General features: G+C 35.6%; 1 protein-coding gene and 1 long non-coding RNA gene across 5 annotated transcripts; both read left to right on the top strand.

Moving 5' to 3' along the window:
- Positions 1-72,686: 72,686 nt before the first annotated feature.
- lrfn1 (leucine rich repeat and fibronectin type III domain containing 1) lies at positions 72,687-239,949 on the top strand. Of its 4 annotated transcripts, none has more exons than XM_058745284.1 (5): positions 72,687-73,689; positions 168,469-168,556; positions 210,350-211,251; positions 216,792-217,282; positions 236,489-239,949. In XM_058745284.1, exons 3-5 carry the CDS (start codon positions 210,370-210,372, stop codon positions 237,330-237,332), a joined length of 2,217 nt encoding a protein of 738 aa, XP_058601267.1. In that variant the 5' UTR covers positions 72,687-73,689; positions 168,469-168,556; positions 210,350-210,369; the 3' UTR covers positions 237,333-239,949. The 4 variants fall into 4 exon arrangements, with proteins under 4 accessions (XP_058601267.1, XP_058601269.1, XP_058601268.1 ...); XM_058745286.1 differs by lacking the exon at positions 72,687-73,689 and adding an exon at positions 116,368-116,489; XM_058745285.1 differs by lacking the exon at positions 72,687-73,689 and adding an exon at positions 127,884-128,210.
- Positions 239,950-266,432: 26,483 nt separating this feature from the next.
- Positions 266,433-275,238, top strand: LOC131520945 (uncharacterized). The gene is made up of 3 exons (XR_009266161.1): positions 266,433-267,000; positions 269,738-269,904; positions 274,979-275,238. It is a non-coding gene; the product is annotated as an uncharacterized LOC131520945 (long non-coding RNA).
- The last annotated feature ends 13,120 nt before the right edge of the window (positions 275,239-288,358 follow it).

Genomic DNA, 288,358 nt, shown 5'->3' with positions numbered 1-288,358 from the left:
TGGGAGAGCGAAGTGAATTGAGAGTCACAGTAGTTGAGCTGCTTGATTGTTTATATTGTTGCAAAGTGTATTATTGCACAGATCTATATGTAAAGTTGCAAGTATGTCTAATATGGCTGCATGACAAAACTGTCATTGCATATTGCAATTGTGTATATATATATATATTGCAATATGAAAAGATAGGAATTTTCACAAGATGATTTGAATCTATCTGCGATAGATGGATAATTTATTATTATTATTATTAAATAAAATATCAAACAATAATAATACTACTATTGTAGTGTAAAATCAAGTAATAAAAACCATTTTATTTTACTGTAAAATTACAATGCTAATGTTTACATCTTAATTTCTTTTGAGACATATATTGAAGGAGGAACCTGAGCCAAAATGCAAATTTAAATTTTTATTTATTTATTTATTTATTTTTTATAATAGCAGGGTACAACAGGGCTAAAGGAGCATTAATCCATCCATCCATCCGTCCGTGGTTTTGGCATACTGAGAAAAAAAATGTTGAATACTTCGGGATGAAAATAAAAATTTGAAATTGTATATTTATATTAATTATCGTACATTAATTAGTAATTAACATACACTGGTCATACATATAATTAATATCGTAGATATAATACATTTGTATTTAAATATTTATTATGTATATTGTTACATTTTACTTTTTCTTTATTTATTTTGCATATAAATGAAAATATATTTATTTTCATGATTTAAATGCTTTTCGTCTCTGGTGGAAAAACAAATCCCACAAACACGCATTAAAGCAGGAACCTGAGCCAAAATGCAAATTACATATTTTTTTTTTTAAACATTTGTTTGGTGCCGTCAGTGACACAGAAATTACACACAACAGCTGCGTTTAGATTAAACGACTCAATACCTGCAGAAGCTCTGTAACCATTTCCCGCTGATTTACATAAGCATGGAATAAATGGCAAGTAATTACCAAAAAAAGATATTTACCTGTTAAAATGCACCAGTATATTATTGTGTTAATTACACTGGGCTGCGTTACATTGTGCTGGACAGTGTTTCATACGGTGGGAATCGCTGTCATTGCAGTGATACAAAGCTTTATTACAACGCGTCTGTCAGGGGATTTGTGTATTTGGATTAATTGTTTGGTGTCTGGTGACATTTGAGTAATACCAGTGAATAGGTCCTTCTGTGAGCTCAGAGAGTCGTGTGACTCAGGTACGTCCGTCTCTCTCCCACACACACAGACTCATGGCTTGATTCATTGCGGGTGACACCTGCCAGGACTGATGAGTGTATGTTGCGGCTGTTCTGTTCATTATCATACAGCACAGACGAGAATTCGATTAACCTGCTCTGATCCTTGCAATCACAGACACACACACACGTACACATGCTAATGCACGCACAAATACACAAGCGCAGTCACATACCTACACGCCATTAGGTGTTAAATATACTCGCAAATGATGGATCTGAATAGGTTGGCGTTTTGTGATAGCAAGAGGTCGTGTTTTACTGTGGTGAATTCACTCTTATGCACAGCCTACACCGACTTAGTGCTTTCATGAAACATAAATTGTATGTGTTAAATGTGCAAGGATTATTACTTCATTCTCTCATTTCTAGTGTGTCTTTCTATATACCAGCCATTTAGATATAGTAAGGTCCAGCAGGGCTAAATGCACATTTTATTTTTATTTCTTTAGTTTAGTTTAGTTTCTTATATAGCACATTTCTACTGCCTTCTGAGCAGCCCAAAGTGCTGTACTATGCATTCCAGCAAAACCAAACACATAACAATGACAAACACAACATCTTAAAAAGAAAACATACATTACGTCTCTCCTAAGTCGGATTCAAACACCATAACATAAAAATGCTTCTTCAAACCCGTTTTAAAAGCGGACACTGTGGGGGCATCCCGAATGTCTAGAGGTAGATTATTCCCGATCCCCCGCGGTACCTGGAGCAATTGTTTGTCAGCAGATCGCATGTTTTTCACAGGTTTATGCAAATTAACCAGATCTGACAAATACAAAGGTGCGAGACCGTTTAAAATTTTGAAAATTATTACTAAGGCCTTAAAATCAATCCGGTATCTAACAGGTAACAATGCAAAGATGCTAAAATTGGAGTTATTCTATCCCTCTTTCTCCTACCAGTCAGTAGTCTGACAGCAGCATTTTGGACAAGCTGTAATCGATTTATCAAAGACTGAGAAATTCCTAAATACACAACATTACAATAATCCAATCTTGATGATATAAAAGCATGGATGATTGTCTCCAGATTTCTAAATGAGAGCATTGGTTTAATCTTAGATATTAACCTTAAATAGTAAAAACTAGTTTTCACCACAGTATTAACTTGTTTGATAAAATTCAGCTCTGAGTCAAAAAATACAGCCAGGTTTTTTGCGAATGGATGAATATTCCTAGAAAGAGGCCCCAAATAACTAGAAATGAGTGGCGAAGAGCTAAGAGGACCGAAAACAACCACATCTGTTTTACTCTCATTTAAATGGAGAAAATTCTTAGCCATCCAGGATTTTACATCCTCGAGACACTTGACGATTGTAGCACAAGACTTATCAACTGAGTGTAATGGGACAAACAACTGAGTATCGTCAGCGTAACAGTGGTATGCAATCCCATGTTTCCTAAAAATACTCCCCAACGGTAGCATATATAGAGAAAACGGAACTGGACTTAATATGGACCCTTGTGGGAGCAAGATAGAGGAACTGCAGAAGAAGACTGATTACCCACTGTAACCGATACAGACCTATTAGACAGATAAGAAGAAAACCACTGTAAAGCACTACCACTAATCCCAACCTCCTGCTGTAAACGATCTAACTAAATTCTACGGTGGATTGTATCAAAGGCGGCAGTTAAGTCGAGCAAAATTAAAATAGCAGAGTTACCAGAATCCAAAGTGAGCAAGACGTCATTTGACACTTTAAGAAGAGCCGTTTCGGTGCTATGGCGGGCCCTGAATCTTGATTGAAAACGGTCATGAATATAGTGGTCTGATAAAAATGCAGACAATTGGAGAGAAACAGTCTTTTCCAACACTTTCGACAGAAAAGGCAATGTGGAAATAGGTCGAAAATTACTAAAATCAGACGTGTCAAGATTAGGCTTCTTCAGAAATGGCCGAATTACTGAGTGCTTAAAATAAGAAGGAACAATGCCAGAGCTCAGCGAGCTATTGATGATAGTCAGAACACCTAACACCTCTCTAAAGAAACGAGTTGGCATAAAATCCGCAGGAGAGGTGGACGGTTTTCCTTTTAAAATTAACTCTATCAATTTATCAAGATCAATTGAATAAAAATGCGTTAACTGAGCATTAACAGTAAATACTCGGTAAATAACCGAGTAACGTAAATACTCGGAATAGATTCATATAAAACCTCAATCTTACTCCTAAAAAAATCGAAAAACTTTGTGCATAACTCGGGGTTAACATCAGGAAAAGATGATTTCCTGGGATTAACCACTTTATCAAATGAGTTAAACAACACTTTTGGATCATGAGGATTTTTAGAGATTAAATCTGAGAAATATTCAATTTTAGCTGTTTTAACAGCACACTGATAGGCCGACATGCAGTTCTTAAAAATCTCCTTGGAAACTTGTAAGCTATCTGATCTCCATTTACGTTCTGCTTTACGGCACGGGTATGATGGTTGAACCAAGGGTGTGAGCTCGATTTAAAAACTTTTGGTTTTAGTGGTGCAAGTAGATCTAAAATATTTGTACAAGTCTCATTAAACAACACAATTAGATCCTCAGTATTGTGGCTATTAGATGGCACTTCTAACACGGTTCTAGCTCTTTACTTATCTATTGGTGGTTTTGTGCCTTCCTATAGACATTTGGAGAAGGAAATGAGAGACTGAAGTGATAAAAGTAATTTTATTAAGTAGACACTTAATAAATTTTAAATACCATACATAGGTTTCTGATCATTTATATTTGTTTATTATTTGTATAGTTTCATTTTACAATAGATCTTGGTGTATATAACAATGATTAATTAATTATTTTTGGCTCCAACATACCACAGTTTGTTTGTTGTTTTTTTAACTTTAATATTTGTAATTTCTTATTTTTAAATGTATTTGTTCCCTTTGGCAATGTTATGTTAATGTAAATATTATTTATTTATTTAACTTTACTTTATTTTTATTTTTTATTCATTAATTTATTAATTACTTCATTATTGTAATTCATATTTTGATATCTTAAAGAATGCAGAAAACATATAAATGATAGATGAATCACTCATTTATTTGGAATTATTTATATTTCAGTTATTTATTTATTCCTGTGTTGGTTTTATAATAATAAAATTATTTATATAAATAGTATTTAATTTGGTTTTGGTCCCAAAATATATACAACTATATATATATAATATATATATATCTCAATTAAGTAATTTGTTTATTAATTTATTGTGGTGGTGTTATAATATACACAATATTTAATTTTACTTTTGGCCCCAAAGTATGCAACACCACCCAATCATTCTTATTCCCATAGTTCCAGGTGTATTACCGTAAATCCCTGTTTCTTAATTGGAAACCTATTCCTTGACATATCTAGTTATTAATGTAACTTATTATATTTTGTGCTTACATTTTGTGAAGTATACTGTCATAACAAAGCCTCACAGATAGATGGATTTGGCAGATGTGTAATGATTGTGTCACTCGGAGCGACCCGTCAGCTTTGATTAGCTCTGGTGTCAGCAGGTGCTTCGTTTCACCACCGAGGGCGCGACGCTGTCGACTCTGCCGTTGGTGAGAAGATGCTTGTCATGTTTGGATGAGTCGCGAGAGACTCAGATCCCAATTCTTGAATCCCGTCCAGGCTCTTTTTGATGCTGGGCACATCTGAATTTTAGACACATTTCAGTCTCACCCCGATGTGTACTTAGTGTGCCTGGCAAATGGATCACTTTAAGTCATGCATATTCATAACAGGAGATGCAGTTTTGAATAATAATCATGACTGTAGATTCTGTCAGTAATGTTAGTAGAGATGTTGTTTGATCAACATAGGTTTATTAGAAAACCATAACTCTACCTACATTTTTGCAAGAGTCTAGAAACCTGTACAATTCAATGCATGTATGAAATGGACACTAGAGGCAGTAAAACACCACTTTTAAACAACATTTATTCTATTTCACACAAATTATGATTTCAGAAGCAGATTGATTAATTAAGCCTTATTTTTGCACAATTCCTTGCACAATACTATGTTATGACCTCAAATCACTTTTAACACAGTGCATGAATTGTAAATTAATACATCTTGACATTTGCATCACATAACCAGCTCCAAATCCACAGCTTTTCTGATGGAGTAAACTTGCTCGGTTACGCACCCGGTACAGAATTGCTCTTGAGATGCAAAGTATCAGGTACAATTTCTGTGAAACACTGGGCATGATAAAAGAGCTGAAAGGCTTGTAGAAGCAATACATACATTGCATTGTACGTATATATACATACAATTCAATGCATGTAGGAAATGGCTTTTTGCAGAAATGTTTACAGAGGCAGATTATCGATTTACAATTCCTTGTACAATACTATGCTATGACTTGTAGTGCATGCTTTGTGAATGGATACATTTTGATGTTTGCATCACATAATTATCTCCATGGGCTAGGCTTTTCTGATGTAGTAAACTTGCTTGTTAGTGCAGGTGCAGTCCTGTGAAACACAAACAACGATACAAGAACACAGACATGTAGAAATGAAATAAAATGGCATGGTTACTTCATTTTTAACTGAGGTTTGCTTTATTGGTTAGCTTTAGTACCTGGTTTAGGTGCATTATTTTCAAACCTGATGAAGCCGATAACCTTACATTTAATTTCCAAACTGTGTAATGTAATAAAATTTTGCCAGAAAAAGCCAGAACATGCATTTAGTGCCTCTAACTGGATATTTCACTTTGAAAGTGTCACAGAATATGCAAAAAACAACTTAATATCATTTTTCAATTTGCAGAAGTGTCACCACAGGCACATTTTTCCAGGTTGTGTTTGATAGTATCGGAGATGTTCTTCTGGTTGGAAAACTGTTCCTTTAACTGTCTGGTGATTAATGTTACATGGGTTATCTGGGCTTGCACGACTACTCATCTTGACTAGGTTGCGATTGGGCAAATCAGTGTTTATCTTATATAAATGACTCGCCACATGCTGGGCAGCATCAGCGCTCTGACAGCCAGCTGGAGGCTTTGACATGATGTGTGTGAGAAACGAATGCTTGCATATCTCCATTACCAGATTCATGCTGCTTCTGTTGTCATGAAAAACGGGCACTCCAAGAGTCTCACGGTTTGTTCTGAACATTATAGAATTAGAATGTTTAGTCTTTTCATTTTGTATTTCATAATTCAGTATGTGTCATGCATGTATAGTATGTAGGGTTGCAAAGGGGCGAAACATTTCCGGAAACTTTCTATGGGAACTTCGTCTGGGGAACTTTGGAAATATTCCAAGTTTGAAACTGACCAGGAATTTATGGGAATTTACAGGAATTTTGGGGAATTTATGGGAGTTAATTGGAAATTTGGGGAAATGTATAAAACTGTATAATATACAAACATAAATATAAACTTTTATTTTTTGATCATAAGCTCACATGCAAGGAAACTAATACAAAATGAAAAAATGACATTTTTGAATTTTTGGTGGGGGCTGTGATGCTTTTTCAGGATTTATTGATGAATAAAAACTTATGAACAGTTTATTCCAAATGGAAATCTTTTCTAACAATATAAGTCTTTGCTACTACTTTTTTATTAATTTAACACATTCTTGTTGAATAAAAGTATTAATTTATTTCAAAAAAAGAGAAAAGATACTGACCCCAAACTTTTGAATGGTAGTGTATTGTTAAAAAAGGATTTCTATTTTAAATAAATGTTTTTTTATTTATTTATTTATTTTTTTTAAACTCTATATTCATCAAAGAATCTTGAAAAAAGAATCACAGGTAATAATAATAATAATAATAATAATGCAAAATATTAAGCAGCACAACTGTTTCCAAAACTGATAATAAATCAGCATATTAGAATGATGTCTGAAGAATCATGTGACACTGAAGACTGGAGTAATGATGTTCAAAATTCAGCTTTGCATCACAGATGCAGTATATTACAACAGAAAACCATTATTTTAAGTTGTAATACCGGCAATACTGCACAATATTACTGTTTATTTTCTGTATTTTTCATCAAATAAATGAAGGCTTGATGAGCAAAAGATATGCAATGTTTAAAATTATTAAAAATAGTAATGTGTCCAAACTTTTGACCAGTACTGCACTTCTGTATGATAACAGAAAACTGGCTAGCAGAAGGAGCATCACAGCTTGAGCTATATAGCACACAGCCTACCTCATAAACTGTCTAGCTACTGTATAAACACTTTTTGGTGTTTACTAGTTAAACGTTAATCCCATAGATGAAATATATTTAGAATATCAAAACTCAGATGTAGTCTTTGGGCTCAAATGCAGAAAGTGCGGCTTCAGAGAAAACGGAGGGGAATCCCTCTCTTTAGGTGACTAGAGAGGGTTGTGTGTGGGGGAGGATCATTTTTAGACTTTTGTTTTATTATTATCTCACCTAAATGTTTGTTCAGTCAGTGTATTTGTTTTTACTATGGTATAGCCTAATTTAGTTGCACAGTATATTACACACAGCACAAGGAAGTTTTAAACAATTTTTTGTAATATTCATGTAATTTATATGAATACTTACCAAGATGGACATTTTGATATTTTGTGTGCAGGATTTAAGAAATGATCTGTGCATGTAATGGTAGATAAGCACAGTGCATGTAGGGGGCGTGGCCTCAATAGCCCCGCAGTAAGCAGTGTGCTGTGTGCGATTGAGCAATGTGTAGGGTAGAAATTAAAGTTAAATTGCATTAAATCTGGTTGTTTTAACCAAGATTATGCTGCAAGATTTTGCTCTCAACTACATTTAAGTTCCCAGTTCCTGCAATTTTGCAAATTTCCAGTTTATTCCCATTAATTCCCGTTAATTCCCATTTTCCAGTCTTGAAAATTCCCGGAATTTTGCAACCCTAATAGTATGTTATACACCCAGTATCTGCTGCAGTTTTCATGTGCATGAGATTTTGCTTCATGACCCCAGTGTTCACTTTATTTTTACATTTAATGGCTTTTGGGCGAACATGGCTGAGTTGACAGTTTTCCAATAGAAAGTGCTTCATTTACAGAACAGTTTCACCTAAACCTGTTTTATTTCTGTGATCATTTACTCACAGTCATGTTCTTCCAAACCAAAAAATAAATAAAAACACTAGAAATTAACATAAAATAGCCTTTTTTTTCTCTTACTTTTGTATGCTATATATTTCAGATCTTAAGTCAAGTCTCATGTTTTGTTTGGATAGGCAGGTTAAATCTTTTTAGTTATATATTTATATTTATTATTATTTATTTTTTATTTTTTTGGCATGTCCAAATTATAGAATTGGAATGCTTAGTCTAAATGCTCAAATTGCATTTCATATCATTATTTCATAACTTATTATGCATGATTTATGTAATATTTTACACTCAGATGTCTGCTGAGCAGTTTTCATGGTCATGAAATTGTGCTTTGTGACCCCAAAGTTCTCCAGTTTCACTTTTTTACATTTAATTGGTTTTGGCTGAGCATGGCTGTGTTGACAGTTTTCTAATAGAGAGTATATTAGAAATGCTGCTCTTCATTTAAAGGACTGTTTCACCTAAACCTGTTTTATTTCTGTGATGATTTACTTAGTCATGTTGTTCAAAACCTCTACATTTTGGTGAAAAATATATATATATATAATTATTATATTCATTTTATATATATAATTAATATAATACTAATTTATTTATTTTTATTTATTTATTAAACCAGCCTCCGCTGAAATGCAAACTAAAATCAAGGAGAAAAGAAACTCGTGCAGGTTCAGAACAACATGAAGGAGAATAAATAATGACAGAATTGACATGTTTAGGTGAGCGATGCCTTTAAGACTTGTTAATTGAACACTATTAAGAAAATCTTCTTATGACCTCGTCTGCCATCATTCATGTGCTTCAGCATTTACTGTATTATTCAAAAGCCATTTACAGCTCTGCAGCGATAAACAGATACACCATTAGTGTGAGGTAAACAAACCACCTCATTAGAAACCAGCATTTGAACATCTTAATTAAGGTGCGAAGTTACATGTGCAGGAGACTTACACCCACTCCAAGCGGCTGTCTATTAAATATTAACATTAATAGATAAATATAAATTCATATAAAAGTTGTCATGGTCAAATTATTGACTCTAGTTCTCATATTTAATATTTCAGCCTTGGCTTGATGGTTCTACAAGCATTAGAAACTCAGTATAAATCACTTCGGCCTGAAGTATGTGTGCAAAAGATTGTTTTAATGTAATGCAGAGTGGTGCCAAAACCTAATAACATTATCCAAACTAACAAGGCACTTGGGAAATGAGGCCGATGTCGCCAGAACTTTCATTTTTCAGGAACATTAATAATTAAGCGAGTTTCATTCGGTTGTGTCGCTGCACGTAAACAAACCAAGAGCAGCACAGCACTTCCACAGAGAAAAACCTTCATTATTTACCTTTACGTGCGAATAATGACACGACTAAAAGGAAACGGATGCTTCTGGCAGCAGTTTAGCTGAGACGGAGCAAAGTCAGAATCCTTCAGGCAGAAGAGCTGTCGGGAAAGATGGCGAAAAAAACAGAGATTGTGTTTGGAGGGAAAGACTGTGCACCACGTTGATTTACTGTTACTATTTTATGTATTTGTGCTGTGCTGAAAATCCTTTACCTAAATGACCAGCCTTTTAAAAATTGCTTGTAAATCTCTCGTTATGCTGTTATCACCAAATATTGGCTGCAATCTTTCTGCCAAGTTGTTTTCTTTCAATTAGCACAGGTTTTGTATTTCTTTTTGAAGCTGATTGATCATAGGCCTCGTTGATCTGAGCTCATGCACCTCAGTTTTCACCTTTCACATTTGAGTGAAAAATTCACTGAAAAACTGAGGTGCATAAGCTCAGAAAAATGAGACCTACGATCAATCGGTTCCAAAAGGAAACCTGTGCTAATTGAAAGAGAAAGAAAAAAAAAAAGTTAATAAGATTCAATCCAAGGTTTGGTGATAATAACAAGAATTGTGAATGATCTTAGTATGAGATTCGGATAACTTTACAGCCCTGATTTTTATTGGACTTGAGTGCAGCATTTGATACAATAGACCATGTGACCCTTATAAAGTGTTTTTCATATTTAGTTGGGATCCATAGGACTGTTTTGAAGTGGTTTAGCCTACATCTTATCTTGAGAATAGATCTTTTTCAGTGAAGTTTAGTGACACTTTTTCACCATCAGCACCTATTAATTTGTGAGGTTCCTCAGGGTTCTGTTATTGGGCCAATTTTGTTTTCTTTGTATATGCTGCCCCTCGGTTTGAATTAAAAAAAAAAAAAAGTTATGGCATGTCCTACCATTTTCTTTATTTTTATATGATAAACAATTTACCTCCTTTTGAGATCATGAGAGAATTGTGCTTTTTAGCCAGTTTTGGCATGCTTGGAAAAGATTAAGAGCTGGATGGCCCTCAATCTGTTTCAGTTAAACCAGGGAAAGTCAGAGATTATGATTTTTGGACAGTGCAGTTGTAAAGTGCTTTATAAATGAATGAATGAGAGAAATGCTGGCCATTTTTGACATGGATATGACTGAATGTTTTGTAGATAAGGCATAGTACATCGCCATCTTGCTCCGACCAAAGTGACTTGAACGCATCTGATGTCATATTTGTAAATTCAAACTTCCCTGGAAGACTTGATTGCCACATTATTTGTAAACAGCAGAAGATCAAATGATAACAATGAATGTTATTTTTACTCCACAGACAAAGAATATTTTTATATAGAGATCTTAGAAGACAGCAAGGACATCCCATCCTGAAGGTGAGAGTGGTTATGAAAAGCTAAATTATGAATGTTTCTGGTGCAAAAGACATTCTCTACCATTGTAATTGGACCATGAGAGAGAAAATATTAGGCTATGTTTTATTATTTAATTATTAAATAATTATCAAATATTATACATAGTTTAAGTTACATTTCTATAATATAAAATATTATATTATAAAAATGTTAAATATTAATATATATATATATATAATGAATATAATGTTATATTTATGTATTTCCTGAGGGTTTTTGTGATTGTGACTATAATTAAAAAATTAAATATAATAGTGTGTGTGTATATATATATATATATATATATATATATATATATATAATATTATAGAAAGTATTATTTTGATATTATAACTGTATACTGATATTATATTGTATGTTCTCATATCTCGTGCAGTTTTGTGATAATATACATTTTTAATTTCAGTAATTTAATTACAAAGAAATAAAGGCCTTTCAAAAGTTGACAGACCTGAAAATACTTCAATAATATGCACACACACCTCTTTAAGCCACAGAAAATTTGAGATATGAAATCACAGAAACGACAGAAGGAACCCATCCAGAGCACAAACAGAGGCCGAGGTTTTCAATTCTGTCCGACACCGATCCAGATCAGAATCAAATTGATTTGATTTCTATCAGCACCAATCCGGATCAAAATCACAAATTGAAAGTTTTATTCGTGTGGCTTGAGCGGTGAGCTCTTTTCTATCTTTTCAGACTGGACTTCATGACAGTTTTTTTTTAATGGATTTTGTCAAAGCATTTTTATCTCTGTGCTGAGGAGAGTGACGACTCTAATTAAGTCAGACTGTCAAACTACAGAGCAGGAAGCATGAGCTAACGAATCTACAAACACAGCTTTAGCACTCAGAACTCCTTATATAATGACTCTGACCGAGATGGAGACTAATTTTGACTTCCCAACATATGTTCAGTCATGCAATAGTGAAAATGTTTAAAAATGAAAGGCTCTTGCAGGGATTGAAGGCAGGAGGGGAGAGAATTTGGCCAGTGATGCAAGACCTCTGCAGGGTGCTGCTAACGCTCCTGAAAGTCCTGTCATCGCTCACTCGTCCACATGTTCCTGCAAACCCCTGTGCTCAGCTGCTGTGTTTTGCTGTGGATATTTGAATCATCACACACCTTAAACAGTATGTCTGTCTAGATTTAACAATCTGTTTGTTTGTTTCATTAAATTGTTTACATTTTGTGTATACACACACATTTTATTTAAAATTATATGTACTTAAAGACAGTTTATTTGTACATACATTTAATTCATTTATTTATTTCAAGTTAAATTTACATATCACAAAGACATTTTATATATACATAAAACATTATTTATTAGAAACACATTATTTATTTTTACATATCAGACATATATACGTTTATTTAGAAATACATAAACATATTTTCTTTTATTTAACATATTTAAATATAACAAAACAATTTTATACAGACACATTTTATCTATTTATTTAAAATGATGTTTACTTATTACAAAGACATTATATACACACCCACACACTTAAATTTTTATTTATTTGAAATTATATTTTCATATTAGACATTCACACATTTTATTCATTTGTTTAATTGTGTAAAATTATATTTACATATTACAGACATTTTATTTACACATACAAACACACATTTTATTTGATTTAATTTAAAGTTATTTTTACATATCATGAAGACAATTTACATGTACATACACACATTTTATTTGTCAGTTAATTTATTTGTTTTATTTAACATTATATTTGCATATTACAAAACATATTGTATGTATTTTATTTATACATACGCATTTTATTAATTGATCCATCCATCCAGTATGTCTTGCAGATTTAAAGGACATGATTTTAAAGTTTTTTAATAGTCTTTAAATGTCTGTATAATTAAAAGAAAATGTTTCTCGGCTGCAGTTTGTTAGTTTGAGTCCTGAATGACAGCACATTATTTGCACAGTAAATCCAGCCTCTTATTAAATTAGAAACAGATTTGAATAAATAATGAAAAATAATGAGACCCGTAGCATTTAAACCCCTACAACAAACTTAATGAGCACGAGTCAGACAGAGAAAGAAGCCATTGCAGAGACAGTCGGATGAAGATGTGAAACGCTGTATTGACATTTTGAGCTGCTGTAAATCAGGGACGAGGGTCAGAAAGAACTCGTGCACCTCGTGAAATATTAGCAGACGGGAGAGAGGCTTTTAGCACGTCTCAAGAGCCATGCATTTCTTCCTCTCTCAATCCACACACACTGTTATGAATGTAAACAATTAGCACTCGAGTCCATAAAACATTTGTGAAATGCTGCTTGAAAGTCACGGTCAGTATGAATTGTTGATGTGTGTGGAGGTTTTTATTTTTGTGCTCCACTGCAAAAATAACTATGGAAGTTAGACATATTTCAATATTTATACATTTTAATGCACCTAAATGTTGTTTATTCATAACAGTGTGTGTGGATTGAGAGAGGACGAAATGTATAGCTCTTGAGACGTGCTAAAAGCCTCTCTCCCGTCTTCCCCCATGCCATCTCCGGCCTAAACAGCTAAAACATGAATCATTACCGGTGTTCTGTAATTCATTCTGTAATTCATTCTCCATCTTTAATTATTGCCTCTTTCTCAAGTATTATGTAAATACACATACATATCTGTTTATTTATACAGCTGTATATAGAGTAAATAATGCACAAATCTGTACATAAATCTACTGTTCCAGATTCATACTTATTATTATTATTATGATTATTATCCATTGTTAAGTCTTACTATTTAAATGTTTTTTCTGTTCTCATGTCAGATGTGTTTGTATGTATGTATGTACCAGGAGCACCTTAAAACCACAACAAATTCCTCGTGTGTTTGCGCACACCTGGCGAATAAAGCTAATTCTGATTCTGATTAATTAGTTGTTGTTTTTTTAACCACATTTTCTGTTTTCCATTAAAGATTTTCTGGATTCCTTTTTAATTGTTTAATTAAATTGTAATAAGTAAAAACAATGTCCAATTAATTTAATTAATACATTTTTTTTTTTTTTAAACAGCGTAACTATTAAATGTTTTGATTTATTTATTTTATTTTCCCCAGAAATTCTGTTGTGTATTTACATTTTTCTGGTAATCAAATGAAGGTATGAAACATTAATTAAATAAAATTTAATTCATCAAATTAAAATTAAACAAACCATTTCTTTGTTTTTGTTTTTTTTCTTTTTTTTGTGCAAACAAAGTGCTGCACAACAGTTAACATTAAAGCAAAAAAAGTGTAATTATTCCTTAGTTGTTGTTATTAAACGCAGTAGTATTTGACTGTACAATAGTAATATATTATACAAATAAATGTCATTGTACTGTACAGTAGTAATACATTTCTGTCACAATTTCTTCAAGTTAAACCAAACTTTTATTTTGGGTTGCCGTGAAGATCTTTAAGTTTGTTTATATGATGTGATCTGTGTTTATATGATATATCTTTTAATTTTTTATTCTGTGGCAGAAATGGGCCTTCATAAATAACAACATACGGCATTGAATTTACATACTAATTTTTTGATGGCCAGAACTAATTCTGAGATACATTTACATACATATTGCACTGTGCACATGAATACTGATTGGTTTGTGAGACCGTGCTGCTCTTACATTCACATGCATGCTAAAAATGAAGCGCACGCATGCTGTAATCCATTAATGGGTCTATTCATTCTGTGGGTGAGACTGACGCCGCTGCACTAATCACAAATTCTCTTCTGTCTATGGAAATCTACAGCCACATCTACACACTTTTAAAGTGACCTTTCATTCTCAACAGCACGTCCATTAGTACTGATCTCTAGTCCTGCTCTCAGTGTGTGTGAATTCACTTCGCTTCTCCATTAAATGAAGGATCACTGACAGCCAATAAAACGTCTCACATATTCCCAGACAGCAGAAACTTCTACTGAGAGCAGAGAAATACCTTAGTTCTCTTATAACCAGGTTATCAACATTAACATGGATTTGGGTTTAAAATATATTTGTAATTTGAGGTTATATTTTTGCAGGAGAAAATTCATTAAATGCATTTTTTTTTAAATGACAAATTATGAATTGTTAAATGTTTTTAAATTAATTTGATTATTATTATTATTATTATTATTATTATTATTATTATTTTTACTAAAAACATTTAAAAGCACACGTTTTTAAAAGTAGAAAGATTCCATCTGGCCTTATAAATATGATGTTATAGAAACTTCATGCATAATGCAATACAATTTGAAAAAACAAAAGTAAAGTAATTAAATAATTTAGTCTTAGACACAAAATTTAAGTAATTAGTGTAATATTTTATTCTTACGTCAGTCTAATTACATATATGTAAATGTTTTATTCTAATTTATATTATTTTATAAAAATATATATTTTATAATATTTGTGATAATTCAACATTTAGATGCATTTTACATTATTTTATTTTAAAGTTAAGCTTTTTATTCTTATTAATTCTGAACTTCTTTTAATTAGTTTTCAATAAATTCAAGAGTTGTACATCTAGTTCATAAACATAAATATTCAATTATTTTTTAATTCTTATCTTTAAGTTGTCATTTTCATTTTATTTAATTTTAATTTATTTATTTATTAATTTACAATGTTTTGTAATTGATTAATTTAAATTCTCAGTATTTTTTTTCAAAGTTAATTTTACAGTTATTATTAATTTTTCATTATTGTTTTATTTCATTTAATTTTTACATTTTCAGTATTAATTTTTCACAGTTAAAATGTATTTAATTAATTAAAATGTTTATCATTTGTTTTCATTTTTTAATTTCCAATATTAATTATTACAAATAAGATTTATATCTTTATTTATGTGTTCGAAAGTATATTTACAGGTCAAAAAGCCATTTTATATATTCATATTTATTTTAATTCCTTTATGTTTTATTATTTTTGTTGATTTTGACGCCACCTTCGTTCCTCAGTTTTTCCTAATTTAACGTATTTTTATTTTTGTTATATATATTATGCATTGTATATAGATCACACATTGTTTAGTGGCTCTGGCTTAAAGAAATTAAAACATTTAATTGAATTAAGCGTTCTTTCTGCCTGGTTTCTTCTACAATCTCTATTCTCCCAGCAATATTGAATAATAATGTTGCGTTCCAATCCCTAGATCTTTAAAGATCGTAACACTTACATTGAAGGTAGGAATAGAACACCTTAGCAACACCACATAGCAACACCCTGGCAACCACCCAGAACACCCTAACAACTTGGCGTTGACCACCAATCACATTATCCTCAGTTAAGTGTGTAGTCGTCAGTCGACTAGCAGATGCTAGTAATTCAGAAAGTCGGCGCTCAGCATTACGCTCACAGCTGAAATTCAGTCCGAGAACAAATGGCGTCTATTAGTTGAACAGCACAGGGTTTAATAAAGGACACGCGAACACAAATCGCACAATTTAGCAGAGAGGTTTGATAGATGTCAAGCCGAAGAATTCAGCGTTCCCTGCAGACGTCTGCTGCCTCAAGTTAACTCGGATTCATAACACTATAATAACCCTGCCGGCTTGCTTTGAAATATATTGTAAACGATTTGTGAAGCGCCTTCACGGCAGAGCCCTGAAAATGAGTTTTCTAATCACGCTGAACGAGTCAAAGACGCGGCGTATGACCTGCTGACGATGACGGCCATATGACATCATTAACGCAGATGAGAGAGTCTGAACATTTGTGCGAAACACATATGAGTTTTTGCATTATGCAGGGCCTGTAATGCGCTCATGCTGTATCAAACATGATTTGGCTGTTTTTATGCATTTTGCTGCGAGTCATTCTAATTCACAAACACCTTCTGAAAACGAGTTCGCTTGTGTTGTCATTATAGGAAGAGTTGTGGAAAAGTTGATCAGTGTTTCAGATAAACATCTGCTGCTCTGGTAAAACTCACACTTTAATTAAAACTTCATTATTTACACAGTGACAAGGAAATTAGCTCTTCATTAACATCCTGTTAGTTACTTATTGCTCATACAAATATTTAGTACTGGACTTGACTGGAAATTATTTTTTATTTACATACATACATACAAAAGTGAATAACAAACCCTATGCATTTTAGTCTAAATATGTAAAGTATCTTATTTTAGGGATGAATACTTAAACATTCCGGGTGTTTATTTATTTTCATGTATTTATTAATTTTCATTCATTCATTCATTTAATAATCAATAATAATAATAATAATAATTTTACCCATTTATTTTATTACATAAGTAGATACCAAACCCTAATATTCCTAATATTCAATGCAGTTTTCTTTAGATTATTGTTTTGTTTGAAGGATGAATCTTTAAACATTTAGGGTGTTTACCTATTTTCATTTATTTATTGCATTTATTTATATAACAATGATTTATTTTATATTTATTTATTCATTATAAATTTATTTTATTTATAAAATATGATGATGATGATGATGATTACTATTGTTATTTTAAATTATCTACCAATTTATTTTATTACATAAGTAGATACTAGACCCTACTATTCCTAATATGTAATATTTGATGCATTTTTTTTTTTTTTTACAGATTATGTACAGTACTATATCTTGTTTTAAGGAGAAATATATAAACATTTATGTGTTTTATTAATGAATTTATTTACTTCATAAGTAGATAACAAACCCTAATAGTCCTAATATTTTTATTATTATTTTTTTAAGATGATTGTTTAAATATTAGAGTATTTAAGTATTACTGGAAAACAGGACTCCGAAATATAACTGGAAAAACTGATTAAGAAAATGGTTTTCTTTTAATTTATTTCATAATTAATTCATACATTTAAATTATTTTTTAATCTACTTTTTATGTACATTTTATGAATTCCATTTTCTTTATTTATTTTCTTTTCATTTATTATTTTATTACATTTTATATAGCTTTTTATTTATTTGTCTACTTTTTATTTTAATTGTTATTTTTTATTTTTTATTTTTTTTCAGTGTTGGAAATCCCATTTTCCACGGATATGCTGCTCTAGAAGCCTATTGTCATCTGTGAGCTCGTGAGATACTCGGGGACCCCCGCCGGATGCGATTTATTCAATAAGTTCACAGAAATGACATGCAACACAAAACCCTTTTGAAAACAAGCTCTGATGCCAGGGAAACGTGCCGTTATTGCAGTAATATCACGATGTCAGCTACGATACGCCATGGAATCTTTCTGAAGAAGAGAAAAATAGGCCAGTGCTGAGATTTGACACCAGGAATGTGAAATTACAGTCAGTTTGAGTTCAACTTACTTTGCATTCAGATGGATCTGCTTCCTCATGCGCAACCAAATATCTTTGGATGTGTGCCGCCATTGGCTGTATTTTGATGAATTTGATGAAAACGCCCTCAGAAAGAGCAGAGAGGGAGTTCTCATTTCTCTAAAGCAAGTCTCTGCTGATTTGAGGCCTCTGTTATTTAAGACCTGCAGACACCGCAAGAGCTTTATTGCATTGAGCACAGACATATCAGCGCAAACATCATCAAAAACTGGCCTAATATCAGCTACAGGCCGATACAGTGTGTGTGTGTGTGTATGATGAATAATAACTAACACTAATGATGCAATTAATGAATAGAGTTTAGAATTAACAATTTAGGGTTAATAAGAGCTAGTTAGTCATTGCTCAAATAATTGCTTTGTTCCTCTTTTGTAAGTCATTTGTCTGATAAATGTAAAACAAACCCTAATAGTCTTTTTACTAGCATTTAAATAGATAACAAACCCTAATAGTCCTAATATTTATGCATATTTCTCCTAAATATGTACAATATCTTGTTTTAGGGTGAATATTTAAAATAATATGTATTTATTAATTTGCATGTTTGTTTATTTGTTTTTACCTACTTTTTCAATTTATTACATACATAAGATAAACCCTAATTGTTCTAATATCTTATGCACATTTTTTTTTTCTAAAGCATCTTGTTTTGAGGATGAATATTTAAATGTGCAATATTGATTTATTTTATTTTTATTTATGTACTTATCTTTCCTGAATATGTACAATATCTTGTTTTAAGGATAAATATTTAAACATTCAGGATTTTTTTAAAAAAATTATTAATACTGGAATACAGGGCAAACACTGAAAATGGTTGTCTTTTAATTAATGTTATATACATTTTTGATTTTTATATTTATTTTTAACTTTTATTATTATTATTTTTTTACATTTAATGTATTGCATTTATATTCTTTTTATCTATTTTATTACATCAATGCCTATCAGTGATGAAGAATAATTAACACTAGCGATGCTACTAACTAAACTGTTTAAACTGTAGTAGCATGACAGACTCGTCAAAACAGCGTTCATAAAAAGTTAGTGATTTTTAACAAGTAGCAGTGTAATGTAACATGAATAGCAGTTTTTAATCTTTTTTTTTTTTTTGCATGCAACTTTGTTTTTTTGTTTTTTTGTTTTATTCTCTGGTCAAGATTGATACTGTCACTATACTTGAGATCAGGAAATGAAGCTTCAGTTGACTTACAGTGACTCATTATAGTGACGCAGCATTGAACTGGGTCACGAGCTGGTGTTTTAAAATCCAGATCATGACACAGCAGCTTTAGAGCTGAAGATGTTTCTTTCTGGACTCTTCTGCTCGGTCAGGCTGAGGTCGTGATATTTAGTTTAGCAATAATGCCCTCCTGGGCTTTAAAATCTCTGGATTCTTCTCGGATTCTGTGTGTGTAAGTGTATATATGTGTATATATATATATATATATATATATATATATATATATATATGTAAATATGTATATATGTGTGTGTGTATATATATATTATTTATATAATTCTTTCTTTATTTATTTTTTTGTATTCTGTGTGCTTTATAAACATATAAAGTGCCCACAGCTTCAAAATAATGAGGCTTGACATTTACTGCTGGTCTGGAGAGAGAAAGGTCACGACATCAGCCTGAATTCTGTGCAACTCTTTAATGTGTGTCAGTTAAAAACAAAGCATCTGCATTCAACTACTCATTTCATCAACAGCATATGATAAGTGTTTGTCCATGCAAAAAAATTACAGAATGCTTGGGTGTTGCTATGTGGTTGCTAGGGTCTTCTGGATTTTTTTTTAACATGTGCTGCAGTAAGGGTGTTTTGGGTGGTTTCTAGGGCGTTGCTAAGGTATTCTAAGGGTTGTTACACGGTAGAGGGTGTTTTGGGTGGTTTCTAGGGCGTTGCTAAGGTGTTCATAATTTTTTTGTAACATGTTACAATGCAGTGGAGGGTTTTTTGGGTGGTTTCCAGGGCATTGCTATGTGGTTGTTAAGATGTTTTTAGTATGTTGTGCCGCAGTAGTGGGTGTTTTGGGTGGTTTCTAGGGTGTTGCTAAGGTGTTTTGAGAGTTGCAACGCAGTAGAGGGTGTTTTGGGTGGTTTTTAGGGCATTGCTATGTGGTTGTTAAGATGTTTTTAGTATGTTGTGCTACAGTAGTGGTTGTTTTGGGTGGTTTCTAGGGTGTTGCTAAGGTGTTCGGAGTGTTTTTAATGTTGCACTGCAGCAGAGGTTGTTTTAGGTGGTTGTTTCCAAGTAGTTGCTGAATGGGTTTTAAGCACATTACTATGGCGTTGCTAGTCAACTTTTTTTTTTTTTAACAATATATTTATTACTTTTTTCAGTTTGCATATTACAGCAGATTACACAATAAGTAACAAACCTGTAACCACAGCAAACATTTTACACCCTATTCTCCCTCCCAGCACCCCATCCCTGAACAAAAGTAGTTTTAATAAATAAATAAATAAATACATAAAATAATAAAAATAAAAACATTAAAAAAAAAAATAATTAAAATGTTAAATATATCTAAATCGAGTAAAGAGTGTTTCCCAAGTTTGTAAAGTAGATCATGATATTACCCTACTCCCTCAAATCCCGTTGTAGCAGGCTTTCAACATTAACATTATGCCTTAAGAAATTAGTAAAAGGTCTCCAGACATCTTCAAACATGTTTTGTTTCTTTTTGACAATATATGTGATCTTTTCCATTGACATGTTTGACGCCATTTCTTTGATCCACTTTCCAACTCTTGGCTCATTGATATTTTTCCAATTAAGAGCAATTATTCGTTTGGCTTGTAAAATACACATTTCAATGAATCTGACCTCTTTGCTTTGTAAGATAGGACTGATAGGATATATACCCAGAATAAAAAGCTTAGGATCCAGTGGTAATTTCTTTGATAGAATTTGGTCAATCATATCAATTATATCTTGCCAAAAAGGTTTCACTTTCTCACATTCCCATATACAGTGGTACAGTGTACCTCTTGCCTCATTACACTTTATACAGGTATCAGGAATATTATCATTAAACTTGTGCAACATAACAGGAGTTATATATGTTCGCATCAGCCATTTATATTGTATGAGTTTCAAACTACTGTTGACTGTCTGTATCTGAGCCTTCTTGCATGCCTCATTCCAATCCTCTAGACATATTTCATCATTTATATCTTCTTTCCATAATCTTAGTTTAGATTCTGAAGATTCGTTGGACCCAGATACAAACAATTCATACAAAGAGGAAATTAAACCTTTATCATAACAGTGACCTGTGATTGCGGCCTCTAATGGGGAGATGACAGGAATATCTAATGAATGATTTTGAGATGAGGATATAAAGCTTCTAAGTTGAAGATATTTGAAAAAATGGGTCTTCGGAATGCCATATTTGGTTGATATTTCTGCAAAGGACATATATACTTCATCCTCATTGTACATGTCTTGCACTTTCCTTAACCCTTTTTCAACCCATATCCGAAATCCTGCATCACATTTCCCTGGTTTAAAATTAGCATTCCCCCAAATAGGACTGAAACGTGACCAGGAGGGGTTTATGTTGGAAATGGTAATCTTGGTTTAATAGAACATGCTTCCAACTCCATCCAAGCAGGAAGGTTTTCAGATGAAAAATATAACATTATTGTACGCAATTGGGTTGCCCAATAATACCACTGGATGTTTGGACATTTAAGTCCTCCTCGATCAAATGGCAGGTATAATAAACGTAGACGTAGCCTGGGACGTTTATTTTGCCAAATAAAGTTAGTAAATTTCTTAATTCTAGCAAACAAAGACGAGGGAGGGGGTAGGGGAATATTTTGAAACAAATAGAGAAATTTTGGGAGTATATTCATTTTTAGGATATTTATCCTACCAATAATTGAGATGGGGCTAGTCAACTTTAATACGTCCGGATAGAGGTTTGATCCCGTCACTAGAAACACTAGTACTGACTTTACAAACACCACTAACTACTTGTATTCTAGTCTTGACTAAAGAACTGCTGTAGCGGCGTGTGATTTCACAGGATGATTCATGCATTGTTTCAAGAACTACAGTGATCCGGTTTTGATTAAGGAGGTGGAAAGCGCATTAATCTTCCACTGATTGGATTAATGTGATTCTCATTCATAGCAGATCGAGAGCGTTAGAGAGAATAAAGAAAAGTCATTCAGTGACGAGCGCAGGTGGGTTTGGGGAAATCATTCCAATCAAACAATCATAGTTTAACCCTGAATCTCCCGTTTGTATCCTAACACCTGTTGTCCAATGTATGACCAACTTGAAGTAACAGACTTCAGCGTTTGCATATTTTATGAATATTTTATGAGTCAGAGACCGCTCTCTCTCTCTCTCGCTCGCTCGCTCGCTCTCGTTTACTCGGTCGAGCTGTAGTCCTCATTATCATTGGCTTTCATGGGATTTATGGGATGGGCTTGTGGGATTTTAGGGGGTCATTAATCAGAATAAACGTCTCAAACAGCTGTGTGTGCTGATTCCTCTGCTGTTCTGAGCGCACATTTCTGTTTTATGTGATCAATAAGGAGAAACGGGGCCACAGAACCAGGTCCGTTTAAAAGCACATGCATCTGGACTTCAGACTCACTGCGGCTGCAGATGAAAGCCGAAGCTTTTCTCCACCGACCAACCTTCACCTCACGAATCCTCCCACAGGCACCTGCACTTCATGCTGCTTTGAATGATTAAATTAGCGAATACTGGCTGTTTTGTAATGCTGTGGAAAATCACTTTTCTGAGCTCACCAGTTTCGTTATGTAAAGACATTTCAGATTGAATCCGCTCTGCTTCATGCACTCAGAATACCAGCAAGGTTTTGTAATGAAATTATCTTCTATTGACTCTTTTATTGAGATTTGATGTGATTTTCGAAGACTAATTCATCTAAAAATTACAATAATTTAAGTGTAACTTTCTTCCATGTAAGGAGATGTTTAGCTAAACAATCATGCTGCACTTTTCAGTACACTATTAGTCTTATGAAATCCATTTTATTTTTTCCAAAAATGTAATTTAATTTATTTTTTCCACCTCGCAATTTTTATTTTAGAATTTTCCAAATTCAGTTTTTTCCATTTACATTTTTTGGACTCTGTTTTAATGGTTAAATTACATTTTAGTAATTAACGAGCATGTTTAATTAATTGAAATCCTGAAATGTATACAAATTAACAACAGTTAAAAACATTTTTAGGGTGCGATGAAATACATTTTATTTATCTAAAATTCTGTTTTATTTTTTCCCATGTTCCATTTCTTTTAATTTTTCTGGATTCCATTTTAACGGTTTAATTAAATTTAAAAATCAAAAAGAATGTGAAATCAACTGAAACTTTAACAACTTAATAATGGAGCCCTTATGAATTATTTCTGATTTAATACGACTTTATTTAACATTATTTAACATTTGAATATATGCAAGTACAAGTGGGATTTGAATTGCGCAAAACATTTTTTGTCTGTTCTTTCCATAAATCTATCATGCGGCTTCACAAGTCTTCATTAATTTTCATTGTGTGGACAAAGAAATTTGGTGTAGTTTTTACTTTGAAACAATTTTCACTCAGAAATTGCTAGTAGTTTCACAAATAATTGAAAATGACAAGTGACACATTGAGTTGAAATTTTAAAGTAGAAAGACTGCTATAGTATTTTCTTGTAAAACATACTCCAGAAATCTTTGTTTTATTTACTGAACTCTGTTCCACGGAAGAACGAAAGTCATGCAGGTTTGGAATGATATGAGTGTGCGTACATAATACAATTTTCATTTCTGGTGCTATTCTTTTAACATTTTAGATTTTGCAGTGCTTCAGTTTTATTTAGATTATTTTGAATGTGAAATTAACATGTAACTGTCTTCCTCCACATCCCGCTTTCTCCAGCAGAAAGTTTCTTTATTTATTTAATGAGGTAGAACATTTCTGTTTATGAATTCTGGGCTGTTTCACAGATGAATCTCGACATGTCAGGATTTCCCCCTCTGAAACACAAGCGCAGAGTTTGTTTTTCACAGAGACGTGATAAATATGAAAGAAGCTCAGCAGGACCGTGAAATATGTCTTTGTTTTCTCAAAGTCAGCATGTTCCTGAAGCCGTGCGGCTTTAATTAAACATCAGATTCACGTTCGCTGTCAGAATGATCTCTCACATCCTGAAGGACATGAGCGGACGAAGTGTATCAGAAATAAAGCATTATTCTTTGCACACACACGCAGGACACTGCTGCTGTGATTTTTTGTTGTTGTCTGTTATGGTAATATGTTCATGTATAATGTCCACATATGCAATGCAAGGTTGTTGGAATGACAAGCAAGTTTAAATATGGGAGTGAATATCCTAAATTTCCATTCTGTGTGTGTGAATGGAATGCAGGAGTCACTCCACAGTTTAAATGCAGTCACTTTTGGGTTTCTGTCTGTTAGGATGCTGTTTTAGATGGCAGGTGATTGTCTGATGGCAGCTGATATTTAGAATAGAGCTTGTATTGCTGTTCTTATTTCTTAATTAATTGGGTGTTTCTAGGGTGTTTCTATGTGGTTTCTGAGTGTTTTTAGCATGTTGCACTGCAGTAGAGGCTATCTGGGTAGTTTCTAGGACGTTACTAAAGTGTTCTGAATGATTTTAGCATGTTGCACTGCAGCAGAGGGGGTTTTGGGTGGTTTCTAGGGCGTTACTAAGGTGTTTTGAATGTTTTTAGCATGTTGCACTGCAGTAGAGGCTATCTGGGTAGTTTCTAGGGCGTTACTAAGGTGTTATGAATGTTTTTAGCATGTTGCACTGCAGTAGAGGCCATCTGGGTAGTTTCTAGGGCGTTACTAAGGTGTTATGAATGTTTTTAGCATGTTGCACTGCAGTAGAGGCTATCTGGGTAGTTTCTAGGGCGTTACTAAGGTGTTATGAATGTTTTAGCATGTTGCACTGCAGCAGAGGGGTTTTGGGTGGTTTCTAGGGCGTTACTAAGGTGTTCTGAATGTTTTAGCATGTTGCACTGCAGTAGAGGCTATCTGGGTAGTTTCTAGGACGTTACTAAGGTGTTATGAGTGTTTTGAGCATGTTGCACTGCAGCAGAGGGGGTTTTGGGTGGTTTCTAGGGCGTTGCTAAGATGTTATGAGTGTTTTTAGCATGTTGCACTGCAGCAGAGGGGGTTTTGGGTGGTTTCTAGGGCGTTGCTAAGATGTTATGAGTGTTTTAGCATGTTGCACTGCAGAAGAGGGGGTTTTGGGTGGTTTCTAGGGCGTTACTAAGGTGTTATGAGTGTTTTTAGCATGTTGCACTGCAGCAGAGGGGGTTTTGGGTGGTTTCTAGGGCGTTACTAAGGTGTTATGAATGTTTTTAGCATGTTGCACTGCAGCAGAGGCTATCTGGGTAGTTTCTAGGGCGTTGCTAAGGTGTTCTGAGTGTTTTTAACATGTTGCACTGCAGAAGAGGGGGTTTTGGGTGGTTTCTAGGGCGTTACTAAGGTGTTCTGAATGTTTTAGCATGTTGCACTGCAGCAGAGGCTATCTGGGTAGTTTCTAGGGCGTTGCTAAGATGTTATGAGTTTTTAGCATGTTGCACTGCAGCAGAGGCTATCTGGGTAGTTTCTAGGGCGTTGCTAAGGTGTTCTGAGTGTTTTTAACATGTTGCACTGCAGAAGAGGGGGTTTTGGGTGGTTTCTAGGGCGTTACTAAGGTGTTATGAATGTTTTTAGCATGTTGCACTGCAGCAGAGGCTATCTGGGTAGTTTCTAGGGCGTTGCTAAGATGTTATGAGTGTTTTTAGCATGTTGCACTGCAGCAGAGGGGGTTTTGGGTGGATTCTAGGGCGTTGCTAAGGTGTTCTGAGTGTTTTTAGCATGTTGCACTGCAGCAGAGGGGGTTTTGGGTGGATTCTAGGGCATTGCTAAGGTGTTCTGAGTGTTTTTAACATGTTGCACTGCAGAAGAGGGGGTTTGGGTGGATTCTAGGGCGTTGCTAAGGTGTTCTGAGTGTTTTAACATGTTGCACTGCAGAAGAGGGGTTTTGGGTGGTTTCTAGGGCGTTACTAAGGTGTTATGAATGTTTTAGCATGTTGCACTGCAGCAGAGGCTATCTGGGTAGTTTCTAGGGCGTTGCTAAGGTGTTCTGAGTGTTTTTAACATGTTGCACTGCAGAAGAGGGGGTTTTGGGTGGTTTCTAGGGCGTTACTAAGGTGTTATGAATGTTTTTAGCATGTTGCACTGCAGCAGAGGCTATCTGGGTAGTTTCTAGGGCGTTGCTAAGATGTTATGAGTGTTTTTAGCATGTTGCACTGCAGCAGAGGGGGTTTTGGGTGGATTCTAGGGCGTTGCTAAGGTGTTCTGAGTGTTTTTAGCATGTTGCACTGCAGCAGAGGGGGTTTTGGGTGGATTCTAGGGCATTGCTAAGGTGTTCTGAGTGTTTTTAACATGTTGCACTGCAGAAGAGGGGGTTTGGGTGGATTCTAGGGCGTTGCTAAGGTGTTCTGAGTGTTTTTAACATGTTGCACTGCAGAAGAGGGGTTTTGGGTGGTTTCTAGGGCGTTACTAAGGTGTTATGAATGTTTTTAGCATGTTGCACTGCAGTAGAGGTTATCTGGGTAGTTTCTAGGGCGTTGCTAAGGTGTTATGAATGTTTTTAGCATGTTGCACTGCAGCAGAGGGGGTTTTGGGTGGTTTCTAGGGCGTTACTAAGGTGTTCTGAATGTTTTTAGCATGTTGCACTGCAGTAGAGGCTATCTGGGTAGTTTCTAGGACGTTACTAAGGTGTTCTGAATTTTTTTAGCATGTTGCACTGCAGCAGAGGGGGTTTTGGGTGGTTTCTAGGGCGTTACTAAGGTGTTCTGAATGTTTTTAGCATGTTGCACTGCAGCAGAGGGGGTTTTGGGTGGATTCTAGGGCATTGCTAAGGTGTTCTGAGTGTTTTTAACATGTTGCACTGCAGAAGAGGGGTTTTTGGGTGGTTTCTAGGGCGTTACTAAGGTGTTATGAATGTTTTTAGCATGTTGCACTGCAGTAGAGGCTATCTGGGTAGTTTCTAGGGCGTTGCTAAGGTGTTATGAATGTTTTTAGCATGTTGCACTGCAGCAGAGGGGGTTTTGGGTGGTTTCTAGGGCGTTACTAAGGTGTTCTGAATGTTTTTAGCATGTTGCACTGCAGTAGAGGCTATCTGGGTAGTTTCTAGGGCGTTACTAAGGTGTTCTGAATGTTTTTAGCATGTTGCACTGCAGCAGAGGGGGTTTTGGGTGGTTTCTAGGGCGTTACTAAGGTGTTCTGAATGTTTTTAGCATGTTGCACTGCAGTAGAGGCTATCTGGGTAGTTTCTAGGGCGTTACTAAGGTGTTATGAATGTTTTTAGCATGTTGCACTGCAGTAGAGGCCATCTGGGTAGTTTCTAGGGCGTTACTAAGGTGTTATGAATGTTTTTAGCATGTTGCACTGCAGCAGAGGGGGTTTTGGGTGGTTTCTAGGGCGTTACTAAGGTGTTCTGAATGTTTTTAGCATGTTGCACTGCAGTAGAGGCTATTTGGGTAGTTTCTAGGGCGTTGCTAAGGTGTTCTGAATGTTTTTAGCATTTTGCACTGCAGTAAAGGCTATTTAGGTAGTTTCTAGGGCGTTGCTAAGGTGTTCTGAGTGTTTTTAGCATGTTGCACTGCAGCAGAGGGGGTTTTGGGTGGATTCTAGGGCGTTGCTAAAATGTTATGAGTGTTTTAGCATGTTGCACTGCAGAAGAGGGGGTTTTGGGTGGTTTCTAGGGCGCTACTAAGGTGTTATGAGTGTTTTTAGCATGTTGCACTGCAGTAGAGGCTGTTGCTATTGCAATTGCTATTGCAATTGCAATTGCTATTGAAACGCCCTATTTCTAGGGCGTTACTAAGGTGTTATGAATGTTTTTAGCATGTTGCACTGCAGTAGAGGCTATCTGGGTAGTTTCTATGGCGTTGCTAAGGTGTTCTGAGTGTTTTTAGCATGTTGCACTGCAGCAGAGGGGGTTTTGGGTGGATTCTAGGGCGTTGCTAAGATGTTATGAGTGTTTTTAGCATTTTGCACTGCAGTAGAGGCTATTTAGGTAGTTTCTAGGGCGTTGCTAAGGTGTTCTGAGTGTTTTAACATGTTGCACTGCAGCAGAGGGGGTTTTGGGTGGATTCTAGGGCATTGCTAAGATGTTATGAGTGTTTTTAGCATGTTGCACTGCAGCAGAGGGGGTTTTGGGTGGATTCTAGGGCATTGCTAAGATGTTATGAGTGTTTTTAGCATGTTGCACTGCAGCAGAGGGGGTTTTGGGTGGATTCTAGGGCGTTGCTAAGGTGTTCTGAGTGTTTTAGCATGTTGCACTGCAGAAGAGGGGGTTTTGAGTGGTTTCTAGGGCGTTACTAAGGTGTTATGAGTGTTTTCAGCATGTTGCACTGCAGTAGAGGCTGTTGCTATTGCAATTGCTATTGCTATTGCAATTGCAATTGCTATTGAAACGCCCTATTTCTAGGGCGTTACTAAGGTGTTATGAATGTTTTTAGCATGTTGCACTGCAGTAGAGGCTATCTGGGTAGTTTCTAGGGCGTTGCTAAGGTGTTCTGAGTGTTTTTAGCATGTTGCACTGTATCAGCGGGGGTTTTGAGTGGATTCTAGGGCATTGCTAAGATGTTATGAGTGTTTTTAGCATTTTGCACTGCAGTAGAGGCTATTTAGGTAGTTTCTAGGGCGTTGCTAAGGTGTTCTGAGTGTTTTTAGCATGTTGCACTGCAGCAGAGGGGGTTTTGGGTGGTTTCTAGGGCGTTGCTAAGATGTTATGAGTGTTTTTAGCATGTTGCACTGCAGCAGAGGGGGTTTTGGGTGGATTCTAGGGCGTTGCTAAGGTGTTATGAGTGTTTTTAGCATGTTGCACTGCAGCAGAGGGGGTTTTGGGTGGATTCTAGGGCATTGCTAAGATGTTATGAGTGTTTTAGCATGTTGCACTGCAGTAGAGGCTATTTGGGTAGTTTCTAGGCGTTGCTAAGGTGTTATGAATGTTTTAGCATGTTGCACTGCAGCAGAGGCTATCTGGGTAGTTTCTAGGGCGTTGCTAAGATGTTATGAGTGTTTTTAGCATGTTGCACTGCAGCAGAGGCTATCTGGGTAGTTTCTAGGGCGTTGCTAAGGTGTTCTGAGTGTTTTTAACATGTTGCACTGCAGAAGAGGGGGTTTTGGGTGGATTCTAGGGCGTTGCTAAGATGTTATGAGTGTTTTTAGCATGTTGCACTGCAGCAGAGGGGGTTTTGGGTGGATTCTAGGGCGTTGCTAAGGTGTTCTGAGTGTTTTTAGCATGTTGCACTGCAGCAGAGGGGGTTTTGGGTGGATTCTAGGGCATTGCTAAGGTGTTCTGAGTGTTTTTAACATGTTGCACTGCAGAAGAGGGGGTTTGGGTGGATTCTAGGGCATTGCTAAGGTGTTCTGAGTGTTTTTAACATGTTGCACTGCAGAAGAGGGGGTTTGGGTGGATTCTAGGGCGTTGCTAAGGTGTTCTGAGTGTTTTTAACATGTTGCACTGCAGCAGAGGGGGTTTTGGGTGGTTTCTAGGGCGTTACTAAGGTGTTATGAATGTTTTTAGCATGTTGCACTGCAGTAGAGGCTATCTGGGTAGTTTCTAGGGCGTTGCTAAGGTGTTCTGAGTGTTTTTAGCATGTTGCACTGCAGCAGAGGGGGTTTTGGGTGGATTCTAGGGCATTGCTAAGATGTTCTGAGTGTTTTATCTTTTTACACTGCAGTAGAGGATATTTTGTGTGGTGTCTAGGGCATTGCTATGTGATTAAGTGTCTATGTGATAGGATGCTGTTTTACGAGGTGGCTGACTATGTTGGTAGTGTACTGCGAGGCAGGTATTGGAACAAAGTGGTCTTGTTTTGTCTTTCTGTAGTGATCACACTGGGTATTAGACAGACTTTATCTGTGTGGTGAAACCAGACTGATCTCTGAAACACAATGGCACTGTTTTATCTTGTTCTTTCACTCGAGTCCTTTCAGGATCATTCTGTTACTAAATTACATTATAATTTGCTACAAATTGCAGATTTTTTTAGCCATGTACATGTTCTCCAGCTAATGCAGTTCCTGTCTGACTGTCATCATTCTTTGTCTTATTCTCCTCTCTCTTGCTCGCGCTCTCTCTGCTTTTGGTTTGAGAAACATTGGAAGTAGGTCAGGTGCTCCTAACTGATCCATTAGTTTCGGCTGTAAATTGAAGAACAAAATAATAAAACTGATTTCTGGGGAGAAATGTAGGCTGTGTTTGATTCTATCCTCCTCGCCCTGCAGGTCTCTTTCTAATTATGTTATTGACTCTGTACCGCCGTCACCAGTGTTACTAGCACCATGAGGACTACTGACAGCTTTTACTTTCACATCTGACATTGTTTTCGTTCTCAAAACATTCACACTAAAACATTATTTATGCATAATTTATGGAACTTTTTTTTTTTTATTTTAGTTCAACATTCGTCAAACTTTTTTTTTTTTAAATCAGAGAACATTCAAAAGTAACATTCTCCTGTTTGGAAAATGATAAAATGGAATTTTCTCTTAATGTTTGATTAACCAAGAAAAAAAAGTTTCAAAAGCTGGATGTTTTAACATTCTGAGAACATTCAGAAATAACGTTTTCATAACTTTATGGTAACATTGGCATTCTCAGAACATATTTTGCTTAACTGGGCAAGAGCCATTTATCTTAGTGTGAAGAACCTTTTTTTAGTAATCTAAACAACCTTTTTGTGCAGTTCAAAGTTTCCATGCTTGTTAAGTGTTCTTCATGGAACCATTGATGCCAATAAAGGACCTTAATTTTTAATTAAGAAAGTAAATAGATTCAGTGTTGAATGCAATGTTAAAATAGAATGAATGTTGATGTCCAGAATTGCTCGTTGCTTTTAGTTTACCAAGCTTGAGCACTGATTGTATATTTAAAAAGGACCAAAGGGATTGCAATGAATGGGAAAAATCGAAAGCCCAGTATGGTGTAAAGTAAGGCCATGTCCACACTAATACTTTTTTGTTTGTCGGAGTACAATTTGTAAGTAAATGCTTTCTTTCACCTTTAATTCAGTGTATTACTTGCTATTTCTTAGTAATGAATTGTGAAATTTACTAGCAATTTCTGAGTGAAAATAGTTTCTACACCATTCTTTTCAGTGTAGTTTTAGAGATTTCAGTTTTCCTCCATTCAAATAAATAAGAGCTGTGCTCGACTGCATTCCCAGGATGGCTGCAGAGAACAAACTTGCCTTGAAAGTGACTTGGGCTGGAGGTAGACTGTCTGTCTGGACAAACTGTTATTTTCTGCCATATATTTTCACTGTTTTCTGGCCTGTGTCTCTTCAGTAAGTGTGAAATACTAGCAGTCAAGATCTCTCTCTGTCAGGCTGCCGCTCTGTCTATCTCTATCTGTCTCTTTCCATCTCATGCTCTTTCTCTAGAGTCTCTTTCTCATCTTGGAGTGTAAACACGAAGGTTTCTATTTCCATAATCCGACAGACTGTATTAGTGGGATAAGCTCTGGTGGTTTTCTGGACTCTGTACAGGTTAAATCACCATCACAGTCCCGCAGGACGACACGGACTGAGGTTTGTGGGAATCCGTGTTTGCTTTGTGACTGACAACAGTACTCTGATCAAACTCATCTTCTTGACTCATTCGGGTTAGATTTATTCAGGTAATTGAGCTAAGCACACATCACTCTATATTTTACCGCTCATGTACCAATTAGAAACGCTGCACGTCTCCAAACACTTGATCTGTGTCCAACAAGGCCGTGGAAAGATGAATCCACATAACTCGTATGCTATCTGAAATACAGTGCTCTGGTGTAATTACTTGGACTGTTTGTGAATCAATATTAACCCGGCGGTAATTGGCAATTAATCTTGTTTATATAATTGTACATTCACACAAACGAGTAGGTGACCCTCTTTTACTCCTGCTCAAAAATACAGTCATCTCAAATCAGTCAGCAAATGCACAGATAAACTATAGATTGCACTGAACATGAAAGAAATGACAAAAGTGTAGTGTGTACAAACTCAGCTAATAAAAATATGTTGTAAGAATGTTTTGCCAACATTAAGTTTTTGAATGCTCTCCAAATGTTCAAAACATATTTTTTTTAAAATATTTTTAAAAAGTTCTTTATTTGTTTAAATATTTGTTGTTACATTGTATCGTTTTGCAAACATTACGGGAATGTTACTTCTCTGAACATTCTAAAACAGATAACATTTAAAAAAACACAATAGATGAATGTCCAACTGAAACTTCCATTTTTAAAAATGTTTTTAAAACATTCTTACAAACATTAAGGGAACGTTACATTTTATAATTTTGCAAACATTAAGGGAATGTTCCTGAACATTGTAAAGCAAATAGTAATATTTCAAAAATGTTAGATGAACGTCTAACTAAAATGTCAGTTTTTGTTTCAAATGTTTAAAAAACATTTTTTCTAGGTTATGCAAATACATTCAACAAACATTATTAAAATGTTCTGAAAGTTGCAAAAAGTACTAGTAACTTGTAAAAAAAAAAAAAAAAAAAAACTTAAAATTTTCAGAAGAAACTTCCCATGAATGATGGATAAATTGTCATGACACTAGTGATGTTTTAGTTTGACATTATTTTCCCTTTTGCATAATTTCATATAATCTGAAAAGTTTGCAATGATTAAGACTTCTTCACGGTTTCCACAAAAATATTCGTCAGCACAGTTGTTTTCAACATTGATAATCAGAAATGTTTGTTGAGCAGCAAATCAGCATATTAGAATGATTTCTGAAGATCATGTGACGCTGAAGACTGCAGTAATGATGCTGAAAATACAGCTTCGATCACAGAAATAAATTACATTTTAACATATACTCACGTAGAAAGCACTCATTTAAAATACAATTTTAGCATTAAGTACTTCTTTCAGAAACATAAAGTAACTTTTGAATGGTAGTGAATAATTTTTAATAATGTGAATACAACTGGGGCCTTTTAATTGATTTTTCTTCTTTATTTGGTTGAAGGGTAAAACGCTCTGAATTATATTCATTAGTGACTCTTGCCCTCCAACGGCTAGTGAAGAATAATCACAGAGGAACATTAATTTGAGCTGGAAACGACCCCTGTTTTCCCACAAGGCAGTCAAGGTCACTTTGTCTGAATTATGTATAATGTGGTTCACTGTATGGTTGACTTCCTGTTCCTGATCCCTCAGCAATTTGCTAACGATTTTAATATACTGAAGCTGTATTATTCAAGTAGATGATCAATGAAAGGCGAGCTTAATGTGTAGTTTGTAAATGAAATGTCAATTAAAAAAGCATCCGCTGACTTTGTGAATCATCAGTATGATTAAATCTCGTTTTGTTTGTGTTTTTAGTGTCACAAACGAAAATCATGAGTTTCAATATGTCTCTCTTCAAAGTCGATTGATCCAATCAGCCTTCAATGAAGTCATTGGCCGATGAGATTAATTCTGAATAAACCGAAATCTGACTGAAAAGCGTCATTAAGAGGGTTATGATGAGACTGTTTCTGGCCGTTTTGCTCTGGTTGTCGTATTGATGAAGTCTGCAGACAGGTCATGTGCATTTCCACATCAGTAAATACCGCGCTCAGATATGAATGAGACACAAATGAGATGTCTGAAAGCCTTTGCCTCGGTACGCGATGACCTGCCGTGCGCGTCTGGAATTGCTCTTTGAATGGAAAATTGAATTGAAATGAGATTCAAATATCAAAAGTCTCACACATTCAGATGAGAAAATACACTTTAATAAGTCTATTGATTTGAACACTGCTCACTCACGCTTTGCCTCTCTCTCAGCCTCAATTTGATTACCTTTTGGACTGTCGTTTTTATATATGATTATAAATGCATACCAACATCAAATCCTTTCATTTAATATATAAAGTTTATATTGGTTTGTTGCAGGTCATCTCATCCTCAAACAGCTGACCGCCTGATGCAGAATGCACACGCAAATCACACCCACAAATCGCCATTTCTGATCTGATCGACTGCCTTTACGCGACTTCCAGCAGTCGGGATGCATCAGAGCAGCTGGAAATGAGGTTGAACGAGCAGCTTTGAGAAGGAATTAGTCAGTGGATTTGCTGTTGTCAAATGAGTTTAGTTTGAGGCACTTAGTGGCACGTAAACTTGAGAAGAACTGCTTTCTCTTGAGTTTTATTACTTTTTCACAGCTTTTTACAAAACAGTCTGTTCCAGAATCAGTTCAAGTGTTAAATTCATGATTGATTTGCAAAATTCTAGGTGAAGTACTACACGACCCGAATGAGAGAGTGGGAGTAAAAATGAAAATATCCACCTGATTTAGCTGTGAGTTGCAGTGCTTAATGGGATCGGTAGTTCATTCATGTCACTGTAATTTCACAGACTTAGCGATTCATCTCAGAGCTGGATGCTTTGATTAGGTTGCAACAGTGTGTAAAAATGGAATGTAAAAATAAAAAAAAAATACAAAAATACTTTGATAAAGTTTGATTCCCATGACCAAAACGGTAGTTTTGATTTTAAATCCACAACAGAACATTGATCAAATTTTGGAAGCTCTTAAATGTCTCGTTTTTTTCTTTTTTTAGAAAATTAATTTTTATTTTCTAAAAATGTGATTTTATGTTATAAATTATTACATATACTATTATTGCAATAATAGGTTCAAAACTGACTTTAGTATATTAGTAGGTTGGTATTGTAACATTTATATCCGTTAATGAAATATACAATCTTTTACTGTAAATTCAAGTTCAGTCCCATAAAACCTAAAATGTTGCTGCCATATTTTTACTGTAAAGTTCTGGCACAGCTGCTGGTATTTTACCGTCAATTTCACAAGTTTTTGTAGAGTGTAGGATAATGTTTCACATTATAGCATAAACCGGTAATTTTATCTTTTCATGGGCTTTTATGTTCAGACTGAGTGACCTTTACCTTTGACAGCAGTCCTCCGCCGGTCCGGATAAAAGCACCTCCAGCATTAATCATGGAGGAATACGCTACACTGATCCCAGATCAGAACACGGGAGCTGACGGCTGAACAGATTCCCCGCAGCTCTCCTGTCATTCACGCTGCAAACTCAACACTTTCCCGTTTTACTGCAGAGATCTGTCTGCAGGGCAGCATGTGAGAACGGCTTCATCCTCCAGTGCCACAGCGGCAGCTATTGAATATTGAGGGATGTGTGCCGTGGGAAATAAGTGCAGTAGTACAGCAGGACGATGGAGATTGATGGAGCGCCGGAGGAGAAACCAATAATGAGAGTCAGGAAGCCTTTACCTTTACTATTACCAGGGTCGTTCTGCAATACCAGTGCGTCGCTCATTAACATACGCAAATTGGAGTTTTGTGGCATTAAGTTCAGATGAGATGAGCTTGTCAATATATTAGTGTACTACCTTAATTGATACTTTTAGTGCTACCTAGTGTACTATTTTACTAGCTTTAACATTCTATTGTACTACAATAAATTGACAAGCTTTTGTACATAGACAAATGCATTTAAAATTTTAGTTATTTCCCTTTTTTTGGTACAGGTTATTGGCTATATAACCAAATATAGTAAATATTATTTATTTATTTGATCGTTTAGGCCCAAACCAAATGGCTGTAGATTAGACACAAATAAATAAATAAACTACAATAAATGAATTAACCACAATAAATTAAATAAATAAATGTACTACAATAAATTGACAAACTTTTGCAGATATGTGCATTTAAAATTATTGACTTTTTTTTTTTTTTAAATCTAGGTTATTGGCTATATAACCAAATAGGTATCTATAGTAAATATTTATTTGGTTATGTATTTATTTATTTTATTGTTTAGGCCCAAACCAAATGACCTGCTGTAGATTGGACATGAATGAATGAATGAATACATAAATAAATAAATTAATTAATGTACTACAATAAATATGTCAAACCTTTGCAGATGTATGCATTTAAAAGGATAGTTATTACATATTGTTTGGTCCAGGTTATTGGCTATATAGCCAAATAGGCATGTATAGTAAGTTTTTTATTTTATTTATGTATTTATTTATTCGGTCCAAACCAGATGTCCTGCTGTAAACTGCACATGAATAAATATAAATATATATGTCCAAACCAAATGATTTTTGTTGAGCAAACAAACAACTGCTACAGTCAGGTCTCATTTGTTAATATTAATTAATGCATTAAAATTTAAATAATATATCTAAAATAATTTATTAATTGAATAGATTAATGTAAATGCATCTAAAATAAAATAAGTCAGCAGTTAATTTCTTATTTCATAATTTATTTAAATTTGTATTTAATTTTTTAACATTTTTATATTTATTTTTGTTGTTTATTAATCTGTTAATGTTAATTACTTAACACATTGTAAATTAATATTAACCTTTTTTGTTAGGTTGTGATTATAAAAATGTTAGTGAATGTTGAAAGTAACATTTAACCGAGATTAATAAATGCTGCAGAAGTATTTTTCCTCATCAGCTAATTTCTAGATCAAAGACTGCATGAGGAGAGAGCGCGGCATCAGCACTTGTGATATAATTTAGTCTCTTTTAATGAAGATGATTGTGTTGAGCGTCTGCAACTTACTTTCAGATTTATTGCAATGCTGTCATATCTGACTATAACATGTCATACAGCCTGTAACACATTCTCACGTGTTTATTATTTCAATGTTTTAGGAGGAGTGAAATTTACATGTGATTTCAACAGCAAGATGCATTTACACTTTTGTCAAGTGGTTTGAGCGATCGGATATACATCTGTCTCAAGTGTTTTGGAAGGCGTTTGCACCTGGTCTTTCCACAATTGGATAACTATCAGATCAGAGAAAACGCGTGAAGCGTCCAGGTGTAAACAGGCCCTAAGTGTCATGACCTTGAGCTTGTAGATGCTGTGATAAAACGGTCCACCCTGTAACTTTTACTGAAGGCATAAAGATTTCTCTCCATATATTTGCGTTTATTAATTTCTCTCTCTGCATCAGTAGTGATGATCTGTGCATCAGACAGGGGTTGTTTGGAGGCCGAGCTGCAGATTTGAAGCGTTTCAACGTACAGTCAAGCGAAGAGCGACTCATTTTCCTCTTCAGCAAACTTTAGTGCTAAACAAAACCAACCCGTGTTCTGACGCCACTCCATTAACCTGCCTCTCACTGCAGGGAGACTGACGTGATCTGTGTGTGTGTGTGTGTGTGAAGGCAAGCGTGACTATATTATAGTTCATATGAAGGGTTATGGTTTCATCGACCCGGTGACAGCCTGAGGTCAGAGGTCGTCATGCGCCGGTTTCTCTGAGGCGGCACCAGTGGCTGTCATGGGTCACATGATGCCCTGAGAGAGAACACATGAAAAGAAAAACAAAACAAACACTTTTAAGCTGTTCGAGGAGTTAGTCGACACTGGTCCAAATCCTGCACTGAACCACCAATCCTGCTCAATCTGTCTATCGTTATATCATTCTTTCTATCCGTCGTTCTTTCTATCATCGTTCATTCTTTCTATCCATTATATCATTCTTTCTATCATTTTTTTCTGTCCATTGTTCTTTCTGTCATTCTTTTTATCCACTGTTCTTTCCATCCATCATTATATAGTTCTTTCTATCCATCGTTATATCATTCTTTCTATTCATCGTTCTTTCTATCATTTTTTCTGTCCATTGTTCTTTCTGTCATTCTTTTTATCCACTTTTCTTTCCATCCATCATTATATCATTCTTTCTATCATCGTTCTTTCTATCCATTATATCATTCTTTCTATCATTTTTTCTGTCCATTGTTCCTTCTGTCATTCTATCTATCTGTCGTTCTTTCTATCATCGTTCTTTCTATCCATTATATCATTCTTTCTATCATTTTTTCTGTCCATTGTTCTTTCTGTCATTCTTTTTATCCACTTTTCTTTCCATCCATCATTATATCATTCTTTCTATCCATTGTTATATCATTCTTTCTATCATCGTTCTTTCTATCCATTGTTCCTTCTGTCATTCTTTTTATCCACTTTTCTTTCCATCCATCATTATATCATTCTTTCTATCCATTGTTATATCATTCTTTCTATCATTTTTTTCTGTCCATTGTTCCTTCTGTCATTCTATTTATCCACTGTTCTTTCCATCCATCATTATATCGTTCTTTCTATCGATCATTCTGTCCATTGTAATTGTTCTTTCTGTCATCTTTCTTTCCTTCGTTTTATCGTTCTTTATTTCTATCGTTCTTTCTATCCATCATTATATCATTCTTTCTATCATTTTTTCTGTCCATCGTTCCTTCTGTCATTCTATCTATCTGTTGTTCTTTCTATCATCGTTCTTTCTATCCATTATATCATTCTTTCTATCATTTTTTCTGTCCATCGTTCCTTCTGTCATTCTATCTATCTGTTGTTCTTTCTATCATCGTTCTTTCTATCCATTATATCATTCTTTCTATCATTTTTTCTGTCCATTGTTCTTTCTGTCATTCTTTTTATCCACTTTTCTTTCCATCCATCATTATACCATTCTATCAGTCCATCATTCTTTCTTTCTATCTATCGTTCTTTCCGTCTATTGTTCTTTCTTTCCATCATTCTATTATTCTATCATTCTATCTATCCATCGTTCTATCATTCCATTCCAATATCCATTGTTCTTTTGTCCATCGTTACATTGTTCTTTCTAGCATTCTATTGTTATTTCTATCGTGCTGTCTTTGTCATTTTTTCTGTCTATCATTCTATATATCTGTTGTTCTGTCATTCTTTCTCTCCATCATTTTATCATTCTTTCTATCTGTTGTTCTTCCTGTTATATCATTCTTTCTTTCTATTTTTATATCATTCATTGTATCTATTGTTGTCATCCTTTCTATATCGTTCTTTCTCTCCATCATTCTGTTCTTCGTTCTGTTGTTCTTTCCATCTGTCGTCATTCTAGCAATCATTATCTCTACTGTTCTCTCTCTCTATCATTCTGTCTGATATTCTCTCTCTGATCTTGTCGTTCTTTTTTACATCATGCAGTATTTCAGCACAGATGTCAGTGGTTCTCAGCTGTGAATCTCACTGTAATTCCCGCAAACTCTTCTCAACTCTGTCATTATTCTAAGGCTTTCTATTGCTCGTGTTTGTTTGTCGCTGCTGTTTAAGGTTCGTTGCTGCTTCTCTCTTTCATCTGTACCCTGGTTTGGTGTTGCAGAAGGCTCAGTGAGTTAGTACAGTACATGTCATTATGACTGTGTGTTGCATCAGCTGCTTCTCATTCAGTCGCTGCAGGTGAGTGAGAGACACCTGTCCACATTAAAGACAGTCTCTAAACTAACCCACGGCGGGTCACTAGAGCCACACTTACTCATGAATTACACATGAGTCTCACCCGCCGTCTTTTAAATGCAGATGTATTCAATTATTCTTTGGAATTTCAGATGAAAATTACTGTAATGTGAGTGAAATGAACTCCAAACTAGATATTACAGGACTTAAAGCTTCAGTGCTGTCTGTCTGATGGGATTTCAGCAGCTCAGAAAAATATATTCAAATAATATAGAAAATAACTTAAGAATACAATAACTTACAGAGCAGTGTTATTATTGAGATGCTATTATAGATTTTTCTTATATGTTCTGTTTTCTTTCTTTTTTTTGTCATTATTATAAGTTTTAGTTTTAAAATATGTCTGTACAATACCTATAATAAGAGTCTGAAGATTAATATTACTAGGGACATTCTATAAAATGTGCACGTCCCTCATTAGCATATGCATATTAGAGTTTTGTAATAAACAGACAAACTTACATGTATATACAGTATATGCATTTTAAAATGACAGTGACTGCCTAATGTGTGTCTGGGTTATTGACTATACACTGTACAACCAATAACCTGGACAAACTATAAGTAAATATTATTTATTTGATTGATTAAATGACTGATTGATTAGGTCCAAACCAAATGTCCTGTTTTGGTAGGAAATATTTCAACACATTACATTTTGTTAGAGTTTTCAGAAGGTCAGAAGTAGATTTCTTAAATGGCCAACCTTAAAAACTGGTTCAGTCCGTTTATTTGTCAATATTAGTTAATGCACTGCCTAAAAAATAAATAAATAAATAAAAATTGTTCATTTATTATATTCAATTTATTTATTTTTTAATTAATTGTATTAAGTTTATTTATTATATTTGTTTTTTGTTTTTTTCATTTTGAATTTTTTTTTATTTAGATACTTTTTCATTTTATATTTTCCACATACATTTTAATTTAAAAGTTTTAGTAATTTTGCTGTGTTTTTGTCATTATAAGTTTTATATATATATATATATATATATATATATATATATATATATATATATATATATATATATATATATATATATATATATATATATATATATATATATATATATATATATATATATATATATATATATATATATAATTTATTATTATTATTTTCTTTTTTTCTTTTTAAATATGGCGTTTTTATTAATGTTTATTTCAGTTTTAGTGGTTTTAGTGAATTGTTTTATTATTATTATTTTATTTTATTATTTCAGTTAATGTTTATTTTATTTCAAGCTTACAAAGGTTTTTTATTTAATTTAATTTAATTTTAATTCAAGTTTATATATAAGTTTTAAGAGTTTTAGTCCTAGTTTCGGTTATAATGTAACTGAAATAAACCTAATATAACTGAAATCAACTAGCTCTTACAGACCCCAAACATAAAATACAATCTTAACAGCCTAGAGGAATACTTTTTTATTATTTTTATTATTCATTTTTATTAGGCTGCTGTTATATAACTCTTGAGACTCACTGTATTTCTCAGTTATTTTTTTATTGAAGTACAGTATGAACTTTGCCTGAGATATTTATCTTAATATTCCTTAGGAAAAGTAAAACTAAGTCAAATGTTGACATACTGTAATACTGTATAAAATGAACATCTCGGATCATTTGATGCATGAGAAATGATTGAGTTTCTATTGAGATCTTATGATTTTGAGGTTTCTCTCTTGGTAAATCTCTGAGTGTTTTCTTTCAGTCTGATTGCTGGAGAAGGAATTTATCTTTCTTTTGTGAAAGCATGTGAATATCGTTGGCACGTGGTCGGATCTGTCTGTTTGTTCCCAGCATGCTCTCCTGGAGGTTTGTTTTCTCACTCCGGGCAGGTTCAGGGCAAAGGAAAGCGGTCTGACACAGCAGAGGATGATGGGATATGAGCTCTCGGTGTAATGTTACATACCAAATTGGTTTCCCGCTGCCGAGCCACTTCCTGATTTGGCAGCTGTTCAGCCCTAGGCATGATGGGTAAAATCGAGGGATGCTCATTTACTCTCAGTGACAGAATGGATGAGGGTGAATGTGTTTGTTTTTTAAAAATATGTTCACGTTCACATTTTATTTAGGGATTATGGTTTGTTTGTATCATATGGTTGCAAAGCTGTTCAACTGAGAAATAAGACTATCAGAACTACCATGCTAATAACTAATTCATTTTTAGTTATTTTTGGAAAATATTGTTGAATTGGAAGATATTACATTTTTGTTTTTGTATGATTCATTGAAGATTTGTTTTGAGTTTTCCATGTGTTTTAAGAGTTTGAGTAAATGTGAAATCAGTAGCACCACAATAATAGCGTAACAGCACAGCAGTTAAAAAAAAGTGTGCGGTAAAAATAAAAAATAAAATAAAAAATTGTTTATGAATTTCAAGATTTGAAGACACATCATTGGCTTCAGTTTATTTTTTATTTAAAGCCAATTACTACATTTAATACATCAAAATGCTAATTCTAAAAGAAAAATTATATTATATTATATTATTATAAAATTAATTTTAGAGGACAAATCATTGACTTTATTTTTATTTTTAAGCCAATTACTAGATTTATCCAACCTCTAAAAGAAAAATTATATTATATTGTTTTTTTCTGCATATTAATAGATATTCTGCATATTAACTCCACATATTTATTGTAATTATAACAGTATTCATACAAGTTATTTATGAATCACTATTGATTGTTTTATTTATGAACTGTTTTTCCAGTTGAAGATGCCTTTAGAGGCCTTTAACAAGAGAATTTGTTATATTTATCTCACTTTTGGAGTCCAGATTGTTCTGAAACTGTTTAGGCAAGAGTAAGTCTGAAATAACCACAATAATAGTGAAACTTTGTGACGAGAATCTTTTTGTCATAGCTCATTGATTTCTAGTTTACTTTCCCCTGTTCATGTCTCAATCAAAACTCTCTGTCAAAGATTTGATGCTGTGAAGCTCACAAACTTTAAATCCAGCGTCCAGTTCTTCCTCCGAAGTGTCGTTGTGTCCGTCTGGAGATTCCTGATTTCCTGGAGGATTGATATAAAGCTGAACATCATCCTCACTCCTGGATGATGCATAAAGCCGGTCAGTCCGGTATAGTTTCTCTGGCAGCTTTGTGTGGTCTGCGGGCCGGCCGTCTGAGACCCAGACTCTGCTGTTTCAGACAGACGGGTGTCTTTCTGTGCTCTCAACACTCAAATCATCCCTGCAGGCATCTGTCTGTCTGTGTGCTGCACTTATCAAACACTGAAGGCCAGCAGCCCTCTGTCTCTCTCTCACTGGTTCACTCTCTCTCTGCTCGTCTTGTATAAATCATGCAGTAAGTCTGTTTCCATTTCCTCAGACGCACTTTTGCTTAGCTATATAAATGAGGACATTTCATTGACTTCAGTTATTTTATATAAAGCCAAGTGCTATCTATAAAAACTTTTATATTATTAAAAATATAATATTAATAAATTAATTATAACAATATTAGTATGATTAATCCAAATACTATTATATTAATCCAAATGCTATCTTTAAAGGAAATCTTTTGCATTTTTAGAATGAAAAGAAAATTGTTACAACCTGATTATTATTATTATTATTATTATTATATTTTACTATTATATTTTGGTTCAACTATACAGTATATTAATGTTATATATTTATTATTAATTATAACTATTAATATAATTTATTTATTAACTACTATTATTGTAACGGGGCGAACGAGACGTGAGACGTGCGGATCAATTTGCAGGCTTTATTAAGCACAGATGTGGTCAAAAACACAAGCAGGGTCAAAACATCAGCACACAGGTATGGCACAGACGATATACAAGAATAAAGCAAACCAGGCGTAATAGTGAAATGGCTGCTGGGAAATGTTGTCCGGGGTAATGTGAAACAGTCTGTGCAATGTGAGAGTCAATGTGATGGAGGAGTGACCTCTGGTGGCAAGCGAATGGAAGTCCATGGACCGGATTCATGACAGAACACCCCCCCCCCCCCCAAAAAAAAAGGAGTGTCTTCCAGACGCTCTAAACATTACACAATCCAGGAGGGCAGTGGAGCAGAGGCGGAACAGGGGGAGGGACGGAGGGCCAGGTCCATGTAAAGGTGTAAGACCTTAGGACTGAGGCAGGACCGGCAAAACAGGGGACCATGATGGAGCCGGCAGAACGGGTGGAGCTGAGGACCACCATAGCAGAGCAGACGGGTCCGAGGATCCCCACGGCGGAGCAGAAGAGCACCAGAGCAGGACCGAAGACCGCCAACCTCCACGGCAGAGCAGATGGAGCAGGAGCCCACCAGTGCGGAGCAGACAGGGCAGAAGACCTCCACGGCAGAGCAGACGGAGCAGGAGCCCACCAGTGCGGAGCAGACAGGGCAGAAGACCTCCACGGCAGAGCAGACGGAGCAGGAGCCCACCAGTGCAGAGCAGACAGGGCAGAAGACCTCCACGGCAGAGCAGGACGGAGCAGGAGCCCACCAGTGCGGAGCAGACAGGGCAGAAGACCTCCACGGCAGAGCAGGACGGAGCAGGAGCCCACCAGTGCGGAGCAGACAGGGCAGAAGACCTCTGACGGCAGAGCAGGCGGAGCAGGAGCCCACCAGTGCGGAGCAGACAGGGCAGAAGACCTCCACGGCAGAGCAGACGGAGCAGGAGCCCACCAGTGCGGAGCAGACAGGGCAGAAGACCTCTACGGCAGAGCAGACGGAGCAGGAGCCCACCAGTGCGGAGCAGACAGGGCAGAAGACCTCCACGGCAGAGCAGACGGAGCAGGAGCCCACCAGTGCGGAGCAGACAGGGCAGAAGAGCACCACGACTGATCAGAGGAGCACCACGGAGGATCAGGAGAGCACCACAACGGATCAGGAACCCACAGCAGAGATTAGAGACTGGAGCCTAGGGAAAACTGAGACGCAAGAGACAGACGTGGCATTCACGGTCTCAAGGACCGAGGTAGGGAAGAAGTTCATCAACAGTTTCCTTGGAGCCCACTGAACAAGCAGACAGTTCACAAACAGGCTCACTGACTGAGACTTGACAGGTAGACAGTTCATGATCAGGTCCATTGACTGAAACCGAACAGGCAGACAATTCAAAATCAGGTTCATAGACTGAAACTAGACAGATTGACACTTCACATTCAGGCTCCTTAAAAGAGACTGGACAAACAGATAATTCAGCATCAGATTTGACTGCAAAATTTAAACCAACAGACAGTTCACAATTGGATGCATTGACTGGTACTAAATTGGTAGACAGTTCAGTGATAGAAACTGGCAAGACAGACAGTTTAAAATCAGACTCATTGACTGGAACTGAACAGGAAGACAGTTCAACAACAGGCTGACTGACTGAGACTGGACAGATAGGCAGTTCATAATTAGGCTCATTCATAGAAACTTAACAGATGGATGGTTCAACAACAGACTCAATGACTAAATCAGGACCGACAGATTCAGTTCAAATTCAGACTCAACAACAGCATTAAGACAGGCAGATAGCTCAAGTTTAGATTCCCTGATGGAAACAGGCAAGGCAGACAGTTCAAAACCAGAAGCATTGGCAGGTACTGGATAGACAGACAGTTCACCAGTGGTCTCTTTGGCAAAGACAGAAGTAATGGGGCAAATAGAGATTTCATTCATGATTTCAGAGTTCATAGCAGGCAGGATTAAGTGTTCAAAGGTTATCTTTTTGGCTGTGCCAAGGTTACTAGGGCACATAGCAAGTTCATTAGTAACAGGACGAGGATTTACAGACAGCCTCCATAGCTGTGACAGGGCAGGACGAGGATTCATAGAGGGTTACCACTGACACCTCTGGAGGTTCTGCAGCAGACGCCGCCACCTCTGGAGGTTCTACAGTGGTAACATCAGGAAACAGGTAGAGTTCATTTACAGGATGGGTACAGTGCTCATCTACGGTTCCTTCGACCGTGACATGATGGGCTGGATGTGCATTGCTGGGCGCCACCACCACGGTTCTGCAGCATGCGCTGCCACCTCTGGAGAAACTGCAGCGAGCACCGCTCTGGGAGGTTCTGTGGTGGTGTATGCAGCCCAAACACACCAAAAAGTGATCCACATCATGGGAAACGCTTTCGACAGAAGAATTAGTTCAGGAACAGGAGGGGTTGAGAGCGCTGGTTTAGGGATACCAGTTGCACGGATTGACACCAGCGGTAGGTCCTCCACGCTGGATGCCAGTCTGGGAGCTTGAAGAACTGACCTCGATGATCTAGGTGCAATAGACAGAGAGTGACAGGAATCTGGCTGAACAGCTGTGACATGACGAGACTCTAGAAGATCAGCTGAGACATGACGAGACTCTGGACGATCAGCGAAGACATGACGAGACTCTGGACGATCAGTGAAGACATGGCGAGACTCTAGAAGATCAGCTGAGACATGACGAGACTCTGGACGATCAGCGAAGACATGGCGAGACTCTAGAAGATCAGCGCAGACATGATGAGACTCTGGACAATCAGCGAAGACATGGCGAGACTGGGAGATCAGCTAAGACATGATGAGACTCTGGAAGATTAACTGTGACTTGACTGGATTCATGAAGATCAGCTGAGACTTGACTGAACTCTGGCAGATCATACGAGACATACACAGGTTCTGATGCAGCAGCCGCAATGTTAATGGGTTCTGAGGCGGCAGCCGCGGGATGAATGGAGTCTGAAATAACAACCGCGACATGTTTAGGATCAGGAACGACGGTAGTGTCAACACAGTACTTTGTTGTCGCCCCCATTTTGTGAGTTTGCTCCGTGGGTGCCATTACACGAGCGGACGCGGAGTCGCGATCCTCCGCGACACCCACAGTGAACGCTGAACCAACAGTCAACAAAGCATAGTCCATAAACTGAGCGAGCGATGAACGCGGACCCTCGTGTCTAAGCTTAGACCGAAGAGGCTGATTTATGCCATTTATTTGATAAAATCTCTATCAAAATAATGTCCGGTAAATCTGAATAGGGAGCAATGGCTAAAAATTCTCGAATATGGATTTCCAACGATCTTGTGCCTTGCTTAATGGCGAATAATATTCTGGTAGTGTCCATACCTAGCCAGTGTCCACTGGAACAACTGCTGGATCCTTGTGTGGCCGAGTATTCTGTAACGCGGCGAAAGACACGTGAGACGTGCGGATCCATGTGCAGGCTTTATTAAACAAAGACGTGGTCAAAAACACAAGCAGGGTCAAAACATCAGCACACAGGTATGGCACAGACGAGATACAAGAATAATGCAAAACCAGGCGTGAGTCAGTCGACAGCGAACGTTATCCAGGGGGCTTGACAAGAGGGGTAATCCAGAAACATGAGCAATAGTCCAGGCAAGGCATAAACAGAGTCCGAACGGCGAGACAAGGGTAAATCCAGGAAACGCAGACCGTAATTGCAGCTAAAACTAGGAGAGTAATAAACACAGAACAATACTGGAACTAAACAGGAACACGGAATGGCTCGGTAAGGCAGCTAACACTAGCAGAGTGCTATACGCAGAACAATACTCGGCGATCTGAACAAGGAAGTCCATGTAGGGTGTGTGATTGTGTGATAGTTCTCAGGTGTGAGCGTATGATAGTGAAATGGCTGCTGGGAAATGTAGTCCGGGGTAATGTGAAACAGTCTGTGCAATGTGAGAGTCAATGTGATGGAGTGAACTCTGGTGGCGAGCGAATGGAAGTCCATGGACCGGATTCATGACAATTATATTTTATGCATTGAGTTTTGAGGACATAACATTGACTTGAGCTGTTTTATGTAAAGCCAATTACAAATACTAGATTAATTTCTGTAGTAGATTAATTATTATTATTACATATTATATTATATTATAATACATTATATTACATTTTTATATTTTAGTTTAGCTGTGTAGTATATTAATGTTATATATTTATTATTAATTATAACAGTACCAATATAATTTAACTATTCATTATTTTATTTATGAATTGATGATTTTTGAGGACATGTCATTGACTTCAGTTGTTTATTATTATATTATAGTTTAGCTGTTTTTGAATTCAAAATATTTATTATTAATTATAACTGTTTTCATATAATTTATTAATTACTATTTTATTTATTTAGTAATTAAATGGCTTCAACTACATGTTTTGTCATTTATCACTTTGGAGACAAAATTGTCCTCAAATTATAGCTGAGCACACATATATAATATAATATTATATAATATAATATAATATCCAAGTTAAAACGTTTAGTTGAGTTTAAGCTGTATATTAATTATGGCGTGCCAGTGTGTCTCTGACCTCCAGATATACACATGTGATTTAATTAAAAACAAATGATGAATTATTATGAATTAGAGGATTGTTAAAAATGGTCATATGTCATATCAAAAACACAAATTCTGTCATAAAAATACTTGATGCTTTGCTTAGAGAGTGTGTCTCAGTGCGCTGCAGGGAATTCACCCTCGTCGCAGCAGAAAGACAGTAATCCACCTTTTCATGACTCCGTCCATAATGCGCAAATCCCCAGACTCATCCCTCAAACGCGGCAGTCCGCGAGCGTCCCGAAGCGCTCTGATCCGTCAGGAAACTCCTCTGCTGTCTCGGGGGAGATTCATTCAATCAGGACTGCAGCGGCTCTCGGAGCTGATTCTATTAAGCGGCGGCTGACAGAGTTCACGCTCTCGAAAGTGTTGTCCTGGGGATCGAGGGCCGGAAAGAAGATCTAATGTTGTTTTTTTTAAGTGCAAAGGGTCCGAACCCTTGGCAGAGTGCTCGAGTCTCAGCGGTGAGGGTTAACACTGCTGATAATTACAGCATCTGTGCTGCGATCTGAGAGCTGCTGCTCAGAGTTTGTGGAAACCTTCGAGGCGCTGTTATTTAAAAATGATTCAGTTCTACAGGGTGATGTTTTCACATCTGAACATTAACACACAGTCAGGCCTAAAATAATCGTCTTATTACAGTCCTGTGTCTCAGTCAAACTCTTGGCTTTAATGTTACGCTGAATGTCTCACATAATAAAAACTGAAGTTCTGTTGTAACACATAACAAGTACATTTGTTTTACAATTTAAGATTTAGATTATCAAGCACTAATATGAGCTCTATTCTCCATTAATTAACTAATTAATTTGTTTGTTTGTTTACTTAAATGTATACTTTTATCTATCTACTTTTATCCAACAAATTTTCCAAACAAATATTTATCCATTTTTATACTGTATATTATAATGTTGTGATGCCTAAATTTACTAGCATACAAACTATTTATTTTACTTTTAGTGCATTCTTTTTTAATAGCATATATTTATAATATTGGTTTATATTTTTATATTACTTGTGTATTATGATGTGGTCCTATACAGATATTGTTATTGTGTGGTTAATGTTTTTTTTTAGTACTATAGATTTATAATATTAATTTCTTTTTATATTTATTGGTACATTATAATGATGTGATGTCTTCATTTACTTGTAGTATACAAACAATTTTTATATTAATTTTAGTGCATCTTAGTTTAATTTAATTAGCAGTATAGATTTATAGTATAGATTTATATTTTTATATTCATTTGTACATTATAACAATAATTTTAAATTATTATAGTATCTATTTTTTAATGTTTTAGTTAAATTTAGTTATTATTTTAAGGTGTCCTTGTTACAGTGTAATTACATTTAAGTACGGAGTAATATTAATTAACTACATGTATGGTTAGGGTTTGGCTTAGTGTTACTTGCATGTAATTATGCATAATTTATTGTTATTATAATAGTAAGTACATGTAAGGTGTAACAAAGACACCTTAAAACAGTGTTACCTTAATTTTTTTTACTAATATAGATTTAGAATATCAGTTTATATTTTTATATTATTTGTGTGCTGTAATGCTGTGATGTCTTTATTTGCAGTATAGAAATTTAGTTTAGTTTAATTGTTTTAGTACGATAGATTTATAATATTGATTTACATTTTTATGTTTATTTGTACAAGTTTTTTTTTAAACAAAATTTTACAGATTTATATTCAATTCAATTCAAGTTTATTTGTATAGCGCAGCTTTACAGGAAATTAAGTTTCTACTATATATATGCATACACATATGCACACATGCACATATATATATACACATACACGCAGAAGAAACCCAATATATTTAAGTTATGACAGACTTAACTTGGTAATTGTGTATGTTGTCTGAGGGTTGGCATCCTCCGTGGTCCTCTGAGGTGTTGCCATCTCTCTTCTCAGGTGTTTGGTCATCTTGAATCTTTTTAAGGGTTGGATCCAGACTGACCCTTCAGTAATTCTTAGTTACCACGGGATGTTAATCCCGTGGCAGAATCAGAGAAACAGATAGAGACATAATTAGCGTAGCTGCTGTTCTATTCAAGCAAAAATGATTTGTTCAACCCAATCTAAAGAATTATAATGTACATTTGATCAGATATACAGGTGATGGTCATATAATTTGAATATCATCAAAAAGTTGATTTATTTCATTAATTCCATTCAAAAAGTGAAACTTGTATATTATATTCATTCATTACACACAGACTGATATATTTTAAATGTTTATTTCTTTTAATTTTGATGATTATAACTGACAACTAAAGGAAATCCCAAATTCAGTATCTCTGAAAATTAGAATATTTACATTTGAGTTTCAATAAATGACCATCCCTACAGTATAAATTCCGGGTATCTCTTGTTCTTTGAAACCACATTAATGGAGAAGACTGCTGACTTGGCAATGATCCAGAAGACGAACATTGACACCCTCCACAAAGAGAGTAAGTCACAGAAGGTCATTACTGAAAGGTGTGGCTGTTTACAGAGTGCTGTATCAAAGCATATTAAATGCAAAGTTGACTGGAAGGAAGAATTTGGGTAGGAAAAGGTGCACAAGCAACAGGGATGACCGCAAGCTTGAGAATACAGTCAAGCAAAGCTGATTCAAACACTTGTGAGAGCTTCACAAGGAGTGGAATGAAGCTGGAGTCAGTGCATCAAGAGTCACCACGCTCAGACGTCTTCAGGAAAAGGGCTACCAAGCCACTTCTGAACCAGAGACAACGTCAGAAGCATCTTACTTGGGCTGTGGAGAAAAGAACCGGACTGTTGCTCAGTGGTCCAAAGTCCTCTTTTCAGATGAAAGTAAATTTTACATTTCATTTGGAAATCAAGGTCCCAGAGTCTGAAGGAAGAGTGGAGAGGCACAGAATCCAAGTTGCTTGAAGTCCAGTGTGAAGTTTCCACAGTCAGTGATGGTTTGGGGTGCCATGTCATCTGCTGGTGTTGGTCCACTGTGTTTTCTGAAGTCCACAGTCAACGCAGCCATCTACCAGGAAATTTTAGTGCACTTCATGCTTCCTGCTGCTGACCAACTTTATGGAGATGCAGATTTCATTTTCCAACAGGACTTGGCACCTGCACACAGTGCCAAAGCAACCAGTATCTGGTTTAAGGACCATGGTATCCCTGTTCTTAATTGGCCAGCAAACTCGCCTGACCTTAACCCCATAGAAAATCTATGGGGTATTGTGAAGAGGAAGATGCGATATGCCAGACCCAACAATGCAGAAGAGCTGAAGGCCACTGTTACGCCCCATGGCTCGAAAAGGACGTAACAAAAACGGGGACACAAGAAAGTGCGAATAATATACAAAATTTATTAACAACAGAGAACTATACAGAAAAAAACGGTATAACATGAAATAGTCAGGAATCAGTGGTGTAAAGTTAAGTGAATGCATGAAAATGTAATGGACTGTAGTAATGTTGGATGTATAAAGTAAAACCAAGCTGAACCAAAACCAAACGAAACCAGGTCCAAAGTGCAGACGCCCGGGCCAGTGTCATACAGCTTTTTAAAAGGCAAAACAGGAAACCAACAGCAGGTGTCCTCGATGAACCCATCAGAGAGCAATCAGCTGAGAGGCGGAGAAAACACCCAACTCAACCCAGAGATGAGCACATGGGTCATCACACCCCACCCCTTAAGACAGGGGTCTATCAAGAATCCCTGTAATAAAGAAAACAAAAATTAACAAAATATTTAACTGTACTTCAGTTACCCAGAGGAGCACGTGACAGTGCATCAGCGACGCTATTTTCAGACCCTCTAATGTGTGGAATATCAAGAGTGTAAGCCTGTAAAAACAAAGACCAACGGATGAGCCGTTGATTCGGGCAATGAAAAGAATTCAGAAACGTCAACGGGTTGTGGTCCGTGTAAACAACAATAGGTTGACCCAAACTAACATAAACGTCAAAATGTTGTAACGCCAAAATCAAAGCCAAAGCTTCCTTTTCTACCACAGAATAATTCAGTTGATACGAGTTAAACTTGCGAGAAAAGAAACTGACAGGGCGGACCACACCCTCCTCATCACCCTGTTGGAAGACAGCCCCTGCACCAACTTGGCTTGCATCCACCTGTAATGAAAAAGGTCTGTCAAAGCAAGGGGCAGCAAGGACAGCAGAAGAACACAATAAAGATTTGACATTGTCAAACGCCAGTGCACAATTTGCAGACCAAACAAATTTTTCTTTGGCTTTTAAAAGATCAGTGAGTGGTGCGACAACTGAAGAAAAGTTACGGCAGAAGGAACGGTAGTAACCTACCAATCCTAAAAACCGCATAAGCTCCTTTTTTGTTATAGGAACAGGATACTCACAAATAGCCTGAACTTTGGCACTTAATGGCCGCACCTCTCCGTTCCCCACTACTTTGCCAAGATAAGTTATAGTAGCCTGAGCAAAACTACATTTTGCCAGGTTCACCGTCAACTTGGCCTCTGATAAACGCCTCAAAACAGCACGCAAGCGTTTTAAATGTGAATTCCAACTATCACTGAACACTACAAGATCATCCAAATACACCGCACACCCCTCAAGGCCTGAAACTACTCGGTTCATTAACCGCTGAAAGGTGGCAGGTGCATTTCTTAGCCCAAAACTCATGACCTGATACGAATAAAGACCTGAAGGAATAACGAATGAGGAAATTTCCTGAGCTCTTTGACTCAAAGGCACCTGCCAATACCCTCTAAGCAGGTCAAGCTTGGTTACAAATTTGGCAGAACCAACCTGGTCAATACAATCGTCCACTCGTGGAAGTGGGAAACAATCAGGCTTGGTCACGTTATTAAGTTTACGAAAGTCTGTGCAAAACCTTACAGAACCATCAGACTTTGCAACCAGCAGGCATGGAGATGCCCAGTTTGAGTTAGAAGGAATCGCTATTTCGTTTTCTAACATATATTTGATCTCTGCTTCCATCAGCTTTCGTTTCTCTGGTGACACTCGATAATAACGTTGTTTGATAGGAGAAGCATTACCAACATCAATATCATGTTCAGCCCAGTCAGTTCGCGTTGGTACATCTCCAAACAATTCTGGAAAACTCTGTAACAAAGAAATCAAATCCACAGACTGTGAGGGTGGCAAGTGAACAAGAGCAGTGGCAAGCTTTTCCAAAGAATCAGTGTTGGTTAATCGTCCACGCAAAACACTATCATCAGGTTCATAACCCTCCTTCTCCTCTGAAGGAAAGTTCTTAGCGTCGGACACCGCAAGTAGTACTGAAGGAATGGAACTTTCACTATTTGACTTAAGCCTCTCATAATACGGCTTCAACAAATTCACATGATATAACGGAGTAGATTTCCTCCGATGAGGAATTGCCACTATATAATTTTCATCACTCAGTCTACGTTTTACCACATATGGGCCCTCGAATTTTGCTTCAAAAGGAGAAGACTGCAAAAGACGTGACACAAGAACCTGGTCTCCAGGCTCAAAAACACGGCGTTCAGTTTTACAATCATACAAACGTTTCATATTCTTTTGTTGCTTTTCAAGCTTAACACTGGCCAACTGTCTTGCTTGTATCAACCGCTGACGAAATCCATCAACATACGAAAGCAAATTTTTTGGAGAATCTGAACTTTTAACCGAATTTTGAAGAACTGCCAAAAGGCCACGAACTTTATGACCAAAAATTAAGTCGTTAGGACTAAATCCAGTGCTTTCTTGCACAACCTCACGTGCAGCCAGTAATAACCAGGGCAATCCCTCCTCCCAATCTCTATCCAACTGCACACAATAAGCACGAAGGAGAGATTTCAAAGTTTGATGAAACCTCTCCAACGTTCCTTGGCTTTGTGGATGATATGCACTAGCAAGATTATGCTTAATTCTTAGTTGTTTCAAAACTTGTTGGAAAAGATGAGAAGTAAAGTTAGCACCCTGATCACTCTGAATGATTCTAGGAATGCCAAAAACTGACATAAACTGTGACAAAGCTCTTACAATTGAACGTTATGTAATTGTGCGTAAAGGATAGGCAGAAGGGAAACGGGTAGCTAGACACATCATGGTAAGCAAATATTTGCTTCCTGACTTTGAACAGGGTAGAGGACCCACGCAATCCACAACAACATGTTCGAAGGGTTCACAATTTGCTGGAATTGGATTCAGCGGAACTGGCTTTAAGTTCTGATTTGGCTTACTTGTAACTTGACAAGTGTGACACTTTTTAATGTAAGCTTAAACATCACGCTTTAACCGTGGCCAAAAAAAATAACGCAGGACCCGATCATAGGTTTTCTTGACCCCAGGGTGACCAGATTTTTCATGAGCAACTTCCAAAACAACAGAACGAAACTTTGTGGGAACAACCACTCGAACAATAGGATCACCGACAAAATCCTCACCATGAGGACTCCACTTCCTCAACAAGAGTCAGTCCTGAACAAAATATGCTCTGGCAACATCGGGTACGTCACTGTCAGAAAAAACAAGAGTAAATAATTCAGCCAATGAAGAATCTGAATGTTGTTCCTTACTCCACTCATCTGAGGAGAAAGGAAAAGACAAATCGGACAAGTCAGGTATAGACAGTTTCTCTTTCTTCGATACTCTTTTAGCTTCATCTGTCAACACAAACTCAGCATCTTTAGCCATAGACCGAGTTACAACAGCCACAGGGTCTCCCTTTGTAACTACCTGAATAACATCCGCCTCAGACAAAACCATAGGAGATGAAGGTACATTAGGCCAAACACGACCTCCTGCCAATTTATTACCTAAAATAAGGTGAACACCTTCAATTGGTAAAACAGGACACAGTCCTACCACTACCTCACCGGTCACCAAATCAGAATGAAGCTTCACCGTATGTAAAGGAACTGATAGTGTATTTAAACCCATTCCCCGTACTAATATACTCTCTCCAGTTTCAGATTGCGAGGAAAATGGCAAAATCGACTTCAAAATGAAAGAATCCACTGCTCCAGTGTCACGCAAAATTTTAATGGGAACTTCCACAGATCCATCCAATAACGACACTCGACCTTCTGTAATGAAAGGAGCATAAGTACACAAATAATCATTAGAAGGTTTAATCTCAATCTGAGCATCACGCAAGTGAACAGAATTAGCTATTGCAGCAGGCTTAAATTTATTGGTCTCAGCACGTTTATTTTTACTTTTAAGTATCAAACAGTCCGCTTTCCAGTGTCCTTTTCCTCGACAGTAGTTACACGTTTTCGACGAATCAAATTTATTTGAAAAAATGCGACCAGACTGGGACGTGATATTTGTAAAACGAGAAATGCTCGCGTCCTCCCTTGTCTGACCAACAGCAGAAGTCCTGTGAGTAAGCACAAAGTTATCAGCCAACGAAGCAGCCTCCTCAGGAGACTGAACCTTGTGTTCGTTGACATACGTCGCAATTTGTTCAGAAACAGAAGTTTTAAACTGTTCAACTATCATCAACGCAAGTAAATCATCAAATGTTTCCACATCAAGAGATGCGCACCAACGTGTTACATGTCGCCTTAAATCCCGCACAAACTCCAAATGGGTCTGACCTGGAACCATCTTGCACGACCTAAATCGTTGTCGATAGGTTTCAGGCACACACTCATACACTTTCAACACTGCCGACTTAACAGTATCATAATTTTTGCACTCATCAGTAGTTAAAGCAGAGAAAGCTAACTGTGCCTTACCTACTAACACGCACTGTAACAACAACACACAGTTTGTTTTAGACCAACCCTGTATTTCAGCGACACGTTCAAAGAGAGAGAAAAAAAACATCCGGATCACATTCATTGAATTTAGGAACAAGTTTTAAAGCTTGATGAAGTGGAAAACTCCCACAAGCAGCAGATTCCACTGAACTATCTGTATTCAACTTACTTTCCTGTAACAATTTGAGTTCAAGTACTCCAGCTCCATTCTTGCCTTCTCTAACTCAAGTTTACCTTGTTCAGACTTTTGCTTCATTCTCTCATGATCCATTTGCAATAATAATAACTCTTTTTGTTGGTCAAAAGTTAAAACCGATTGTAAAGCAGATAAGCTTGGTGCCTGCACGTCTTCAGTTTGCTCCATTTCAGTTAGTAAAATTGCTTTTTCCATCAGCTTATTTTTCAACTCAATTTTAATAGTGCTTTCTTTGAATCTCTTGTCACTAATTTTAATTTCATAAAACTCTGCGATTCTCAAAAGTTGCTCTTTTGTGCATTTATTCAACGATACTTGTGATGGCGAATTAACAAACTTTTCAACATCAGCCATAAACACTTCACAGACCGCAAGCAACTAATTGTGCAAACAAACACTCAAAATTTTCCCCCTATCTACCTTTTCCAAATAAACAACCTATCTAACTTACTAAACCCTAATCTTCATGCAGTTACCAGCGGGGGGGAATTAAGCACATAAGCCCAATGGGTGAAATTGCAACCGGTTAACCCAGCGACAATCACAACACCATGGAAGTGCTCCCGAGACAACCGCTACTACCCGCTTTCACCACAACACTACAAAATCAACAAAAACGACATGTCTCAAAGGAAACAAGTCGCTAAACCTAGCCGGGAAAAACTCCAAGTAAAACAAACAAATTTGCACAACAGCCACTTACCTGTCTGTGACTTCAAACAGCGACCAACTGCACAAATCACTTTCAGGTGTCCCTTAACACATGACTAATTTGCGACGTGACGACAAATTATTCAAATAGAATTTCCCTCAAAACATCACGGGCAAACAAATAGTTTCAAACGGTGTTCAAACGAATGAATGAAATCCAAAACAACACACGACGAAACGAACAATTTTAACGAATATTTCAATCATTCTCACACTACCAAACTAATTCTACTGAAGAGGACGAGCCCCCATTTGTTACGCCCCATGGCTCGAAAAGGACGTAACAAAAACGGGGACACAAGAAAGTGCGAATAATATACAAAATTTATTAACAAAAGAGAACTATACAGAAAAAAACAGTATAACATGAAATAGTCAGGAATCAGTGGTGTAAAGTTAAGTGAATGCATGAAAATGTAATGGACTGTAGTAATGTTGGCTGTATAAAGTAAAACCAAGCTGAACCAAAACCAAACGAAACCAGGTCCAAAGTGCAGACGCCCGGGCCAGTGTCATACAGCTTTTTAAAAGGCAAAACAGGAAACCAACAGCAGGTGTCCTCGATGAACCCATCAGAGAGCAATCAGCTGAGAGGCGGAGCAAACACCCAACTCAACCCAGAGATGAGCACATGGGTCATCACAGCCACTATCAGAGCAACCTGGGCTCTCATAACACCTGAGCAGTGCCACAGACTGATCGACTCCATGCCACGCCGCATTGCTGCAGTAATTCAGGCAAAAGGAGCCCCAACTAAGTATTGAGTGCTGTACATACTCATACTTTTCATGTTCATACTTTTCAGTCGGCCAAGATTTCTAAAAATTCTTTCTTTGTATTGGTCTTAAGTAATATTCTAATTTTCTGAGATACTGAATTAGGGATTTTCCTTAGTTATCAGTTATAATCATCAAAATTAAAAGAAATAAACATTTGAAATATATCAGTCTATGTGTAACGAATGAATATAATATACAAGTTTCACTTTTTGAATGGAATTAGTGAAATAAATCAACTTTTTGATGATATTCTAATTATATGACCAGCACCTGTAAATGCAGTACAAGATTATTATGTGAATGCTTGGCTAAAGAGATGTGTCTTTAATCTAGTTTTAAACATATAATACTGGTTTATGTTTTTTATATGTAGATATATTATATTTGTGGTTTCACTTTATTTTGATGGTCCCTTTAACACATTCTATTGACTATAAGTAATGTTGCACCTAAATTTCTACTAACTCTCATTTGAATGCTAATAGTGTATTAGTTGACTGATAGGGTTAGGGGTTGATTAAGTTGACACATTCTTGCAAATTTATTTATAGTCAGTAGAATATCTGTTGGGAGACCAACACAATAAGGAGTTAGTAGATATGAAGCAGACAGTCTACTAATACTCTTATGAGAGTTTGTTGACATGTAGTTGCAACATTACTTAGTGTCAACAGAGTGTTCAAAAGGGACCATCAAAATAAAGTGTTACCATGTTTGTATTTGTTTTTTAATGTAGTATATATTTAATTAATTTTTATGATTACCATTGTTGTTGTTATTATTAATATTAATTATTGTTAATTTGCTGTGAAGCTTTATTTGTAAGAGTGATGGAATGATGGTGATGTAAATCACATTTCTTTATAAGTATTTAGGGCATCATTTGTTCTTTCACAACGTCTCTCATTACACCGTCATGAGTTCATCATTCAGTGTGAAGTGTGTTGTCAGATATTCATCTATAGGCTGGTTTTGAAGAGTATGTGTTCTCTGGGATTCTTATAGGAGAATCTACAGGCCTGAGGTCAGATCTCTCTGTGTGTGTGTGTGTGTGTTCATAAATTGGAGCGAACACTGGACCCATCGCAGCGAGTTTTCTTCTGCTAACTGGCTGGCTGGAGATAAGCTGATATTCTTCCATTTTTGATCGATATCTCTATGAGTCTGAGGTGTCTCATGAATTTAATTAACCTTGCTCGTTTTCCAGCCCGACCGAATCTCTGCAGTAAACAAACACACATCCAGCCCGTGAAGAAGAAACATTTATCAGAGGAAGAGCGAGCGAGCGGTGCATTTGGCTCCCGGGTGGCGGCGTGTTCATTACTGCGGTGGGTTTGGAGGAGGCAGCTCTTCCATCCAGATAAAAGATAAAGCTGAATTTAAAGCAAACAAACAAACAAACAAAGGAAAGGCAGATGGAGGGAACAAACGAAGGCTTTGGGTCGTGAGAGGTCAGTTTTTGAGGCGAATGCAGTAGTTCAGCTAAAAATAAAAGTTCTGTCATCATTTTCTGTCTCAACTGACCTTCTGTCTTCTTCTTTATAGCACAAATTTGATTTTAAAAAAGTAAATAAAAAATAAACATTTCTTAAATAAATAAATAAATAAATACATTTGAGATTAATTATCTGAAACACTGGCTTTTTGTCCACAGCCTGCTGTAACGGAGCCTGCAATCAAGTGTGATAATTTGTTATTATTTATTTATTTTTACCAATTGTATTAAAAAGTTTGGAAATCTCTGGTTTATATCATCACAAAATGTAACTTCATTATCGTCTAGCTCTATTTGCATATATACTGTATGTATATTATTGTTATAAAGTTAGATATATAACCATATAATTACACAACTCTGTGTATAATGTTGGATATATAACTATATTATCTCACAGCTGTATATTTAAAGTTGAATATATAACTATATTATTGTCCAGCTTTATATATAAAGGTGGATATATATTAACGTCTGGCTCTGTACGTAAAGTTATCGCACAGCTCTCTATATAATGTTGGTTATATATTTTCTTCCATCTCTCAATATAAAGTTGGATATATAACGATATAATCACACAACTCTTTATATAAAGTTTGATAACTTATCACACAGCTCTAATAATGTTGGTTATATATTATCCATCTCTCAATATGAAGTTGTATGTGTGTGTGTGTGTGTGTGTGTGTGTATATATATATAATCAAACAACTCTATATATATAAATTTGGATATATAACTGTTAATGAACAGCACTCTACATAAAGTTGGTTATATGTTATCATCCATCTCTCAATATAAAGTTGCATATATAACTATATTACTGTCCAACTCAATATGTAAAGCTGTATATATAACTATATAATTGCACAGCTCTATATATAAAGTTATATAACTATATTATTGTGCAGCTCTATATAGAATGTTGGATATACAGTATATAGGTACATCAGACTTTATCCGCATACATACAGTACACTCATGTAAAGCAATATATACTATATATGATTGTTTATATTGTTGCATAATGGAAACTGTTTATTTTATGCTATAATGTAATTATATATCCAATTTGCTAAATGCGATTTGTAAATCATGAAGATATTTAGATATAAACATTAACATGATGATTTTCTGTAAAGTTGTTCTAAAACTTTCACACAAAAGAATGATGCGTTAATGATGACAGATGTCTTTTCTTCAGGTGGACTATGCCTTTAAACTCAGGTCACTGAAGTAAAGGACAGTTTGATCAATTGGTGTTGTGGACACACACACACACACACAAACTCTCTCTCTCTCTCAATGACTTTGTGTGTCCGCGAGCTGGATGTGTGTAATGTTTACAGAGCGGCTGCGATTAGTGCAGGAGTGAGGGGAATCTTGACAAAGATTGATCTCATCCATCAGAAAAAAACAAGCAAACTCCCGACTGACGCACTGACACGTGTCTCAGCTGGAAGAGACTGACTGACGTCGCGTCGACTTAAACTGGAGAAGAGCTGAAGCTGCATGTCACCTCGGATCTCTAAACACTGATCAGTCAGCTGAGACTCTGAGACTCCACTGCTGGAAACTATACAGGCCTAGAAAACACAAGTGTCTATCTATCTATCTGGATGGTAATATAGATATAAATCCAACTTTATATAGAGCTGGACGATATTATACTGTAGTTATATATCCAACTTTATGCATAACAATGGATGATAATATAGTTATATATCCAACTTTATAGAGCTGAATGACAATATAGTTATATATCCAACTTATACTATCTATCTATATACAGAGAGAGAGAGAGAGAGAGAGAGCAACCTGGATGACAATATAGTTATACTGTATATCCAACTTCATGTATAAAGATGCATGATAATAGTTACATGTCCAACTTTAAATATATAGAGCTGGATGATAATCCAACTTCATCTATCATCTATCATCATATAAATCTTTGCCATTTACAAAATCTTGACAAACTTTGCTTTCTTAATTAAAACTACAGAATTAATTTGAATTGGAAAATTATTTTCCCTGACAATTAAATTCAGTTCAGGCACTGAATTGGAAGTTTGCTTCAGAATGACGCACAGCTCTGCTGCAGACTAACCCAAAGTCCTAAAACAAAACAGAGCGTTAGATTTTTATATGAATCATTTTTCCGAGTGTGAGGGCGTCACCTCAGGGAGGATTTGTCAGATTGAGTCCCAAAACTACACACTCTCCCTCTCTCCTTACTTTCTGTCCCTCTGTTTCTCACAGAAACAGAGACAATTTCAAATGAGTTTGCGTTGATAATCCCAGCAGAAATCACGCGTCTGGCAGAAGTGTCCGCTGTGACGCAACAGATGCAACAATGTTTTTCTGTGCCGTGGTCCAGATAACAACTGCTCTGCGTGTGTGTGTGTGTGTGTGTGTGTGGAGCAATCAGGCTTGCTTGCTCATGCAGTTCAGGTAACAAATTGTCTTCCTTGTCATCCCTTTCTCTCTCTCTCTCTCTCTCTCTCTCTCTCTCCTGATCGCTCATCAAAATTCTTTGGAATGCTCCGTTGCCATGGCAGCAGTGTGAATGTATCGCTGCGATGATTCCCTCTGATAAGAATTGCGATTTCTCCTCTCTGTCTCTCGCTGTGGTAACACAATTTTTAGATAACCTGCTAGATGAGTGTAATCCTCTCACAGCGTCCTGAGCTGCTGAGACTTTACACTCAAACACACACACACACACGCACACACACACAAAGAAAGTATTTATATCATTCATACAAACACAAATCACGAATGTAACTGAGAATGTCTCAATTGTTTGTAAATGGAAAGACTCAGGTGTTTCTCCTGAGAAAAGACACGTGTCTCCTGAGTTTCACAGGAGAGTTCAGCTCATTTCAGTCTGTTTCTAATTTTAGGAACATCTGAGACTGTGTTGATATGTAATTAATATCTTAGTTTGTTTACTAAGCTATGAAAGAGCAACATCTTAGCAGTTAAAATATACTTACTAACTGAACATATAAATAAATAGCCTAAAGGTTTATACTATTAATTGCATATACATTTTATTTGATTTGGATTACACAATTTTAACATTGACAAACTTAATCTGACACATATTTTTCAGTCACATATAAATATTACAAGAATGAAATGTATGTATTAGTACTAATAAACCAAATTAACAATAACCAGATTCATGTTTATCATCAATAAATACAATTTGTATCTCAAATATTTCCAATTTAGCCATATTTTGACAGATTTAAGTTATTAATTTTTTTTTATTATCATTATATTATTAGTTAATTTTTTTTCATTTACCAAATTAATGCTGATTCTAAGCAATTTCAATAAATACATGTTTAAAATATGATTATTTGAATAGATTAAAATACGATAATATTATTAAAGAAAATTATTAGAAATACTATTAAAATATTATTATATTATTAGTTTAAGAAATATACTTAATAAATATTAATAACAAAAATTATTAACTATACTGTGATTTAATATTTTAGGTAACACTTTAAAAAAGGTTCCATTTGTTAACATGAACTAACAATGTAAAATACTTCTAAAGCATTTATTGTTCTTAGTTAATGATAATTTCAACATTTACTAATACATTAAAATCAAAAGTTATGTCTGTTACTATTATTTAATGTAGCTAATATGAACTAAGAATGAGCAGTTGTAAGTTTATTAACTAAAATGAACAAAGATTAATAAATACTGTAACAAATATATTGATCATTATTAGTTAATGCATTAACTAATGGGACCTTTTTGTAACATGCTATATTTTTTTTTTTGTAAGTAAGTTTCCTCATACAGGTATGACAGTAAATTTACCACATATCGAGGATTTCTACACAACTAATGAGCTGTTCATGGACACAACAGCTGCTCTGGACAGTGTGATGGGCGACACAGAGTAGTTCAGACCAGAAATCTGTAAAGCTCCCACTATTAAACTACCTAGAAGAACTGAATAAGGTTGTTATTTGAGGGATTTTAAGGAATACTATCAACTTGTGCTCTATTGTCCATGTTGTCTGTAGTAAGGTCTCAAGTCTTTGCTTGAGAAATGAACCAGTGCTGTGAAGTCTTATTTATGCTTTTGCATTTTCAAACTTTAATCAAGAAACGTGTAAAAACCAATGACATTCAGCATCAAAATATGACCAGATTCTTGTGCATGTAAATGCATCTGAACTGTTAGCAGTGAAATTTAAAGATGAAGTGTGTCATTATTTGTCTCCCGTCTCACTTTAATGCAGACTTCACCTTTAAAGCTTTTTAAATCTCCTTTGACAGTAGAAAATTCATATTCCCAGGATTTATGCAGGTCTTAAAAAATCTTGATTCAGTAAGTAAATGCCTTAAATCAGAGCAGAAAATCTTATATTCATAAAGTCATGGCATTAAATGTTGCATGCACTTCAAAACATGAATATCTTCCTCTGTTTGTCTCATTTTCAATTACAAATATCTAAACATCTATAAATCAAGAAACGGGTGCAAAATAATTCAAATAAATAGTTAAATTTTCTGAGAAATTGAACAAAATGAAGTGTGTTTGTGTTTGTTTAAAACAAGAGCAAATATCTGTCAATGGGGAATGAAAACAGTTTTCCATTTGAATTAAGTTGTTTTTCTGAACCCACTGGCAGATATTATTTCTCGCTTTTATCATAAATCCATTTCATTTCGATCAGTTTTTCAGAAAACAAGACTTATTATCTTAAGTATCTTTGCTTCTCAAGTGAATGTGTCTTGATTTAAGAATGTTTAGATATTTGTACTGGGAAAACAAGACAAAAATACTGACAAAGAACACTTAAAAAGATAAACAAAAAATTGTTTGTATAAGACAATGTTGTGTTTGAGAGCAAATCTTAAGGGGTTAAGCTGTAAAATGAATTTAAAAGTAATGGAGATCTGTAAGACTCCTTAGACATTTACATTTGAGAACATATAGACGTATTGTGTTCCCTTCAATGTATTGCTTATATTTTCTTGACTTTGTTGTAAGGTCTTAAACCTTCAGAAAACTTGCAGAAACCCTGTATTTACCAGATAAAACTACTTGGAAAAACCATGCAATCTTTGCTGTTTGTACACTGCATCGGCCATTCAATTAAATGGCAAAATGCAGCTGCAACAGGAAACATGTTTGTCACAAATGTGAAAGTATTATCAGGAAACTAGGCTGTTGCAAGGTGTGTGGTTTTGTTTTACTTCAGATGATTCAGCATCAGTTGCTGCATTTCTCAGTTTTGAATGACAGGCAACTTGTTTTTAAAAGAAACATGCCAGTTTTCCTTAGCAGCACCAGTCTGGAGCCGAGCAGCCACTCGTATATATACAAACACACAGATTCCCTTCAGGGCTTCACTCTTTTTGAGGTGTGCTATAAATAAATAAATAAATAAGAAAGAGAAGTGAAATGTTGCTTTTTTTTAATTATGAAGAGTTGGACCTGAGGAACTGACATACGGTGCAATCAAGTGAATGTTAATCTGTGCCACCAGGCTCTGCATTCACACAGTGACTTAATTAAAAGGCATCTTCATTATGGATTGGATGCAGGTGCAGAACCAGCGCTGTTTTTCTTTTCTGATAGATACAGAAACCCTGCAGGAACTCTTCACCTTTTCGGCAATTGAAAACAGTTGCTCTCCAGAGCAATTCAGGATTCAGGACAACATGGAGCCATTTTAAACAGTGCAGTGTAATGCGGCATCTGTAATCAAAGTACTAATTTACTTTTACTATTAATTTTTAGTTTACTTTTTTTTTTTTTTGCACAACTCAATTTTGCCAACTGAGCACATTTATACTTTTATGTCTTTTAGATTTATTATTTTTAATTAACATTAGCTTGATTTAAATTTAGTACAAGTCAGTGTTGTTTTAGTATCATTGATATATTATTGGAGGGTTTTTTTATATTTAGTTTTTTAGTACATCAAGTTGAGCTATTTGAGCATTTATAAATGAGCATTTCTCATTTAAAATAAAATGAGTTTAAGTTTTTAATATTTCATTTTAGTTAACAGTTATTTTATTTTATTTATTTTGAGTAATGCAAGTATACAGGTGCTGGTCATATAATTAGAATATCATCAAAAAGTTGATTTATTTCACTAATTCCATTCAAAAAGTGAAACTTGTATATTATATTCATTCATTACACACAGACTGACATATTTCAAATGTTTATTTCTTTTAATTTTGATGATTAGAGCTTACAGCTCATGAAAGTCAAAAATCAGTATCTCAAAATATAAGAATATTACTTAAGACCAATACAAAGAAAGGATTTTTAGAAATCTTGGCCAACTGAAAAGTATGAACATGAAAAGTATGAGCATGTACAGCACTCAATACTTAGTTGGGGCTCCTTTTGCCTGAATTACTGCAGCAATGCGGCGTGGCATGGAGTCGATCAGTCTGTGGCACTGCTCAGGTGTTATGAGAGCCCAGGTTGCTCTGATAGTGGCCTTCAGCTCATCTGCATTGTTGGGTCTGGCATATCGCATCTTCCTCTTCACAATACCCCATAGATTCTCTCTGGGGTTCAGGTCAGGCGAGTTTGCTGACCAATCAAGCACAGTAACACTATGGTCATTGAACCAGCTTTTGGTACCTTTGGCAGTGTGGGCAGGTGCCAAGTCCTGTTAGAAAATGAAATCAGCATCTCCATAAAGCTTGTCAACAGAAGGAAGCATGAAGTGCTCTAAAATCTCCTGGTAGATGGCTGCGTTGACTGTGGACTTCAGAAAACACAGTGGACCAACACCAGCAGATGACATGGCAACCCAAATCATCACTGACTGTGGAAACTTCATACTGGACTTCAAGCAACATGGATTCTGTGCCTCTCTACTCTTCCTTCAGACTCTGGGACCTTGATTTCCAAATGAAATGTAAAATTTACTTTCATCTGAAAAGAGGACTTTGGACCACTGAGCAACAGTCCAGTTCTTTTTCTCCACAGCCCAGTTAAGACGCTTCTGACGTTGTCTCTGGTTCAGAAGTGGCTTGGTAGCCCTTTTCCTGAAGACGTCTGAGCGTGGTGACTCTTGATGCACTGACTCCAGCTTCAGTTCTCTCCTTGTGAAGCTCTCACAAGTGTTTGAATCAGCTTTGCTTGACTGTATTCTCAAACTTGCTGTCATCCCTGTTGCTTGTGCACCTTTTCCTACCCAAATTCTTCCTTCCAGTCAACTTTGCATTTAATATGCTTTGATACAGCACTCTGTAAACAGCCACACCTTTCAGTAATGACCTTCTGTGACTTACCCTCTTTGTGGAGGGTGTCAATGTCCGTCTTCTGGATCATTGCCAAGTCAGCAGTCTTCCCCATTATTGTGGTTTCAAAGAACAAGAGATACCCAGAATTTATACTGTAGGGATGGTCATTTATTCAAACTCAAATGTAAATATTCTAATATTTTGAGATACTGATTTTTGACTTTCATGAGCTGTAAGCTCTAATCATCAAAATTAAAAGAAATAAACATTTGAAATATATCAGTCTGTGTGTAATGAATGAATATAATATACAAGTTTCACTTTTTGAATGGAATTAGTGAAATAAATCAACTTTTTGATGATATTCTAATTATATGACCAGCACCTGTATATACAGTCATGGCCAAAAATATCGGCACCCTTGGTAAATACGATCAAAGAAGGCTGTGAAAATTAATCTGCATTGTTAATCCTTTTGATCTTTTATTAAAAAAATTCACAAAAATCTAACGTTTCTTTGGATAATAAGAATTTAAAATGGGGGAAATATCATTATGAAATAAATGTTTTTCTCAAATACACGTTGGACACAATTATTGGCCCCCCTAGAAATTCTTATAAGTGAAATATCTCTGAAGTATATTCCCATTCATATTCACAATTTTGAGCACTCCAGGGTGATTATGAACATGAAATTATCCAGCCATGGCTTCCTGTTTCACAGCAATATAAATAGGAGGGAAAACAAAGCCCAAATTCCCTTAATCATCCATCACAATGAGAAAAACCAAAGAATATATTTCTGATGTGCAGCAAAAGATAATTGAGCTTCACAAATTAGTGAAGTGGCTTTAAGAAAAGAGCTAGAGCAGCACCATCAGGACAATAATTAAGAATTTCCAATCAACATAAAATGTTAGGAAACTGCCTGGAAGAGGACGTGTGTCTATATCGTCCTAATGCACGGTGAGAAGGAGAGTTTGAGCGGCTAAAGACTCTCCAAGGACCACAAAAATAGTTGAGTCTCGGGGTCAGAAAACCTTAAAAAACAATAGTCAAACAGCACCTACATCAGCACATGTTGTTTGGGAGGGTTTCAAGAAAAATTCTCCTCGCTCATCCAAAAACAAACTCCAGCATATTCAGTTATCAGACACGACTGGAACTTCAAATGGGACTGGCTTCTATGGTCAGATTAAACTAAAAAATGAGCTTTTTAGCAGCAAACACTCAAGATGGGTTTGGTGAACACAGGGATTAAAAGTACCCCATGTGTACAATGAAATATACTGCTGTATTTTTGATGTTGTGGGCCTATATTTCTGCTGGAGCTCCTGGACATCTTGTTTAGACAAAAATCAATAAGTGACTGACTGTTATAAATCTTTTAATGGGCCATGTTTGGATCTTCCAACCGTACAATAATCCAAACACAAACCTCAAAAACAACACAAAAATGGGTCACTGAGCACAAAACCAAGCGTCTGCTGGCCATTCCAGTCCTGTGACCTGAACCCTGTAGAACATGAGTGACCTGAAGAGAAGAAGCTGTGAATCTAAAGGGTCTGGAGTGATTCTGGATGAAGGAATGGTCTCTGATCTCTTGTCAGGTGTCTCTAACCTCATCAGGCATTATAGGAGAACATTTAGAGCTGTTAAACTGGCAAATGGAGGTTTCAAAAAGTATTGAATAAAAGGGTGCCGTTAATTATGTCCAATGTGTATTTGAGAAAAACATTTATTTCATAATGATATTTGCCCCCATTTTAAATTCTTATTCTCCAACGAAAGGTTAGATTTTTGTGAATTTTTTTAATAAAAGATCAAAAGGATTAACAATGCAGATACATTTTTACAGCCTTCTTTGATCATATTTACCAAGGACGCCAATATTTTTGGCCATTACTATATATATACTGTATATATATTGCCATTAATTGTAATAATCCAGTGAGATTTTTGTGCTCCACACAGAGATCTGATCATCATCAGTCTGTCTGGAATGACAAGAAGAAACAGAACAAACTGAGACAGACTAAATCCAGAAGAAATGAGGATGCTGTCAAAAATAATGCCGTAAATAGATTTCTTTATCAATTAACTTCTATTAACTAAATTAAATCAACATTTGGTGTGAGCATCCTTTGTGTTTAAAGCAGCTTTTGCCCTCGGTGCACTTGAGCAGAGTTTCTCAGGAGCTTTGCAGGAAGGTCTCGTAAAGCATCTTGAAGACGTTGGGTGGGTTGCATCAATGATTCAATTAAGCAAAGTTTAGAGCTAATCAATGACTTGTTGATCTGGGTTTTATTTTAAATCGAGTTGTGTTGCACCACTTAATTTTAAACTTAGATTAACAAATCGGAGATTAGAATTATAACCTGTGATTAAAACCTCCATCTACAATTAATTTTCTCCGCCATGATGGATTCGTCATGTAATTAAACAGCAACAATGTTAATATCCTCTGTCTCTGACATGAGTTGCTTTTGTCGATAAAGGAAATAAACTTGTAAAAGGTCCGCCGTCTTTATAAACTGCTACGTAGAGAGACCGTTGATCAAACGGCTGATCAAGCAAGCAATGAAAACTTTGAGGCAGTGCATGCGGATTTCATAATCTTGGAAATATATTTATTCGCTGAGATAAGTGACGGATTCACATCCTGGATTCGATAGCAGACGCAGGAATAAATTACATTTTAAGATATATTCACATAGAAAACCTTATATTAAACTGTAATAATGTTTCACAATTTTTACTCTATTATTTTACCAAATAAATGCAGCCTTGCTGAGTAGAGGAGACATTCATTCAAAAACATTAAAAAAAAAGGCTTACAGATCCTAAACTTTTGACCAGTAGTATATATGCACAAGTTTTGCTCATGTCTAAGCAGCTGAGTGCATGCCTGCAATCATTTTTTAAGTCTTTAAAGAAGGATGTTACTATACTAAACTGTTATTGAGTAGAATCTGCCATTGATGTGAATGTATTGTCTGTCTATTAAGCCGATGCTGTCCAAGGTCCTGAATGTGGCAGAACAGGAGCTCTCCATGGTGCTGACTTCATAAAACAGCCTCAGAAAGGCTTCTACTGCTAGTTATGCTGAATCCTCTGCGGCTTTGATAAAATTAAGTTAGCTAAGACCTTGAGCATTTGTGGAGTGTGTTTAAATATAGTGGAGTCCAAACATTTGGGACCACTTGAAAAATTTAATTCCCCCCCTAAACCCCTCAAGAAGGCCCAGTTCGATGCTGGATTTGCACATCGTTTGATACTGAAAGATGGAGCAGTCCCAGCTATAAAAGATCTTGGTCATGATTCAGAACTGCAGATGGTAGGTGAAATGGCATCAAACGTCTCTGTTTTGTTGGCGATCGGCGCAAGTGCTCGTCACTCTTTAGCTCTGCTTTTTTCGGAGAGAATCGTAAAGCTGTACCTTTCTTTTATAAATATGATAAAACTAAAGACTTTTTGGAGAAATGAAGGATGAAGTACTACTCTATAGGTACTCAAGATTAACATGAGATTGGGTGAAACTGTGTGTGTTATGTAGCCTGACTACGTCAGACTTCGTACTTCTGCTCAATTTCATTTCGCTTCTGTACTCGGTCTGATATAGCAGACCATCTCTCAGTTTATCTCCGACTCCGTAGCAGCCGGGCCAATCAACGAACAGAGGGCGGGCTGAGAGCCGTGACGTAGACGCTAAGCGCCGAATTTAAGATTGTAGTTTAGGTGAGGGAAATCTAAAACGACAGCGGACATGGAGACACAGGATGCTATTCGCTCTGTTGTGGAGAAACTGAAGCCCAAACAAGAAGAGTGTTTGGTTCACATTTTGAATGGAGGTGATGTTGTGGCCCTACTCCCGACAGGGTTTGGGAAAAGTTTATCAACTGTTACAGATCGTCAGCGAGAAACTGGGGAGGCCAAAGTCCGGCAAGGCGATAATTGTCGATGCGTAGATTTACTTCACATAATCTGCAAAAGTCGTTCACAGCCATCTTCACTCCGGTATTTTGCTCGATGGTTTTGTTTTCGCCGCATACCTGTGTTTACAGCGGAAGTTTGAGGCGGCTGAGCCGGCGAATAACATACGTCATAACCAACCGTTATGTGATTGGCTTACGGGTACACCAATGATTTTAAACTTCAGACAAGCGCCCGCCCACGAGAAAGTAAACGCTTGCCAATTATGCCCTTCCAGACTCTGTCTACGAAGCAAAGCGAAGTAGCAGAGTTTGGTATTACCAGGCTATGTGTTATGCCCCCTTTAATTGAAATTAATTGAATTGAGTTTTTCAGACTTCCTTTGCTTTCCAGATGTTTCAGATAGGGTATTGTGTATTTGGTGTCCTTTTTTATTTAATTTTTAGTTTAAAATAATTTATTAATAATTGTATTTATTTATTTAAGATTTGGTTATTTTAGTTTTTTAGGTTCCTGAGAATATATAATTAATTAGTTAATTTATAATTAATTAAAATACAATTTTTCTATTATTTGACTAAAAATGTATTATTAAAATTTTGATATTACATTTGGGGCTGAAATTGATCAAGAAATGTATTTTGGATAAACAATTAGCATGCAACATGCTGTGCTTTTAAAAAAAGCAATGATAATGAATTACTAAACACTGTTATGAATTGAATTTCAATCGTCAGTTCAATGCATTGTTGAATGCTCAATGCATTGTGATGCATGGTTGCATTATACTCCCTTATTGTGAGCGATATATAAATGATGTTCATTGTGACCCAGCTGTGACCTATTCACATATTTCTTTAACTATACTTCTGCAAAGAGTCTTGGCATCAGCCTGAACATTTCAGCAGATGCAAACTACTGCATGCTCCTTTTCTTTCTATTTCTCTCCCATGCACATTCTCCCTCTATCAGCTCATCTCTTTCCCACTCTCCAGCCCTGTGTGAGGCCTAGATATGTCTCCACATCTGTGAATCCCTGCTGCGCTGCTGTGGCGTTTGAGTGACGGGAGAACAGCGCGTTTCTGCATTAGCCACAAAACTCAGCAAAATCTCTCATTCCTCCTCCGTCTGGAGGAAACGGCGTCCTGTTCTTCCGCACTCGTATTCTGCACACGCAACAGGCAGCGGTCTGTCCTCAACACGTCAATGCAATTTTCAGCTTCTTACCTGATTTCAGCGCCGCAGGATTTGAGAAACAACCAAAGATATGGGTGTGAAATGCATGCATGCTTCACAATACATGGAACCGGCAATGACAATTCAGTGCATTACAGAATTTAGTAACTGATTATCATTGCTATAATAAAACACAGCATGTTGCATGATAATTGTTTATCCAAAGTACATTTCTTGAAAAAGTTCAATCTACTTCTGATCCAAACCTGTTGGAGCAGTGACAGAGAGTGTTATTTTAGTATCATGCATAGACAGTACTATTAAAGTTTTAATGTAATATATTTTTTATATTTTTACATTTAAAATATTTATAATTTTTCAAGTAATTAGAATGTTTTATAGTTTTCCTTTTAGTTAAAGATAACGTTGGATAATAATAATAATAATAATAAGTACTATAGCAATAGTAGTAAAATACAAATAATAGTATAACCAAATCATCAACATATTTCATGATGCATCTTGGTAATTTGCATTTAATTATTAAGGAAACCCTGGTAAACTGTAATGTTTTACAGAACCAGAATTAAACCATAGCTTGCATATACATTTTAATACGTTTTAACTTCAGCTCATCGTGTGCATGGCCTTAACTATCCATACGATGTTGATGTAATATTAACCAGCAACCTAAAATGACTTTGTTACAGCTTGAGTGGCAGTTGATGTCGGACTTTACTGGAAAGCCATTACAACTGGCTATTTATTTAATGGGAGACTCTCATTTTGACAACTTGCCCCAGTGGTAGGGAGAGTTGTTCAAATATATGGGGCATGTGGTCACACATGTTTTCTCTTGACCAATAAAGGTAGAAATGTCCAGTAGCTTTCCTATTGACTAGACTTAAAGATTAATACCTAAAATGACTTTGTTACAGCTTGGATGACCGTTGATGTCCAAGTTGACTGTAAAGCCATTACAAAAGGCTATTTAACAGCAGGCTCCCCGTGTGACAACTTGCCCCAGTCGTGTAAAAAATATATTTTCTCCTGGCCAATAAAGGTAGAAACGTTCAGTAGCTTTCCTATTGACAAGACTTATAGGTTAATAACTATAAAAAAACGCAATCCTAAAACAGAGAAGTGACAACTAGCCGTGTTACCCTTTTTTTAAAGTAAAGGGTGAGTGATAATGCACTGCAATTAAAAAGAACATGGTGTATTTGTGCTGATATCGTTGTAAGGATCATACCTGATGAATTTCAAAGCAGAAATTTGGTTATGTTAGGCAGGTGAAGTTGTAGGTTATGTTGGTGGTGAAATTCCGCTATTGGCACGTGTGCAAATCCATCTCTCGCGCTCTCGCGCACTACAGACAGAGCAGTGTTGTCTCGAGCTCGCCGTGAGCGGACTGTTACCGAGGCTCCTGACGGCGGAGGGAGGGACACACAGTCCGGATGCTCCTTCATGAGGAGTAAAGCAATACATCAGCGACTCCAATGCGGTGCCAAATGTTTCTAATTCGGTTTCTGCGTCCGTTTCCCGCAGGATACCGTTTGGTAAAAAATGCGCATATGAAATAAACGTGGGTGGGATCCCTTCTGCATTGGCCACTGGATCTACTGCCGTTAAAACGCGGATCTGCGTTTGGAGAAACGCTGGAAAATTGATCTGTATGCCGAGCAAACTGGATGGAGATTTCTGAGGGAGATTTCCGCGCCGGTGTGAATAGACGCTTTGTCCTTTGCGTCTTTTTTCACGTCTTCTGAGAGGATTGTATCCGTGTTTCTCCTCAAATGGTCTTATTTTCGTGTTTATCCACTAAACACGACGATATCGTACTGTTTTTTTTCCTCACAGTGCCATGTTTTCTCTGAGGCGATCCGACGTGAGGCGAAAAGTCTGACTGGACCTCCTTCAGAAGTAAACCATCAACATTTCTGGATCCTTCGACCGTTTTTCATTCTAACTCTGTTTTGGAAGCTATAATTCACGTTTTGGATTAAATATATCCTAAACGGAAAGTCTGTTTTGGGATTTCAAAAGGTCGCTTGAATCGAGTCAGCCGTTTGGAATGAAGAACCGTTAAGAGTAGCCGTTAAATATTTCGCGGCATATTTGGATTCGAATTCCTGGTCTATATTCATACGTTTATCGTTTTATACATACCACACAATACATTTATCCAAGTGAGCATTTTGTGTCGAGACTCTGGACCCAGAGGAGGTGATTTAGACATCATCTATCTGAAGATCCCGGACATTTCTGTGCTGCTCTGAACTTGAGGCGTTTGGATGCTCCAGGACGGAGGTAACGCAGTTGTTTCTTTCATTTTGAAGGATTTAAAACGCCAACAAAACACACTGCGATTCAATACCTTGCTTATTTGCATTCAGTTTGCATACTGTGATTAGCTTACACTCAATCGCCAATTTGGTGTTTAATAAATCAAACGTTAGAGGTCAAATAACAAGCTATTGTTTGATTGTGATGCGATACCTTGACATAATTATACAATCTTGAAGACAAATTCGTGTTTTGTTGGATTTGCTTTGGTTATTCAGTGCGCATTGCAATACTTGGTCACATTTACGGAAGAGCGACATTTTGATGAAAATAACTTATGGGATTTGGCATTACTGCTGTTGCTAGTCAGAAAATGTTGATTGATCTTCCTCTTGAAGGACCTTCTGGCAGACGTTTGGAGATCCCTCTAGTCATTAAAGTTTCCCGTTACCGTTTCTTTCGCATTTAAATGTCAGTGTTTGGAAATGGGACGCCATAGGTTATGTAAAGGTTTGCTCGAGAGCCCAAGTTGCGCTTTTGAACGGTTCCTTCAGTTGCACAGAGGAGGATTGTTGGGTTTATCGGTAGCACGGAGCGCAATGAAATCACAATAAGACAGATTTGGGTGATGAGATAAACGCAGCGGGTCCGGTACCGCAGTCCGGATTGAGTCCCGGAGCTCGTGGTGCTGTTGTTGGGGTGTGTCTGTCTGCGGCTGGGAACGCGAATGGAGCAGCGGCCGCTGGGGGCCACTGGCACATAACTCACTCACACACACTCACAGCTTACACAAACTACACCTAAATAACGAATAGAATTAGTATTCTGTTATAGTATTTGGGCGCTTGAAATGTTTGAATGTCAATGCATTAGATGACAAAATGCCAAATCAAGTCATTAATTAGCCTGCTGATTCCATAAGTTTACACTCTCAAGCATAATAGTTCCAAATGTCGGTTTTTTTTTTTTTTTTTTTTTTCATAGTGATTCAATAGAAGAACCATTTTTGGTTCCGCAAATAACCTTTCAGTGAGCACTTCTTAAAATAATTTTTTTTTTCTTAGTCTGAATAATCTTTTTCCACTATAAAGAACCTTTCAATGTTCCATGGATGTTAAAAGTTCTTCATGGAGCCATAAATGCCAGTAAAGAAGCTTTATTTTTATGAGTGATAGGACTCATGTTTGGTTCCTCAAAGAATCTTTCAGTTTACAGTTCTTAAAAGAACCATTTTTAATAATCTGAAGATCCTTCTCCATTATAAAGAGCCTTTTGTGCAATTGAAATATTCCAAATGTGTGAATGTCAATGCATTAGATGACAAAATGCCAAACCAAGTCATTAATTACTGCTTCTATAAGTTCACACTCTCAATCATTATAGTTTCAAATGTTTTTTTTTATAGTGATTCAACAGAATAACGATTTTTGGCTCCCCAAAGAACCTTTCAGTGAGCAGTTCTTAAAATAACCATTTTTTTCTTAGTCTGAAGAACTTTTTTTCCCGCTATAAAGAACCTTTCGATGTTAATTGGATGTTAAAAGTTCTTCACGGAGCCATAAATGCCAGTAAAGAAGCTTTAGACTAATTTTTGGTTCCTCAAAGAATCTTTCAATTAACAGTTCTTAAAAGAACCATTTTTAATAATCTGAAGATCCTTCTCCATTATATAAAGAGCCTTTTGTGCAATTGAAATATTCCAAATGTGTGAATGTCAATGCATTAGATGATAACATGGCAAACCAAGTCATTAATACTGCTTCCATAAGTTTGCACTATCAAGCATAACAGTTCCAAATGTTTTTTTCTCATTATTTTTTTCCCATAGTGAATCAATAGAAGAACCATTTTTTGGTTCCGCAAAGAACCTTTCAGTGAGCAGTTCTTAAAAGAACCATTTTTTCTTAGTCTGAAAAACCTTTTTCCACTATATAGTACCTGCCAATGTTCCATGGATGTTAAAAGTTCTTCATGGAGCCAGAAATGCTAGTAAAGAAGCTTTATTTTTAAAAGTGATATGACTCCTGTTTGGTTCCTCAAAGAATCTTTCAGTTTACAGTTCTTAAAAGAACCATTTTTAATCATCTTAAGATCCTTCTCCATTATAAAGAGCCTTTTGTGCAATGGAAATATTCCACGGGGTTCTTCAAGGAACTGTAAATGCCAATAAAGCTCTAGAGTGTACCATGGTATGCCAAGTCTTTATTGAGCTGAAATTAATTTTGGATGCAATATCTCTGCTGTTTTGTGTAGTTTAGCTGTGTTTCTTTGCTCGACTCGATGTCTGTGAACTATTAAAAGGTGTCCAATAGATTGACTGTTCATTTCTGTAGTTTGGTCTTCAAATCAGAATTCATATAGAGCCCAGCAGGTACTGCAAGTAAAAACCCAATTTATTTTCTCCACAGATACTGTAAATTGATTTTTGAACCAACCATGAGTTCTGAGGTTGTGAAGATGTATGTTTCTGTAGATGCCACAAAGTAGAGTGAGTTCAGCCTGTTTAATAGCCAAACTCTAGATGAATAACTACACTACTAGTAATCATGAAGAGAGATCATCCAATGAACAAAACAATGTTACCATGTGAGTCGGCCTTCATTCACCCTTAAACTACTGTATGATTTTGAATATTTTGCAGTTAACTTACAGTAATTTTAACTTTTTACAATAAGATGCCATTATAGATACATTAGAGAAGTTCATGTTAACTAATATTAACAAAGGCAACTTTATTGTAAAGTGTTATCAACTTTGTTTTTATACTTCTAATCAGTGACTATATATCAGCAGTTTTACATTTTTCTGTCCTTTTTTCATTTGATTACATCATTTGCAGTGCATCATGGGATACCTGTTCATTAAATCATAAAAGTGCACAGTCTAGCTTTAGTATTTTTCCCAATTTTCATATAATTCTGCTTCAAGTCAAACATTGTATTAATGTTGTGATTCATCTCACAGCCAGTTGGTTCAAGGCTTAGATCTCGTTAAGATCTTTCAAAATCCCTTTGGAGATAATGAATGTGAAGAATACTTTAGTAACCAAGGCCACTGAAAAAGTCAGAGCTTATCGATAAACCAATTAAAATGTCCAATTCTCCAAATAAAAGGCTTTGTCCACAACAAAATAGCTTTGGGAAAAAACAACAACAACAAAAAGACTGAATAAGCAGTGCATGCATGTTTTTTTGTTGTTTTTTTTTGCTTTATTCATTTTATTTTTATTATATTATTTTCATTGTGTATGCATATATACCTGTTAGGGTTAAGGAAGATTATTCTCTATTAATTGGCTTTATATGAACAACAATGTAAGTTTATAGTATGTGTGCATTTATATTGTGAATGTTTGTGTTGGTCATTGGGCAGCAGTCGCTCAGGTCTCATCAGTCAGTCTTTCTTCCCACCAGTTTCCAGTTTGTCTTTACAAATAACACGCCTGACTCAGTATTACTCACCCGGCAGCAGCACACGTCCGCTCTCTGATGACTCTTTCCTGTAACCCAGCATGAGGAATGATGTGTGAGGGCTCTATTATTGTAATACTATAATTACCGTGTAAACAGAAGCCTGATGAAATGTGCCATTTGTTCAGCCGCCGCCAAACTGCACTGAGCAGCGATCATATGACGTAGTACCTGATTGTGATTGGTTGCCAGTTCAGAACCGAAACAGATGGATTTGGCGGTTCTGCAGCTGCGGCGCGAGATTTAGCAAGATCTCCTGCGGATCAAACTAAGCTATCATGATGCACTAAATGCAACACATATATGTGATGAGCGACAGCTGGATTATTTAAGCGATCAACACAAGCTTTGGTCCCCATCCTGTTGCCAGATCCTCACGGGATGGGTGACGCTCTGCAGGTAGTAAATGGTTTATGCTGATGATATGGATTATCCCGTTCACAGGCGTGCATATTAGATTTAGTTTTAATGATAAGTAGACCGCTCTGGGCTGGTTTCGGAAAAGGATAATTTTATTCCGCTTGCATTACGCAAACAGCCCCTGGGCTTAATAACGCCGATTGTGTTCCCATCATGTTTAATTCAGACACGGCATGTTTTTGCCATGTCTCCTGGTCTACCGCTCGTCTAAGTGTGTGTGTGTGGAGTTTAACCGAGCATTAACGTATCATAGAGACTGTCGGCGCCACTAATGGAGTCGCTGGTTGGTTTGCATCATTTCTTTCAGGTTTGGGCCTAATTAAGCCATTCCTGCTTTCGTGTCAGACGCTGGGTAGAGAGGCTGATGTTATAGCACGTCTTAATGAGCACCTGAATCATTACAGGCTGTGTACTGATGATTTGAAGTGAAAATTCACACAAATATAGAAACTTTTCTCTCATGTCTCATATGCAGTGAACTGAATACATTAGAATTGAACAGAACTCAATTACCAAGACTTTCCATCCCGCAGTAAAATGTATATTTCAGCCCAAAATCGAGAGAAAATACATTTTACAGAAAAAAATGAAGCCAGGTGATAAAGTTTTTGTGACTTTATTTGCATAGCAATTAAAAGGTAAAAAGGTAATTGCAACTTTTTATCTCACAATTTTAACTTTTTCCACACAAATTCCAAACTCAGAAACTCAGAATTGCGAGATATCAATGCAGAATTACACAATATAAACTCAGAAATGCATATATAATCTCAGAATTTGGAGATATAAACACAGAATTGCAAGATATACAGTAAACACTAAATTGCGAGATATAAATGCAAAATTGCACAATATAAACTCAGAATTGCGAGATATAAATGCAGAATTATGAGTTAAAAATGTGCAATTCTGAAAAGAAAAGTCAAAACTGTGAGATTTTTGCAACTGCAAGGGAAAAAGTCAGAATTGTGAGAGAAAAAGTCGCAATATTTATTTTTTATTCCGTGGCAGGGAGAAAAAACAGAATTGCAAGATGTAAACTCAGAGTTCTGAAGGAAAAAAGTTGCAGTTGTGAGAGAGAAATTCAGAATTGTGAGAAAAGAAGTCCAGATTGTGAGAAAAAGAAATTTCAATTACCTTCCAATTTCACAATTTCTCAACTAAATAAAAATACTGACATAATGCAACATTAAAATAAAATATTGGTAAAATATGTTTTTCCTTTTAATTTTAGGATGAAATATGACTATCTTGACAGTTTTTGTAAGATTCAGATTATTTGACTTCTCTAATGTGATGCATTTCTGTGTAAAACAGAGTATTTAGTGGGAAATAATCAAAGGTGAAACTATTTAATCTGGTGATAGGATTGTGAAAAGTGTGCTATGAACTTTTTATATTTGTCGTACATTATTTTTCCCTGTAGATGCAGCTTCAAGAACATCAGCCAAAAAGAAAAGTCATTTCAGAAGTGCAGAATTGTTTAAATTATTTATTTATTATTATTAGAAAGGCAAGTAGTGATAAATTGTGCAAAATAAAATCAGGGACATTTATTAAGAAAGTAGATAGGGTCAGTTTTGACTACAAGCTTAAAAACTGTACAGTTGACCATGTAGCAAATGTAGTTTGTTGAATATTTTTTAAGAGTCAATTTAAAAAAAAAAAAATTATTCTGTCTTCTGTCTTTTATTCTATAGTCTTGCACCCTAGCTCTTAAATATACCGTATGGGCTGGTAAATGAAACAGAGCATTTTCAAACTACACGAAGTGTAAAAGTTGCTAAAAATACTACATGTTTATGGTTTCTGGAGAAAATGTGAGTGGTTTTTGAGTATATAAAAGTGTGAAAATGTTGGTGGTTGCCAGGGTGTTGCTTTGCAGTTGCTTGGATGCTCTGAATGAATGTCTTGCTGTTTCTAGTGTGTTTCTAGGTCGCTATAATGTTGTGGATGGTTACTAAAGTATCTGTGATATTTTGGCCTTTCTAGATTTGGTTTGAGTTGCTTCTTCAATGTTATTGCAAACCATCAGTGACAAGATTCATGCTAAACGTGGGGTTTGCTGAAGAGTGACCCCTCGACGATCATCTCTCCAGGTCTGGTTTAAGGTAGAGGTCATAATTCTGCGATTAGAGTCTTTTGTATTCACTTTGTAGATTTCTGCTGCTGTCTGAAGGGGAGGCGTTTATCTTTGTTGGTTATTGGCTGATGAGGCATCAGAGAACGCTCTAAGCTTCTTTGTGTAAGAGCGAAAATCGCTTTTAGCGGCGGATAAGAGGGAGATAATATCAGATAAATCCTGCGGCCTGCGTTAGCATGCAGCATTAGCCGTGTAATAGCATATGGAGTGCAGTTTGACAGAGAGGGATCAGATGGCCGCCAGCCGTTTACCGCAGTTCCGTCTTAATCGCGGAGGGTTAACAGTTGTTTCAGATGCATGCAGAGACAGATAGCCGAGGCCTTTTAGATATTCCGAGCGCATGCTTTTAAAATTCCCCCATGGCTGCAACAGAAGTCTGCAATGGCTTGATAACTCGCGTGCTGTCAGTTGCTGTCGCCGATGCCGAGGGAAGCTACATGTTCTGCTTCAGAGCTTCTTCTCTTCAGGAATAATTTAAAAGTTCTGTGGGACACGTTTGCATTTTTCCTGCAGCGATGGCAGGGCAGACGTCTAATTAAGATGAAGAAAAAGACACAAAAATTGACTAGCTGTTTGTAGATGAACACTTCTGAAAAGGCCTTGTGACACGGGTGCCAGTTTCACCTCTGACTGCAGAGAATGTGACAGATCGGTCATGCGTCACTCAGCTGAGTCCCTCAGTCTGACAGATGTCCTGTGATTGGCTCAGAGGTTGTGGTGGGCGTGTCTCATGTCACCGAGTAATTTAATACAATACATGCTATATATAGTTGCTGTAAATTTAATTTAAAAACGATTTAGATGTTTTAATAATCAACTGGTAATGTCTATTTATGGATACTTATTTATTATGATGATTATTTATATTTATATGTATAAGCAATATTGCAACTTCAGTAGGGTTGGGTATCGTTTGGGTTTTTTTCGATACCGGTGCCAAATCGATACTTTTAAAACAGTACCGGTGCCTAAACGGTGTCTGAACCGATACTTAAAAATAATCAAAAATAAATAAAAATGACCAATTAATAACTGGATTGGCCATTAGCACTAAACACATGATGTCTTTTTCATTCATACTGGATGCCAGAGGGCGCCCTCGCACAAAAAATCCACATATCCAGTCACAGAAGTAGCGGAACTCATGAAGCTCCAGGAAATCCCCAATATGGACAAATGCATTGCTATGGATGTAACTGAGTAAACAAGATATAAACGTTTTGAATGATGAAACAAATACAATAAACACTCGACTACAACAATGTATAGTTTATCTGTGTTATTCAAGCCATCTCTGGTATTTCCATAATAATTAAGTATATTTATAATCCATTGCCAATCGATGTATTAGTAGCCTATGGATCATTTTCTGCCTCATTCTGTGACAAGAAGCTACATCAGATCACAAAAGGAAGCATTTAACTGGTGCTGTGGACTAAAAAGGTAATGCTCTCTTTTGTTGGACAACAGGTTTAAAAACATGAATACAAGAGAATTTTAGCTTTAGGCATTTTAATTTAAGAATGTTTAGCTTAGCTAGTTAATGGAAGGTTACCTGCTGCAGTCAGAGCAAGTGTAATCTCTGCATTCACGCGATATTACAACTTGTTGCATCCATTGTTATTTTAGTATAATTGATGTACCATTATAGTTTTTATTTTGAATAAAAAAATTTTCACATTTTGATTTTAGCTAAAGTTTTAGTAATTTTGTGTGTTTGTCATTTTTATTAGCTTTTTTTTGTCTATATATATTTCTTAGGAATTATTATTTTTAATTTATGCATTTTTAATTAATTTAGTACTTCAGGTTTAAGTACATGGAAATGAGAAATGTTGCCTTATTTTTTATTTTATTTCAGTAAATGTTTATTTCAAGTGACAAAAATATTTTTTATTGTTTTAGTTAATTATACAAACCCTGGTTATATTAAAATATAATTTTATATATACACACACACACACACATATATATATATATATATCGCAAAATCTCTACTGGTTGACATGTATACTGTTAAACAACATATATGCTGTCATATCACCCAGCACTACTTGGAGAGAGCAAGGGAGGGAATGGTAGGGAGCTACAGGAGGCCAGTAAGGAGATATTGAGGTGCTGAATAAATGTGATGGAGTCACGTGTGTGTCGAGCTGTTGAGCTGTCAGGGCAGGCGGTTTACAGAGAGAGTCAATCTGTCCATGAGCCTCACCAAGCCGCAGGGTGTGTCACGCCCGTCAAAGATGCTATTCATGTGGAAATCAGCGTGAAGGGATGAAAAACAGCTTCGCCTTGACACACGTCTATTTCCTAAAGCAAAACCTGAAGCCCGAGGGGCGACAAAGAGAGAGAGATTCCCTATGACCACCAACAGGATGCCAGAGCTGGTTCCTGGTTCGGTGTTTCCTCGTGGTGGCATTAAAATACTGAGTGCAGTGGTAAAATATATACTCACATCCTTCAGGTGCTAGATTTGTGAGCAGGTCATTTAGAAATTAGGTCTGTCAAACTGAAAGCATCAATTAATATGTTCACATTGCCACAATGGACTCCAGTAAGCATGTACTGAATTTAATGGCCAACATTAGAAGGTTGGAGTTGATTGGCCTTGTTTGGTGCTGTAGGTGTTGGTTGGCATTAGTTCCAGTGGCCAGCATTTGAAGGTTGGGTTGGTTGGAGTTAATTGAAGTTCGTTGGTGTCTGTCCATGTTGGTTGGTATTGGTTTTTGCAGCTTGGTTCCAGTGACCAACAATAGAAGGTTGGGTTGGTTGGAGTCAACTGAAGTTGGTTGGTGTTAGCTGGCATTGGTTGGTGCTGTTTGGTGTTGCATACCAGAGCTTGGTTCCAATGGCCAACATTAGAAGATTGGAATTGATCGGACTTGGTTGGTGTTGGCACTGGTTGGCATTAGATACCAGAGCTTGGTTCCAATGGCCAACATTTGAAGGTTGGAGTTGAATGGAATTGATTGGAGTTGGATGGAGTTAGCTGGTGTTGGTTGGCACTAGTTGGTGCTGGATGGCATTGGATACCAGAGCTCGGTTCCAATGGCCAACATTAGAAGGTTGGAGTTGAATGGAATTGATTGGAGTTGATTGGAGTTGGCTGGTGTTGGTTGGCACTAGTTGGTGCTGGATGGCGTTGGATACCAGAGCTTGGTTCCAATGGCCAACATTAGAAGGTTGGAGTTTAATGGAATTGATTGGAGTTGGCTCGAGTTGGCTGGTGTTGGTTGGCGCTAGTTGGTGCTGGATGGCGTTGGATACCAGAGCTTGGTTCCAATGGCCAACATTAGAAGGTTGGAGTTTAATGGAATTGATTGGAGTTGGATGGAGTTGGCTCGAGTTGGCTGGTGTTGGTTGGCGCTAGTTGGTGCTGGATGGCGCTGGATACCAGAGCTTGGTTCCAATGGCCAACATTAGAAGGTTGGAGTTTAATGGAATTGATTGGAGTTGGATGGAGTTGGCTCGAGTTGGCTGGTGTTGGTTGGCGCTAGTTGGTGCTGGATGGCGTTGGATACCAGAGCTTGGTTCCAATGGCCAACATTAGAAGGTTGGAGTTTAATGGAATTGATTGGAGTTGGATGGAGTTGATTGGAGTTGGCTTGAGTTGGCTGGTGTTAGTTGGCGCTAGTTGGTGCTGGATGGCGTTGGATACCAGAGCTTGGTTCCAATGGCCAACATTAGAAAGTTGGGTTTGTTGAAGCTGGTTGGACTTAGTTTGCATTAGTTAGTGTTTGTTGGCATTTGTTGGGAATGTGAATTGACCTTTTAACACCATCAACACATTTAATCCATTACATTTTAACCGCTGAAAACTGTAAAGTCTGATTAGAACATTTGGAGCTGATTGAATCTAATCAAAGCTGTAGTGTTGTCACGGTACCAAAATTTCAGTATTCGGTACCGATACCAGTGAAAATCCATGGTTCTCGGTACCAATTTCGGTACCACATGCTAATTAAAAACGCACTATTTTTAATAATAGTCAAACAAAAATAAAATTTACAAAAATCAATGCCATTCTTCATACTTATTTAAATTGTGTTTTAAGTTTTTCCGCAAGTAATAAAAGTATGAAAAACAGTAAACAGTAAAGTTTCACCCAAATTTAATTAGTCTTTTAATTAATGAAATTTAAACAAAATATTGTGTGATTATTTCTTTAAATATATATATATATATTTTATCAACAGTAGTAATAGTATCACATACATTCTACTAAATAATAGTAATATATTTTTGGCACAATGTCTTTAAGATAAACTTTTATCTTGACAGGTTGCCGTGAATACCTTTAAATTTCTGTGTGTAGCTATATGATATGAAGCTGGTTTTACTCAAATGGAACGGTAGAATACTCGTGAAGGGACTCTCAGAGCAGTTCTGTAGATGTTGTTTATGTATTTATGTCTTCATTGAGACGGCAGATGCTGAAATCACCGCGAGCATCGCGCTTCAGTGTAAAAAAAACAAAAAAAAAACGCGTGTCTCTGCCATTCATTCATACATTCACACACACAGAGACTCGCAGAACATGCGGGATTCATATCTGAATCGACTTTTGCGGCTTAATATTTACAGATACTAGTCCATGTCGCGATTTGATTAAAGTGCAATGACCTACTTTTGATTAATTCATCCAAACTTTGACAAATTCCGTGACATTCCGTGCTAAACTGTAAACTCCGTTTTTATAACTGGATTCCGAGATTCTGCATCGCGGAAATCATAGGTCTGTACGCGTCAAGAACCGGGTTGACCGGGTACTCGGTACCACCGGTACTTAAAAAAACCTGGTACCGTGACGTTCATTTTTTTAGTACCAACTTGGTACCGAAGTACCGGGTCTTTTGACAACACTACAAAGCTGCAGCATAAGCTTCTCTTTCACACTCACACCAAAGGTCCCTGGTCGACCAGCCATTTATCAGTAAATGATGGAGAAAGACCCTCTTAATGGGTCATTTATTTATAAATCAATCTGAGATGGGACGTTTGACAAAAGCAGAGGTCATTTGCCTTATTGAAGGTCAGGTGAAATGAACGAGTGAAACACTGTATTTCAATAAAATGCTGATGCCAGTAAGGTTGTGCTCTTAAAGTGTGTGGAAGGTTGTTTTATTATGGTGTGTTTGTATATTCTTTTGTGTTTTATAGACTATATACACTGGCTGTCAAAAGTTTTGAATAATTGGTGAGCTATTCTGCACTGTTGTATTAATTTGCAATGTATTTTTCACTCGAATTACCAAACTTCTTTTCTCAGCTGTCCAAATTCATTGTCTCAGAATCATTGCAGGCTTACTGTAGTAAATTGGGGGAAGGCAAGAAGTTTATGTACTTGTTCGTGTTTGCGTGTTGTATAGGGTTGGTTATCATTTGAATTTTAGCAATTTCGATTCTACTTATCGATTCCGGTTCTTTTCGATTCCAATGTGATTAAATAATGATATCAAGCGTTTATCCTGTGTCTCTTTTTTTTTTTGCAAACCATTTATTTGCAGCTGAATACAATGAACAAAAGAGCTGTTTGTGTGCAAAATAGAACTGCATGATTCTGGATAAATTGAGTTTTTTCTTTTCTTTTTTTTCCCAATGGAAGTTGTGGTTCTCTCATGATTCTGAAGAAAAAACATTAGACAACTAAACAAAATCACATGCAATTTATGAATGAATGATTCAATGACTCACTCAAGATTTACTTGTTTCATTACTGGATGAATCCGCATTCTTGAACGAATCTCTTGTATGATTCAATACATTTTAACAGCCCCTTTTCACCACCTACTGGCGTAACAATGTAATCGATAAGTCTTCATTTGAAGTGTCAAATTACTTTCAGAAGGTGATTTACTCTATTTTAATCGCTACTGTACATATCAGAGTTTATATCTGAACTATAAACTTTTATCCCAGTACTTCTGTTTTTTGAATGTTTGTAACACAGAAATAATAATACTGTGTGGTTGAAAAGACTGTGAAGCTGTTTCATTCATGACAGATGACAGCTGCTGTCTTTAGGTCAACGGCAGCACGAACGCAAATTTAAATGTTCAAATCACACTGAATGGAGCGCTTAGATTAGCGAGCAAGGTCCTGGCAGACCGCTAGGTTGGGTCCTCACAGATGAAGAAAAAAAAGCGCACACAGGAATCGATAGACAGAATCTAAATTTTAATTTGACAACGAGTATCCGATGCTTGACCTTAGGTATCCGATTCTGGAATTGGAATCGATTTTCGATTCCAAACCCTAATGATGAATACAAAAAATTTAATATTCAAATTGATTGACATCCAAGTCAGTGGAGAAACAGACTTGGTTTTGGTGGAAATAGGGTAAAAGAGAGAGAAAGAGTGACAGGAACAGAGAACACAGAGTGTGAAGGGCCGTTTAATGCCATTAGATGATAGAGGACAAACCCCTAATGAAGTAATGAACCAGGACCATTAACATCTCACACGGACCGAATAACATCATAAACTCACATCTGCACTGAAACCGAGAGCCGAACCTGCCTGGTAATGAGACTGATGGAAAACATTAAGACCAACAGAAGTAATGAATAGAAAATGACATTTCTCCAGGCCTGGAGTTTAGTCATTTTCACTTCACTGTTATTGTTTTCAACACACTGGTTTGGGGTCAGTTCAGGTTCAGTCTCAGAAGATGAGAGACCTCCACCTCTTCAGGCAGAAAATACTCATTTAATTTCATTCCTCAATCTTTCATTCATTCCTTCAGCCTTTCATCGTCTCATTTCCCAAGCACACGAGAAGCAAATTAGCAGCAGATCCTTGATTTAATTCCCATGAAACCCAAATTATTGCTCAAGAGCTCTTGTTTTAAGAAATATTAATTACATTCCACATTTGCATCAGAAGCTTCTGAACTCAGTAACATCTCTAAATTTAAGTCATTTGGAGATGAAAACGACCATCGTATCAGTGGCAGATGACATGCATATAAAATGTGGCCTACATGCAGACGGTTCTCTCACGGGTCCATGTTTGGCGAGTGTTGCTGGCTGTGAAAGTCTGGCTCAACCTCCATCTGTCCCTGACACCTCACGGGCTCCACCAGAATCAATCCGGCTCAAACTGGCAGAACTTTACTATCAGACCGACTGATATTATAGCAGCTCTGAGGGCGCTTTCACACTAGAGCTGCTGTCCGGGTGGTTTCGTACCTGTGAACCGCACGCACATCTGCTTCAAATGGCAGTCTGGAGTGAGAGACACTATAGTTCACAAGATTAATACTTTCATTCAGCAAGGATACATTAAATTAATCAAAAGTGACAGTAAAGACTTGTAGAATGTAAATAAATGTTGTTCTTTTTCATTTTACCCATTTTCAGTGATCAGTAACCAAATGTGGTACTTTGCATGCAGCTAATATTTAATGCTTTTAAAGAGGAATGTCTGAAGAACGTTTATGCTTCTTCATGTATTCATGATTATGTAATTTCAACACTATTGGTTATTTAGACTTTCCTCTTTAAATACAGTAAGTATCAGCTGTTTGCAAAGTGATCTACATTTGGTTTGTGACCACTAAAAATGGGTAGAATTCAATATTTTGCACAAAAAGCCATATTGAAATCCCCCTATCTCTGGCAATGAACCATATAGAGCATTAAAAATGATAAAAACAAAAGAAAAGTTTGTTAATATTTAAAATTTAAAATAATATTGAGATGTATTCAATACTTCTTGAGTTGGACGAATGCAAACGTTGAAAATATAATATATTTGACATATGTTCTATGCAAATGTTTTGGTAGAGGGAAAAGAGATACATTTTCAGTTTCAACATTATTTGTTCTTCAGATGTTGCATTTTAATAGAAAAAAGTACCAGCTGCATGCTAACGCCTATACTTTTGACCACTAAAACATTTGTACAATTTAACAATTTACTCCTGAAGCCAAGTTGAAATCCCAGTATCTCTAGAAATTAACCTTACCAGGCCTTAAAAATGAAGATACTAAAAGAATAGTTTGTTAAGAATCAAAATATAAAAGGATATTAAGATATCTTTAATACTTGTTGAGTTGCAAGTATGCAGACTTCAGGAAAAAAACCAAAAAGTGTTTTTTCCCCATTTTTGAATGGTCGTCATTGGCATACAATGCAACAAAGATTGCTAACGTCAACAGATTTTACTAATAGAGCTACCAATCTCTTTTTAAAATAACAACAAGGATGCAGCCATCTTTCTAAAGTCAATTTACCCCCTGTAGTTTACTCAATAAATATTCATGCATGTCATTTTAATATTTTCACTATATCTATATCACTATATCTATCTATCTATCTATCTATCTATCTATATAGCTATATAGCTATCTATATATATGTATATATATATACAATCAGAAAATAAAAATATAATATATATATTATATTTTTATTTTCTGATTGATTTGACACAGAATAACCCAATATTTCACAATATTACCATTTTACTGTATTTTTGATCAAATAAATGCAGCCTTGGTGAGCAAAAGAGACTTCTGTGAAATATATACAGCGGGTAGAATAAGTATTGAACACATCACCATTTTTCCCAGTAAATATATTTCTAAAAGGTGCTGTTGACATTACATTTTCACCAGATGTCGGTAACAACCAAAGTAATCCATACATACAAAGAAAATAAAACAAATAGAAATTAAGAAATGAAGTAACGTGTAATAAAATGGAATGACACAAGTAAAAGGTATTGAACTGCTGAAATTTATTTGATACTTTGTACAAAAGCCTTTGTTGGTAATGACAGCTTCAAGACACCTCCTGTAGGAGAAACTAGTGGCATGCATTGCTCAGGTGTGATTTTGGCCCATTCTTCCACACAGTCTTCAGATCTTGAAGGTTCTGTGGCCTCTTCTATGAGCTCTGATCTTTACTTCTTATTTTCTATTGGATTGAAGTCAGGTGATTAGCTGGCCATTCTAGCTGCTTAACTTTCTTTCTCTGAAACCAGTCGAGAGTTTCCTTGGCTGTGTTTGGGATCATTGTCACCCTTGTTTCATCTTCATCGTCCTGGTACTGTAGGTGTTGGGACTGAAGCTAATATTAATTTCCACTGACGAGGGGCAGGATTGTTTTCCAATTACTGATTGATTTCAGCTGGTGTCTTGGCTTTCCATGCCTTTTTGCACGTCCCTTTCTTCACATGTTCCATACTTCTTCCCTGTGTCATTCCACTTTATTACACATAACTTCATTTCTGAACTTTTTTGTTTTGTTTTGTTTTCTTTGTATGTATGGATTACTTTGGTTGTTACCGACATCTGGTGAAAATGTCAAGTCAACAGCACCTTTAGAAATATATTTACTGAGAAAAATGGTGATGTGTTCAATACTTATTTTACCCGCTGTACGTAGATAAAAAAGCCACAACGTTGCAATTGGTATGAACACAATCTGGTCTAAACTGCGTAAATGAACTGATATTGATGACATAAAATGTGCCTGTTGTTGTATAAATCATTTCTTCATTTTGTCTCCCCAGTAATTGCCTTTAGCGAGCAGCTTGCATTCTTCACATCTCCTAGAATTAATCCACAGCAAAAGACGAGTGCTGTTGTGAATGTATTAAGGTTTGGTAGTAAAACCAAATGAGCCTCGAATCAGCAGAAGCTCTGAATTAAATTGACCCGTGCTGGTTTAGCATCCATATAAAACAGACCAATCCTTGCAGAACCTCTAAATCAAATTCAGCAATCCTGGCTTAACGTTTATATCACAAAAAACAGTCCTGGCAGAACCTGCATGTCAAATTGAAAAATCCTGGATTAGAATTCATATCCGAATGAACCTCTATATCAAATTGACCAATCCTGGCAAAGCTAATTCTGCTTTAATCCGTCTTTCAAGCCGGAGTTGGACTCTAATGGGGTTTGGATCTTATGAACTCTATTGAATGAGATGGAAGGTCAAATGAAATCACAATAATCACTAAATCACTTTTCGTGACCTTACATGTTAGCATAATTGGTGCAAGATCAAGCATGTAGAAGCATTTAATGTAATCTGAAAGAAAACCAAATGCATTGATTCTACAACAACAGTGCCTTTGATTCAAGCAAATAATCAATTACTTTTGCCGTAGCTGAACATTTCCCAGCATTCTCATTCATCAGGACTGGCGTTTGTATCCAGCGCTCCAGCTGCGGTTCGCTAGCTGATTTAGCATTTCCACTCTGCCACGTTCCTCCAACAATCTGGGCGATTTTTCAGCGCTGCTGCCGCGGCACAAAGGCACTACCCTTTTGTTTTTATTGTTTCCTAACAACTTTTTAAACACATTGTAGATCTTGTAAGGCTAAACTAATCGTTGAGGTGATTATGTTCGCCCACTATCTTCCAGGCGAAGTAGACAATTTATCAGCCTGTGACAAAATCCAAGGTGCTTCTGTTTGATTAATAACTTTTTAATGTTCACTAGTGCTGAGCCATTTAGATGTGGCCTGTAGTACAGAAGCGCCAGCCCTCTCACACCTGACTAAACACGTCTAGACTCTAATCGATGCTAGTTTTAGACCTGAGAGCACCTGTCAGAAAATTCAATATCAAGGCTCTGGCTGAGTCCACATTTGTAAAATGTCACACTGTGGACTTGTTTGGGTGAAATTCAGAATTTAAATTCAACTCTTTTATTTATGAGATTAAATTTGAATTTAAAGGCACAGTTCACCCTGAAAATGTGCTCACCCTCAGGTCATCCAAGATGTAGATGACTTTGTTTCTTCAGCAGATTTGGAGAAATGTAGCATTGCATCAGTGTCTCAGCAATGGATGTTCTGTAGTGAATGGGTGCCGTCAGAATGAGAGTCCAAACAGCTGATAAAAACATCACAATAATCCACACCACTCCAGTCCATCAGTTAACATCTGGAGAAGACAAAAGCTCCAAAAAAATCCATCAAGATGTTTTTAACTAAAATATGAGTCCATAATCCATAATAATGCTTCCTCCAGTGAAAAAGTGTTCTGGTCTGAAACAGGGAGAAATCTGCACAGATCAAGCGGCGTTTACAAGCCAAAACAGCTCTGAACAAATATGTGGCTGGATTTTGATGCAAGAGACAACAGGAAATGGACTTTCTCACAATAATAATAATAATTAATAATAATTCCTTACATTTATATAGCACTTTTCTAGGCACTCAAAGCGCTTTACATTGTGGAGGGGGGGGGGGGGGTCTCCTCACCCATCATTATGGATTATGGCCTCACATTTTAGTTGTAAGCAACAGTTTGTAGTTAAAAATGACTTAATGGATTTGTTCCTTACAAATATGCAGCTTTTGTCTTCTCAAGATGTTAACTGATGGACTGGAGTGGTGTGGATCATTGTGATGTTTTATCAGCTGTTTGGACTCTCATTCTGACGGCACCCATTCACTGCAGAGCATCCATTGCTGAGACACTGATGCAATGCTACATTTCTCCAAATCTGATGAAGAAACAAACTCATCTACATCTTGGATGGCCTGAGGAAAAGGACATTTTCAGCTAATTTTAATTTTTGGATGAACTATTCCTCAGTCTGCATGCAATAATCAGTATTTGGACCAGGGTCTTTAGTTGCCAGCACAACCCAGAATGTTCCTCATGTCTGGATGGTACGGAGGCAGTGATGTTGTCGTGGTGATACGGGAGGTGTTATGTCATTATGCTGTGTTGAGAACGTCATGTTGCTATGCAGAGATGGGATTGTCATGGTGATGTAACAGAAGTAATGGTGTTATGAGAGATGATGGGTTCATGTTGTGCTGTAGTATCGATTTGAGGTCATTGTAATGGATTACAGTTAGATTACAACTCAGAAAACTGACCGTAAACCCTAAAGAACTTAAACAGCATCATTCTTTGAAATGTCTTGAATGCTTTTATTTTAGTTACCTGCCACACGTTTTTCCCTGTAAGCATCTGAAGAAAGTTAAGAGGATTTTTCTATGAAAAGCAGACAAACGACAATGACTTCTAGACAGTAAAGAGATTACACAGAGACTTTGGCTGACATCTCCTGATACTCGGATTTCCTCCCGCGAAGAAGTAATCTCGCCCCTGTCCCCTGTAGAGTTTCAGGGTAAATCTCAACAATGTCTCAAACTGTGCTCAGATTCACCAAAATACCAAAGTCTTAAGTATAAAGAAAATAAAAAAAATATTTAGCTCTATATTCTAGCTTTACATTAGTATTATTTCTATACTATTATAATATTCGGTAATATTTTGAATGCACTTTTAGTTTTAGTTTCAGTAATTTATGTGTATTTGTTATTTTATTAGTTTTCTAGAGATTAAAAAAATTATATATAAATTATATTTATTTTAGTAATTTTAGTTCTTAAACTTATATTTCAGTTTCTTGCCAAGGCAGCATTTAAAATTAAAATTTTTCATTTAATATTTCTTTTAATTTTTTATCATTTAATTTAATTTTATATTTTAATTAATACATTTTATTTAGTTTTTTATTATTAATATGTTTTAACTGATCTTCATTTCAGTTAACAAAAATGATTTTAATAGTTTATATGTAAACTTCTGACTCATTTGTCTTTTTGTATTACGTTTGGAATTTTAGGAGAAACATTTGATGCAAAGTTGATACATCAGTGTAACAAATTGGAACTTTGAACTCAACTTGACAGCACTGGCGTCTGTAATCTGACATGAAGCAGAATATTCAATGAGAAATTAATGTTGGGGCTTGATTTAATCAATGAAGATTTGATTGGATTGTGTATTTGACAGGTGGTTGAAAAATATGAGCGCTCGGTGGCGTCAAATGAAAAGGAAAGTAATTTCAGAGGCGGAGCAAGTTATTATGTTATGATGAAAGATTATGGAGGTAAACCTTTTTTTTCTTTCCTTTTGTAATAACATACAGTGATGAATTGTTGACAGTATTAGTAGTTGTTTTCATTCTGAGTCTGTCCTTCCTATCTGGTTCTGGTGGTTTCATATAGAAAGCCACTTTGAGATTCTTTCCAAGTGCTATTAAGTTTCCACTCACAACTTGCATGATGTGAGAAGATCACCAAAGATTTAGATGTGCCACAGCTTCCATGCCAATCTAATCTGACATAATCATTTCAAAAGCGTCCTAATATACGGCGCAAACCGCTTAAGCGCTACTTTCTGGAAAGCACAGCTTGAAAGGTTTGGAGAGCATTAGCATAGAGCAGCTCGACTTAAAAGCCAGAAATCCATTTATAGGGCAAATGGCACTGAAAGAGAAAGGACGGAAACAGACAGACACCAAATAATGAAATAAAAACGTCCAATGCACACACAGTCCCGCGAGACGCAGATTAGCTATCAGCGAGGGAAGGAGATGTGCATTTCAGTAGCCGTAAGCTCTTGTTTGCAGGCTGAAACCCGCCGTTGAGTGGAGGATCTGACAGCAGACAGCATGTCCGCGATGATGGAGAGCTCCAAACAGCTATTTGTTGGTACGCCTCCGCGGCAGACAGCGTGATTGATGAGGATATGTGTTCGCTGCCATTAGCATGGGGGCTAAATCAGTGGTCTGTGTTGGACCTCTGCCACTCTCGCTGTTCGCGCTCCATGTTCATTAGCTTCTGCAAGGCTTTTTTTTTTTTTATCACCTAAAGACTTTGATTTATTATCTTAGAGTTCGGGAACGCAATTGAAACTACCTGAATGTGCCCTTGAGAATCAATAAAGCACGTCTGTCTGTATCTCCTATAGCTTTCAATCTATAACCACCAATCCAGGCCTTCACACTGGTCTGACTTGAGTTGCTGTATCATTTCTAACTGATCAGACTTATAATTTTTGTTAAATGGAAGATCAGAAGTACAAAAAGTCCCATACTTTCATTGAGGGGGTCAACATTTTTGTACAGTAAGACTTAAGAGTGTTTAACTGTCTATCGCGAGAAAAGCTTAATGACTATCCTAGTATAAAACATGTTAAATCATGCTAGTAACATACTAAAACATGATAGCATTTTGCTAATCATGCTAACAACATGCTAGTCATGTTAAAAACATGCCAACAACATGTTAATCATGTTAAAACATGTTACCAAATGCTAATCACATTAAAAACATGTTAGCAAAATATGCTAATAATGCTAAAAACATGTTAACAACATGTTTACCATGCTAACAATAGGCTAATCATGTTAGAAACATGTTAGCAAACCTGTTAATCTTGCTAACAACATGCTAATCCTGTTAAAAACTTGCTACCGACATGCTAATCATGCTAACAACATACTAGCAATATGCTTATCATGTTAGAAACATGCTAACAGTATGCTAATCATGTTAAAATCATTCTAACAACATGCTACCAACATGTTAAAAAACATATTAGCCAACACGCTAACATGTTAGTCTTGTTAACAACTATGCTAATCCTGTTAAAAACATGCTAGCAATATTCCAATCATGCTCAAGTCTTGTTCGCAACATGTTAGCAACATGTTAATCTTGCTAGCGACATGCTTATCATACTAGAAACTTGTTAACAACATAATCATGCTAACAAAATGCTTGCAACATGCTAAAAAAATGCTAGCGGCAAGCTAACATGTTAAATCATGTTAGCAATGTGCTAAATAATCCTATCAACATCTATCTGATCTGTCCATCTAAGCTTTCAAACATCAAGCTTTTACAACTGCTTCAAACGTTCAGAATAGGCTTTCTCCAGCCAACTTCACAAGCTTTACCCATCTAGATTTGATTGGGATTGTTTTGTTGTCAGTGTCCAATAGTAATAGTAAAATTCCTCTTATAACAGCAGGTGGATTTCATTCTAAAACAATGAAAAGTTCAGCGCTTGTGTTTGCAGTAGATGTCTTTGAACTTCCCCACATAAACTGTTCTGCCGGCCTCTATTTACGTCTCAAACCGGGATCTGGTTTCACATCACTATAGATCTGCAGTTCTCAGCTGCTTAAACACAAACGCTCTCGTCAGCGTTTCTGCTGCCTCTCGTATTGATCGGTTGCTCTGGATGCAGAAGGAATGTTGCCTTTACTATGGAGAGATTCAAGGGAAATGTGGCACCAACTGGAAACCTGAGCTCTGAAAGTATTGCAGATAAATCTCATCATAGCTCGAGCAGGATAATGTGTGTTGCGATGGTTTCTTAAAACGTCTTCCTGATCTTATTGTGAACGATTCATCAGTGCATGTTATTCTAAATGAAAAACGATGCTTTGTTCTGTTGTTAAACAGCGTCCAGTTGATTCACAGTGGTCTAAATCAAGTCCCACTCTGCATAGTTTTTTTCATTAGATATCTGTTTGACTCTTAAAATACGTCACATTACAGAAGTAGAATAGGTGATGTCAGTATTTTGCTCTTAGAAATGTTAAGTCCAGAGAAAACTGGAAAATGCAAAAATAAAAGCCTCCTTTGCTGGAGACAGTAGTGATATTTAACACTGTAAATCCTCATGTATGAAATAATAGTCAGAAAAATCGATGTTTTTGAAATTGAACAGTTTATTGAAACTATAGACAGAATAAAAAAAAAAAAAAAAATGTTTGCATATGTGTTTTTGTTGAGTATTGTATTTGATCCATCAGGCTTTTATGGCTAATGCAATATTATATATTGAGAATATGGAAGGAAGTAAAATATTCAGAGACCCTAACTGAGCAAAAATATGTAATTTGCTGCAGATGCTGATATTTATATGGACAAAAAGCGATGAAATTGTGAGGCTTATAATGTAAATCAATGATAACAGTATAGCAGATACTTACATAAAATGATATAAATATCAGTCATCATTGATAATTTAGAGGCCTCACAAATTAGCGAATAGGCTTATAGGCTTAAAGGGATATTTCGCTCAAAAATGACAATTCTGTCATCATTTACTCACTCATAAGATGTTCCAAACCTATATGGCTATTTTATTCTGCAAAGGATAAAAAGAAGATATTTTCAAGAACATTGGAGACTGAACAAATATCTTCTGTCTTGTTTCACAGAATAAAGTCATTTCAGGTAAGCAACTGATGACAAAATGGGTGTATTTTCTCTTCAAGACCTGATCTGACACAGGTTTATCTGGGGACGCGGTGACATCTGCATTTAGAACAACACTTAAATGTCACGGTGGCAAGCCGCTATCATCCGCTATCAGCTCTGCTGAGCTCGGAGCAAGACTTTCTCGCCTGGTTGACTTTAGAGCAGGTCTGAAGTGGCCCGGCCTCACAAGGTGAAAACAGGTTTTCAGCAGCTCACTGAAGCGGTTTTCTCCCTCCGGGGGTTCTTGCAAGTGCAGGCTAAGAGAATTTAAATGTCAGGAGCTTATTATGTCAACAAAATTTAGCGTCAGTCGGGTCCACTTTAACGCATCCCTGAGTCTGTTGCTATAAGCTGGAAATTGTGATGCATTATTGATTTAAAGCGTGTCACAGAAAGGCAGCCAGAGGAAGAGCATGAAGCATTTCCACCGTCGGATGACCAGCAGTGGAAGAGAAGGTGTGAGGTGTGTATCACTTCGAGATGATGGAGGACCAGCTTGGGTTTACAGTTACAGCTGCGGACGGACGAGTGATTGCTCAGATCATCTGTGTTTTTGAGGAGAGCTATCCTATCTATCGATCGTTCGTTCATTCATTCAGTTTATCTATCTATCCATCTGTCTGTCTATTGTTCTATTGTTCATTCATTCGGTCTATCTATTGTTCTATCTATCATTCTATCATGTTATCTATCGTTCTTTCTGTCATTCAGTCTGTCTGTAAATTTTCCAGCTTTTCAAGCTCCCATTTTTGGTTTTATAGGTAAACGTGATATCTGATGTTTAATTATTTATTTATTTATTTATTTTTTTTAATAGTACTTCATTCACATTTGCAGTTCTGCATCTGTTTGCTCCGTTCAGATGCTGTAGTGCTGTTGTAGTGCGTGTATCAGATAATGCACCCAGAGAGAGCGTCTCAATGGGTCCAGCACTGGTTTTTGAGGCTGGTTTGATGCTAGCTGAATGTTAATTAAATTCTAATTACGCTTTGCAAATGAGCAATCAAGATGAGCAAATTAGGGTCAACTTCAGGCTTCAATATCTGACAGGCTGCCAGGACTCAGAGGAAGGAGCTTTTAAATGGAGTGCTAACCAGCGTCCAAAGCTGAGATGGGCCAAGGACGGGAAATAGATCCGATACTGAGCGTGTCCATGAGACAAAGAGGGAAGACAGACTTATTCCCGAGCCCCCGAGACTTTGGCCCCATTCCCATTTAAAGACGTCTAGTTTTCCGAACCATTACCCGTGAGAGATGGCTGCATGTCTAGAGGCGAAATAACCGGTTAAAGGCATGTTTAACACTCAGCAGAAGGTGGCCCAGTTTTATTGTAACTGTATCGGCGCTGACCATATTCAGTCAGCCAGTGAAAGTACCAGCGGTTCACAGCGTTCAGGTGGATTTGTGTTTTATTTGTACTTACTGTATGCTGTTCTCTCTTCTTTTTGTTTAGTCAGGTTTTCTTCTCTTGCTTTATTCCATCTTCAGTGTTCACAGAGAACTTTTACCGCACTTTGGTCCACTGTACTCTTGACATAAAATCGAGACTAATCTCATTGACGAGTGTGCAATGCAGTTCAATAGCTCTAAGCTAATAATCCTAGCCGATGCCCAGAAATAGAAAGCAGTCCATAAAAGCTTTTCAGCGTGCTTGGACTGCATCGAAGGAATCTAAAGGGACATTAGGAGTTTGGGAAAGCTTAACTTTGTTGCAGGTTTGTTAATTTAATAATGTTTCACATTAGCTGTATAATGCTATATAATTCATTCAGTTATTTTTGTTAATTCAAAGTATGCAAATTTTTTGTTTGTTTGTTATTTTGGAGCATGCAAAACAATTCATTAAATATTTTTTTGTTAATTTAGAACATGCAACAAAATTCATTAAATTATGATTGGTTAATTATTAATACATAAATTATTTTATGTTAATTAGGTGTATGCAACCTTATATATATATATATATATATATACATATATATATATATATATATATATATATATATATATATATATATATATATATATATAATAATTCTTTTTGTTTGTTTAGAAGGAGCATGCAACAATTCATTAAATCATTTTTGGTTTATTTGCAGCATTCAACATAATGCATTAAAATGCTATATTTGCTACTTCAGAGCATGTAATACAGTACATGTGCAGTTTAAAACAACTGAGGTTATGTAATTTTATATTTTCTATAAGTGAATGGGTAGCTAATGTAATTTACTTTTAGAAATGATGGTTGTCTTTAATATTTAATGTAATAATACTACATGATGGAAATGAATGCTGAAATCATGACTGGCTGATTGTACGTTTTCTTTTTTTTACCACACGGCTACTTCCCAAATAAATAAATAATTGGATATGAAATATTGATTTGAGCTGAAATTATTTTATTATGTGAGAAGAAAGAGAGTGCGGAGAGAAAACGAACATCATGTAGGAAAATCGATTGACAGCGTTCAGTTTAACAGATTAGAGCTCATTATACTGCAGAATGCTGTGATCCACCAATCAGAATCCAGTATTCCAGAGCACTGTCATCAATTATGATATTTTAAATGATAGTGATATAACAGTACTGCGTATTGTATGTCATATATCATTATGTTTTATTACTAAACACTCTTTATTATTCCAGCAGACACAGACAAATGAAGGCTCTGTCAAGTGTTAATGATTCTATTAATGGGATTTCATTTCCAACAGCTATAAGCCATATGAAAAACATATGCCGCTCATCGACAGCGACGCCAGAGGTATGTTTCCACATTTGAAGAGACAAGCTTTTTATAATTTGGCATAAAAGACAAGATTTTAAATAGTTTCTTGTTAGCAAGCCATATGTTAGAAACAAGGAGTATATTTTGCTGGTAAAAACAAGATGTCAGAAATCATATTTCTTCAGCAGTAGATTATATTTATGGAAAAGCTCTTTAAACACTTGAGATTTTGTCTTAAAATAAGTTTGATAGGTTTATAATGAAAGTAGATCTTTAAATCCTTAAAATCAGTCTGTTTGAATGCTAAAGGGTTTTATTTAAATAAAACTCACGTCACATCCAGACCTCTCATCATCTGTAGGTTTATAGATGGTATGTAAACATGTTTTGTATGTCCGCTCTTTACTCGAGTGTGTTAATCGCTGACATGCTAATGTTAGAGTAGCTGTCAAGCTAGCAGCGCCGCTCTTCGTCCTAAAGAGCGTATTCATCATTTACCATCTCAAAGGACCGAGCACCAAGACACGTCCACGCTTTTCACACGCAGTATTAAATATGAATCCCAGATGGGATCAAGTATTCTTAGATCAAATGTTAGCAGATAAACAGACTTAGCCGAGCCCTCGCTAATGCTATCCTTAGCAAAGGACCTTTGTGTTCCTGTCAGTGCCAACAAGCTGTTTAAAATCCAACATATGAACATCTCGTTGAGATAGCGGAAGAATTTTATAATTAGCATCAGTGTCTGTTCACTTACATTAAAGTATACAGGTTATTATTAAAACCATAAGAAAACATACATTGAGACAAAATATAAATTTAATTTATTCTTTCATTGCTTAAAATAAAACCAACATTCCTTGAATAAAATAAAATAAATATATTTTTATTTTATTTCAGCTGTTAACATTTCTAATTTTCGATAGTTTAGTTTAAGCACAAAAAATGAAGCAAACAAACTAAAAACTAAAGCTATTCAAATTATAGACAAAAAATTGATTATAGACAAAAAACCTAATAAAAATGACATTGTTGAAGTTGTATAATTTTATATTTTCTATATGGGAGTTTTTAGCTAAAATAATTTACTGTTTGAATGATAATTGACTTTATTTTATATAATAATATGGTGTGATGGAAAAGTACATTCAGCCAGTCATTAATGCCAAAATCATAATTATGAAAGCTGAAGTGCTATAATAACTAAAACTAAAACTTAAAAAATTAAAATATATATAAGCATTTAAAAAAATAATAATAATAAAAGCACATAAAATTACTTAATAGCATTAAATAACTTTAAAAATATTTTTAAAAATAAAAACTAACTTTAAATGCTTACAATTAAAATGAAAACAGAAAACTATTGAATATAATTCAAAATGTTAATGAAAATTATAGTAGTATCTCGATGCTAAAATGGCATTGATACTGTAGTATTGCCATTAAAATGACTTAATAACTTTAAGTAACATAATTAACTTGATAACTTCAAAATTAAGAAGAAAAAAATCAAATCTAATTCAAAATATTAACAAAAACTATAATAAAATAGCTAAAATAATACTGATGCTGTCTATTTAGTGTGTGTGTGGAGAAGATTATCTCAAAATGCATTGTGACAAATGAGAAAAAATCTGTTCATGATGGTTGGTTATGTAAGGGAAATATTAATTAACTAATTAAAAATAGATGATATTGTTCTAGATTTGTGCGATGCATTTGTATGCTAATTAGAGTACTGCATCATTAGCTTAGCAACACACTTGGAGTCAGATGTGAGCTGCGTCTCCTGTGTGCTTCACATGTGCTATTTTTGGGCTGTATGTAGAGCGTTCCAGATCAGTCACGTATGTGCCTCTGATTTAGTTTGCTGAGCTGGTGATGTTTGGAGCAGAACCAGCCCGAGCACGTGTGAAGCAGCGGACGCGTGCCAGAGATGTGCCACCGCTGCTTGTTTTGTGGGTCTGAAGATAATCTGCGTTGTCACAGATGAGTTAGTGTAGTACTAGAGCCGCTGAGCTCCAGGAATGACACTGAGACGTCACTGATACCTGGAGAAAATACAACAGCTTCAGGAGGCGAGTACACGAGCGCCAAACGCTGCTTTACATGAGAGCATGTGAGAACTGTGTGTTACGAACAAGTTACAATTATGTGAAATCATCCTTGCATTAGTTATGACGAGTTAATGATGCATATCTCAATCACTTCACACCTTGAGATGTTGCATTGAAGTGTTGCATTAGTAGAAATCTGTTTTTTAAAATACAATCATCTTTCTAGTCTTTCAGATAGATTACAGCAATGAAGACACTTCCAAAAATTAATAAACTGATATTATTATGTGATTTAAACTAATTTTGTAGCGTAAAATATTATGCATGATTACAATTTAAAATAACTTTTCTATTTGAAAAAATATATACACAAAATGATAATAATATTTTTTGTATTTATTTTAATTTAATTTAAATAAATTAAGCCATTTTATGACAATTGCACTCACAAAGAGCAGTTTCTAGCTATTAAAATATATTAGAGCATAATAGTGTGTTATGTAATAAATATATCTAAAAAAAAATTCTTGCACATGATTGATTAACATATGTTTTAAATATTTTATGAATTTTTTTAATTGCAATAATATTTAACAATTGCATAGTTTTTAAAAATTTTTTTTTTTTTTTGATCAATTAAATGCAGCCTTGGTGAGCAGAAGAGACTTTTAAAACATTAATAAAGCTTAATTATTCCGAACTTTTGAATAGTAGTGTATGCATTTTCCTGGTTAGAAGATATCTAAATGTATTAGTAAGTGAAATTATTATTATTTTTTATAATATTCAGTGACTTGAAAGAGGGGATTCATTAACTTTTGATGTCGTGTATACGTGTCTCTTTACGCAGTAACTTGAAATCAAATATATGAATTATGTTTTATGTACAAATACTCATGAGATCATGCTCCTGAGGCAAAATGATTGATTTCGGATCTGATAATGAGATTATGGCAGAACATTAGTCAAGCTTGTCAGGCTGAATTATGGTGCTTTATACATGCTTTTATTTCGTTTTCTTTATCTCTGCTTGTACACTGGCATATAGTTGAGCTTAGAGCTCCAGAAATAAACTGAAAAGACAAAAACACCCATATATTTCACAGAATCTGTATGTGTTTCATATATTGTGTGAGTGGGTCACATATAGTGGCGTGAAAGACAGAAGAAGAGCAGAACTAATATGAATTCTTTATTTGGCCGTGTGACCAATCACTTAATGACGTGTGTGTGTGTGTGTGTGTGTGTGTTAGAGGACAGGTCACAGGAACGAGACGTCTGAGTTCCTGCTGTTAATGTGGAAGTTAATTTTCCAGCAGTAATGTGAATATATTCAGGCGTGTGTGTGTTTCCTCTAAACAAACCCGGCCTCTAATTACAGTGTTTATATTGCGCTACAGGAGAGACGTGACTTTATATCAAAGGTTGGGCACTAGGGCTGGACAATGACACTTAAAATATCTCTTTGATATTATTCAGTGTGTGTGAATGTTGATATTAATGTATGTGCTTTGAAATGGCATTAAGATCATCTTGAAATCTCCAACAAGATGTAATATCATTCATATTCACTGTATCGTTTAGAAAACCCAGGTTAATTGTGTAATACTGACTCATTTTCTCACTTTTTTTGTTTTGAGATACATCAGTGGCACATTAATATCTCATAAAATCATACCTCGCCCATATTTCATCACAAATTAATGCAGCCTTGGTGAGCAGAAGAGGCTTTCAAAAACATTTTTAAAAATCATAGTTTTTCCAAACTTTTGAACAGTAGTGTGCATATTTTTCCATGTTTGAAGACACCTAAATGTATTAAGTAAAATGTATTAAATATAATATTTACTGATTTTATTAGCAGTTACAGTAATAGGATTTTGGCAGTAAAATGTGTTTATTTGTCTTGAATATACTGATGCAGTGCACAGAATCTTACATTTAGTTTCATAATCTTAGTGCAAAATATAATTTCTTAGTTTTATTTATTTATTTATTGTTCTGTTTTAGGGTGAAATATGACTTGGACATGTTCTTGACAGTTGCATGTTCTTTAACCTATATGTCTGTGTTTTCAGAAGTGATGCTGTTACAACCAACCATATAAATGCCATTCAAGCTGGGAACTGAACACACAAACAACACACACACACACACACACACACACACACAAACAAACACACTATCTCTCTCTCTCACACACACACAAACACAAACACACACTCTCACACACACACACACACACACACACACACACACACACACACACAAACAAACACACTATCTCTCTCTCTCACACACAAACACACACACACACACACACACACACACACTCTCTCTCTCTTTCTCTCTCTTAAACACACTCACACTCACACACACACACACACACACTCTCTCTCTCTCACACACACACACACACACACACACACACTCACACAATCCCACACTCTCACACACACACACACACACACACACACAAACAAACAAACACACTATCTCACTCTCTCACTCACACACACACACACACACACACACACACACACACACACACACACACACACACACACACACACGTTCGTTTTTGTGAAAGTGGGGACATCCCATAGGCGTAATGGTTTTTATACTGTACTTACTGTATGTGCTATTGTCCTACACCAACCCTACACCTAAACCTACCCCTTACAGGAGACTGTGCATTTCAACTTTCCCCAAAAAAACCTCATTCTGAGTGATTTATAAGCGTTTTGAAAAGTGGGGACATGGGTCAATGTCCTGAGATGTCACCTTCACCTTGTAATACCTGACATACCCTCGTCATTATACACATCTATGTCCTGACTTTTCACAAAAACACACACACACACACACACTCTCTCTCTCTCTCTCTCTCTCTCACACACACACACACACACACACACACACACACACACACACACTCTCTCTCACACACACACACACACACACACACACACACACACACAAACAAACACACTATCTCTCTCTCTCACACACACACACACACACACACACACACACTCTCTCTCTCTCTCTCTCTCACACACACACACACACAAACACGCAGTGCTGTATGACTCTTTGCCCTCACTGTATCCGAATGCTTTCAGTCAAATCACTCAAGACCCTTTTTAGCTCTTCAGGAGATGGAAATTCTCCATCCAAGAAATTGCAGCCGTTCCCTGAGCCTCCCGAAAGCTCTTAGCAGCGCTGCGTTGATGCACTCACAAGAAGAGCAAGAAATAAACAAGCATGAAACATTTCTCTCAGAATGCATGTTAATGATTTATATGTTAATTACGAATGTGTATTGTTTTTGAATGAAGACATTAAGGCTGCATTTATTTGATCAAAAATAGAGTAAAATAGTGAAATCGTATTACAGTTTAAAATAGCTGTTTTCTATGTAAAATGTAATTTATTTCTGTGATCAAAGCTGAATTTTCAGTCTTCAGTGTCACATGATCCTTCATAAATCATTCTAATATGCTGATTTGCTGCTCAAGAAACATTTCTGATTATTATCAATGTTGAAAACAGTCGTGCCGCACAATATTTTTGTGGAAACTGTGATACATTTGATGTAAAATACAGCTGTGCATCACAGAAATAAATTATGTTTTTACATAGATTTAAATAGTAAACACTTATTTTAAGTTGTAATAAATAATGTATTTTAAATGCAATAATTAATGCAGCCTTGAGGAGCAAACAATCCAATTATTCCAAACTTTTGACCAATAGTGCACAAATTTTTGAAGACAGATGTCTAAATGTACTAATTTAATATATGTATATACTATATGTATATATACATATATATATATATTTAATATCCAGAGACATAAAAGACATAATTCATGAACATTTGTTGTAGAATCTTCAAATGTTGATGTTGTTTGCAGTAACTTCAAATCAAATATCTGGATGATGCTTTATGTACAAATACTCTTGAGATGGTGTTTCTGAGGCAAAAAGATTGATTTTGGATCGATAATGAGATTATGACGTTACATTGTTCAAATAACAAACTGATTTATAGTGCTTCACGTATACTTTTATTTAATTTTCTTCATCTCTGCTTGCCTGTCTTATCACTTTCCCTGCTGCAAATGAAATAAAGCGAGCAGAGACCGAGCTGCTGTGAACGTCTTTGTGCGGATTGATTTATTTAAGGGTCAGAGAGGAGCGCGGCGCTTCTTCATCAGTGACGGCTTATAAAGTGAAGTTAATCTGCACCTTGGCGTGTTGAAGGATCGACGCTGGCCGCCGCTGCTCACGCCACCTTTGAATCCGTCTGTGAAATTGATTTTCTTTAGGCAAGTGTAATGGAGCAGTTTTCTACCTTATCAATTTTTAACATGTAAGAAAAGAGCTTAAAGAGAGCTGATGAAGTGCTCGATCTTTGTCTGTCATGGCCTTTTCATTACACAGATCACCTCGTCTTTCGCTCTTCACATCACATCGTTCAGTGTTTGTTATCCTGCGCTTCCCTCTTCCCTGCGTTCTCCTGGTCAGTGTTATTTTAATATTATTCATGTACCCTTATAGTGTTAATATTTTTAAATAGCTTTTGTTTTTATATTTAAAAAAACAATTGTAATAACAAGTGAAATATTTAACAGTCATTTGAAATATTTGTGTATTTTCGCTAAATATATAGGCTTTGTTTGCACTGTAAAATATATGCTGTACACTGTAAAATTATTATTTTTTTAAATAATACAAATATTGTAGATTGTTTTTACAAGAAAATACTATTTCTACTTCAAAATGTCACATTTAATTCAGTGTGCTTGTTCATTTATTTGTGAAATTTCGGAGTGAAAAATTTTTCCTAGCTTTTTTTTAAAGTAAATCCTACTTGTGTTATTAATTTATAAATTTTTTAAATTTAATAAATAATACAAAGACTATAAGACATTTTTACAGGAAAATACTTTAAAATTTCACACTTAATAGCTATTTCTTTTTTTTTCCCTTTTTTTTTATAGAAAGTAAATCCTCTAAATGTTTAGGTCCCTATTTCTAGAAGGGCCTTTAACAGCATGAGACGTTACTATATGTGTTTGAATGCAAGTCGGCTGTAGAGCCGAGTGCCTGTGACCAAAGATGGCAGATTTCAATTTTCTGGTTGGTTATGCTAGATAAAATTAGCCTGGTCTTGTGCGCTGCGGAAAATGACAGTGGTTTGGGAACACTGAGTCAGTGCGGTGCATTTTATTGACACATTACTCCGCGTGAGGCCTGCTAACATGATTACGTCTGAATTGTTGATGGATTACGCCGCGTGTTTCTCTCTGCGAATCGTAAATCCACTCTGTTTCTCACACTCCTCTTGTCGTTTGATCAGTCCTGTATGTTGTTTCTGGGTCAAGAGCAGAGCCGATTCCGACTCGAGAAACCGCAGAACCGGGCCTGTTCCCATGGCAACAGTGTGGCGTTGGATTGTGTTTACCGTTGATGGCGGCAGAAGCCCGGCGTACGGTTTCCCATGAGGCTTTGCCTAAAAGTGGGGCAGTCCCTCCCATCAGGCGCTGCATCGAGCCGAATCCCCTCAGATCAGAGCGCGATCTTTCGCTCAGAATGAACTCCACGCCACGGACAGCATAAAGCTTTTATCTCCGAAACTGCAAACATGCGTGGAAAACAATGTCAGCCGATGGCTTACGGCCGGATTTCTGGAGCGTTTTCAGTGTTTAGTGAGCGTGTGTGTGTGTGGTGTGTGTGTGTGCTGCACATGCTCTTAAAACCCAAGAAAACGCATGCAGTTACTGTAAAAGAGTGCAGGATTATCATTACAGATCAGTCGTGATTCATCAGCAGCATCTGACACATCAGATAGAGGTTAAAGATCAAATAAATCACGTATCATCTCTTCTTACACACTTATCTAATTCGTACACTTACATCAGTCTTACATATTATGAGTGAAAGCAAAAGGTGTTTACTTCACAGGAGTTTTACACTAAAAATTAATTGAAATGTTGGATTTACTCAGAACTTTCACAAATAATTACAAAGAAATGGCAAGTAATACACTAAAATAAATAAATCCAATATTATTTTTACAACTTTAAAAAAACTCATTAACTCGTTTTATAAATTTTTAATTAGGCATTATTCATTTTATTTGTTAATTATTTTTAATGAGCTTAATGAAAATGAGGAATGTTGCCTTGTCAACTAACTAAAATAAAATGTTTAAATTGTTTTATATTATGTTTTATTTAAGTTAAAACGTACTTGATTCCAAGTATTTTTATTTATTCATTTTTTATTTATGATTTTAGCTTTTGTGTAATGGCTCTGGTTCGCTCTCATTTTCCTGGAAGTATTAATTTTGTCTCAGAAAAAGAGAAAGAAAAAAGACGGACAAATTAGTAACAATAATATAAACTAACAATGAAAAATAATTCTAACACATTTATTAATCTTAGTTCTTGTTCATTTCAATATTTCCTGTTGCATTATTAAAATCAAAAGTTGCATCTGTATTATTTAATGGTCCTGAGCTAATATGAACTAACAATGGCCAGTTGTATTTTTATTAACTTATGTTAAGAAAGATGATTAAATACAGTAATAAATGTATTGCCCATTGATAGTTAATGCACTAACTGACATTAACTAATGAAACCTTATTGTAAAGTGTTCAGCAACTGAATATTTGTATAGATCTAGAAAAATAAAGTTGTATCATATTTAGGAGGTGCTCACTGACCTCTGATGACCTCCTACAGACGGACGCCCGTGAAACCAGTGTGCTCTATGATGATGATGATGTCACTTCCTGGCACATTCGATGGCTCAATTACCAACAAACCTCACACTACACTGATTATAGGTGTGTCCAGCTGAGAGGACGGAGCAGATGGTTCTGCAGCTTCCTGGACTGGACTCCTGAGTTATAAAACACCTCAAAATCCAGGCAACACACACAGAGTTTCACGGGGAAATAAGTGCTGATGGATAATCACACTCTGGATTTAAAACTTTTACACGCACATACAGAGCTGCCGGTTTCTGTGGTCCAGAGCCAGGACTTCACCGGCCCAAGATTCGTCTAGAGGGAAATTAATGAGAATAAATAGAAGAAGGCGAGAGTTACTTCCAGTCAGGACTCAACTAATTATAGAAGGAGAAATAAAAAATAAACAGTGCGTCAGTTAACACTGCCATTGACAATTATCAAACAATAACTCTACCACGATGCTACAGTGGTATCAGGTCCGTACACTGGTTTTTATAAATACCAAGGTCCCAAAATGGAGATTGGTCGGGGGGTTCGGGGCATGCTCCCCCGAGAAAATTTTGATTTTCCTGACCTACATGTGTGCTTTTTAAGATGTTTTAATGCTCATAAATTGGATAATAATATAGGTTTAAAACCAAGTCAGTGGGCAGTAGCATAAATAATTTTTCAAGATTTTTCAAAAGGTTCTTAAGCATGAAAATCTGATTAAATGTTGCAATGAATGATCCACACTACACACTGGAAATAGAGAAGATATTGTTTGTTTATGAATTTAATAAAAAGTTATAATTATCCTGGTAGCCTTCAGTAAAATCAGGTGTCTAAAATGATTAAACATTAATATTTTTTTTTTTCCAATAAATTTAAATTGATTTTTACATTTTATGGGCATTTTTACCTTTATATAAAACCATTTTTTCTAAAAGTGTCCATTATCTTTTGAGTCAAATTCTTACATTTAATCAGTTTAGAATAAGAATAAGACATTTGGGCTGATACCAAGCAAATGAAATCAACACAAGGGTCATCTAAAGTGGCATTTAGATGCATTTACACACTGTTTAATGCAGGACAGATGCATTTAACCTGCAATTACAAATGCATAAATAATGTTTTGATATATTGATATTTGAAATGATTTAAAACTTTCGAGAAAGTCGAAATGTGAAATTAAAATCGCCAGTAGGTGGCAGCAAATCACTGTTAATAAGTGAGTCATTGCGATTGAACCGAATCATTTAAACGGTTGATTCATTGAGGAACGAAACACTGTCATGTTGCTCAGAGACACAAAACAGTGCTGTGGCTGTGTTTGGGGTGATTTTTGTTGGCGAAATAGAGCAAAAACAGGCGATATGGTGTCTAAAACTTAAGTCTCTTAATTAACTTAATGTTTAACTTAAAGACTCTTAATGTTTATTGAGCTGTTGTAAAAAATCAATATCACATTTGTAATCATGGTAATTTTTGGAGAAAAATGGCACTCTTCATATGAAATTGATTAACTATGAAGTGGTATAAATATACTTTTTTTCTGCCCCCTTATCTTTAATTTGTGATCATTCTAAATGCATTTTATCAGACTGAGTCACGCAGTGAAAGAACGCACTCTAAATGTGCACTTACTAGACTTCACGTAATGTATGCATGCGCTCTCTCGGGGTGTTTTGAATGGTTTTTACAAAATACTCGATAATGTCAAATCGCACATCATTAAAAAAACAATTACGTTATTATCGCAGACTATATATCGCACACCCCTACCCCTGAGGCATCTCAGATGAGATGATCTGTTATCTTGGCTTTTTATCCTTGTAGCACCAAAGCATAATTAATATAAGGTAATTATTTTACAACTTCTGTTATTGGAAAAATACCGAGGTCCGGACCTCGGGGACCTCAATGGTGGGTACGGCCCTGAGTGGTATGGGTGGTTGCTAGGTGTTGCTAGGGTATTCTTGGCCATTTCTAGGCGGGTTCTTGATGTTCTGATCTCTGTGACTCTGGTTTCTCCTTTAATGTCTGTCTGTTTTCTGGTGCAACAAGTGAAAATAATGCATCCGGTCATCATTCTGGAAACTTTGCAGTTTTCAGAGACTTTTAAAAGTAATGCATTTCAATATCGTGTTACTCCATAAAAAAGTAAACTCAACTTTTATTGTAACTAGTTAAAGTTACTTTTTATGAAGAGTAATACATCGTTACTTTTGTGTTACATTTTGTCACCTGGGCTGGGCTTGCTTATTTGTTTTTAAATAACAAAAAAGTCCGGTTTGTTCATATTTATTCATAAAAATGGAAAATAATAGTACTGTTATAATGCTCATATTTACAGTAGTGCACTAGAGGTTTACTATTATATCATGTTCTTGTTCATCGTTTTATGTAGGATGGATTATTGAGCGCTTGAGGTCACCGTGTGATGAGAAGCCATTCATCCAGCGTTTGACCTTTGCCCTCGTTGCGCCTCGCCATCGTTTCTTCTTCAGCATGACATCAGGATGTTTTATGTCAGTCGGTTAGACCATCAGCGATCCAGCTGCTCATTGAGCTGTCAGCATGTGTTTGTAAACCCGGACAGACGAACCCAAAACTGGCTGTGGCTCGTCCGCTGGCGAGGTCTGGTACGCTTTGATACGTCAGACTAATCGGTTTTGTTTTCTAAATGTCATAAAGCTGACAGCAAACAGCAACTTTCCCATTGCAACAGCAAACATCCGTCCAGTACAGTGACTGTGTTGAATGTTGGGCCGCTGATTAGTTTGGGCTTGAAATCGTGTGGTTTCTCCACACACATACTCTATTTTAAACTGTATGAAAGCACAGGGCATGCTGGGTAATGTCCTCTGGACTTGTTTCGCAAACTTGGTGGCTGTATTTGTGCTGTGGCCGTGATTGAGTTATAGTCTCGTGTCTCAGACCTTTGACTGTTGCCGTAAGGTCTGCTTCTCTTCACAGTTTATTCTGGTCAAATCCACCCACTTACACAGGAAGACTAACATAGTTTACTTTGTGCATTTAGGTCATTTTGAAATAGGAGTGATGTGTCTCTTCTTGTTTGCACGGGGTTTTTTTCTTTTTAATACCACAACATTAATTGCATCAGGCATAGCATTGACCATTGAAGTCACAGCCATAATACAGTATGCCTCATTTGCATTTGAAGAAGGTGTGTTTGCTTTGAAAAGAATGACACTAAAAAAGTGGTGGTTTATTATTATTCATATGCTGTCATAGTATTTATTAATGTTTTGAATGAGTTTTTCTTTTTAATATTAGCTATTTTCAGTTTAATTTGAGTAATTTGGTTGCATTTGTCATTCAGTTTTTATTTAAATTTTTGGTTTAATTCATATGTATTTTAGTTTCAGTTTTAATAATTTTAGTACCTCAGCTTAAACTTAATTTCTAGTTTTTTGTTTGTTTGTTTTAAGTTTTTCAGCTAATATTTATTTTATTTCAGATTGATTTTAATCAACAAAAACTATTTTTAGTGCACATTTAATCTTAAATGGATAGTTCACTCCTCAATAAATAAATCATACGTATATAAAAAATGACAAAAGCACACAACAAAATTACTAAAACTTTAACAAAAGTTAAATGACATGAAAATGACAATAAATATAAAAACTGGTAACACTTTATTTTAAGGTGACAATACAGAGTAATTACCTAATTAAGTACTTAGTAGTAGTTGTTGTACTTACATGAAACAAAATGTACTTACCGTGTAACTAAGTTATGGAACAGTCTGTACTTACAGTTTGTAATTATGTAGATGTAACAGGCAGCTACTGTTACACATATGCATCAGACCGAGTCTGTTACACAGCTACTTGTACACTTAAGTACAATCTTGATACACTTTATTTTAAGTAGCTTATGTCTGTGTACTTACATTTATAATTACGTTGTATAAAGCCTGCAACACATGTAACAATCTTTTGGTTACATAAGTAGCTGTGTAACAGACTCGGTCTGTTACATGTGTAACAGGAGCTGCCTATTACATCGACATAATTACAAACTGTAAGTACAGGCTGTTCCATAACTTAGTTACACGGTAAGTACATTTTATTTCATGTAAGTACAACGGCTACTACTAAGTACTTAATTAGGTAATTAGGTAATACAACTGTATTGTGGACACCTTAAAATAAAGTGTTACCTAAAAACTAATTCAAAATATTAATAAAACTATAATAGTATCTCAGTGATTCTAAAATAAGACTGGTACACCTGAAAATATATATAACCAGTCATAAGGGTAAATTTTTATATTTGGCTGAGATACAACTATTTGAAAATCTGGAATCTGATGGTGCAAAAAAAAATCTAAATATTGAGAAAATCACCTTTAAAGTTGTCCAAATGAAGTTCTTAGCAATGCATATTACTAATCAAAAATGAAGTTTTTATATATATACGGTAGGAAATTTACAAAATATCTTCATGGAACATAATCTTTACTTAATATCCTAATGATTTTTGGCATAAAAGAAAAATGGATCATTTTGACCCATACAATGTATTGTTGGCTATTGCTACAAATATACCTGTGCTGCTTATGACTGCTTTTGTGCTCCAGAATCACACAGGGTATTTTTTTATTCATCATCACTTACTCACCTTCATTTTTTCCCCCTGAAAAACACAAGAGAAGATATTTTGAAGAATGTTGAGTTGCAAACATACATGTTTAGAACCACATGTGGATTAAATGACAACAGAATTATTATTTTTGGGTGAACTGTACCTTTAAGCTGGATTACAGCTGTTTTTGTGTTTAGCGAGATCTTCCTCACCACCTGGTACTCTTTAAACATTCATTTGTTTCCCTGCGGACTGATACAAACCTGTGAGAGGAAGATCTGCGGGAAGAGGGAAAGTTTCAGCTGTCTGTTCCAACATCACTCTAATTAGAAGCATTAATCACGCATCCGATTCATTCCATTAACCTGCTAATCTGAGTCATCTCCTAGATACTTATTTCTGTTTTTGTACTTCATTAGCACTGTTAAGACAAACCCAACCGCATGCGCGCACACACACACAAACGCACACATTAGCAGCTGCCAAACCGCAGCGATGCGTGTCACTCCCAACTCCTGCGTGACCCTCATCTGCGGCGGTAATTTTCCCATCTGGAGGAAACAGATCACCATGCCCCGACACGTCAACACATACAACACACCCGTCCCTCGCTGCTGCACGCCTGACGAGTGTTTGCATACACGCTTTCATGAGAATAGATCAATATTGTAGCTCAGACATGTTTTTTTTTCATTGCATTGGTTTTTAAAGGAATAGTTCAGGCAAAAACCTCACCCTCAGGCCATCCAAGATGTAGATGAGTTTGTTTGTTCATCAGGTTTGGAGAAATGTAGCATTGCATCAGTGTCTCAGCAATGGATGCTCTGCAGTGAATGGGTGCCGTCAGAATGAGAGTCCAAACAGCTGATAAAAACATCACAATAATCCACACCACTCCAGTCCATCAGTTAACATCTGGAGAAGACAAAAGCTGAAACAAATCCAGCATTAAGACGTTTTTAACTAAAATACGAGTCTATAATCCATAATAATGCTTCCTCCGATAAAAAAGTGGTCCGGTCTGAATCGGGAGAGAAATCTGCACAGATCAAGCAGTGTTTACAAGCTCTAAACAGTCCAAAACAGCTCTAAACAAATATGTGGCTGGATTTTGATGCGAGAGACGACAGGAGATGGACTTTTTCACTGGAGGAAGCGTTATTATGGATTATGGACATTTTAAAATGCACTTAATGGTTTTGCCAGAAGTGATGGTTTAAAGGGGTCATCGGATGCAAAACCCAGTGTTTTTTTTTTTTTTTTATCCCTATTTTAAAACCCACTTTCTCAAATCAGGCTGTTCTGAGATTTCTGTCAGAATGACGTAGTTCTGTACAGGCCCCTCCCACGATAGTTGATTGACAAGACCGTTTTACCTTAGCCCCGCCCTGAGTGAGCTGAGAGCTGTCCGCCGACTCCGGTACAGGGGAAGACAAGATGTCTCCGATTAAGCGATTGAAGCGTTTAATTGTTGGATGTAATAATGAATATAGCAGTCGTCATTTACTCCTGACATCTGAGCCGCTGTAGACGCAGAGGATTAACGTTACTTTCATTTTGAAGGTATGCTGGCTGAATGCGTCTATGTTCGCGTGAATCTTTGCAAATCGCCTTTCCTAATAATGTGCTAGTTAGCCAGTTTTGTGGCTGAAGTTTAGTATGCTCCATAGATATATATACCTAGATGCCTCGTTATGGACGGCATATGTTTCTATGGGCCGCGATATGTAAGGATTAATGTAATTTTTGGAACAATCTGCAAATCTTTGATCGCATTGACTGTGTGCGTCTACAGCAGCAAGTCATACGCTTGTATATCTTTGAATAGTCATTGATTATTATGGTAAATGCGAGATGGCTGACGTGTCAATGTATCTGGAGCGGTCGAATAAGGAATCTACAAATATCTATGGTCTGCTCGTCACCCCACGGAAGAGAGGGGCGGAGTCAGCAGAGCTCATTAGCATTTAAAGCAACATGAACTAGAACAGCGTGCTGAAAACAGAGCTGATTTTGACAGGGTAAAGAAGGTGTTTTTTACACTGCCATTGAGAAATTTTAACCAAAGTATGTTATAGACTTTTCATTAAGACCCTAAAGAATCATATCAACTTGTGTAAAATGGGCATCCGATGACCCCTTTAAAGTTAAAAACATCTTAATGCTGGATTTGTTTCAGCTTTTGTCTTCTCCAGATGTTAACTGATGGACTGGAGTGGTGTGGATTATTGTGATGTTTTTACCAGCTGTTTGGACTCTCATTCTGACGGCACCCATTCACTGCAGAGCATCCATTGCTGAGACACTGATGCAATTAGTGTTGTCACGGTACCAAAATTTCAGTATTCGGTACCGATACCAGTGAAAATCCACGGTTCTCGGTACCAATTTCGGTACCACATGCTAATTAAAAACACACTATTTTTAATAATAGTCAAACAAAAATAAAATTTACAAAAATCAATGCCATTTTTTCATACTTATTTAAATTGTGTTTCAAGTTTTTCCGCAAGTAATCAAAGTATGAAAAACAGTAAACAGTAAAGTTTCACCCAAATTTAATTTGTCTTTTAATTAATGAAATTTAAACATTTTATTTTTTGGGTAAATAAAGGGGATTTACTATTAAAATTAAAATATGGAAGAAATATTGTGTGATTATTTCTTTAAAAATATATATTTTTTTATCAACAGTAGTAATAGTATCACATACATTCTACTAAATAATAGTAATATATTTTTGGCACAATGTCTTTAAGATAAACTTTTATCTTGACGGGTTGCCGTGAATACCTTTAAATTTCTGTGTGTAGCTATATGATATGAAGCTGGTTTTACTCAAATGGAACGGTAGAATACTCGTGAAGGGACTCTCAGAGCAGTTCTGTAGATGTTGTTTATGTATTTATGTCTTCATTGAGACGGCAGATGCTGAAATAACCGCGAGCATCGCGCTTCAGTGTAAAAAAAACAAAAAAAAACGCGTCTCTGCCATTCATTCATACATTCACACACACAGAGACTCGCAGAACATGCGGGATTCATATCTGAATCGACTTTTGCGGCTTAATATTTACAGATACTAGTCCATGTCGCGATTTGATTAAAGTGCAATGACCTACTTTTGATTAATTCATCCAAACTTTGACAAATTCCGTGACATTCCGTGCTAAGCTCCGTTTTTATAACTGGATTCCGAGATTCCGTCCGCGTTTTCTGCATCGCGGAAATCATAGGTCCGTACGCGTCAAGAACCGGGTCGACTGGGTACTCGGTACCACCGGTACTTAAAAAAACCTGGTACCGTGACGTTTTCATTTTTTTAGTACCGACTTGGTACCGAAGTACCGGGTCTTTTGACAACACTAGATGCAATGCTACATTTCTCTAAATCTGATGAAGAAACGAACTCATCTACATCTTGGATGACCTGAGGGTGAGGACTTGATCAGGAAATTTAAGTGTTTTGCTGAACTATTTCTTTAAATGCCGTCTAGAGACAGATGTGAGTTTATTAATGTTTTTTTTTTTCTCAAGAGTCTCCATTTGTCCTCCATTTCATCTCATTGCTGTCTTATCTGGGGTGGATTATTTATAAATTTGCTTCCTTTATAGAATAGACATTTTAGAAAAAGTCTGTAACATAATTGCTGATTAGTTTTGTGTTTCCTGTCAGAGAAGCGTTTTAAAAACAGCTTACTAAAGAAGATAATTATCATATGGTGGGTGATAAAAATGTTTTCAACTTATTTCATAACAACATTTATCAAACAGTTACAAAAGGTCAACAATTCCTTCCCTCGTGAATTTCAGGTAATAACCGTCTCAGTGTTGCCGATTCTGTACGTCGCCGTATAAAACACCAAACCTGTTCTGGATCAGCACATTCTGGCAATCAGCGCTCGGCGGGAGATCCATAGAGATCAATCTTTTCTTTTCCTCTCCACAGTTATTATGCAGAACTATAAAGGATGAAAGTGGTTACAGGCAGCTCTGGAAGGAGGTTTTTAAAAATCTTTTTGTGTTTCGTATAATAAGTCATTTAGAAACGCCGCCAATTCCGGGCTGCGGCGAGGAGCCTTATTACCGTGAGATGGAGAACATGGAGACAGACTGCTGAGGTCAAAATACATGATTCATAATGCAAATTTAGATGTAATTCTCTAAGCAGATTTGAGCTGCGTTTGATTTAATTCACTTCGTTCATAAACGTCTCAATAGACAAATGAAGCCGTGATGAAGCTGACTTGTTTTATTCAGAATCATATAGTGTTAATATTTTCATATTCAAATGTGCTCAGTTATAACTACACAATCGATTTATTTATTTTTTTCCCTGTATTTGCAATAAAGAGGGCTTGTGTTATGATCATTGTGAATGATTCTGGGCTCATAATGTGCTGTGATTGCATTTCAGATATGAACTCGACCTTCTAACGCAGGATCTTAGCTGAAATGAAAGCTCGTGTGTGACGGATTTGGACGCTTTGCACAAGCAGCAGCGCAAAATTATGCTCCTCACGTGAAGGTCACAGGAGATTTGGTTCACAATTGGCTCCACTAGAGTTTCAAGTCAGCATGTTTCTAAGGTACCGTCACAATACGCTAGAGAGTATAAAATACATGCATTTTTAGTTTGGGGTGATTAGGGTGTTTTCGAAAAAAGTTCTCTGCTCACCCAGACTGCATTTATTTAAACAAAAATACAGTAAAAATTGTGAAATATTGTTATGATAATATGCTGATTTGCTGCTCAAGAAATATTCGTGCTGCACAATATTTTTGTGAAAACTGACACATTTTTATTTTTTAGGATTCACAGATGAATAGAAAGTTCAAATGAACAGCATTTATTTGAAATAGAGATCTTTTGTAACATTATAAATGTTTGATTAGAAAATTCTTGAAATTGGAAATACTTTTAAGAAATACTTTAAAAAGACATCTCATTTAAAAGGTATGTGTGTGTGTGTGTGTATGAGTACTTTTTGTCTTTTGTTTGAAAAAATACTGAAAAATCATTACTAATTTTAATTGTCTGGAGAGTGCATATGATGTTAAATGCAGTCTTTATAGGCTGCTGATGTCGTTTTAGAACAAAAGCGTTGTATTTTGCTGCAAGAATAGGGTCTAATGTAATTCTTTCAGCACGAAGTGGCAAGTCAGTTTCTGTGCGAGAGCAGAAGTCGTGATGGGAAGCTTCTGTCTCATGCAGCAAAGAGAATCTCATACGCCATTCACACCATGAGACGAGAGATAAAGGGACCCCTGTAAAACTGAAGACGGCAGCACTCAGTTGGACATGACAGTCATTTGACTCCAGCTGGAAGAGGGAAGATCCGAACAGTCACTTTAACACCGGGCCGCAGAAATTGAGTCAGGCGGAAAAAAACGAGAATAATTGAGGCAGTATCTGCACATGGCCAGTCGTGCTGCTTTAGACGAAGATCTGCTGGATGTGACGGTCTGACGGAGAGGACCAGTACTTCTGCAGGGAAGGAAAGAAGTAGAAAGACCAGGCAGTTATTTAGTTATTTAATTATTCAGCACTTAAAGGTGCTTCTCCTAGAAGTACATATTAAAGGATATGAAGAAATGTGTATTTAAAGGTGCTGTATGTAGAATTGACACCCAGTGGTTGAACTAGGTATTGCAGTCCAAATTCAAAATATTGGAGACGTTTTTTTTTCACCTGGCCCATCCTCCTCAGACTTGACGCACACGCAGGTTGCCAGATTAACGACACCAACAAGAACGAGAGCACATGCCGATGAATGAAATTAAATACATTGTGCTTTCCGCCAACTGGCAACCCGCGGTGCTGAAATACAATTGGGTGAACTGGCAGTGGGCGGGTTTCACAAACCATAACAAACAAAGAAATTACGGGCCGGAATGCACATTTTCAAAGGAGAATAACTGACTGTAGCATTGTTTTTCAGATAAACAAGTATGTTAACTTGGCATGTTTCTTAAATATCTGCAAATATATTATGGTATTTTTATGCTTTAGTAAAGTCAAAATCCTACATACTGCACCTTTAATCATCAAAAGTGCATTATGACACATTAACTGCAGGATAATGAAATGGCATTTTTAACTACTCAAATGAAAATGTTTTTGCTTTTTCATAGACTTCATTTAGTTCCCAGTTAATTTGTTGTTTAATTTCAGGATCAGATGTTTCTCTTAATTTTCTTTTGAAAAATAGACACAAATTAGTTAACTGCCACTGATGGGGCTTTTTTACATTTTGATTTCGGAAGAATTTGAGGAGAATGTTTAAGATCTTGACTTGATTGCTGACAAATCTGAGCCAGGGTTATTATAGTTAACTAAAACTAAAACCATTAAAATAATTCATTACTTGGAGAAAAAAAAGAAAGAAATGGTAACTGAAATAACATAACACATATATATATATATAGAGCTACATTTAACTAAAATTAAGTAAAGTAAAACTAATAAATAAAATAAATAAAAAGCAAAATGGTAAAAAAAAACTGAAAATGACAAACAAACAACTAAATAAACGACTAAATCTTAACTTAAAAAATAAAGATTTTAAAATAAAATCTAATTGAAAATATTAACAAAACTATAATAGTTTCAGTGTCAAGTTTCGACATACTAGTTTTTGTTAATATTATAAATTAAATTACATTTTTTATAATTTTGTTAATTTTGGTTTAGTAATTTTGCGTGTTTTTGTCATTTTATTAGTTGTCATTGTTTTTAAACATATCTATATTGCTTTTATTAATTGTTATTTCTTTTATTTTAGTTATTTTATTACATGAAGTTAAACTAAATATAGCTGAATTAAAGTTTTATTTTATTTTATTATTTCAGTTAACATTTTAAGTAACAAATTTGTTCAGATTTTTATAGTTTTAATTTTAGTGAATAGTATATCAGCGATCAATAAACATAATACTGATATTTGCCTGGTTTGCGATTTCTGATGTGGTACAGGTTAAAAAAACTAGATTTGTCTATTAAGTAATGTTTGATATTGTGGCAAATCTGAGCACAGTTTGAGACATTGATCTCGTCTCATTTCATCTCACTCGTGTCTGAGAAAATATCCTCGTATCTCCTCGAGTAGATGTCAGATCTCTTGTCCACATCAATAGCCCATCTCTAAGCCTTTACTGCGTGTTAATTGACATTATGCGATTTAATATTGACTGTTGGTTAATTTTTTATGACCTTCTAATGGAAAAGAGCTTGAGAAATCGCATGCATCCCTTCAGTGTTACTTTTGTAGCCGGTCACAGAGCGAATGTGTTTACTGGCCGAGCTTTAATCCAATTACAGCCTCAGCAAACATGACGGCTAAACACATCCTTATCAGCCGGCCTCTACCGGCGCTCGCTCGCGTGATGGAGGAGAGCTAAAGCCTGCCTTTGTTGTCACGGTCAGAGATTTCCTGAGATGATTATAGGACAATTTTCGTAGAGACGCCGAAACAATCTGTTTCAGTGAGATAACAAGGTGGTGATTATGCACCTACACGCCGGAGATTTGTGTCAAAACAAATCACAGCCGAACCTGATGAATTCAGCGGTCTGGCATTGTAATTCTGCTCAGCGTACCGGCGGGTTTTGAATCTTTAGATCAGTCGAAGACGCAGAGGAACGTCGACCTGCTGGAGTTTGCGCACAATATGGAAGCTAATTGCGGTTCAGTGTTTGTAAACACAGATAAACAGTGAAGCTTCAGAGTCTTTGAGCATCTTTCTCTCTCTGTGTGTGTGTCTGTACTGCTGTTCTGTCTCATGTGAGCTCTTCATTGTGTATTGCATGCAAAATACATCTCTAAATTGATCTGCTTCATGCAATCAATGCAATGCGTTTCTCTGTATTACAACAAATTATGTCTCTAACCATGCAAAGGTCATTGGTTCCATTCAAGTCGCTTTGGATAAAAGTGTTCGCCAAGTAGCTTTGTTTTAGAACAAGATACTTTGTTTTGAGTTTTTGCCTAATTTTGGATTGAAGTGCCACTAAATGTTTTGTTTAAATCTGTAGAAACATGAAATAATAGATCATATTTGATCCATCAGGCTTTTATGGCTCATATGGTCTGATAATGAGAATATGGAGGAAGAAACAGTTGAAACTCAAACTGAGCAAAAAATGCAATTTGGTGCAGATTCTGCTGTTTGTAATGTAAATCAGTGAGATCTTTATAACAGTAGAGCAGAGCCTTGCATAAAATGATCTAAATATCAGTCATCACTTTATATTTTCAATAATATGTCTTATAAGATGAAAAATGATCCAAACATATAATGCAATGCAATGCTGATGAGAGATGAAGAAATAAACGCTCCTCAGAAGTTGTGAGATGTTTTGGAGGCTTTGTTTTGAGAAACAGTGAAAGTAAAGCTTCTGGAAACAAACGCTCCTCAGAAGATCCTGATGATCAGATTTGAGACGCACTGATTTTTCTTAAAACAACGATTGATGGAGAATCAAGTAAAGCTGAGCTGCTTCGGTCCAACAAGTGTTCATCTGGATATATGACTGCAGTTATTCTGATGTTTACTTGATCAAAATCAGTCAAGATTTGACACGAGAAGCAGCAGCTGAAGCTGGACGTTTGTACAATTACGCTAAAAGAGCTTTTACTGGATAAAAAATCTCTAAACTATCAATCAGACGACAGAAGACATGGAGGGGAAACAGGTTTAACAGCAAAGTTTTGATCTTGTTGATCATTTTGAGACCTTAGAAATTGTCAATAATAATTAAATATGATACAGTAGGATTTATAGGGTTAATTTACATGGTGATCAGAATGTTTCTTGGCTGAAATACATGGCAAACTGGTCCCGGCTTAAAGGTTTGGCTGCGTGAGACTAGTATTATCCTGATGAATTAAGGAGAGATTAGAGAGAAAGCAGGCTTCCCTTACTATTGAGCGTATTTAGAGTTGGTGATTTGAGCAATTAAGTATTAAGGTTTTTAAGTACTATGCACATGAATGAGACACAAATCATGTGCTTTTCTTTGAGCAGAAAATGAAAACAGTTAAAAAAACCACAGATTTGCATTGAAGAAGGATCTGAGCCGAAACTAGAGCGCAGAATATCATGTAGACGTGGGGCCGAAAATCTTCTTAAGTTCTTAAGGTAAATTCCAATAAATTCACAATGAAGAATGTGCAATTCTTGAAAAATACTAAAGTCCTCAAATAGTTTCTTATGAAAATCATATCTTATCTTGAGAAGAAAAGGAGAGGTCTTTATGGTGGTTCTTGCTGAAGACTTGCTGATCAACTCCTCAAAAACACACCAAAGACCGTCTTTATGCGCTGCTTGCAGAATATGAAAACATAACAAGCAATATATGTACATAGCATTACTCTGTGATGCTTAATAGTTTGAAATAACCCAATAAGTTCATTAAATACCTTACTTTTTGGTTCTTTAGAATGATTTTTAAGAAGGGTCTTTTGTCTAAAAAACCTAAGAAATCTAAAGAAAACAGATAAGTAACATCAAGTATTTTGGAGAATTTTGCTTTTTTTGGGAGCTCTTTTACTTAATTAATTAATGAATTAGAAGAAAATGGCAGCTAGGATGATTTTTATTTTTAACCCTCTGGTGCTGCTCATGTGGAAGTCAAAAATGTCTTTTTTTTGGTGTTATATTTTAGTTCGATAATGTTTTTATTTAATAATGAGGCAACACCAGTAATATAATGAAACATTTTCTAACAAAACATTCACAATCACAAAAGTACATTATTTGCGTTGTTTTTTTGTTTAAAGCCTTGCCGGTTAAACATTTCATTCGCGTGCTGTTCTGACATCCGCTTTTTCAGAGCGCGTGCACTGAAGCGTGTGTACACTAAAACAGCACATGATTACTTATCTTAGTTATCGTCTGATTGCGCTAATACTGTCAAACACACACAAGGTTTACATATGAACACAGTTATGTCTAAAGTGAAAGTAAACAGTTGAGAGAGAAACAGATGCGTGCAGGTCTTAAAGGGACAGAACTAAACATGCTGCCGATTTTCAATAAAGGGATAGTTCACCCAAAAAATTTAATTCTGTCATTATGTACTCACTGTCATGTTGTACCAAACCTGTATTAATTTTTTTTTTAATTCTTAAAAATAGTAAATGATGTTTATCTGAAAGTGTAACAGTGCAGACAGGTTTTCTGTAAGGGGTAGGTTTAGGGTTAGGGAATAGAAAATATCATTTGGTCAGTATAAAAGTAATAGAAGTCTATGGAATGTCCCCACAATTCACAGAAACAAATGTGTGTGTGTGTGTGTGTGTGTGTGTGTGTTCACATTCTGATGTATTAAGAAATTAAAAAAATAATAATTTTTTTTTTTTGTCAAAAACGACACCAGGGGGTTAAGAATGTTTCCTGAATCCAGCTAGAAACCACCTAGCAACCACCCAAATCACCCTAGCAACCGCATAGCAACACACAGACCAATCAATTACCTCCAGCAGGTGTGGTGAAATCAGCCATATATTTTCTGAATTCCCAACTAGCACAGCGGTGTCAGAGCTCCTGTGATGGAGCGACATCAGCGAACGCTGTTCCAAAGAAACACGACACACTTAAAGCTCCAGGTGTGATTTACTCGGCACCTCCGCCGTTCCTCCAAACCCTGAGCGTTTGGGGTTTTTCTGCAGTCGAGCATGAAACTAGCCCTTTTCTGATGAGTGGAGCGGCCCCGAGTCCCTCCAGCAGGATTTATTGCATAACGGCGCCTGGAGCAAAGGGCTCTTGTGGCGCTCTTATCTGCAGGCGCTGCCGCGTGTTATAGATGAGTGTGAACGCGCACAGGTACCGCAGAGCTGATTAAAACAGTCACACACCGCGCTCTGATAGCCAATGATTCCCTACAATGATTCACAATAACAATCCCACATCCGGACCTGCGTTTATCTCCCAATCTCCTGACAGCTAATTTATTAGCGCTGCTTGGGGTTGGGATAAACCTCTAACCCTGAGCATGAGTTTAGCTGCATATCCTCACGTCGTTTGTGCTGCGATGCTTGAAATCATGTGGTTTGTTGAGGGAAGATGTGCTGTTTCTGTTGTAGCTGATCTAGTTTTGGTGATAAAATGGGCTAAAACATTGAAGGATGGACTCGAGCCGTATCATAGTGACTTTGAGGTCAAGTCTTTTGATTTATTTATGTATGATTTATGTATACTAAATATTTTATGTAGATGAAAATTTCAGCATCACATTCAGTGTTACATTGAAGCCAAAAATATAGGGCATTAATGAAAAATGTATGTATTTTATTTTAATTTTTAAAATACTTTTAGTTAAGTATATTTATCCTGCCTCAAATGGCAACACCAAGTTCATGGGTTTGATTCCCAGGGAAAGCATAAACTGATCAAATATATGTATTTTCTGTAGATATATACCTTAATATACATACATAAATTCTCAAACAAGAAATTAGAACAAATAAATAATTTATTAAGTAATTAATTATTTTAAAAAATGACAAATACACACCGAAAAATACTAAACTTGAACTAAAATTGCAATGAAAATGGAAAATAAATACAAAATTCAAAATATATATAGAAAAAAATGATTAATTTGTTTAATTTGCATATCAAAGTTGATTTAATGAAGTGTTTAATTGATTAACATATCTTATAAAACTGGATAAAGCTATGAAATCCTGACTAGATCCCGAGTTGCGTGTGCAGGAGGACATACGAGGATAGGCAGGAAATGAACGTCCGCCTCGATATTAAAACCGTCTCCTGATGTCGGCGCTCCGTACGCTTCTGACAGACGCCTGTAATAGAATACTGTGGTGATTCAAAGATCACCTCTGCTTTACCTCGTGCTCAACATCTGATTCAATTTAGATCCTTCCTCTGAGAAAAAGCAGGTGAAAGAGCGAGAGAGAAGCAGCCTAACCCTCACGAGAGAGCGATCTGAAGCAGCATCTTCATTAACGCTCACTCATGCGTGATGCACATATAGCACTGCTCACGTGAGGCTCAATTAACGCTCACGCTTGATGCTTATAGGGTCTGACATCTGCCACAACACACCAGACTTACTCTATGTGTCTAGATAGACACTACCATTCAATTTTTTTCAAAGAAATTAATGCATTTATTCATCAAGGATGCAGTAAATTGATCGTAAGTGACAGTAAAGACATTTATAATGGTACAAAAGGTTTTCAACTTTGATAATATTCAGAAAAGTTTCTTGAGCAGCAAATCAGCATATTAGAATGATTTCTGAAGGATCGTGTGACACTGAAGACTGGAGTAATGATGCTGAAAATACAGCTTTGAATCACAGAAATCAATAAAAATTTTCAAGATATTCACATAGAAAACAGTTATTTTAAAATTTAATATTTCTGTTTTTAATCAACATTACTCTTAATATTAGTTTGTAGGTTTTTTATTTTTTTTTTATTTATAATTTTTTTTTTAATTCTTGGTGAGCAGAATAGACTAATGGAAGTTTGTTTCCGGCACTGAATAATAAAAATAATAATTAAAAAGAAATATATATATATATATATTTTTTTTTTTTTAAGGTAATTTTTAATTTATTTAAAGCTTTTTGCAATTTTGTTTATCAATATATGTTTATATCCTTGTTTATATCTCTCTGACACGTAAACTTTTGCATTGAGTTGCATTGCCAGAATTGTAAGGTAAAAAGTTGCAGTTACTATTTTTTTATTCCATGGCAGAAACAAATAAATAAATAAAAATTGAATTGCCAGATTTAAACTCGCAATTTTGAGAATAAAAGTCAAACTTGTCAGATATAAACTCATAATTGCAAAAAAAAATAAAAAATCAGAATTACCCTTTTTATTTATTATTATTATTACTATTATTTTACTTTTTTACAATAAAAAATAGAATTACAAGATGTAAACAAAATTTTGAGGAAAAAAGTCAATTAAGAGATTAAACTCAGAATTACAAGAAATTAAGTCGGAATTATGTTCATTCTGTTTATTCTGTCATGGAATTAAAAAAAAAAAAGTAGGCTAATTGCAGCTTTTAGAAAGAGTTAAAATTGTGAAAAATAAACTCATAAAGAATTATGAGGAAAAAAGTCACAATTATCTTTTTTTTTTTTTTTTAATTCCATGGCAGAAACTGCTTTCCATACAGATGTTTTTTTTTTTCAAAAACATTTTAAAAATTATACTAACTGAACTTTTTGAACATACTTGAAAGTTCCTCATAACTTATATTACTCACAGAAACAGTACAAGCTAACAACAAAAAGTATCTAACTGCACTGAAGCTAATTACTGTATATCAGATGATATCATGTATTTGTGCAATCAGAACAGTATTGCAGCAGTGCATTCTGGGATTGGCTTACACCTACTCTGGAATCAAGTAGCGTATCCTGACACAATAAAGCTAGATTTCTCCCACTTTATTCAACCAATCCAATATCCAGTGTCTGATTATAATAGGACTCATTTAGTTTAGAATCGTGGCTCGTTTCTAGTTTTGGGATGTTATTTGCTTATCGCAGTTTGAAGTGTCTTTAAAACAACCAAAAAGTGCTGCTCTTGTTGTTTTTGTTGAAGTCATTCTGACACACAGTTCCTGCGTCGCAGGCCCGTATCCCTGCAGAAATAGAGGCGAACACAAGCTGTCACGCACGTGATAAGAGCTGCAGACGACGTTTAAAGCAGCTGAATGAATGCTGAAACAGCAGCCGCGCGCTCGATCAATAGAGTCTGAGATGAAGGCTTGGTTGGGGTCTTTTACAAACCAATAACAGCCCACGATGAGTTCACTGCACTGTGAGAGAGACAAAGTATCAAAGAGCAGAAAATCAAAAACATGAGCCGCTTTAGCAGCGTTAACCGTGAGATCACTGAAGAATTAAGTCGTTTAACATCCACGGCCGCAGAGAAAGTGACAGGAGGAACATACGGCTGTAGCTTTAAAATATCCACCTAAACAAGGTCATAGTAAGTTCATTCTAATTTTAGCACTTTAACTTAAATTAATCTTAAATTCTTTACATTAAAAGAATTTTAAAAATTTTAACATAAAATTGAAGGAATTTAAAATATTAATTCCAAAAATATGAAAAAAAAAAAAAAAGAAATGTAAAAAATATAAACTTGTGCTCTTAACCTATAATGTCTTTAGTATTTTCTTTATTCTAATGTTTTAGAGTGGCAAACCAACTAAGAACAAAAAATTAACATTTACAGCTGGAATAATTCTGAATAAATGATCAGTTTTTCAGGAGTTATTGCAGCACCTGGAAACACGGCAAACAGCAAATGAACATGATTCATTTTGAACATGATTCAAAATTCACATCTTTCACTCTGTATTGTGATATTGTGATAAAAGAATCTAATATGACTTGCATCTAAAATTGTACTTTGAATATTTGATCCACTATATTGAGACGCATGTGACGTATTGCACAGGAATCATCTGTCTTATTTTAATAGTGTAGGAAAAGCTCAGCCGATCTGGATCTCATTGCTGGTTTTACAGACTCATGTTTCTAGATCAGACTTTATTCACAATGTTCAAAAGCTTGGAATAATTATGATTAAAAAATTTTTTTGAAGTCTCCTCTATCAGCAAGGCTGCATTTATTTGGTTAAAAATGCAGTAAAAACTGTGAAATATTACAATTTATAATAACCGTTTTCTATGTGAATATATAGTACGATGTAATTTATTTCTGTGATGTGCAGCTGTATTTTCAGCATCATTACTGCAGTCTTCAGCGTCACATGATCTTCAGAAATCATTCTAATATGCTGATTTGCTGCTCAACAAACATTTCTGATTATTAGCAACTTTGAAAACAGTCGTGCTGCACAATATTTTTATTCCAAACACATAATTGCAAATATATTTACTCCAGACTTTCTCTTTCTGTCTGTTTTGATTGTTGACTGAAAACAGTATGTTGCTGTGAGTTGCAGTATGTGTGTGTGTTGTCTGCATTACAGTATAACACACACGCGCACACACACACACACACACACACACACAGAATATCAGCCGCTCTGCCGCTTCCTCAGTATTCATCTGACATCAGCACAAAGCCTTTCATCAGAGAGACAGAGAGAGCGAGACAGACAGGAGAGGATGAGAACAGAAAGAGAGAGAGAGAGAGAGAGAGACAGACAGGAGAGGATGAGAACAGAAAGAGAGAGAGAGAGAGAGAGAGACAGACAGGAGAGGATGAGAACAGAGAGAGAGAGAGAGACAGACAGGAGAGGATGAGAACAGAGAGAGAGAGAGAGAGAGAGACAGACAGGAGAGGATGAGAACAGAAAGAGAGAGAGAGAGAGACAGACAGACAGGAGAGGATGAGAACAGAAAGAGAGAGAGAGAGAGAGAGAGAGACAGGAGGATGAGAACAGAAAGAGAGAGAGAGAGACAGACAGACAGGAGAGGATGAGAACAGAAAGAGAGAGAGAGAGAGAGAGAGAGACAGACAGGAGAGGATGAGAACAGAAAGAGAGAGAGAGAGAGAGAGAGAGAGGGAGGAAGGAAGGTCTAAGTGAACACATTTAATGTCCGGTTAATGTTTGATGTGTGAAATTCTGAAGGATAGAGTGAGAGTTAGAGAGAGAGAGAGAGAGAGAGTTCTACATTCTCTCCTGATTAAATATGTACTGCAGTGAAAGTGCTGAATGCAGACAGTGAGTAAAAATAGACCATCATGCAACACTACAGTTCAACAGATCCATGAAGCTGCTGCAGTCTTCACACAAACAGCTGACAGTATGAAGCACACGACACTCGTCTGTAGTTCTGAAGAACATGTGAGGAATGTGTTTCTAGAGCGACACAGCGATGATACACCGATGCTGAGTGGTTGTTGGTATGTTGCTATGCGGTTGCTAGGGTGTTCTGGGTAGTTCCTAGGTAACCTTCAAGTTTCAATAATATTCTGCTCTTGCTGTAAAAAGTCACATCCTTAAAAAACATTATCTGTCTATCTATCTATCTATCTATCTATCTGATCGTTGATGATCCGTACGGACCAGACGCCACGGTTCGGCACGCATGTGATTCGCGGATTAACTGTTAAGTTCAAACAGTATAGACTGAAAGTTATCATTTGCACGTGTTTACCACTTTACACATTCAAGCAATTTCAGACCATTCAGATGAAGGAGAAATCGAAGCGGGACTCGCTCAGCCGCTGCCGCACACACCCAAAGTGTGCAGAGAGAGAGAGAGAGAGCGGCACGATTCAGACAACGCCTCAACGGATGGATACATACACACAAAGTTATGTGAAAATACACAGTAGGTTATGTCCATGTCTTAAGTTAACGTATACAGCTGACAAAAAAAACAAAGTTAAGTTGTGACCCATACTCGAAATTGGTGCTCTGCATTTAACCCATCCAAGTGCACACACACAGCAGTGAGTAGTGAACAAATGCACACACACGCACACGGAGCAGTGGGCAGCCTTGCTCCAGCACCCGGGGAGCAATTAGGGGTTCAGTGCCTTGCTCAAGGGCACCTTAGTCATGGTACTGAAGGTGGAGAGAGTGCTGTTCATTCACAATCCCCACTGGCGCAAGAATCAAACCAGCAACCTTCAGGTTACAAGCCTGACTCCCTAACCATTAGGCCACAACTACCCCTTTTGTGTTATTGTTATTGTTGCCTATAATTTATTAAATTAATAAATATATAAATAATTAAATTAAATTAAATTAAATATATTGGGAAGTCGTGGCCTAATAGTTAGAGAGTCGGACACGTAACTCAAAGATCGTGGGTTCAAGTCTCCGGTCCGGCAGGGATTGTAGGTGGGGGGGAGTGAATGTACAGTGCTCTCTCCACCTTCAATACCACGACTGAGGTTCCCTTGAGCAAGGCCCTGGACCCCCAACTGCTCCCCGGGCTCCGCAGGAAAAAAATGGCTGCCCACTGCTGTGTGTGTGTGTTCACTGCTGTGTGTGTGTGTGTGTGTGTGTGTGTGTTCACTGCTGTGTGTGTGTGTGTGTGTGTGTTCACTGCTGTGTGTGTGTGTGTGTGTGTGTGTTCACTGCTGTGTGTGTGTGTGTGTGTGTGTGTTCACTGCTGTGTGTGTGCACCTAGGATGGGATGAATGCAGAACACTAAGGCTGTACATCTATGCTTGGAATGTGTGCAATTGTTCTTGTTGTATTACTGACTTTAGTAGTTAAGCTAGTAGTTTCTGCTGGTCTATAGAAGTACTTAAAGTAAGCTTTTAGTAATAAATGAAAAGCAAACTTTTTTCTTTTTTTTTTGCCGATCCGAAAAATGATCCGATCAGTGACTCAAAATCCATAGTATGATCCGAACCGTGAGTTTTGTGATCCGTTGCACTAGAACTAACTATCTATCTATAGATCTATCTATCTATCTATCTATCTATCTATCTATCTATCTATCTATCTATCTATCTATCTATCTATCTATCTATCTATCTATCTATCTGTCTATCTGTCTGTCTGTCTGTCTGTCTGTCTGTCTATCTATCCATCTATCGTTCTATTGTTCTATCCATTTAAATTTAATTCAAATTTCAACTTCCAGTGTGTTGGCACCAATTCATGTTCACACTTGTGAATTTAGAGAGAATCTTCAGTTCTGAACTCGGTTCAATCCTGATATCTATCCAGCTGTCTCTCCGTCCATCCGTGCAGCTCTGGAGGGTGAGTGATCGGCTCTGACATCACAGGACAGATATTTGCTTGATGTTTGTTTGAAGAATGAATCCGTAACGGCTCGCCACTCTTTGACAGAGGTCACACCCTGCGAGCCGTCACACACACAGGGCTGTGACTCTGGCCTGGAGCTGCTGGGGCATGCTGGGAAAACCATATGTCACATGCTAGCTTCAGTGAAGGCCACGGCGCCATCCGCCTGCACACACACACACACACACACACACAGAGGTCTAATTATCAGAGCTCTCTGACAGTTTAAGCGAGCGACGCAGCATGCCTTTAGATGCGAACAGAGGAAAAGAAAGAAAGAAAATTCTCCGCCTGCAGCACACCTCATCCTGTTTCATTATTCCTCATGTTTCATTATTCATGTGAAGGATGTAACAATGAAAAACAACCACTGCAGTGCCACCTGGAGCTGTTTATTTATTACATTTTGGATTTTTATTTTAACCGATTGACAGGCTTGCAAAAAAGATTTCTTTAATAACTCCTAGATGGCAATAAGATTAAATGGAGCACAAATGAAGACTATGCACTCTGCATATCAGATGTTTCTCCTGAATAAAAGACCCCAGTAACCTCACCTTTAGAGTTTCAAAAGTGATCTCAATAAAGTCTCTAACTGTGCTCAGAGATTGCCTGCATATTAACCCACAGGAAGGATAAATGCGATCTCTTTAATATCTCGGTCGCAATTAAGGTTAAATGATGATCAAATGTTTAAGCTCATATCTCAAATTATTATCTTATTATTAACTCATTTGTTTGTCTTTTTTTATCAAATCAGACAAAGTTGGGTAGCACTTTATTTTACAGTCCTGTTACTCATGTGTATAACTAGGTAATAACTATATACTAACCCTGAACCTAACCCTACCCCATGTGTTTACCTTATATTACCAGTACTTTTTAGGTAGGTACACTGTAAGTACATGTAAGTGCACGTACTGTAAAATGAAGTGCAACCCAAAGTTGATACTTAAAAAATAGAAAACAAATGTGAAGGAGTCGGCACACTAGTGCTCGTAAAACATTTAATGAGCTCGTCAAAACAGACTATTGGTGAAAAGCATATAGCTCGAATCCTCACATCTGTTTTGATGAGCCTATTAAATGTTTTCTGGATTTATTTTTTGATTGTGCATCTGATTTTTGTTGTGTTTTTTTTATTATTGTTTTGTTTATTTGAAAATGCAAATGCATGCATTATATGATTGTTTGAAAGTTGATACTTAAGCCGAAATGAACTAAGAACTCCATTAAGCCTTCTGTGCTCTGAAAAGAGCAATCACTGAGCAATAACCTCTTCCTCTGGGAGAGACTGAGAGAGCATCTGTGTATATGGAGGGAAACAAAGAGCGATGCCATCTTGGATTCTTGATTAGGTGCTTTAAGTGTGTGTGTTTGTCCATTGGCAGAGCATCTAAATGGCCGCAGAGCTGTTTTGCTCTCTGTAGCGTCTGTCGTGGCAAAGTGCCTTGTCTGGGTATCACCATTTTCCTGCTCCAGAAAGGAAGTAACGGCAGACACCCACCGTCATCAAACGTTTCGTCTGGCTAACGCAATGACTCATCGACACATCCAGCCTAAAGGCATTCCAGCTCTGGAAACACTCCGTAAGCAGCCAATACTTGAAATCATCCAGTGGGAATAGTTGGAAAACTGTCCAATGGAATAATTGGCAAAACGCTATTGGGAATAGCTGGATAACTGCTTTTGGGGGATCTGGCAGAAGGGAGGGTTCTCATCATGAGAATGTGTGTGTGACCGCTTTCACCTTCGGCTGTTGAGCTTATTATCCATCACTGTTGTCTGCCAGCGCTGTGGACCAACCCCAGTAAGGGTTATTTCCTGTGGCTTCTGAATAGCGAGAGTCGGACAGCTAACTGTGCATGTTCTTTATGCTAATATTACCCACAAGCAGCCTTGTTTATGACTGATATCTTTTGACATTTTTTTGAGAGAAATTAGAAATGCATTGCAATGGCAGCTTTTAAATGTATAATGAATTTTAAGGTGATTCATTTAGTTCAATCCTGTTGGTATTGCTGTGGTTATGATTAGACTGACTTTCTCAGTTGGTGGTGTGTCACAAATTGGGACTAAAGTGGTTAAAGAATCATGGCTGGGCAAAAAGGGTTAAAGAACCATGACGGAAGCAAAAAAGGGGGTTAAAAACCAGATGTAAGGAAAAAAGGGGTTAAAGGATCATGATGGAAGCTAAGGTGGGGTAAAAGATATAAAGGGGTGAAAGAATTATGATGGAAGCAAAAAAGAGGTTAAACAGTCACAACAGAAGCAAAAAAGTGGGGTAATCAATCATGATAGAAGGAAAAATGGGGTTAAAGAATCAAAGATGTCAAAAAATATGATTTAAGCAAAAAGGGGTTAAATAATTATGAATAAAGGGGGATAAAGCAAAAACATGGCTTAAAGAATCATGAGGAAACAAAAAGGGGTTAAGAACCAGATGTAAGGAAAAAGGGGTTAAAGGATCACGATGGAAGCAAAAGTGAGGTAAAAGATATAAAGGGGTTAAAGAATTATGATGGAAGCAAAAAAGAGGTTAAAGAGTCACAACAGAAGCAAAAAAGTGGGGTAATCAATCATGATAGAAGCGAAAATTCGGTTAATGAATCAAAGGGGTTAAAAATATGATTGAAGCAAAAAAAAAAAAGATTAAAGAATCAAAGGGTAATTGATAATTATCACCAAAGGGGGGCAAAACAGGGCTTAAATAATTATGACGGAAACAAAAAAAGTGGCTTAGAAATCAAAAGTATAATGACAAAAATAAGGGGGTTAAAGAACATTATGGGACCAAAAAAGGGCTTAAGGAATCATTACAGAAGCAAAACAACAACAACAAAAACGGGTTAACGAATCAGGATGGAAGCAAAAAACAGGCATTAGAGAATCAGGACAGAAGAAGGGGACTTAAAGAATTATGACAGGCAAAAAAGGGATTGAAGAATCGTAATGGAAACAAAAAGGGGGTTAAAAATCTTAACAGAAGCAGATTAGCATTGATCAGTTAAATTTGATGCAGCAAAATTACATTTCCCATCATTCTCTGTGACAGTTAAAGAAAGCTAAAATATTCAGACATAGCATCATTCACACACCTAATGCCCATCATGTGCTCTTCATTTTGTCGTACCAGTACTATAATAAAACCTTCCTCTCAGGAATTGAAAAAGAGAAAATGAAAAATGAAATTGCCCAATGTGTCAGTTTTTTTTTTTTTTTTTCAGGCTAAAATGACTTCAGTCATAATAGCGACTCATGAATTTGTACATCAGAACATCCCGGGAGGACTTGAATGAGTTCTTATTATCGGCCCCCTGTGCTAACACTCGCTTCTCGAGTCTGACATCATCAGTGCGCTGCTAATGTCGAACGCCACTGTCACTTTGCATAGTCACTTTAAATAATTTTTTTTTCTTATTGAATATTTTTTTTTTTTGTAGATTCAGTTGCATGGTCATAATTTAGTACGGCATCACAACCTTTGTAGTCTGAGTTTTAAAAGCGAATTCTCACTTACTGGTTGACATGGCAACCCATTGATTGACAGATACTGCTATTATGATAAACAGACCACCATCTGTTCTCCCCTGAGTATTTCTAAATGCCTCTATCTTAATTAGCACCTACTGGTGGCAAATCATAAAAAATAAAAAATAAACTATTTCTTTTAATTAAAAAATAAATGAATAAAAGAATGGAATAAACACTTTGTATTGTAAGACAGGAACATTGGGGCAAGTATCTCAAGCAATTTAAGTAAAGAAAAGTATTAAATACCTTTATTCCAGTGAGATTTGCTGTGACAGTGAGCGTATAATTACTTGCCAGCATGTGTTGTATAGTTATTGTTTTCATATTGAATGAGTATGAGATGGGATATTGTTATAACCATGACAACGATATCATGTTGTCATGTATAGCTAAATCCTTACAGTTTACTGCAGCACTGAGAGCGTTTTATCTGTTTTAGTCCGTTCTGTTTCATGCATCAGCTTTATATGAGAAGTTCTCCTAAAATACCTTATGAGAAAACAGACAAACGAGTCAGTAGTTGGCATTTTTTTACTTCAGATTGCTGCCTCTGGTATCTTGGCAACCTTGAGCACAGTTTGAGAAATTATTGAGATATCTCATAAAACTCTTGAGAAGACATGTGTGAGATTACTAAGTTGCTTTTTTCAGAAGAAGCATTTGAGAAGCACGAGCTATGAAGCCTATGGGCTAATTGAAATGTGTATAGCTAAATAAAAATGAACTAATTAGCATGTTGACATGTTTTGTGATTTTGTTTTTAGAAAGGAACAACAGAGGGCAGATGAATGCTGCTGTCAGTATACTGACGTTTGGCATTCAGTAATGTGAATACTTTTGAGCTAATGTTCAGACTGACCTTTCCTTTATCTGTGTTCAAAACGAGAGTTATAGGAATATTTGAATGCTGTTTATTACTGTTAGTGATTTTGCAGACTCTTTTTAAAGCATAGCTAGTAGGAGGCATTTATACTTATCAAAAAAGGGGGGTAAAAAAAATCTTTAAAATATCCTGATGCAAGCAAAAAAAAAAGGGGGTTAAAGAATAATGACCAAGGAAAAACGTGATTAAAGAATCCTGATAGAAGCAAAAAGGCATTAAAGGATTATAATGGAAGCAAAAAAGGGTTCAAGGATAATAACAGAAGGAAAAAAGGAGTTAAACAATTACTACAGAAGCAAAAAGGTTAAAGAGTCATGAGTGATTTAAAGAATCCTGAAAAACAAGAATCATTTGATTTGCGTTTCTATGAAGTTGTGCTGAGTAGCTCCGCCCACGGTGAAATCTCATTGGTCCACAGTCCCACAGCTGTCATTTAAACATCACCTTTGTTCTGATTGGCTGTGATTGGCCCATGACTTTTCTCTTGTTCCTGTCTTACTTTACTTTCATGAAGAAGAGCGTAGCACATGAATTCACAGCAGCGGACCAAATGCATATTTTAGTGAGTTCTCCTAAAATACAATCCCAGTCTCAGAGGGGCAGAGACTCTTAAAGAGTTTCACTCAGAAATTATTTATCTTTGCTGGGGTGATGCTGAATATTTTAGGCCGTAAAGTGCACATTAAAACTTTGTAATATCCAATCAAATGTAATTATAGTGATTTGGCAGCACTTAAAGCGAGATTTTAGATGAGACTTTGATACTTGGGCTCAAACTACATACAGCAGTTGGTCTGTCTGCTGCAGTGTTATTTCAGCATTGAAATACTATTATTGTTTTTATTAGTATTGTGATGTGAATTAGTTTTTATTTTCATATTTTCCCATACACAAGTGTAATAAGAAATATTTTGGCCTACAGTATATCAAGAGTGATGTTGGCACATGTTACCTACAGTATAAGGCATATATATTTTTCACAAACTGTAAGATATAAGTTTATAACATATATATATATATAAAATCCCCATAGTAATAAGTTAATAATGTCTATGGTGATTTTTGTTACATGGCATTAAATGTGACAATCATATGTCAACAATATATATTTTATTTTTACAGGGAATTTTTGTTAAAAAAAAATTATGTATATACACACAAAAATCCATGTTTTTTTGGTAATATATATTTTTTTTAAATACATGTCTTTCTTTTATATGTGCAGTTTTTAGGATATTATGTTTAGGATATTTGTATGGGTTTTATATATATATATATATATATATATATATAATGTTTTTATTATTATTATTTACCTTAATAATAATCCTGATCTGTCTGTGTCTAAAAATTAGGTTTATTTATGACTCCATTCATTTAAAGTTTATATTTAAGCAATATTTTAGGGATCTGAAGGGCGCTGGCTAGAAACATAAAAGACAGAATCAGAAATTATCGGATCTGAAAACTTAGATAACAACCTCTACAACTAAACCCTGCCATCTGCACACTTCATGACTCTCATTACACCATCATTATGAAAATTGCAATAAAACGATTAGCATTGCAGAACAGGAAATTATTGCATGCAGAAAGTGTGACAGAATTACTCAGATTCTATCAGCAGACTGAAGTCAAGCCGACCTCTTGTTGTTGTTTTTCAGGTTTAAAAAAGAAAAAAAACAAAGCGCTTGCTGGGATTTTTACGCAGTATGAGACTAAAAATACATAAAAGTGAAGATTTCATGCATGAAACATTATCTGGAGACTCCAGAAAGCCATAGATGCCACAATCACGAGAATATTTTGAGACTATTGATCAGCTCACAGAGTCCTGCCTTTGATATGTTGATATTACCTGTAACTTTAACCTCATGCAGGATGCATGGAGTCTAGCATATCATAAAATGTTGAATATTTCTTCAGCCTGCAATATTTCTTCAGCTTAGAAGCATGAAAGCAGGGTGGGATCAGATGATATTCTTCAGGCTGAAAACTGAGCAACAGTGAGTAAAGACGGCAGATTTCACGTCACCAGACGCTAATGGAGAACTCCAGGCATTATAGATCTTCTTGTTCAGCGTTGTTTATAAATTAGAGATGAATTAACGATGCTGGGTTTTGTTCTTCAAGATGCAGGATTATTCAGGGCGCTTGTTTGTGCTTCAGCTCGTCTACGGTTAATTGAACACACACAGCTCTCTCATTAATGCCATGCATGCTAACCTGAATCACACCAGCAGACAACAGCATTTATTAACCAGCAGCAAAAGCATATTTCCATGTTTTTCAGGGCTTTAAGTGCTTGTTTGCCAGTTCTGTGCAAACTTTAGCAGAGAGGTCGATATGTAGAGTGTGATTAGTGTGTAATGCTCACCGGAGCTGCTCCACATTGAACCACAACAACAACAAACACTGCAAGGAAATACCGCTTTTGAGAAATATTGCAATGCTTTCAATGGAAAGTGTAGAAAACTAGTTTTTTGGATGGCATGCTACAGCACTACGATTTGTCTGTGTGCATTGAATAACTTTGAATTACTTTTTTGGTAGCCAGTATAAGTGTTATTTTTGTATTATTTATATGCTATTATTTATTTGGGATATTTTAAATTATTTTTTATTTTTACATTTTCAGCTTTCATTTTAATATTACATTAAAATAAACTTTCAGTCATTTTATGTGCTTGTCATTTAAAAAAAAAAAAAAAAAAAATAGTTGAATTAACTTTAATTGTATTTACATTCCGTAGTTTTATTGTTCTATTAGAGCATTTATTAATATTCGGGATTCACTTTTATATTTTGAACTAATTGTAATTTTTGAGTGCTTTAGTTATTTTTCATGCTTTTGTCATTTTATTAGTTTGAACATATTATTATTATTATTATTATTATTATTATTACATATATTTAATAGTATTTGTACATTTACATTTTTTTTAATTAGCTTTTTTTTTAATCCTTGATTTTAATTTTAGTTTTAGTAATTTTATGTGCATTTGTCAATTTATTAGTTTTTGAACTTGAAAAAGTTTTATTTATACATGTTTTTAATTAGCTTTTATTTTTGTATTTTCAGCTTTTATTTTAAATTCGAGATTTTGTAAATCTATGTGCTTTTGTCATTTTTATAATCTTTTTTTTTTTGTATTTAAAATATTTCTATATAACTTTAATTTAATTTATTAAATTTATTTTTACATTTTAGCTGTCATTTTAATTAGTTTAGAAAGTTTTAGTAATTTCATGTACTTTTTGTCATTGTAATTTTAATACTTCGGCTTCAAATTATTTATCCCAGCTAGCTGCCAAAACAACATGTCTAATTTAAATTTAAATCTAATTTCTAGTTTTGTCAGTTTATTTATTTTTATATTTATTTTATTTTTAGAAAATGATTTTTATTGATTTATTTTAGCACTGGACAGTGTACAGTATATATAGTGCAGTGTAAAGTAAACAGTACGTGAATATTTTCTATGAATCACTCTGTGTATACATGCTAAGCTGGTTTTTGCTGCACTAATGATGATTTAGTGGTGTATTTCCAGCTGTAATGGTGCCGAGTCGGTGGACGTTTATTTGAATAATTTGACACGATGGTGTGCTTTCATCCGCTCGACCCAGCTCTGTGCTGCTGTTATCACATAATATTTTGACTATTTCTGCTTATAGGCTTTGATACAATTAGAGTGAGAAATGAGAAATGAAAGTGAACCACACAGTAGATACTCCGCTAATTAATGACATGGAGTCTAATCGCTCGATTCTGCAGTTTCTTTCAACAGAGGGACTTCCTTCAAACTTTTTGAAGCAATAGTTTAGCCAAAAACTCTTTCCAAATCCATATGCTGTTATTTTTTCTGACTGCATTTTCATTTGGAGAACTATAGCTTCAACAGTTGAAAGCTGACAGAATCATCACAGCTGTCGTTTTTCACTAATTAAAGTGTCGTTAGTATAAAGGCTGATTTGGCAGACAAGTGTGAGACTGGAAAACACTCCCACACACACGCGTTTACTTCCAGGGCTTCATTATTCAATATTCAAGGTTAGCGGATTCTCTTTCCTGTACGACCAGCCCGCCGTCCTCCACTTCATAATTAGTCTAATAAAACAGGTTGTCATAACAACGCAAGGTCACTAATGCATCGTATAATTTCAGACGGAAATGTTTCAGATTTTCTGCAGTCAGAGACAAAAATACTCACGAAACAAAATGCTGGATATATTCCTGTAACTACACAAATCCATTTCTATCTGTTCTCCATCGTCAGATCTTGATCCATTTTTAATATTTGGGTGATATTTTTTGCAGCTGAACTCCTCTGATCTTCTTCTAACTCGGTACTTTAGCAGAGTCGTAGTCATTCTGTGGTTTGATATCAGAGTTTTCGAAGCACTTTTGAGGCCGTTTATCCTGATCCATTCCATTGTCAATCTGTGTCTTTCTCTGTGTTTTATTATTATTATCATTAATATTAATAGTATTATTGTTGTTGTTGCTGTACAATAGTAACATTTGTAAAATTTCATTTTTAAATGTTAGCCAGGATCAGTGTTACTTTAGTATTATTTATATAACTGTAGTATTAGTAGCGTTTCATTCTGAGGGTTTCTGTTGTTATGGAATTCTGAGGGATTGCTAGGTGGTTTCTAGGGTGTTGCTATGGTATTCTGAGGAGTTTCTATGGCATTACCATGACGATCTAGGGGGTTTCTGTTGCAATGGCATTCTGAAGGGTTTCTACGTGCTTTCTATGGCATTCTAAGTGTTGCTAGGTGGTTTCTAGGGTGTTTCTATGGCATTCTGAGGGGATTCTAGGTGCCTTCTAGGGCGTAGCCATGGCGTTCTGAAGGTTTCTAGGGTGTTGCCATGACGATCTAGGGGGTTTCTGTTGCAATGGCATTCTGAAGGGTTTCTACGTGCTTTCTATGGCATTCTAAGTGTTGCTAGGTGGTTTCTAGGGTGTTTCTATGTCATTCTGAGGAGATTCTAGGTGCCTTCTAGGGCGTAGCCATGGTGTTCTGAAGGGTTTCTAGGGTGTTGCCATGGCGATCTAGGGAGTTTCTGTTGCTATGGTATTCTGAAGGATTTCTAGGTGGTTTCTAGGGCTTTGCTCTGGTGTTCTGAAAGATTGCTAGGTTTTCTGAAAGAATTTACGAAGGAACATTCCCAGGGCATTTCTGGTTGCTTTGGAAATTTGGTGTTCTGAAGGATTTCTAAGTGGTTTCTAGGGAGTTGCTATGGTGTTCTGAAGGGTTACTCTGGTTTTAGGGCATTTTTAAAGTTTTCTGAGGGGTTTCAAATGAGTGTCTAGGGCATTGCTATGGTGTTCTGAGGGGTTGCCAGGTGCTTTTTATGGTGTTCTGAGGGGTTGCAAGGTGGTTTTATGGTTGCTAGCTGGTTTCTGGGGTGTTGCTGTAGTGTTTTGAAGGGTTGCTTGGTAATTAATAGCTAGAAGACACACACTGAAGTTGAATGGTTTTAGGAGAGTGTTCAGATCACTAACCCTGAGCATTAGTGAAAGCACTGGTTAGTGTCTAAAGGCAGTGCTGTTTGCTCATTGATGTTGAGGTTTCAGAGCTGGTTTCAGATGGCTGGTTATCCAGCAGAGCATTGTTCCCGTATGGCCTGTTATCTCTGCAACCTCCCACAACCCCCTGCGGATTTCCCAGCATGCCCTGCTCCTGATGCTATAATTTTTCTGGGCTCTGCTGGGAACTCAGGGTCGTAGTTACGGTCTCTCTCTCTCTCTCTAATGGACGAGAGACACTGAAGGACAGAGCTCAGTCCTCGCGGTTGGAGGTTTTCTTGAGAAATAATAGTTGTAGATGATGAGCGCTGCTTAGCGGTAATCCAGCGGCCCGTGTTGGTCGTTGATGACACACTGAAGGCGTAAAGAGCCGTCGGAGCAGTGGTTTGGCTCTTGTTGTTCATGCCAGTGATGAGCCAGACGGGCTTTGTGTTATTGATCGCCGGGGACTGATGAGGGAGGATTACGGAGCTCTGCTCGTCTCCAGTCCTCCTCAAGTGCTGCTCTCAAACAGCAGGCCTGTCGTTCACTTCCTGTCATTCACACACACTCGTGATGCTCCAATCCACTTTCACTGTGTGTAAATCAACGGATCAGATCATGTGAATTGGGTAGATGCAAGAAAAAAATCATTTTTATCATTGCTCTTTTGTTGATTCTGATTGCTTGCATTGTCTTCATTTGGAAGTCGTTTTGGATAAAATTTAATTATTATTATTACTATTATTATTAAATACTTTTTGTTTTATAATACAATAGTACTATTGCAGTAGAAATATATTAAATAAGATTATTAATAATAATTATTATTAGTAGTAGTAGTTGTAGTATTAAATACTTTTTATTTTATTTTATTTTGTAATATGGTATATTAAATAAGGCTATTAATATTATTATTATTATTATTATTATTATAATTATTAAATTAAAATAAATTATTGCCTTTTATTTTACAGTACAATAGTAATATTGCAATAGAAATATAATAAAATAATAAGAAATTATATACATTTAGTTTGCAATAAAATTATTTTGATAATGATGATGATCAATATTAAATATTACTTATTAAATACGATTTATGTTACAGTATAATACTATTATTGTAATATTAATATATAAAATGACTGTTTAAGAATAACACAATAAAATTATAATAATAGTAATAATAATAACAACAACAGCAACAATAATAATAGTTGTTATTTATTTATTTACAATAGTAAATATAATTGCAATTATTTATTTATGATGGTATTACTGCAATAGTAAAATAATAAAAGAATATAACTGAATTATAAATTTAAATATAATGAATAAAATAAATTTAATTTGTATTATCGTTGTTGTTGCTGTTGTTGATGTTAAATTTTTGGCTTATTATTTTATGGTACAATACTATTATTGTAATGGTAATATAATAAAATACTAAAATGATGCTAATTTAAGAATAGTGAAATATAATTATTTTGACAATAATAATAACAATAATTGTTGTTGTTTATTATTATTATTATGAGGGTGAGTAGATGATTGAATTGTTATTGTCCTTAAACTGGAGGAGATGTGTTTTATGTTTTGGTGAGGATGTTTGAGGGGTTTCTGTCGTTATAATGCAAGGTTTTCTGTTTTTATTGCTCTGTATTGATGCCTCATGATCTGTTCGTCCGGTCTGGATGAATAATCAGAAGCCGCTGTGCTTCGCTGCTTCCCCTCTATTGTCTTCTTTCAATTTACACTTGAATGGCAATGGATATGAAGCTTTTAATTTGGGAAGGGCAGCGCCGGGCCAGCAGTGTGTGAGCGGGGCAGGAGAAGGTCAACGCATTCAGCTGAGATGAGATGAAATTCATAAATTCATTCAGATTTGCCAGGCCTGACGGTCTTTATGTGGAGTTGACCGCAGCTCCAGACTGTAAGCGCTGCTCCTTTGTTGCTGGCCATTTAGCCAATTTTTGTCTTTTATCCATTTGAAAGTGACTAACAGAGACAGTTGGTCTTTTGCTAGAGGTCATAGTGGTGATAAATCAGGGTTTGGTTTCAGGAAGAGATTAAATATAAAAATCTCTACGCATACGCACATCACAGCTGGACTTTTTTCAGGGATAAAGAGACTTTTTGTGAAGACCCAGCGTAGTGGTTTGAAAAGTGCAGTTTTGTTTGGAGCCTTGATGTTTGGGTGGGGCATGTTGAAGCGCTTGTCTGAATTTTTTTATATGTTTTAAATATGTTAGTTTACAGCATTTGCTGTTGGAATAAATTGCAAGTATTTCGTTTTATTATAGTTCTTTTTTTTTTTTTCTTTAAGGGATTTTAAAAGAATGGTATGGACTTAAATAGTTATTATAATTTTATTATTATATTTTATTTACTTGTCAGTATTTATTTATTACAGTAAATTGTTATATTGTAGTATTTTTTCTTAAAAGAATGAAAAGCACTTATTCATTTGTTTATTTTATAAATTTTATAATAAATAAAAGATGTATTATAAATATTATAGTTATTTATTTTATTTGTATTTTTATAATAGCATTATTTTGAAGAACGGTATTGACTTGTATTTTTATTATAATAAATAAATAGCTATTATAAATTATATATATATATATATATATATATATATATATATATATATATATTATTGATTTATTACAATAAATTGAATTTTTAATAATAATAATAATTTTTAAATAATAAAATTGACTTATTTGAGTGAGTAGTATTTTATTTTAATTATAATAAATAGTATAAATACATATTTGTGCTATTTGTATTATATATATATATATATATATATATATATATATATATATATATATATATATATATATATATTTGTTTATAGTAAGTTGCAAATATTTCATTATAGTTGTTTTTTTTCTTAAAGGACTTTTAAAATAATTATATTTTTAATATTCATGTTTTGTATGTTATAAATATAATATTTGTTTATTTTGTTCATTATATTTCCTTTTTGTTTTTATTATTTATTACAGTAAATTCTAAATATTTCATTGTTATAGAATTTTCATTAAAAAAAACAAAAAAAAAAACTAATTTATTTCGAATTTTTTCTGAATGTATAATTCGTGATTGTGTTGCATTTGTTGTTGACAGCTGGTTAATATGCCGGTATCTGAACGTCTGTAAGCAGGAGAGAACGGCTGTTAATTAGTGTGACGGTCAGCGGTCATCTGAAAGAGACGAGACGCTTGTTGCATAGAAAGAACGATCTCTAACCAACTCTCAGCCATTTTAAATTTGGTCTTTTCCTCCGCAGCAGATGAACACGGCCGGCTCAGTCTTTCAGAAGCAGAATAACAGCTTCAGCAAGACTTCGTGAATTAGCAGGAGAACACATAAGGTGTGAAACCAGTGAGCGAGTGTGTGACGTGTGAAGATGTGTTTTGCAGGTAATAGGTTTTGTAAAAGTGACAGCAAGGCTATTTCATCAGTGTTTTAGTGCTGCTCTTTTCATACAGTGAACGTGGTGGAGATTTAAACTGTCAAACATCCAAAAAGATAAAGAAAGCACCATCATAACAGTAGTCGCTATAGCTCATGCACTATATTCCATTTTTGGTGCACTGTTTCTTTAAGAAAAGCTTGTGATTCGTGTGATTGGCCTCTTCCTGTCCAGTGAACGAATGCAAAGGAAAAGCAGTCCGTAATGAACAAAACCAGCAGAGCTGAACTTCTCCAGACCTTCAGCAGATGCGCTCTCATGTTTTTCATTCAGGACGAGGATACTGACAATCCGTCAGCCTTCAGAAAACCATTTCCATCTGTGTCTGAACAACTTCCCAGAATGCAGTGCGTGAAGTCATATAACGGTACACTACTGTTCAAAAGTTTGAGGTTAGGAAGATTTCTAATGTTTTTGCTCACCAAAGCTCCATTTATTTGATCAAAAATACTGTAAAATATGTGAAATTTTATTACAATTTAAAATAACTGTGTTCAATGTAAATCTATGTTAAACTGTAATTTATTTCTGTGACGCGCAGCTGTATTTTCAGCATCATTACTCCAGTCTTCAGTGTCACATGACCTTCAGAAATCATAATAATATGCTGATTTGCTGCTTAAGAAACATTTCTGATTATTATCAATGTTGAAAACAGTTGTGCTGCACAATATTTTTGTGGAAATGGTGATACATTTTATTTTTCAGGATTCACAGATGAATAGAAAGTTCAAAAGTAGAGCATTTATTTGAAATAGAAATAACATTATAAATGTCTTTACTTTCACTTTTGATCAATTTAATGTGCCCTTGGTGAATAAAATGATTAATTTATAAAAACAAAAAAAAAAAAACAGTAGTAACCCCATATATATTATATAGTCTTAATGCTCTTAATCATTTTGAAATGTTCAGTAAGTCTGAAGTTTTCATGATATGATCTTTTGATGCTGGGAATTATGCAGCTGCATTTATTGAGTATTCAGAAGTGAAGTTGAACTGAAGCGGTTTAATGACTGGCTCTGTTTGCATGTGTGTGTAATCACGCTTCCCAGCTCACTGGTTCAGACGATAATGAGTGTGTCAGTGGGAAACAGCATCTCCTCCTGGACCAGAGCTCGCTCTGTCTGTCATTCATCAGCATCACAGCCGTCACCTGATGAGGAATCAAATGGGACGTAACGGCTTAATGTACTGTAAAAACTTGCACCTTTCAGAACTCAGACGTCTTCTGCTGTTCAAGACTAAACGAGTGATAAAACTGCACCGTTTGGGAAGTTTGACGCTGTGCCGAAAGCGTGCATTACTTTATGAGATTGATGTTCATGGAGGTGTCAGATCACGTCAGTGTGAGCCGTTTTATCACAGATTAACAGGTTTATTTAAATAGAGGAGTTGTGATGCAGAACTGTCATGTTCGGGATGCAAGCAGCTGTTTATGAAGTTTCGGTCAGTGTGAGATGAACAAACTCTCCCAAACCTTCATACAGGCCTCCGTTTGTGGGTTAAATCAGTCCCAGTATGAATCAGAGATGATACCAAACGGCATTTTCCTTCAGTCCTCAGAGGTGAAGAAGCAGCAGAATGGCTCGTTTTATTCTGGATGGAAAAGAGACTGTTAAAGTTAAGTTCGGTTGTTTTTGTATTTAATATTTAATTTCAATATATATATATATATATATATATATTTTTTTTTTTTTTTCTCATAAATGGCTCTTAAAAGAATGTCATGTTTTTGTTTGTTTGTTTGTTTGTTCTATTATTTTTACTCATTTTTCGTATTTCTATTCATTTTAATAAAAAAAACAATTTATAAATAAATTATTATGGTACAAAATAACTAAAAAAATATATATATATATATATATATATATATATATTTTTTATATATATATATATATATATAATAACAGATCCTTATAATAAAAATAAAAATAATGCATAAAAATGTTGTCTGTTAAGAAGCTTTGAATAAAATACTATAAACCATTTAATATACTCATCAGTACCCTTTAAAGTAGATTAAAATTATTAGCTTTTATTATAGTATTTTTTTATTACTAAATTAATTAATTAAAAATCCTATAAACTGGTTAATGTACTCACTAATACATTTTAAAATGGCTCGCATCACACGTTTCATTGCATTTTACTGTTATTATTAGATGTTTATGAGCAGATTAAATGCGCAAACTCTTTATTTGTTTATTTATTATTTTTATTTGTATTATGATTAATGAATAAATGTAATTATAAAATCATAAAATAAATATAATAAATAAAAATAGTATTTAATAACAGAAATGTATTTATGATGAAATAAAAATATTAAAACTGAATAATAATACTCCTTAATACCCCTTAAAACTACTCACATCACAATTTCATTGCATTTTACTGTTATTATGAGCTGTTTATAAACTTTTGTCCAGTGTTAGATGAACAAAGAATGGCTTATTTTATTCTGACGGTTTGAAAGAGGCTGGAAAATGGACTGTTAAAGTAAACGATGACTGTTTTTGGTGCAAAAATCTTTAATAATATTACAAGTGGACTTGAGGGAAAAGAGAGGTGTGATGTGAGCCGTTTAAAGGAGTATTAATGAGTATATTAACCGGGTGAATATAAAGCCGTTCTTCTTTAACTGTGTGATTGTTCTGGTTTTAAGGGCCATTGGTTTTACGGCTCTTTGAATCGGGTAAATCATCACTGACTTCAGAGGCCGGATAGTCCACAGTGTTCCCACTTTGGGACACTTTCACGCAATATTGAACACGCTATGATTTTCAAAATGAGAGGTATGAAACTGATTTGCAGTATCGTGAGTGTATTTTTCAGAGATGCCCTTGAGCATCATGTAAACTCAGAGCTGCTGTGATTGGTGTGTTTCTCGGGACGTCCTGTTGAAGGTCATTCGTAACACACAGCTAAAACAGCATCTTGATTTCATCTCCCGCTGCTTTCAGATCCAAAGGTCAAGACTCTGTTTACAGCGAACGCAGTACTTGCTGACAAACAGGTTAGTTTGTGTTGTTAAATCTGCATTTTTTTTCCTACTTTCTGGTCTGTTTGGCCAAAACAGGATTACGGCCGCGTTGCATCAGTGTTACGTTCAGATGTAAAATTGAAGCGCCTGTGTTGGCCGTGTGTGTGAAGCGGTGAACGTGATTAATTAGTGATTTGGTTGGCATGGGATGGTGTTGCTGATACGCTGTGATGAGAGATGAAGGATCACAGTGTCATTGATGATATTTGGATGTTGTTTTGTACAGCAGGGCCACAGTGTGTTTGCTCTGTTCTGGCCTTACTGACTATAGTTCACCTGAAAAATCTTTTCCAGTAGCAAACTAAAACTAAAACCACAAAAAGTTCAACTTTAAAACTTTAACCCCGGTTTCACAAACAAGGCTTAAACCTAGTCCTAGACTAAAATGTAAGTCTGAGCTGATTGATCTTAAAATATACCAATGCCTTTGTTTTGTCTCCAGATGGACACCAGTAATGTTTTTGTCTAAGGCACGTTTAAAAAAATACTTTAAATGTCCTAATTGAACCATGGCCTAATCCTGGCTTAGTCTGTGAAACCAGGCCTAAAAGTTTAAAGTTTAAATTAAAGTAAAACCAAAACTAAAAACTGTGTAGACATATATATTAAATAAATAAATAATAACAGTAATGACACGAAAATTGCTAAATCTAAACTACTAAAACTTAAACTAAAATAAAAAAGAAAAGGGGAAAAAGATCTAATTCAAAAGTGACAAAAATTTGCTAAACCTAATTAAAATTTAAATAAAAACAGAAAATAGAAAGAAAGAAAAATTCAAAAAATATTGACTAAAACAATAATGCTATTCTATACTAATGAAATTATAAATACTAACAAAAATGCTAAAACATTTAAAAATGAAAATTAAACCAGAAAATAGAAAAATAAAATAAAAATATTGACAAAACTTTAATGCAATGCTATACTAATAAAATAAATATAATTAAAATATATAAAGTAAATTGCACAATAAATTTACTATAACTAAAATTAAAATAGAAAATAAAAAAATAAAATATAATTCAAAATATTGGCAAAAGCTGTATTGCTAAACTGTAAGGCAAAAACTATAAAACTATGTAAACTGTGTGTGTGTGTACAGTTAATTCAGTAAATATTCAGATATGCTTTCTTTCTCTTGTATAGCTTTGTGAAATCTGATTAATTTTAGTGAATCGTTTCATTTGGATGGTTCACTGCTATTGAAGATTCAGATTCATTTGCATATCTTATAAGAAAATCTTTTTTCATATCGGATTATGTAGTTAAACATTGCTATTTATCACTGTTTTTGACTCAAAGTGCTTTGTTTTGTGGAAACTGTGGTTCATTTCATTATTTAGGATTCTTTGATGAACAGAAAGTTCATAAGAGCAGCATTTATTTGAAATATAAATCTTTTATAACATTATACATATCTTTACGGTCACTTTTAACCAATTTAATGAGTCCTTGCTGAATAAAAGTATATGTTGAAAAAAAAAAAAATTATTTATTTGCATAAATCATGAAAGTACTGCATAAAATGACCATCCAGCAAGAGTTTATAGAACTAACCTGCAGTATATAGAAACGCTGAACAAAAGTGATTAGAGCCTCATGAACTGGAAACCTCAGTCCTGTTTACTGCGCCGTGTTTTATTCTCATACGTATCATAAAACAGAGGGAATTGGGTGGATGTCTTATGCGATTGTGATGATATTTGGAGTCCATTACAGGACGTGGCGCTCCGAACACCTGCTGTCAGAAAATATGAATGACAGAAACCCAGCAGAGCTGCGTCTGAGCGGCTGAAATGAAGAGAAGCGGCTTATAAATGATTCAGCTCTGCTCGTTTGTGTCTCTGCCGCTGAATTTGTTCTGTTTTCATAAGACTGCAAACTGACTCTCTCAAAATGGCCGCTGATGCATGAGAGAGAGAGACGGAGAGCATCTCCTCGCTAATGTTAGGCAGCTCTGCTTTCTTCCCGAGCACATCCGGCATGAGCCTGTGATGCTAAAAACAACCTGACGACGAGGAAGAGGGAGAGAGCCGATATGGATTATTATTACAGCATGTTAATATTACAACAGGACACTGAGAGAGAGAGAGAGAGATCAATGTGTTGTGCTTTTGGGAGGAGAAGAGAAAGAATCATACTGACTCACTGCAGCCTAATTAGTGCACTAGATATACTTTATAGCATGTGAAATCACACCGGCTGCCTGCACCATATTTGATGAATCAAATCCAATACTTGTTTAGTACTAATTTTAGGCTGCTGATTTTAAAAATAGTGTCTGTTTTGCTGGAGCACATCACACTTTCTCATTAAACATGATGCATTACGTACCATTTTTGTTTTTGATAATCATTAGTATGGTGATGAAGTCTCCAGCAGAAAAACACCACAAACACATGATTCCTGCCTAAATCTGAGCCAGATTATGCCTAATCCTGACAGGGGAAAATGCAAACATGAGCTAGATGTTTGCAGCTGCAAGTTTTACTGCATCCAAACAGGCACAGAACATTATTAAGTATTCATTATTAAATTAAAGAAACATTAGGCCTTTTTGCAAGGCAGCCTTTTTTTTTTTTCCTCCAAGATGTGGGACTGTGTTATGATTAGTGCTTTTCAAATCAGTTTATTGATAGTTTTAGACTGTTTTATCGGTCAATAATTGTATCAAGTTGCTGTAATTTTCAAATGTGTTAAGTTGAAATTTAAAGGTGCAGTGTGTCAGAACTGCTTATCAAAGTGTTAGCCCCGCCTACAGACTTGTGATTGGTTGAGCCAGTAGATTGACGCATTGATGTTTTGAAAGTGTTAGTGTTTCATTCTTCAGGAGTTAGTTGAGATTTAGTGAACTGAATTGTTTATTTTATTAAAAAAAATATTATGTTGAAAATAATTTAAAAGAATAAGTTACCAGCTTTATTTTCTTTAGTTTATCCTGTTGTGTGTGTGTGTGTGTGTGTTTTACAATAAAATACTGTATTAATAATTTCATTGCAGGTACAGGCAGTGTTATTTTAGTAGTATTTATATACTGTTATAGTTTTTATTAAAAATATTAATAAGCTTTTTTTAATATTTTTACTTTTTATTTTAGTTAATCTTTTAGTAATTTCATATGCACTTTTGTCATTTTTATTCGTTTTTGTTCTTTTTAAACATTATTATTTACATTTCATTTATTTATTTATTTAATAAGTTTTATTTGTTTCCAGTTAGTAATTTTAGTTCTTCAATTTAAGCTTAGTTAGTTGCCGAGGCAAGATTTTCATTTTTTGTGTAGTATTTCTATGGTTATACATTTTAATCTGATATGTATTAATTTATTATTTCAGCATTATTTCAAATAACAAAATGTTTTTAATAGATTAAATTGTAGTTATTGTTAATAATAACCCTGGTTACAGGTCATTTTCTGTTGTAGCTACAAACAGATAACGCTGCATTGTGGGATTCTGCAATGGTGAAATACCCATAAGCCCTTGCACTTGGTTAATTTAATTATGCACGCTAGGGCAATACATTGGGGGTTTATGGAGACATGCACAAAAGTTGTTAGAATTAATAGAGGTTTTAGCACTATTTAGTGCTGTTGGTAAGTAGTTGTTGTGTTTGAAGTCACCGTTATGGTGATTAGTGTTCCCTTCGGCAGAGACCTCATTAACTTATTAATTAGTTTCCACCCAGCCAGTGTAATACTGTTAGAGTAGAATATGACAGGTTAAACATGAAGTCACATGGAGAAAGAAAGATCTAAGAGGATCATAATATGAGATCAGGGGTTGGAAAATAAATGATAGTTGTTTTGGTTTGCTTTGAGCGTAATGTTCCACCACATTTATGAATTCATAAATGTATATAATATGACAAACGATTAATATGATTGCTAGGTGTAGTTACTATGTTTTGCCTTTTCAGGATAGTGTATAATTTAGTTTGATAAATTTATTTATCATATTTTGCTTGTATGTACACTACTGTTTAAAAGATTGAGGATTAAAAGAAGTCTTTTCTGCTCACCAAGGCTGCATTTATTCGATGTCAATATCTGTTAAACTGTAATTTATTTCTGTGATGCGCAGCTGAATTTTCAGCATCATTACTCCAGTCTTCAGTGTCACATGATCCTTCATAAATCATTCTAATATGCTGATTTGCTGCTCAAGAAACATTTCTGATTATTATTAATGATGAAAACAGTTGTGCTGCACAATATTTTTGTGGAAACCGTGATACATATTTTTTTGCAGGATTCACAGATGAATGGAAAATTCAAATGAACAGCATTTAATTGAAATAGAAATATTTTAACATTATAAATGTCTTTACTTTCACTTTTGATTAATTTAATGCATCCTTTTATGAATAAGTAAAAAAATAAATAAATAAATTATATGTGTGTGTGTGTGTATATATATATATATATATATATATTAGTGCTGTCGTTAACGCAAATTCATTTTAACCTCACTCATTTTATTAACGCTCGATTAATGCAGCGTGCATTTTCTGTTTGACTCGTGGCAAAGTCCGTAGTTGGAGAAATGGAGATGCACAGTGTTGCCAACTTAGCGACTTTGCAGACCCCTTTAGTGACTTTTTTCCTCCCTCTTTAAAAAAGCGCCTAGCAACAAATCTTTAGGGTTTGCCCAAACATTATGTAGTTTCTGAGAGTGCAAGTATAGCCGAAATCACAGCACAGCTATTGTCTTTATCGTATGTGTATTTGATTTCATCAGACGACGCCTCGATTATCAGGATTTTTGTGCAGATTAACATCTTGGAAAGGAGAGCTGGTTATTTAGTCATAATGGGTCGCGTTTCAGTCACTATTTCATATTCATTCTGTTGTCTGACAACAGAAACAGTAAAATATATAAATGAAAACAATTTTATTGAGAATTTAGCTGCATCAAAATACAGTATGTGGGCACAGAGAGAGAGGCAAGCAAATCTAATAATAAATAGGCCTAATAAATGTACATTTTGCATGTTCAGAAGAAGTGAGCTGCCTTGTCATGCAAAAATGTAAACAGGCTTGTGTCAGTAAATTGCTCAGTGCATAGAAAGAGAAGTAATGGGAATCTTGGATTTCTATTTTCATGTGTCTAATAGACATGAACAAGTTCTTTGAAAAACATTTATGACCTTTGAAACATGTCTAGACTTCATGCTCTATGTTGACTATGGTTTCAATAATAATAAACATAAGTTTGCATAAAGCATCCATATTTGTCCATGCCCATGTTGATTAGAGTATTAAAAAGTAAGCCAAGGTACATTTATAACAAATAAAAATGTGTGATTAAGTTGCGATTAATCACGAGTTAACTCATGACAATCACACGATTAATCGCGATTAAATATTTTAATCGATTGACAGCCCTAATATATATATATATATATATATATATGTGTGTGTGTGTGTGTGTGTGTGTGTGTGTGTGTTTTAATATCTCATATGGTGACACCTATGAAAACGAACGTCTCGTTTCACTCCGGCGGTTTGATGTTAATGCCATCAGAAGAATGGATGCTAAACATGTTCCTGTGCTCTCCAGCTCTCAGGTCACACGCTCTTCCTGCGGTTGTTTCTACATTTAGCCGTATCAGGATGCAGAATATCCCACGATGCCTTCAGAGACCGCGATCATCGCCCGCCGTCTTCCGCTTCAGCTTCCCGCCACCGTTTTGCCTGTTTTCCTCCCATCAAACAATAGTTTCCCGCATACAACACTTGTTTTGAGGAGCGCCAGAGTGAATATTTAAAAGAGCTCTTCTTTAAGATTTCATCAGAGGCGCTGGGGGTTTGTGAAGGTGACATATTCCTCCGCAGCAGCTGCGATGCATAATGGATGGGCCCCGGGTGCCGAGCGGAGCGAGTACAGATGTTAAAGCGCTCCTGCAGGACTTCCTCTGCGTTTGGAGAGGACAGCCGTCCGCAGCCTCCAGCGTTTGCCTGTTTGCTGCTGAAAGAGGAGTTATTACAGGTTTTTTTCAACTGCTTCCACACAAAATCGACATAGACATGGAGTGGTCACTATTGTGAAGCACAATCATTATGATTACAATATTGAAATATGTATAATTTACTGCATACAGTGTTGAGAGTATGCATCAATTGTGGGACTCACTTGCACATAGTTATATCGCAATTCTTTGACTCTTTCTGAATTGCGTTCAAATGGCACCCTGTAGACCTGCTTCATCCGGAGATGATTTCTGCGCAAGACACGGTCCAGTGTTGATAAGCTTACCCTATCAATATTTTGAAACATGTCATTGTTTTCTATTATTTTTCTTTGTATTTGCCGTAATGTTATGGCGTTGTTTTCTAGGACCATGTTCATGATTAAAGTTTCCTGTTCAGGAGACAGAACATGTTCCGACCACCTTGTGTTGGTAATCTTTCAGTTCTGCCAAACAAATAGTAAAATACTGTAAATACAAAGTAGGTATACATTTCCTAAATACTTGAAACATACTTTACAGTATTTTTACAGTCCTACAGAACAGTCCACAGGCAATACTGTACTCATTGAGTACTGTATTGATATGTAGTACTGCAATTTTCTAGTGAGAGTAGATTTCTTACCTATTCTCATTTCGAAAAGTCCGGATGATGGATGCTACAGTGTACCTGCTCAAATGTAGCTGTACTCTTTGCCCAGCCTCCCTCATTGTTAGACCAGGCTTGACCACATGATCAACCAAAGTGGCTCGGATCTCATCAGAGATTACGGTCCTTGGCCTTCCTCGTCCTCGTCCTCCCCTTGTGATGAGTCAGTGTGCATATTTGAATGGCAGTGTGTTCCTTGTGAAAACAAGATATTTTCTGCATGAAAATTGTGCCAAAAGCAGAGAATTGTGTGTAGTGTTTTGAAAAAAGTGTTTTAGAACTGCAATTTGAGTGTAAAGCAGGAACTGTGCTTGTAGTTTAGCAGAATTGGTTCAGGGGGTTGGTGAATGAGTTACATGTTGTGGTCATTGTGTCTCAAGTACCAGAATTTGTGTGTAAACAATTGAGAAAAACTGTAATATTATGGCAAAGGTGTTTGCAAATGTTTGCTTTTGAGATGTGTTTGTGATATTTTGAATGCAGTGCTTCATTTTGCAAGAGATGTGAGGCATTTTGCGTTTTGTGTGTGCAATTCTTGGATTTTTGTGTAAAGTTTTGAAAAAAAGAAGCAAAGTTTTCAAAATGTGTCATCTACACAGCTACACATGTTTGATGTATTTCTTTTCTTTCGTGTGTAATACTGTATTCACAGCCACAAATGCTTACAGTAAAAAAGGTTTGGTTTCAATCCTGCTTTCGTGTTTATCGTGAATTTTTCAACATCTCTCTGCCAATTACTTTCAGTCTTGTACAGAAATGTACACAGGAGCTCATGAAAGAACAGCTTTAGGTTTTGAATAACTGTGTATATGATATATCCAAAAATATAATATTATGGCAAAGGTGTTTGCAACGTAAGACAAATGTTTGCTTTTGAGATGTGTTTGTGATATTTTGAACGCAGTGCTTCATTTTGCAAGAGATATTAGACATTTTGCATTTTGTGTGTGCAGTTTTTGAATATGTGTGTAAGCAGCTGAAAAAAACTAATGAGACGGGCGACACAAAGACATCCACCCCGCGTGTGTTTAGGAGGCCGTACACTATCTTCAGGATCTAATTTGATCTCGCCTTTAATATTAGATGTTCTCTCCTCCCAGAAACATAATCTGATTATTTTCCTTTAGCGCTTCAGTGGCTTCTTTTCTTCTCTAATTGACTGATTTTTGGCTACAGGAATTTCTCTGAATCCCGAAACATTCAGACACATGCACGCAGTGGAAAGACAATTTGCAAGTATCGTTAAGTAGAAGAGATCTGAACAACGTTGCAAATTATACTCGGTTTATGCAAGTACATGAATGCAGATGCATGATGTCAGAACAAATTCATCATCTTATTCATAATGTTAGAGCAGGTTTTAACTAACTACAATCAAACTAAGTAGGCAATATCAGTTTGAATATCAGATTATTTGAGTTAATTCTGCAATCCCAGCAGTTTATCTGGCACAAGAAAATAATGAGGATCCCAGTTAGGCTGACAGCATTACATTAAATATAACTAATAAAAATAGAAAAAAAGTGTTATTTTAGTACTTTAGTATTTTAGTAAGTGGATCAAACAACTTTAATGAACTTTTTTGATCCATTTAAAATGTTGACTACTGTATACTGTTTATAGTATTATTAATAATTATAATTAGCTTTTATTTTTTTCAGTTTAATTTTGTTTTCAGTTTTATTAATTTGGTTGTTTTTTTTTGTCTCATTTTTATATATAAAATGTATATATATATTAAAAAAAATCTTTGAAAGGCTATTAAAGATGCTTTTACAGTCATATAGTATAGTTATGACATTGCTGATAAAACATTGATTTTAGTACTTCAGATTAATTTTTTATTTCTAATTTTCTTTACGTTAAGTTTATTAGTTTTCTAATATTTATATTTTATTCAGCTTCATTGCAATTACCCGAACGGTTTTTAATAAGTTTGTTCACTCTAATAAAAGATATTTGTAATTTATATGTTGCTTGCAAAAAATAAATAAATAAAACAATTTTGGAATAATACTACTTTTGGATGGCTGTCAATAGAGAAAGATGCTGTTTATAACAGTTGTTAAAACAGTTATCTTAATTATCACACATCTGATTTAATGAAGCAGACGTCTGAAGGAAACTCTGTGGCTCCATTGAGTGCTGAGGTTTGTTTTTGTCACACTAATGTAATCGTGTATGTTAAGCGTGTAACACGGGACGTGCTCGCAATGTGTCGAACAAGAGTTTGTTTCTGTGTTGATGTTCTGGCGAAGTGTTTGTTTCAGGCCTGAATCTCTCCAAAGATTATGTGTCATGTCATATGACATTACAAATTAATGAATTGAATGCATAATGCACAAAGTTAAAAAAATATGCTTGTACAAGCTGTTTTTCTGCGTCTAAAGAGAGGAGAATGATTTCTGAATAAGACGGAGCCTTGGCTTTAAAGGAATGTGAGCGTTGAAGCATTGCAGGCCATTAGCTTTCCTGTAGCTCAAATATAGTAGAGCATGGCGCTAGCAACGCCAAGATCATGGGTTCGATTCCCAGGGAAAGCAAGAGCTGATAAAATGTAAAAACTGTTACTTGAATGCAGTGTAAGTCGCTTTGGATAAAAGCGTCTGCTAAATGCATAAATGTAAATGTAAATGTAAATGTGTGAGGAATCACCGCTGGGTAGATATTGGACAGAACACATGCTGGGTTATTTTGACCCAGCTGTTTGGGTTAAATGTTTTTACCCACCATGCTGGGTTGTTTAATTTATTTTGTTTTAAATTACTATATTGCTGGCTTAAAATGGGCTATAAATTAAAAATCACACACAGAATTACTAGAGGCAACAGCAATAATCAAAAGATGAACATTTATTATTAAGCAAGAACACCCATGGACAAAATACGATTACAATGTTACATATGTATTGTGTGTGTGTGTGTGTGTGTGTGTGAGAGAGAAATGTATGTTTTTTGGCCAATCACCTGAGCTGTAAATGTCATGTGACTGATCACTCAATATAAAAACTCAGAAAAAAAGAAACAGAAAAAAAAAGCAGGGGGAAAAAAAACACATTTCAAATCATGTGCATCTGTTGTGATGCAAACAAACATCCTAAACACTCGTTTCTGTACTAATCAACATTCTTAAACACTTAATCTGTCTGTATGTTGTGTGTTGTGTGTGTGTGAATCTTGTAAAGGCTTGTAAATTTACCAGCATTAAATTACATTAAGCGGTCTGAGTTAAAGCCACACACACACACACATCATGACTTGAGCATCATGAGAACATATCATAATCCTGTGGAGAGATTACACACATAATCTACAGGAAATTACAAAAGCATCTTTAGGGAATTAAGCAATTGTGCAGCGTAATCCACAGCAGAAAAAGCTCTTTACAGGAACACTGCGGCTGATTTTCTCGAGCCGCGCTCACTGTTTATCTTTCCAAACACGATCTCTGAACATCTGACATCCGTCCAAGAAGAACTGTGAGGATGAACCAAGATTTTGTGTAGTATTTTAGCCACTGCCAAACACACACACACACACACACATACACACGTGCAGTGGATAAGTGTGGCAGTGCTTTAAAACACTGCAGAGCGACAGAACGAGGCTGGTTAAAACAGGTCAACCACTCAACCAACTAACCGCCCATGCAGTCAGAGCCACACATTCATGCAGATGTTGTATTTATGAGCTCTGAGATTGAACAAAAACATCCCATAATTAGCCATTAACCAGATTCCAGCACCTTTTATTCTACAATATTGAATCGCTCTCTGGATCTTCTGCTCTGTTTGGGGAGGAACAAACTAAAAATAGCCATTGCAGTTAATTTCAGTGAGACAGTTAAAGAAAAACGATTCAAAACCAAGGACAACCTGTACAGGGAATGAATCGGTGAATATCATTTCATTCCCTGTGCAGGGCATCCCATTTTGAATTTCATTTAATTGGGTATTTTTTGTTTGTTTGTTAGCTTAAGGTATTAATTGTTTGTTTGAGATCTCTTTGAGATATATACACATTTATTTATTTAAATGAAAAATTATTGCAAAATGTAACATTTATATATTGATATTTCATGTAAATGAAGATCCTCATTGCAGATGTGCCAAATAATAGCTGCTAAATACTGAAAAATTTTTAAAAAACAATGAATCCATTAATTTATATGTAACACATTTTATTTATTTATTTTACATTTATATATTGATATTTCATGTAAATGAAGATCGCTGATGTACCAGATAAGTGCTGCAAAGCACTGCAGAAACTAAATAAAATAAATAAATGTATTTATTATATTTATTTATTTTCATATATTATATTATATTATACTGTATTATATATAAGTGATGGTAAATTTATATTTAATATGTTTATACATGCATATATGTAGTGATATTTCTTATAATATATCTCTCAGAAGCGAGTACACCCCTCACATTTTTGTAAATATTTTATTATATCTTTTCATGTGACAACACTGAGGAAATGACACTTTGCTACAATGTAAAGTAGTGAGTGTACAGCTTGTATAACAGTGTAAATTTGCTGTCCCCTCAAAATAACTCAACACACAGCCATTAATGTCTAAACCGCTGGCCATAAAAGTGAGTGCACCCCTAAGTGAAAATGACCAAATTCGGCCCAATTAGCCATTTTCTCTCCCCGGTGTCATGTGACTCGTTAGTGTTACAAGGTCTCAGGTGTGAATGGGGAGCAGGTGTGTTAAATTTGGTGTTATCGCTCTCACTCTCTCATACTGGTCACTGGAAGTTCAACATGGCACCTCATGGCAAAGAACTCTCTGAGGATCTGAAAAAAAGAATTGTTGCTCTACATAAAGATGGCGTAGGCTATAAGACGACTGCCAAGACCCTGAAACTGAGCTGCAGCACGGTGGCCAAGACCATACAACGGTTTAACAGGACAGGTTCCACTCAGAACAGGCCTCACCATGGTCGACCAAAGAAGTTGAGTGCACGTCCTCAGCGTCATATCCAGAGGTTGTGTTTGGGAAATAGACGTATGAGTGCTGCCAGCATTGCTGCAGAGGTTGAAGGGGGGGTCAGCCTGTCAGTGCTCAGACCGTACGCCGCACACTGCATCAGATTGGTCTGCATGGCTGTCGTCCCAGAAGGAAGCCTCTTATAAAGATGATGCACAAGAAAGCCCGCAAACAGTTTGCTGAAGACAAGCAGACTAAGGATTACTGGAACCATGTCCTGTGGTCTGATGAGACCAAGATAAACTTATTTGGTTCAGATGGTGTCAAGCGTGTGTGGCGGCAACCAGGTGAGGAGTACAAAGACAAGTGTGTCTTGCCTACAGTCAAGCATGGTGGTGGGAGTGTCATGGTCTGGGGCTGCATGAGTGCTGCCGGCACTGCGGAGCTACAGTTCATTGAGGGAACCATGAATGCCAACATGTACTGTGACATACTGAAGCAGAGCATGATCCCCTCCCTTCGGAGACTGGGCCGCAGGGCAGTATTCCAACATGATAACGACCCCAAACACACCTCCAAGACGAAGCTGAGGGTAAAGGTGATGGACTGGCCAAGCATGTCTCCAGACCTAAACCCTATTGAGCATCTGTGGGGCATCCTCAAACGGAAGGTGGAGGAACACAAGGTCTCTAACATCCACCAGCTCCGTGATGTGGTCATGGAGGCGTGGAAGAGGACTCCAGTGGCAACCTGTGAAGCTCTGGTGAACTCCATGCCCAAGAGGGTTAAGGCAGAGCTGGAAAATAATGATGGCCACACAAAATATTGACACTTTGGGCCCAATTTGGACATTTTCACTTAGGGGTGCACTCACTTTTGTGGCCAGTGGTTTAGACATTAATGGCTGTGTGTTGAGTTATTTTGAGGGGACTCAAATTTACACTGTTATACAAGCTGTACACTCACTACTTTACATTGTAGCAAAGTGTAATTTCTTCAGTGTTGTCACATGAAAAGATGTAATAAAATATTTACAAAAATGTGAGGGGTGTACTCACTTCTGTGAGATACTGTATATATATAACAGCCATATGTAATTTTGGTAACACTTTATTTTAGGGTCTCTTAACTAGTTGTTTATTAGCATGCGTATTACTAGAATATTAGCCATTTATTAGTACTAATTAAACACATATTAATGCCTTATTCTACATGACACCTAAACTTAACAACTACCTTACTAACTATTAATAAGCAGCAAATTAGGACTTTATTGAGGGAAAAGTCGTAGTTAATATTGAATTAGTGTCCCCTGTTCTAAAGTGTTACCGTAATTGTATAGGCTGTTTACATTGGCTATTCACCAGCTGAAAAATTCCAGCCTTGCTTTTTAAGGAGGTGACCTCAATTAGAAAGTTCAGAGTGCTGAGGGCCTGGAGGGTAATTTATGATTACATTCGAGTATGTTTTAATATCACCATTCAACATAAAGACCGAAAAATGACACTGATTCTGAAATATGCTGAAATAGAAGTGAAAATAACAGCCGGTCACCTTCATACATATTGGTGTCTGCCCCGGTAATAAACATTGATTTGAGCGACACCCCGGCAGATCAGCGAGAGATTATTCTGCCATTAATGTTACACGCTTTAGATCTGCTCCTGCAAAATAAAACATTCATATGGGTCATTCTGCGGCGAGCGGCCAGGAATATTAAAACCAGCCTGATGCAGAGACGAGAGAAGAACAAAGAGCCGTTACGACACAAAGTCAGAGACGATGGAGGCGGACGTGTGCGAACACTAATGAGCTTGTTGTCGGTGGATGGAGTGTTTCTGTGTGAAGTGCCACTCAATGAATTATGGGTAATGTGCATGTGAGCTCACGTCTTGTGTTCAGTCAGTGAGCTGTGATCTGCCTGCCAACTTACAACAACACGGAGACTATCAAACACACGTTACACACACTAAAGACCTCCAGACCTCAGCGTTCTTATGAAACACTTACTGAATAATAGACAAGTTATTTCACACATTTCCATTAAAACACTTCCAGCTCAAAATCTACTTTATAGTTCTGCTTTGAGAAGTATTTTGAAACTGAAATAGATATGCAAATTTCGAAGGCCTCTAAATGATCAACATGATCAAAACTTTGCTTTATCTGTCATCTGATTGATTGTTTAGAGTTTTTTAGTCTTTTAGTTTAATTGTACTTCAGCTGCTGCTTCAGTGTCTTTCTTCTGTCAAATCTTGATTGATTTTGATCAAGTAAACGTCAGAATAACTGCAGTTATATTTCCAGATGAACACTTGCTGGACTGAAGCAGCTCAGCTTTACTTGATTCTCCATCAATCATTTTCTAGAAAAATCAGTGCGTCTCGAATCTGATCATCAGGATCTTCTGAGGAGCGTTTGTTTCCAAAAGCTTTACTTTCACTGTTCTTCAAAACAAAGCCTCCAAAACATCTCACAACTTCTGAGGAGTGTTTATTTCTGTTATTGGAGATCTAGAGTGACCACTGATATTCAGATCATTTTATGTAAGTATCTGCTCTACTATTATAAAGATCTCACTGATTTACATTACAAGCAGCAGAATTGCATCACCTTTTGTTCATATCAGGGTTTACAGAGTTAAATCTCCCAACACAATTAACTTCCGTAATGTTATGTTATTTTATAATAAATATATTAGTTGTGAAAAGGGACTCTGCAGTGAAAGTTAGTATATTTTGAGGACATTTGATACTCAAATCAGTTATTTTTCATCTTTAGAATGACGTGCACTGATGAATCATTCACAATAACAGCAGAAGCCCGCTGGTTATTAATACATGGTTTCAGTCCTTCAGGTATCGATTCCTGCAGCATCTGTGAGCTCAACCTGATGAGAACTAATCACATCAGCTGAGCTTTGAATGTGCTGTCGATATAAAGCTGTGGTACTCACAGAACACACCTGTGTGTGTGTGTGTGTGTGTGTGTGTGTGTCAGCAGATTTCACAGCTAAAGAGGTCACAGTGAGAGGAGCGTATGGAGCTATGCAGTACTGTATATATACTGTACATAGTATGTGAATTTTCTGTATGTGTAGAATATCTGTATGCATTTTACCGTATATAATGTGTTGTTTACATAAGAGATCGCTGCACTGGATAATATATCCCACAATGCAATGTGCATAAAATGTGTGACTGACAAACTGGAAGTGATTTGTTAATAACAACTTTTTCTTCACTCATTATGTAATTGGATGTCAAAGAGCTCAAATGTTTTAAAGCAAATTAGATTAAAAATGCATAACTGAACTATACATGAAATGTAAATGAGGTCATGTGACAACAGTGTAGCATAGGGATGTGTTAAATTGATCAAAAGTGACAGCATTTAAAGACATTTATGTTACAAAAATGGCTATTTCAAATAAATGCTAAAAAAAATAAAATGTATCACAGTTTCCACAAAAATATTGTGCAGCACAACTGTTTTCAACATTGATAATAATCACAAATGTTTCTTGAGCAGCAAATCAGCATATTAGAATGATTTCTGAAGATCATGTGGAGTAATGATGCTGAAAATTCAGATTTGATCACAGAAATAAATTACATTTTAACATATATTCAAATAGAAAACGGCTTTTTTAAATTGTAATAATATTTCACAATTTTTACTCTATTTTTGGTCAAACCACTAGGTGGTTCAAAATTGAAAATTGCTGTAATATCATGCTTTTGCTCTTTTTAGCTCCGCATGTTCCTCTGAATACAGTGAAACCCGTTGTTATAAGGTCATTCATATTTCCCGTCTGTCATTTTTAATCGCACATTTTTTAGAGAAAGATGGGAAACGGGTCATCTGTACCTTGTCAGTGTTTTCTAGCTCTGCCTTTGAAGCCGGCCCTGAGGGTCCCGCTGAGCCGCGCTGGTCAAAAGTTAAATCTGCTCCTAACCTTTGAAGCGATTATCCTAAAATCACATTTCTGCTGGCGTCTGAAGCGGCCGATTGTGCCGGAGTTGCTGCGAATCTGCCGATGGCCTCGTAATTGCTGCTCGCAGCTGTATTTTCACATTTCAGTATGGAAGGTCACGTTTCCATTTTTACTTTCCAAATCACAGGGATACTCACCCTAATCCCGCAGAAGTGCAGCTCTGGGGAGCTTTTTAAACTGCAAACACGAGGGGAGATTCGGCCCTCATTATGAGAGCTGGATAAGAGAGAATAATGTGGTGGCTTGAAGTGATAAAGAGAGGAATAGAGAGCAACGCGTTTGAGAAAAGCACAAACAGCACAGAGGAGAGTGAAGAGCGCACTCTGATCAACAACATGTGGAGATAAAAAGTGCGTCGTCCTGTTTGACTGCATGTTATCGCACCGTCCCAGAGGGGTGTGTGTGCCTGCTTTTTTGACATTAGACAGATTGATCATACAGTAACTTTTTAAACAGTTTAAACACTGTGTCGTAATGACAGAGGTCTGATATACCTGGAGAGAGTGATTTGTTAGCATTGACGTGTATCACACAATGGCAGAAACACTCAGAAATTGCTAGTAAATTTCACAAATAATTACAAAGAAATTGCACATTGCAATTTAAAAAAAAAAATTTGAAGTAGAAAAACTAAAATTATATTTTCTTGTAAAATGTAGGCTATTCCAATAACTTACTTGATTTACAACTTTTTTTTTTACAGTGTATTGCCACAACTTTAAGTTAAAAGTTTGTTTTCTCTGTTGAACACAAAAGAAGATATTTCAAAGAACCAAACAGTTGACGGTAGCCATTGACTTCCATAGTATGGAAAAAACACAGTGGAAGTCAATGGCTACCAGCAACTGTTTGGTGGGCAAGATTCTTCAGCTGACAGCATTATTTTAATGAGTTCTGCTGATATAATAATGTTGATCAATACATTTACGACTTTGAAATGAGGACGATAGAAGCAATCAAAACCAAACAAAGTGCAATGACAAGTCTTGGTTAGCCTAACAACAAGGTGTTTTTTTTAATTTATATAATAAATAAAAAGAAAGCAAGTAGATAGAATAAAAAGAATAGGGAACGCTGCACTAAAAAATAAATAGTTGAGAAGACTTAAAATAAGGCAACTTGATGCAGTAAGACATTTGAGTTCTCTCAACAATAGTTTTTTAGTTCTTCTCAGTAAAGATACTTTGTTGAGCCAATGTAAATTTGTTTGTTCGTGCAGTGCTGATTGTCTTATTTTGCTAATACAAAAATTATTGTCACAGTAACTGAAACAGCAATTACTGTCGTTGAAGTAATGTATGTTTTTCTGTTTCTTGGAAGAAAAAAAAAAATGTAAAAAGTCACTACATTATCGAATTTATGTTTGTTTACGAATGACAAACGTTAATGGATAACTTAGTCTGATAAATAGACAACATTGTCTTTGTTTGTAAGATAACTTACAAGACTAACATATCCAGGACATAGACATAAGTGCACTGAACATACTCTGGGCCTCAAAACTAGACACACAAACCTCAGGAACAGTGGCAATAAACAAATGTTATAAAGATGAGCTCTTTACATCACAGTACAACAAATAACTAACAATAATGATAAAACAAAATTTTTTAAATGAAGTCAGCAAACAGCAAAACAATAATCCTATAACAGCATAATTTATTCATGCTGCAATGCATTCTGGGAACCCACAAAGCCTTAACATTTCAACAATATGAAATTCTTTGTTCAGACAACTGTGTTTGACTAGGTGGGACAACATTTGGGGTAATTTTGTTGGTCTGACACACTGGGGGAAAAAAAAAAAGTTGAGCCAACTTAAAATTTTAAGGCAACCAGCTTCAGCAGATATTTGAGTTTTCTCAACTTGTCATTTTAGGTTTATACAACAAAAATTTGAGAATATCCCACAAAAATAAGTTGAGCAAACTCAAAAATCTGCTGAAGCTGGTGCCTTAAAATTTTAAGTCGGCTCAACTTTTTCTTTTTTTTTTTTTTTACAGTACAAGGATTTTTATGTAGTTTCAAGAAAATAGCATTTTTTTTTTGTATTTGAGACTCAAAAGGTTTCGTAAACTGGAAAATGTGCAGTTGCATTTTTTACAGTGTAGTGAGGGTCTTTTTTATAATAAATAATAAGAAAAAAAGTAGAAAGAGGCAATTTTTAAAGAAAACAAGCAGTTAGAAAATGAATAGAGAGTGCAAGTGTTAGAGGGTCAAGTCATCAAATAGATAAAATAGAATTAGAATAGAGAGAGCTAGAGTTAGAGGGTCAAATAAAGATGGAAGACATGTGTTTTAGTCGTTTCTTGAAGATGGCTAATGTCTCAGCTGCTGGGATTGAGTTGGGCAGGAGGGAACATTTCATTTAAAAGTCTGTGAAAGTGATTTTGTGTCTCTTTGGGATGAACAATAAAGCGACGTTCACTCGCAGAACGCAAGCTTCTAGAGGCACGTAAGTCTGAAGTCATGAATTTAGGTAAAGGGGTGCAGAGCCAGCGGTGGTTTTGCAGGCAAACATCAATGCCTTGAATTTTATGCGAGCAGCTATTGGTAGCCAGTGCAAATAAACAGAATATGACTCATGAACTTAATATTGTGTTGTAATTCAAGCTCAAATTTCCTAGTTAAAGTTTAGTTTGTTGCAACTTGTAGTTGTCATGATAACTCTAAAAAACTAGTTCCCAGCTTGCTTTGCATAGGACAAAATAAGGAGAATAAATGTTGAAATTGCGTGTTACCAAAGGGAAAGACCTGTTGGTGTTTAACGCTGTTGTTTTTGTGGTTGCATCCCAGCTAGCAAAAATATGTTGTAAGAACATTTTCCTAATATTCCTATTGAATTATGAAAATATTATTTCTGAATGTTCTCTGAACATTCAAAACATCCAGTTTTATTTATTTTTCTTGGTTTAACATGTTTTTCATGGTTATGTGAATGTCAAGGGAACATTCCATTTGATCATTTATTTTTTTTATTTATGTTTGTTACTTTCAAATGTTCTCAGAATGTTCTGAAACAAGTAGCAACATTTAAAAATCGCTAGACAAACATTAAATTAATATGTTTCAGAGAAATGTTCCATATACAAATATTGTTTTTGTGCTAACATTTTGAGAATGCCATTAAATACCAGAAAACTTTTCTGCTGTCCACCGCAGCTCCCCTTGTGGCAATACTAATAATGCACATGTAATTGCATTGCTTTATGAATGGCTTTCTGCCATTTCAGAATGCAATGATGCATGAAATTGAATTGCATTAACTAAATTCCTGCACTTGTGCAGATTCTTATATACCAAAGTGGTCTGCTCTTAGATGCTTATATGCTTAGAGCAATTTCTTAAGCAAAAATTATGCTTGTTGTCATATAATGTATTTCATCACGATATAAACATCTAGCAGCAATTTAATGCGTCCTTGCTGAATTAAAATATTAATTTCTTTCTACGGTACATATAAATAGCTATTTTACCCATTATTTGCATGTTGCAATATGTATTTTTATGCTCCATACTGATCTGCATGCTTAGTATGCACTATAAATGTAATATCAAATATCAGTTAATTCAATTAATCTTCGCTAAGTATACATTTCTTAAAAAACAGTATATAAAAAAGTTGTTTTTTAAAGCATCTATGAATCTCTAAAATTCTGTCATGCTGACTTTAAGCGTCTTTTAGAAATGGCAGATGTTTGTGTTTTCTCACATTACGGAGGATAGATATACTTTATAGTGGAAAAGTGCATTTATATTGCAGACGCGATGCTGCCACACGCTGATCTGCTCAAAATTCTGACCTTTCACCCTCAGAAATGATCCTACCATCAAAAGACACATTCAGCACCGGGCTCGTATAGATCAGATCTGCTGCTCTTGCTCTAAACGTCTCGTTCCTCTGCAGGGTCTGTTATTAGGGCTTGGGATGAGTGATTCTGACACGTTCAGCGTGGAGAGTAAGCACGCTAAACACATCACTTGAGAAGAACCGCACTTATGCATTTTGCATGGGCTGGATGAATGGATGCTTTCACCGTATGTACTGAATTACAGATGAGCGTCAGAGGAGAAAATAGAGAGATACGAGCTGTTTGGATTGAACTGGGTCAGTACAAAGCAGCACACCAGACACAGGCAGCTGTCTTTTAAGGGAGCATCTGATGGAACACTACATAGGCAGAATCTTGGCACGCAATTAGTGAAGCGTGTATCTATAAAACCTGAGAAATACAGAGAGAGAAAGAGAATTTGTCATGAGCAACCTTGAAGCGTTTTCATCTTGTTGCATTGAAATTGCATTGATTTTTTCTGTCACTTGTCTTGAGCTCGAGCAGCACTGAAGGATACGACCAGCCCTCATATCTGTCCGGCCTCTGCTGTGTGCTGTTGAGAGGAATCAGTCACGATTTGAATGATAACTAGATGAAATGCAGAAGAAAATGTGAGTGGAGTTTAGTGGGAACTGAACTGATGTGGGTGTTTGTTTACTGGCTCGAGTCTAAACTGCTCAAGAGTTCTGGCCTGTAGAATTGGCTCTAGTTTCTCTTTCAGTATGCATCAGTGGGATTTCTTCAGCTGTTTTCTGGTCCTGCAGGTGAAAATGGTTCGTCTGATCGCCTCTTCTCAACAACCTTGGATTCTAGACCACCCGATTCACTAGTACTTGTTGACTTCACAAACACCAGTGATAATAATCCATGTAAATGTGTTTCTCGTCATAAGCAGCGGGTCCAAACTCACTGTCAAAATGTTGTAAATTTTTCATGATATTCTCTTTGGTCTCTTCTGTGCTGATGAAATATGAATAGAGTTTACATGCTTGTTTCTCCTCTAAAGCTTTTTAGTTGTTATAGGAACACTTCACGATGATGAATGTCTGTAAACGCTCATAATACCGTATTGACCTGAATATAAGATGACCCTGATTATAAGACGACCCCCCTTTTTCCAGATGTATCTTTTGGAAAAGGCTTTTTGAAAACCAAATCTTTTTCTCTCTCTCTCTCTCTCTCTCTCTCTCTCTGTAAAACACATTTTTTCTTTAATTATTTTCATATTGCATATTTTTCCTATTTTAATTTTTGTTTTGAAAGTATGGTAAATACTGGTAAAATGTACCAACAATGACATTGAAAAATATACACTTTTTGATATACCATAAAAATAACAGGTAGCCCATCTGAATTATATAACATTTAGGCTATCCATGTCAGAGTAGCCTACCAAAATTTGACTAACAATAGAAGTGAAATCTTATTGTAGTCTTCAAATCTGGGTACTGTCTTATGTTTTAAAATCACTTTCAGAGGAAGTTTGGTCCCATCAAGCTAACATGACAGTCACGACTCGTGCCGCTGTAAGCTTTTCTTTTTCTTTTGTTTTCACTCACGATCTTTACAACACACACACATTACATATTTCACGGCACACTCGTTTTAAGCGTGTTTGGCGCCACCTATTGGTGTGGGTGTATTATTGACATGTCAAAGTCTAGACCCTGAATTTAAGAATACCGCGTTTTTTCAGATGTATTTCCAAAAAAAAAAACATTGTCTTATATTCGGGTCAATACGGTATAGTCAGTGATGTGCTTAATAATGACTGCTGATGTCTCGTCTCATCTGATGCTCTTTCATGGCTCAGGATATTTCACAAGTTCTCAACAGAGTATATACTATTGTAGTTTTAATTAATATTTTGAGTTAGCTTTTAATTTTCAATTTAATTTTTTTTTTTTCATTTTAGTGTTAGTTAACTTTATTTTCATTTTAGGTTTTTTGTAATTTTACATTATTTTTATTATTATTTTATTTTTTTATTTACTATATATGTTTCATTTATTTTTTACTTCAGTTTTAGTTTGTTTTGCTTCTACTTATTTCAGTTAGTTGCTAAGCCAACATTTCCTTTTTCTAATATTTATATTTTATATAAATGTATATATTTAGATATTTTATTTATACAGTATTATTTTACCATTATTGATGTATTATTAAAGCTTGTGTTAATATTTTGAATTCATTTTTATATTTTCTGCATTAATTTTAAAATTTTACTTTTTTTTTTTTTTTAGTTTTAGTAATTTTTTGAGATTTGTCATTTTTTGAGATTTTTTTAATGTCTGTATAGATCTTAGAAATGATGCCTTGGCAACTAATGGAAATAAAATTTACATTTAAGATTTTTATATTTTATTTCAGTTAACATTTATTTTATTTCAAGTGCCATTTATATGGTTTTAGCTTTAGTTAACTACAATAACCCTGAACAATAATATGTTTTCAGTTATGTTTCATTGAAGTATCAAATTGATTATTTCTCAGATGTTTTCATTAATTTACCTTGGCAAAAATAAAAATAGACACAAATGAGACAATAACACAATAAGAATATAGAGCTATAAAATCAATGTGGAGCTGATCGTTTGATCTTACTGACAATTTGATGCGAAACGTAAAAGCATTTAATCTGAATAAAGTTTTTGGCATTATTGAGATATTTTCAGAAACATGAATTTCTTTTTATTTTAATATAATATATTTTATTCTTCTAATTGTTTTTATTTTATTTTCTTCATGAGGAAAAAGTAATCTTATTAACCACTCTTTATATCTCATTGCTTTCTAAGAGAAATGATTGTGATATTAAAGAGATCTCATTTGGGGACTCTCTTTTCTTCTCTGATGTTGATGGTGGAATCTGTATTTCTCTTTGTTATATGTTTTAAATACGGTGATGGGCATCATAAAACAAGCATCGTCTCTCTCTGTTGTCATGGCTACAGGTGGCATCACTCCAGTTACCCAGAAGCCCTTGAAAAGACGAGAGATGCCCTTTTGAGATGACTGACACTGGAACAAACTTCATATCTGGTGAGTGTGTCATTTCACAATAACACATTTCCTCTCTCTTTCTCGCTCTGTTTCTCAAACCGCTGCAGATCATGGTGAACGGAAACATCTGTTGTCAGGTCCCCTGTCACTGGATTTCTGGGAAATAATAGATTGGTGCGTGCAGACAGAAGAAACAACACTATGCTTTCATACACACACACACACACACACACACACACACACACACGAGAAGATCATCTCGTCCCCTGACAACAGAGAATACAGCAGAAAACATATTAACATTTGTAAAATTATTCACCCAAAAATAAAAATGCAGCCATCCTTTACTCTTCCGAATGCTGTTTGAAATTGTATGTTTTTTTTCTTCCATGCAACACAAATCAAGCTGTTTGCAGAAAGTTCATGTTGCTCATTTTGTGCATTGAAAGTGAATGAAGTCTGTCAATACCTTGTATTTTATTATCTAATAGTAGCGACAGCAAAAGGGCTACAGGTGATTTTTAATATAGTGCACAAGTCATTTGCATATAATTTGTATGGTGCTTACTGTCATTTTAATTCAATACACTGCAGGTGAATAGGTCAAAATTGAACTAATATCACCATTCTTCTCTAGTTGACAAGATTACACTACAAACTTTTTGGTATAACACGTTTTCTGAATTTTTTTGTTTAAGTATGCAAATATTACATATTTAATTAGATGCATATTAATTATGAACATATTAGAATTAAAGGTTTTTACAGAAGGGATTTTGGAGTTCTCTTTTTACTGATTTACTGATGTACTCCAAAAATCATAAAATAATGTCAACAGCCAGAATAAAAAAATTAGGAAGCAAACTACATATGAACAATCCCTTCTACAAAACCCTTCAGAAAATAGAAAGGAATAAAACTGCTAAGTTTGGTGTATGTAAGTGCTGTTGAAGTGGAGAAACAAACTCATTTTGAGAAAATGGTCTATAACGATATGTAGTGTAATCGAAATCTATTGACACAAATTGATAAAGTGCAAAAATAAAGCCAAGCAAATGATATATGAACAAACCCTTCTATAAAAACATTCAGAATATAGACAGGAATAAAACTGCTAAATGTGGTGTATGTTAGTGTTGCTGAATCGGAGAAACAAACTCATTTTGAGAAAACAACCTTTAAAGATATGTATTGTAATTGAAATACAGACGCGAATAGATAAAGTGCAATAATAAAACCATGCAAATTATATATAAACAAACCCTTCTATAAAAACATTCAGAATATGGACAGAAATAAAACTGTAAAACTTGGAGTATGCAAGTGCTGCCGAAGTGGAGAAAAATCTCTTTAAAGATATATATTGTAATTGAACTCTACAGATAGAAATGGACAGAACATGCAATAAAATAAACCCTTAAAAGTATATTTTGGATGTTTTCTTTCCACTAGTCTGTAACATGTTATATAAAGCCAAATAGCCCAAGATCTCAAAATTGAGCAAAATTGTCAAATAGTTCCTTGGGTATGTAGTCGGTATGAATAACAGGGTGCAACTTGGTTATTTGTCAAAAAACAGTGATTTCTGAAGGTTTCGCATTCATTGCATGCAAAAAAGCAGCATGAGCAGCTCGTTTTGTGTTGCACAGAAGAAAAGAAACATCAGGGTGTGTAAACGATCACCAATTGTTCATTTTTGGCTGTGCCGTTCCTTTAAGAACCTGACAGCATGTACTATATGCACTGCAGCTGATCCTTCATCCACACTAATTGCATTCCAGCAGTTCAGTGTGTTCGTGTAGAGAGGGCCGGCGGCCAGACAGCAGTCTGATGTTTTCCTGTAAACTCCGAGCGGTGGTTTCTGTGGTCTGTAGCGGAGAGCAGAAGAGTCGGACAGATGGAGGTTGAAAGCTATGACATCATATCTGACCTGCTTACCATCTCTAATGCATACCACGCCTTTGACTGCAGAACTAATCGCTCAACCACAGAGCTTCTGCTCCGAGTCCTTGCGTTGGTAGTAAATATGAACATCAGGGTGTGATTTAACTTACTGTATTTGGCAAGATTGCTGGTTTGAAACCTGAATGATGCAAGCACCAGGCTGAGTAAAAGCATCCAACTTAGTCTAGATGTTTCATTCCTGGTATTGATATGCAAGCTTCTTGTCCTTTTATTAGGCTGAATGCTCAAAGTCAACATGAAATCAGCATTTACTGAAAACATCTTGGTTTTATTGTGCATGATTCATTAATGCACATTATTGTACAAGAATTTTCCTTTTTGGTTGATGTCCGTTTGTGCAAATTTGACCTTTACATGACCTAGGCTGAGTGCTTATTTTTAATGCAAGGTCCCATGCTATATTTTTGTTTGATTGGATGTTCTCTTTATCTCTGAAATACATCACATTGCACATGTAAATTGGGCTTCGAAGGCTGTTTCATGAGATTCAACATCAGACACCCAGTTTTTCAGGAGCTTTGGTTACGAATTATTTTTTCCCATTTATTTTTCTCAAATGCATTTTTTTTTAAAAAGCCTTTGCTGAAGTCTTACAAGCCACAAACTAAACTACACCAATCTGCTACAAGATGAATCTCAACACTACAATCTCTGATTTAAAGAAAACAAAAAAAAAAAACATTCAAAATAACAAAGGTGCAAGACTGTGTACTTGTTGGCTTTAATAAGAGAAAGAACTATAATCTCACAAAGCATTGCGAATGACATGATTGAAAACTATTGATTTAAAGATGTTGATTATATAAATATATACTGTACACACTGTAAGAATTCATTTGTCATTTTTTTATTTCATGAAGTTGTAAATAAAACAAAGATTATAGGTTACTATTTCAGTTTTTTACTTACAAATTTCATGTTTAATTCTATGTGTTATTTTCAATATCTGGTTTGCTATTTACTAGCAATTTCTGAGTGGAAATAGTTTTTACAACAATTTTTCTTGTAATATATATTTAATATTTCTTGCAATCTCTCTCTATACACACACACAGACACACATATTAAAGTTTGAGAGTGTAGAGAGACATGATCCATTATTTTGGCTCAATTAATTTGTGATTCTCTAATTGGTGGAGATTTCTTTGCAGAATTGTGGGTAATGTATTCTCAACAGGAATTCAACTGTTAAGCACAATTATTTATGAAATAAGTTGAAATAGTGCAGGCTAATGGCTTCAACTGAAGCATATATTATTAATTAACAACCTTGCAACTCACAGTAATTTTCATTAAAAATGTATTTCTCCCCTATGGAGAAAAATGAATGGGATTTTTATTTTGTTTATGTTAAACACAGAACCAGCAGATATTTGATTGGTTGCTATTAGAAACCACTCCACTAATGGCAGGCATTGATTGGCTAATCCAGCTGCTGTGTTTGACCAATAGAGATTGCACTGGGGTCACTTCTGCATGATCCAATTAAAGCAAATAGACAACAGACATGACGAAGCTTGTCAAACCCAGACTGCGTCCCTGAGGATCCTGAGATCCACTTTAAGATGGTGATTCATCCTCCTCCTCATCCAGCAGATATTACACTCCATCAAATAATCTTCATCAATAAAAGATCTAGAGGTGCTTTTACTTTGGCAAAATGTGTTGCATTAGCTTCTTATAGATCGGCAGGTCGTCTTTATGATATCAGCGATTGTGGCTAATGCCTTCAAAGCAGCCGCAGCGTTAAGCGCCGCTCTCATCTGCCGGAGGAGGATGATGTTTAAGCAGACAGACATTTGTTACTTTCCGCACCAATCATGAAGTATTCATTACCAGCTTCAAGGCATAACAGCTTATTGTATTATTCATGGCGAAAGCTCACGGGTTTATTCTGTAGAATAGTGCGGCTTATGCGCTCATCAAGGTGATGGAGACAATCATGTATGTGCATTCATAATCAGCTTCGTTAAGAGAAGCCAGAGACGTGCAAACTTTACAAACCAGTGGTTATAGTTTTGAGGATTGAAGTTGTCTTCACTGGTGTAAGTGAATGGCACTAAAGCATGGCATCTTTTAAGTTTACTAGTAGTTAACCACAGCTGTGTAATTTATTTTTCTGCCACTTTGTTTCAACAGAATGTGTTAAGTTTAGTTCAGTATCTGTCAGGAGTCTGCAACAGTATTAGTCAAATTTACTATAACCATATAAGTCAGGTTTACTATTACAGCATATTCACTAGTTAGTCTACTATAGTAGAACTGTATGTGCAAAGTTTGGTGCAGTATCTGTTGTTTTGTTTCAAAAGTATTTTAAATGTTAAGCCTTTCGGGTTTACTAGTAGTTTTCTACAGTAATGTTACGCTGTTTTGAGTTTATTATAGTACTATGTGTGACAGTATGTGTTAAGTTTAGTGATACATTATCTTTCAGGTTTACTAGTAGTTTTGGACAGTATTTGTAAGTTTTGTAAGTCAAACATCTTGGTAAAGCATGTTTTGAGTTATACTATATTAGTATTATATAGTGTATATATTATGTGTAAAGTTTACTGGTACACTATCTGTCATTTTGCTTCAAATCTAGAAGTTATTATTCAGGTTATTAGTGCATTATCATAACATTGTAATTCAACGTACAGTATAACCATACAAGTCAAGTTTACTGGTAGAGCATCTTTTGATCTTCAACTACAGTAGTATGTGTGATGTTTACTAGTACAGTATCTCTCATATTGTTTCAGCAGTATGTTTTAAATTTCTCTTGTAGGTTTACTAGTAGTTTTCTACAATATTGGTCAAGTTTACTATTAGTTTATCACAACACTGTAAGTTACATCTGTCATGTTGGTTTAATCTTTGTGTAACAAGTTTAGTGGCCCAGTATTTTTGCTGGTAATTTTCTATAAGTCTACTGGTTCAACATCTTCTGCGTTACGTTTAGTGATACATTATCTGTCAAGTGCACTAGTAGTTTTGCTTGTACAGAATCTGTCAAGTTACTATAGAAGCATGTAAGTCAAGTTTAGCAGTAGAGCATCTTCACTAGTAGTTTAATATGTGTGAAGATTCTGTCAATTTATTTCAACAGTATGTGTTAAGTTTAGTGATGCATCATGTTTTAGGTGTATTTTTCTACAGTATTAGTTTACTGTAACAGTATCAAAATTACCGGTAAAGCATCTTTCGAGTTCACTAGTAGTGTACTTTAGTAGTGTGTGACATTTACTGGTACAGTATGTTACATTATTTTCTTTTAGGTAAACTGGTTGTTTTCTACAACAGTATTAGTCAAGTTTACTGGTACAACATTGTCACTTGTTCCCTACTATAGTAGTAAGTGTGAAGTTTGTTTCATTTTGTTTCAGCCGCACATGTTAAGTTTAGTAATACATTATCTTTCTGGTGCACTAGTACTGATTAAGTTGACTATAAAAGTATTGGTCGAATTTGCTAGCGAAGCATCTTTTGAGTTCTGTACTAGTAAGTGTGTAGTTTACTGGTACAATATCTGTTATTCTATTTCAAAGCATGCATTATGTTTATCTTTTGGGTTTACTAGTAGTTTTCCACAGTATTTGTCAAGTTTACTGCACTATTTGTCCAAAGTTCTGGTTAAGCATCTTGCGATCTCTATAATATTTTCTATTATTTTGTTTTAATTATACTGTGTGAATTAAGTTTCTCTTTTATGTTTACTAGTAGTTTTCTCCACGTTTCTCAAACTGACTATGTAAAATTTACTGGTAAAGTATCTATTGAGTTCACTAGTGTGAGGTTTATTGGTACTTAATCTGTTAAGTTTAGTACAATATTATCTACCAATTGTACCATTAATGTTTCAAGCCTGCATTAGTATCAGTATCGTGTGTGTGTGTGTGTGTGTGTGTGCTGGTAAGAGATGAGGAAAAATCCAGAGACACGCTGCTCTCTCGGAGTGAAGTGCTCAAATCCTCATAAATATGAGCGATATGGGATTTGATTGATATCGCAGCTAAAAGCTTTCCTGCTGCGCTGCCAAGACTCTAAATCTGAGGGCCATTTTCTTTGTGTCAGGTCTTGCTTGTAGCGTTCAGTCCTTTCACTGCAACACTGTGGACATTCAGCTCCATTTGACAGAACAGAAACTAGTAGTAACAGTACTTAGACAGTCTTTACAAGATAAAAAAAAATGTTTCATATACTCTATACAGTATTACGCTGCACTGAAAACAATTTTAGGCCTAAATTGCATTCCATGCATTTACAAACCCAATTCCAAAAAAGTTGGGACACTGTACAAATTGTGAATAAAAAAGGAAAGCAATAATTTACAAATCTCATAAACTTATATTTTATTCACAATAGAATATAGATAACATATCAAATGTTGAAAGTGAGACATTTTGAAATGTCATGCCAAATGTTGGCTCATTTTGGATTTCATGAGAGCTACACATTCCAAAAAAGTTGGGACAGGTAGCAATAAGAGGCTGGAAAAGTTAAATGTACATATAAGGAACAGCTGGAGGACCAATTTGCAACTTATTAGGTCAATTGGCAACATGATTGGGTATAAAAAGAGCCTCTCAGAGTGGCAGTGTCTCTCAGAAGTCAAGATGGGAAGAGGATCACCAATTCCCCCAATGCTGCGGCGAAAAATAGTGGAGCAATATCAGAAAGGAGTTTCTCAGAGAAAAATTGCAAAGAGTTTGAAGTTATCGTCATCTACAGTGCATAATATCATCCAAAGATTCAGAGAATCTGGAACAATCTCTGTGCGTAAGGGTCAAGGCCAGAAAACCATACTGGATGCCCGTGATCTTCGGGCCCTTAGACGGCACTGCATCACATACAGGAATGCTACTGTAATGGAAATCACAACATGGGCTCAGGAATACTTCCAGAAAACATTGTCGGTGAACACAATCCACCGTGCCATTCTCCGTTGCCGGCTAAAACTCTATAGGTCAAAAAAGAAGCCATATCTAAACATGATCCAGAAGCGCAGGCGTTTTCTCTGGGCCAAGGCTCATTTAAAATGGACTGTGGCAAAGTGGAAAACTGTTCTGTGGTCAGACGAATCAAAATTTGAAGTTCTTTTTGGAAAACTGGGACGCCATGTCATCCGGACTAAAGAGGACAAGGACAACCCAAGTTGTTATCAGCGCTCCGTTCAGAAGCCTGCATCTCTGATGGTATGGGGTTGCATGAGTGCGTGTGGCATGGGCAGCTTACACATCTGGAAAGGCACCATCAATGCTGAAAGGTATATCCAAGTTCTAGAACAACATATGCTCCCATCCAGACGTCGTCTCTTTCAGGAAAGACCTTGCATTTTCCAACATGACAATGCCAGACCACATACTGCATCAATTACAACATCATGGCTGCGTAGAAGAAGGATCCGGGTACTGAAATGGCCAGCCTGCAGTCCAGATCTTTCACCCATAGAAAACATTTGGCGCATCATAAAGAGGAAGATGCGACAAAGAAGACCTAAGACAGTTGAGCAACTAGAAGCCTGTATTAGACAAGAATGGGACAACATTCCTATTCCTAAACTTGAGCAACTTGTCTCCTCAGTCCCCAGACGTTTGCAGACTGTTATAAAAAGAAGAGGGGATGCCACACAGTGGTAAACATGGCCTTGTCCCAACTTTTTTGAGATGTGTTGATGCCGTGAAATTTAAAATCAACTTATTTTTCCCTTAAAATGATACATTTTCTCAGTTTAAACATTTGATATGTCATCTATGTTGTATTCTGAATAAAATATTGAAATTTGAAACTTCCACATCATTGTATTCTGTTTTTATTCACAATTTGTACAGTGTCCCAACTCTTTTGGAATTGGGTTTGTATATTACACAGTTTTAACATAAATTAAACTTGTATGCATATGATGCTTATTTGTCAATCAAGCATAAATGAATAAACTGAATGTGTTTTAAATACACAGTAACCACGTTTAGATATTTATCATCAAGAAATCAAATTTGCTTCAGTCTCTTGCATTTTAACTAACTGAATATTGCTTGTTCCACAGCTAGACATTTTAACCATGTTCATGCTGGCTCAGCAGAACAAATGTACTTGTTTTCACAATGAACAGATTTATGCTAATTCTAATCAGTTTGAACAAATGCATTTTGAAATATGGTCATTTACATCAAATCAAACAGATCTCAAACAGAAATCTGACCTGCATGTATGACTGACAAATATGCATCACATTATGTTTATTTTAAAACTGTGCAACTCAAATGCATGGAATTTTTGCATGCGGTTCAAATACATAAATCTTAAATTTAGGCCTAAATATGCATCACAAGTAGGAGCATTGCTGCTTGTAGGCCTACCTGGATATATTTAACAGGATTATGCCGCTAATCTTGTAAACACGCTTCTCTTGAATATATGAAATAAATGGCATGACAGTATACATTATCAATCGGTCATTATCGCAAAATAAACCCCCCTCAGTATCACAAAAGAGGCCTTATGCTTTGAAATAATAACCGTCTAACTGTGTAGCATCCCTTAAAGAGCAAACATTTGACCTCAAAAATAGTGGCACAGACATTTGAAAGTGTTTTAAAGTCATTTGTTTGTAGATTTCTGTCTGTTTTTGTGTTGGTGAAAGGGCAGCTGGGTAATTGTATTGCTGCGTGTGGTGCTGTAGTTTATCTGCGGTGGAGGTCTTATCGCTCGTGTGTGTCCACGCTTCTTATCTCTGAACTTGAACTGTTCCTATCAAATCTCAAGCGGCCCAGATCCGCTGCTGTATCCATAAACGACCCTTCACATCCTCACATCACCCCGAGAGCTGAGCGCTAGTCCTTCAGATAAAAGCTAAAGTCTCTCACAAGCGTTCTGTGCCAGTACGTCTGCAGCTCTGGGTGTGTCGAGACCTTGAGGAGTAACACATTATTTGGAACGGATTAGGCTGTGTGATATTGACAAAAAAATGAGCTCGATAACTGGATTATATTTTTCTGAGTGTGTTTTTGTGCTGGTGTCTTGACTTCTTATTTTTCATGTTTTGTGCATTGGTTCGTCCGTAGCACTTATAGACATTAACTTTTCCATTAAGCGACGATATTTGCCTCCTTAAATTGATTTCTGGGGCATTTTACATCTTTAATAACCTATTTAGATACATGCATCATCTTTAATGTCTTTTAATTCTTCCTTTTAATCAATAAATTCAGTTAGAATAATAAAACACTTTGTTGTTACCATTCAAATGAAATCAGTATCAACAAAATAATTTTTTTGCACTGCAGAAGTGGTGCAGAAACGGCATTTGCATAAGTTAGGCTATGAGATTAATAGTTTAAAAATAATGTTATGAATACTTAAACATGAAATGGTTTTGGAATAAAATTAATGAGTGAGTCAGCTGAATCATTCATTCAAGCGATTCATTCAAACAGCTTGTTCATTCAGGAACAGAGCGAGTGACCATTTTATGAATGGATCAGTGAATCATTTGATTAGTTTAAAACTCTGATTCATTCAGGAACAAAACATCATTGTGTGTTAATTGGAGCTGCACAATGGTTCTGTTTGGAATTATTTTCATTGATGAAATAATTTTTGAGAATGTTGTGTCTAAAGTGTCGTACTGTATTGACTTTGTGTTTATTGTATAAAATCAGTATTTTGTTTTTAAATTAAATTATACTTTAAATATGAAACTTAACCTGCCAGTAGGTGGAGTCAAGTCACTGCCTTAATGAGTGAGTCATTGAATCATTCATTCAACCGATTCGTTCAGATGGATGAGTTATCCAGGAACGAAGCAAGTGACTTTTACTTGTGGATCATTGATTCGTTCAAAACTCTGAGTCATTCAGGAATTAAATACCACTGTGTGTTAATCAGAGCTGCACAGCGGTTCTGTTTGGATCTATTTTCATTGACAAAATATAGCAAAAATAGAAGATTTTCACAATATTGTGTCTGAAATGTTACTCACAATATTAAATTATTGATTTTATACAACAGTCCACTAAACAAGATCACATTTGCAATTACGCTGATACAGTATTCAGAGAAAAACAGCATGCTTGCTCGTCTGATATTGATTAACTATATCATATAGAAATATAAGACAAAAACTCATACAGGTGCATTCTTGCTCCATATGTTGAATTTCAGTGATATTCTAACTGCATTCTACTCTAGGATACATCACACAGTGAAAGTGTGCACCATCAAGGCCTGGTTTTTTACACAATTACTATATTGTTATGGATGATACTGAAAAACTGTATTCCATTAATGAGATTATTTTTGCAAAAATAGAGTTTCTCAGCAGGATAACAATTTTGTGGATGTCTGTAAGTGTCTGTTTGACGTGTTTTATAATAGGAACTGTAGCAATTATAGCATTTGACATAGGTATGTCAGAAACTGCGGTTGCCATGGTGAATTTCCAAGGGTTGAACAAAGGTCAGAGGTTTAAAAACAAATGGATGTGTGCTGCTGTCAGTCAAGCTGTCAATCAAACACTCCAGCAGCGAATCGCTTCTGCTAGTCTGTGTTGTTAATTATATCAATCAAACCACATCAAATGTTGAAAATACAGTTTTCAGCAGTTATAAAAGACAGAAGTCATCAGTATCTGATTAACTGTAATTTGTGTCCTGATTAGCCGTGTAGCAGGGCTCTTTCTGTCTGGCCCTGTAGGGGTCACAGTTTCAAACACTTCATCTTCATTACAAGACAATCAGAATTAACTACGCATGAGAAAAATGACTAATTATCACCTGCTGACTTGCTCAGTGACATTAATCCTCACTTTGATTTGGTGTTGTTATTGTTGTTGTTCTGTTTTTAAATGTGCATGTGCATTTTTGTTCTCTGAAACATTTAGTTTGATATCTGACCCATTTTGAGACTTAAACCATTAAACTATAAAGCGCACATACAGTCGTGAGTTTCTGCTTGACGTCGGCAGAACCACATTTTTAGAGTTAAACTTTGTGCACGCCAAAGAGCTGCGGGACCTCGGTCTGCTCCGGAGGCCTACACCATTACCGACCCCCAACACTGCATCTCGCCCACAGCGGAGGCGTCACAAGCGGCGCGAAGGGAAGCAGAAGAGGGGTAAGCGCGGAGGTATCCAGGCTAGGCTAGCGGCTAACCCACAAAAGCCAGCTATACCCACCATCGTACTGGCCAACGTACGCTCTTTGGACAATAAACTGGACTACATCCGACTACTACACTCAACTCAGAGGACTGTAAGAGACTGTTGTGTTTTTGTTTTCACGGAAACAGCGTGCCGGACTGCGCCATTCAGCTCGACCAGCTATCATGCTATCGAGCGGACAGAGTTCTCTTCGAGGGAGGTAAGACCCGCGGCGGCCGGCTTTGTGTTTACATTAATGACGCGTGGTGCCGTGACGCTGTTTTGGTCTGCAAACACTGCTCACCCCTGGTGGAGTTTATGATTATTACGTGCCGGCCGTTCTATCTACCGAGGGAATACACAGCCATACTGCTCGCTGCTGCATACATCCCTCCCAACTCCAACAATAACAGGAGTGAGGCACTGAATGAACTGTACCAGCACATCAGTGAGCAGCAGACAGCCCACCCAGATGCTTTTCTCATCTTGTTCCTAAAAATACACCAACATGTAGACTTTCCAACACAGGGAAACAACACTCTGGACTTTGTTTACACCACCCAGAGAGGAGCTTACAAGTCCCTCCCCCTCCCCATCTTGGCACCTCAGACTACATCACTGTCATGCTAATGCCTGCATACAGACCGATCGTTAAAGTCACCAAACCAGTTCACAAACAGATACAAGTGTGGCCGGAAGGGTCATCAGAGATACTTCAAAACTGTTTTAACACCACTGACTGGGATATGTTTAAAGAGATAGTTCACCCAAAAATGAAAATGTGATGTTTATCTGCTTACCCCCGGGGCATCCACGATGTAGGTGACTTTGTTTCTTCAGTAGAACACAAATGAAGGTTTTTAATTCAAACCGTTGCAGTCTGTCAGTCCTATAATGCCAGTCAATGGGCACAGAATCTTTGAGAGAAAAAAAAACATACACAGACAAATCCAAATTAAACCTTGCGGCTCGTGACGATACATTGATGTCCTAAGACACGAAACGATTGGTTTGTGCGAGAAACTGAACAGTATTTCTATCATTTTTTTTTTTACCTCTGATAAACCTCAATGTCCAACTGTCACAACATCCGTAGCGTGACGCGTCAACCTGCTCTGGCACATAGATATATATACATAGATGCCTCATTAGCGACTGTTTCTATGGGCTGCGATACGTAAGGATCTACGTATATATCTATGTATATATGTATCTATGTTCCAGAGCCGTTGACGCGTCATGCGCCAGATGTTGTGGATCAGCTCAGGATGGTTGGACATTGCCTGTATCAGAGGTAAAAAATTATATAAATGCTGTTCAGTTTCTCACACAAACCGATTGTTTCGTGTCTTAGGACATCAATGTATCGTCACGAGAAACAGGGTTTAATTTGGATTTGTCTGTGCATGTTTTTTTTTCTATCAAAGATTGTGTGCCCATTGACTGGCATTATATGATTGACAGACTGCAACGGTTTGAGTTAAAAATCTTTGTTTGTGTTCTACTGAAGAAACAAAGACACCTACATCTTGGATGCCCTGGGGGTAAGCAGATAAACATCAAATTTTCATTTTTGGGTGAACTATCCCTTTAAGCAGGCTGCCACACACAACAACACCACAGACCTCCAAGAGTACTCAGAGACAGTCACTGCCTACATCACCAATTGCATTGATGATGTAACAGTCACAAAGACCATCACTGTCCGGGCCAACCAGAAGCCGTGGCTGACAGGGGAGGTCTACATACTCCTGAAGGCTCGGAAACCTGTGACAGCACCATCCCCCTGCTGAACGAGCTAAACGCCTTCTTCGCTCGCTTTGAGGCACAAAACAGCACCACTGCACAGAAGACTCCACCTCTTCCCGGCGACCAGGTGATGACGCTGTCCCTGGATCCCTCAGCAGGATCAATGCACGCAAAGCCCCGGGTCCTGACAACATTCCTGGGCGTGTACTGAGAGACTGTGCAGCAGAACTCACCGATGTCTTCACAGACATTTTCAACATCTCGCTAAGTCAGGCTGTTGTCCCCACATGCTTCAAGGCTACCACCATCATTCCAGTCCCGAAGAAGTCATCCTGCTTCAATGACTAACGTCCAGTCGCACTTACTCCTATCCTCATGAAGTGCTTTGAAGGACTAGTCATGCACCACATCAAGTCTGTCCTCCCCCCCTCCCTGGACCCCTTCCAGTTTGTATATCGGTCCAACTGCTCGACCGATGACGCCATCGCCACTGCCCTCCACCCAGCCCTCACACATCTGGACAAAAAAGACTCGTATGTCATAGACTTCAGTTCAGCATTCAACACAATCATCCCTCAACAGCTCACTCACAGATTGGTCCAGTTAGGGCTCAACACCTCTCTGTGCAACTGGCTGTTGGACTTTCTGACCGGGAGACCTCAGGCAGTACGGGTCGGCAGTAACACATCCAGCACCATCACACTGAACACAGGGGTCCCCCAAGGATGTGTGCTGAGCCCCCTCCTCTTCACTCTGCTGACTCACGACTGCACACCGTCACACAACTCCAACCTTTTCATTAATTTTGTGGATGACACGACTGTGGTGGGTCTCATTAGCAACAGAGATGAGACAAACTACAGGTGCGAGGTGAGCCGCCTGGCCGGGTGGTGCAGTGACAACAATCTCTCTCTGAATGTGGAGAAGACGAAGGAGATTGTTGTTGACTTCAGGAGAGTGCACACTCAGCATGCTCCTCTGACCATCAATGGTGCGACTGTGGAGAGAGTGAGCAGCACCAAGTTCCTGTGTGTACACATCACAGAGGACCTCTTCTGGACTAACAACACTGCAGCACTTGCCAAGAAAGCACAGCAGCGTCTCTACTTCCTCTGCAAACTGAGAAGAGCCAGAGCCCTGGCTCCTATCACGTGCACCTTCTACAGAGGCACCATCGAGAGCATTCTGACTAGCTGCATCACTGTGTGGTATGGCACTTGCAATGCGTCCTGCCGCAAGTCACTTCAACGCTTAGTGAGAGCAGCTGAGAAGATTGTTGGTGTCTCTCTCCCCGCCCTCCAGGACATCTACAGCACTTACAAACTGTGACCCGCACCAGTCACTTTGTGCAGCATTGGACTGATCACTACCTCATCCAGCACTGACTGCAAACTACCTCTTCTGACAGTTTAATTAAAGACTTTTCTCTGAGCTCTTTAGCTCTTTATCACTTTAACAGACTGATAAGCTCTTTTTGCACTACACTCATTATATCTGCACAATTTTGTTTATTTAACGGGTTTGCACTCTATCTGCCATGTGCCTTACGCCACTTTATCTTTTTTTTTTTTTTTCAATGTCCTTATTTACATATATTTAAACTGTATTTATCTGTATTTTTACGTCTACTGTTAGTGTTTTAGTGTTTACTGTATGCACCAAGGATCTGAGAGTTACGCAATTTCAATTCTCTGTATGTATGTGCTGTACATGTGGCAGAATTGACAATAAATCAGACTTCGACTTTGACTTGACTTTTGACTTAATTTAATGTCATGAAGTTAATTTAAGATAAAAGTCATAATTATGACAAAGTCAATGTTATCACATACTAAGTCATAATTATGAGATAAAAAGTCAAACTTATGACACACTAAGACATAATTATAATAAAAGCTGTGACAAGAAATGATGAATGATGACACACTAACTCGTAATTATAAGATAAAAAGGTAATTTTGACAAGTCAAGATTATTAGATACTAAGTCATAATTATTAGATGAAAGTCATAATTGCAACAAAGTCGAAATTATGGAATACTCATAATTATGATTATATTATAGTCATAATTATGAGAAAGTCATTATTGACAGGAAGTTAAAATGATGATATACTAATTTATAATTATGAGATAAAATCAATTTTCACAGTCAAAATTATAAAGTACTAAGTCATATTTATGAGATAAAAACTCAAACTTATGGCATACTCATAATTAAGATAAAAAAGTCATAATTGACAAAAAGTATAAATGTTTATTAAGTCATAATTATGAGATAGTCAATTGTGACAGTCAAAATGATGATATGCTATGTCAAAATTATGATATAAGAATTTGAAATTGAGATAAAAAGTCACTTATGACATGGAAAGTCAACATGAGTTAAAAACATAAATATGCCAAACATTTTGACTGTCATAATTGGCTTTGTCATAATTTTGACCTTTTTTTAATAATAATAATAATCTCATACTTATGTCTTAGTATCTCATAATTTCAACTTTCTTATGTCATTATTATGAAAAAATATGAACTGTGTCATAATTATCAAAGTGTGGCTTTTTTCTTATGTGGTGGATATTGACTTCCATAACTCTATGAATTACTGCCCTATGCTAAAGTAATTTTGTGACACTTTGATGTGTTGTGAAATGTGCATACATAATTTATATTACAGTTACGTATAATGTTTGCAGGTCAATTTGACCCAAAATTTAAAAAAAAATGTTGATGCATTTTATGTCATTTTCTCAACTACCTTCTGAGGGAATGTGTGTTTACCTTCATCCATTTGCAAGCGTACATTTTTATAAGTTAATGCATATTAATGCATAAGAGTGTCCCAAATCAGTCACTTACCAGGCTCCTTTTCTAGCTGGTATCTGCTTAGGGTTTGTAGCAGAGCTGTTGTGTCCCTAAACTGTCTAAGGCCTTGAAAAGCCTTTGATTTTAAACATTAATCTTGACAGCCATCAATATTTTACAAGGTCTTCTGATGTGCCACTTATGATACAATCTACAGCATGTCCCTGCAAAATCAAACATGACTGCAGGTGTCGTCTCGCTCTGTAAGATGGAGACCCGTGTCTGGATCGCAGGTGAGGGGTTTCCTGTGCAGCGCACGCAGGGGCGCAGGTGTGTGATTCCTCTGATGAAAACACACGTCAGGTCATGTGACAGGTGGGCTGGCAGCCGGCCATACTAACACACAGATCAGTTAGCTGATCGCTAACGCCGCAGGGGATTCTCAGCGCAAAAGTTTTTCCATTTTTCAAAACAGCATTAAACAGCTTGATTTGAAGTGTCCAGGGACAGTATTAGGGAGAGAATATGCACCACTCGTAGCAAAATGAATGTGAGAAATTGTATTGCTCAGAATGGCAGCTATAGGAATTGGTGCTGTTTTTATATTGTAGTATTTATTAATGTTTTAAATTAGCTTTTGTCATTTATTTGTCTTTTCTTTGGTAAATATTTGTTTTTTAGATTTTTTTTTATGTATATTTTGTTTAGTTTTTAATGCAGTTTTTTTTTCTTCTTCTTTTTTTTTTAGAACTTCAGCTTATTTTATCCTGATATTTTTTTTTTAACTTAAAATTTGTAATCGAATATTTTAAATCTATATCCGGCCTTTCAATTTAATTGTTGATTTGTTGAAATTTCTTCATTCAAGTACTGTCAAAAATATGCATTAAAAAGACCAAAAGTGAAAGTAAAGACATTTATAATGTTACAAAAGATTTCTATTTCAAATAAATGCTGTTCTTTTGAACTTTCTATTCATCTGTGAATCCTGAAAAAATAAATTGTATCACCATTTCCACAAAAATATTGTGAAGCACAATATGGTTTTCAACAAGGCTAATAATCAGAAATGTTTGTTGAGCAGCAAATCAGCATATTAGAATGATTTCTGAAGGATCATGTGACACTGAAGACTGGAGTAATGATGCTGAAAATACAGCTTCGATCACAGAAATCAATTACATTTTAATATATACTCACATAGAAAACAGTTATATTAAATTGTAGTAATATTTCAGAGTTTTTACTGTATTTTTAATGGCATAAATGCAGCCTTGCTGAGCAGAAGAGACTGATTAAGATGCATTATCAGGAGTGAACTGACTTGCCTTTAAATGACTTTTATTTTGCTCCCCTCCAACATCCTGCAACACAGAGACACTTTTCACTGTCTTATCAGTTCCCAGTGGATAAAATTAAGTCTCAGCCTTCACTTTTCTCTTGTCAAACAGTCTGTTTCGCTCTGAAAAACATCAGCCTGCAGAAGTTAAATGGCATTTCGTATCGAAGGCATTGATTTATTTAGGTCATTTGGTTTCTTTGTGAATCTTGCGCTCAGCGTTCACAGTCCAGATGAAGCTCCAGAAACCCCAACCCAACATCATTAGAGATGTCTCACTTCTGGGTGTCATTTAACAGGTTTTATTTCACACTATTGCTGAGTCTTGCTGCGGTATTTCATCATGCTGGCGTTAATGCTGACTCTGTACGTTCAGGAGGTGGTCCGGCTCTCTTTCCAAATGTCATGTGCTAACTAACCCAAAACAAATGTGTTAAATGTGCAGTGAGTCCATGTTCAGCGACTCACGGATGATTACGGGCTCCTTCACCAGCTGTCGACTCCTCCTAATTACAGCTCTGACATCACTGACAGCAGATCTTAGAAAGTGTAGCGGAGGAAATTGCACAAATACAGAACGGGAGGTGGAGCTGCTTTTCTGGATGGATGAACGTCTGCTTATGTGTTACTGATGTAATTCCTGTAGGCTGGAGTGAGTGAGCGAGCGAGCGCCGTGTAAACAGTACTTTATGGGAGTTACATCACATCTCTTCCATGTGCCTTTCTGATAACCAAGCAAATGTTCATTTTTTTAATTTTGCGTTTTTTCCAGAATTTTATTTCAAGTTTGAATTTTAGTCACATTTTAAGCGCATTATACAAACTTAAAAGGATCATTCACCCAAAAATGTATTTATGGTTTATTTGAATAGAGACATTTACAATATATATAGATAAAACTGCAAAGAACAGTCATTCAATGCATGTCACACATAGTGTTTGCAGCAAGAGCTAATTTAAATAATTACAATTGTGTCATCATTTACTCACCCTGATCCAAACTTCTGACTTAAAAAAAAAAGGTATTTTGAAGAAGGTTTTAAAAAAATCTAAATATTCAAAAAGAAAAAGTAAAACAATAAATAATAATAATAATTTTAGTCTAAATATTTTTATATTTTATGTTAATATTTTATTTCAAATATTTTTAGATATTTACGTTTTATTTTCTTTTACATATTTTTTTATTTATTTTATAAACAAATGTCTGCTTTAGAAGAAAAAACAGTCAAAACCTAAACTTTTGTTTTTTTTGTTTTTTTTTAACAAATCCAAATATATTACAAATCTAAAATATTACAAAAATATTACAGATCTATACATAAATATTGTACCTTTAAATTGTGAATATTTTTATTTTAATATATCTTTTTAATTTATATTTAAATATTTAAAATATTTTGGTCATTTTACAAACTTTTTTCAAAATATCTTCTTTTATGTTTTAGAAGAAAAAGCATCTAACAGGTTTGGAACGTCCGCATGTGTGATGACAGAATGGTCATTTTTGTGTGAATTAACCCTCTACAATGTGTCCTGCATTCGTGCTCAGTAATGAAAGGGTTGATATGGTTTACTTCAAATGTCTGTGCTGTTGAGTATATCAGTAATTGACCTGGAAAAAGACAGTAGTCTATTCTAATACCCGCTCGCAGCACATTATGAATTGCATTCTAACACACTTCAAAATGCAAAACATGAAATGAATCTTGTAGCTGGAAGCGTTTGCATTCAGTTCTTGCATTTTTCACACTTTATGATTATGCATTCAAAACTGTGCATTTCTACCTTCCTAGGCTTCCATTGTTTTATTACTGTACATACTTTTCTTATGTTTCAATCCTGTGGCTGAGTCGAAATGACTTTCAGTGGCACAGATGTTGTATTTTACCCATAATATCAGTTTAAAGTGTTGCTCTTCCTCTTTTAATTGCAGAAGCGGCTGCGCAGATTAACATTGCGGGTTGCCTGATTGCTCGGAGGTTCTTGGGTTTTAATCGGGACAGTCTGGTGCGATGGCACTCCGGGTCTCAGTCTGACTCACTAAACACCAGCGCAGAGTCCTGTGTGCTGCTGATTACTGCTGCATGAGTCACAGTGCAGGACAGTCATTCCTGCTGCTGATGTTGATGTACTGTTCAAACCTACTGAGCGTGCTACTTAGACAGCATGTTAAGTCATCATGCTCTCCAAGGCTGCTTTCAAAGGTTAGTTGCATAATTATGTTAAGATGTCAAAATCTAAAGCAGCACTGCCTGCAATCCCAGAGGTGAGAATCACAGAATCACTTGCGTTTCAGTCGTCTTAGTAGGCAGCTGCCTATGCAGACAGTATTGCAGCTCATTAGGGTTTGGAGCAGAGCTGGTGCACAGAGGTCCGTGTCCAGCAGCCATAATGAAAACATGAAACACATCATTTGGACTTGAACAGAGAGAGTTTCCTGAAGCTCTGTGAGAGAGAGGAGCTGTTAATTGGGATGGGAGCAACTGTGTGCTTCCTCTTCCTGTTTTAAAATTTATTCATCAGAGAACAGAGAGTGTAGCGCAGATCTATCTATCTATCTATCTATCTATCTATCTATCTATCTATCTATCTATCTCTGTTGTTCTTTCTATTTATCCATCCATTCGTCTATTATTCCTTCATCCATCCATCCATCCATCCATCTATCTTTCTATTTATCCGTCCATCTATTGTTCTTTCATCCATCCATCCGTCCATCGTTCTTTGTATCTATCCAACCACCCATCCGTCCATCTATTGTTATTTCCATCCATCCATCCATCATTCTTTCTATCTAATCTAATCTATCATCCATCTGTTGTTTTTTCCATCCATCTAGAGGTCTGCATTCCCGCTGCATTCCCGCTGCATTCCCGCGACCAGATTCCTTGCAACCCGGGATTAAATTCCCGAATAAACCGCGGTTGCGGTCGGTAACTCCAGTGCAGTTTGAACGGGAGCGGGCGGTCTAACAATATCCCGTTCCCGACATCTTTTCAGAACAGCATATCTGCGCTTTATTCAAGCACCGGTACAGCCTGCACTCGACTGTTATGCACACGCTGCATGCATGAACCAGTGCTTCGTTTTATTTGCGAGGTCTGTGCGCAGCATGTGCATAATGCTCAGAGCAGGCTAGCCTACCAGTGGTAAATATACGGCCCGCAGACAGAACAGGCAGGTTGTCCATGAGTGACAGAGCAGAATAAAGATGGAGCAAAGTGTGCATGCACTGTCCTTGAAGAACGCGCAACTCGGTTTTGTTTATATTTTGCTTAGCCTATCATTTTAAATGACAGATGTCGAATTTATTTATTTATTTTTCTTCCGCGACACTTTTCCTAGGCTACTGTGTTTACAGTAAGATGTTTTTACGAATTTAGTATTTTGACAAGACAAATAAAATTAAAATAGGCCATTTTTGTACAACCTACATTTTTTCCCCTCTGCGACACTTGTTCCTATTGTGTTGTAAAGGTTAAACGAATTGTATCCTGACACGACGAATAAAAATAAGGAATACAATTTTTGTGCAGACTGCACTTTTATTTGTCAGCCTATCTGTCTTTCTTTCAGTAGAGGAAATTTAAATGTGTGCTACTGGAAACGAGATCTAAATTTAGCGGGAACGGTCGGGTCGGGGAGAAAATTAATCAAAGCGGACGGCAGGTGAACAAAGAGTAAATATATCGCTGGAGCGGGACTTAAAAAACAGTCCCGCGCAGACCTCTACATCCATCCATCCATCATTCTTTCTATCTAATCTAATCTATCCATCCATCCATCTGTTGTCCTTTCCATCCATCCATCCGTTTGTCCATCTATTGTTCATCCATCCATCTTTCTTCCAACCATCCATCCTTCTTTCTGTTTATCTATCTATCCATCCATCCATTCATCTATTAGTCTTCCATGCATCAGTCTGTTGTTCTTTCCTCCATCCATTCATCTTTCCTTCTATTTATCCATCATTATTTCTATCCATCCATCCATCGTTCTTTTCATCCATCCATTCATCCATCTATCGTTCCTTCTATTTATCCATCATCCATCGTTCTTTCATTCTGCCGGTTTGTTGTTCTGTGTATCTGTTAATCATTACATAATTTTATGTGTCTTTGAAATAAACAGTTTTTATTTTTAAAAATTTCAAATTTCAAATTTCAATTCATTTTAAATCTACCTTCTTACATTCAAATTTGAATCACAATTCTCAATTCAGATGTAGTATTTCTTAATTCAGTTCTGACTGATGTTGTGTTGACCACATTATGAAATGTGTTGTGTGAGACTCACTGCTTATTCATTTGCTAACTCTAGTCAAACATCCGCAACAGAGCTGTTTTTAGCCAACAGCGTGTGAATATAAAAAGGCATTAAAATGTGTTACACAAACACTATTGTTATGTTAAGCATGTAGTTAAAGAGCAACAACGGAGGGATGGAGAGAGGAGAAGCAGAATTATACAGGAAATATTGTGCTTGTCATAGAAAACACTGCTAACAAACAAGTATTTGCACACACACACACACACACACACACACTGCAGTCCAGTCCTATTAGTTTGGCAGATTCTCTCAGCGTGTGTGTGTGTGTGTGTGTGTGTGGACAGCACATCTCGTCTGCTGAGAGAGCTCACGTCTAAATGAGACAGAGGGACGTCTCTCTGTCACCGCCAGACTCAACCAATTCAATTCACTGCGATAAGACGGAGAAACTGGCAGAATGGAGCGGCTCCTTCTTCCAGAGTATCTCGTTAGTTTTACAGCACATTGATGGAAAAGCTTCAAGGAGAGCCGTGGTGTACATGTCCTCAGAAGAGTAAAAATAGCCCGAAACAGTGTGTCCTTTGACACTCGCAGCCTCTCGGAGCTTCACCGCGTGTCAGGCTGCAGTCAGCGGTCGTTCTGTACATTGCTAAATCAGCAGCGCGTATGAACAGGATCAACTAGTCTGCTAGTACTGTAGGTGAGGTAATGAGCTGCCAACCAAACTACTGTAGATTCATCTCAACCACAATGAACAACCCAGCTGTTGATGTAATTAGACGTCTGTCACAGGTGATCCAATCACAAGGGTTCATCTGAGACACATTATTTCTATTTGTCATTTTTTAAGCCGCCATATTCTTTATATATCATTCGCAGATCACATGAGATGTTAATATCATGTGCAAACAGGGACTTGCATGGTTTCTAACTGGTTGAAGCAGGTCAGAACTAGTTTAGGTGGTTGATAAGCTTGTGTGGTCTAGGCTGAGCTTGTTAACCGTGTTTCTAGATGCTAAGTTAAAGTGGATGACCAGCTTATGTTAGAAGGGAAGGTCTTTGAGAAGGAAAGACATTGAGATACTATTATAGCTTTTATTCCTATTTTGGATAGTTTTTAGTGTTTTTTTTTTTTTTAATCACAATTAGGCATTTTTATTTTATTTTTAATCTACATCACGTTAAATAACCATTATGTGTTATTAGGAAACTATTATATAATATTAGAAACTATTATATTATTTATTCATATTTTGAAGTATTTTTTAGTTTTTATGTTCCATTTACAAATTTTATTGTAATTTTAAAGTTAATTTTGTTAACGTTATTGTTGTTTTTTTAAAGCATTTTTATTCATTTTTGATTTCAGTTTGTTATTTTAGTACATCAAGTTAAATGACCGGCAAGTTTAGAGTTGTTACTAAGATAATATTATTTGTATTATGTCCATTTTCATTTCAATTTTACTTAGTTTTGGTCATTTTGTTGTGTTTTTGTATTATTATTATTATTTTGTCTATATAGTGTATATTAATTTTTATTTAAGTATTATTTTATTTATTATTTCAGTACATTTTAATTTATATTTTAGTGCATCAAGTTGAATTAACCAAAATAAAATGTTTGATTGATATAATGTATTTTATAATGTATAACATCAATTTCTTTCCTCTAAAGATCATTTTACTTGAAGTAACTTTTTTATGGTTTTACTTTGTTAGCTATAATAACAGCCTTATTGTACTCATATCGTGCTTTACATGTGTAGTTCAGGTTTTTATCATGTTGTATGTCATCATTTTTTGATGAAGAGTCATGAAACCTTTATGAAACCGCCTGTGCCGGAAGATATGAACGCTGAGATATTTTTTTATTGTGAATTTCCAGCACTATGTTGAAGTCACACAGGGTTTATGTGGGTTTTTTTTTTTTTTGGCCTGTTGTTGAGGTTTTAAGTGCAGTATTTTCCAGAGCGCGTCTGATTGCATCTGGAGCACCAGTTATCACTGCAGGATGCTGTCATTTTTTTCTTCCTCTACACTGCAGGCACTTTTAAACGGATGTGTTGTTATTTTCATTTGGTTTCCAGAAGCCTCTGACGTTCGGCTAACTCTGCTGTTGCTATCATTAGCATTGGGCTAACGCCGCGGGCGTCCTGAGTCAGTTCAATCTGCTGTTCGGGGCCCAGAGCCAGTCAGATTCCTCATCAAAACACCACAGGATGCCAACTAAAGACAGATCACAGCAGACGGGGCGCCTCCTTTCTGCTTGTGTGAGATGAACTCAGTCCAAGCGGCCGCGTTAACAGTAGCTGAATCAAAGCTTGCCAGAAAGTGGAGGGTTGTTTCTGGGAAGATGCAGCACGGGTCACTGGATGTATAACACACCTGCTCTGGACGGGCAGAGACTGCAGAGAGCCAGATTAAACTGGCAAAGCAACATAATATTATGCAAGTTCAGTGAGATTGCATCATGATTGGATTGGTTTGTGTTTGGGTCACGTCTAGGGTCTTATAGATGATGGATGGAGTCTGTTCAAAAATACAGTAAAAACCGTTTTATATTTGAATACATTTTCCTGTGATGGAAAATTTCTGCATGGTTATATGGTTTTAATGGTTATACATTTGTAAAATATGTTTTTAATATATTTTTGTATTTTGTAATATATTTAGATTTTTTGATTTTCAGAATTCTTTGATTAATAGAATTTTAAAAAGCATAAGAATTTCAAAAGCACTTTTTAATGTGCTTTTAAAAGAACATTAAAAAGCACGTCTTTACTGTCACTTTTGTTAAATTCAGTGTGACCTTGATGAATAAAAGTATTCATTTCTTTAAAAAAAAAAAACACATCTTTGAACAGCAGTTCATGTATATTACGTTTATTGCTTTAAAAAAAAATGATATGTGTTACTGCTAACTGTTGTTCAGCTATTATTATTATTACTAAGAATTTGCTTACTTAATATTTAAAAAATAAGGCAATAATAATATTAATAATAATGTCTCATTTTGTTTTATTTTATAATTGTATATATATATATTTTGTACTATATTTGTAACTTATATGTGACTAATGTTTTTTTCTTCTCAGTGCAATTTTGATTATAAAAGATGTTTTTTTTTTAACATTCAGTAAATGTTTTCAAAAATAGGTTTGAAAAAGAAAAAACAAACAAACAACCCACAGCGTTCGGCTTGTAAATTGCATGAGCTTATTTCACAATATGAGAATGAAAGATCAGAAAAGGCCCATACACCCTCCCTTCAAAAGAAATCAGAACAGAAGTGGTCAAAAGTGGACAGAAGAGACGGATTAAAACACCAGGTGTAAACAGGGCCTTTGACCCATTTGACCAAGAGGCGGGCATTCTCACACTGACAGGGCAATCAGCCAATCACAGAAGATATGACAGGTCAATCAGCCAATCACAGAAGATATGACAGGTCAATCAGCCAATCACAATGAGGAAGAGAGCGTGAGAGGCGGGCATTATCAAACTGCTGTTTCCCCTCACATTCACACAGCAGCTAGATTTCTCTTTTGTCGTCTTATTTTTGCTCTGCAGCCTCACAAACTACAGTTTGGTGTGATGTGATGTCATACTCTGAACCAGACAAAGGCAAGAAAATAAATCAATTATCAGCAAAATCGCACATAAGACAGCATCTGAAGGAATAATTAGGCAGAAATGTGTTTTGCATCAGACACAGTGTTAAACACACTATTAGAAAGCTTTAGAAGTCAGTTGTCACTTGCACAGAGTTCTGGGTGATGTGTAAGTATTTTCACACTCGGTGCTGTAGAGAAGAGGTGTTTTACACTGGTGTGTACAGTATTGACCCAAGCTTTCTGAGAAACGTCAATAACAGCCACTAATATGATCAGATGATATTTTAAGACCCTAACCCAGAGCACATCCCTCGCAAAGACTGAACACTGAACTAATTAACACAGATACAGAATGAACATCTGTACTCGCTTCATATATTATAAAAATCAGTGACCTCTGTCTTTTGCATTGTCTAAAAATGAACATTATTTCATTAATTGCTCTGCTTCGTGTTGTTCAGTGTGATTTTAGTATCATTTGTAAGCATAAGTTAGAATATTATTAATTTTGATAAAATGAAAACTAAAAATAATTTAGGTGTTAAGTTTGTCATTCTGTGTGATTATGTTTTTCTATTTAACATTTTGTTTTTAATTTTATTGTATTTTATTCATTTTTAGTCATTTTAGTACTTATATTACTACTAATTTTCATTTTTTAATATTTATATTTTAAGTTTTTATTATTTATATTTTATTTAGGTTTTAATTTCCCTTTTTGTTCTTTTTTGAGCTCAAAATTGTTTTGGAAAAAAAGCACCTGCTAAGTTTCGTTTTGTAGAAAGTAAGTTTTATTTTTGTAATTTTATTTTTCTGTGAACTTTTCCTTTAATATTAGAAGCTTTTTGTTTTTCTAATTTATTTTATTTTAGTTTTAGTAATCTTATTACTTCGGTTTAAACTCATTTTACATGAATACTTACATTTTTACGTTTTTAATATTTCTATTTTGTTTCAGCTTTAGTTTATGTTTTGTGTGATCAGCGGGCTGAAAATCTTCACTATATTGCTCTCAATTCAAATAGACTTGCTGCATTTGGTTGGATGTAAAGGCTAGTCATAAAGCCAAAAAAAAACAATGTATAGGTTAGACTGTGAAACCAACAAGCAGCATCTGCTAGTAATTAAAATCATATCTGCTTTGCAAAAAAAAAAAAAAAAAAACAGTAAACAGAGTGAATAAAGTGGGAATAAAGCGAGCCAAGCAAACACTTGACAAACATCACTGGAATGATTTATTTAGAGGCTCGTTACAAAACACCGTAATTAGCTAAAACCAGCAATTTGAACTGTTTAGAACAAAGAGAGACTGATGACTGGAGTCATTAAACTCATAATCTCAAACTTTTGACATTCAGCCGTGTAAATGCAAGAAGCGAAATTACTGTAAACATTTTAAGATGAACACCAGTGTCTGTTTATTTTCCTAATAGCTAATTTACTTCATCCATTGAGAATGATTCATCAGTGCACTTTATTCCTAGAAACTAATGTGTATCTTTTAATAACTCTTTTAATGAAAATAAGGATGGAAAATGAATCCTTTTGATGCAAAAAAATATAATGATGTCTTTAATGTTAACTAATTGGTTAATATCACAAGCGTGATGATTTCTAAACAAGCTTTGGTTGGAGTAGATGTTTGAATGGGAATATTTGAATCAGAGCATTGACGTGAGACTCTGGTGCTGATCACAGCTGTTTGACACGAATAATCACACGCTCACGGATCTTCACGGCGAGCTCAGCGGGGTTTCTTCATGGGTGCAGTTACACCGGTAATCGTATGATCACACAAGCGTTGAGAGATCTACAAACACTTCAGTCTGTGAACAATAAACACGTCATTTACAGCAGTTACAGAAATGAGACGATTTTCAGCAAATAATGATTTAGATTTGAGTCGGTTCCTCACACAAAACTCATAAGGACTGCTATTATGGTGCTTTTTGGAACTCAAAATTGCTACAATTATGATTTGGAAAAGATTGTGAAAAAAAAAAAAGGTTAGTCAGGTTTTGAACGACATTAGAGTGAGTAAATTATTATTTTTGTTTTATTTGAACTTTTATAGTGGTTCACACATCATGTCATCGTTATCCCTGGCCTGTGATTGGATGTTGGTTTTCTTCAGTAAATCTCTTTGGGACGATGGCTGAGGTGAAAACCATTAATAAGCTGTCAAAGGTTAGTTTGAGCGATTGATTGGATGATTGATGGGAAGAGAGCTGTCATCTGCTAAAAAGGCATCATCAGCACAAGCCATTCACTCGGGTTTTCTCACTCGTGTCTACTAGAACGTGAAATACATGACTTTAGGCAAAACACTACAGGCAAAAACATTGTTTTTTTTCATGCACTGGTTCATTTTGAGATTTGGGGCAATTTGGCTGTTATAATATGTTCTTTCAGACTAGTGGAAAATACACTTTAAGTGTTTATTTTATTTGCACATTATGTATTAGCGCCTGTAGATTTCAATTACAATAAATATTTTGGTAACACTTTAGTATAGGAACCAATTCTCTCTGTTAAAGTTATTATTAGCATATTGGCTGATACTGATAAAGCACATATTCTGCATGAGCATATTCTACATCCCTAATCCTACCCAACACCTAAACTTAACTACCGCACTATTAATAAGCAGCAAATTAGGAGTTTATTGAGGCAAAAGTCGTAGTTAATGGTTTGTTAATAACAAGAATTGGACCGTAAAATAAAGTGAGACCAATATTTTTAAAGGCCATTTTCTCAAAATGAGTTTTTTCTCCACTTCAGCAGCACTTACAACAAAACGTAGAGTTTTATTCCCATGTATATTCTGAAGGTTTTACTGAGATATTTTTTGATATATCGTTTACCTGGTATCATTCACAACATTTTATTCCTAAAAATATAACTCCAAAATCAAAACTTCAAATATGTCAACAAAATGAAACGAGATTTCTCAATCTGGCTTTATCCATTATTCCTATTCATTTTCTGGAAGTGTATGCAAATTTGTGCATGTTTCATTAAATAATGCCTAAATTTGCACATTTATTTATTTTATTATTATTTTTTTTTTTTTTTGTGGTACAGGTTTTCTGAAATGTTATGTTTGCATTTCTTAATGTACTATAATAAACTTTGAAAATATGTTGATATCTATTGTTAATTTTTTTTCCTGTTCACCTGCACTGTATAAAGTGATGACTTAACTTAAAAAAATTGAGGAAACCCATTGCCTTAAAATTATTAAGCAAATAATAATAAAAAAAAATTTTTTAAATCAACTTGACAATTCACTTAACTTTTTTTTTTTTATTATCATTTACTTAAAAATTTTAAGGCAACGGGTTTCCTCAATTTTTTTAAGTTAAGTCAACTTATCACTTTTTACAGTGATGTGGTGTCTTGCTTTAAAGCGAAGCGTCTTTAAAATGGTCACATATCAAGTCTCTACTGTTTCTGAAGTCTGTAGAAGTCGTTGACTGGGTTTTGCAGTGACGCATGTGTTGTAGTTTGACATATTAATGTGACTTTAAATCAACTGAACTTTCACCTAAACACAAAGCAAATTCAATAAAGTTAATTTAGTCAGTAGTATTACATTATTTCGATCTATGTACTGACAAACAGCCTGAACCGGCAAAGTCAATACACGTCAAAATAAACATCTCTCTGATCTGTAATCAACAGCAACGGGACAAACTAGTGCAGAAAGATCCTAAAAAGCTCTTGTGAAGCGAGCGAGAGCACCTGGGGACGGCAGGCCTCCTTCATGTTTGTTTACATCATGTGAACTCTCGCTTTAGGCAAAAGACAGAAGTCACAGAACAGGAGTTTTAACCTTTGTAACGCGGCTCAATGCAGCTCAGGCAAACAAACATTAGACAGACGGATCTGAAGTGCTTTGGGTCAAACGGGCTCGCTGTTAAAGAGCTCTCGAGTACGGCAGGAACTTCTGACACACAACACTTTATATCTGCATAAACTGATGTCAGAAGAGCTCAAACAAATCAACACCAAACCTTATGGGATTCTCATGATCGAGATTTCAATAAATGTTTTTTCAAAAAGTTATACATACACTTAAATATTATAAATAATATAGATATTATTATCATTATCGTTGTTGTTGTTGTTGTTAGAGTTGTCACGATTAGGATTGTAGAAAATTGTACCAATACCTTCATGAAAGTTCATAATGTTTGTATACCGATTTTGGTTCAATGTTTGTTTGTTTGTTTGTTTATTATAACAACATTTTTTATTATTATTATTATATCTATGTGTGTGTGTGTGTGTGTGTGTGTGTGTGTAATATTTAGATAACAGATAATTTTTCATAAAATAATATTTAGATAATGTATAGTATTTAATTATTATAAATACTATTTAGATATTATTATCATTATTGTTGCTGCCATTGTTGTTATTAGGGTTCCAATATCTTATAAGTCCATGATTTTTGATACCATTTTTGGTACAAAACTAATTTTTGTGTGTTTGTTTAAACACTTTATTATTGTTATTGTTATTATCTAAATGTGTGTTAAATGTACATTTAAATATTATATGTTTAGATATTTATTATTATTGATTGGCTTTATTTAAAAGTTCAATATTTTAAAATTAAATATTATATTTAAATAAAATATATTTTATATGTTCATGCCATATAAATGACCATTTATGACCCCGGTGCCAATGTATTTTATTTATTTTATTATATTTATTTATTTATTTTTCTTGGCTCTTCTCAGATACAGCTCTACACATCTCTGTGGATTTATGTAAAAGTCATTAAATCTTCAAAGAAAATAACAGAAGATCTGTAAAGGTCATGCTAGATATGTAATCCCAAAGGTTAGCTGTGAAACACAGAGGAAAGTTTTAGAATAAATAATTATGGTTGAATCTTCAAGCACTGCAGCTGAAATTCTAATGATTTCTATATAATTCTATATAATCACTTCATAATGTTAACAGTTAAATTCACTCCTGATGGAGCTTTATGTGACATATGGAGGCTTTAACAGCAGGTTAGATTGTGTTTTTTAGTTGGTTTCATGTAACCACATAGACATAAAAGGGGGCTTGAACACCTGCCCTTTTTCTTCCTCGAGAGAAAGTGCCCTTTTTTCTGGGAATTTTTATTTTTTTTAGATATACAGTATATACACTGTATAAATGTATATATATATATATATATAAATGAATATATGTATATATGTGTGCGTGTGTGTTTCTGTTTGTGCACAGCTTTCCCTGTCAAACAAATAAAAAATCAAAAGAAATGAGACTCCCTTTCTCCCCTCGGCGTCTCGGCGCAGCACAGCAGTGTAGCACACATTGATCGGCACGTGCACATCACAGACAGAGAACCGCAGAAGTGAAGCCCTCTCTCCCTCTCCAGTTGTGTTTGTCTTGGTTTGGAGGTGAGTGGTGATAAACAAAATACTAAGCTACCTGTGCCTCGAATTTACAGCTAATTATCCAAAAGGCAAATATAGTTAATTTGTCTTGCTAACATCCATGACTCATGAGAGAGCTACCGTGTAAGTTAGCTGAAGTTTAGCTAAGGCAATAGGAAGAGTAGTAGGTTAGACCAGTGTGCGTTCTTTCACTGCATGATTCAGTTTATTAAAGATGCATTTAGATTAAGAATGATCACAAAATTCAAGATATGGGGGCAGAAATGTATATATTTATATTATTTCATGATTTTATACAACAGTTCAGCAAACAAGAATTTAATATTAAAACACTTAACGTTTTAGACACAATATTGACTGTTTTGCCAACAAATATAATTTCAATTTGCGTCTCAATGACTCACTTATTAACACTGACTTGCTGCCACCTGCTGGCAGTTTTTATTTCACATTTAAAGTATCTTTTCTAAAAAAAAAATTTAATATAATTTCACATATTCGACGTTTTATGTTTAAAATATCAAAACAGTATTAATGCATTCGTAACCGTGTGTAAATGCATCTAAATGGCACTTCTAATGCAGCTTCTGTGTTTTCTCTGCATTGAAAAGATTAATTTTGTCAATACTGATTTCATTTGCTTGGTAACAGCTTAAATGTCTTATTCTAATTGACTGATTCAATTTAAGAATTTGACTGAAAATATGATGCACGCTCATGCAGGGCTTTATAAAGGTAGAAATGCCCATAAAAGGTAAAAAAATCAATTTAGACTTATTGGAAAATATTCATTTCTATCACTGCTGTGAACTGATCACCACATAATATGCATCAAAAACTTTAGAAGTCAGCTGTCCACGGTAGTCTTTAAGATATCAGTACAATAACACACTCAGCAAATAAAATCTTGGTCAATATCGCATATCCCTAACATTTTGTTTAGAAAAAAATTAAATAAATATGAGAAGTGCCCTTTTTTCCACTTCAAGATGTGTGTGCATGTCCCTGACCACGAGTATAAAGTCAACTATACTGATCTAGGTAGAGTTTAAATACAAATTCCAGCTGCTGCTTCTTCTTCTTCGCTAGCTATATTTTTTCACGGGTGTTTTTGCTGATTCAGCTGTTATTCTCTCTGAACTGATGCTTGTTGTTTTGCAGCACATTGCTGTGGAGAGTGTGTGAAATATGAACACTTTTAGAGTTATGGGAGGTTTTGTCTGTTAAGTTTCATACTCAAGTGAATGTGTCTAGCATAAACAATGCCTTTTGCATTGATATTCAATATTTTAAGTACTGATATTGATACATGACTTGGCAAACAACACTAAATATGCTAACTTTAAAGTGATAGTTCACCTAAAAATGATCATTGTCATAATTTATTCACCCTTATGTCATTCCAGATCTGTATGACTTACTTGTGCACTTGTGCAAAACACAAAAAAAGAACATTTAGAAAAACACAGGGTCCAAACAGTGTTGGTCCACTTTGAGTTTCATTGTATAAAAAATACAAATTTTTTGTTTTCTGAAAAATATGACTAAGCCATGGATCTATACAACACTTACCAGTTGTATTCCTTTCTATATTCTGAAGGATTTTATAGAGGGGTTTGTTTATATATAATTTTCCTCATTTTATACAAGATTTTATTTTATTTATAAAAACATGGTGAAAATGCTTTTTTTTTTTTTTTGGATGACATAAAGCAGCTTTTTCATACACTGGTGCACAGTTTCATGCACAGTTTTTAGATTTTCAGCTATTTTGCTTCTATAATAAGTGGAAAGAATCTAGCTTATCTGGTTACGCATGTAGATTTCAATTACAGTACATATATTTAACGGCCTCTTTCTCAAAATGAGTTTGTTTCTGCACTTAATCAGCACTTACTGTACACCAAACTTAGCAGTTTTATTCCTATCTATAGTTTTATATAGAAGGGTTTGTTCAAATATCATTCATCTGATTATATACAACATTATATTCCTAAAAACATGGTAAAATTGGCATCTTTTGGATGAATTAAAGCACCTGGCATATGGTCTGTACTTCTACCGTTCACAAGAGCGAGGGTTTAAAAACACATAACAAGCCTGCCATGTTTTCATACCCATAATGCGGTGTGAAATGCACGTTTAAAGTCGATTCAAATGCAGTATAAAGGCGCTTCTCCTCAGTGCGGTTAAAGCGGGCGGCGGGCCGACGCAAGAAAGAAAACAGCATGGAGAAACGATTGTTCTGCTCATTAACGGAGCTGTGAAGGAGGCAAGAGTTTGTTCTCTCCTTGTCACGTCTGCGGGGGGCTCGTGAATAATCACGTCTCGCCAAAGAAAAAAACATCCCAAGTTCTCCTTTAGGTCATCTGTGACGTTTTGATTCGCGAAAGCGTCTTTGTGCTAAATTTCACAGCAGTGTTGTCTGAACGAGAAGTGCAGCTTATTAAAATGCTCATTACAGTTTGGAGAGTGATTCATCTCGTTAAATTTCGCTTCATAATAGTCTGTGACTGATGAGTTATGAGACCGTGCTCGGACACAAACACAGAGAAACCGGCTCTGTTTATGAGTTTACAACATTTCCCATGAATAAATATGCAGAAGAATGTTTTTTGGAAAAAGCTCTCATGTAAGTCAGATCTCCTCAAGGCTTTTGAGCTTTAAGTAATCTGACTACATACTTTCAAAGGCCACACCGAGCCGGAGTCGTCAATAATTGCGCAAAATTCTGACACGTCGTGACTCTGAGGGCAGGAAAAGTTCATTGGCGTTTGTCTAATTGGCTGTCTGTGAGGAGCGAATGCACCGGATGATGAGCTTTAGGTGTGTAATGAACAAACCATCACACATTTACCACTTATCACGCTTCTGGAAATTACACTTGCGTCAAGGTGAGATAAAGGAAACGTTGGGGAGCCCAGGGCACAGCCGAACACTTTCTGACATTCTCAGTTTGGGTAAATCACTTGGGGTTCAGAGTATTTTTTTTTACATATTATTTGGTCTTGTTTCTATGGATGCCGTTTTTGCCATTGAATAAATGTTTTTTAAAAAGTACTTGCAACTTTTTATCTCACAATTCTGATTTTTTTCTCAGAATTTCGTGATATAGTCCTAAACTTGCAATTGTGAGTTATAAAGTCAGAATTGAGATATAAATTGAGATATAAACTCAATAAAACTCAACGCAATTCTATAAATGCAACTCTACAACTCAGCACAATTCTGATTTTGTTTTCCTCGCAATTCTGACTTCATAACTTGCAGTTGTGAGATAAAAACTCTGTGTATATTTTTTAATTATGTGTATAACATATAACAGTTTAAAATATTATCTGATCAAAAAATATATAAATATACAAGACAAACTAAAATGTATCAATAAAATATAAATATAAAATATTGGCTTTTTATAATAAAAAATATACTAATTTTGGAGTTTGACAGTGAACACTGCAAAACACAGCTGTATGGCATAGTTCAAAACAATTAGTATTCTTGAAATAATAATTTCTAAAAATTCAGGTTCTTCCTCTCAGTCTGTTTCTCACGGTTTCTCAATAGAATTAATAAGTGTCCATTTGAACCTGTTACCAGATTTTTGAATATTGTCGTTTTGATGTACACTAAGTTTGGTCATGCTAGAATATGTGGAAACTCTTAAACCATGCGTGTGACAACTAACCCCGAGTTAGGTTTAGGGGTTGCACCAACTAATCGACTAGTCGACTTTAATGCTCTGCCATGACGCTTTAAGCTTGACGTCGACTAGAGGGCGCAACAATATAAGAAATCTCTGAAGGACTTCCACATTTAAGCTCCTTTTCCAAACAGTTAAAATGACAAATAAATGCATACTCTGAAAGCGCTCCACAAGACATGTGTGATTATATTACTGGATGCTCGAAATTGAACGGGAGAATGCACGTTTTAAACAGCTTATAGTACAGGTCAGTTAATCGCCATTCTAATATAATGCGCTGCTGCTCTGTAACGCACACACATAGGCTTCAGACAGTAGCGCGTACATCACGCGCAGATCGCGTGTGCACAGAATCGCTCAGCGCGGAAATGTATTGTCAACACTGTTCTGCGATTTCTCAATAAAATAGCTTAGAAACTGAAACGTTCAAGCATATATTTCTTATTAACTAAATCCCACAGCTTCATTACTAGTAGAGAGTAGCTGCCAGGTAGAATTAATTCACACACGCAATCGCTCTCACTAATGCATTCATATGAATGTAATCTTTACTGTGCAACTTTATCTGTATGTGATTTAGAACGAGCAGAAATCTGTGAGAAATATAACGAATATAAAGACAAAAGAACTGATAAAAATGAGCTGTTATAGGAGCAATAGCCATGTAGGTGGCACTGTGTCATATGCCATAGCTGTGCACAAGGTGTTCGAGTCTCAGCTCCAGACTTATTTGTTCATTAATGACGTCATCAGCGACTAGTCGACTTCGAATCGACTTTCTTCACATAGTCGTTCAACCCCTAGTTAGGTTGTGCTAGAGCAGATTTGATGAAAGCTTCATGAAGCGAGTCGTACCTGTTCAGCAGAACCTTTCGAACTCTGTAACTTTTAAAAATGCATGAGTTTGTGTTGTAATTGAAGGAAGTATTTCTGTGAAAGAGCACAGCTGCTCTGATCAAACTCACTTGATTTACACCGTGACAAGAAAAAGCTAAAGCAACTCGGAAGGAAGATGCTTGATTAACACAAGATATGTTTTTGATTTCTTCCTTGTTTTCTTTGAAAAGCAACAAGGTTACAGTGAGACACTTACAACAGAAGTGAATGGGGGAATTTTTTAGAGGATTTAGAGCTTATTATTGTTTTATAAATTGTTCTTGTGCATTATTTGAGCTGTAAAGCTTTTCAAATGATACATTTTACAGTCATTTTAGGGTTTAACCTTTGTCATGGTGACAAAGGTGTAAAATTTAATGTTACTTTATATAGAAATGTTAGTAAGTGGATTTACCACTCTAATATCACACGTGTTTTTGTCTTGTGGCTATACTAATAAAACAGTGTATATTTTAATATTTCAAAGCTCACGTCCATTAAAAAAGCCCCATTGTAGCCCAGATTTTTTTAAAGAAAAAAGACAGCTTATGTCTTAATGATCTTAAACTCAGTTGACAGCATTTGTGCCATAATGTTGATTACTACACTTTTTTTTAAATGTTTCTCCATTTTATATCAAATATTTAAAAATACAAATGTTAATGTTTCTGTTAAGACTTGTGGGTTATTTGAGCTGTAAAGCTGTTTAAATAATCTTTTTTTTATATATAGTTATAGGGTTTTAGAGTTTATGACAGTGTGTTGTAATAGTGATAATGTTGTAAAATTGGATGTAGCTTTAAAAAGAAATGATTAGTGTGCAGTTTTTTCACACTAAAGTCATGTGAACATGCATATTTTTGATGTTTTGTGTCTATTCTAAATGCATTTCGACATTCACTTTCAATGCAAGTGCACAGATTTTTCATTTTTTTCCCTCAAGAAACTCATTTTTTCCACATCTCTGAGATCGTTACGTAATCTTCTTATTTAACAACTGATATTTCAATCGATTTATGTAAGTGTCTGCTTTACTGTTGAAAATATCTCATTGATTTACATTACAATTTCATTCTTTTTGTTCATAAATATCAAGTCGCTTTGGATAAAAGCGTCTGCTAAATGAAATGTAAATCAACATCTGCACCAAATTGCACGTTCCGCATAGCCTCTGAATAAAATTAAACCATTTTTTGCACATATTCTCACTGTATCAGAGCCATAAAAGCCTGATGACTCAAATATGATACACAACAAAAACACATACAGTTTTCTTAAGGGTTAAGAAACATGATAGGGATATGAAATTGTCTTAGCCAAAGCAAAGGAAATCTACTAACTGTGAAGTTGTGTGCATGAACAGAAGCGGCTCGGACTCGTGATAATGCGATGCACAAGTGCGCCGCACTTTGAAGTTAATGGCTGATGTTTTACTCAAGACAAATGGCTGTGGGATCAGTGTACGACGTCGCGTGTGTTCGCCTGCTCTTCAAGCTCCTTAAAAGCCTGGTTAAAGCACTTGTAAATATTCAATACCTCTCCTATCTCCATCAAGACCTGGGTTTCTCCTGCAGATTAATGCAATTCAAAGACCTACATTCTTGCGCAGAGTTGCCTTGGAAACAAAGTTCTCCAGGCTGTTTTTTTCCTCTGTTACCGGAGATACGGCAGATCAATCGAGCGAATCCTCCGAGGCAGAGACAGGAAACGCTCCGCCGCACAATCTCCACTGAGAAAAGCCGCTAGTGTCCCAGTTAGTACTTGAATACACACACAATTATTCCTCAGTCTCTGGCGCATCGGGCCGCTATTGAACTCGGGATGCATTGAACTTGGGATTGGACTTATCGATCAACGCCAGCATTTACAAGCTCTGCAGAAACTTTAGCACACGTATCGATACCGCCATTACACACACATTAGCTTTTGCCATTAGATTTGCTAATTTAGCCAAAATAACATGCTCATTAGCAGAACATAAGCAGGGGATGAATTAGAAATTGGGCAGCTGACATGTGATGTGACATACTCTGTTTTAAACAGGATTTTATGTATCATGCATGCAGTTTTACTGTATGAATTTATATTAATCAAGAAATTATAGGGGATAGTTGTACTTTAAAATATGCATATGCTATGTTGATAAACTTTGTATTTTTTGCTTTTTCTTACATATCCATATAAATTGAAAACTAAAATAGTGATCAGAAGAAAAAAATCGTGTACACTACCGTTCAAAAGTGGAGTTGACATGATTTTGAATGATTATTTAATGGTTGAAAATACCAGTAGAAATTGTCAAATATTATTACAGTTTAAAATAATAGTTTTCTGTTTTAATATACATTAAACTGTAATTTATTTCTGTGATGCACAGCTGTATTTTCAGCATCATTACTCCATTACTTCAGTCTAATATGCTGATTTGCTGCTCAACAAACATTTCTGATTATTAGCCATGTTGAAAACAATTGTGCTGCACAATAATTTTGTGGAAACTGTGATACATTTTATTTTTCAGGATTCACAGATGAATAGAAAGTTCAAAGGAACAGCTTTTATTTGAAATAGAAATATTTTGTAACATTATAAATGTCTTTACTGTCACTTTTGAGCAATTTAATGCATCCTTAATGAATAAAAGAACTAATTTCTTTGACTCAGTGATGCATTTTATTTGCTTAAAAGTCTTAAAAGTGATATTAATTATTAACCATGTGTTTCTCATGGTGCATTATGGGTATCAGACTTACAGGTTTCTAAATTGAATAGAGCGAAGCTTATTTTTTCTACTGGGTCAAATGGGCACGTCAACAGATCAATATGAGTTCAGAAATCATTTTCATGGTGTTGTGAGGGATGTTATACTGACGGTCAGATGTCGTCAGGGGGTCTGCAGGTCAAAACATCTGAAGATATTCAATAATGAACTTTCATAGTGACATTTCTATACTTGCCAACAGATTTAGAAATGTAATTTGTTGATGCGGAGCAGCAAAATTCCTAGTATAGAAACTATCAGTCTCTTATTTTGCAGTAAATCAAAACTGACAGCACAGAATTGGTTTCATTTTTATTTTTTTTTAATGCATTCGATTAACTGTTTTTTAAAAGGAACACATTTGGCACAGGTTTATTATAGTTAACTAAAACTAAAACCATTAAAAAAAAAGTTTATTTGAAATAAAAATAAATTCTGACCTTTCCCGATCTTTCTCTCTCTCTCTCCCACTTCGCTTACTGTCTAAATATTGTCCTGTCACAATAAACACAAAATGCAAAAAATTCATATTAAACTTATTTTGTTTCAGCTGGTTGCCATTTCTTTCTTTTTCAACATTTGAAAAAAAAAAAACTATACAGAAAAACAATTTTATAATAAAATTGACAAAATACAACAACATTACTGAAATATTTAAATTAATATGAAAACAGAAAATACAAAAAAGTCTGGATACTAAGACAACACTGTCTTTATTGATAAATTAATTTTTTTTATGACCATAGAGTGTTGCTTTATTTCATAAATTTATTTATTTATTTATTTATTTTTTGCAAAAATAGTTCTTTGAAGTAAAATAAATGTGTATATATATATATATATATATATATTACATTTAAAATAAAATATAAAAAAACTTAAAAGCTAGTTGCATTTCTGTCTTTCATTTTCAACATTTTCTTTCATTTTAATTTAGTTTAACTTGATGTATTGAAAAAAACTAAAGCTGAAATAAAAATGAATAAAAACTATATAAACATGTAAAAACAAAAACAATCAAATGTAAAAACAGCAAAAAACCGCTTATAAAATATATTTATATATGATATAATTTATATGAATATAAATATATACACGTAAATATATGTAAATAGGTTCAAAATATATGCTGTATGTGTGTCTTTATATATATATATATATATATATATATATATATAATAAATATACACAGTACACAGTACACACTACACACACATATATTATGTAAATATGTAAACAAAAACTTTTATTTTGGATGTGATTAATCGTTTGACAGCACTAAGATAGATAGGTAGATGGATGGATGGATAGATAGATAGATAGATAGATAGATAGATAGATGGATGGATGGATGGATGGATGGATGGACGGACGGACGGACGGACGGACGGACGGACGGACGGAGACGGACGGACGGACGGACGGACGGACGGACGGACGGAGACGGACGGACGGACAGACAGACAGACAGACAGACAGACAGACAGACAGACAGGTGGATGGATGGATGGATGGATAGATAGATAGATAGATAGATAGATAGATAGATAGATAGATAGATAGATAGATAGATAGATAGATAGATAGATAGAGATAGATAGATAGATAGATAGATAGATAGATAGATAGATACTAAAACAACACTGATTTGATCATTAATTTTGTAAATAATTTGACATGTCTATATGGCCAGCAAAATCCTCATGAATATATCATGAATTTAATAAAGCTTAATATGGATTAGATTCTATTAAAAGTACTCTTGACATACTGTATTGCAGTCAGTGTCATGTTGCTGTCATATATGAGGCTTAAAGAACAAAACCAATTAACCAGAGAGACTTCGTAACACTTGAAAGAGTTTTTCATTTAGTCATTGTTTCATACATGATCTCTTTATATTACCACCTGCACCATAAAATCTCAAGCATGTCGTATGAACGTGAGAATTCACTCACCAAATGATGGAGAGTCACAGAGCCAAGGACAGCAGATAAATAAAACATTAGTTGGACGTTACGCAAGACAGAAATAAGAAAAAACACTGCAAAGATGGAGAGATTGCAGAGAGAAAGACACCTGATGTGACAGATGATTTGTTGGGAGCATTTTATGGTTTTTTATTCTCCACCCTTTTAATTTCCGAGCTGAATCTCTTGAGTGCAGAAATCAATGCGGCTAAATGGGGATGAAAGAGCGCGAGCGTCAGCCATCAAACCGTATCCACACCTGACCCATGCAGATCAAACACGCTTTATTCCTCCGCGTCCCTTCTGCTTTATTTCCACAATTTATAGGACAATTAAGTCACTCCTACAAGCGTCTAATTTTCCGCAGCGTTACTTCAGCTCAGAATCGGTCTGCAGTGCACAAAGCTATTACTCTGAGATTTCCACGGCCCTCGATTATGAGGAACATCTCCATCCGCATTGTGTTGTTGAGAGATTAATAAGAAATGCATGGCAAAGATCAAGGATTCGGGCTGATTTTCTGAGGCTTGTTTATAATGGATGAGCTTTTCCTTGGACTCGCAGGAAACGGTTCAGAAAAGCTTTATTAAGCTATAGGAGGATTGAGAGTGTCAGTAACCTCGCCGCACGCTCATGCTTTATATTGAAAAGCTTACTTTAATACATGTTCTTATTGTGAATGATTCAAGAGTGCATGTTTTTCTTCACATTTTTTCATTCAGAGGTAATTTAATTGGTAACGTGAGTTGCTTCTCAAAAGACTTTCATTTCCAGCGGATGTCATCAACACTTCTGATTTTTCAACTAATTTCTATACCAATCGGTTCACCGTGGATAAAATGATATTGTGCCTCACATTATTTGTTTTTTAAATATGCCATTTCACTACGAGGATGTATGAGCCTCAATTTATTAGTTATTTATTGACATCTCTAAATGTTTATTTATGTCAGATTAATTCTCCATTGATGTTGAGTAATATTAAAAATGTAAATATTTTTGGTTAATTTTGTGTTGTTTTTAATATTTAACATTCTTACAAGAAGTTACTCTGATGGACATTTAGGAGCCTTGGTTTCAGATATGACTTTATTATTTATTTTTATGTAGACGTTATATTTATTTATTTATTTATTTTAATTTTATTTTATTGCCATCTAAATGTTAATTTATGTCAGCTTTCATTTAAATTTACATTTATCTTTAGTCATTTTGTTACTAAATAATGTACTTCCATATAATATATATTTTTTTATTATTAATTTTTAGGTTTCATTTATTTTATTTCAGTTCAAGTTTAGAAATAAAATATATATATATTTTATTTCAGTTTTATGTTAAAAATAAAACATTTTAATTTTATTTTAGTGTTTTATCTCATATTTTGAGTTTTCAATTTGAGTTTATTTTTAGTAATTTTGCCATTTTTATTATTATGTTTATTTATTTATTAATTACTATTTAGGTTTAATTCATTTTTATTTCAATTTTAGTTTACAATTTTTTTTATTTTATATTTAGAATTTTCATTTCAATTTTAATTTATTTTTTGTAATTTGCTTTTGTCATTTTTTATTATTTTTAAATAACTACTTAGTTTATTTATTTATTTATTTTATTATTTTTTCTCAGTATTTTTATTTATTTTATTGCCAGTTAGTAACTTTAGTGCTTCAACGTGGTAACTAACAATTTCATTCAATATATATAGAACTATATATTTAAAAATATATATGTTGGAATGTGTATGCATGGCAACTAACTGAAATTGTATGTATATAAAAAATCTTTTAATATATATATATTTTTTTTTATTTATTAATTTTTTTTTTTTGTTTTAGAAAATCTAGTTGTAGTAAGTTAGAAATAAAATGTTTTTGTTGTTGTTGTTGTTGTTGTGTACCGTTTTATATGAAATGCACAAGTGTGTGTGGGAATCCTGAAGTCTCGTTCTGTGTGTTTGTAAAAAATCTTACTGATCCCAAACTTTTGAACAGTAGTGTGCATTGTTTTTTCTTTTGTATTGTTACTTTGTATGCTCAAATTTAATAAATAAGTATTATTCATAAAATATAATTTCTGAACATTTCTAAATGTTACTTTGTCAAATTAAAGCTCCATTAACTTTTAGGTGCATCATCTCCCTTGGATTTTTCACTGTGCAAATTGTTCTATGTGTTAAATATTGTTTTTAACATCACTCGTCTTGTTCCGTGTGTTTGTGCAGGTTTAGGCAGCTGATGAATCATGGAGAGGCTGGTGTTTTACGTGCTGGTGTTCGGCGCGCTGGTGAAGGCTCAGCATTGCCCGGGCCGCTGCATCTGTCAGACCATCTCGCCCACGCTCACGCTCCTCTGCGCCAAAACCGGCCTGCTCTTCGTGCCACCCACCATCGACCGCAAGACCGTCGAGCTGCGTCTGACCGACAACTTCATCACGGCCATCCGGCGGAAAGACTTCCTCAACATGACGAGCTTGGTGCACCTCACTCTGTCCCGCAACACCATCAGCCAGATCGCGCCACACGCTTTCCTCGGCCTGAAGGCTCTGAGAGCGCTGCACATGGACGGAAACCGACTGACAGTCATCAACAGCGACCAGCTGAAGGGTCTGATCAACATCAGACATCTGATCCTGGGCAATAATCAGATTCACCACGTCGAACTGTCCACCTTCGACGAGTTCGTCTCCACCATCGAGGACCTGGATTTGTCCTACAACAACCTGAGGACGTTACCATGGGAAGCCATCGCCAGGATGACCAACATCAACACCTTAACCCTGGACCACAATCTGATCGACCACATCGGCACCGGGACCTTCACGCTCCTCACCAAGCTGGTGCGGCTGGACATGACCTCGAACCGTCTGCAGACGCTTCCGCCAGACGCGCTGTTCCAGCAGGCGCAGGTGCTGTCCGAGCCCAGAGCGTCCGGCTCGTCCCGGCTGACGGTGAGCTTCGGGGGAAACCCGCTGCACTGTAACTGCGAGCTGCTGTGGCTGCGGCGCCTGACAAGGGAAGACGACCTGGAGACCTGCGCTTCTCCGGAGCACCTGATGGACAAGTACTTCTGGTCTATTCAGGAGGAGGAGTTCATCTGCGAGCCACCGCTCATCACCAAACACCAGGTCAGCAAACAACTACTGTGAAAAAAAAAAAATCCATAACAATTCTAGTTTCCATAAAAACTAGTGCAGTCAAACGATTAATCATGATTAATCACATCCAAAATAAAAGTTTTTGTTTACATAATATGTGACCCTGGAGCACAAAAGCAGTCATAAAAAGCACAGGTATACAGGTGCATCTCAATACATTAGAATGTCGTGGAAAAGTTCATTTATTTCAGTAATTCAACTCAAATTGTGAAACTCATGTTTTAAATAAATTCAGTGCACACAGACTGAAGTAGTTTAAGTCTTTGGTTCTTTTAATTGTGATGATTTTGGCTCACATTTAACAAAAACCCACCAATTCACTCAACAAATTAGAATATGGTGACATGCCAATCAGCTAATCAACTCAAAACACATGCAAAGGTTTCCTGAGCCTTCAAAATGGTCTCTCAGTTTGGTTCACTAGGCTACACAATCATGGGGAAGACTGCTGATCTGACAGTTGTCCAGAAGACAATCATTGACACCCTTCACAAGGAGGGTAAGCCACAAACATTCATTGCCAAAGAAGCTGGCTGTTCACAGAGTGCTGTATCCAAGCATGTTAACAGAAAGTTGAGTGGAAGGAAAAAGTGTGGAAGAAAAAGATGCACAACCAACTGAGAGAACCGCAGCCTTATGAGGATTGTCAAGCAAAATTGATTCAAGAATTTGGGTGAACTTCACAAGGAATGGACTGAGGCTGGGGTCAAGGCATCAAGAGCCACCACACACAGACGTGTCGAGGAATTTGGCTACAGTTGTCGTATTCCTCTTGTTAAGCCACTCCTGAACCACAGACAAAGTCAGAGGCGTCTTACCTGGGCTAAGGAGAAGAAGAACTGGACTGTTGCCCAGTGGTCCAAAGTCCTCTTTTCAGATGAGAGCAAGTTGTGTATTTCATTTGGAAACCAAGGTCCTAGAGTCTGGAGGCAGGGTGGAGAAGCAGTGGTGGAAAGAGTACTGAAAATTGGTACTTAAGTACAAGTACTGTTACATTGCTGAAATAATACTCAATTACAAGTAAAAGTACTGGCGTCAAAACAGTACTCAAGTAAAAGTACAAATTACTCTTCTCAAAAACTACTCAGAGTACTAGTTACTAGTTACTTTTTGGCCAGCGATATTTAATGATTTTCGCATTCATTTATATCAAAGATCTATGTGGATAATAGCTGCTTTGAACAAAACCCACTTTTAACTTATTAGCAAAGTACGTGAATTAGTGGTCATGATACAGTTATTTCTAACTTCAATACCTTGAAAAATATCAATATTAAGGTCCCCATGAACCGAACATTGCAACTGACGTCATTGTTGTGATGCATTTTCAAGTGAAACAGAATACTGAATAAAGGGCGGGGTTTTATTGTGGCACACCTCCTCTCCACCTCTTGCTCATAGCAGATTCACGGTTGGATAGGAGTGCTTAAGAATATCTGCTTGTAACGTCTGACATCACGCTTCACCACTTCTGGGTCCTAACGCTCTGCCAGATGCCCCAAGAAAACACCAAACTCTGCTAATATACACCCACGATGTCATGTAATACTGAAAAATTATAACCCTAACCTTTATTTCCATACTGAAATCCCAGATGGCCAGACAGTGATTCAGCTAAAATATTAGTGTCTGGGACACTGTGAGCACGGAGACTGTAGTGTGCACAGAAATATTTATATACGCTTAGCTTATATATGTAGTATTAAATAGTGCTCATAGATGGTTGTTGAGATAGTATTCTCAAGTGAAATAAGTAGAGGCATGGACCCAGAAACAGCCGTCCTTACATCATCATGACTTAACAAGAGGATTCTCCCCAAGCCTTCAAACTGACGTCATCAGAGCGAGAACGCCATTCCAGAACGGAAGCAAATTTTCAGTTTTTGATTAAAGATTACGACGGCAGACCATTTTTATTTTTATTTTTTCGGTGTATTGACTTGCACAGTTTAATTGTTCACCACAAGACTAGTAATGTGCACTAAAAAAGTAAGTAGGGTCATTTTTTGATTTCATGACAACTTTAATCATTTTCAATACCATTGGCAAAACTACCACATACTGTATACTGCCATATAGGTATTTTAATATCTCAATTTTTTTTGTCCATCCATTTTTTTCAAGGCAATCATTATTGCTTTGAGTGGTTTAATCCAAGTCTTCTAAAAAGACACGTTCGCTTTATATGATGAACATATTTTAATATAGGCTTTTTATGTACATACATATAAACAGTGATCAATTACCTTTACCGCTGATATTCAGACTCTGTGACTGACGGGAGGCTGATGCTGTCAAACTCGCTGTCGGAGAGGATGTGTATCGGTGTATATACGGTAGATACTGTGGAGAATGAGTAATGGAACCGTGTCAGATATTTCATTATCGGTATCAAAATATAGATATTTATGATAAGGCTACCATGTAGTTTGTTTCTCCAAACTTTGAGTCCATAAGTTACACTAAGCTCCCTCACTGTCCGATCAGCTGCTCTTCACCTGCTGCTGCGGCTGCTTTTCCCGGGACTCGGTTCAGATATCAGGGCTTTTATTGGTCCGTTTATGATCGGATATCTTTATTGGCTACTGAAGTGCCGACAAAGGTTTGAATATGAATTCAAATTGGGCGTACTCAGTAACGAACTATGATTTAAAAGTAACGAAGTAGATTATTTTGCTAAATTTGTACTTAAGTACAAGTAAAAGTACAGCTTTAAAAATGTACTCAAAAAAGTACAAGTACCCGAAAAAACTACTTAATTACAGTAACGTGAGTAGTTGTAATTCGTTACCTCCACCACTGTGGAGAAGCTCATAGCTTCAGTGCTTTGAAGTCCAGTGTGAAGTTTCCACAGTCTGTGATGATTTGGGGTGCAATGTCATCTGCTGGTGTTGGTCCATTGTGTTTTTTGAAAACCAAAGTCACTGCACCCGTTTACCAAGAAATTTTGGAGCACTTCATGCTTCCTTCTGCTGACCAGCTTTTTAAAGATGCTGATTTCATTTTCCAGCAGGATTTGGCACCTGCCCACATGCCAAAAGCACCAAAAGTTGGTTAAATGACCATGGTGTTGGTGTGCTTGACTGGCCAGCAAACTCACCAGGCCTGACCCCACAGAGAATCTATGGAGTATTGTCAAGAGGAAAATGAGAAACAAGAGACCAAAAAAATGCAGATGAGCTGAAGGCCACTGTCAAAGAAACCTGGGCTTCCACACCACCTCAGCAGTGCCACAAACTGATCACCTCCATGCCACGCCGGATTGAGGCAGTAATTAAAGGAGCCCCTACCAAGTATCGAGTACATATACAGTAAATGAACATACTTTCCAGAAGGCCAACAATTCACTAAAAATGTTTTTTTATTGGTCTTATGAAGTATTCTAATTTGTTGAGATTGTTGTGAATTGGTGGGTTTTTGTTAAATGTGAGCCAAAATCATCACAATTAAAAGAACCAAAGACTTAAACTACTTCAGTCTGTGTGCATTGAATTTATTTAATACACAAGTTTCACAATTTGAGTTGAATTACTGAAATAAATGAACTTTTCCACGACATTCTAATTAATTGAGATGCACCTGTATTTGTAGCAATAGCCAACAATACACTGTATGGGTCAAAATTATCCATTTTTCTTTTATGCCAAAAATCATTAGTATATTATGTAAAGATCATGTTCCATGAAGATGTTTTGTAAATTTCCTAGCGTAAATATATCAAAACTTCATTTTTGATCAGTAATATGCATTGCTATGGACTTTAAAGGCGATTTTCTCAATATTTTGAATTTTCAAATTCATTCCAGATTTTCAAATAGTTGTATCTCGGCCAAATATTGTCCTATTCTAACAAACCATACATCAGTGGAAAGCTTATTTATTCAGCTTTTTTAAAAATTAGACCCTTATGACTGGTTTTGTGCTCCAGGGTCACATATATGTGTGTGTACTGTGTATATTTATTAGGCTTATATAAATACACACACATACGGTATATATTTTTGAAGAGTTCAGATGCAAAAGCCTCTAAGTGCCATCAGAAATGTTCTTCTTGAATGAGCATTTCTATCAGGCTCCTATATTTATGTTCAGTTATTTCACTTTAATTGCATAGAAAAGGACCTATATTGCCATTAGAGTTAAATTACTGAACCTAAACAAAGGAGCCTGATAAAAATGCTCATTTTAGATGAAAATTTCAGACAGCTCTTAGAGGCTTTTGCGTCTGAACTCTTCAAATATTTCCATGTATATATTTATATTCATATAATTTCTATTATATATAAATATATTTAATATATGAACATAACGTATTTTTCTTAAATATGTGCATGCATGTGTGTGTATTTATATATACATAGTAAACACACAGCACACACACATATTATGTAAACAAAAACTTTTATTTTGGATGGGATTAATTGCGATCATTTGACAGCACTACATATTTGTTTATTTCAATTACAAATAAATGAAATTAAGAAATAAAAAGAATGAAAATAAAAATAATATATATAGAGAGAGAGAATAATCAGAAATGTTTCTTGAGCAGCAAATCTGATTAGAATGATTTCTGTAGGATTGTGTGTATATATTAAAGTAAATATATTTATATAAATATTTAAAATATATTTAGTATCAAAATTGAGATAGTATTAGTTTATATTAATAATATGAATAAGTTTAATATTTTCATTTTATATTATTTTTCATTTTCAATTATTAAATAAAAATGTATTCATTTTATTTTTTTAATTTAAATTTTAGTTAACATTTTAGTTCATTTTGTTGTGTTTTTGTCATTTTCATAAGTTATTATATTATTTTGTTTTTATTGGTTTTAATTTTATTTAAGAAAATGAGAAATATTGTAACAGTATTTCACAATTTTACTGTTTTTACTGTATTTTTGATTAAATAAATGCAGCCTTGGTGAGCAGAAGAAACTTCTTTCAAAAATAATATTTTAATTTTATAAAAAATAAAATTAAAAAATAATTAAAACTTAATTATAGAAAATTAATTATAGCTAGATAGATCATCATAAAGACATTATAAAGTTGTATTTTGACAAATATTTTAATAATAAAAAAGTATTATTGTGATAATTTGTAAAGATTTTTAAATATTTTTAAGAATATATATATAATATTTTAGAATCATGAAATTATATAGATCACAAATAAATGTAATTTTTAAAAAAAATCTTACTGATCCCAGACTTTTAGTGCACATTGTTTGTTTGTTTTTTCTTTGAATACTTAAATGCAACAATTAGGTATTATTTGTAAAATATAATTGTATATAATTATTAATAATTATAAATATATCATTTTATATACATTTACCATCACACTGCATGCAGGTCTTTTATCCAAAGTGACTCTTTTATTTTGTTTTGTTTTGTTTTTCGAAATGAATTGTTATTGTAATCGGACTTTTGACTCTATTTATCATTATTATTATTAATGAGAACATTTATTAACATTGTTTTTAACTTCTTCACACAGGTCACCAAATCCTATGTGATGGAGGGTCAGGGCGTGACTCTAAAGTGTAAGGCGATGGGTGATCCCGATCCTACAATTCACTGGCGCTTTCCCGATGGCAAACTGGTCCACAATAACTCGCGCACAATCCTGTACGACAATGGCACGCTGGACATCCTGATCACCACGCTCAAGGACAGCGGCGCCTTCAACTGCGTGGCCTCCAACGCTGCCGGCATCGCCACCGCAGCCGTGGAGGTCAACATGATTCCACTGCCGCTCTTCGTCAACAACTCGGGTCACATGAGGGAGGCCGACCCGGGACTCTCCGACATCACCACCTCCACTAAATCTGGCAGCAATGACACCAAACCGCAAAACAAGAGGGTGGTGGTGGAAAACCTGACCGCAAACTCGGCCGTCATCCACTGGCCGTCCGAGCGCCACATTCCTGGGATCAGAATGTACCAGATCCAGTACAACAGCACCGTCGACGACACCCTGGTGTACAGGTAAAAAACTCTTCTTTTATGAGACATAAAGGCAGACGTGACTAATGAAACGGACGGCTTCTCAGATCCCCTGTTGTGTCTTTAAATGAAGCACTTAACCTCGGCTCACTCCAGACGCCAATTAGTCAGCTGTCTAATCTATCTACTGTAACTCATCCTGGATTAAAAGCCACTCGTGAATCTCTGTTAACCAGCTTTCCAGGTGAAATTACATAGAGTTAGATCCATTATAGACTTTATAACTTTTAATTATTATTATTATTATTATTATAGTAACTATTATTATTATTATTATTATTATTAACATCTATATATACATATATCAACATATAGCTCACGATTATATTATAGCAACTTATTAATATGAAGTAAATGAAAATCTAATATCTATTATTATTGTTATTTGTATATTTCACTATTTGTAAGTATGTATACTTTTAATATTTAGTCATCATTATTATTATTAGAAGATTATTATTTTATAATTATAATAAAATACATATTAAAATACATAATTTAGCTAACTAATAATAATTATAAAATGAAATAAAGAAGCTATTATTATTATTATTATTTGAATATTTTATATTTATCTTTTTATTCTAAAATTACTATATATTATTTACTTATTTACAGTACCGTTGTTTTTTATTTATTTTATAATTACATAATTATAATTAAATGTAATTATTGTTTATATATATGTTTTTTTAAGTTAAAATTTTTTTCACAGATGGAATAGAGTTGAATGAGTCACAAAGCTCTTCAATAGACTGAAAGGTGACATACACACTAAAACTGGAGCAAATTTACATAATAACAGGTTGTTTAAAGATCAGCTGAATTATTGATAACAAAGACTGAGCAGAGAAAGAAAGAAACCTCAGGATTAAAGGTCAGACGCAATAAATGATAGATAGATAGATAGATAGATAGATAGATAGATAGATAGATAGATAGATAGATAGATAGATAGATAGATAGATAGATAGATAGATAGATAGATAGATAGACAGATAGACTGATAGATAGATAGATAGACAGACAGATAGACTGATAGATAGATAGATAGACAGACAGACAGACAGACAGACAGACAGACAGACAGACAGACAGACAGATAGATAGATAGATAGATAGATAGATAGATAGATAGATAGATAGATAGATAGATAGATAGATAGATAGACGGATGGATAGATAGACAGACAGACAGACAGACAGACAGACAGATAGATAGACAGATAGATAGATAGATAGATAGATAGATAGATAGATAGATAGATAGATAGATAGATAGATAGATAGATAGATAGATAGATAGATAGATAGATAGATAGATAGATAGGCTGATAGACAGACAGACAGACAGACAGATAGACTGATAGATAGATAGATAGATAGACAGACAGACAGACAGACAGACAGATAGATAGACAGATAGATAGATAGATAGATAGATAGAGATAGATAGATAGATAGATAGATAGATAGATAGATAGATAGATAGATAGATAGATAGATAGACGGATGGATAGATAGATAGATAGATAGATAGATAGATAGACAGACAGACGGATAGAAAGACAGACAGACAGACAGACAGAGAGAAAGAGATTTGTTTTTTTTCCTTCTATGTAAAGAAAGAAACCTCAGAATTAAAGGTCAGACGCAATAAATGATAGATAGATAGACTGATAGACAGACAGACGGATAGAAAGACAGACAGACAGACAGAGAGATAGATAGATAGATAGATAGATAGATAGATAGATAGATAGATAGATAGATAGATAGATAGATAGATAGATAGATAGATAGATAGATAGATAGATAGATAGAGATAGATAGATAGATAGATAGATAGATAGATAGATAGATAGATAGATAGATAGATAGATAGATAGATTGATTGATCTAGGTTCAGGTGATCAGTGTGATTCAGTGATGAACAGTTCAGGCCTGTGCTCAGATAATGGAGTTTAACGTCTGCATCGAGCGGTAAAACACTTCTGACGTTTAATGGCCTCGCTGCTGGACACGAGCACTTTAAACACACACACACACACACACACAGCATCAGGCTGTCGTTACACATGACAGTTACCTTTCCCTCTTCAGTAATAACGAGGAAACACTGGGAATGTGGACGAGGCACAAACGAGCGAATGCTGATCACGGCTCTCAAGGACAAACACTAATTTTCACAGGAATCATGAAACCGCCTCGGTTTATTGCAACATGTTTAGTGTTTCGTGTCGAGGATGAAGTGGGCGATTCGACTACAGTCTCGAAAAATAAAGAGAAACGTCAGACCTCCGTTCACTTCTGTGAATGAAATCAGCTTCAGAGATCTGCACTGGACCGAAGGCAGACACACACACACACACACACTCGAATCACACATTTACATAATAACAAGTGCCTTAAAGATCAGCTGAATTATTGATAACCCCAAAGACTCTTGGAAAAGAGCCAAACTTTATTCAACAATGGGACGGAGATCTCGCCGTGAGGTTTAAAGGTCAGACGCATCCGTGTTAAAAGCCCAGATCGAGCTGATACTGAACGGTTCAGTAAGTTAGATTAGACTAGTGCTCCTGAGTAAATCCAACAAAGAAATGTCCAGCTCTCTTTTCGTCTCCTGAATAAGAAACAATATTTTGCAAAACAAAATTAAACCTATGTTTGACTTTAAATAATTTATATGATAAATAATTTTATATAAATATTATTTTATTTTATTATATTCCTACTTAAGTAATTTTATTTGTTGTTTATTTATTTATTTTATTTATTTATATATTTATTTTTTACAGATTGTTGCATTATAGTAAGGAAAAATTTGCTCAGTTATCAGGAAAATTATGTCACAATGAATTTTTTTTTAATTTAATATTATTTACTGTTTTATTATATTTCTATTTTATGTTACTTTCACACTACAGATATTTTGCATTAAACTGATGAGAATTTAGAGGGTAAAATGTGCTTAATTATCAGGAAAATTGGTACTGCACTTCAGTGGTTCTCGTCATATTTCTCGTCCTCCTCCACCACTTCTCTCTCTTGCGGGGTGCCACAAGGCTCTATTCTCGGGCCCGTTTTATTTTCACTTTTCATGCTGCCTTTCGGATCCATTATAGCTAGGCATAATATAGCTTTTCACTGCTACGTTGATGATTTGCAAATTTATTTGCCTATGAGACCAAAAAATGCTGACGCAGCTGTTTCGCTAATTGATTGCATTAATGACATTAAATTATGGTTAGAGCAAAATTTCCTTCACCTAAATGAGGAAAAAACTGCATATATTTTATTTGGAGAGTCTGTAACTTCTGACTTTGATGCGCTGACTTCCAAGCTTGGACCAACTGTTGGAAATCTCGGTGTGACTTTTGATAGTAGCCTGAAATTTGATAAACAGATTGATAGCGTGGTTAAAGCTATTTTTTTTCAGCTACGTCTTTTGGCCAAGGTCAAATCTTTTTTGAATCGCTCTGACCTTGAGAAAGCTATTCATGCTTTTATCAGTTCAAGATTAGATTACTGTAATGCACTTTATGTTGGTGTCTCACAGTCACAGTCTCCCTCAATCGCCTTCAGCTGGTACAGAATGCTGCAGCCTGTCTTTTAACTAACACACGTAAACGTGAGCACATCACCCCAATTCTTTATTCACTCCACTGGCTTCCAGTAGAGTTGATTTGAAAATTGTATTGTTTCTTTTTAAAGCTCTCGATGGTCTTGCTCCACTGTATGTAACTGAGATGATGGCTTTTCGTCAGCCAAACAGGGTTCTTAGTTCAACAAATCAACTTTTGCTGGAAGTCCCAAAGTCACGGTACAAACACTGGGGTGATCGGGCTTTTTCTGTAGCTGGGCCCAGACTCTGGAATAAGCTTCCCCCCCCGATATGCGCACCATTACTGACCTGGGCCTTTTTAAAGCTAAGCTTAAAACTCAACCTATAATGTTGTGACATTTTTGTGTATTTTATGTAATTTTTTGTTGTTGGCTTATATTTTTGTTTTTATTGCTCTCTTTTTATTGGAAAGCACTTTGGTTCACCTTGAGTGTTGTAAAGGGCTGTATAAATAAATGTTGATTGATTGATTGTTGACAATGCAAAAATGTATATTATTTACTATTTTATTATTACTATTTAAATGATCTTTTCAAATTGTATATTTTCTTAAATTACAGTAATGGGATTTTAGAATATAAAATGTGCTTAATTATCAGGAAAACTGTGTTAATGCAAAACAATTTAATATTTAATATCAAAATATAATTTATATAGTTTTTCTTTTTATTTTGGGGTGAAATAGGAGCCAGAGAAGTTCTTGACTATTTTAGTGAAATTCACATTTAGATTTAAACGATGCCACATTGTGAAGGCAGCACCCTGTGCCTCTGCTTTAAAACATGCACTAATTGAGTCTCTAATTGCTGGTGAGCGTCTGATGAGATCCAGGCCCAAGGACTGAAGTCATTTCATCAGCGTCTGTGTCAGGAAGACATTGGGATATGGTCCAGACACGGTGGAGATGCTCCTCTCTGTGCAAACATGGGCTGAGTTCATTCTGATTCAGGAGAAGTTTCTGAGCAGAGAAACACATGCAAGCAAACAGCGCAGTGAGTGGATATTTGAACTGAGAATTGATTTCCGTCTCTTCAACTGCTTCAAAATGACTCTGAATGGCAGAGCATTTACAGACAAAATCCAATTCCTCTGAAGATATCTTTATCTACACATTCTGGAGAGATCAAACTGCAAACTCAACATCCATTTATATATATATATATATATATATATTATAGAGTATATAGAGTATTTTATTATACATACATATATATATATATATATATATATATATATACTTTATACTACATTTAAAACATAATAGTATTTTTAATACATTTATAAATGTTTACATAATTGTCACACTGCTAATAACAATATTATAATGCTGTTTATTTTATTAAATTTTTTTCACATTACAGATTTTATTTTATTAATTATTATTTATTTATTTATTTATTTATTTTTTGCATAACAGTATTGAGAATTTGGGGTGAGGGGGGTAAAATATGCTTAATTATCAGGAAAATTATATCACAATGTGATATTTAATAACATTTAATGATAATTTCTGCAACTAATTAGACTGAGTGAAATATACATGAACTCTTGAGAATATATGTATCATTTTACCAAACATACCGTTAAATGCATTGGTTTGCTGTCACTAGAGGATCATGGGAGCTGTAGTCCACAAGAGCAAAGCTAAAAACCACACTGTAATACGAAATATTTGCTTTCTTGAATATACACCTGCTTTTTAACGGAGAAAGATGTTTTTGCAGCACATGTTTGGTTAGGGTGGTTGGTTTGAGCATTTAGCCAGAGTGGACATGTAAAGTAAATGTCAGCGGATGGAGGAGATGCCTGTTAGAGCTGGTGTTTATCAGGAGAATCTCTCAGCGCAGGCGTGTTTACTGAGGCTCAGTGTGGTTGAGCAGCTTTAGCTAATATCAGCGCTGTGAAACGGGTCTCAGATAAGAGTTTCTGCACTGTTCCTAGTCAGTCAGCAGGAACAAGACAATAAAAATACAAATAACACAAATTTGAACGTTTGTGTCCAATCAAACTCTACAACATTGCGACACAAATGTCAACATAGATGGATTTTGAATAATAATAATAATTCAGTCAATTAATTCATATTAATATGCATGTTAGCATATTCTATATAATATTTGGTATAATATACATAAATGTCATTGTATAAACAATATTAGCTCTGTGTTCCTGAAGCAAAACAATTTTTTTTAATTCAATAATTTAAAAAAATAGCACTATATGAGTGTTATTTAACTATTATTTAATAATAAGTCAGTATTAAAAATATACAAATATTATTGTAAATTCCTATATTCATATGAATTAATATAAATATTAATATAATATTTTATATTTTATTTATATTTGTTTTTCTAGTTTTATTAGTTGTATTTATGTATTCAAGTCACCAATGTTGTGATACATTAGTTCTATTTTAGTATGATAATAATAATAAGTCAGCTTTGGTATTAGTATTAATTAATGTGCATTGTATTATTAATATAAATATTAATATTGACATTGATGTAATATTTGAGTTAAATTACGTTTAAGTGATAAAATGACTAACTGAAATATGAAACTACAGTACTATTATCAAACTACTCATTACAAAATAACTAAAAATGAAACAAATTTAAATGAAAACTGAAAATATAAACACAGAAAATACAACCAATAAAACTATAAAAATCCTTTAAAAAAAAACTCTAAAACATTGATAAAATTCATCAGTTGTTTATTCTTAAAATTACAAAATGTATTTCTTTGTATATTTTTAAAATGCTGCACAGTGATTCCAATGAATCACAGAATCGTTGTTTTGAATCTGTTCATTTAAAGGGGTCATCGGATGCAAAATTCACTTTACATGTTGTTTGAACATAAATGTGTGTTGGAAGTGTGTGTACACATCCATCCTATAATGATAAAACTCCACCCAGTGTTTTTTTTTAAAATCCCTATTTTAAAACCCCCTTTCTCAAATCAAGCTGTTCTGAAATTCCTGTCAGAATAACGTAGTTCTGTACAGGCCCCTCCCACGATAGTTGATTGACAAGACCGTCTTACCTTAGCCCCGCCCTGAGTGAGCTGAGAGCTGTCCGCCTCCAGTGCAGGGAAGACAAGATGTCTCCGATTAAGCGATTGAGGCAATGGCCCACCCACTTTCTGCTGTGGCCCACCCAGTGAGAAGCTAGTAATTTTCCAGATGAATGCTATTTATTAAACGATAAATGTTACGTGCTAGATATTTTTGGGGGATGTTTCGTAACATTTAGATGTGAGACACAACTGACGCTGAAACAAACTAGGAAAGAAAATGTCCGGGAGACAAGTAACCATTGTAACCAAGTTCAATTTATTAGAATATATACTAATTACAATCCTCGAGAAAAATATAGGTTCTTTAAATAAAGGAGAAAAATGAGTGACACCAAAACAAAGAAATCATCAAAAGCAAAACAACCCGTATTACTAACCCTCAACCCAACTAATCTAACTACCAAACAAAAAATGTAGAAATAAAACCGCAAAATTCGGCGTATCCGACGCCCAACCTAAACTACTCTTATTAATAATAAAAATACACAGGTGGCTGTCACTCCTTACCTGAAACTAACAAGAAAAGGAAACTAAAAATATAAAGGCTTACCTATCTCCTTTTCCCAAGGTGATTTAAACAAGTCACAAGTGACAAAAGCCATACTGGTCTGACTTAGAACAATCTGGATTACACAGCATATAGGCTAATAGTTAAAGTAGTTTACTAATCATGCGGTCACCCGACAGATGTACTTGATCGGTTTTTACTGCATCTATATAAACTCAGAAAGCCTCAAATTAGCGAATGACAAAAAGAATAACAAATCAACTAAATCCAGCAGAACTTAACTAAACAAAATCCATAACATAATCGAACAACAAAAATGAACGCGGTTGACAACAAATGGACAGCCGCCCGCTGACTGGAACGCAGAACGACTGACAACAGCCAAAGAGGCCCAGCTCCTTTTATAGCGAATAGGTCCAGCCTAATTGGTCGACCGGTGAACTGAGTCAGCCAATAGATGAAACCTAAAAATCAAGAAGAAAACAAAGCGGCAAAACAGAAAAAGAACAGAAAATACAAAGAGCAGGCAAATACAAACAAGGAACGTAACACTTCCACCCTTAAAAAAAAAACTATATAATTTTACAAGTGATATATGTTTTTAAACAAGTTATTACATCACTAATCAAGCTCTAGATAAGGCATCAGCAATTATATTTTCTGACCCTTTTTTATGTTGAATCACCAAGTTGTATCCTTGTACGATTAAAGACCAGCGCATTAATCGTTGATTATGGTTATACATGCGAGCTAAGAACACCAAAGGATTGTGGTCAGTGAACACAGTTACAGGCATACTACTTGAACTGATATACACATCAAAATACTGCAAAGCCATCAGAAGTGCCAGGGTTTCTTTCTCAATAGTGGAATGGTTTAACTGATGTTTGTTGAACTTACGTGAGAAAAAACATACAGGGTGTTCTATTCCACGGGCATCCTCCTGGATCAGTACAGCACCCACACCAACCATACTCGCATCAATTTCCAGTGTGAAGGATTTGGCACAGTCCGGAGCAATGAGGACAGGTGCATTGCACAACAATGCCTTCACATTGTCAAAGGCATTTTGACACGCATCATTCCATTCGAATGGACATGAAGGACTGAGAAGAGATGTAAGCGGATTAACGACAGTTGAAAAGTTTTTACAAAAATTCCGGTAATAACCTGCCATTCCCAAGAACCTACGCAATTCTTTACGCGTAGTCGGAATGGAAAATTCTGCAACAGCAGTTACTTTTGCCTCCACAGGTCTTACTTGTCCTTGCCCTACTTCCCTCCCCAAATACGTGATAGTAGCTTGTCCAAACTCGCATTTAGCAAGATTTAACGTCAGTGAAGCTTCTGCAAGGCGTGAAAATACGTCGCGCAAGATTGACACATGCTCGTTCCAATCAGATGAATAAATTACAAGATCGTCTAAATATGCATTACAATTCGGAACACCAGAAAGTACTATATTAACGAGTCTCTGAAATGTAGCAGGAGCGTTCCGCATACCGAAAGCCATTACACAATATTGCGCAAAGCTATCCGGTGTCACGAACGCAGAAATATCAGAAGCACGAGCTGTTAGGGGCACCTGCCAGTAGCCTTTTAGCAGATCTAATTTACTGACGAACTTCGCAGGACCAAGAGTGTCTACGCAGTCTTCCATGCGAGGTAACGGAAAACAATCAGGTATAGTCATAGCGTTTACCTTGCGATAATCTGTGCAAAATCTAGCGGATCCGTCACTTTTAGTAACCAGTAAGCAAGGTGAACTCCAAGGACTACAACTCGGCTTTGCTAAACCATTTTTTAGTAGATACTCAACTTCATCCTTCATGACAGAACGTTTCACTGCATTTACTCTATAAGCATGTTGCTTAATCGGAGCGGCGTTACTTACGTCAATATCATGCTTCAATACTGTTGTCAGAGTAGGAACATCATGAAATAATGAGGGGAAATCATGAATTAGTTGTCCAATATCAAAACTCTGAGAATCGGGCAGGTGAGATAAAGAAGAACATAAGTTAGCCAAAACTTCAGAGTTCTTAAGTCTGGCACATTGCTGATATGTATGCCGAACTATCACTCCATCGTCCTCGTCATCAGGGCTATCAGTAACAACATCACAAGTAAGGGTAACAATAGGCGAATGAGCATTTTCAGGCTCATTTAAACTCACAGCCTTTAGTGATGACTCTCTGGCACAATATGCCTTTAGCATATTGACATGGCACACACAAGATTTATTTCTGCGATCAGGGGTTCGAATTACGTAGTCTGTATCACTCAATTTCTTCATCACTTCATATGGACCTGAAAAACGTGCAGACAAAGTTGAACCAACAACAGGCAAGAAAACTAGCACTTGGTCTCCTTCTTTAAAATGACGTGAAACAGCTTTATGATCAAAGTGATCTTTCATAGTGACCTGCGCTTTTGATAACGATTATTTCGCCATTGCACAAGCATGATGCAAACGTTCACGAAATTTGCTCACATATTCCAACACAGTCATTTTAGAAGTAGTTTCAGGAGATAACATGTCTTCTTTAAGCATCTTTAACGGACCCCTCACAGTATGTCCAAACACTAGGTCAGCAGGACTATACCCCAAACTATCTTGCACTGCTTCCCTTACGGCAAACAAAACCAAGGGTGTGACCTCGTCCCAGTCTGTGCTAGTCTCCATACAATACTTACGAAGCATAGATTTTAACGTCTGGTGAAATCGTTCCAATGCCCCTTGACTTTCTGGATGGTACGCACTTGCAATTCTATGAGAAATTTTCAGAGTAGTTAATACTTGAGCAAAAAGCTTTGACAAAAAATTTGTACCCCGATCAGTTTGTACCATTCTCGGTAACCCAAACGTTGAAAAGAATTTCACGAGTGCATGAATAATTACAGGAGCCGTTATTTTCCGCAGCGGAATCGCCTCTGGAAAACGTGTCGCCGCACACATTATCGTCAGCCAATACTGATTCCCAGTCTTTGTCTTAGGCAAGGGACCAACGCAATCGATAATGACGTGCTCAAATGGTTCCCCCATCACAGGTATAGGAACAAGCGGTGCGCGCGGAATTACTTGTTTCGGCTTTCCTGAAAATTGACAAGTACGACAGGTTCTACAATATTTCGTTACATCAGACTTTAATCTTGGCCACACAAAATGCTTCAGAATTCGGTGATAAGTTTTCTTAATGCCCAAGTGTCCAGACAAAACATGGTCATGAGCCAACGAGAGTACAGCTTGTCTGTAACACACAGGAACAACAATTTGATTAACAGTAGACCATTCAAAATCATCCGAGACATTGGTACACCATCTACGCATTAGCAATCCTTTATCCACATAGTAAGCGGTTTTCCTCTCCTGTGCTATCTCCAAAGACACAGCAGAAGAGAAACATTTAAGCAGGGTCATATCAGCTTCTTGAGCTGCAACAATGTCACTTCGAGTCACTGGTAACTTTACATCATTCAAAACGAAATCAGATTTTTCATCTGGGTTAACTTCGTCAGCCATCAGAACACCATGTTCCAAAGTAGGTGCCATGAAAGTGGAAGCCAAATCATTGGCATCAACAAGCTTATGAGCTTGTGCTCGAGTCACGGCACAGACAGGAAAGACTTCAGGGAATCTTTCAGACATTTCATCAAGCTGATTGAACAAATCAGGTTTGTCACAAACTTCTAAGAAAGGTATAACCTTTCCACCAGCCACATCATTACCAAGGATAAATTTTACCCCGCACACAGGCACGCTTTCTCGTACTCCAATCTTAATCATTCCTGTGTACAACTCTGACCGCAAATGAATCTGATGCAAAGGGACTCTAACCGTTTTCATTCCAATACCTCGTACCAAAACATGGCTACCGCAAAAGGTTTGGTCAGAAAAAGGAAACGCGTCTTTAGCCACGATGGTCTGCATGGCACCTGTGTCACGCAACATTGTCACCTTAACCTGGTCTGTAGACTGAGCATCAGCAGAAACTAATCCTTCCATCAAAAAAGGTTGATAACCCACATCTATTTTATCGTGATTTTCATCTTCAATCACGTCTACAGTCTTTACAAAAGCAACACTTTTAGGAGGATGAGGTTGCTGCTTGCGTCTTAAAGCAAGGCAATCTGCAATCACATGGCCAGGCTTGTGACAATAAAAGCACTTTCTCTCTTCCCTACTTTTTGTACCAGTAGACTTAAAACGTGTCTGCTCCTTCAAAACAGGAAAACTAGAAGGAACTTTTTCAGTACGGGCAGTAAAAATACTTTTGTGAGTCAACGCGAACTCATCAGCAAGAACAGACGCATTTGATAACGAGCCTACCTTCTGTTCATTTAAATACACGGCAATACGATCAGAAATGCAACCCTTAAATTCTTCAAGCAAAATTAATTCGCGTAGTGCCTGAAAATCTGTAACTTTGCTTGCTGCACACCATTTGTCAAACAGCATAGACTTTTCTCTCGTGAACTCAACGAACGTCTGACTAGAGTTTTTTTATCATTTCCAAATCGCTGCCTATAAGCTTCAGATACAAGTTCATAGGCTCTCAAAATCGCTGTTTTAACAACATCATAATTCAAACTGTCTTCCAGAGATAAGATAGCACACACTTCCTGGGCTTTTCCCGTTAGCTTACACTGTAGTAACAAAGACCATACATCTCTAGGCCAATTCAAAGCCGAAGCAATTCGCTCAAAAACACTAAAATACGAGTCAACCTCGATCTCTCCAAACTGTGGAACAAGAACAATATGTTTACTCACATCAAACGTACTACCGGACACTCCTACCCTCATCGCAGCATCAGCGCCTACTGCAGGTGCGGGCTGAATAGGCACAGGAGTAACCACCGGCACAGGAGGAACCACCGGCACAGGAGGAATAATTTGTAATGGAGCGGTTGGAACAGGAGGACCTGGTGCGTCTCTGGCAACTCTCAATTCGAGCTCCCGCAGCTTGACCTGTTTTTCCGCATCAATTTCCAGACAGCGGATTTCAAGCTTCAACTCCAGCTCATCCTGACGCCCAGCTACCCTCGCGCGCTCTTCCATCTGGATTTTAGCCAGACGTAACTTAAGACACGCTTCACTTCCAGACCCGGACAGGGCAGGAGAAAGAGGATCGAAGGGCGGCAATACAGCTTTGGCTTTGGAATCCTCCACCTCAGCCGTTTCACTCGCTTCCTCCTCACCAAGCACCTCTACTTCGTCAGCCAAAGCCAACACACCAAGCTCCTCTAGTCCCTTCACCACAACGCTCTTAATTTAATTTGGAAGTGCTCAGCAACACGAATCAAACTATCCTTTCTACAGTTATTCAATTGCTCGATCATCGGACTACTAACAAGACTATTCAAATCAAAATCAGCCATTATAATTAATTCACTAAACAATAAGCAAGCTCAAAGTCAACCGCCGTTCAACTTTTTTTTTTTTTTTTACAATAAGGCTACTTAATTGCTCCACAGTCACTAGTTTACAGCAACAGTGTAGACTTTCACACCTTTTTCATCCCCTAAATGATTAGATATTCATAAATGAGTATCCCACCGCTGCCACCAATAAATGTTACGTGCTAGATATTTTTGGGGGATGTTTCATAACATTTAGATGTGAGACACAACTGACGCTGAAATAAACTAGGAAAGAAAATGTCCGGGAGACAAGTAACCATTGTAACCAAGTTCAATTTATTATAATATATACTAATTACAATCCTCGAGAAAAATATAGGTTCTTTAAATAAAGGAAAAGGAGAAAAATGAGTGACACCAAAACAAAGAAATCATCAAAAGCAAAACAACCTGTATTACTAACCCTCAACCCAACTAATCTAACTACCAAACAAAAACTGTAGAAATAAAACCGCAAACTTCGGCGTATCCGACGCCCAACCTAAACTACTCTTATTAATAATAAAAATACACAGGTGGCTGTCACTCCTTACCTGAAACTAACAAGAAAAGGAAACTAAAAATACAAACCTATCTCCTTTTCCCAAGGTGATTTAAACAAGTCACAAGTGACAAAAGCCATACTGGTCTGACTTAGAACAATCTGGATTACACAGCATATAGGCTAATAGTTAAAGTAGTTTACTAATCATGCGGTCACCCGACAGATGTACTTGATCGGTTTTTACTGCATCTAGATAAACTCAGAAAGCCTCAAATTAGCGAATAACAAAAAGAATAACAAATCAACTAAATCCAGCAGAACTTAACTAAACAAAATCCATAACATAATTGAACAACAAAAATGAACGCGGTTGACAACAAATGGTCAGCCGCCCGCTGACTGGAACGCAGAACGACTGACAACAGCCAAAGAGGCCCAGCTCCTTTTATAGCGAATAGGTCCAGCCTAATTGGTCGACCGGTGAACTGAGTCAGCCAATAGATAAAACCTAAAAATCAAGAAGAAAACAAAGCGGCAAAACAGAAAAAGAACAGAAAATACAAAGAGCAGGCAAATACAAACAAGGAACGTAACAATAATAATAATAATAATAATAAACGTATAGTTTCACTATAACTTTTCAAGTACAAGTTTTTCACTACAATTTTTCATGGTCAATTACAGGCAGTTTATTAAATTTCCCTCTTCTTATAGGTGCATACCATACACTTGTCAAAATGATGATTTGTCAGTTGCTGTTAGTCCCACCCACAATTATGTTAACGACATGATGACTATTTTGAAAATAGTGTTGAATTTGAAAAGAGTGAAACAAACCTCATTCAGTCTTTAAAAAGTATATATTGGATATCCCAAATGAAATTTAAGTCTTAGCGCTCAATCTGGACCACCTACAAATGAAACCAGACCACCGCATGATGGATTTATAGACTGGAAACTTCTGAGCCAAACGTGTTTAAAGCATCATATTAGCGTAGGTAAATTAGTGTTTGATCCGCTAAATAGATGCGTTCTTTGTAGAAAGAAGCAAATAAACGTTGTGCTAGATACTCTTCTCCCAAAAAAAATTGCATATTTGCAGCTGCGCTCATTTCTACGGTCTTCGATAGCCTATCTACTCTCCTTTGAACGCGAACTGAGACACTTGATTGAGATCATCTGCGAAGCCCCGTCATCTACGGTAATGCTTTACATACAGTAAATTTTAGTTAACGTTAGGCAATGCATTAACTAACATTAACATTGAGAAATACATTTGTTACAGTATTAATTAATATTTGTTAACGTTAGTTAATAATCAACTTTTTGTTAGCTCAGGTACAGTTAACAGATAAAACTTTTAATTTTAATAATGTTAGTAAATGTTGAAATTTAAATGAACGTTAATCAATGTTTTAGAAGTATTGTGTATTGAATCTTTGTGTTGTCGGGCTATTTTCTGTTGCCAATTTTATATGCAGTTTTCATACGCTACACCTTGCCCACCCGGTTTTATGTAGGCCCACCCACTTAAACATTTCTGGCCTCGCCCCTGGATTGAGGTGTTTTGTTGTTGGATGTAATCATGAATATAGCAGTCGTCATTAACTCCTGACATCTGAGCTTATGAAGACGCAGAGGATTAACGTTATTTTAGTTTTGAAGGGAATGCGCCGATCCCCGATCTGCCTAAATGCGTCTGTGTTCGTGCGAATCATTCATGATCCAGCTTCATCTACAGAGGAAGTGAGTATAAGGGTTTTTTATTAATCTTTGCAAATCGCCTTTCCTAATAACTTGCTAGTTAGCCAGTTTCGTGGCTAAAGTAAACAGTACTGCTCATCACCCCACGAAAGAGAGGGGCGGGGTCAGCAGAGCTCATTAGCATTTAAAGCGACATGGACTAAAACAGCTTGCTGAAAACAGAGCTGATTTTGACAGGTTAAAGAGGGTGGTTTTTACACCCCTAACTACCATTGAGAAATTTTAACCAAAGTATGTTATTGACTTCTCATTAAAACCCTAAAGAATCATATCAACTTATATCAAATGGGCATCCGATGACCCCTTTAAATAAACCACCCAAATGACCTGATTCACTAAAATGAATTAGACTTTCCTTTACTGCAAAATTATGCACGAGCTGAATGAATTTCTGTGGGATTGCCATTATTTTGTACATTGTTGCATTCATGTCACTGTAATGATTTGCACAAGAATGGATTTCTGTATGATTTCCTCAGAAACGACACCCGATGTTGTGTTTTGTGAAGCTGCGCCGCTAATCGCTGGAACGAGTATCGTTTGAAAACAGTATTGTTATGAACGAGCAGAAATCCTGTCAAATGCAGTTAGTTACGAGCGTCTGAACTCAATCAGATGTGTTTATGCACGCTTTTACATTTCAAAATGTTTTCCAGAGTGTCACTTTTGATTGTGAAAATGAAGCAGCGCTCATTAGCCAGCGCTATGAGCTCTTGGCCTCCGTCGGTTCTGCGCTTCCACCTCTGGGATCCGTGTGCCATTATTTTCTCGGTTCCTCGGTTTGGGATCAGAGCCGGGGCGAGACTTAAACAACAGGCTCCAAATGAAATGTCTTGTTGGATTTACGCCTCTCTTCACCTCGGATCCCGGCGCGACCCTGCAGGCCACGCTTCTGGGCCGTGTTCTGATTGGCCGCTCTGAAACGGGGTGTGATGATGCGTGAGACTGTCTCAGGAGTCAGAGGTCAGCACGACAAACGCTCTGTCATCACTAGAGGTCAGTCACAGGTCAGAGGATGAACGGACAGGCACTGATAGAGACCTCACAGAGCGGGAAGCACAGGAGAATTATGGGTATGGGAAGAGAACGCTGCCTCACCATAACATTCAACTAAATCACCTTTGTATTCCTGTTTAGAAGGTTTTATGGATGCTGGTACGAATTTAATAACTATTAATTTAGCATTTAGTTCAACTGGTTTTGCTTCAGGACCAAACACATTACCAAAATGAAATATTTCTCAAAAAACATTGACATGTTAATACCATTATTAATTCATATTAATCAGTGTCAATATTAATATTTATATTAATTTATATTAATAATAAAAAATATTTTAATAAACAATAATACCTAAACTAACATTATTATTAGTATTGTTGTTATTGCTATTAATAATAAAAATAGCATGCATACATATCACAACATTAGTAACACCATTGAATTTGAACACATTTTTTTGCATTCAAAGTGCAGACTCAAGACTTATTTTCAAGACTCAAGATTTATTTTTATGTTCATGCAGCAACATTTTTAATCATACAAAATCATACTTGAATGGTTTTCTTGATGCCAATAATTCAATAATAATGTATTTAATATCTGGGTTGTATTTTCTTTTGCATTATACAATGCATTATACAGTTGCATTATACACAATTCTGATGAATTTACATCAAAACACTGTTATTATTAGAGTTTTATTAATGTTTTGAATTAGCTTTTTAATTTTAGCTTCATTAGCAAGCTCTTTTATTTTTATTTTGTCTTTTTATTGTTATTTATTAAAGTATTTCTGAAAACTTTGTTTTATATCTATTAGTCATTTTAGTATTTCAACCTGTTTCAGGCAACATTTCAAAACTTTTGTTTAGTTTAAGTTTCTCACCTGATATTTTTAATTTAATTTCAGCTATAAAATGCAAAAATGTTTATATATATATATATATATATATATATATATATATATATATATATATATTTGTTTAATTTTAGTTTTATATAAATATATAATTATATTATATAATTTTAATTTCAGTTTATTTTTATTTCAGTTAGTAATTTTAGTACTTCAACTAGTTTAAGTTTTTCACCTGATTTTTATATTTTCTTTTATTTCAGCTATGGTATACTTCATTTAATAAAAATAAATAAACAAATACAACCAATAAGACTAGAAAACACTAAAACTGAGTCAGAAACATAAATAAATATCAATATGAATTTACGTTAAGATATTAATTCTGATTAATTTACATCAAAACACTTGTTGTTGTTGTCATTGTTGTTATTAGAGTTTTATTAATGTTTTGAATTAGCTTTTTAATTTTAGCTTCATTAGCAAGCTCTTTTATTTTTATTTTGTCTTTTTATTGTTATTTATTAAAGTATTTCTGAAAACTTTGTTTTATATCTATTAGTCATTTTAGTATTTCAACCTGTTTCAGGCAACATTTCAAAACTTTTGTTTAGTTTAAGTTTCTCACCTGATATTTTTAATTTAATTTCAGCTATAAAATGCAAAAATGTTTATATATATATATATATATATATATATATATATATATATATATATATATATTTGTTTAATTTTAGTTTTATATAAATATATAATTATATTATATAATTTTAATTTCAGTTTATTTTATTTCAGTTAGTAATTTTAGTACTTCAACTAGTTTAAGTTTTTCACCTGATTTTTATATTTTCTTTTATTTCAGCTATGGTATACTTCATTTAATAAAAAATAAATAAACAAATACAACCAATAAGACTAGAAAACACTAAAACTGAGTCAGAAACATAAATAAATATCAATATGAATTTACGTTAAGATATTAATTCTGATTAATTTACATCAAAACACTTGTTGTTGTTGTCATTGTTGTTATTAGAGTTTTATTAATGTTTTGAATTAGCTTTTAATTTTACATTCTCAGTTTTAATGTTAGCTTAATTTTTTTGTCATTTTTATTTTTAAATTTGCTTTTTTTAACAAATAGGACTAGAAAACACAAACTGATTCAGAAACATAAATAAATATTAACATGAATATAATGATTGCATTCATGTTAAGATATTAATTCTGATGAATTTACATCAAAACACTGTGTTGTTGTTATAGTTTTATTCCTGTTTTGAATTAGCTTTTAATTTTATATTTTCAGTTTAATTTTAATTTTAGCTTAATTTTTAGTAATTGTTTTATTTTTAATTTGTCATTTAGATTTATTTTAAATAAATAAGACTAGAAAACACTAAAACTGATTCAGAGACATAAATATTAACATGAAACCTTAATGGATAACTTTCTTTGTCTTTGTTTGTAAAATATCTTGCAAGACTAAAATATCCAGGAAATGGATGTACGTGGTTGAACATACTCTACACAAACCTCAGGAACAGTGGCAATAAACAAATGTTAAAAAGATGAGCTCTTTACATCACAGTACAACAAATAACTAACAATAATGACAAAACAACAACAAAGTTTAAATTAAGTCAGCAAACAGCAAAACAATAATCCTATAACAGTAACTGTGTAATTTATTCATGCTGCAATGCATGCTGGGAACTCACAAAGCTTTAGCATTTCAACAATATGAAATTCATTTGTTCAGACAACTGTGTTTGACTAGTTGGGACAACATTTGCGGTAATTTTGTTGGTCTGACAAGGATTTTGGTCGGACTGCTACAGCGAATCATTGGTACAACCCTCCCCAGTCTCCACGAACTGTACTCATCCAGAGTGAGCAAAATCACTCTGGACCCTCACATCCAGCACACTCCCTCTTTGAACTGCTGCCGAACGACCAGCACAGGAGCAGTTTCTTCCCTCAGACAATCCATCTCATGAACACCTGACAATAAACGTGGAACACACAACACTATTATACATTATTTACTTAACACACATACTTATTTACATTTCAAATTTGCATACCTGTACATACTAAATTGTCTATTTTGTATATTATTCTTTTAATTATCTGTGTCTTGTCTTGTCGCTGTCATTCTGTCGCACTGTGGAGCTTCTGTCACTAAAACAAATTCCTCGTATGTGTAAACATACCTGGCAATAAAGCTCATTCTGATTCTGATTTTTATGTAGTTTCAAGAAAATTGAATTTTTTTGTATTTGAGACTCAAAAGGTTTTGTAAACTGGACGATATGCAGTTGCATTTTATACAGTGTAATGATTTATTACATCAATGTAAAATGTTTTGATCAAAATCAAACAGTGATGTTTATTAGGTAACTCACAATGGCTCTTTTCTGAAATGTCTGTCTCTAGGATGATTCCGTCGGCCAGTAAGACGTTCAGGATCAACGATCTGGCGGCGGGCCGCGAGTATGAGCTGTGTGTGTTGGCGGTGTATGACGACGGCATCACGTCTCTGACGGCCACACGCGTGGTGGGCTGCGTTCAGTTCCACACGGGCGCCGAGGCGGGGCAGTGCCGCTTCATCCCCAGCCAGTTCCTGGGCGGCACCATGATCATCATCATCGGCGGCATCATCGTGGCCTCCGTCCTCGTCTTCATCATCATCCTCATGATCCGCTACAAGGCTTACGGCGGGGCCGATGCGGCCAAAGGCAAAGCACGTGGAGACGCCAGCGTAAACATGCACTCGCAGACCAACGGGAGTCGCCCGGGACGCTCCGGTTCGAAGCAGGAGGAGCGAGCCGAGTCGCCCGGCGGGAAAGACTGCAAGGCTCTGGTGCTGCTGAAGATGGAGGAGACGCAGGAGGAGCTCAAAGTCGAGCTTCCGTCCGAGAAAGCAGCGCCACCGTTGTCGTCTCGGAGAGCCAGTCTGGGCGACGAAACGCAGACGGACAGCAGCCTGACGGGCTCCACCATGTCCCTGTGTCTGATCGGCTCCGGGGCCAACCCGGCCGAGCCCCCTCGGAAGGGGCCGCTGGCCAACATGGGGCTCCTGCCCAGCGAGCTGGCCCGGACTCGGCATCGCTTCTCCTTCGACGGAGACTATGCTCTATTCCAGAGCCACAGTTACCCGCGACGGGCTCGAACCCGCCGGCACAAATCCACCACCCAGCTCAACACAGACGTGTCGCCGCCCTGCAGCCGGAGGGTGACCTTTAGCAGCACAGAGTGGATGTTGGAGAGCACGGTGTGACGGACTGAAGCACACACACACACACACACACTCGGACTGTCTACATATTGACGTTGTTGCAGTAACACACACTCTGTTGATTCCTGTGTCCGGTTTAACACGTATCAAACATGCAGCTCTGCTGCCAAACCTAGTGAGCTGCCTACTTAAGACGGTGTCTAAAGATGCATTAAATTGATCAAAAGTGACAGTATAGACATTTCTAATAAATAAATAAATGCTGTTCTTTTGAACGTTCTTTTCATCAAAGGATCCTAAAAAATAAAATGTGTGCAGCACAACTGTTTTCAACATTGATAATAATCAGAAATGTTTCTTGAGCAGCATATTAGAATGATTTCTGAAGGATCGTGTGACACTGAAGACTGGAGTAAAATTCAGCTTTGATCACAGGAATAAATTCTGTACATTTTACAATATATTCACATAGAAAACAGCTATTTTAAATTGCAATACCATTTTGAAATTTTTCCAGTGGTTCTCGTGTGTTTTTACATTATATTTTACATTGAAAGTACAGACTCAAGATTTATTTTTATGTTCATGCACTGACATTTTTAATCATACAAAATCGTATTGGAATGGTTTCATTGGCACCAATAATTCACTTCTAACATATTTAATGTTGCCTGGGTTGTTTTTTTTCTGTTACGTTATACAGTTTAGTTCAGATGAATTTACATCAACACACTGTTGTTGTTGTTTTTTTAGCTTACTTTTTAGTATCTTTAGTTATTTTTATTATTTTTTATTATAGTATTTATGAATAGTTTTAGTTTTATTCCAGGTAGTAGTTTTAGTACTTCAGGCATTTTCAAAACTTTTAAGTGTTTCACCTAATATCTGTATTTTATTTTATTTCAGATAACAAAAATGTTTTAAATATTTTTAGGTTAGTTTTAGCTTTATTTAATTAGATTGTGCAATTTTAGTTTTATTTCAGTTAGTAATTTTAGTAGTTTAACTTATATCAGGCAACATTTTTTTTTTTTTTTTTTTTAATGTTTAGTTTAAGTTTTCACCACCTAGTATTCATATTTTAGTTTATTTCAGCTCCATTTGAATTAACATATATATATGGTAAATTATTATGGCAAAATTACATCAAAATCAGATCAATATACATCAGAATGCTATTTGCATGGAAAATATGAAAAGTGTTTTCTCCTCCCTTATATAATTTGATAATCTATTTATTTGACTATCCTAACTATTTATGATTAGTTGCATTTTATGTTTTGCATTAATCATAGTTTTGCTCTTGGTGAGCCATCGGAACAGACCTGAGACCTTTTTTACACCACTGTATTGTTAACTTGCAACATGCTAACATCGAATCAGTGTCACATGTGGAGTTCAGAGTGTTTCAAATCAGTTGGATGCGGCGTTAGAAGGCAGCTCCCTATGTAGGCGGCTCACTAGGGTTCGAAACAGAGCTCAGTAGTGTGATATGATAGAGCACAGTCTGACCCGTCCTGCCTCCTCCTGCGGTCCTAAAGAGAGTCCGTAATGCAGCGGTGCCTTATCTAATGACCAACCCACGGAGGATGCTGCTATCTGAGGTTACAAACACACCCGTCCTGTCCCGTCCCGTCCGCACAGGTCTCTTTCGTTAGTCTTTTTGTTTACTATGTGATGCCAAGGGTGCAGAAGCAGGAGGAAGTGACTGCGTTGGTTTGCGGTGATGATACGCATCCAGGTGAGCGCTGTGTGTGAATGTGTATATGTCCAATACTTTTCAAAGACTTTTGCACAGAAGACACGAGATATATACGGATACGTATCGCACCAGTCTATACAACAATAAAAAACTATTGCGAAATAGATCTATACAAATAACATTCGGTTTTTCAGGAAGAACGGACCAGGTTTTCTACAATATGAGGACGATTCGCAGCTGGATGGACTTCTTTCTGAACCGGTATTGTGCTGATGTGACTGTATCCAAAAATCGGTTTTGTATCTGGCTGGTCTAGATAAAAAATAATGATTAAAAAAAAAAATCAAAAGAAATAAGACCAATATTGACAGCAACGACAAATACATATATAAGTATATTAAAATCTCTCGGTGTATGTGTTCTGAATATGTAAGTCATAGGTGACATGACTTTTTACGAAACATTTTGGAGTGCTGGCGTACGGTTTTTACATTAAAAACCACTGTCATCACTGATCCCCACGTTTAGCGTATTAAAGTTTGGACCATTTATGCCTCACAAAAAGGGGATTAAATTTTTTTGTGTGGGTTGACTGTATGAGGTGTTTTTGTCTTTTCTTCTTGCACATTTTCCTCACACGTTTCTCTCGCATGCTGAATGTGTCCGTAATTATGGGATCTACCAAGCAACCAAATATACCACATCTAATTATGGTTTCGTGAAGATTTCAGATGTTTTGGGGTTTTTTTATACAAACACGGTTTTATTCTCAGATACAGTGTACAAGGGCTCTGCAGTGATCAAAATGCATTAATATCATTTTATGAAATATTCCTTCCTGTCTGTTATACTGTGAAAGATGCACATTATGGACAAACATTTTTGCAAATATCTTAGCTAAGGTTTAAAGTTTAAGCTCTACTTAAATGCAACTAATGTTCTGCTTACTTCTTCAGTTAACCAACCCAGCCCTGATCAGACCACCTCTCGCATTTCTGCTATTATTATTATTATTATTAGTTTTAATTATTATAATTTATATTATTATTATCATTAATTTTATTATTTATAATTTTTATGTATTATACTTTTTATTAATTAATTTTAAATCAACTTTTATTTTTATATTTTCTGTTTTAATTTCAATTTAAACTTTAGTAATTCAGTCTTTTTTTTTTTTTCTTTAGTTGACAGGGAAATTGTACATTAATAAAACATTCCTGTAAATGTACCAGAATTAGTCAAAGGCTATTTTTCATCTGTAGTCCCTGGACAAGATGTTACAAGTCACCCTAAAGAAAATGTAATTAAAAATACATACTAGAAAATGTAATAATTACACAATACAAATCATACAGTAGTCTACTGAAAACAATAGACAAATAGACAAACAATTATTAGATTTGTTTTATATTTCTGTATAGCTTTATTTGGTTTTAGTTTTAGTTATTTTAATTTCAGTTTGTTTAACTTAATCTTAATAATACTCATTGTATTATATATATATATATATATATATATATATATATATATATATATGCAGTGTTGGATGTAAGGTGTTACTGTAATTAAGTTACTTATCCACTGAAAAAGTAAAGTAAGGGATTACTGCTCGTTTTTAGGTAATTTAATTACAGTTACTTATAAATTACTTGCGTTACATACAGTAAATCATTTCAACAGTTCTAAAATCAATATTGAATTTGAAATCTAAATTTACCGTCTAAAGATAAAATTGAATGCAGCTTCTTTAACCCTCTGCGTTCACTTTCAGATTTTCCTGATTCACAGAGAAACCTTAAATACTCAGATACAGATAAGACTAAAATCCATCGAATCTAAAAAGGGCCTGCTTTTATTTGTGCACACTGACAATAACAACAAAACATTGTGCTTTTGCAAAATAAACAAAACAAACAGGGTGCGCTTTCTGCCGTCTCCGTGAGCAACTTTCTACGCGTCACAAACTCAGCGAATATTTGACACAGAGACATGAGAAATATGTCTATAGAAAGCTTGTGTGTCTACTTTTAAATGAACAAATTCAAATCGAAAACCAATATTCTCTGATTATATAATCCTTATGAAACTAAAGCGAGGTTCAGTCTTTCCCGTATCTGAGCTCATTATATGCAGTCACCTGCGCACAACCACCCTCATAGATACAAAAAAATAGATTCAAAAAATAATAATTCAAGATTTCAGATATTTTGTTATTCAGAGTATTTCTATTTGTTAACCAAAGAAGGTTACATTTTTTTAAATAAAAATGTTTAAGTATTACAGTTGTTTTAAAGCTAAAAGGCTAAACAATTCTATGTTTGATTCAAATTGAAGGAATAAAGAGTTTAATTTCTATTAAGGTTTATAGGGATTTTAAGATGTAGCCTAATTTGCAATTTGAATAAATAAGTTACTTATTGAGTAACTAAGTTACTTTTCAGACAGAGTAGTTAGTAAAGTAATTTAAATACAATATTGATGATGTAATTATTAATAGTAATTAATTACTTTTTTAAAGTAACTTACCCAACACTGCAGTTAATATATATATATACAGTATATATATATATATATATATACATACACAACAGTCTTACATAACTACTAAAAATGCTAAAATTACTAAAATTAATATTTATATATGTCATTTTAATTCCAGATATATTATAATATATCCCTAAACTTATTTCAGTTAGTTACTAAGGCAGCATTTTTATTTTCATTTTTTCATCTAATATTCACATTTTATATTATTTCAGCTTTATTTAATTTACCGAATTTTGTTTTAGTTAACAGTTATTACACTGATTTCAACAGCTTTTTAGTTCCTAATTATCTTTATTTCTGCACGTATAAATGTTCTATTATTTACATTTAAAGCATGTAGAGACCCTTTTATCAAGAGCCACTTATAAAAAGCGCTTTAGCTTCACAAATGAGACCATTATGATCAACAGATGTATTTTTATACTTATTTAAATTTGAGTGCCATTCCACTGAATGGGTGCCATTTATGTTCCCATGACGTTATATATAAATATTCATTAAAATGAACTTTGAAATACATTTTTTATTAAGCAAAGTGCCCTGCACATTAATTGCATCTAACTGCAAATATAACATATAATTTAAAACATTAATAAAAAAAACTACTTAAACACTGAAAAAATAGCATTTGTTACCAGTCCCCACTCTCTAATGCTACACTTCATAAAAGAACACCTTGCATTCATACAGTATATAGTGATTTTTTTAAAATTATTATTATTATTATTGTTTTTTGTGATTGTTAACTTGAACATGCAACCATTTTTTTTTTTTTTTTTTTATAAACATTTTTCTGAGGGGAAAACAAAGGAATTTACATGTTTTTAAACAAGTTTTTTTAAAGGCAGGTGAGTTTTGGCAATGGGACTGAAAAATCTATCCATCTTCCAATTATAGAAACCTTGTAAAAATGAAGTAAGGTTACTTGAGATGGTCCAATACAAATTTTGAATGATTAAAAATGTGTGTTATTAAAAATATATATTTTTTAAATAATTCCTTTATTTATTTATTTACTTATATTTTTAATTTATTTTGATTTGCTTTTTTATTTTTATTTCATTTTTTAAAGAATGGCAATCATTTGGTGGAATGGCCCTTCAATTTTTATGTTATTTATCTTTTATCTCACATTTATTGTCACTTTGTCCCTACTTTCATGTTCTGAGAATTACTGAAGCATCATGGAATCTTCTGAATCAAGGTTAGAATGTTACGAAAGCATCATTTGTTACAATGTTTTATTTGTCCCTTTGTGTGTCCAGATCTTAACTAAGATGTTTTCTAGGAATCCAGTTGCTAATTGTAGTTTCATTCCCTGCAGCAACAGAGCGAATTAGAGTTTCCTCTATTAGAGATTTGTCGAGCAGACAGTGATGGATCAGCAAACCAACTCTCCTCACAAAACATCCCAAAATGCAATGTGAGACATGAACGCCATTTACAATCCATTAACATGTTAATGGATCTTTTGACAGTTATGTCTCTAATTATCCTTTTATTGCACTAAAAAGGCAACTTGAAATTAAACCATTTGTTTATTGAAGAGATTCATTTATCATGCTGAGAGTATTCAACGAGCTCTTCAGATGTGTTCAAATCTGCATCGGCTTTTAATAGTTCAAATGCAGAGAGAACAATTCCATTAGCTGACAGAAACGCTTCATTTCATTTTTAACAAATTATAAGCAATTATGATAAATTATGAATAATGCAAAACTATTGCCACTATTTCTAGCAGAAGAGTCAAAAATATGAAAGCGGATATTTGCATTAAGTCTAAAAAAAGGTAAATGCTATACTGTAAGTGTAAACACACAAATAGCAGCTCATTTACACTAAGTGCTGCAAACAGCGATAGATGCTATTCATACAGCGTTAATAGAAGTATTATATATAACTATGAAAACTAGGAATAGTTACCCAAAAATGAAAATTTGGTGAAAATGTACTCCAATCCGAGATGTAGATGAGTTTGTTTCTTCGTCAGATTTGTAGAAATGTGTCATTGCATCAGTGTCTCACTGCGGTGAATGGGTGCCGTCAGAATGAGAGTCCAAACAGCTGATAAAAACATCACAATAATCCACAGCACTCCAGTCCATCAGTTAACATCTGGAGAAGACAAAAGCTGAGACACATCCAGCATTGAAACGTTTTTAGCTCAAATCTGTGTCCATAATCCATAATAGCACTTCCTCGTGAAAAAAGTGTTCTGGTCTGAATCAGGAGAGAGATTGAGATGTTCCCATGAAAAGTAAACAGTCAGTTTTGATTAATGTCTATTTCTGTGTGTGGGAATGTGTTGCTGTGTATTTTTATGAGTGTATGTGTGAATGCGCTCTATAAATACATCATTCTTTGGGTTTGAAATGAGCTGAAGGGTGTGATTATCTGCTGTGTGTTAAATCTGTTGTCCGGCGGCGCTCTATGACTAACGCTTCCTGACACTTTGTGCCTCACAGCGGTAAAGGTCAAGTGGGAGACGTGTTTTACCATATTTCATTTTCAGTTCATTTCCCCCCCAGACAGAGATGCGTCTCTTACAGATCAGTGAGCATTTAGTACACCCTAGTAACCCTGTAAATCTTACTGTATTATATTTTAAATGCGCTGCTGTTAAACCTGTTTCACTCAATCTCCTCGTGTCTTCTGTCGTCTGATTGATAGTTTAGAGTTTTTTATCCAGTAAGAGCTCTTTTAGTGTAATTGTATTTCAGCTGCTGCTTCAGTGTCTTTCTTCTGTCAAATCTTGATTGATTTTTATCAAGTAAACGTCAGAATAACTGCAGTCATATATCCAGATGAACACTTGCTGGACTGAAGCAGCTCAGCTTTACTTGATTCTCCATCAATCATTTTCTAGAAAAATCAGTGCGTCTCGAATCTGATCATCAGGATCTTTTGAGGAGCATTTGTTTCACTTTACTTTCACTGTTCCTCAAAACAAAGCCTCCAAAACATCTCACATCTTTTATTTCTTCATCTCTCAATCAGCATTGAATTGCATTGCATCATATGTTTTTCGATCATTTGATATTTAGATCATTTTATGTAAGTATCTGCTCTACTGTTACAAAGGTTTCAGAATTTCATCATTTTTGTCCATATAAATTTCAGCATCTGCAGCAAATTGCATATTTTTGCTCAGTTTGTGTCTGAATAAAACGGAGCTGTTTTTGCTTGATATTCTCATGTATCACACTGTATGAGCCATAAAAGCCTATCAAATATGATGCCAAAAAACACAAATGCAAAAGGGTTTTTTTGTTTTGTTTTGTTTTTTATATTTTGTCTAAAAGGTCCAATAAACTGTTCCATTTCAAAAAATTAGATTTTTCTGACTAAGAAGGCGGTTATGATCATCTTGATCGTTTAGGGGCCTTAAAAATTTGCATATCAAATATGATACAGTAGGATTTATAGGGTTAAAATAAGAGCCTAATAATCCCGAAGAATCAAATATAATTTCCTGCCAAATATTCTGTTTGAATCTGGAATATGTTGCACATTACAGAAGTTTGATAACAGCCTTGATAATGCCGCTTGATAATTTCTTGATAGACTTTCCGCAGAAAACGATGTGTGTGTGTATTTCATTACACACTCTCTGACACAAAGGCTGTAATCATCAGAGAGCTGGAGTGAATGTAAATTTTCCCTACATGCTTGTAGCTCTTTCTTTTCAAGTCTTCATAATTGTTGTTTTAATGCCGTTTGTCTTTTGACAGCATAATCTGACAGCACAGTGTCAACAGACGCTCGTTTATTCTTCACAAACCACTAACTACTTACTCATTTCAGATGGGAGAATGTTGCCGTTGTTTGCTAAACTCACATGTAATAGTGGAGCTGTTGAACAAAAGCTCTCTCTGTGTTTGTGTGTGTTGAAGCGACGCTGCTGGAGCCGACGTTACACACGAGAATAACAGTCCTGTTGATTATTCTGCTGTTCTCATTAAGTAAACCTCTACATACTGTAGCCATGGTTTCATCCACATATTTATATGCAAATCTTGGGATATTGCATAAAAAACCCTGGATTGCAATGCACATTTAAAAAATGTGCATAAATAATTTATGCGTTCGACTGAGATGGATAATTTTTAATCTGACAAGAAGACATGCACATAAATTATGATGAAAGCACATTCACCGAATAAATTCCTCAGTGCACAAAAAAAAAGTGAATTTGCATCAAAAGATTGTGTATATTTATTTATATTTATATTATTTTTATTTACATAAGAACTTATTCATATTCTTTTATTTATTTGATGTGTATTTATTTTAGATCTATTTATTTTATTATACATATATAAAATAAAATATATACATGTAGATATTTTTTATTTATAGTATATATATATATATATATATATTATATAAATGAATAAAAATTTGAAAAATAATATGATAATATATATAGAATTATATAAATATTTTATAAAATATACATTATATATATATATATATATATTATATAAATGAATAAAAATTTGAAAAATAATATGATAATATATATAGAATTATATAAATATTTTATAAAATATACATTATATATACAGAATGAATATATACGCACAATTACATTTCTATTCAAATGTGTATTTTTTAGATAAAATTGATAATTAATTAAAATATCTGAAAAATTAATATATATGTTTATTTAATATTTAATATTTTTATTAATTTCTGAATAAATTCCTTGATGCAAAAAAAAAACCCACAAAAGACCATGTTATTGATCTGATAGGATGAAAATGCTTGATTCGCAAATGTATTATATGATAGTCCCATTTTTCGCATTAGTTAAATACACAAATTTGGATGGAATTAACATACAGTAGCTGCTGTCATTCTTAAGGTGGCTTGAGATGGTGAATATTGTATGTAAATGAGTGTGGGCGGTTGTATGTTAATGAGCTCAAGGTCATCAGGATTTCTTTTGTGGTTCAGTTTCAGTAAATGTTCTGTGATTCTCACATCCAGATTCTCCCATCCAACCGTTTTACTTCAGAAAAGCATCAAACATCCTATTTTCTCTTTATATGAACCTGTTGTTCCACATCCTGCTGTTTTTTTTCAGACTCGTTATTTGACAAGTTATTCTAAACCTGTTTATTTCCTGGAATCAGCAGCGACTGCCTGGCATCGTCACCCGCGGCACAGACCCAGCATGCACTGCTCTCGAACCCTCATTACGGCAGGATAACAATTTCTTCTGCATTCCACCCTGTGGGGCAGACGGCCAATCAGCTTGAGAATAAACGCCCACATGACTCGCAGGAAGAGTCAGCCGCCCTGGGCAACTTCCTGCTTTATTTCATCCCAGCGTCCTGCTAGCTGAAGCCTTGAGGAACAGGGTCACGACCGGGTGAGTCTGAGTCAGTCTGAACACAGAGAGGGCAAGAGGTTTCAAAAATAACCAGCTATAATTTGATTAACGGGTTTTCTCAACATAGATGCTTTTAGTGAGGAACTGTCAGTTTTTGTCAGGTTAGTGCATATCTACCAGTATTAATATTTTTTAGATTAATAATCTAAATGTATTACTTTTGGACATATAGAAATTCACACATTCATATTTCTTCAGTGTTTTCTGTACAGGCCATTACGGACAGACACATAATTAACTAAACGAGTATATTCTTTATTTCTGCTTATTTAATTTTACATACACAGACATGTATATATAAATATATATATATCAGTGGGGATTTCTTTATGACTGCAAGGGAAGCTCGGCTTCCCCTGTAATGTCATAAAATTAATGGTCAAATATGTACTATTGTGTTAACATTTTATTGACTAAAAATGCGTTAGAACACGTTCATCTCGAAGACGAGTTCGTTCAGAATCAGCTACATACAGCAGGTCGATTTCCTTCTCATACACTCCCGTAGCTTCAGTGTATTTCTCTGTTGAAGCCTAGCATCCATTGACTTCAATGGAGCTGCTTTGAACAGTTTTTTTTCAGTGCTTCGAAACTAGACGGTCATTGGATAAATGCTGCGATTATGTCCCGCCCCCGGACGCTCAGCGTCTCTGGGGTGAATGGAGGAGTGGCCTGGACTCCGGCATCTGCGTGATGATTGGACGGTCTGCATCTCCTTTTGATTGACAGCGATTTTGTAACAGTAATTAGTTACACTACTAGTTACATTACTTTTTCTTCACGCCCCACAGAAGTTGTAACCGTGTATCTTCCAGATAAAATTAATCTAGAATGTTACTAACAACATATTTCTGTCTCATCATTTGACCAAAATCACAGTCAGAAGTTATTACAAACACTCAATAGTGATTGATAGTGGCATTCAAGTAGAAGTGTTGTATTCATCTCATTAATTGTCATGTGTAGCTTGAAGTAATTTTTCCGTTACCCATATGCGATTAAATTTCGTTATGTATTTTATCAAATCACATGAGTTTGTAAGAAACTGTTTAATTTTTCCAAAAATATTTTTAATTATATTAATATAATGTACCACATGCTGATCAGACGGATATAATGCCAGAGTAAAGTAAAGCCACAACTTACACAACAGATCTTTTTTTCCTGACAAAATCAATATAGTGCAATATTTCTATCTGCTGTAAGCTTTTCCATATTCCAAGCTTGCCTGCTGCACCGGGGACATCACATGCATGTGCGAATCATGAAAATAAATCTAGGGAATTATTTGATTGTTAGATTTTAAATCAACGGGGTTGAGGCATCAAAAGTAACTAAGTAACTAAGCTGTTTTATGGAAAGTAACTGTAATATTATTACTGAAATCTTATTAGTAATTAGTTACACTACTAGTTACTGCAAAAAGTAATATTATTACAGTAACTAAATTACTAGTAACTAGTTACTGCCCAACACTGATCATTATATATTTTTTTAATTCATTTATAATGTTATGTTTTAATATACATGCTGCTAACTCGGAAATTTCAAGATATGCGAGCAAAAAATGCTCCTGACACTTTGGCAATATGACACGAGGAGAGTGCTGTTTTTGTTTTGTTTGTTCGAATCCAAACCTTTGGTTTGGGTGAATCACTGATTCACTGAGCCATTCATAAAACAGTCATTTGATTCGCTCCTGAAGGATTCAGCCGTTTTGAAAGAATCATTTAAATGACTCAGTGATTCAGTCATGAACTTCTGCCACCTGCTGGCCGTTTTTAAGTTTCCCGTCTAAAAGTAGGCATATTACATTATTTTCCAACATATTTATATATTCAGAATTTAGTATTTAAAACATTAATCTCATAACATTATTTATGCAATTATAAATACAGTCTAAATGAATAAATGCCACATCTAAATGTCGCTTCATGCAGCTTCTGTGCAGTGCTGAGATGAGTTTTGTTTAGATCATTTCATGGATAACAATAGCCAGTCATTCATAAAATAAAATTTAAAAATTACATTCAGTAAGTTATTGCATACTATTTTATAATGTCTTACAATGCAGAGGTGCAGATAAGTGCCGTAATTAGCAGAATCATGCTATTTTAACAGAGAATAAATAGAATCTAAAGCTATTTGCACTGTGTAAATAGCATATCACTAAAGAATACTGCTATTTTCACTTAGTGTAAATAGCCTCTATCGCAATCATGGTCAAAAATACCGCGGCAATTTTTGAATAAATGTGAAAAAATATCACTTTAAATGGGGGGTGCGTGTGTTCACATTTGGAACCCCCCCCCCATATCTATACCATGGTTACGCCCTTGATTCAGAGAATAATATTATCTGTTTTCACTTCTATTCTATTTATTTATTAAATTTTGATTCATTTTGTAGAATTGAATTATAAATTAAGCTGTATCCTAAGACATTTTTATGGTATCGTGACAACCCTATTATACACCACATTCCTTGTTTCAGTTTAACCTAATTCCCACATTCCCTCCGTCGAGTTTAATATCTTTTTTTCTAGATTGTTTGTTCATTCATTCTTTCATACAGTAGGCAAGGCTAGCGTCACTGGAAAAGACGCCTAGATGGTACGACAGGGTCACAGAGCATTTTCTTGAAAAGGAACATAGGGCAGAATATATAAATGGACAATTTTTATGATGTAGGCCGAAAATGAGCTTCCCTCTTTGAAAGACCAGCAGCCGCCACTGATATATATATATATATATATATATATATATATATATATATATACTGTATATTCTATTGTATCTGTATTTGTATAGAATTGCATTATTCATTAATGCTTATTTATATATAAAATGTTATTTTTAAATAAAATATTTATTTATTTGTTTGTTTACATTAGAACTTATTAATAGGGATGTCCAGATCCGATCACGTGGTTTCAGACTCGATCGGAATCGGACGTTACCTCCCGATCAGGACTCGGATATATATGTATATATAGTCTCATTATTTTTTAACACATCTATAGTTATGCGGTGGCACAGAGTTAGACCTCTTGACTCCTCACAGAAACAGTAACGCGTGCGGCATGACATCACTTTGTTGCAGAGACGCTATTGGTTAAATGCCGGCAAAGCAGAACACGGAAGCAGCTTGAAGCGGAAAGCGCGAGCATGTCTGCGGTCTGGAGGCAGAGATGTTAGTTTTCATTAAGAAAAACATACATTACTACTGTGATGACAGTAAGAGTTAGGAGTGCAGTTCCTAAAAGCACATTACTGGCTTTGCAAACACTGTGGCACTTTTATTTTTTTTATTTGTTTACATGCCTGCCTGCTATTTGTTTTTATATTAGACTTTTTTTGTATTTACTGTTGCACTAAAGTCCAAAAGTGAAGAATTTATGTTATTTATTACTTGATTGTTCAAGCTACCTCACAGAAGCGCTCTGTTTGTTAACAGAGTTGTTGAATGTTAAAATAAGGTGAATTAAATAAAAAATAAGGAACATACTGGGTCTGTTTCTTCGCTCTTCTTTATTCTTTTTTTATGTATTATAGAAGTATCGGATCGGGACTCGGTATCGGTAGATACTCAATATACATACATACATATAAAATACCATACAATTTATCAATAGGGTGAATTCGGGTAATCTGGGACATTTTTTGCAATTTTGACTTCTGCGATTTATTTCGATATCTATCTAACACATTAGATCAACACATTAGACTTTTCTGCAATCCCTAAGATGTTTTCTAACCACACCAGAAGAAATAATGTAGATATTATGCCCAGAGGAGACATGCCACACCTATTAAGTGTTTTTGTGCCCCCCAAAAAAATTCTGCCTGAATTTGATAATCTGGGACAGGTCACTTTATAATCTGGACATATGTATTAGGCCTAAAAAAAGCCTATATTCACCATACTTTATGCATGCCAGACACAATATCACCAATAGATCCCTTCATTCTACTCTCATTGCATTGGTTTAGCTTCTTCGTATTTCTCTTATTTCCTCTCTCTCTCTCTCTCTTCCTCGCTCTTTCTATTGCCATCTTTTTTCCTGACGCTGTGGTGCCTTTGCATTTTGTAATACATTTCATTGAGTTAATTAAAGGCCATGGATATTTTCATATTTTAGCTGATTTAATGACTGTGTGTGTATGGGTGTGTGTGTGTGTGTGTGTGTGTGCGTTTTGAACTGGCCTGGGCGCAGATCCCCTCCTGCTCAGTGATTTGAACCGTTGTATTTACTAAACTAACTGGGAATTTGGGAAATGAAATTAACGGTTTACTTCATCCTGATACCTTTGCTTGCTATTGGAATACGTTTCCCAGATTCCGTCTCTGTAGCATCTCTCTAGCTAGCTGCTAGCTACTGTGAACTTGTGCTAATGTTATAACCTCCAGAATTAACACCCATTTCTCATTATGGCATATATTAACCCTTGTCATTAGATTTATAAAGTCCCTAAATGCATATTTCCCCCATTTGAAGACTGTCCCAGATTACCCAAAGCATGCTGTCCCACATTCTCAATCATATTTGATAATGTGGGACAACAAAAAAATGTTTGAAAGAAAAAAAACTAAAACACATTTTCAACACTTTAATACATATTTTGTTGCTTGAATAGATCACAAACATAATTTGACAACGATTAGGAACATTGTCTTATTTATGACAGATTTATGTCCTTAACATTAATCTAGTCAGAATCCTATGTCATTGACCTTGTCATGCAATTCCCAGGGGAGCTTCTTGATTGACAAGTGCCCCGCCCCTTTCTGTGGAATCACCCCCATGAAGTCATGTGATTTTTGTCACATGACATCCATGCTAAAATTATAGTAAAAGTCCTGTTGACTAAATTTGATTAGAACAGGAAATAAACACACTGGAGTTTAGGTGTCCCAGATTACCCGAATTCACCCTATATAATATTATCTATATAATATTAATAATAGTAAAATTAATCATCATTATATCCATGCATATTGAATTTGTGCATACTATTGAATGTCTGTCAATGGAGAAAGATGCTTTTTTCCCCTATAATGCAATCCAACCGAACCTTAACCCCCTTTAATCACACAGAGAAATGAAATGAGCTGTGGTTGGTTGATTTACGTGTCAATCAGATGGTTTCTTCCTGTCATGTGGGCGGTCCTTGGTCAGAATGAGCTGCAGCGAGTCCTGATGTTTGCACATGCAGGTGTAAATGCTGATTTTTCTCTCTTAATCGTTTTACTCTCAGCAAAACACGTTTACTTTATAACCTCTTGTTTTTGGCCATTTTACACAGGGCTTTAAAAGCAAAGCTAATCTACACCTCGGTTCTGAAATGACTCAATTATGTGCTTTCCAAATTGAAAATGAGGCTATTTTATATAAATCGGAAGCAGCTGAACGTTTAGTGTTGATGGAAAGTTTATGCTGTCAGGTGGCATATCTGTTTATCACAGCGTTTGTGATTTCATTTCACCTTGAGAACGAGAAGCTGCTCATTAATGCAAACTCACAAGAGCTCTGGTCAGTGCGGACGCATTAACATCTTTAGCAATCCGCACATAAACATCTCAATAACCTTCATCTCCTCTCTAGACGTTACCCAGCATGCATTGCTCATAATCCGTTTCATCATTATGGAGATAAATAACTTTGTCTCCATTTCACAGCAGGCATGGTTATTGCTTGTATGCCATTTAGTAAACATGGGTTTTTATCCATTTTGATGGGACACACGCCACAGGGTTCAGAGACGAGATCAAAGGCAAATCGTCAAAAATATTTTGACAGAATATCTGAGAAATGATGAAACGAATTAACAAAACTGCCTGTTTTAAACCTGACTTGAATGTCAAAACAACAAACTTGTGTAAAAAGTGTTTAATTTTACATAAGAACACATGCAGTGTATTTTCATGAAAAACCAAATTATGACTTTTTACTTTTAGCGCAAGAAACTTTGACTGAGATTTTTAAAAATGTTTTTGAAAGAAGTCTCTTGTGCTCACCAAGGCTGCATTTATTTGATTGAAAATACAGTAAAAACAGTAAAATTTTGAAATATTATTACAATTTAAAATAACTGTTGTCTATGTGAATATGTGTTAAACTGTAATTTATTTCTGTGATGCGCAGCTGTATTTTCAGCATCATTACTCCAGTCTTCAGTGTCACATGATCTTCAGAAATCATTCTAATATGCTGATTTGCTGCTCAAGAAACATTTCTGATTATTAGAAATGTTGAAAACAGTTGTGCTGCACAATATTTATGTGGAAACCATCATACAAGGTTAAAAAAAAAAGAAAAGAAAAAAAACTTTTTTATTCAGCAAGGACACATTAAATGGATCAAAAGTAACAGTAAAGACATTTATAATGTGACAAAAGATTTCTATTTCAAATAAATGCTGTTATTTTGAACTTTCTATTCATCTGTGAATCCTGAAAAATAAAATGTATCACGGTTTTCACAAAAATATTGTGCAGCACAACTGTTTTCAATATTGATAATAATCAGAGATGTTTCTTGAGCAGCAAATCAGCATATTAGAATGATTTCTGAAGATCATGTGACACTGAAGACTGCAGTAATGATGCTGAAAATACAGCTGTGCATCACAGAAATAAATTACAGTTTAACATATATTCACATAAACACATATTTATTCAACTGTTGAAATCAACTGAGAGGAGTTGCATGTGCACTTAATATTTAATTTATATATACAATATTAAATTTCAGGGGCACATCCCAAACTAGTTCAAGTTTCTCTCTTGTGAGAAATATGATTGAATTTGCACGAGCGTGTGGATTGGATTCATTGCACATAACAGCGTGACCCTGACGCTCTCCAAGGCTTTGTTCACACTGCTTGGAAATCTGATTTGTTTTTTAAATCCGATCTTTAGGGTTTACTGTCAGTTTTCTTCTGCAGCTACTGTGAATAGCTGTCATCTTGGAAAGAAAGTGTGAAAAATTGAAAATTTTGTCATTCCCTGTTGATAATAAAGCTTTAAAGCTAAAGCGGTCAGGCTTGGAGACCAACTAGACCAGCTTAGGCAGGTTTAAGCTGATTTTTCAGCAGCGTTGTGTCCATCTCGCATCATGACACAACATAAGCATCTCTGGCATAAGCCTACTGTATTTTACACAGTCATACGTTACCGCAAATATACTCTCATTCACTCTCTTACAGCAGTATATAGGTTTGGATTGGGTTAAAAAAACACTCAACATTTGGCTTTTTGGACCAGGATTGTCAGGGATGGCTAGTGTGGACAGTCACTGAAAGATGCCTTAACAATTCAGAAGTATTGCATTCTCTTATATAAACATTTCTACGTATACAGTATGTTTATTCAATAAATTATTATTTTTCACATTTTTTTAATTAATAACAAAAAAGTAAACAATTATTCATTTATTTATTCATTTATGTACTTAGTTATTTCTTTTTATTAATGTGTTCTAATTACATTTTGCTTTCTAAGCAACATATAAACATTCATACTTATATCTATATTTATTTTATTTATAAAAAAAAAAAAATATATATATATATATATATATATATATAATTAATCAATAAATATTATCGTAGATGTTTCAGTAACTATTTAAGAAATAATAAAAATTTAAATATTTATTTTATTTATTAATTCATTCATATATTTATTTCTTTTATTAATTTATTCTAATTACATTATTTTTAGCAAGTAAAATATAAACTTTTATACGTATATATATATTTATTTTATTTATATAAATATATATGTTATTTAATAAATGATTACATTTTATTAAATGCTTCACCAATTAATTTATATATATATATATATATATATATATATATATATATATATATATATATATATATATTTAGTTAATTACTTAGTAACATTTATTTACTAATTTAGTTATGAACAAACATTCTTCCAGTGCATTATTTGTTATTATTATTATTATTACAATATTTGTTCTTGGTTATCTGTTCTTTAATAATGTTCTCAAAATGATAGCACAAAAGCATTATTTATATATTTGGTAATGGAACGTTTTATTTCTGAAACAACTTTTTTTTTTTTTTTTTCAATGTTACTGCTTATTACCGAATGTTTAGAGAACATTCAAAACTAACATTCCCATAATGTTTGCAAAATTATAAAATGGAATGTTCTCTTAAAAAAACTGGACTTTTGAACATACAGAGAACATCCAGACATAACAAATGTTTTTTTTTTTAGAGCATTTTTTTTCATTGTTCCTTATCATGCGAAAAACCTTATGTACAAATAGTTATGAATAAGCATACTGTATAAAATTAGTGTGAAATGGTATAGAGCTACAGTACTTGGTTCACAGTATAAAGATAAACCCAAGTAAAACCAGATTTTTGCTGCCTGCCTGAACGAGATGAGAGTCTGATCTTAGGTCAGCATCTAAAATGCCTCATTTCAGGCTCACTGCAGACTCATGGATGATTCTCCTTCAATCTGCAGGCCGCACAGAGATGAGAAACGCTCTGAGAGTTTTCCCGAAGGCGTTCTCTCTCTGCCTGCTGGGAGTCATTAATTTAAGTCAGAGCTCGCTGCCGTCAGCCAATAGAAACGTCCGTCATCTGCCCCGCTCCTTTGCAAGAGCCATTAACTTTTGTTGCAATACGCAACTTTCTAGCTGCAATAAAAAAGGCACATTAAACATGCATGACATGTAATTCTTTCCATTCCTCAGCGGTGAAATGGAGAAAGCGAGAGAGAGAGCCGTTAGCAGCAGAGCGTTTGTTCAGCGTCTGAGCGAAAGGAAGGCGCTCGCAGCGTAAACAGCACGTTTATGGTCATTTTCCTAATGTGCCAGGCAGCTGGGTCATGTACAACAACACTGGCTCTCGGCGTACAAGCCAGACTGTCAGAATAAAGCGAGAATTATCTCAGTCTCTCTGAATAATGCTGCTGTAAGTCTGTGGGTTTCGGAGGCTGTTTGTTTGACTGTCCTACTTTGAAAAATCAGCTAACAAGTGCAGAATTCTGTCTACATAATTACATACAGGCGACTGTAGCTGCGAAAATCAGCCTAATGGCAGAGTTTTGTCCCACACACAATTTCCATATATTTACTCTTCGTTTTTTTTTTTTCAGTAGCATCGTTTTTTATTGCACTAGTTTTACTTAAGGAGTCCTTGAGGAGGCATTTGAAGTGCAATCTGTCACGCTACAGGCTTCGAGGGCCCTTCAGAGACTGTTATTTTTCATTTAAAAATCAATTTTGTGTCAGATTGTTCTCCTACAATTCCACAAGAAAGGGAAGAAAAACACTACAGCAAAAAAAATGAATGTTAATGACATGAATTGAGAGTTAAAGAATTGAATGAAAAATGTTTGAGTTCATATTTTAAAAAAAAGCAAATCTGAGCACAGTTTGAGATATTAACGCAATAGTTCACATAAAAATATAATAGTTCTGAAAATGTTTTCATCCTCGGGGCATCCAAGATGTGGATGAGTTTGTTTCTTCATCAGATTTGTAGAAATGTGTCAGTGAATGGGTGCCGTCAGAATGAGAGTCTGATAAAAACATCACAATAATCCACACCACTCCAGTCCATCAGTTAACATCTGGAGAACACAAAAGCTGAAACAAATCCAGCATTAAGACGTTTTTAACTAAAATACAAGTCCATAATCCATAATAACGCTTCCTCCAGTGAAAACGTGGTCTGGTCTGAATCAGCTCTAGACAAATATGTGGCTGGATTTTGATGTAAGAGACAACAGGAGATGGACTTTTTCACTGGAGGAAGTGTTATTATGGACTCGGATTTCCGTTAAAAACATCTTGATGGATTTGTTTCTTCCAAACACACAGCCTTCTCAAGATGTTAAAGTGCTCCTATTATGGGTAATAAAAGCTTGATATTTTGGTTTTGGGAGTCCCCAACAACAGGTTGACATGCATGCAAGGTCAAAAAAACACTTCATTGTTTTATAATATGCATTTATTTTTTACCTTACTTGCGCAACGACTCCCAAACGATTCGTTTAACTATTCATTTTTCCAAACCCCTCCTTTGCGTGACGCTAATCTGCGGTGATCGGTTCGATTGGTCTCATTTTCATCTCATCTCGCCTGTAATGCCTGATAAAGCGGCGTTTGTGAGCGCAGTGCTGCTTTGTGTACAGCGTTACCGTGGAAACCGCTATTTGTGTCTCTCCAAAAGCGGCACCTAGTGGCAAAGAATGAATCTGCATTTTCATTCAGACCAACCTGAAAAGACCAAGAAGGGGGCAGGCAATATGCTAATGTTTCATATTGATGTCATCATGGGCCTGTCCCAAAAACGATTCTCTTTTGGATCCGTTATTTTTATGGAGACAAATTTCGGGTCTTTTTCCAGAAGAAAATATTGAGCAGAACGCTTTTAATCTCATTAGTGAGAAACAATTGAGCTATTAGCGATCTCATCTGGGACTTTATTTCGCTATGGGCCCAAACACATAACCAAACTCTGGATGTGTCCTCTGCCTTGTTTTAATGCTGGAACAGGATCTCTAGGATGCGTTGGGCTTCGCCAGTTTATTACTAAAGCAAATATTTACTCTGTTCAACTGCAGCGCAGACAAAATCAAAAGCCTACGGCGTTCATTAGAACAGCTTGTCTGGCTCATAAATATATTTAGAATATTTACATTTACTCCATTTCCCAAACAACCAAAAAAGAAATGAGTGTCATTTTGTACATCATTAAAACATGCCCTCTAATTTCTTCATTGCTCTCTTTCAGTCTTTATAGGGGACTGAGTGATGCAAAGGCCAAAATGTGACTGGTTCCAGTCCAAATGCACGTCAATCGATAAACCCAAGTGAATGCATGACCCTTTCAGACAGACGCTTAACCCTCAAACCAAAACATTAATAATGATGTGTTGACCAGTCATGCCGGAGGTCAGATTTCAGGCCGTCAGGTATTTTTATGCATCCTCGTAGAGGAAGTATTGTGGGATATTCAATCCTTCTGATTAAATCCATAAATTGTCATCATATCAAAGAGGCTTTTCCTGTTCCTCTTGTAATCATATACCTGCCTCCTCCTGAGAGATGTACGGCCTTCTTCATGCAACACAAATCACTATGGCAACAGCCGGGATGAAAATTACCTCTCTTCCAAACTGGGTATCGACAGGAGGAGACAAGAGCGAGAAAGAGGCCGTGTAGGCTTTGCTGTGCATTAGCACCCAACAATTTCACTAAACACTCTCACTGACGGAAAACATCCATGACGGAGTTTGAAATGTCAGCTGACTGTAATCATCTGCCTCTGTTCTGACGCTGTTCGCACACGCAAATCATGAAATTCATGGTTGTGAAAGTCTCGCTTCAGGAAATCTGCAGGGGGTTTGGAGGAAACTGTAGCTAATGACAGACGTGAAAAACACAGGCTGAAACGAGATGTTTAAACCTTCATTCGTGCATCAGTTGTGTTTCTGCACTATATACCGTAGAAGTAAACGTGTGGGTTTTTGACAGTGCGAAGCAGATGAGTTTATGTTAATATATACAGTACAGCTAAAGGGAATCGTGTGGATAAAGATCTGGGCTGTTAACTGAAAGGGTGTAGGTTCAGATCTCAGAAGGTTTGATCTATAAACGATCCCTATAGAGTTCACTTAAACACTTAAAGCATTATGCAAATCTACTGTTTAAAACCCACACAGTTAGTTGTGTATATGCCAATGCCATCTAACCATGTCTTCAACATGATATAGTTCTAAAAAATGTTCTCAGTATTAAAGAATAGCTGAGTCCACACCACGAATATAACGATAATGACACAGAGAAATCGAATCAAAGAAGACGGGGCTAAACGAGCACCCTTTCCAGAGCGACGCTTCAGTTTGAAACCTTGTGTGAGGTAAAATTTAAGTAGATAAACACTTCATATTCGACAGCTGTTTGACGACAGAAATGTTAACTGACCGACAGTCATTTCCAGTGACGCATTTCACCGTTTTGAATTGAAAACATAAGCTGAATCATTTATAGCTAATTGCATATATTATTTAGAATATAATTGCATTGATTCATAGCTAATTGCAACTGAATGTGACAAGAAACATTTAGCTATTCTGCATTTTCGACATATTATAATTTTAAATAAATATAGTTTAGTTGATTATAGTAAAAAAAAAAGAAAAAAAAAAGCCTTGTCTTATACTTTTATTCTTTAAATACATTTCTATCCTTAAATTGTTTAATTCCTTTAAATAAAAGTCTGTAATAACCATAACAAGATGGTTCGTGGCCTTGGATTGTGGTCCAGACAGGGACATGCACGGATAAATTATAATTATAAATTATTTTAATTATAAAAGCAGGAATGTGTATTATGAAAAGAAATAGAGTCAGTTTTGGTTTTATGTTGATTTTCTGAATTCTTCAACTCTCTCCATACAGGCCGAATGTCTTTGGAGAGGAAAATGAAGCTGTGAGGAGCATCAATGCACTGAAGTTGAGCTGCAGAAGCCAGCTTAACACGAGTCCAGACAGAAGCAATGCACCCTGGGAATCAAGTGCGGCATTTTTCCCCAATCAGACGCTGATTATGAATGTGAGAGGACCCTTGGCTGGAGGATTGATGGTTTCTCTGTCATTTTTACTCAGCGGACACACTTGAGTTTGTTTGGCAGCTCGGTGAGAAGCTCTTGGCTGAACCGGTGAGCCAAACAAATCCAGCGGCTCACAGTCAGCGCGGTGATCACGAAAGGCACATTCACAGAGGATGATGGGTAGACGGAGGTCGGCTCACTTTTATTAAACCTCATCTCTGCGTGTAATTGGCTCAGAGATGGCTGATAATCTGCTGTGGAAGATATTTGTCTCTGACTTGTTCCGTGTTCCTTTCGGCTGGAGCCAAATAATCGTACTCTCAAAATGAAGATCTATTCCTGGAGTATTCTTGGAGCAACACCTACGGAATCGTCAAAACCGATTGCATTAATATTACGGTTTTAATTCATTATGTCTGCGCACCAAAATGTCTGAAAAGCATATTCATGCCATCTAAAGTAGTGGCGTCTTGATAGTTCAGGAATTGGGACGGTTATGCAGTAATAGCAGGTTTAGATGGATTACGTAGAAGTCACATTACAGCCTGTTTTGACAAAGAAACACTCATTGTTTTAAAGATAATTTGGCAACACCTTACAAAAGGGATCCAGTTATATCTCACAATTCAGTTTTTTGTTTTTTTTCCACCACGGAATATAATAAAAATGTAATTGTGACTTTTTATCTTGCGTCTCCTCCGTGGAATAAAAAAAAGTGACTTTTTATCTCACAATTCTAAATAGTTTTCTCTATTCTATTCTAATTCTTTTTTTTAATTTCCAACACATAATAAAAAATGTAATTGCGTCTTTTTATGTTTAACAATATGTATTTTTGTTTCTCGCAATTGTGAGTTTATGTCTCACAATTAGGACACTTCTTCTCAGAATTGCAAATTTATAATTCTGACATTTAAAAAAATTGTGAGATAAAAAGGTAATATTTTTTCCTGTAGTGAAACAGGCTTCTTTAGTCAACAATATTCGTTAACATGAACTAACAATGAAAAATACTTCTAAAGCATGTTCGATACAATTTTTACAAATACATTATTAAAATCAAAAGTTGTATCTGTTAATATTATTTAATGGACCTGATTTAACAATTGCATTTTTATTAACTAACTTTAACAATAATTCATAAATACTGTAATAAACAAATGTTTTATCGTTAGTTAATTAATTAACTAATGGGCTAATGTAAAGTGTTGCCCTAAAAGAAAACATATTTGCTAACAAAAATAAAAAACTTAATTTAAGATGTATTCTTATATTTCACAATTTTGTTTAGGATGTTTAGATGTAAAACAAGACAAAAATAATGATTATGAAGGTTTTTTTTTGCAATGGTCAGAAAAATAAGCACTGTACTTTACCTTTATACCTGCCTAAAACCGGTCAGTTTTTTCAGGTGATGCCATGAGCCTGCAGATTGTGGACGCACTAAACAACCACCATTGGGATGTATAGAAATAGTAATGTACAGCTCTCTCCAGGTACACTGAAACTCATTGGACTGAGGAATGATAAAAAAAGAATCGGATGTCTCTGGAAATTTCACTCTGTAAGTTGCTTCAGATACAAGTGTGTTCTTAGAGATGAGAAGCAAAGAGAATAAATACATCAGAATAGCAGAATTTATGAGGTCTGTGTTACATTTCATCTCTTGTAATCTGACGAAACATCATCCGGCGCTTGCTTAGCATGAATTTTGGATGCTGTATAACACGTTAAAGCTTGCATTATAAAGCCTTTATGGAAACTTTAGATCAAGTTAGGAAAAAAAGAGGAGCGTTCTCTTTTCTTTGCACTCAAATCTTTTGCCGGCAGCAAAACAGCAGATGATGTTATTGATCATGCAAAAATAATTTTTCTCCTCTGTCTTGTATTATTAGCATCATGACCCGATCCCTGACTGTTTCCATCTGTCATCAATCACTCAGTCAACGTCAACATGCATGTTGAGCCAAAGGCAAGTCGGGACGCCTTTTCAGAGTTTTGAGATTTGGTTTCTGGGACAAAATGTCAAATCTGTTCAATTCAATTTGTCAGAGCGAGAGAGCGAGAATCTATGGCTTGATTCCTGACAGAGGAATAAGATGTGACTCCTCTCGCTTGTTTAATCTATCTAATCTCATCGCTGGGGTGCCAAATGCTCCTCTGACTTCACTTTCCTGACACATCCGTCATTCCTCCAGCTAATGATTTTAGCCATCATATTTTCATCTGTCAAAACAGTTCAGTGTTTTTTGTGCGAACTACAGAGGACTGGTTTTAATAACCGAGGCAGGACATCAGATTTAACCCTTTTGGTTCAATGCAAATCTAATTAGCCGGCTAGATGTGCATTAGTCAGGTTTTGACGTTTTGTTTTTCACTGAAAAACATGGAATCTGATTGGAAACGTCTCGGTTATGTATGTAACCCTCGTTCCCTGAAGGAGGGAACAGAGATGTCACGTCGGATGACCGATGAAATTGGGATCTCGCCAGAGAGACCAATCCACTTTGAGTGTAACTAAACAAGCCAATAGACATTGATCACAGCGTGAGTATAAGGGAACGAGGGTTACATACGTAACCGAGACGTTCCCTTTTAGTCGGTCATTCCAAATCACGTCGGATGACCGACGAAATTGGGATCCCTACTAAAACGCCACAGGAGCTGCCCCTTCCAGTGCCCTGTGTAGGCCTCCTGATCCTTCTTATAAGGCAGACGATAGGACCGGTCTCTACACAGAGAAGGTCAACTACTGTTGTTCCTTGAGCAACCCAAACAGTAGGACTTGGATAACACTGGGAAGTGTGCCCTTCCACTTGAGGCACACTGCGGAGTCACCTCCTCCCCGAGGGGGTTAAGTGTAAGTGGCTTTGTAGGCCAAGGTGATGGCATCCACTATCCAGTGGGCCATCCTCTGCTTGGAGACAGCCTTCCCCTTCTGCTGTCCTCCGTAACAGACAAAGAGCTGTTCTGAAGTCCTGAAGCTGTGAGTTCTATCCACGTACTGTTGCAGTGCGCGTACAGGACAGAGCAAAGCTAGGTCTGGGTCTGCCTCCTCCAGGGGCAGCGCTTGCAGGTTCACTACCAAGGTCCCTGAAGGGAGTGGTAGGAACCTTGGGCACATAGCCGGGCCGGGGTCTCAGTGTAGCACTGGAGTCAGCCGGCCCAAACTCAAGGCACGACTCTTCGACCGAAAATGCCTGCAGGTCCCCCACCCTCTTGATCGAGGCCAACGCAGTCAGGAGTAGGGTTTTCATAGAGAGAAACTTCAACTCGACTGACTGCAACGGCTCAAAGGGGGCAGCTTGTAGGGCTCTTAGCACCAATGCCAAATCCCAAGAGGGTAGGGAGGGAGGCCTAAGAGGATTTAACCTCCTGGCCCCCCTAAGAAACCTGACGACCAGATCGTGCTTCCCCACAGACCTCCCCTCTACGGGGTCATGGTGGGTGGAAATAGCAGCAACGTAAACCTTAAGGTTGGAGGGGGACAGCCTACGGTCCAACCCTTGTTGCAAAAAGGTAAGCACGGCTCTGATCTCAGGAGGTTCTCATGGTGAGAGGAACAGGTTCCACTTCAGCGCATAGGCCCGTCTTGTGGACGGTGCTCGTGCTGAAGCGATAGTGAGAGCTACCTCCTGGGGCAGGTCACCTAGAACCTCCGGCATCATTATCATCTCAAAAACAAATACAGTTGTTTTGGATTTTTTAGGCAAATTTAGCATAATGTGTCAGGAACTAGATGTTAAAATTGTGTTGATATTGCTTATGGTTTTTTTGCATTGTGTGATTCAGTATTGCACAAGGTTGTGACTCATTTTCAGTTGGTAATTTAGAATTTGAATCGAATTGAACTGAATTCGAATCCTCGCAGGATGTGGAGTCGGAATTTGAATTTGAATGACAAGAAGAGGAATGTACTGAATTGCTCTTGAAAGAAATTCCACACAATTACACAATAGGAATTTCAACATGACAAACAATAAATAGTTATGAATATCATTCATTTTGACTGTTTATTATACCTGATAGAACACATTTTATCTCTCTAATTAGACAAATCTGTCAACATAACATATGATGACATAAAAAGTGTACTTTCAACATAAAAACAAAGTTAATTTATTAATTAATCTGAAAGATTTAATGTTTAAAAGGTTATTTTATGTCTCACCTAGGCTGAATTAATTAGATAAGAATACAGTAAAATTGTGAAATAATATTATAATTTAAAAGAACTGTTTTCTATGTGAATATATTTTCAAATGTAATTTATTTCTGTGATGTGCAGCTGTATTTTCAGCATTATTACTCCAGTCTTCAGTGTCACATGATCTTCAGAAATCATTCTAATATGCTGATTTGCTGCTCAACAAACATTTCTGATTATTATCAATGTTGAAAACATATATTTTTGTGGAAATTGTGATACATTTTATTTTTCAGGATTCTTTGTTGAATTGAATTGAAAAATTTATTTGAAACAGAAATCTTTAGTAACATTATAAATGTCTTTACTGCCACTTTTAATCAATTTAATGTGTCCTTGCTGAATAAAAATTTCTTCAAAAATTTTTTAATTCATACTGACCTCAATTCTTTTTTTTTTTTTTTTTTTTTTAGAACATTAGAGTACAAACGCATTAAATGTTAATTTATAAAGGTGGTACTTCAAACATTGTAATTAAACAATTTGTTTATTTTGGAAATGCTGTTAAATTGTAACATGTTGGAAAAATGAGTGAAAATAATCTAAAAATGCAGCAGTTCTTTGAATTTCTCTCAATAATTATTTAATTCAAATTCAAATTAATCCAGTTTGAAAGCTCATTTGAAGTTCAGGAATTGAACTGGAATCGAATAGGTTTGTTCACTTCTGTCCTGAATGCTGCTCATCCCTGTATTTCACACTCTGTGCTCGACTCGTGTGTATTTTGTATTTTGGCAAATGTAGTGGGAGGTCTGGGAATTCCATGCATGCTTAAAATTAAAACCAGCTCCTTTCAGAAATAGTATGTCATTCTGAACATATTCTGTCAGTCAGAGATTCTGTGAAAACTATTTCACGGTCGAGGCTTCCACAGGATTAATGTGGGATTTTTTTCTTCGAAATCAATTTCTCTCCCTCTCTCTCTCTCTCTCTCCCTCTCTCAGTCTGTTATTTTTATATCTCGTTAATGCTTCAAAGTACAAATTACAAGTTCATCGTTTAGTGTTAGTTTAGTTGAGTCGTTTCACTCACACAATGAGAGTATTGTGCACTCTTTAGCCATATATTTGAAATGCAAACGCTCCTTTGAGACGTTCAGAGAGCTTCATTATTGTTCGGTGTCATTCCAATTTAGATAAGAGAGTAATCTGTCTAATGCCACTGATACAGCTCGTCTAAGTGTGGCTGCAAAGGTCTGATAGCTGTCAGAGAGAGAATGGAGCAGAGGATTATGGGATTGAGGCCGTGTCTCGCTCTGAGCTGACGATCTAACAGGTGTTTTTGGTGAACAGGTGTTTGAAAATTAACATGTCTTTTAATTGCAGGACCTCTTACTGTGGTCACGGGCTGCTTTCAGGGATTTGACTGAATCACAAAACTGTGCAGAAACGCATTGGCATCATTGCAGAGAGGTCTGGAGAGCAGGATTATTATAGGTAACTAAAACTATAAAAATACATTTTAAATTTAACTGAAATAAATTGAAATATTTTTAAAATGTTTTTTATTTTAGAATGTTTATATTTTAATTTTAGTTAAAGTTTTAGTAATTTTGCTGTGGTTTTGTCATTTCTAGTAGTTAAAAAAAATGTAAATGTCTATATATATTTTTTTTTAATACATTTTTATTCAGTTTTAGTTCATTTTGCTAGTTAAACTAAATGAAAATTTGAATTATTATTATTGGCAAATAACTGAAATAAAATATTTTTACAATTGTATGTTTTATTTCAGCTACTTGCCAAGACAAAATTTCTCAAGTACATTTCTCAACTCTTTTTTAACATCTATGTAGTTTTTATTAAATGTTATGCCATTAATAGTTATATTTTTTATTTCAATATTTAATTTTTAGTTCATTTTTAATACATTTATGTATGTTTTATTTAAATTTAACTAAATAAAAATGAGAAATGTTGCTTTGTAAAATAGCTGAAACTAAATATAATTTAAAAAATAATGTTTTATATTTTATTTCAGCTGTTTTAGAATGATGAAAAAGTTTGGCTTGGCAAATAGCTGAAATTAAATTATTTTATTTCAGCTATTTTTCAAGGCAACAATTCTGATTTTCATTTAGTTTTACTTGATAAATGGACTAAAAGTAAAATAAATAATTTATAAAAACTATATAGACATACACTATGTACAAAAAACAAAAACACACAACAAAAATACTAAAACTTTAACTAAAATTAAAATTAAATAGAAGAATGCAAAAATAAAAAAACATTGATAAAAACTATAATTGTATCTCAGTGATACCAAATTACCACTGTTGTAGTGGGGAAAAAATGTAGCTGGTTGACATTTCATTAATAATCACAGCAAGACAGTAAATAAAGCTCATTTTGATTTCTCATTTTGTTTAATGAATTTATGTAAATGATCAGATGAGTGATGTTAGTTAGATATGACTCAGGAAGCGTAAGTTTTGGTTTCACACGCATATGCGACTGCATTAACAGCCCAGCCATTAGCTGCATGAGAAGAGGAGGAACTCATGCATAATTCATGAGATTCTGATCAAAGCCCTCATTCCACTGAGGCAGCAGAGCTCCGCCCCTCCCAGTCGTCATGGCAGCAGCAGAAGTGCCACAGTCATGCATTATAGATGCAGCAACAGCCACCTGACACGCTCTCACGCTGAGAGCGACTTCCTCACACCGTATGCCACGCACCGACACGATCGATGTGAAGACGCAGGCCACAAATCCCGGAGCCCATCTGACACCAGCCACTTAAAAACTAATTACAACCACTGATTTACCTTATGAAGCCATCAGGGTTTGCGATGCTCATGTAAATTCACTGCACGTCTCTGGAGATCCGATTGCATCGTTTCTAGTGTTTGCTCTACAAATTCAATCTGTGGCATTTTAATGACTAATTGCCTTGAAAAACATATGCAAATAACACAATGGTGTAATCACTTCTTCATTTATTTTTTTTGCATCCAGCAGGTCCCGAATGTCACGCTGGTGTAACGAGGGATTGCATCTCGTTTCACCGGCTGGTAAACAGTTTTCTCTGTTCATTACAGGTCTGTAATTGTAAACAGCATAATATTGTTTTTTATTCCAGAATGGACCAGAGTTTGGGGCAACCAATGCCAAACAATTAAAATGCACAAATTTCCCGCCGTGTGAAACCACCCACTTGGCAACATGCGAGGGCAACAGCTGGTCAGACATCTCACGCTGCTTAATTACTGCTGACATTCCCGCGGCTCTTAATAAAGGTACATGAAAATGACATGAAAAGCATTTGCAGTCTTACAGCAGCGTTCATGCTTGACAGCTGGGAAATCGGGGCTGTAGAGATGAACAACACGACCAAAGTTTTGCATTGCAGTATTTTACGATACTCTCTCAGAAAAACAAAAAAAAATCAAAAAACAAAAGGGTGCATTTTAGTACCTTAAAGGTACATATTAGTACCTTTTGAAAGGGTACTGCCTCGGTGACAGCTTTTGCACCTTTTTGTTGTTCAGAGTATATCATTCTTTTTCAGTGCTGCAAACTATACAGAAAATTGTTTTTATACTAAATAATCAATTAGTAATGGTTATTTTTGAATAATCTACTGAATTAAATGCTAATAAAATTAGCTTTGTCTACTTTGAGCTAAACTACCATTCAAAAGTTTGGAATAATTATTGTGGAATATGGAATTGTTTAATGTTTTTCTAAGAAGTCTGCTATGTTCCTCAAAGCTGCATTTATTTGATAAAAAAAATACAGTAATATATTATATTATATTATATTATACCATTCAAAAGTTAGTAGTAAGATAAACAGAAAGAGTTATTATAGATACTGAAACAAAATTCATAAAAATACATTTTAAATTTAACTGAAATAAAGTAATTTTATTATGTATTTAGAATTTTTTTTTTTCATTTGAATTTTGATCTGTTTTTTAGTCATTTTTATTACTTTTTGTTGTTTGTTTTACACATATTGTAATTGTTTGTGTTTCCAGTGTGACAAACAAACCAGAATCAAATTGTTTTTTTTATGTATTTCCTTCACACAAACTTAAATGCTGCAGTTTGAAATATTTAGTATTGTTTGCTACATACTGTTTGTGCTTGTTAAAAATTAGTAGGTAGCCTTCTGTATGCCGCACAGCAAGCAGAATGCTAATATCATACAGTATTTTAAACACAGCTTCACTTTATGTAGTATTACATGCAATATTCTGCCACTTGAGGGCTGATTTTCGTCTCCATCTGTTAGCAGCTAATTGTTTTCCACTGGGATCTCCTGTAAGGGTTCCTCACTCATTTCTGGCCATTAAGTTAATCGTGCTAATTGAGTAATTTGATATGTAATGACACTATTCAATGGAGGTCAGCGTGTGCCAGAGGAATCACTCGGGAAGTCACGCACCTCTCCGCGGACATTAGCGCAGAACGGCTGAGTCAGCCGGAGAAAAGAACAGTGAAATTGTGCTGAAAATGACTTACGTCTTCAGCGTGTATGTGAAAGATCTGAAGCTCTTTTGTGTGGGTTATGTAATCAGAACACCTGCAGAGATAATATTCACTGTTTGGGAGTAAAAACATTAGCAGTATAGCAGCACGATCAGCTTTCCTGTGAAAAATGAGTCACTTGGATTTATACAGAAGTGACAGAAAAGTTCATTATTAGCAGTCAAATGTGTGACTCAAGCAGGTGAACTGATTTATTAATGCTGCATATGAATATAAATTAAATTTTTGCTGGATATAGTGTGCCTGACAGTTTAGATTTAGTAAGCGACATAAAATTAGCTTTCTGTGCTACGTTATCCAGTGCACAGAACATTCAGTCTTAAAGTACTCACTTTCAGGTTCATAATTTTATTTTTGGGGTCTGCTAGATTACATTTCACATGATTTAAAGTTCCAAAAATACATGATTCTCATACTGTACATTGTTGCAGCCCCTATTTCCATCCTCTGAAAATGAGAAACGAGTTAATTTTAGCACTTTCTGTTCCATCGTCCCCACAGTTAATGGGTTTTTCATTGGGATTCTGGTTAAATAAGGCCTGAGTTGAACAGAAGCTCAAGATATTTTTACATTTTATTCAAATGCATCAGTAATACCTTCTTGTGATATTTTTTTAAAGCTTTGCTTGTCTTGAAAAGGCAAACAAGTGTACTACAGAGGTTTTTGGACATTAAACGTTGTCAAACCAACCATGAAAACTGTTTGTAGTCACACTCTTGCAAACTATTCTGACTCAAACCTTCAGTGAAAATGCTTTTAAATAAAGACTGAAGGAGTTTCAAAGCTTAATTGTGGCAACGTTGGCAGTGCAATTATTATTTCTAGCCTATGTTTAGATATTTACTTCTGCCGATTGTATTTAGGCTTCAAAACAAAGACTACAAACAAGGAAAGTGTTTTCTTTTGAAGAGATGAAGTCCAGTCAACAGAGACTTTGTGCTTTGTAACTTTTGTGGATTGAATACAATTTACTCAAAATCCAGCCACATATTCGTTCAGAGCTGTTTTGGACTGTTTTGGCTTGTAAACGCTGCTTGATCTGTGCAGATTTCTCTCCTGATTCAGACCAGACCACTTTTTCACTGGAGGAAGCGTTATTATGGATTATGGACTATTACTCTTTAACGTCTTAATGCTGGACTTGTTTCAGCTTTTGTGTTCTCCAGATGTTAACTGATGGACTGGAGTGCTGTGGATTATTGTGATGTTTTTATCAGCTGTTTGGACTCTCATTCTGACGGCACCCATTCACTGCAGAGCATCCATTGCTGAGACACTGATGCAATGCTGGGAGAATTATTCCTTTAACAGCACTGAGAATGTTTCTCTACTGGTGTCTTTGTACATTAAGATGTTCAGAATGGAAAACTAGCATGCTACATACTGTGTGGTACATATGCAATACTGGTGACTTTTTAATAATATGTATAATAACAGCATGCTACATTTGTTGTCACATGACTAGCTTTGTCTCAGCAGCAAAACCAGCCTGGATCAGCATATTAATTCAGCGCTCACACATGGCCGACTGATTTCCCAGCATGCTCCTGAGAGAGAGTGATTTGCATCAGCGGTGATGGACATGAGATCACTTCCTTCCACCTGTAAGAACAGAGAAGATCATAATCGCAGTCCATTTCCTCCTGGTAAGAGCACATTAGGTATTCACACGCGCTTCACACGTCTGACTGTTTGCTGCCATATCCAATAAAAACATTTCGCTAGCTCCTCTAAGTGTTTGCGACTACGCCGTATGAGAGGGGAAAAAGCAATTTACTCTCGGCAGATCGAGTCGAGGAACTATTGGAATACAGAAACAGCTCTCGTAGACGGAAGTCAATCTGGATTCGGATGCATTGTGGATTCTGTGAAGGAAAGATCAAGACTAGTTCAGATGGACTTCCTTAAATTGTGCTTGAATGATTCATTAGTCGATAAAGGTCAAAACAAACGAACAAACTTGCGCGTTTATCCACAGTTGATGACTTCATTTGTCAGATTTAGTGTTAGATGCATTGTGAAACACAATTTGTAGAGGCTAAAAGCTAAAAAGAAACACACAAACCTTTAGATTCTGGCTGCGTTAAAGGGATAGTTCACCCAAAAATGAAAATTTGCAGTTAATTGACTCACCCTCAGGCCATCCAAGATATATAGGACTCTTTTTGCTTCACTCTCAGAAATAAAGGTATAAAAGCTGTCACTGGGGCGGTACCTTTTCAAAAGGTACACTTTTGTACCTATTAGGTTCAAATATGTACACTTTAAGTACTAATATGTACCTTTAAGGTACCAAAATGGACCATTTATGTACAAACATGTACCTTTTGAAAAGGTACTGCCCCAGTGACAGCTTTTGTACCTTTATTTCTGAGAGTGTTCAGTAGAACAATAAAGAAGATTTTTAGATGAAACTGTGCTCATTGGTGATTCATAAAATGCAAGTCAATGGCTACCAGCACTTTGAGAGTCAAAAAAGCATGTACAAGCAAAACAAAATGAATCCCTGTGACTCCTGACGATATATTGAGGTCTTATGAAGCGAAACGGTTAGACTGTGCAAGAAACTGAACATTATTTACAACATCATTACCTGTAATAAAGAGCCTCAGGCAACAGGGAAATATGATTCTTTTTCACAATCTGATTCTTTTGGACAGTTTGATTCCATGAATGATTCACTTCACTAGTTCATTTACGTAATCACGCAATGGCATCACATATATGCAGTTATATCATTAAAGCACCTAATAATGATGTGAAACGTTGATGTTTTGCATGTCTAAAGCATGTAAAGTGAATGAACTAGTCTTCATCAGCTCATCTTGATGAAGATGAGAAACCATAAAATGAGAAACCATAACTTTCATTTCACCCCATGATTCAAGTGTTCGGTTCACACATGCTCATATTAGCGGCCCTTCGGTCTTCAGTTTGAGTTGATCTGTTTCCTTAGCTCAGTGACTGTTGGAGTAACTGAATCGCTGAATCAGTTCATTCATCATAGGATCAGATACATTGGTATTTTGGAGTGACTGTCAAGCGTCTGAAAGTGAGTTTTGACTTGTAGATCTGTGCTGCTCGAGCCGCAAACCGTTTCAGATGCTTCAGTCCGATTTGGTGTACTAGTTCATCCAAAAGAATCAGTTCGAAAGAATGATTCGTTCATGAACCAGACATCACTTCAGTTCGTTTGCCTGAGGCACTGGATTACAGGTAATAATATTGTAAATAATTCTTGCACAGACTGATCGTTTCGCTTCATAAGACCTCAGCATTTCGTCAGGAGCCACGAGAATCAATTTCGCGTTGCCTATATTTGCTTTTTTGACTTTCAAAGTGTCGGTAGCCATTGACTTGCATTGTATGAATCACCAATGACTACAATTTCAGCTAAAAATCATTTTTACCGTTCTACTGAAGAAAAAAGACAGCTACATCTTGGATGACCTGAGGGTGAGTAAATTAACAGTGAATTTAAATTTTTGTGTAAACTGTCCCGTTAAATTCTGTCTCCAGTAATAGATGTTAGGTTTGCACATTTGCATAAATCTTGTAGCGGCTTCTAATCACTTAAGGATAATTTGCTTCCTGAAACGACTGAAGAAATTGGGCCGTGATAGAAACCGTACAAGAGTTGAAAACTACAAAGCGAGAATCATATTTTCATTTCACATTAGCTGTCTTTGGTCACAGTGTAATGAAGTCAAACGTAACCTACGGCTGTTCGGATAAATCCTACAAACCAAATTCAAGGGTCAGTGTAAGAGTGCGTGATTATATTTGTTAGTTATATTAATTCGTTGAGGTTGTGGTCTGGCGGTTAGGGCTCGTGCTAATCATTTGACGCTAATTTGTTTCCTGAGTTGACAGAATGAAATTGAAATTCAGTCCTGTTACTGATAGAAACCGTATGAGCTTTGAGGCGGATAGCCCGGTGATACGTTAACTCCAGAGACATTTGTACATCTTGTTTTCATTCTGTTTAATTGTATTTGCTATCTCAGATTGGCGCTGTGTCTTTGTTTGGCACTCATGTGGGAAATGCAAATGTGGAAAGTTCAAATTCAGTTTGTGATACTTTCCATATCCCTTTTCCCCTGTTAGCTCCGTCTGTCTGTTCAGAACAATTTGTCTGTGTAAACCACTCTCAAATTGTTGCATTCAATTTAATATGATAATGTGTCTTTCTGATATGGTACCATGACAAAACCATTTTATTTTGACATCCCTTGGAGAACAATGTAAATACTGTGGTATATATCAAAGAACCACAGTATGTATGTATTTGTTTGTTTGTAAATTTGATTTAATAATTTTTATTTAAAGAATTCAATTGATTTATTTTATTTAAACATTTTTATTTATTTATTTATTGTAAGAAGTATTTCCACTGTATTTTATCATATATTTAGTTCAAAAACTTATATATAATATTTTTATGTGAATTTTATTATTATTATTATTATTATTATTATTATTTTATGTATTGTAATGGATATTTTCACTGTAATTTTATTTATTTATTTATTAAAACAATAATTTATTTAAATAATTATATGTAAATACTTTGTTTTATTTAAATAATTGTATTTTAATAATTCTATTAATTTAATTGTTTTGTTTAAATTTTATTTATTTATCATAAGTGGTATTTTCAATGTATTTTTTATTCATTTCAAGAACATGTATTTACATGACACATAAATTATTTCATTCATGTATTGTTTTTAATTATGACATTTTATTTATTTATATATTCAGTCAGTCAAATAATTTTATTTAATAGTATACTTTTAGGTAAATAATTATTTATTTTTAAATTTTATTTATTTCTTATTAAAATAAGTATAGGCCTATGTAAATACTTTTATTTATTAAATTATTCACATTTAAACATTTTTATTTATTTATTGTAAGGGTCATTCCACTGGGTTTTTATAATAATCATTTGTTTAGTTCACAAACTTTATTGATTAAAAAGAATATATATATATATATATATATATATATATTTTTTTTTTTTAAATACTTGTGGTGAGTATATATTTTTTCGTATTTTAATTATTACATTTAATTATTTTATGGTTTAATTGTTCTATTTTTGTTTTATTTATTATTTATTTATTCAAGTTTTTAATTGTAAACTTTTGTTTAAATAATTTTTATTCATTTTATATTTTATTTATTAAATTTCTTATTCCATTTATTTAAATAATTGTATTTAAATACTTTCATTTATTTCATTACTTATATTTAAGTAGTTTTATTTATTTATTGTAAGAGGCATTTCCACTGTAAAGATTTATTTATTTATTTAGTTTTTCGTAAGGGTCTTTCCACTGTAGTTTGTTTATTTATTTGTCCGTTTTTGAAATAAGCAAATATCGCTGTCAAATGGTGTTGTGTTTGGTAAATGCTGCTATTTTTCTGCTAAAAGATGTTCATTTCTTCTTTGCATTCAGTCTTTTATGTGATGTTTTGTTGCACTTTTTAAAGTAGGAAGCTGGACTTGACTCAACCATTAGTATGAACGCCGTCACTCACACTAACGAGTTTCCCAGCATCATTGTTGAGGCCTCCGCAGCCGCTTGCGTCCCGTGAGCTTTCTCTCAGATTGCTATTGACCGCCGGCGAATTTTGCATTTAACCTGCAGCGAAACTCTGCCTCTCCATCGCTCTCTCGCTCACCTTCTGCGCTTGTCACGCCGTTCCTGTCCTGTCAATTACCCTTTGATTAGGATAACTCGCACGGCCTGATTAGTTGGCTCTGCCATTTGATGCATAATAAACAGGTGTAATGAATAATTCATCAGCGGCACAGAGGGTATTAATGACGGCGGGGTGGCAGGAAGGCAGATTGCCATGTTTCTCAATCTGACTCATCGCGGACAGACCAGAGATCTGCCCGCAGACAAACGCAATGCCTTCGCATGAGCCAGGGAAGACGCCGTGTTTAATACAATGCGATGCTGTAAAGGGACAGACATGTACTGTTGTTGTGTGCATTGGCGTTGATCGCTCACATCTCAACCAAAAACCTCTGGCAAACTCGAATTTGCGAAAATTAGATGTGACTTTAAGGCATTAAGAATCAAAATATTGAAAATACTGCATGTCTCTCCGCTTCAGTCTTATTTTCTTTAACTTTTAAGTCCTGGGGATTCATTTTTATTTAAAGGAGACCTATTATGCCCCTTTTCACAATAATTCTCAGGTGTCCCCAGAATGTGTCTTTGAAGTTTCAGCTCAAAATATCCCACAGATCATTTATTATATCGTTTTGAATATGCTTATTTTGAGTTGAAGCAGAAACATGCTGTTTTTGTGCCTGTCTCTTTAAATGCAAATGAGCTGCTGCTCCCCGCCCCCTGCTCCAGAATTGGAATGTGCCTTTATAGCTCCTCCCTCAGATACTCTGCCAAAAACATCTGTTTGGTTTTGATTATCATGTCTGTAGCGCTGAAATCATGCGTCTTAAAGCCATTTCTGAGCGCACAGAAAGCGTCTGTCACACGGCATGTGAGTACTAAACTAAGTGCTCTTTCATGTCTTATTGCGCTTAAACTGTCAAATACACATGTTTATACACATAATGTATCTCATAACCTTGTACTTCAGTTATGTCTGATCAAATGCACATTTTCATTCTTTTGCTTGGGTTGAACACATCATTTTTTGCTAATTTCTCTCCATCACCTTCTCTGTTTCTACAACCAGGAATTACACAAGCTTCAGTCTGGATCCAGCCCTTTCAAAGACCTGAGATGACCGAACACCTGGGAAGAGATGATGCCAACCCTCAGACAGCATACAAAACTACCAAATTTTGCTATAAGTTTGATGTCAACATATAATCATTGCTGTTAAAAGTGTTCACCGTCTGTTTGATTACATGACATTAACTAACTGCTTGATTTTTACTGTAAATTTCTGCCATATGGACATCAACTTGAGATAGTCACCACTGATAAGCTATTACAGACTTTGAATCTTATAATATGAATATCCACCATAAAAAATATTAATATTTCAATATTTATTGTGTGAAAATCATTTCTAAACAATCATTAAATAATTGAAAATATCAATTTTACACAGATATTCATTTTTCCACAACAAGATTTCCTCAAGTATCAAACCTTTGTTTAACAAGGTTTAATAATGCTTTTTATTGTTTTTGTTAGATTTTATTAGAATTTATTATTGTGCCTTTGTCTTGACTTTCAGTTGTAAAATATAAAATCCACCATAAAAATATAACCACATCAGTGCTATTGTTTGAAATAAATAATATTTTTACACAAATTGCATCCCATTTTCACTATAACCAACAATTTTGCTGCTATTAAGTTTGTGTTTGTTTACCAAAATTTCAAATGATTTGTTTTATTTGTTTTTATTAGGTTTAGATTTTATTATTTTTCTTTAGCCCATATTTTATCCCATAAATCCAGCATAAAATTACGACTGTATCAATGTTATTATATGAGCATTTTGATCACAACCAACAATTTTACCTCTATTAAATTTGTGTTTTTGTTTTTTCTAAGGAGTCATTGAAGAGCTTTAGATGAAAGTGAGACGTGATGTGTGAAGAAGCAAAGAAAGATCAATGTAAATATCACTTATTCCAGTTTATTTTGCTGTTTTAAGTGTGTCATTTTCTTGTCAAGTTGTCAGTGTGTTAAAAAAAAATTAAAGACAAAAGAGAAATATTTATTTATTCATTTGTTTGTTCTTTAAATTTAAATTTAATTTTTAATTTTTTTTTTTTCATTTATTCATTTATTTATTTATGTTTGTTTCCAAACATATAAAACTAAATGTCAGAATGTAAAATAATTCGAGATGTGGTGGAAATTACATTTGTTGATGTTGAATATTATAAGTATTTTAATGACAATGTGAAAAGTGTGTTTTAAGAGAGTTTCCACGGGGTCCATAATTGAAGAAACACCTTTTTCATTTGTCAGATTAAATAAGACGTCTTCTCTGATTCTGGTGCATTGAGCATTAAAAGCTTTCCCAGAAGACCTTAAAAATTAAATCAAGTTTGAGATTAAAGTTTCCTTCAGGCTCTGTTGTTGGCTCCCTTTTTAAGTTTGCATAAAGCAATTATCCCATTATACTGGATATTGGCTGTAGATTAGAGTATGGCAGATCCCTGTGCTGAACTGGCATGGGTTTCTCCTTCAGGACGGATTCAGACACACATGTGACGTTTCTGCCAAGGGCCCAAACACAATCCCTGCAGACCTGGAGAAGAATCAATGAGGCCGCACGCGACAGAAGAAAACCAGAGAGAGAAGCAGACACAGAAAGTCAACATGAAACGAGGTAAGAAAGCCATTATACTGCCATAATCTATTTCTGAGGGAAACATTCAGATATTCAGAGAGAAGGAAAATAGGATGGGATTTTGGTTTTATTTGGCATATTTATTGTATGCATTTATTTATTTATTTATTTGAATAACATGCACTGGATGTAAATTGAGATTTTATTTATTTTATTTCATTTTATTTATTTTTTTAGGAATAACATGCACAGGAGGTAATTCTTAAATTACATTAATTTATTTTTTATCATTATATAACATTCACTGATAAACCATTCACAATAAGAACAAAAACTTTTATTTTTTATTTAATCAATGGACATCATGAAAAATGGGTGTTTTATATAGCTAAGAACAGCCTTTTTTTATGTTTATATACTTGTGTGTATGTATTTGTATGTGGAAATAACATGCATTTTATGGATGGATATATTTATTTATTTAATTTATTTATACATATATTTATTTTAATTTTAGGGGAATAGTATAACAAAAGTTTATTTATTTATTTATTTATTTATTTATTTTATCCATGGGGATCATGAAAAGTGGGCGTTTAATACCAGTCTCTGTGCAGTATGTATGTGTTTGTGTGTGTATTATTAATATTATATTATTATTTTATTTATTTATTTAGAATAACATTCGCTGGATCTAAGTACAAATATTTATTTATTTGGGAACAATAATCACTGAATGAAAGCTTAGAATATATATATATATATATATATATATATATATATATATTTATTTATTTATTTATTTTTTGGAGGAGGGGCATGCATTGATGAATCATTTACAATAAGAGTAGAAACGTTTATTAAGTACATTTTGATTTCATGCACATTTCACACACTGTATTTCTGTCTTTTAAAGTAGAACAAATGCTGTAAAATCCTGATCCTCCATGAACGTCCATAGTGTCGACACCACAGACAATCCCATAAACCCCTGCGGACAGCGAGTCTATACGGACACACATTCGGACCTCTGCTAATTGAATTGAGCACTAATTAAGATGATAATGAGATGCGCTGATGATAACGATCCGACCCCTGCGGCTGGAGTTCTGCGTGGTCAGCAGATGTTTTTCAGTCCCTTCAGACTAAATGAGCAAATGGTTGTGTTTACGAGTCTGACTAATAGAAACATCACGCTAATATTCACCTCAGTGTGACAGCGACCCGCCGTTTCAGCCTCAATGAGGCCATTTCACATTCAAAGTGAAAGGCAATATCTAGGAAATCTAATTTTATATATATTGCAGCCTTTAGACGGAGAATAATAAGTAAAAATCTAAAGGGAAATTACGAAGTGAGGGGAAATGAGGCGATTGGCTTTTGTAATGCAAACAGCCTCCTAGAAAGGCAATTGTTTGTGTTTTTAACGCAGTGATATTTCTCCGTCTGGTTTGATTTGGTTTATTGTTCATGAGTTTTCTAGCAGCTTTTCTATCGAAATACTACTTGTAAAGCCTCGCAAGCACACACCAACACAATTTCATAAAAGCATTCTGAATGAAAAACATGCACACAAGCATTCACAGATAAACTAAAGCCGGACAAACAAATTCATGATTGAAGTTCTTAAGCTCTCCGACTGCAGTAAATCCCATATTGCAGCTCAACTGCAAACTTTAGCAGGCGTTTTCTGCTTCTTTCCGCTGCATTTCCAGCCTCTCATGCATGTCTCATCCAGGCAGGTATAATAATTAAAGCCGTGTTTCTTTTAATTGCTTTTGACCAGTGGAGCAGAACGTGAGCACGCCGCTTTAACGCTTGATGCAGAAATCATGCGAGAACGGCCTGCATGCACAATGTGGAAATGTTTTTAGCATTTAGAGACAATGAACATCCTCTCATTTACATGTTATTTAAACATAAACTTGCTTTGCATGTTAAAAGTCCAAAAAATGGTGCAGAAGCAATTTTCACTTAGAAACTGAGTGTAATGGCAAGTAACATTAACATTAAATTTTCAAGTAGAAAAACTGAAACATTTTCTTGTAAAACATACTCCAATAATCTTTAATTTAGACAACTATTATTTTGCACTTTAGAAACAGAGTTGTTACGTTCCGTGTTTATTTATATAGTAGCCTACTGTTGGATGCTATGTACTGCTGTGCTATCTTTCTCTCTTTCTGTGTCTTTCCGTGTGTCACTGCTGCTCAGCCAGGTGTGGAGGAGAGGAAGGTGATGGCTCGCACCTGCCGCTCGTTACTGTGCAGAGGCACTGTGGTGGTGGTGGTTGTTGTTGTTGTGGTGTCTCTCTGTGTTGGAAGCTGTAGGGAGGTGGGTGCCATTTTATTTCTGTGAATATTTTTCTCTTGTTTTTGCTTAGTTAGGGAGTTAATGTACATTTCTGTTAATCTTATTTAGTTTTGTCAGTTTATACAGTTTTACTCCCTAACTAGTCAGAGGGTCCTTTTTGTTTGTTGTTTTAGCCTTTCTCCCTCCTGAAGTCCATTTTGCTTACTATTTTACTTTGTGATTTGGAAATTCTGTAAATAATACTTTGTCTGTTGTGCTTGGCAGAAGACTGGTACTCGCTCACCCCAACCAGTTTTGTTTTCTTTTCTGTTACTCCCTTACCCTAGACCCTTACATCTGTGACGAACCGTGAAAATCGGGGCTTGTCCGTTGTTTATTCAACACTGTAACACAGTGAAATATTCTATTTGGTGCAAAATGAAGCTGAGAACTTTGTTTTTATTCTATGTAATACTAAAATTTGTGTTTTGAAATCTTGTGCAAAGAAAAACTTTGAGCATTTCAAGCTAATTTGTGTTTTGCTATTTCTTGTGTTGCTTAACTAAGTTGTTGTTGTGTGTGTGTGTGTGTGTGTGTGTGTGTGTGTGTGTGTGTGTGTGTGTGTGTGTGTGTGTGTGTGTGTTTGTTTTTTTTGTAGGTGCGGAGAGGTTATACTATGTGGATTGGAATTTGATTTGATTGAGTTTACCCTCGCTACCTCAGAAGTTTTCAATCGCTACCATAAGAAGGACTTGCTGTTAATTGCGGAGTTCTTTAATATCTCTGTGTCTAGGGATGTGACAAAAGCGGTTTTAAGAGTACATAAAATTAATGCTGGTATTCTACCAACTGATTCGCGGACTGAAGGTGTAGAGGAGGAGGAGAATGAAGTATCTGAAATGGCTGAAACTAGTGCTGCAGCTGTTCCCCTTGATACTGAACCGAGCATGGGTCCTGTGTTAGCAATCAGGCTAAAAGAACTTGAGCTATCCATTAAACAACAGGAGCATGACACTCAAGTTATCTAGCTCTGTGCTGTTGAAGCTCAGACTCAGTGAGATATTAAGCTGAAAAGTTTAGCAATTGAGGCGAAGATTTTACACCGTAAGCCTGTGCCAGCTCCACACTCTAGACCTTCCTTATCTTTGGATTATGTTGTAAAAGCAGCTGTACTACATGCATATGAACTAGTGCCTGAAGCATTTCGCCAGAGCCTTCGAGGTACATCGAAAACAGCCAAACACACCTTTTGAGTTCACACGAGAAAAGCGAACCCTGTTTGAGAAATGGTGTTTAGCTAGTAAAGTTACCAGTCTTGATCAACTGCAGGAACTTATTTTGCTTGAAGAGTTCAAAAACTGTATTCCAGAGAACATTGTGTTTCACCTTAATGAGCAAAAGATCAATTCACTCTCTGAAGCCGCAGTGTTCGTGGATGAGTTCGCACTCTCACACAGGTCAGTATTCTCTTCTACATGCCAGTTTAAACACTGGAACTTTGTAAATGAACAGACAGAGAGGGTAATGTCACCTGCTCGTTCCTCTGAGAAGCCTGTGCTGGATCGCTCAAGCCGCAAGCATGTCTATTTTTACTGCTTAGACCCAGGTGACCTGATATCCAACTGCAAAGCGTGGAAACAGAAGTCTGCTGCTGAAAAAGCTAAGAGTGTAGCTTTTGCTCAAGCTGGTTCTGTCTCGGACAACTCATTCTCACAGCTCCAGAGTTCTGGTTCCCAACCCTTCCTTTTAACTGGCTCTGTGTCTCTTTCAGCTGACTCACCTGGCCGACCAGTAACCAGCCTGCGAGATACAGGGGCTGCGCAGACCATTATTTTAGCTGAAGCCTTACCTTTCTCTTCTGAAACGTACTCTGGTGCAGATGTACTAGTTTGAGGGTTTGAACTAGGCTGTTAAAGTACCTTTGCATATGGTCGTCTTGAAATCCGATTTGGTCGCAGGTTCGGCATGGAGTAAGAACTGAACTGCCAATGGAGGGCGTAAGCGTCATCCTAGGAAGTGACCTGGCTGGAGGTGAAGTGTTCCCTTGTCCTATTGTGGTGGATAAGCCTGCGGTGACAGGACAGCCAGTTGTTGCTGCTCATTTCCCTACTGTTTTTCCCGCCTGTGCTGTTACTCGAGCACAGTCCTGGAAGTGGGATGATGTTGTGAACCTCACTGACTCATTTATGAACTGTCTGACATTTCAGAGTGCACACTGCTCATTAAACCGGAGATCTCCTCTTGTGGAAAGATGAACTCTGATTCAGCTGCAACTTCCTTAAAAGTTGAAAAGTAGGACCTTGCTGCTGCTCCGAAAACTGATCCATATCTGTTGTTCTGTCTAGATGCTGCTGTCAGTTTGGATAAAGCTCCAGGTGGTCCAGTTACATATTATTGGGATGATGGTGTACTCGTGCGACGATGGAAACCACAAGTGAATGGTGACGTGTCTTACCTTCTGCTTACCGTCCTGAAGCTGGTACATTGTGTTGGACCCTTGCCCAAGTCAAAATCTGGTCCTCGGTATATTCTAACACTTAATGTGTGCTGCTACATGGTTCCCAGAAGCTGTTCCACTGCGTTCCCTGAGAGCTAACATTGTAGTCGAAGAGGTCATCAAGTTCTGCTCAACGTTTGGACTACCGAAGGTCATCCAAACTGACCAAGGCTCCAACTTCACCTCAAAGCTGTTTGCTCAGGTTTTGAAAGTTGGGAGTTTCTCATCAGATGTCTAGCGCCCATCACCCAGAGTTGCAAGGGGCGTTAGAACGATTCCATCAGACTCTCAAGTTCATGCTCCGTACATACTGCGTGAGTACGGGAAAAGACTCGGTGGAAGGACTTCCTTTGCTGTCCGCGAAACTATGCAATCATTAAGGTTCGGTTCTGTCTGAACGTGTTTTGTGTCACAGTTCGCGGACCCCTAAAACTCCTTAAAGAACAGCTGATGTCAAGAACCCCACTTACCACCAACCTGTTAGACTATGTCAGTAACTTCCGTGAATGACTGCATAGTGCCTGTTACATTGCTAATCTTGTGCATACTCAGTCTAAAATGAAGTTGAGGTTTGATAGAAGGTCTATTAAACACAACTTCCAGCCTGGTGATCAAGTACTTGTTTGACTCCCCGTTCCGACCTCAACACTGCGCACTAGATTTGCTGGCCCTTACAGTGTCGAAAGTTGAATGAGACCGATTATGTCATTTGTGCTCCAGATCGCAGAAGGAAAAAGCAGAGTATGTCACATTAATATGTTAAAGTCTTATGTTGGCAAAAGTGAGAGAGAAGTTACTTCAAGCAAGGATGTTGAAGCAGTTAAGCCTGCTGTAGTGTTGCTTGCTGCTCTTTGCTCCTCTTTAGATGACCCAGACATGCGTGAATTGACGACTGAACATTTTCAAAATTCAACAGTGTTCAGTCAACTTGACGACTACCTTGCATACCTCAGGATCAGAAGGAATCGATTATTCAGCTGTTTAATAAGTACCCCATCCTCTTTTCTGATGTTCCTGGCGGAACCGCTATGGTCACTCGTGACTTGGACGTAGGTAACTGTTCCCCCATAAAGCAACACCCATACCGTGTTAATCCTCAAAAACGAGAGATAATGAGGAGGGAAGATGAATATCTTCTAAAGCATGGTCTTGCCACACCAAGTCAGAGCCCTTGGAGCTCCCCTTGTTTATTGGTGCTCAAACAAGACTCAACCTTCTGTTTTTGCACTGACTACCGCAAAGTAAATGGCGTGACAAAGCCAGACTCCTTTCCTCTGCCCAGAATGGAGGACCATGTGGACCAAATTGGTTGTGCCCATTTTATCACACAACTTGACCTTCTGAAAGGATATTGGCAAGTGCCATTGACTGCCCGTGCGTCTGCGCTATCTGCCTTTTGTGACCCCTGGTAATCTGCTGCAATACTCTGTTATGGCCTTCGGGATGCGCAATGCTCCTGCGACATTTCAAAGGTTGCTGCAACGAGTGCTCTTAGGAATCCCTAACTGTGAAGCCTACTTGGATGTTTACTCCCACACTTGGGAAGAACATCCAAGTAGCCTTGATCAAGTTTTTACGCAGCTGGCCAACGCTAACCCTTAACCTGAAAAAGTGTGAATTTGCCAAAGCAGTCATTACCTATTTAGGTAAAAAGGTAGGTCGGGGTCAAGTAAAGCCTTTGGAGGCAAAGGTAGAAGCTATCTTGAAGCTTCCCATACCCCGTAATAAGACGTTTGCTTGGAATGGTAGGGTATTATAGGAGTTTCTGTAGGAATTTTGCTACAGTAGTCGCCCCTTTGACTGACTTGCTCAGTACTGCCCGAAAGTTTGTATGGTCCCCTGAGTGTGACTCTGCCTTTGCTGCCAAAGATCTCTTAAGTACTCCTGTACTTTCTGCTCCTTGTTTCACTCTCCCGTTCAAACTGCCGTTAGATGCCAGTTCCTCAGGTGCCGGAGCGGTGTTTCTGCAGGAAGATGCCAATAGCGTAGAACATCCTGTGTGCTACTTTTCAAAGAAGTTCACCAATACTCAGAAGTATAGTACTACTGAGAAGGAGACCCTAGCCCTGGTGTTAGTGTTACAACATTTCGAAGTTTACCTTAGAGGTAGTAATCAAGTCATCACTGTCTATACAGACCATAACCCCCTCGTTTTTCTGCATAGGATGTGAAATTCGAATCAGCGTCTGCTGAGGTGGTCCCTCATTATTCAAGAATACAATTTGAATATCCAATACTGTAAAGGTTCTGAAAATACTGTAGCAGATGCCCTTTCGAGAGTATATTGTGCTGTAGAGTGAAAGAAATGGGAGTATTTGGTTTGTATAGTTCTCTTATTTTCAAGACATTGGTTGACACTTAAATGTATAGGTGGGGGTGTTATGTTCCGTGTTTATTTATATAGTACTGTTGGATGCTATGTACTGCTGTGCTATCTTTCTCTCTTTCTGTGTCTTTCCGTGTGTCACTGCTGCTCAGCCAGGTGCGGAGGAGAGGAAGGTGATGGCTCGCACCTGCCGCTCGTTACTGTGCAGAGGCTGCAAGCTCAAAAGCTGTTCAACGTGCCTACCACACTGAAGCTTGACTTCCAGAGTGCTGTACCTCTCGCCTGCCTTGTGGTGTTCTAGTGGTTTTGTCAGAGATTGATTGTGAAAAACTTAAGTTATGGCTTATTGTAGCCTTCTAAATAAGTAATTAGCGTAGTTGTTGCACTATGCGTCTCTCTCAGTGTTGGAAGCCGTAGGGAGGTGGGTGCCACTTTATTTCTGTGACTCTTATTCTCTTGTTTTTGCTTAGTTAGGGAGTTTGTGTACATTTCTGTTAACTGACAAAACAAAAACAAAAAAAGTTTAGACCGTTTTACTCCCTAACTAGTCAGAGGGTCCTTTTGTTTGTTTTGGCCTTTTCCTCTCCTGAAGTCTATTTTGCTTCCTATTTTACTTTGTAACTTAAATTCTGTAAATAAAACACTTGAGCTTTTTGAATTTGACGTGTCTGTGCTTGGCAGGGGACTGGTACTCACTCCAACCAGTTTTCTCTTGTTACTCCCTTACCCTAGACCCTTACATCTGGGACGTAACCGAGTGTAGAGCAATAAAATGAATGTGAATTATGAGATGTTTATTGACATTTCTGACTTTTTCAGACTTTATCTTGGTGAATCTGAGCACAGTTAAAAGCTCTTTTGAAATTGTGGATGAGACACACAAGGTTATTAAGGTCTCTGGGAAGTAGAGATGTACAAAAGTTGGAACTTTCTTTGTAATGGTTTATGAAATTTATTAGCACTTTCTAAGTGAAAATGGTTTCAAAATAAATCCTACATCGTGCTTTTTTTTTTTTTTTTTTTTTTAAATGATCCAAAAATACCCTTGCCTTTTCTTCTATCAAACCCAAAAGCATAATTTTCCGAATCTAATGGCCAATAACTCACATTTACTTTAGTTTTTAAAGCTGCACCAAAAGTGCTAAAATTAGATTTTGCAGGTGGCACGTTCACTTTTTACATTGTAAAAATTACTTTCATAAATTCAGAATGTTATGTTTAATTCAATATGCTACTTACAGTTCCTTCACAATTATTTGAAATTTACTAGCATTTTCCGAGTGAAAATTGTTTCAAAGTAAATCTTACACATTTATTTTTCAGTAAAGAGTAGTTTTTACAAAAAAAAACCTGTATTTCCTCTTCTGTCCAACCAAAAAATAGTATTTTTATAATTCTCAAGGCTGATACCTCATTACATGTATATGCTGAAATGAGATTTTGCAGTTTGCATGATTACTTTATACACTAAAAACATTGTAAATAAATATTATCGAGTTTGGGAATTTTTGTTTGTTTGTTTTTACAAGAAAATACTTTCTACTCTAAAATTTCATATTTAATTCAGTTCGTTGCATGGAATTTCTTGTGAAATTTACTAGCAATTTCTGAGTAAATTATTTTAAAGAAAATCCTTCCCCAGTTTTTTCCCCAAGTGTATAGTAAATATTATCCAAAGTACTGTATGTAAAAAAAAATAACCTGTATTTCTTCTGTCCAATCCAGAAGGGTAGTTTTATGAATCGTAATGCTGCTAGTCCACATTTACACTACATTTATAATACATTTATTGTTTTAAACGCTGTTTAAATGAGATTTTTCAGGTTGTACAATGTACTTCATAATAAATATAAAATAAAAATATTATATATGAAGACTTGAGATTCCAAAGCCTCAAAGTCTGTCAAAGATTTTTTCAAATCAGTCTCATATGAAAATATCATTGGGCATTTTTGAAAATAAGGCGTTTATAGACTAATAACCTTTTATTTGCCACTGAAGTAAAAATTACTGAACCTAATCATAGGAGCCTGATAAAAATGTATTTAAGAGAAAACATCTTAGAGGTTTCTACGACTGAAGTCTTCATATATGTAGTGAAAGTTACTTAAATATTACACAATTGTTTGTTTCTACCTGTGTTTCTTCATCTGTCCAAACCAAAAGGGTAATTTTCTGAATTTCAAGGCTGAAAGCTCACATTTACACTGCATTTATAGTACTTTATTGTTCTAAAAGCTGGTCTAATAGTGCTGAAATGAGATTTTGCAAGTTGTATGTTCACTTTCTACAGCTGGAGGTCAAATCCAATGAAACGTCTTCGGCAGTATGTTCAAAACTGTCTTAACGGAAGAGAATCAGCGGTCTGGTGTTTAAGTTGATGGAGTCTCACACACATTACTGCAGCGGTGTCTTTATCTTCCCAGCAGCCTTTGTGGTTTGTCACGCGTGACGCTGTTTTGCTGCTGCTGGAGTCTGTAAGTCCCCCCGAGAGCGATCGCTCGTCTTCCTCTCCTCTCACCTCGTCTTCCCTTTTCACCTGCAGTCAAATGATCCGTCGCTGGATCCATGGCTCCTCTGCGGCTTGGGTTCGAAGATCAGTCCTTCCTCAGGCGACAGATCGATGAGTGTTACAGAGGAAGCCGGTGCACGCGTGATTTGACTGACATGAGCACTGTGTATTGCTGTGTCATTTCATTGATTAAACTCTGATTTTTTTTTTTCAGAAATGACACGAGCGCTTTTGTTTAACAGATAAAATTGTGTGTAAACGGGGAAATCTCTCAAACGGGGTCATATTTCAAAAGGACAAAAATTCTACTTTTAAAGTGCTTCTAAAAGCCTGTTTTAGGAGCATTGTGACACTTTTGTTTATTTACATTATTTTCTAAAATCTCATTATGGAAAAGCAAAAACAATTAATAATTTCAAAAAGAAAATAAAAATTATATTAAAAATAAATAATTAACGGGTGAATCTCTCTGAATTAGTAATAAATGCAGGTCATATTTCACCTCATAATCAAAAGGAAAAGATGTTAATATTTTATTGTATATTATATATTTTTTAAAATGTAAAAAAGCTCAAAATGCCCATAAAAGGCTGTTTTGGGAACACTGTGTTTTTGTATTACCCAAATTCTCATTATGGGCAAAAAATTAAGTTACAAAAATGAAATATTTAAATTGTAAACTATTTGGGTTTTCCCCTTACTTTTTTTTTTTTTAAACTGTATTCAACTATTTTACCTTATATGATTATTTTTGTGTTGATCATCCGATTATGGTTCTCATTATATTCTTAATATCACACACTAATATGGTATTTGGCTTTTTTTGCTGGTAACATAAAAATTATGGTTCTCATTACTGTCACAGAGTTAGAAGACATTTGAAATACTTTATAAATCATATTACATATTTATAATATAGTACTATTTTATGCTAATCATCCAGTTATGATTCTTATTAGATTCTCATTATTGTAAAAATTAAGCGTTATTTAAAATACAAATATTGTGGAGGTTTTTTGTCTTCATTTTTTAAGATTCTTTTTTAGTCTCTGAATGAATGTATTTTACTTCAAAACATTATTTTTTTTTATGTTAATCATCCAATTATGCTTCTCATTATCGGCACACTAACATGTTTTACAGTAATGAGAATAATGAACATGACAAAACAGCTGACGTGCTACAGTAATGAGAATTTGGGTGTAAAATGTGTTTAATTGACTAAAATAATCTATTAAAAAAAAAAAAAAAAAATGGCTATATAATTTCATTTTTGCTTGAACCACAGCGTTGTTTCAGAGGAGGTAAAAGAAAAATACGCTCCTTTCTCAAAAGCCTCTCAGATGTGAGATCCTCAAGAGGTTTCGTGTTTCTGCAGCACATATTAATGATGCATGTCAATGATAGTCTGCAGCAGTTATTTGCTCTGACATGCAGTTACTGTGATCCTAAAACACTGTTAATATTTGATTTCTTGTATGTATTTTTCACAGACAGGCCTCTCAGTTCCCCTGCTCTGCTCCTCTGTTTTCCGCCTCTACAGAAAGACCTTCACTTTTTGCTATTACCGGAACGTAAATTTCATTATATCACGGGGGTGTGATTTCAGCTGTTCGGTGACCTTGTTTTACTAGTTAATGGCTTTTCCGTGTGGCTGTTTGGGAAAGAAATATAAAGTGTAGTGCATTTAAACACAGGTTTGGTGCGTGAGTTCTAATGGATGTGATCCAGAGAGCTTTCACACACTGAATAACACTAATGGCAGAGGTTTTCAACACCTTTGTGGCTTTCTGTGAACTGTGCATGCCATTCAAAGCTTTTAGACGCTGATGCCTGGCTTTCTTCACAGACTTTTTGACATTATTTTAATAAGAGAAAACTCTTTCTTGTGAATATCTTGGTTCGCTGGACAACACTGAGGTTAAAGGGAAAGCAAATGCACCCTTGTATTCTTCTTTTTAAGGCAAGAGACCACAGGTGAATAATAGGGTAAACAACTAGATATCACCAGTACTTCCCCAGCTGATTGATTACATCAATAATGTAAAGGTTTTTTGTTTTATAACCAAGAATAATTAGATGATACTTTAGTATAGGGACCAATTCTCACTATTGCTTATTAGCATGCCTATTATTAACATATTGGCTGTTTATTAGTACTTATAAAGCACA

Source organism: Onychostoma macrolepis, chromosome 15 (genome assembly GCF_012432095.1).
Source record: "Onychostoma macrolepis isolate SWU-2019 chromosome 15, ASM1243209v1, whole genome shotgun sequence".
NCBI lineage: Eukaryota > Metazoa > Chordata > Actinopteri > Cypriniformes > Cyprinidae > Onychostoma > Onychostoma macrolepis.
This window is presented reverse-complemented; position numbering and strand designations above follow the sequence as displayed.

What these genes read in the sequence shown, in the direction of transcription:
- lrfn1 (XM_058745284.1), top strand. Translation starts at nt 210,370, where the DNA reads ATGGAGAGGCTGGTGTTTTACGTGCTGGTGTTCGGCGCGCTGGTGAAG. An exon ending in CGCTCATCACCAAACACCAG is followed by an intron (nt 211,252 to 216,791) that starts GTCAGCAAACAA and finishes TTCTTCACACAG; the next exon opens with GTCACCAAATCCTATGTGAT. An exon ending in GACGACACCCTGGTGTACAG is followed by an intron (nt 217,283 to 236,488) that starts GTAAAAAACTCT and finishes GTCTGTCTCTAG; the next exon opens with GATGATTCCGTCGGCCAGTA.